Source organism: Asterias rubens, chromosome 4 (genome assembly GCF_902459465.1).
Source record: "Asterias rubens chromosome 4, eAstRub1.3, whole genome shotgun sequence".
NCBI classification, from domain to species: Eukaryota; Metazoa; Echinodermata; class Asteroidea; order Forcipulatida; family Asteriidae; genus Asterias; species Asterias rubens.
Genome location: NC_047065.1, coordinates 8,222,465 through 8,466,257, shown reverse-complemented (window position 1 = coordinate 8,466,257; position 243,793 = coordinate 8,222,465). Strand labels below are relative to the sequence as shown.

General features: G+C 38.3%; 8 protein-coding genes across 9 annotated transcripts; 3 read left to right on the top strand and 5 right to left on the bottom strand.

The window, feature by feature from the left end:
- Positions 1 to 229: 229 nt before the first annotated feature.
- LOC117289717 (multiple epidermal growth factor-like domains protein 6) lies at positions 230 to 22,640 on the bottom strand. Its single transcript, XM_033770974.1, has 14 exons — positions 22,078 to 22,640; positions 13,373 to 13,528; positions 11,741 to 11,980; positions 9,048 to 9,172; positions 5,106 to 5,197; positions 4,035 to 4,064; positions 3,486 to 3,578; positions 3,240 to 3,356; positions 2,927 to 3,022; positions 2,442 to 2,531; positions 2,148 to 2,261; positions 984 to 1,013; positions 793 to 885; positions 230 to 640 (listed from the first exon to the last, which is right to left on the bottom strand). Exons 1-14 carry the CDS (start codon positions 22,456 to 22,458, stop codon positions 495 to 497), a joined length of 1,803 nt encoding a protein of 600 aa, XP_033626865.1. The 5' UTR covers positions 22,459 to 22,640; the 3' UTR covers positions 230 to 494.
- A 7,972-nt stretch (positions 22,641 to 30,612) lies between these two features.
- Positions 30,613 to 45,933, bottom strand: LOC117289407 (dynein regulatory complex subunit 4-like). Its single transcript, XM_033770522.1, has 11 exons — positions 45,807 to 45,933; positions 43,391 to 43,498; positions 41,781 to 41,978; positions 40,727 to 40,933; positions 39,872 to 39,926; positions 39,197 to 39,402; positions 37,525 to 37,692; positions 36,603 to 36,689; positions 35,311 to 35,520; positions 33,848 to 33,913; positions 30,613 to 33,170 (listed from the first exon to the last, which is right to left on the bottom strand). The coding sequence occupies exons 1-11, from the start codon at positions 45,807 to 45,809 to the stop codon at positions 33,021 to 33,023; spliced, it is 1,458 nt and encodes a 485-aa protein (XP_033626413.1). The 5' UTR covers positions 45,810 to 45,933; the 3' UTR covers positions 30,613 to 33,020.
- A 2,791-nt stretch (positions 45,934 to 48,724) lies between these two features.
- LOC117288779 (fatty acid 2-hydroxylase-like) lies at positions 48,725 to 58,360 on the top strand. The gene is made up of 6 exons (XM_033769616.1): positions 48,725 to 49,179; positions 50,261 to 50,362; positions 51,691 to 51,940; positions 52,923 to 53,095; positions 55,637 to 55,889; positions 57,977 to 58,360. The coding sequence occupies exons 1-6, from the start codon at positions 48,940 to 48,942 to the stop codon at positions 58,045 to 58,047; spliced, it is 1,089 nt and encodes a 362-aa protein (XP_033625507.1). The 5' UTR covers positions 48,725 to 48,939; the 3' UTR covers positions 58,048 to 58,360.
- A 7,905-nt stretch (positions 58,361 to 66,265) lies between these two features.
- LOC117288892 lies at positions 66,266 to 68,777 on the bottom strand. Its single transcript, XM_033769760.1, has 8 exons — positions 68,561 to 68,777; positions 68,223 to 68,468; positions 68,035 to 68,111; positions 67,698 to 67,903; positions 67,267 to 67,584; positions 67,033 to 67,179; positions 66,682 to 66,892; positions 66,266 to 66,552 (listed from the first exon to the last, which is right to left on the bottom strand). Exons 1-8 carry the CDS (start codon positions 68,767 to 68,769, stop codon positions 66,266 to 66,268), a joined length of 1,701 nt encoding a protein of 566 aa, XP_033625651.1. The 5' UTR covers positions 68,770 to 68,777.
- A 2,807-nt stretch (positions 68,778 to 71,584) lies between these two features.
- Positions 71,585 to 92,713, top strand: LOC117289441 (mucin-1-like). The gene is made up of 10 exons (XM_033770571.1): positions 71,585 to 71,728; positions 75,727 to 75,812; positions 76,234 to 76,396; positions 77,256 to 77,484; positions 80,249 to 80,391; positions 80,989 to 81,559; positions 84,631 to 84,999; positions 85,829 to 85,962; positions 90,900 to 91,044; positions 92,462 to 92,713. Exons 3-9 carry the CDS (start codon positions 76,253 to 76,255, stop codon positions 91,026 to 91,028), a joined length of 1,719 nt encoding a protein of 572 aa, XP_033626462.1. The 5' UTR covers positions 71,585 to 71,728; positions 75,727 to 75,812; positions 76,234 to 76,252; the 3' UTR covers positions 91,029 to 91,044; positions 92,462 to 92,713.
- Positions 92,714 to 97,360: 4,647 nt separating this feature from the next.
- LOC117289657 (lon protease homolog 2, peroxisomal-like) lies at positions 97,361 to 122,599 on the bottom strand. Its single transcript, XM_033770877.1, has 18 exons — positions 122,488 to 122,599; positions 118,983 to 119,070; positions 117,125 to 117,332; positions 116,259 to 116,359; positions 114,263 to 114,346; positions 112,399 to 112,631; positions 111,707 to 111,880; positions 111,237 to 111,422; positions 110,142 to 110,289; positions 109,281 to 109,360; positions 107,941 to 108,173; positions 106,010 to 106,308; positions 104,144 to 104,201; positions 103,296 to 103,450; positions 101,437 to 101,573; positions 100,562 to 100,628; positions 98,498 to 98,608; positions 97,361 to 97,600 (listed from the first exon to the last, which is right to left on the bottom strand). The coding sequence occupies exons 1-18, from the start codon at positions 122,592 to 122,594 to the stop codon at positions 97,481 to 97,483; spliced, it is 2,589 nt and encodes an 862-aa protein (XP_033626768.1). The 5' UTR covers positions 122,595 to 122,599; the 3' UTR covers positions 97,361 to 97,480.
- A 12,189-nt stretch (positions 122,600 to 134,788) lies between these two features.
- LOC117289622 lies at positions 134,789 to 143,497 on the bottom strand. Its single transcript, XM_033770825.1, has 6 exons — positions 143,216 to 143,497; positions 141,736 to 141,860; positions 139,358 to 139,575; positions 137,726 to 137,829; positions 136,910 to 137,159; positions 134,789 to 136,486 (listed from the first exon to the last, which is right to left on the bottom strand). Exons 2-6 carry the CDS (start codon positions 141,849 to 141,851, stop codon positions 136,230 to 136,232), a joined length of 945 nt encoding a protein of 314 aa, XP_033626716.1. The 5' UTR covers positions 141,852 to 141,860; positions 143,216 to 143,497; the 3' UTR covers positions 134,789 to 136,229.
- Positions 143,498 to 180,320: 36,823 nt separating this feature from the next.
- Positions 180,321 to 230,528, top strand: LOC117289410 (probable phospholipid-transporting ATPase IIB). 2 transcript variants are annotated; one of them, XM_033770524.1, is made up of 23 exons: positions 180,321 to 180,409; positions 181,911 to 182,066; positions 184,019 to 184,169; positions 191,408 to 191,521; positions 195,210 to 195,377; positions 197,989 to 198,040; positions 200,636 to 200,730; positions 204,296 to 204,455; positions 205,249 to 205,415; positions 211,168 to 211,238; positions 212,172 to 212,337; positions 212,921 to 213,217; positions 214,867 to 215,028; positions 216,753 to 216,845; positions 218,741 to 218,824; positions 220,245 to 220,415; positions 221,284 to 221,472; positions 223,027 to 223,171; positions 224,510 to 224,574; positions 225,374 to 225,594; positions 227,059 to 227,167; positions 228,219 to 228,480; positions 230,149 to 230,528. In XM_033770524.1, the coding sequence occupies exons 1-23, from the start codon at positions 180,327 to 180,329 to the stop codon at positions 230,283 to 230,285; spliced, it is 3,318 nt and encodes a 1,105-aa protein (XP_033626415.1). In that variant the 5' UTR covers positions 180,321 to 180,326; the 3' UTR covers positions 230,286 to 230,528. The 2 variants fall into 2 exon arrangements, with proteins under 2 accessions (XP_033626415.1, XP_033626416.1); XM_033770525.1 differs by lacking the exons at positions 180,321 to 180,409; positions 181,911 to 182,066; positions 184,019 to 184,169 and adding an exon at positions 190,034 to 190,041.
- Positions 230,529 to 243,793: the final 13,265 nt, after the last annotated feature.

Here is a 243,793-nt window from a genome sequence, read left to right as displayed (position 1 = left end):
TTTTGACTTAAAATTCAATAGGTATTTTGATGGGGGTCGAGAAAGTTACAAGCTTTCATTTAAGCCATTGCTCGAAAAAGTCCGCCAATTAATAGTAGCAGCGAAATAAAGTGCTCAAAATTTACGTGTTCACGTGACCAATTCTTATGTGTTTTATAAGAAACGTTTTAAGTTTTTGTTGTGGTTCCTGACCATTTAAAGTAAAAGTTAAACTATTTTTCGTTAGAGCGGGTGATACTCTTTGAAATACCATTCACTCAACAATTTTTTGGTTTAATGTTTGGGGCCAAAAATCTGACATAGCACCTTTAACTTCTATTTTGCGGTTCCTGTCATAAACTTGGGCTCTCAAACCTTCCATCCATTGCTACAAAAACGTGTTAGGAATAATGTCTGAGTTTGCTGGCACCACTGTCAGTGTTGTTATTGTAAAGACCTTCGACTTACAAATGTAACGCCCACGATTGTCGCCGGAGAAAATCAAAACGTGTTTTTTAGACGAGGCGTGACGAACCGCCGAGTAAATTGGGGTTGCACTTGCCACAGGATACCGGGCAGAAGTTTAGAGCGAAGTCTTCATTGTTCTCACACATGATAGCATCTGACCACTCGCAGTATTGGAACTGATCTTCACATTGCACTGTAATACGGGAAAATAACACTGGTTTAAAATCAAGTGTTTTATTTATAAAAATGCTCAAAAATTTTGTGAAACAAGATTATTCATATTTGATAACACGTTACATTGGCAGGATAGTGGTGGGTGGATGCGTGATATTCATTGTGTCTCACCTGTACAGTCTTCCCCATGCCATCCGTCCAAACACTCGCACTGACAAGTCTGCTGATTGACCACGCCATTATTGTAACACGTCACATCACAATCTACAAAAAAAAACAACATTAAAAACAAATTGAAATTCATGGCCTCATAACACATTATGATACAGTCTGGATAATGAGTGTAATCGGTAATTACGTACCCCCAGTTGGTTCTGCTGCCATAACAGGATCTGTGATGGGAAAACAACGAGACGTAAATTACATTTTGGTATAAAAAGATTCCCAGAAGCACAGTGTGGAAACAGAAGTGAACACAATACGTTACAAGTGTTGCTTCGATTTGCTGATTTCTACAGACCAATGTTATAGAACCAGATTTGTGGATACGCTGCTTTCTGGTAATTGGTAAATGGTGCAAAAATGATGAATTAATGCATTTCCTGAATATCAACTCATTTAAATAGCGTAATGTTATTGTTTATACATTTATCTAACACGAGATACACATGTTTTTCATACACGTCACACGCAGCCATCGTCGCCTAAAATCCAGAATAACACACATGGATAATCACTCCCAAAATGGCGCAGGTAAATTGGGCCTATAAAAAGGATGACTGAGATTCGAATATGTCACATCATGTCATGGCTTGTGGAAAACTACATCAACATTTCTTATCAGAACAATAGCACAAGGGGCGTTACTGTGGGCACAATATATGTAAGGCACATTGTATGTCGACCCTTCCTATTACTCATCTAACCCCAGCCATGGACCCCAGCCGAGACCCCAGCAGAGATCCCAGCCGAGACCACAGCCCAAAGAAACACGTGGGTGGAGTTGAACATTTCTATACTTCATTCTTTCTGCACATACATGTACTTCAATCGCGGACGGATGCACGTTTCGACTGTGGGATATGGGGGGACCTACCCCTGGATCAACATCCATGTCCAGGGTACATAGAAGATCATTATAAGGTAAAACATGAGACATACTATCTGTATTTCATTTTCACCTCACTATTTTACATAATATTGTAAACTAAGCTAAGCAAAGGAAGGGTGAAATTAGGTATGAACCCTTGTAGCTATGACCTGGATCAGAGTATAGCGATAATTTAGTAGCAATCACATAGGTTCTTACTGGCTGCTTTTTTGTGTGGTGACTTTAAAGATGATAGGCGGTTGTCTTTGAGATTGGAGTCATTTTTATAAAACTGTAAACAAAAATTACATTCGTCGTACTACTTTGAAAGGGGTTACCCTGTTCAGCCCTAGGAGTATAACAAAAATTTAAAAGAAAAAAAGAAAAAAAAATACTGATATTGATAGCGTGTGTTTGGCCCTAGGACAATACTTACTACATACGCCACACATAGCCTGGCAGTATTTGAGTACGTATGGATGTTCAGCATCACACCAATTTGGATACCAACCCCGATGGCATAACACTTTGTTGGTATTCTCACAGCGCTCTGAAAAAAATAATAAGACCAATCTAAAAACAATGACAAATTTAAGGGTTTACAAAGAAAAGACAAAGGTTTGAACTAAGTTTCAACAGAACTTCTTTATGGATTACTCCATTGACGGCATGTTACAATTTCGTCACTGATTTTAAAATCGTATTGATGCAACTTTCTATATTGACATACCTGCACAGGATTCGCCCATCCAACCGTCATTACACGTACATTGACAGTTTGCGTGATCCATTGTACCATGTATGCACTGGATATTACACTCTGTAATGAATCACGAGAAAACAAAGTGTTAAACCATGATGGTGGCTTTCATTGGCTGAAAAGCTGATAATACAAATTAACATATTTAACAAATTAACATATAGGAATTAGTAAGAGAAAACCACCAAAATGGCTTTAATTACAATCACATGGCGATGATTGGCCGTAAATCAAATAGAATATAATCTTAACCCGACCCAGGGCCAAGATGGATCGTAACTTAAATATCCCTGAATATTGGCATGCCCCACCCAAGCCATCAAGGAAAGCAAGGTAATGTCTGACTCATTGGTCTAACACATCAATCAGTTACCAATAATGGTTAGCCTAATCACAAAGGTAAAACCATTTGATACCTACACGCGGCTTTAAAACTTCTTGACAAAGGCACTTACCTGAGCAAGATGCACCAGTCCATGGTTTGGGACAGTCACACATACACGAGTCTGGATTCTTGACTCCACCGTTCACACAGTCGGGACCACCACACTCTGGAATTCACAATCAAGATGAAGTTAAAAAAAAAAAGCATGGCAACAAATCAGAAACGATTCAGGGTGTGATGAAAAGGCGGCGAAATGCTTTGCTCTCTAATACTGCAATACAAAAAGAACATTACTCAAAATCTGATCGTTTTAGCTCGTTAATTAATTGGCTTTAGGCCTAGTTCCATTTATTGTTTGTGTTTGTAGAAGTAACATTTCTTACCACATACGCCACAAAGTGCTGGACATAGCTGTTCCACTGGGTTAGCGTCGTTCTCCAGGAAGCACCATTGCTTGGGCCATCCGTCTCCGCACCATGGATGGGTATTATTACATACATCTATAGGATTAACAAAAATGTACACCAAAATCACAAACCGTTCATTGATAAACCATGTAAAATAAATCTCCTTTAAACGTTACCTAATAGGAATTTATATGAGTATTTGAATCCAATTATGAGTCTTACTTTGGCAGAGTGTTCCGGTCCATCCTGCAGGGCAGTCACACTTACACGCATCGGGGTTTATACTGCCACCATTCTGACAATCAAGGCGACATTCTGTTACAAAGAAAGGATGACCAATAAATACAGGTATGGTCACATAATAACAATCAGACTGAAAAACCGAGACCCCCAAGTGGAAGCTGGAGGTCACTGAATGTGAAGCTTCGATGAGGCAACTTTGAAATTAAAATATCTAGATTATAATTCTGACCAGTTTGACTCCAGCTATGGGGTCTCGGTGGGGAACTAACCGTCAGATAATTTGAAATACTCTTTTCACATTCGAACTACGTGTAGTGTAATATAATGTTTAAGTCCGTGTATTTCAAGTTACAAAAACCCTCAACAAGACTTAAACTTATCTAGTCAAAATGAGCAAAATGAAAACCACACACTGAGAATCCAGGCCCCTATAGACGAGTCAGGTCAAATATACGGGGAAGATCGCAAAGGTTTTATTCTCAGAACTCCTCTACAGATCTAATTCGTGAAAAGTTACTAAAAACTTACCACATCCTTGGTCAAGCAAGGAACATCCACCTGAAACACAACAAATAAAACTGTATTTAATACTATAGATTATTACGAGCCATTAAACAAGGCCCCCTTACCATCAACACATAAAGGTTTCGCTGCCATTGTAGTGGCCTAAACGTACTTACAAATCCAATGCCCTCCCAATGCGAGAACTCTTTTCACATTCGAACAATTACTGATATCAAACTTGTCAAATTTTGAGTTAAATGATGAGTCCCGCTTAAGTTAGCCTCACCCCAACCCTAGTTATACTTAAAGGCAGTGGACACTATTGGTAATTGTCAAAGACTAGCCTTTACAGTCGGTGTATCTCAACATATGCATAAAACAACAAACTTGTGAAAATTTGAGCTCAATCGGTCATCGAACTTGCGAGATAATAATGAAAGAAATAACACCCTTGTCACACGAAGCTGTTTGCGTTTAGATGGTTGATTTCGAGACCTCAAGTTCTAAATCTGAGGTCTCGAAATCAAAATTCGTGGAAAATTACTTCTTTCTCGAAAACTATGGCACTAGAGAGGGAGCCGTTTCTCACAATGTTTTATACTATCAACCTGTCCCCATTACTCGTCACCAAGAAAGGTTTTATGCTAATAATTATTTCGAGTAATTACCAATAGTGTCCACTGCCTTTAAGGGGGTGTCTTGTTGGTTTATGCCTTGGAGCCGGCCGGAACTGCAGTAGCATGTTAATGGATGTGTATGTAATTGCATCTCCGGCTCCAATAGGCCTACCTCACCATAGAGGATAGCACCTCTTGGGGTCACAGTGACTGACCCGAAACCTTTGCCAGCTTGACCCGGAAATGGGTCTCTGATCCCTATCAACCCTGAGCGCCCGGTTACATTTGGCTGATATTATGGGTGCGTTCGTTTAGCTTCCCTGGGTCGACCCCGGTGTGTGACGGGTTTTTTTTCCAGGACGAACGTGTGTAGATAATTACCCATGTTCGTCCTGCAAAAAAAAAACCGCCACACACCGGGGTCGACCCAGGGAAGCTAAACGAACGCACCCTATGGGATAATAAGAATGTAACCTACTGCAAAGTCCGTTTTTACAGTTCCCCAATCCTGAAGCACACAGACTGCATTGTTGTCCGATCTGATAAGGTGCATGGCCATTCACGTTCCCTCTAGAAAGAGAAATAAAACCAAAATCTAATTCATTCTGGGGGATTTGTATTTCTCACGTTTTGTTTCGCAGTGGTTTAATGAAATAAAATAATCGTCTTCTTTATATATGACAAAAACAAACTTATCGGCAACGAATTTATTAAGGGCCTATAATGATTTTTCCTCAAAATTTCCATCCTGGAAAAAAACACGAACAGTCTTTAAAGACAGTGGACACGATTGGTAATTGTCAAAGACTAGTCTTCACCGTTGGTGTACCTCAACATATGCATAAAATAACAAACCTGTAAAAATTTGAGCTCAATCGGTCGTCGAAGTTGCGAGATAATAATGAAAAAAAAAGAACACCCTTGTCACAAGAAGTTGTGTGCTTTCAGATGTTTGATTTCGAGACCTCAAATTTCAAATCTGAGGTCTCGAAATCAAATTCGTGGAAAATTACTCTTCTATCTCGAATACTACATTACTTTAGAGGGAGCCGTTTCTCCACTCTTTTATACTATCAACCCCTCCCCATTACTCGTTGCCAAATAAGGTTTTATGATAGTAAATATTTTGAGTAATTACCAATAGTCTCCACTGCCTTTAATAGATGTTAATTTTGCATCGGGGATAAATAAAGGATCATGTTTGCATATCTTTTTGTACGAAGCACCACCAAGCACGCTCAGTACTTTCCAGAGTTCTGTGACAAACTATTCTCACTATTTTGGGAGATTGTCGTATACCCCACTTTAGTTTGACACATATCGGCCAACTAATCGTCACAACTGCGCGTTAATATAATCAGCGTAGTGCAAACATTGCAACATAGAATGTCTTTAAGGTTTATTAAATAATAATTGGCAGGGGAAGTTCAGACAGAAGATATTCAAGGTAAAACCACAACACTAGAAAACATCCATGCAATGCGACCCGGTGTGGCGGTTTCAACTTTCCGCCGTGTTCAGTTTTCCGAATGACCAAATACGGTAACATTACGTCATGCGATGCTTGCGCACAGCAAGCGAAAGTAGTCCATTTTTAGTGCCGTATTGAGTCATCCGTGTTACTCTCCGGTAGCTGTCATGGCGGCGTCCACGAGTACAACGAGCGGCGAACGCATGGATCGTATGAGAGAATTTGGTGTGAAGACCAAGCAAATTATCCTGTATTTATACCGAACGAGCGTCAGAGAATCAGAAGAATTTTTTATTATTCTGGTTTAGTTTATTAAATTTATTTATTACCGTTTTTTATTTTATTGTATTTGTTTAGTTATTTGTTTTATTTCACTGAACTACAGTACTTGCCAGGGTACTCGTGGCGGTATTTTTGTCTGGCTACGTCACCCGGAAAACTGAATACGCCGGAAAGCTAAAACCGTTCGAACAACGTGTTGAAATGTCCGGCTACGTCACCCGGAAAACTGAACACGGCGGAAGACTGAAACCGCCACACCGGTCAACATATGGACGTGCAGTGCACTGACACGCACCTATATAATGTGTCCATACTTTGGGAGTCAAAATGATAGACTCATCATAGACGCACAGAAAGGTGGGAATGGTACAGAGGTGCGTTCTGCGTCTTCGTCTTCAAGGGGTAAATATTCGAATAATTTCAAACCGCAGTGAGATATAACGTCTTCGTTTGTGTCCCTTACAAATTAATATATTTACTAGGATATAACGCTATTTTATTTTAAACCCACATGGGGAAGTATACTGCAATACCAGCCAACATCACACCATAAATACATTGCATGCAATGACAAGTTAGTGTTGCCTTGAGATACTTATAACAGCAAGTGACTCTGCCAGCAGAAATTTACATAAAAGACGAACGTTTTAGCTTTTAAAGATGCTTTGTCAGATTGTTGGCCGATTTGACTCCCAAATTTGTATTTAAAGTTCAATAGGTATTTTGATGGGGGTCGAGAAAGTTACAAGCTTTCATTTGAGCCATTGCTCGAAAAGGTCCCCCAATTATTAGTAGCAGTGAAATAAAGTGCTCAAAATTTGTTTTTGTTGGGATCCCGACAATATATCACGTGACCAATTCTTATGTGTTTTATAAGAAACGTTTTAAATTTTTGTCATGGTTCCTGACCATTAAAAGTAAAAGTTAACACAAAAATCGTTAGAGCGGGTGATACTCTTTGAAATACCATTCACTCAAAAAATCTTTTTTTTAATGTATGGGCAAAAAAAATGACACAGCATATTTAATATGGGACAATTTGGCCATATATAAACTTGAATCCAACTCTTATCTTGCCTTGGACGGCAAAACACACTCGTACTAGTCCTGAAATCACTTAAATCTGTATGGACCATCAAGAAACTCAAAATGTCTTGGGCTCCGAAACTTTTCGTGATTACATATCTCTCTTTTACCACACCGTAATTTATTACGTCTGCCCTAAATTAAACATTTCCCGCGTTACGCAGGGTGCACAGGCAAATGGTTTCTGTTTCCGTAACATGAATGCACAGTATAACACACGGAGGCAAGAAGGATTAGGCTGACACATGAAGAATGTAAAAAGGGCCTTTAAAGCGTTGATGTAAGTAAAGCCAGGTCTATGTTGGAACTTTGAAAATCGCACGTAGACCAACATTTCTTTGAAAAATTGAAGATTTACAAGCAAGAGTTATGCATACAGAGGGGGCAATGACAGCAAATTGGACACTGGTTTTGAAAACAAATTCCATTCTTTCCCGGGTGTATCGTCTCCTCACTGAGAGTCAGCGTCATTCCTTTGCAATAACTTTATTATAACCATTAGACCCGCCAAAAAAGGTTTGGTAAATTACCTCATCAGTAGAATGCTGAAAGTTGTATAACGGTTAAGAATATGGAACCACTTGATTGGTCAAACTTAACGTGGTTCGATAGAATTTGTGTTGAGAAGGTACAGGTGGAAAATGTGCAACTTTTGCGTTAGGCAAACCCTTTACAGGCAACGCTAAAGGTTGTTTAGACCTGTGTTTTGCAAGTAGGGAAGACCTACCGTCATTGATAACAATTAGGCAGATGACAATAGTTGTAGTCTGGCCTATGCTGCCTCTCTTTACATACCCAATTAATTTGATGACATTTTGTCATTGACTTTCGTAGTGTTACTAGGAAGTGAACTTTCACAGGCTTGTTATGTGAGAGAAACACGTTGCCTTGGATCGGTCGAGTTGGTCCTTGAAAAGCGTTTGTAACCGTCTGTTATAAAATGCATATTAGTAGAAAGATGATGTTAAAGTAGAATACAATGATCCACACAAACATGCCTCGAAATTGCACGGTTTACCTTTTACCTCGTCGACTAACACGGTCGGCCATTTATGGGAGTAAAATTTTCCATAAATGGCCGACCGTGTTAGTTCGCACAGTAAAAGGAAAACCATGCAATTTCGAGGCACATTTGTGCGGATCATTGTATTCTACTTTTAAAACATCTTTCCAACCATATGCATTTTATAAAAAAACGGTTACAAACGCTTTTTCATAGACCAGTTCGTCCGATCCAAGGCAACGTGTTCCTTGAAGTACAAAATGACCCCTCTTAAAAATACAAAAAATAAACCACAAAACACAGAAACAACGCCAACATAGAGCAAATCTTTCAGCATTACCGAGACGTGGTATTAAAAACAAAAGTCTGAAGCTACGTCACTGTTTATCGGAACTGGTGGCTCGTCGAACCCGATGGGTCATTACTTACTTATAAGTTAGCACATTTATTATTTGCAAGGAATAGACCAATTGAAACCATTTCAACACTATACAAAACATCATATTAAAAGCTTCATATGTTCCTGTGCACTGTCAGAACAAGAGTGATATGACCATGCTAAGCAGATAAATACCTACCCAGGTCCATAGTTGCAGACAAGCAACTGGGCATTCTTGAAGCTGGCTCCTTCTATCAGAGGATCACGTAGGACTGGACATAAGTGCATTGCACAGCCCATTTTCTTGGTATGAGCCCAAACAATCTGCCAGAAACAATCCATACAAAGACATATTCATCAGTTTAAAAACTATATGTATATGTAACATATTCATAACTAAAACAAATTCATAAGTTTATAATTATATTGAGACAATTGAATTAGTTGTTGCAAACAACTTACCAAACAAATGAACCGATGGTTTAAATGCAAAACAAAAGATAGTTAATGGCCTGACGTTTGTTTTCTTTTAGCATTTTCTCGCAACTTCGATGACCGATTGAGCCCAATCGGTTGACCGATTGAGCCCAAATTTTCACAGGCTTGTTATTTTAATGCTTATGATGGGATACACCAAGTGAGAAGACTGGTCTTTGACAGTTATCAAACATGTACCTTCCCTTTAAACAGATGATAATAATATAATTAAAGGGAAGGTGTACGTTTGTATAATCAATCTTAAAATTAACTGCAACAAAACATTTGGTTGGTATAAAGCAATTTGAGAAATGCTTATTTTTGAATTAATGTGGTTTATGTAAAATGATGTCAGTTATTTGAATCGTAGAGGCATTGCCGCGGTAACATTTCTTAGATGCTGTGTTCTTATCGAAAATTATTATTCCTCCGTGAAAAAAAAAAACGCTCTGGAATTTCTGCGATATCTCAAAACGCGACTTTTAAATGGAATGTTTACATGTTCTAGTTTCATTATATACACCTACATTTATTAAAGGCCTAGAATTAAAACAGTCGAACTGTTAAAAATACCAAAGGTATACTTCGCCTTTATATACCATGAAGTCATCGACAAAATATACTTGAACACTGAGCGAAAGTCACGAGGAGATGCCCAATGGACAGAATTAAAACAAGAGATAAACTAAACTTACAAACAATGGAGAGCATAATACAATTTGGGGAAAACCCAATTGAAATACAAACCGTGTCTGCAGTGGGAGATAAGAGCTTTTTTTACGCACGTTTGAATCGGACCGTGACATTTTTGCAAGACATTTGTCAATAAGAAGCAATATACATTAACAAAATCCTTTAAAGGAACACGTTGCCTTGGATCGGAAGAGTTGCAGTATATTTCTTTCCTTTATACTCAGCGAAACGAACTTATTTTATTATTTCCAAGCATGCCAACATTTATTTTGCATCGGATAGAGATGGACGAGACTGCGAACCGCTTCAAATACTATATGACCCCAGTGTAAATTTAATCAAGTTGTAAACAAGACGGTATATCAAGATGGCAGTTTGAACTTTCTTGTCTTTTCATTATTTGTGCACAAACCCCTAACAGCATGGATTACCGCCCACATGTGGAGTAAATGCTGTGGCATGCATACAAAACCTATGTAGGATGTCAAGAAGTTCAGAACGCCATTAAAACATAACCGTATTCTTGTCGACCTCCGAAGTTTAAATTGAACAGTCATATGAACTTTATTTTCTTTGAATCCAATATATATGGAGAGGATATGCCGGTATTCATTACCTCATTCTCAAAGGGAACAGGGTAAACCAACAAGCGCGGGAAACAAACAAATACAAAACTTGGAGGGATTTATGTTCAACTACTTCAGTGCAAGTTGCGTTTCTGTAAACATTGCATGCTTGTTTCAATATCGTGGTTAACCGGTATTAAAACAGAGTTTTCAAATATTGTCGATTTTGCTTGTCAGACGGTCATTTAGGTCGATTGGTGTCTGTTTTAAGGTTTTACATCAGTTGGATTTCTGATTCATAGTCGTTACTGCTTGACCCTACATTATAAAACAACGCACGTTTATACAATTGGTGACAAATAAATCCAAGTTAATTCACTGTGTAAACTGTAAGGCTTCCTCCTGAATTCAGCAAAAAACAACACAGTTTGTTATTGTTATAATATGATAACGACAATTGGCCTTGTAGAATGGATATTATTATTGAATGCTGACACTGGACCGAGGTTTCTCATGTTGGCTCTTCCTATGGTTCTTCAAAGCTAAGCTTTATCACCTGATATTTTGATGAGTTGTGCTCGGTAAACTACAGTAGAACGGAAATGAAGAGCATATGCCGAACTCTGATTCTTAGTTACCATTGCAAGTGATGAGTCTGACGGTAACAATTTGTCTCAATCACGGCTTATATTACATTCTGGATTGTTTTTAATCACAAAGTATAGGCCCATGGCTTGATTCCAGAAAAAGGCTCAATGATTAAAAAACAAATACCTCATCGGAGAGTTGACTTTGATCAGTTTTAGGGTCGACGTCTTCCTTAAGGTCAATTACATTTTTAAAGGAATAACCTACAGTCTAAAGCAAACTTGACTGTTGAGGCACCAGTTTTTAGCACCAGCAGAATATTAACTTGTTGGAAATGTTGTTTAATGTTAGAATGGAACGATTACCACGCACTGTTCCTTTCCGGAACTTATAATAGGCCAACTATATAGCTAGGAACCCGGCTCCGTTTCCATCTTAAATCCTCTGCCAAATTATGAAGGCTTCCTTTTGTTTACAAAGTCGAAGTTAATAATACTGGGAGTAGCGATATTATGGTTGGGCTTCGCCATGTAATGAATGTTGGGTAAAGGCATTGTTGTGTTCGTACCTGAGTGTAGTGTCCACATACAGTTCCCGGTACGCACGAGTCCGTATTGATATCATAGTTCTCCTTCTCATTGAACCAATGTGAGATGAGATACATTGGAGAGGCTGGAGCACCACCCCTGCTATACGCTAAGTTCTGCCCTACGTGTTGGTATGGAGTAATGTTGTCAGGGTTGCCATGACCCCATATGCATTCCTTCGCGTAATCCGCAGCCATAGATTCAAGATCATCGTCCCATGTCTGAAAGGAATGAAGAAAACACATTCATATCAAAGGAAAGTTATATTAAAAACCTACAACTAAAGTGCCAATAACTTTCTCAGTTTACTGCAACTTTCCCATGTCTTGAGAGAGCGGCCTTGCGTCATAGCAAGCTCACGTCAGAATCATCAGAATGTGGGTTCGAATCCCGGTCAAGGCAAGCGGTGTCCTTTAACAAGAAACTTCACAATAATTACCCACACATTTGTACCAGCAAGATTGACGACCTAGAATTATTTCATCGCGAATGTAGTTCATTACCATGTGACGCCACACACACATGGCAAAGTGAGGCAAACTGTCAGTCCCTATACTTCGGCCTTACTGTTCATTGTCTAACTATACAGTTCATTTGACTAAGCAAACATCCAGAACTTGTCGCAATGTTTCAATGTCCTGCAATCTTGCATGAATTTTCAAATGGGGTTTTATATAAAAGTGAAGCCATGAAGACTCTTTATTTTCAGGTTTTTAAAGAAGAAAACAGGAACTGCATGGAGCAAACTATAACCCCTGACACCCCCATGTGGTTAAGGGTGACCCCCTTGCTGAGCAGGACGTGGTTTTCCTGGCACTCTCAAAGCTAAATCAATGACTTATTCTGTGCAGTGTCACTCAGAGTCAGAGTGCACTTAAAGCTTCTCGTCAACATGGTTTCCTATAGCTTCAAAGGACCCACAGTCATTCCTTTCAGCTCAGTCGTTCATATTGGATTCCTAAAAAGCTGTTATACATGGAAAGTTAATTGTTTTCATTTATTCAGTTTAATACGTCATCAACGCGTTGCGGTTGTGAATTAGGCGGGAAAGATCTTTACAGACACTGGACACTATTGGTTATTGCCAAAGACCAGTCTTCTCACTTGGTGTATCTAAACATATGCACAAATAACAAACTTGTGAAAATTTGAGCTGAATCGGTCCTCGAGGTTGCGAGATAATAGTGAAAGAAAAAAATCGCCCTTGTCACACGAAGTTGTGTGCTTTCATATGCTTGATTTCGAGACCTCAAAATCTAATTCTGAGGTTTCGAAATCAATTTCGTGGAAAATTACTTCTTTCTCGAAAAACTACGTTACTTCAGAGGGAGCCGTTTCTCACAATGTTTTATACTATCAACAGCTCTCCATTGCTCGTTACCAAGTAATGCTTTATGCTAATAATTATTTTGAGTAATTACCAATAGTGTCCACTGCCTTTAAAAACTAAAGTCTGGAGCTACGTCAGACCCAATGGGTCATTACGTCTTACTTACAAATTAACACATTTCTTATTTGTAAGGAATAGACCAATGGACCACTGCCTGAAATAGACAACTTGAGAATAAATCACATTGTCTCTTAACATTGATTACGAACTCCAAAATGCTTACCATTTCCTCCATATTTGCTGCGGGTCCAGGTACATTTCTCCTGTAATTATTATGCATAGCTACAAGCATTCTTGCCATGCGGGGAGTAATGCCAACTTGGACGGGGGCTTTGGGTCGTTGCTTTGCTGCTACTGGTTGAACGATAGTCTTCACCCTCTGAAGCAAAAACAAACACACAATTCAATCATATCAAATAATAAACCACAAGGGAATCAAGAACAAATATCAATGATTAAAAGTCTCATATTTCAAAATAATGCAAAGGTTTAACACGTTGCATGCGGTATCGAACACCTGTGAATTTAAGAGAGATACGTGGTTTTTGTCCCTTTTTTATTCCTTTTTTTTCTTCTTGTAGTTTTGTCGTGTTATTTTAATTCACTTATATATTGAATGATTGATTGATTGATTGATTGATTGATTGATTGATTGATTGATTGATTGATTGATTGAATGATTGATTGATTGATTGATTGATTGATTGATTGATTGATTGATTGATTGATTGATTGATTGATTGATTGATTGATTGACTTATTGATTGATTGATTGATTGATTGATTGATTGATTGATTGATTGATTGATTGATTGATTGATTGATTGATTGGTTCATTGATTACTATGTAGACCTACTTTTAATTACAAATTTCAAAGTATCTTGGTCCAATATGAAACATTTCCGAATTTGCGGAACATTGAAATGTTTTATAATAAGGGTGCAGGTTTTTGCTGGAAGTTTTTATTTAGCCAAATAATGATTATTTTGATCATCACCGTGAGGCCGCTCCCTTGATTGGAATTAACGGAAATAAAACGTGACTTTCAATTCAACGTTTGCAAAAGGCACAACACCGCATGGTCATCCTGTCATTAATTAAATTGGTGCTTAATGGAGGTTGCATAAAATGCTCATTTCCGATTGAAAAGCAATTCAAACAAAATATACACGGTGTTATCTTGATTTCAACTCATTTTTCATAGCTTTCACTGGCAAAACTAATTAACTCTTCCCCGATGAGGGGGCACGGAAAACATTCTGACAATGTGATCAGAGTGGAGGCAGGGTGAAAGTGCTTACTTTAAGCGGCAGCTGTTCAATCATTGTAAGAGAGTTGTAATGAGAGGACATGATAACGCAGACAGCAGTATTGAAGGCTATACGGGAAGTATGGTGACTTTAAAGAGACATAGATCACTTTTGGCAGTGTTGTTATGGCAGTTTTCAAGACTTACACTAAGTCTCGGGTATTGGGTTTAGTCTAGCGACAATGGCTCAATTCACAACAATTATATCAAATCTGAGGCTGTTAAACTGGAACAAAATAATAAAATTTGATTTTATAATTGACGACCACAGCTGTGCACAGTCGTTGATAATAAAAATACGATTTATGTCCCCCCCCCTTTGTGTTTACATGGTAGACTTTTCAATTTGTTTAGTTAATTAAAAGACCAAATCGGGCCCCCTAATGGCCAAACATAATAATATGAACTGAAGTACTCGAGTATCTTTGCAATTTGCAAGACATGTCTTCCTCGTAAATATAAATTTATTCGAGGTGTTTCAAAACCATATAGCGTAACATTGGTTCATACATACGTAAACATTTTCTTCGAAATGTTTTGCAGAATGATGGAATTATTGGCTCGACAGGTATGTTAGTGCAGTCAAGTGGGACGAACCAACGACTTATGTTATCATTACTGACTTGCAACGAGTCTATACTCGTTCAATCATCATTTATTATTTAGGCCTACTACTCACAAACCCCCAAACTAAACTAAAATGACAGCAACATTATTGTTTGAGTTATTGTAATGTTTTGAACTGTAAATGTCCCGGATACATTCATGAATGACGCAAAAAAGTCAATTAACCAGTTATTTAAATACTCACTGATGTTAATAAACCTAAGTTTACTTCTAGAGTGATTGAGGATCCGATATAGGGGACGGTTGTATGGACAAGGGGGCTTATAAGCAAGTATCCTTAGCGTTATAGAGAGCTAGTATATACCACCAACTGACAGAAAAGATGAAAACGAAATATTTCAATCACACACAATTAGCAGATTGACACTATTGGTAATTGTCAAAGACAAGTCTTCTCACTTGGTGTATCTCAACATATGCATATAATAACAAACCTGTGAAAATTTGAGATCAATTGGTCGTCGAAGTTGCGAGATAACAATGAAAGAAAAATAACTCTGGTTACACGAAGTTGTGTGCTTTCAGATGCTTGATTTTGAGACCTCAAATTCTAAACTTGAGGTCTCGAAATCAAATTCGTCGAAAATTTCTTCTTTCTCAAAAACTATGGCACTTCAGAGGGAGCCGTTTCTCACAATGTTTTATAACATCAACCTCTCCCCATTACTCGTCACCAAGAAAGGTTTTATGATAACAATTATTTTAAGCAATTACCAATAGTGTCCACTGCATTTAATTCTCATCGTTACAAATAAAGTAGGCCCAACGCCGAAATAGTTGATACTGAGTTTTCATCTCATTTATTAGAGTTCTATTTCTTTCATTTTAATTATTTGTATTTAATTCAGTTGTTTTGCTGTCTTCTTTGCTATTCGTATACTCTGTCATACCCCGACAATTTTAATGTTAGTTATTACCATGGATTTCTAATTTTATTTTATAAATAAAACTACTCTTTCGTTCGCCATTTAAAAAAAAAAAACCCAAAAAACGAATTAATGATATCAAAAAAGTGGATGACAATTACATTTTTTTGCTTGAGTTAGCTTGATAAATAAACATAACATCATAAGTAAAAACAGACTTTTCTTCTGACAGCTCAACGTTCGTTGATTGTGATATTTAATAACAGCTGTTACAAATCACAGTACTTTTAGTCACTGTCTGACCGAGAGGTCTACATGTGCGTGCTGAATACAGCAACCTTGATCTAAAGTTTCCATTTGGTGAGTGATTCAAACTTATAAAACAGTTCCCATTAGCAACAAATCAAGTCTAATCCCAAAATGGCTGGTGTCAATACATAAATCAAAAGTTCATAAAAATAATATAACATGATTAATTTTGCATGCAATGTATTGCTTATATATATAGTCGGTCCATTATGAAGGAGAGTCTTTAAACAACTCAATAGGATCCAAAGCCCATAACAGAAAATCCGGCTACTTACCCGTTCACTATGGATTATTTGGAACTCTAAATTTCAATTTTTAAACAATATCCAAACATGTGGTCTGTTCCGCATAACACTCGCTACTGAGGCGTATGACTGGCACACCTGTGTCAAATCTATCAACTTTTACACAAACTATAAAAGTGATCAATACTTTAGCAACGTTGGTAACTGAGATGAGTCCAAACAACAGCAATTAGCATAAATACTCAACATACACCATGAAGCGACGAAAAGTAAAACCTTCCGTACCCGATACTGTTGGATAAAATTTGATGTTTTGGTTTTTTTAAGAACTGAAAGACAGTGTTTTTGTTTAACTTGTTTTCTATGATTGAATTTATGTCATTGAAAATGCTGATGTCATATCCTTGGTCGCCAAGACCGTCTCCGCCAAGTTTCGATTCCCACTTCCTAGATGTGTTGATATTACTTTCCTCCAGCATTGTTAGAATATGAATAGGGGATCTTCGTCTGCAATCTACGTCACCAAGGAGTGTTGAATCTTACCAGCTGTAAGCCAGATCGTCTTTTCAAATCCAAATGTAATTCCGCCGCATTCAATCATCTGGATCAACAAAATTTCTCAGAATTGGTCCAAGTCGCTGTCGAAGGTTGTCGTAGATTTCATTGTTAAAAGACGTTCCAAGTGGGTCACTATAGCATTGACCTTTGCAATGTAATTTATTCAGGGAGGTATTCCGGTACTTTAAAGAGGGCCTACATCCCATAATGCTTGCAAGAAGCGTCTTTCCAGACATAGAAAGGACTCCAGTGGGTCCAGAGGATGGCACACCCACTGACACAAATAAAGAACCCAACAAGCTTGACAAGATGCGGTCAGCTACACGAACGCTCGCAGAACAAAGCAATTCATTTCTCGAAGTTGAATGTTTCATTTGTATATCACAACGTATTATTTTCGTTTGATTTAACCGCACAAATTGAATCAATTCTACCCGTATGGGCCTGCTGTTCAATATCAATGCGAACTTGAGTCCCTCCTAATGACCCTAACCCCAAAGTAAAGATGTCGTTGGCTTTATAATATGCGTGTGTCGTTGACATGTTCATCGTAACGTGTTCATCAAGTCGTGTTTGTTGTTCCTTGTTAGACCTCCAGTAAAAACAGCCAGGATTTTGTTGCGTCACTAGTTTGTTGTGATAACTCATTGCTGTAATACTCGAGTAACTACGAAATGAGATATATAAAAACAGTTTTTGGTTTTGTTATACTCATTTCTCGGTGACAATGTGTGCTTGATATATGAAATATCTTCTAAACGCGAACAAATCGGCAGACAACTTCAATTTCATGTTTTCCAGAGCTTTGTTCCCTGTATTCATTGCACGACAGGAAAGCGGAAAGGAAAGTTGTTGAAACTGGTGCCGTTTCTGTTGGTCTTTTTTTAGCAAACGCGGTATATGTGAAGCAAAATGGCGCTTAGGGTCCAGGCCCGCTTAAAGGACCGGAAGTGCTTAATGTTCTGTCCATGCAATCAGAGCCAATATTTGACACGAAAGAGTGGGTTCATAAAAAGAGAGACACTTTAATAGTGGGCATCACGCAACCGCGGCTTCTGTGATTACATGGACGTTGAGTACATATACGGGAGCTCATGATCATCCGTTCTTTAAAAACGGATTTCCGAGGGAGCCGTTTTCTCAGAATGTTTTATACTATCAACCTCTCCCCATTACTCATTACCAAGTAAGGTTTTATGCTAATAATTATTTGCGTGGCTACCAACAGTGTCCACTGCCTTTAAAGGAGCCAACATCTGGGAGCCAGTTCAATCCTGCATGCATAGTCTTACGGAGAATACGTACACAAGGCCGACCAAGCCCACCAGGAATCGATTTCGTCAAACTCTTCCTAACTTAAAGGCACTGGACACCTTTGGTAATTGTAAAAGACCAGTCTTCTCACTTGGTGTATCTCAACATATGCACAAAATAATGAACCTGTGAAAATTTGAACTCAATTGGTCTTGCGAGAGAATAGGTTTCGTGTATTTAAGTGAAACGTTTCTTCTTTCTAAAAAAAAAATACGTTACTTCGAAGCCGTTTCTCAATATTATCAGATCTCCGTTGCGCGTTACAAAGTATATATCTTGTTTTCGCCAACAATTCGTTTGAGTAATAACCAATTTTGCCAATAGTGTCCAATGCCTTAAAGATTATTATTGGGACTTAGGACGAGTTAGGTTCTGTATCCAAAGACCTAAGACGCATTGAACCCGTCCTAAGTTAGGATGGGTTACTCGTCCCAACACGAGATAGGATTAAATCGGCTGTTGACCGCATTGGTTTTCTGCACTGCGACATTGCCAATGTCGTAGTGATATCAATGGAGAAGTTTTGTTTTCTCAATCGATTAAACAAAAAGGAATCCTGAAACAAAAATTATAAAGTGCGGGGGAAAAATGTCGACCCAGCCCATGTGAACAAAAAAACGGGTGTATGGAAGTGTATAATGCTGGCCAACAAGGCACAGCTTGGTGCCGAATTATGAGCACAGACAAGCTGGATGGGCAAAATGCTTACAGAGTTGTTTAAATATAATATGCCACACTTTATGACCTTTTCCAATTTGTCCGTTCATGCGAGGGTGAATTTATAAAATGTAGGTCCGTAAAAGTAGTGGTGCTAATTATTCCAGCACCTGATCCAAATGGCTGGGGTGGTACTAGCCCTATTTAGGACTATTCCTCTGCACACTGTAGTACATCACGAGAGTGTAAGGCCGCCAGGGCTAGGGTGGTACATTTACACGAGTAGCATTCTAACAGTGTACACACTGATCGCCGAGTACCAGTACAACGACACTGGATCCGTTCTGGGTAGCTGTCAAAACGACACGCATGGGCCAACAGGAAGAGGGGTTACATGTTATCGGTACACGGATTTGTTTTTATTCCCGTGCGTAGACAAGTTTGTCTATAAATAGGTGGATTTCGGTCCAAGGTGTCACAAAATGTTCATTGGGGTCAACATGAAAACCTTGTTCGTGTATATTTAGTGAGGCAACGTAAACCAGACGTTGAACACTTAGCCTATAACGTAAACTATCGATTGAACTATCCTTATATAGGGCCAGGTTGAACTAATGTACCTTTTGGCCCCTACCGTTACCATAGTCACACTGTGATTCAGTGCCAAAAAACACAACTTAATTGACCAATATTCAGTCTCTCTCTAGCTCACTGGTGTGTGTTCCGCTTAGATTGCCATATTATATGAATTAATTTATCGAGTAAAGCTGTGCGTGCTATGGAGTGGAAGGGTCTTAAAGTAAAATAGTTCAATATTGTCCACCGGATTTTCCGTCTCAAACTAGCCTGCCACCATCCTCAACATACCCTTACAACAACAATCTTTTCCGCTATACGTATAGTGTTTTTCAAGACAATAAACAAATCGTATTAAAGATCAGTGTGATCTCTTTGCAATGAAAGCGCACGTGTTCCCAATATGACAAGATGTTGGCCTTTTGTTAGAAATGTTTTTATGTCCACTGGCTCGTCACGTATCCCTGTCATGGTCACACAGCAAGTGCACCGCAATCGACCATTCGAACAATTTTTTTTTAGCATTGGGTTACCATGGATTACGAGGGAACAACCATGGCCTAGGTCTATTCACATTGTACATCTTGGTTACAATACTGAGCCAATAATGGTTACTAGCTGTTGCTAAACTTATAGCTCTGGGTTACAATACTGAGCCAATAATGGTTACTAGCTGTTGCTAAACTTATAGCTCTGGGTTACAATACTGAGCCAATAATGGTTACTAGCTGTTGCTAAACTTATAGCTCTGGGTTACAATACTGAGCCAATAATGGTTACTAGCTGTTGCTAAACTTATAGCTCTGGGTTACAATACTGAGCCAATAATGGTTACTGGCTGTTGCTAAACTTATAGCTCTGGGTTACAATACTGAGCCAATAATGGTTACTGGCTGTTGCTAAACTTATAGCTCTGGGTTACAATACTGAGCCAATAATGGTTACTAGCTGTTGCTAAACTTATAGCTCTGGGTTACAATACTGAGCCAATAATGGTTACTAGCTGTTGCTAAACTTATAGCTCTGGTTTACAATACTGAGCCAATAATGGTTACTAGCTGTTGCTAAACTTATAGCTCTGGGTTACAATACTGAGCCAATAATGGTTACTAGCTGTTGCTAAACTTATAGCTCTGGGTTACAATACTGAGCCAATAATGGTTACTAGCTGTTGCTAAACTTATAGCTCTGGGTTACAATACTGCGCCAATAATGGTTACTAGCTGTTGCTAAACTTATAGCTCTGGGTTACAATACTGCGCCAATAATGGTTACTAGCTGTTGCTAAACTTATAGCTCTGGGTTACAATACTGAGCCAATAATGGTTACTAGCTGTTGCTAAACTTATAGCTCTGGGTTACAATACTGAGCCAATAATGGTTAGTAGCTGTTACTAAACTTATAGCTCTGGGTTACAATACTGCGCCAATAATGGTTACTGGCTGTTGCTAAACTTATAGCTCTGGGTTACAATACTGAGCCAATAATGGTTACTAGCTGTTGCTAAACTTATAGCTCTGGGTTACAATACTGAGCCAATAATGGTTATAACAAATAGTTGTTACTAAGCTTATCAAATAGCTAGCTCTGGGTTACAATACTGAGTCAATAATGGTTATATATCGCTACCTGTTACCAAACTAATGAGCTACAATACTGAGTCAATAATGGTTACTAGCTGTTACTAAACTTATAGCTCTGGGTTACAATACTGAGCCAATAATGGTTATATATTATTAGCTGTTACTAAACTTATAGCTAGCTCTGGGTTACAATATTGAGTCAATAATGGTTATATATTACTAGCTGTAAACGTATAGCTCTGTGTTCAGTACAGAGTCAATAATGGTTATATATATTACTAGCTGTTACTAAACTTATAGCTAGCTCTGGGTTACAATATTGAGTCAATAATGGTTATATATTACTAGCTGTAAACGTATAGCTCTGTGTTCAGTACAGAGTCAATAATGGTTATATATATTACTAGCTGTTACTAAACTTATAGCTAGCTCTGGGTTACAATATTGAGTCAATAATGGTTATATATTACTAGCTGTAAACGTATAGCTCTGTGTTCAATACAGAGTCAATAATGGTTATATATATTACTAGCTGTTACTAAACTTATAGCTAGCTCTGGGTTACAAATTGAGTCAATAATGGTTATAATATATTACTAGCTTTAAACGTATAGCTCTGTGTTCAATAAAGAGTCAATATGGTTATATATTACTAGCCGTAAACGTATAGCTCTGACCGGCTCTGTGTTCAATACAGAGTCAATAATGGTTATATATTACTAGCTGTTACTAAACTTATAGCTAGCTCTGGGTTACAAATTGAGTCAATAATGGTTATAATATATTACTAGCTGTAAACGTATAGCTCTGGGTTACAATACTGAGTAAATAATGGTTATAATATATATTACTAGCTGTTGCTAAACTGTCTTTGCTGCTTACCTGGTTATAACCACGACTCCTTGATCTGGAGCGATCTCGATTGCCTTCCAGTGTGTGCCCCAATCCAAAATCCTTTCTCTTATCTTCTGTCATGTCAGCATCGGGCTCTTTAGCAGTAGCTTTCTTGTCATCCTCCATTGTGTATTGGTCTGGCTGCTCCAGCTCTTTCGCCACATCTTGCCCAATTCCTGCATCATCTTTCAGCACTTCTTCCTTGATTTCAGTACCGGGATCTATTCTGGTGAATTTGGTCTCGTCGTCACAAAGTATCGGCAAAAGAAAACTGCTCATAATAACTCCCAGGCACAAAAAGAGTTGATAGGATGCCATGTTGATCTTGAGAGAAATTATCTCGAGTTGAAAGGTCTGGACTGCATGCATACACTATAACAATTAGATTGCTATAGATGAGTTAAGACCAGCGGGTGTCAAACTGTTTTGGACCGGCAGCGTGCTATGCTGAGGCCAAAGAACTGCAAGTTACTCAAGTTAGTTAGGACTGGTTGCACCGTCGTCTAGTTTGGTTTCTCTTGCTCTGAACGTGCTCTGACGGCTGAACATCTTGACGTTTCCCTTAATATAGCCAGATTGGATGGATTGTGGAGTAGTCCATTTTCTCACAGGGAGTATAGTTTGTAACGAAGAACCAAGATTTATTACGGTGAATGACATGACTGGTAGCCTTGTCTCGTGTGTTTCGCGGCAATAGCGCATATCGTATTCCTAAATGCTTCGGTGCTACTTCCTGAACAAGACGCATCTGCTATATAAACGTGGCCGGATTTGAATGTTTTTCCGAAGGGATAGCAATATGTGAAGTCGAAAACATCCACGAAGGAACTTCATAGCTGAATCGGGAAAGCTCACAACACTTTGTTAGGTCAGTCGCCAGGGAGGGGGAGGGGGGGGGGGGGTATCATGATAACAAATCGTTTTCTGAAGAATTACAAAGTTTCGTTCGTTTCAAGAAGAGTGGCGTGATAAGTCATTGCGTTGCGTGAGATGGCGTTTGTTCTCTTTTTCATTGGTTTGAAGAAGAAGAAAAAACAGTCCAATATACAAGTAACCAGAAAAAGAAATATAGGCCCTAAAATACATGTTTTGCCGGTTCTATGTAAAATACGACAAGCATATCTCAGTTTCGCAAGTGACAACATGTTAGAGTATGCATTGATCTATTCTCTTATTATCGATCGCCACATTTTGATTTGACAAAAGTTGCAGGGATGCGAGAATCAAGATATGTTTTACGATTTCTGTAGAGCTTTTCTAAGTTTTTCTTGAATATGAACCTTTAACTTATGACGTTGTAGGCGCCTACGTATTGGAAACAACAAATTATTTGTTGTCGTTGTAGTTGCTCAATCCCTTGAGGCTTATATTGAGTGTTTTAATATGTTTCAATGCGATAAACGTCATACGCCAACCGATGCATTCCGAGCCACCTATAGTACAAGTGTCCCTCCAAGTACAATCAGGCCTAATGTGGCCTAACGTTAGTTTGTCCACAATTTAATTCAAAGCTTTGTCAGTCAATTACGGTTAAACTTAATGCTTCATATTTTGTGTTCCCTTTTTCAGAGTAAAACAGTACACTACAAAGAATTATCTTCGCCTATCACTAAATTGCGTGAGACTAACAAGGCTTACCATTACGAAAAACGTCCATTCTGACAAATGTTTGATGTTCACGTAATTATGTTACATGAAGATAGATTGCATTACATCACATTTCTAAACCAAGATCTGACATCTGGTTAGTTGATTTACAAAAATAAATGTGCGCAATGGATCGTGTTTCCCATGTTGGCCCAAATCTACAATTTTGAAAGTACTTTCCAGACAAAAGTCTTTTTTATTATTTCACAGTCAAGCATAAATAACGCAACAATGGTAATGCGCAACAAAAAGGGTGATATGAAAGTATTACACTCTTTTAAAGAAAAAGAGGGAAATAATCCCAAACGCAAAGACCCCCCCCCCATTATTACGAAGCGCCTGTAGGTAGGTTTTACCTACATGGCAGCCATTATGAATATCTATGGCATAAAACACTACTCACTGTATTAAGTACATCAGAATGCGGTGCGGGTTTTTGAATGTTTTCTGCTGTAGATAAGCACCAACAATTTGCTTACCGGTAAACAGCTTTAGGAACTTGGACCCAGGCTGGTTATAGCAAGTGCGCTATCTGTGCTTATTTGATTTAGTTTAAAATATGGTATCTGCACTCACAAGTTCTAAATTACCATTATTTGATTTACGCTAAGCTAAGAAAAACATAGATAAACAAAATATGTATATCTAGGCCTATCATTTCTTGAAGTAGTCATATAGAGATTGATTTCATGACGCTGAAGGGTCCAGAATGTGTATTAAATTTGCATCTAATTCTCATTGACCAGTGAGAGAGATTGTTCTTTGCTGTAACTTTTTAATGGTTTTTTTAAGTTATTTGCTGTAACCTTTTAATAGATTGCTGTAACTTTTTATGGATTTTTGATGTAATTACGCTTTTGATTGTTTTCCCTGGGATTAATTAATTTTTCAGAATTGGTATTATTATTACTGGAATTGTGTTAAATTGTTATGCGCTCTCGAACAGGCTGGTCCCGGAGAGAGTGCAATAATAAGTTCAATAAATTATTATTAATATTATAGAGAGGGACAGAGGAGGGGCGTAGATTTCAGTGAGTAATAAATAGGGTGTCCACTCGTGAAGACAAACAAATTAAGAAGAGAAACAAAAGGGGGAAACGAGGGGATAACGAAGCAAAATCGAAAGCTTCAAAATGAACTTGCAACAAACGGATACTGGAAATAATATGGGCTATAGGTTCGTTATCCAACACAAGTACAAAAACCCCCGTACATTTATTATGCCTATTTATCGAGTAACCAAGCAGTATGGCTGATCAATATTAGAGTCATCCTAAAAGAACGCAGAAAATAACTTTAGGTAGGCCCAAAATACAAGTTGTACCCGTGACGAAACCAGCCCCTTGGGCCACGCAGGATGGACACTATAGTCCTAAATGTTGTGACATTTCTCCAGGGTGTTGTCCCTGACACACAGGAACTGCTTAATATTAATCACATCCAAGTATTATTAACAAAGATATTCTTAAAATACCGACGCAAGTTTCCTGTAAAAAATGTTAAATCATTCATTGACCCGTATGTAACCAAAATGGTTTTTCATTTGCATAAAACCAATCACGCGGATAAAAATAAACTGTTATTAACAAACAGAGCATAGTAGGCAATGCACGTCATTGTGTTATTGGGAAAAGTTTAGTCTGATGTGTGCTTACTTTAATGCAGTTGTGCGTTCCAGAGAGAAGGAAGGTGAAGTAGTTACCATAAATTAGTTGATTAATTTTGATAATAATAACTTCCATTGATGTATCTTTCCCTTTAACGCAGGAAAGCCAGTGTCTGAGATAGCTGTCTTTCATTGCAGTCACTATGAGTCACTAGCGTCATGAGCTACTGTACGTATTTCCCATGGAGAAGGTCTATCCTAACCCAATTTTACCAAACTATTTGTGCTTCCATTGATCTTTTGATCCTAAAGTTCAACTGTTGCCATGTGTGGAGTGAACATGCATGACCGACATTGTGTCTTCGTTGTAACCAGAGCATCGCTCCACCGGAAGTTAGATGAAACATGCCGGAAGGGTTGACAACATAACAAATAAATAACAATTTCAGCAAAGGGAACATTTTAGAAATTTTATATATGATCGGGGAAATTGGTTTCAAATCGACTGTTAAGCTAGTCGTAGCCAGGTTAAAGGCCCGATCCCACTGCAGCGATAACGAAAACGATAACGATAATGACACAAAGAGAACGCATTCTATTGGTTGAATTGCTCCACGCAGAATACGCCCACGCCCATTCAACCAATCGAGGGCGTGCATTTTTATAGTTTTCGTTTTCGTTCTCGTTATCGGGGCCTGTGTGACCGGGCCTGTGTGACCGGGCCTTAACCCGGTCATTTGCGAGTAATCCGGACTCATTTAACATACGCTCTAAAATCGTCCGGTTCAGACCCGTTCGGATCCAAGGGGGTAAGAATTGCAGTTTCGAGTCAGTTTGACACAGTTTCGAGTCATTTTGAAACAGTTTCGAGTCAGTTTAACACTTTGGTCATTTTGACACACTTTTTGTGTCACTTAGACACTGTTCCCGTTCGTGTACTAACCCATAATTTGCCTACTGGAACCCTAACCGGTCTATAGTCAATGTGGCCTCGGGTTAACGGCAACTTCCTAATCTAGTTATATACATAAAGACAAGTAACTAAAATGTAATCGAAAATCAAGGTCACTAATGTTTACTTTTTTTCTCAAAGTTCGACGATTCTAACAATTTTAGCTTAAATTACTTACAAGTATAAAGCTTTGGGGAAATAATGTGAAGTGAACTGTAGCAATTGGACATGATTGATAGGATGCGGCCCAGAGATTGAAACAAAAGACGTGTGGTTGTAATTAAGACAAACACAAAGTGCCTCAATTCCCATGAAAACCACACGGACATTAGTCATAATATCAAGCAATTGTTCTTTGAAGGGCACTATAAACTAATCATATGTCTGATGGTTGTTTGGATTATAGGCATTTGTGTTTATGTGTTGGGAATATGAACTTGTTCACAATGCATTTGTTTACATCAGTAATTAACAGTCTGTGTTCGTTGTTATAGGTTGACTTCCCGCATGTGCTCGTTAAATTGACTTTCGTGCTTTTACTTTGCCCTACTTCATCGTCATGTATAACCTTGTGTTCGGTGTTTATTCATAGAGCCATGCCTCTCTTAAAAGGGTGCAAAGGCTACAACATCTTGTTTTCCCCGATGTTGCACTCTGACAAAAATTGCCAATTCCTGGTGCCATCAAAATGTAATTGATCAATGTCTTGTAGAAGCAGCTGAGTTCCGTTTGATATTCCTAGTTTAGTTTGAGCATACAGTGGCAGTCCTTGCTATAGCCTGGGTCTGAAAGTGGGTTATAGCAATGATCGTAATCAGTGTGTCACACTAAGAATTATACGACCAATCGCCGGTTGAAGTACATGAAGGATGGCTCTTTGTATATATTCTTAATATTGATGTGAATTAATTGACTGAAAGTTTCATGGTCCGATTTTTGCCGACTTAATTTGTGAAAGAATCCTTTCTCTTAAAGGCAGTGGACACTATTGGCAATATTACTCAAAATAATTATTAGCATAAAACCTTACTTGGTAACGAGTAATGGAGAGCTGTTGATAATATAAAGCATTGTGAGAAGCGGCTCCCTCTGATGTAACGTAGTTTTTTCGAGAAAGAAGTAATTTCCACGAATTTGATTTCGAGACCTCAGATTTAGAATTTGAGGTCTTGAAATCAAGCATCTGAAAGCACACAACTTCGTGTGACAAGGGTGTTTTTTCTTTCATTATTATCTCGCAACTTCGACGACCAATTGAGCTCAAATTTTCACAGGTTTGTTATTTTATGCATATGTTGAAATACACCAAGTGAGAAGACTGGTCTTTGACAATTACCAATAGTGTCCACTGTCTTTAACGAATTTTTGACAGATAATGCAAAACGAAAAATATCTTTCGCATACACTCAATACAATGTATATAGTTACTCCTAACTACATACACTGATTGTGAGATAGCTTCGGGACACCAAGACAGTTCATCCTAGTACGGAAGCGGGTAGTGCTATCGCTTTCATGAACAGTTACTTTTACTCACCAAGCAGGGGATTTGTGGGTTTGGTAGATCACGGTTACTTTGTGCATTTTCTTTTGTTAAATTCTTGTCAGTGTCGTATTTCACAACTCCAGATTGGGAGTGAGGTTATGTGTGTAGGATCACCCAAATTGTGTTGTTATTATTAGTCCGTTCTGTTTCTTGTTAGGCGTATACTAATTCGTTGGTCCTGGGTTTGAATTCCATTCGATTTGATACCGGGTGAGATTCGAACCCACTGATTCCCATCCCTCGCAGGAGGAGTCGATAAATCACAAGTCGGTTTTGCATCCCCCATGACTACCTATGATTTGTAGGTCCAATCTAAGCCTACTCCAACTCCACACTATACGGGTTGGGATTAAGGATGTCTTGTAACAATGCCTTATAACCCGGGGATGGGCAGAGGGACGTACAGTCCGTGGTGGGTGCGCATCAATCTGGCCGCCTTATGTCATTGCTAACCCGTGAAATGCGCTTACGGGTGCTGAAAGGTAAGGTATGGTGGTACTCACTCGGTGCATCACAACATAAGCAGAAAACAACAAACTTGGTGTGAAATTTTGCTAAATTAGTAATCAAAGTTGCAACAAAATGATGAAAGGAAAAAATCCACCAGTTTTACGTGTAACTATACCGGTCTTACATTGTACTCGGTGTGACTGATGGTCTTTTTTTCACAGGACTCGGGGAAAGTACTGAGTATACAGTGCTACACACATCGGTGTATATGGGTAAAACCCCCCCCCCCCCAAAAAAAATAATATTCTTTATCCCGATGCAAATTTAACATATATTATATACCGGTCTTACTGGACCTATACCGGTCATGTGCTATACTGGGCCCACCAGTCAATCTGCGCCTGCCATTGTGTTAATGTGCCTACCACTACCAGTCTTCCTGGGTCTACCAGTCTTGATGCGCTTTATAGATACCTGTCTTTCTACCTCCATGCTTAGAGCCAACACCAATTTTTATAATATGCCTACACATGTTTTGTACGTCATGCCTACCAATGCAGGTAGTGATAGCACTTAAAGACTAACTTGAGTTATATTATACAAAAATGCAACTCCGTTGCCTGTCTCACATAGGCCTTCAGTCGCACTGTGCCTACCACTTGAATACCATCAGTCACACCGAGTACAATGTGGAAACAACTCTTACAAATTCATCAAAACTTGAAGAATCGACTCTTTGCTCTCAGTGTTTGTCATAGTGAGAATAGACGACTGCATGCACAGTGTTGGGCAAACCTTTACGGTTTGTAGAAATGTGTGTGTGTTCAACTGACCTGAAATGACGTCATAGGTTGCTTAGATTCTACTATATCAATGACCTCAATATGAAACTGATCTGTCACGTGACAGACAATTATCTGTCCTGGTTGATTAGCAATGTCGCCATGATTTATCGATGTCTTAAGATCTTCGCTTCGAGTTAAAGGAAGAGACGTGTCAAGAAAAATATATTTTAATATATTTTTAACCTTTATATAAAATGTGAAAATTTAGCATCAAAACACTTCTTGAAATAGTGAGCTATGTCTTTGAGATGCTACAGTAGGCCTGCCTGATTGTTTTGGATTTAGCAGTTTTTGGCTCATGGTTTATGGTGGTTTTTTTTACGGATCTGTATCAGTTTGATTACGCAGACAGACCACTTCACCAAATAATAGGTGCATTACATGTACCGGTACAGTACTTTTAATTGCGTAGAGCCTACAAGTAGCATGGATGAACGTATTTCAGGTAACGAATTTGAAATCGTGTTTAGTCCCTTTAAGACTCCGGTGTGAGTGTCATTTGAATTAAAGTGGTTGCATTTGAATAGGAAAGTATTGGTTCGACTGATTAGTGAGATGCGATCGTGGTTTCACATATCCGGTCTCTATCTAACATGGTGATGAAGGGTATAGTTGCAGGGCAAATAGACGCCTCGTGGTTCCACATCGGCAGCGACGATTCAGTATTTCTCTCCCTAACTGGAAACCCTGATTACAACAACATCAACAAACGATAAAACAATGGTGAACAATAGTTAAAGCACCTGCTTAGTTGTTTGTGTTTGAAGTCACATCAAAGTGAGCAAAGCATATTACAGTGCAATTTTACAGAGTCATTATCTAATTACTCTTTATCTTCCCTGCGGCAAACTGTAATAATCTCTTCATTCAAGTTTTGAATCAGACAGTTACTGGTCTTTCAAGAAACAAAGATCCACTTAAAGGGAAGGTACACGTTTGGTAATTACTCAAAACAGATATTAACTTAAAAACTGACTTGGTAACAAGCATTGGAGAGCTGTTGATAGTATAAAACATTGTGGGAAACGACTCCCTCTGAAGTAACGTAGTTTTTGAGAAAGAGGTAATTTCTCGGTAAAAATAATAAAAGACTTCTAGCTAGAAGTCTTTTATTCTTATCTGAAAGCACACAATTTCGTCCAACAAGGGTGTTTTTTTCTTTCATCATTTTCTTGCAACTTAGATGACCAATTGAGCCCAAATTTTCACAGGCTTGTTATTTGATGGTTATGATGGGATACACCAAGAGAGACGACTGGTCTTCGATAATTACCAAACGTGTACCCTCCCTTTAAACTAGCAACCATTCAGCTTTAGAAGGCACTGGAAACCTTATGGTAATTGTCAAACCAGTCTTCTTACTTTGGTGTATCTCAACATTATGCATAAACTAACAAACATGTGAAAATTTGAACTCAATTGGTCGTCGAAGTTGCGAGAGAATAATGGAAAAAAAAACACCGTGTTGCATAAGTTGTGTGCTTTTAGATGCTTGAATTCGAGACCTCAGCTGAGGTATCGAATTCAATTCAATTATTTGAGTTTGAAATTACTCTTTTCTAATTAGAAAACCTGTTACTTCAGAGGGAGCCGTTTCTTACGATGTTTATTACAACCAACAACTCCCAATTGCTCGTTGCAATTGTATGCAAACAATTGTTTTTAGTGATTACCAATAGTGTCCAGTGCCTTTACATGTTCCTTCTTGTCATTAGTCTGTCGTTTACACCTTGCATAATACGATGAAATGACATCAAAGAGCCAGATACATGTATAAGTTCACGTTGTAGACAGAATTTATACATGAGTAGGCTAGAATCTCACTCTATTTGTTTGAATAGAAGGCCCATACAGATTGTTCCAATGCCTCCATGTTGCAATAAATTCAAACTCTACTCAACTGATAAACTTCTCCCAATTCTCCAGAAGTATATTCTGATATATTTTATTCAAAAATCATTTTGCTCAGTAAGATAAAAACCCTTTTATTCACAAAAAACGAAGGTAAGTGTAAAGAATAACTGGACGGCACATAATATTTAACTTATTTAATTTACAACAGTATGTTGAGCAAAGATAACACTATGTACATCATGGCGTTAAGGTCAGACAAGACTTCTTTTTCAGTGACTTCGCTAAATTCACTAAAATTAATTGTTATTTATATCCAACGATGGTGAACCTAACCCCAATCATGCAATAAACGACTCTGAATGTCACACTAGTTGAACATATACCTGTATACATACACAAAACAATGGCTAGTTCTGATTTCACGTTCATCACCAAGGCATGCAGTACTCTTAAATAAAGAATTTCTTAGTAAATGCCTCAATCTTACCATTATATTAATTGCCAAAGTTAGTGATAGCATCAACCAACAACTGAAGAATTGTTGACGTTGAAGCCTGCATCACATCACTTGTGGAATAATATTAATTGCAGGCAGTTTCCAAATGAAAGACGCCAGCTTCATATAATAAGAAACACAATTATTTAACTGATCAGCGACAAAAATAATGTTAAATTTACACTTTGCCCCACATTCATGTGGCACAAAAACTACAACAATGAGCTTACATTCACTGAAATATTGTATCACAGGTTGTTTTCTTAATAAGCATTATCTACATGTATATTTTATCCTCACTCATTTGTACGTTTGGTACAATTTCAGATGTTGAAATCATTAAACGCACTGGCGCCAACAATATATCTCTTGAAGAATTATGACCATTTGATATCTGACATCAAACACCTAATTAGGAAGCAGTCTACATCCACTTTCTCATATGGAGATAGACGACAACATGCTGCCAATACTAAATGACAGCTTTATGCGAAACATAATACATGCAATAGATATGTACTGGACACACAACCAATTAGAGTGAATATAAATGAAAAAAACAGTCAAAATCTATAAACAAAATATCATTGTCTTGGCTTGCAGGAGTAAAATAAAAGGTCACTATTATCTGGAACATAGTTTCAGCTATGCGGAAGTTGACAGCGTGGCTAAAAAAGGGATAGCTTTACACTTTATAGATTTAAACACAAAAGCTAACCAAACTGCTTTGGGAGGAGATCAATTCAATGATGACAACAGGGGAAAAACAAATTAGCGAAATAATTCAGCTCTTCTTCTATAAAATCTGTCACCTCTTTTGTTAAAAACGGTCTCTGTTTACCCATGATTAGAGCCTTAAACACACAACTCATGCAAGTCACATTTCGGCTGGTTTTGTTAGTTTATTTGTTTTGGGTGTATTTGCAAGTTTCCTTCTTTTGACATAATAATAAAATTAAACTTTACAAAATGTTTTCTTGACTTGACATTAAACATTTTCCTAATTCCATTACCAGGCAGGCGCAATGAGATTCCACTAGAATTGATCTTAAACAGGTGAGAAATGTCTCATAGCTTGCATGATCAAACTCCAGTTTAGTCCAGTTCATGCCAGATTGCAAGAAGATTCTACATAACAATTGCCAGAGTGTGTTGCGATTCCAGTTTCAACCAGATCCAACTAGAACCAACCAGATCCAACTAGAACCAACCAGTGTGATTAAGTTTACTTTATGTGTGTCCACACTGGAAATGATCTACCTCTCCATACATTAGGTCCAGACAAAAAGATTGTTTTTTATTGCCAAGTGAGTCAATAATATACATGTAAATGATCTAACTTTCCAGTTCATTCTAGTTCCAGCCAGATTCAACAAGATAAAACCAGAATGATAAAGAGAAGGTGGTTATATTGCTGAGTGCTATTGTAGTGTATGCACATAATCTGACTGCCATATCTATTCCACTCGAGTCAGATCTGATATGATCCAACCCGAGTCTGTGTGATTTAGTGTATGGATGTACAATGTATACATCTATGTAGGTGCAGCTACTAATCCAGCAGCCCCTTGACCAAGCTGTTGTCCTCCAACTGTACTCTCCAGAGGTTTAAAACCAAGCTCTTCAGTAGGTACACCAAACGTTGTCAACTTAGCCTCATATGTTCGAAGCAGATCATTATGGGCCTGAAAATAAAACAAATACACTTTTTATAATTTGTTCCCCTTCCCGACAAGTAGATGTAATTGTTTCATCATACCGTACACAATTGTTGCACGTTGTGACGCAATCCGAGGGAGTACAAAACCCAGTGACCCTGTCACAGCATGCAACAATTGTTTTGTTATAACATGGAACGAATTCATCATCTAAGAAGGCATTCTGTTGTCGTCGTCTGAAGTAGGCATATAGTTTAAGTTGATCAAACAAAAAAACATTATTCACTGTTCCCTCGAACCCGGGGCCATTTCTTATTGTACAAAGGGCTGGCAATCGACCAATAGTTGGGACAATCAAGGTAATGTATACCGGTTAACAAAAATCATGTAACCCTCTGCGCTGTGCGAGTGCACATCCTTAACCATGTTATGTGTGTCTTTGTATCAAATTACGAGTTCGGTTCTCAACCAATAAAACTTCACAATTTGTTACTCTGGTAAAAATGTTTGTATGATACAAAAAATACCCCCAAAATGTAATGTTTGAGGCGTGTTTTTCTTTATTTCTAGAGGAGAAGCGTTGCTTGACATCTTCAGATAAATGGACAGTTTGATTTTATGAAACTATGATCTTATGTATGTATGAACTAAACTATTAGTTTTATTACATTAAGATAAACAAAAAACCAAATGAGGTAACTGACCTTGCAGACACGAGCCAGCTCATATTGAAGATCTTTAATAGCACTGTTCTTAGAATCCAATACATCCTGCAAACAAACCACCCAAACAGTTAGTATACTTGATGGAATTGATGAGAACACTGCAAATACTGTGGCAAGACCTGATTGTCGCAATTCGGTGTAATATCACATCAAAGTTTTTTTTTATTCTTTACACTTAACAAAAGAAGAGACTTAGGATACAGAAAACTAGAGAACCTTCCAGTGGGCTATTATTAACATTGATAATGTGATATCATGAGACACACCAATAAGTTTAGACTATTTTATTAAGTTCCCCGTGTATAATCATACAGACATTTAACACCCGTTTCAGACAGGCCCTCCAGAGTCACCCTAAACCAAATTCTAAATTAACTTCATGAAAGTTTGACATCTCAAACCGTTAGGAGCGACTAGACGCGCGACAAGTGGAAAGATCGACTGTTGCGATTGTTCAAAATTTCTTTGGTGCGCCTTCATTTCAGACGTCGATCTTGTCGTAAGCCAAGCCAATGTAAATGATAAGTAAACTTCGCCTGTCTTAAACCAAAATTGATTTGGGTGGACCTAGAGTCACTCCCTAATCTATTTGGTTTGGTGCGACTCTGGCGCGACTAAATGTTCTCATGTGGAAACTGCAGTAAAGGTAATGTACCTTGAGTTAAATGAACTTATTTGAGTTTTACAACGTCATTGGTTTGCTAAACAGATAAACATTGTAGACTAGAACGTTTCTCTGCCTATCTTCAAGTACGCTTATCCTCCAATCAGATTGGCAGAATGGAGTGGTGATAAAAACCTATATTGCATGCACGGCTAATATCACTACCATACGTATTATGTGTTCTATGACACGCGCCAAGTTTGCTTGAAGATAAACACGTTATCACACGCGCGCTCGTGGAAATACACAAAATATAGCACGTCTGCGTCCCTTCGGCCTCGTTGGATATACACGCCGAAGCGCTATATTTTTCCGTATTCCACTCGCGCTTGTGTGATAACTTATAATATCAATCAGAATGCATACTTCAAATTTGTTATTTAAATCAGTTTACTTGGCAAAGCATTTTGTCTTATGCCTGGTAGAAGAGCAAAGAAGGGCATAACTAATACAAGTGTGCACAGCAAAGGTCAGATGAATTTACAATGTATGTGCAAGATAATTTTTTTAAGAAAACCGAGTGTGAAAGTTAAAGTATTTCCCAGCCATTCCATAGTCATTGTAGCATTATTAACTTCTGAATTGAAATGGATAATTGTGTCTCCAGAAACCTTTGAGAAATCATTATGTACATGTTCCGGTTAAACACCAGTTTTTTAAAGTAGCCATTTTACTGCAGAGATATTGTACTCAGAAGATCGAAGAGCCTTCCGCCCTTGTGCCAAGCGTATGACAAATTGTGCAACCTATCAATATACATTGAGTGACAATAACTCACCTCCAACTTCCTTGTAACTACTGTTAGCGCTGTTGGGTCTAAGTTAGATGCCGATAGTACTTCATTTAATTGAGCTTCTTTCTTCTCTAGAGTATCTGTCAATGCTGTCAGCTTCTTCTCTAGAAGAAGGTTCTTAAAGTTACTCTTCTGTTGGACTTCATGGATGGCCTTCACAAACTTACGATATAGATCGTCTCGCTCTGTTTGCATCTAAAGAAGGAAACAGGAATAGGAGAGAGTGCATAAGAAACTGGTCTAAATATAATAAGGTTTCAAGTCCATAACTAACATTGACTATTAAAGGGAATCAATGTGTGGTGAAGAGGTTTTTAACTAGTGGTTTAAACCTGCGCCGAGGCCTGGACTTGATAATTCACTGAGACGAAGTCAAGGTAAATTATCAAGAACTAGGTCTCGGCGGGTTTAAACCACTAGTTGAAAACCAATTCAACACACTTGGATTCCCATTCATAAATACCTTTTCGGTCAAAAAACATCAACACTTTTTGGTCAAAAGGTAAAATAAATGCAAAAATTATACCTGTTCAATGATTTCTTTCAACACAGTTACACCCCTCCAGCTATGAAATGGTTAGGCCCTCGGGTAAGCAACTCCTTATATGGAGATGCTGTGCGCGTCACGCGTATCGCGTGATGTTGCACAACTGCTCTCGACCAATAGGAATGAAGAAACTGTCTTATACATACAGGTGCAAGCGTGCGTGTCACACCCATGTTACAACACTTTTTACTGGTGTTATATCATCCGTTCAAACAACACCTCGTGATGCCCTCTCGACCAATCAGAATGGATAAACTCTTAGGTATTTATGAATAACACATATTTTCAGACACCATGAACAGAAAGGTTCTGTTCAGTCCACTTTGAAAACAATAACACACGGCTCTTATCTCCATAGGTAGGCGAGACATGATTAAAAATGGGTTTTTGACAAGATAATGCAGTCATTTACAAGGTATTGAAGCGGCGATCGACTGATAGGGGGCGCCAACACAGATCCCTGGAGCACTGCTGGCGGCCCCTGCAGGCGATCGGGAAACCCACTCGCAAGAGAAGGCGTCCTATGGCTTAGGTATTTTCGATGATGTAATTTCTCAGTACTTGTTGAGTGTAAATAAAGCTCTGGAACGAGAGACAAAAAAGCCACATATTTGTTTTTTCTTATGTCATTGAAGCTGTGTACATCACAACCCCCGGTCAACGCTACAGTATGTATAAAGGAGTCTTGTATAAAGGAGTCTTGTATAAAGGAGTCTTGTAAATTTCTCACCTTTTCAAATCTTTGCTCTAATACCTCATGCTCCCATTCCAAGTCCTTGAAGTCTTGGGTCATGACTTTCAGTCTTGCCTTAGCACTCTGTGCAAGAAAAGATTAACACAATTTTAATACAGTTGTTAATGCAGCAATTTTGTTACATCATGCAATAAATCAGCACAAAGAGCATGGATTCAGTTTTGAAAAACAAAACCAAATAAACAAACACTTCCCCCTTAGCAATTCTAATAAAATCCACCCCCCCCCCCAAACGAGATAAATATATAATGAAATATTTGAAGTGAAGCCCGGTTCATACTTTCTGCGAATGCGAATGTGAAGCGAATGTTGACGAAACAAAAATCGCAACGAATATTCGCAGCAGTTCAGCTCCGTTCAATAGGATAGTTGTGATGTCAAATTCACGTCAAATTCGCTTCGCATTCGCAGGAAGTATGAACCAGGCTTCAGGCTTGAAACACTTCAGGACACTTGCAAGCCTGTACATCCTGTGTTCAGCATGTCTACAAAAAGGCAAAGCACATGAGACTAACCACTGAAACTTAACCAGTTGATGTAAAAAATAGTTGTGATAAGAGTTGCACTAGCTTACGAAATGCGCAAAACTCTTTAAGACTTCCTAGCTATAAAGGCAGTGTACACTATTGGTAATTACTCAAAATAATTATTAGCATAGAACTTTACTCGAAATCAAGCATCTGAAAGCATACAACTTCATGTGACAAGGGTGTTTTTTCTTCTTCATTATCTCGCAACTTCAACGACCAATTGAGCTCAAATTTTTGCAGTTTTTTTAATTTTATGCATATGTTGAGATACACCAAGTGAGAAGACTGGTCTTTGAAAATTACCAATAGTGTCAAGAGTCTTTAAGACAAAAGTGTATAGATTGTAAATACTAAAGTCCTATACTTACTGCTAATGATGCTTTATCCTTCTCATAGTTTGCAAGTTGTCTGGTAAGCTCAGCAACCTCATCTTTAGCTTTCTCAAGAGGTTCTTTCAGACGTTTGTTCTCTAACTGAATCTCATTCATCTGTTTCTCCATTCTCTCTTCTTTCTTCTTCATCTCCTCAACTTGTTCCTGAGAATAGAATAAAAAACAAACCAGTTGGCTATAATCCTAAAAGTACTATATAAACAAAGTTTCAATGAAATATTTTGTTCAAGCAGCATTTGGCCTGTTATTTTGAAATATCCAATGGAACAGGCATTTTTGTGGGAAATAAAAAGCAAATTTAGATATGCTAGAGTTATTTTATTAATTGCCCAGCCAGGGCTCAATTTCATAGAGCTGCTAAGCACATAGATTTGCTTAGCATGAAATTTCTTCCTTGATAAAAACAGGGTTACCAACCAAATTTCCATTTGTTGCATGTCTGAAAATCACGTGGAAATTTGGTTGGTAATCCTGTTTTTATCAATGAAGAAATTTCATGCATAGCAAATTTTTGTGCTTAGCAGCTCTATGAAATTGGGCCCAGGACAGATCCCCTAAACCATAAGTACTTTCGCTAAGTTTAGACACAATAAGCTTTCAAGCATGTTTGATGTTAAAAACCATTTTTAAGACAGTTGAAAGAAAAATTGTCATCTGTGTATTATTTAAACAAAGATGTCATGCAACCAGCAAGAATCTGAAATGATACGAGTGGACTTTCCCAAAAAGGTGGTGAGTCATGGCTGAGCAGTCTACTACATAGGGTTCAAGATCTGTTGGTTTGAGTCAATGGAGTGTGGGCTCGAATCCTGCCATTAAATTGTATCCTGGTGCAAGGCACTTAGCCATAATTGCTTCCCTTAACCCAGGTGTGTAAATGGGAACCAGAGAGGCCTGAGAGAGTATTGTGTCGGATTTACCCCTTTACACCAAATTGAACCAGCTTGGGGTTTTGTGCTCCCCAGGAAGTTAAGAAAGTTTGAGGAATGGTCTAAAAGAATGCTTGATGAACAGGGATAATAATAATGTAACGTAAGAATCAATTATTATTTGTATGAAAAAGCTTCACCTAACTTGCAGATTATCATAGTTACAAACACACATTTGACATTTTATCTGTTATCAGCAGAAAATTAGATATAGAACCTTTCCAATTGAAACAGTAAATTATGCACAAACCAAGCGAATTTACTTTTGCTATTTTGCACAAAGAAACAAGCTAAAATTTGTTAAGGTTTCGTTCTTATTGGCCAAAACACTAACGTCCTAAGGAATTTGTGATAGTTGTTTAATGCCATGTTTTACAGTGCAGTACGTATGCGTAAAGCGCTCGTTTCTCACCAAGGTGACCACGGTTCGATTCCCGGTCGGGGCCATAATGTGAGTTGAGTTGTGCTTTGGTTCTCTGCTGTGCCACGAGGGTTTTCCAGAACATCCGGTTTTCCTCCCTCGGGAAAAATCAAACACTTTCGATCATGGCTGTGCTCTGTGGTCATAATGGGTTGATGTGGCTGGCAGCCAAAGGCGCCCCTTGCATGCCTGCTTCTCGAACACGTTGTAGCCGGGTCCTTCGCAATTCAGCTCTTAGCTGCGAGTAAGGATGATCAGCCCCCCAAATTATTTAAATTATTAGTATGAGACCACGTACCTTCAGTGAGTTAATAAGTGCCAGGTTGTTGAGTGTGATATCATTGTAGTAGTTCTTAATATCACTGAACGCTCTCTCATGATTACGCATCAGTGTGTTGATCTGGCTATTCTTACGCTCCTCAATCTCATGGATTTCAGTTTTTCTTCTCAGCTCCAGTTCCTCTCTCAGTTGACGCATTTTCTGTTCATACTTATTTTCAATTTCTTTAGAAAAAGAAAAAGAAAAAAAAAAATCATAAAGGTTATCAGCAAAAGCTAAGAAGCTATTCTCTAACCACAGGAAAAACATATACAGGAAACCCTTGTGGCATTTGGTTTAATTAAGTCCATAGTTTTTTATTGCACGGATATAAAGGTTATAATGAATGCAATATGAAAATGCTGAACAAGTTATATATAATTCACAAGGGAAACTGACTGGGTGATTATAAAACAATTTGGGTTGAACAAAGAAAAAAGAAAAATGTAAAAAAAAAACAGGATTTGAACCTGTGTCATACCCGTTTCTGTACTGGTGCTCTACCAACTGATCTATTAATAACCCTATTAAAACCTTTTTTTGTAAATGCAAGTCCGCCCCAGTCAATGTTTTCTTTGTTCACCCAAAAATCGAAGAGGAATAAAGTCACACCTTGAAGTGTTCTTCAACAAAATAAAGTTTGGTCATTCTTACCTCTGGCTTCCCTTTCAAACTCTGCCCTCAAGTTAGTAACTTTCTCATCACTTTTCTAAAGAGGAATAAACAGCAACAAGCAACAAGAGGAGAAGTTAAGATAAGCAAGCAGATGGTTGAAAGTTGGGACAGGTAAAATATTGTTATTTCCCCCCCCCCTCAATTATCAATCCAACACAGCAAAATAACTATTTTGCATTGTTCATTTGTCAGACGTTTGGAAGAAGTTGTTTATTATTACGTCAGGCCCCAACCTCAAGGCCCAAACCTCAAGGTTTCGAAAAACTAAAAACACTTCTGCAGTTCACGGCTTGCGTCAAAATGACTATGCTTTGATGTCATGCTTGGGAGTTTGCTTTGTTATACCCCTGTGCTACAACAAAGCAGCTATACAAATCCCAGCTCCAAACTATGACATAAAAACATGAGTGATGACATAACAGAGCTTTTTGCGAATCTTTCAGAATTTTCTTTTTTTACACAATTTAAATCTATTTATAGTCATATGACTCAAATTCTTCATTGATTGAAAACATTTCAAATGAAAGAACACATCTTGCGTTTTTGCTCAAGTGCTTGTTTAACAGCTTACATAACTGAGCAGCCAATAACATCAGAGGTAATTATGGCTCACATAAACCTTTAGAGTTACATAGAAGTAAAGCCATGCAGCAGATTTCACAAAACGCTAGGATTAATCCTAACTCGAGTAAGAACGAGCAACCCGTCCTAACTTAGGATGGGTTCAATGCGTCCTACACCTTTGGATACTGAACTGAACCCGTCCTAAGTCCTAAGATTTATCCTAAGTTAGGAAGAGTTTGGTGAAATCGACGGCAGGGGAGATAAACTTACCATCTTGAGATTCTTAATGATGTCTTCATGAGACAGTTCCTGCTCCTTGAGAGTAACCTTCAAACCACGCTTGTCTTTCCTCAAGTCAGTCTCATGACTTCGATGTTCATCTTGATTCAATTTAAGGGCTACAGCACTCTCTGCTTTCAGCTCAGATATGTTGTTTTGATGCTCATACAGCAAATGCTTGACTTTCTGCTTGTATACCTAAAAATAAAAATACAACCAAGCATTTAACATTATGCATCACTTCAAATTTGTACTGCAATGTTTTGGGGTTTGTTCTAGACCAAGAACGATACGTTTGTTATAGTGCAAGGCATCTTGAGGTTTGATCAGTGTGAGACATGAATAACTATTATTTCAAACGAGACTGCCTTCTCCTGCCCTTTGACCCTTTAATCTTCCGGTGCTTACAGCACGAAAATAAATGACGTCACAATGCAAATCCACGGTAAACACACAATATGGCTGCCCAATTTTGCATGTAGTTATTTAAATAGTGTCAACTGCCTTTAAAGGCAGTGGACACTATTGGTAATTACTCAAAATATTTGTTGGCATAAAACCTTACTTGGTAATGAGTAATGGGGAGAGGTTGATAGTATAAAACAGTGTGAGAAACGGCTCCCTCTGAAGTAAAGTAGTTTTCGAGAAAGAAGTAATTTTCCACGAATTTGATTTTGAGACCTCAGATTTAGAATTTGAGGTCTCGAAATCATGCATCTGAAAGCACACAACATCGTGTGACAAGGGTGTTTTTTCTTTCATTATTATCTCGCAACTTCGATGACCAATTGAGCTTAAATTTCCATAGGTTTGTTATTTTATGCATACATGTTGAGATACACCAAGCGAGAAAACTGGTCTTTGACAATTACCAATAGTGTACAGTTTCTTCAAATATCCAATGATTGGTTTATGTGCGAGTGTCATAAAGGGAAAGTACATCACGTACATGTAGTAGAGGTGTAACCTTTTAGTGCAGACACTGAAATCATGACTTTATTCCTACTTATAATCTACATTGATTCAATACACGATTCTGAAGTACCTTAATTTCCACTTGATGTCTTTCTTCAGAGTCTTCCATTTCTCTGTCTTTATTACGAAGCTCTGCTCGGGATTCCTCTAGTTGTCTTTTAGTAATCTCCCAGAAGGTGTTGACTTTATCTCTTTCCAGCTGGAAGTAATTTCTTTCCTCTCTCTCTCTGTCCAATTCTTCCCTCAGTCTACCGATGTGTTCCTCCAGCTGTTAACATAATAATAATAATATTGAATGTATATTTGGTTTGCGGTAACACCATGTGTGTATCTACTTGACAGGTAAAGTTGTTCTTAGGGAACTGTCTTGCTTTATTCTACTGCCGCGGAGTAGATAAACGGAGCTTTGGGAGACTTCTCAGTTCTGAAAAGAACTGTCCTGCTTTTTAACTATTACCAGGGCGGATGGTATAGAAATTAGACTGGACTACTACTTAGCTTATAGGATCGTAATTAACTGTACTGCCGCGGAGTCAGTTCTGAATTGGTCTCAACGTTTCGACTAGCTTGCTCTAGTCATCATCAGGATAATATTGAAGTCTTACATAGCGCACGTATCTAGAAAACAAGGTACTCCAGGCGCCGAGTATATTATACATACTTTCAGAAAGATATGTTATTGCAGAGATGGATTCTAAGACCCAATTATTTAGCACCTTATAAGGGTTTACAAGGTGCTACGACGCATACAGCAGCCACAGCCAGGAACACCGGGGCCAACCCCTTCTCTTTTCAACAAGTGCACATGTCATCAAATAAGGTCATTAACACTTTGGACACATTACTTTACAAAGTTACAGTTTCCTTGAGGTCAAGTTTAACATCAAATTCATCATTTTTGTGCACCAACATGATGAGTGTGTGAAAGAACTTAAATTTATTAAGCACCTCATTTACGACCAGGGGGCATGGAGGCAGTCACCTCAATGGCCTCCATGAAGTATCATGCCTCCTAAACTTTTGGCGTTTATTTGAATGAAAAAGAATTTGTACACGATTTGATTATTCAAGTCGTAATACAAATTCTTCTTCATTTAAAGAAAATGCAAAAGTTCAGCGGGCATAATACTTAATGGAGGCCACAGAGGCAATTGTCGCCATGCCCCCTGGGCCCAATTTCATAGTGCTGCTTAGCGGCCGATTTTGTGCTTACTGTGCAATTTCCATTTCATAGCGCTGCAAACCGTAAGCACACAAAAAGGCATGCTAACCTTCCGGTGCTTACCGTGTATAAATAAATGACATCACAATGCAAATCCACGGTAAACATGCAATATGGCCGCCCAATTTTTCTGCTAACCTGTGAAATACGCTAAGGCTTAAGCAAATTTTTCTGCTACAGTAAGCACGCAAACTTGCTTACCGTTAAGCAGCGCTATGAAATTGGGCCCAGGTCATTGTGTCTGTGCCCTTTAAATGCTACGGTAGAAATTAACAATTTTCTCGATTTCTCCTTGGTGCCCTTCCCCTTTCAACGAAGTTATATACAAGCCCGAAAATTAGGCCTCCAGGCGTGAAGTACATGTATACAGGCCTGAGATCAGTGTTTTGTTGTTTGATTGTTAGGCTTGTTAAATGCAAACTTGTGTAGGACCATTGCTTTATCTTATGAAGGATTACCTGTTCCTTGGACATTTCTTCTGTAGAGATGCCATCAATGACGGTCGGAGTCTTTGCCTTTGCTGACTTCTTCTTCTTTCCCTTCTTACCGCTCTTCTTTTTAGGAGGCTATTTTAAATTAAACATTTAAAACAAATTAAGTAAAAAACAGCAAAGAAGTTTTTACACACTTATAAGTAGTAACCAACCTTGCACTAGTGTTGAACCAATGTATCATTAATGAGTATGTGTAGAAGAGAGAAAATTACAATACTTGACTTTGTTTTGTCAATTTCGTTTCCGCTTTGCACAAATTTCTTTCGAATTTTCCCTTCCTATTCTTGGTTTTTCTTAATTGTTCAAGCGAGTATCCCAACAGTTATGTCTTAATTAAGTTTGATTCATTGTTTTTCTGTACCCTTTTTCCGGGTCACATATGCGCAGAGAGAAAATGAGCCAAAGGATTGTATTATTATTGCGCTTTAAGTTTTTAAAACCGACTTATAAAAGTGGACAGACAATTTGAAGCTGAAAAGAGTTAGTAAACGCTACAGTCACAGCTTGCAATGCCAGCCATCTTGACTGACACATGTCATTCATGTTCTCAAAGTTGTTCATCTTCTTTTCAGTATTCCTTGCAACTCTCCTCCATCAAATAACTTTCAACTGAAGTTCAATTTAATCTTAAAACTCTACAGACACTTGAACCTCAATGCACTTGAAACAAGACCGAGTTGGACTAAACCTTTCTGTAGAAGGGGTGTTACGCAAGACGGGCGCGCTGTCCGCTTACGATGCCCGCCGTTCACACATAGCGCACACGCTCGGAAGTTCGGCGAGTAGGCTGGTGTACAGTGCTTTGTGACCAAGTGACCAAAACTTAAAGCGTTGAGCACATTGAAAAGTCAAAAAACGTGCGATGCGGCAGAAAAACAACAGTGAGTACCAAGCAGAAAATGTCATTTTTTGAAGATGTTTTTTAATTTAACTCATCAAAAAGGCCATACAAGCATCATTAATGTATATTGAGTGTGTTGTGAAAGTTTCTGGTGTGTACAAAGGAAATTTTAGTTATTGACGGCGAACGGTCGTAAATCTTTCACCTATCAACGCCTATTTTAAAAACGTGTAGCGTTTTGAGGAGGTCCACAATAATTAGGGTACCGGTCACTTTGGCACCTTGCAAACTCGGCACCTACAACCTCTGCACCTTGCAAACTCGGCACCCACAAACTCGGCACATGTACAAATACAAACTCGGCAACCAGTTGAAAAAGTTTGATTTTGTGACACTGCGTGGTACGGTAGGCCTAATTTTTATTTAAAAGTTCAGTCCCACCATAGTCCCATAAAAAGCTTGATCCTGTTATAAAGTTAGAAGTAATAACATTACAAATATTATTGGAATATAATTATCGTAACGTACCTGAAATAAAAGGCGACGTTACATAGCACGGGACTGAAAAAATAACACTGAAGGGAGTGTGCACCATATGCACACCATCATGAGCTATCACGCACAGAACTGTCGCGGAACCGTCGGGAAATTAGTCCCCCGATCACGGCCGGCCGGCGCCTTTCGGCAAATCATGCAAAAAATCAATCGAAACTATTAACCAAACTAAACAAACCCTTATTCAACTTATACAAAGCCCAAAACATAAAAATGACGCCGCACTTTCACCAACAGGGACGCAATTTCAGCCTAAAAACAACATTCATTTTAAAAACTTGTTGACTGAACACGGTGCGGGCGCCACGGTCAATTTCTTGATGGGGGCCCAAATTTTCTCGAGAGTCCGGGAATTCTTATCAACTCCCATATAACTAGTGATTTTGCCATTAACAGCGTTAAGTAAAGCTACTAACTATCAAACCATTTTTTATTGTGAAAGTACCACACGTACGTTACTTTATTTTTTAAACACTTCACTCTTCGAGGTAATATTTTTTGGGGCTTGGTGCCGAGTTTGTTAGTCAATAAAACGCCGGTGCCGAGTTTGTATGGTGCCAACATTCTTGGTGCCGAGTTTGCAAGGTGCTGAGTTTGCAAGGTGCCGAGTTTGTGAGGTGCCGAAGTGTCCGGTATTCCAATAATTAGACCCCTTTTAATAAAAAAGGCTCACGGGGGGGGGGGGGGAGCCTTATAGTTATAGTTTCTAGAAGTACCAAGTGACTTGGTTGGGTGACTACGAATTGACTGACATTCCCTACTCGTCCCGGTGGAGTTGTATCATTGCATGGAGGTTGTATGCAATGGGAGGAGACAAATATTTTAAAACACAACAGCGTGGTTCACGTTGTGTTGTTGTGTTGTGTCAAATTATTAATTAAATAAAATAATGTCAAAATAACACAACTCTTGACTTTTCGCAGTCAATCTTGTCCTAAGGTTCCTAAGGTTTCTAATCCCTGAATATAAATACGATATTCTTACCATTTTGATTGTTCAAGCTTTTCGATATTATCTGATGCTGCGAACTTTATTTCACCAAACTTTACCAGTCTTCTTTCGGCAGTGTACCGAGATGTGTTTGTTGATCATGGAAACGAAAACACCCGGATGTGATGTCATAGCGCCCTCTTTTACGGCGATATCCCATGCATATGACGTCACGCTTCGAGGACTCAAGATAAGTATTGAACGCCAAAGAGGTTTTCACTCAGTCACGACATCGCAGTCGAACAGTGTTCCGTATTGGTCAATCCATTAATTTATCGATCGATAGGTCTCTTGCGTTATTTTACCTCTACCCATCGGGATCTAAGATTTTCCAAATGGGGGTGTAATTTTTTTGAGAATGAAAGAAGGTGCAGGGCCAAATTTCATGGCGCTTCCGGAAGCAGTGTGATTTCCGCGCTTACGGCAATACGGAATACTCGAACAGTACAGCACCAAATCTTCAAAAACTTTTCCAGAAATCTTTGGATGATGGAACACTCCTTACCGACTGGAGAGGATCAAGGGGCCCAATTTCATAGCGCTGCTTAACGGTAAGCAAATTTGTGTGTCAACTGTAGCAGAAAAATTTGCTTAGAAGCCTTAGCGTATTTGACAGGTTAGCAGAAAAGTTGGGCGGCCTATAACGTGTTTGCCGTGGATTTTCATTGTGACGTCATTTATTTTCGTGTGGTAAGCACCGGAAGGTTAGTATGCCTTTTCATGTGCTTACGGTTAACAGTGCTATGAAATAGAAATTACTAAGTAAGCACATCGGCCGCTACAGCGCTATATGAAATTTGGCCATGTATGGACGAAACTATATGCATAGGATGGGTTTGCCAGACATGATCTGGGGGTAATTACATGTATAAACGTACCCAAACCCTGTTAAATTAAAAATTTAGTACCCAGAGTTCGAAAGCTGCAATTGAATTACTAAACAGCGGCAGTTGCACCGACTAATGTTCAGTTTTGTATTTGAATTGATGAGTTCAGTGATGGATGGTTAGTGGTGGTCCGGACTTTTGTTCCTGAAATAGCCTTTGCTTATTACCGTTATAGCCTGGTTTCTAAGTCCTAACGGTGCCTTTACAAGCAACTTTGACCATTGTAAATCAACCCTTCATTCCGACTGCCAACGGGCAGGTTGATGCGTAAATGAAGTCTTGCATTATCACAGCTAGCTAAATTTACCAAACATTATTTTCTAATTGGGAGAGAGGACGTGCACTGACACTGATTTGACTCCCCCAAAAGTCGTTCTTGAGCTGATGAGGCGATGCGATGTGGCACACTCGATCATTGTCAGAACTACCTGGATGGAAGATTGACGAGAGTGTTAGTGGTGGTCGATAATGTGTTTTTTCTTCTTCAAAATGGCTACCAGTCACCTCTGGTGTCACTCATCACGGTTAAATCCTAGGACCACTGCTCTTTTTAAGTTTGTAAATAGACATGCTATAGTAGTATTTGCATCTCCCATGCCCACTAATTGCACTCTGCTGATGATGCAAAAAGTTATCGTACAATATCTACAAAATGATGATCGATTGGCTAGTTGCATGATCTTGGTGCCCTTTTTGATATTGGAGTTAAAAGAACACGTTGCCTTGGATCGGACGAGTTGGTCTATAAAAAGCATTTGTAAACGTTTTTAAATAAAATGCACATAGTTGGAAAGATATTTTAAAAGTAGAATACAATAATCCACACAAATTTGGCTCGAAATTGCGTGGTTTTCCTTTTACTGTGCTTACTATAAGACGGTCGGCTATTTATGGGGAGTCAAACATTTGACTCCCATAAATGGCTGACCGTGTTAGTCGACGAGGTAAAAGGAATACCATGCAATTTCGAGTGATACTTGTGTGGGTCATAATTCTACTTTTTAAATATCTTTCTAACCATATGCATTTTATATCAAACGGTTACAAACGCTTTTCAAAGACCAACTCGACCGACCCAAGGTTCCTTTAAATTTGGGATAATAATTACACCAACGTACTGTTCTATCTGTACGGGTCACTTCGGCACTCGGCACCAGCAAATTCTGTACCTCGCAAACTCGGCAACCATTTGGCTGGGTGCCGAGTTTGTACTTGTGCATGTGCCGAGTTTGTGGGTGCCGAGTTTACGACTGTGACGAGTTTGTTCATGGTTTGCTGGTGCCGAGTTTGCAAGGTGCCGAAGTGTCCGGTATTCATATCTGTCGAAACAACAAATCAGGTTGCCCCTCTTGATTCAACAACATACGTAGTCTGCTAGCTAGGCGCATTGTAGGTGGCAGGAGATCACCCCCCCCCCCCCCCCCCCCACACCGGAGATTCTGCACCCCACCCACAATACGTGGAACTGTGTAGAAACTTCTTCGGATAGCGCCCTCCTTTGAAATATCCTTCTTTAACATGTTGATCTCCCAATCGGAGGAAAATCTCCGGCGGACAGATTTCCCGACTGGGAAACCTTTTTCGAGGAGCGTTTGGAAGGACTAGACCTCCTATAGCACAGGCGGAAGGTTGGAACTATGCATTTACTTCAATATTTTGTTTACTTACAGCTAGTTTTGCATCTTTGCATTTTGTTGTTGTATTTATTTGTATTATGCTAATGAGTAATCAAGGGTCCCCATTTAGTGGGCGCCATGGCATCATGTTGTATTTTGATGTTTGTGTAATAAAGGTTATGAACTGGTATAAGACACCTTCTTGATTTCTTTTACCACACAATTCTCCTCGACTGTCATCTAAGAATTGCTCCAACACAAACCTTCCCACACGCCCGATCATAGTCTTGGTCAACAATAATAAGTACCTCTTTGGCGTTCCATATGAGATTCAAACAACGACTTGCACCAAGACTACGCACCCTACTATACAACAACGGAACAACAATCGTAGGGAGGTTAAGTCGCCATTTCTCAATCCATTTACATTGGCATCGATCCACCAACGGTGGCATGTGTGTACGTGCTGTTGATGGAATGTCGTGGTGGTAGTTTAGTTGTTACATCAGTGACATAGGTTGAAACTCTGGGCGTGGTTGGTTGTGTCGTTACATAAAATACAGAATCAGCTCACTACCAAGTAAAGTATAAACAAGTCATCTTTTTGGATGAAGTGGTGAGAACATGGGCCGTATAAGTAAAAAAGAGCTTGATACATGGAAAGCTGCAGGGCGTCTGTGCTTTGTGAGAGAAAACAGAGTGTACGATGTCAGTGAATTTGCAAGTCGACATCCTGGTGGCGAGAAACCATTGAAGAACAATGCAGGTCGTGATGTAACCACCCTGATGGACAGAGAAAATCCACATAAACACAGCAGTAATGCCTACAAACTCATGGAACAGTATTACATTGGAGAGTTCGAGGTAATCCAAAGGCAAATGTTTAAACGTAGGCTGTTTCAGTCACTGTCAGTGTCACTGTGTGTATGTGACTGCATGTCTCATGTCGTCAGTGACTGTGCAGTTGTGGATAAATTTATTCATAATTAATATTTTTACTATATTAAAAAAAACTAAAACATTTTGGCTTTTTGAGTAATTAATATTAATAATAATAATATCATAAAAAAAGTATAAAAAGTAGACCCACTCTGGCTCTGGGACTGGGGCGCTGTATGGTATCCGCTGTACTCCCTTTTTCAAAATTTGTATCAAGATCATGGACAAAACATATCAGAAACTGCGGTTCTAGAACTTAGTCTGATAAAATAGAACAATAGCACCATGAACAATGTCCTAAAAATGTAACTTTTCCATGACCATACATCCATACCCATTCTTGGAGTCTTCTCCCCATCCTAGTTGGTAGAACTACAAGGTTTCATTGCTATGCTATGGTCTCTAGGTAGGCGATAACGGAGCGAACCTTATATCCGAACACCGACGGACATACAATGTACGTGGTGAATGATGGGTAAAGCTCATCAGCAAATCATTCGGCCTATATACTTGAATGTTTCCAATTTATCAACGCAATCAAATATTGGACAAGGCTGTGGTTTTTGAAATGTTATTGACAAGTTTATTAAAAGGGACAGTGCATGGCGCTTGGAAGTTCCGCAGTAAAAGAATAGTGTACACCTAAATAATGAGAACAAGAATGGCAGGTGCAGTAATTTAGCAGAGTCAGTGATACATATTGTAGTGGACAGAGATATTGCTAATTGCAGAGTCTGATCATGTGCCAACAAGTACAAAAATATTGTAACTTACAAAATGAAATCCAATATATGCCAGTCAGTTTCAGTCAACATGTAAACAAGTTAAAGTCTGATGCTTAGTTTTCTAAAATTGTTGGAATGACAATGTTTTCCTACAAATTCTTCAATTTCCATTGTTAGTATTGATTTAATGTACATGTATGTTTAGATCAAATTAGCATCTTTTGAATCTAAAGTAAAACACGTTCTTTACAACAAATTGGGTAAATTGTTTTTTCTTTCAGAGTGAAACCGAATCCAATGGGAAGCATCATGTCAATGGCCAAAATGGTCATTTAAATGGAGGAACGACACACAAGACCAATGGTGTAGGAAAGTCAGTCGAGGTAACCGCCAATCCCAAATTACTTCTTAATATCATGAAGATTGCTTGCAAGTACACAGCTGAATAATTTGCATAATTGAATAGTTGATGAGATGTTCACCTTATTAAAAACAATTCCCTAAATACAGTGTGATTTTTTGTGTCCCGATAAACCTAAATTGTTTGTTTATTGCATGTTTATTAAAGTAATTTTTATGTAAAATGTCTAAACGAACGCAGAGTGATAATTGAGATTTACGTATAGCAAAGCTGGTTGTTTTTTCTTTCATTATTATCTCGCAAACTCGACGACCGATTGAGCTCAAATTTTCACAGGTTTGTTATTTTATGCATACATGTATGTTGAGATACAAGTGAGAAGACTGGTCTTTGACAATTACCAATAGTGTCCACTGTCTCTAAGATTTCTAAGCAAGGTAAAATATCTCTTATAAGGTCAACTACCACACTAAAAAAGCTAACAGAGTATAAAAACACAATTAACTTCATTTTGTCCACATATCTCCTACATAGGTATTGAGTTGTGAATTGTACGTAGTAAAACTGAACCTTTGAAAAGACTTGCTATTTTTTATTATCATAACAAGTACAGCGTGCAAAAACATTCCATATTGATTGATTGATTTTATTCAGATGTACATATCAAAAATCGGACCCAACAACAGTAGAAACAATGAATTAAAAACCAAAACAGAACACAAAAGTTAGCTTTGAGATAGTATGGTGTGACAATAAAATAATCTATTGATGACATTATCTAGTGAGTCACCTGACAATATTGAAGGTCGTGTAATGAACAGCATCCATAATAACAGTGCATTGTATACACTTACCGACCTAGTATTTAACATAATACCATTCATCAATTTTGTGGTACTGTGGCACTTTGCTTTTCTTGGAATTACATGCAGCAAATAACCATGTTGTTTTTTAAATATCATAAAGATTAGAGGAATTTTATTGTTGAAAAACACTTCAGGAAATTAAGTTCCTGCTTCCAGCTTCAGTCATTTTGTATTGATTGGAAGGTGTCCAATGTCAATCGCCATTGAACACTTCCCGTACGTGCGTGTACAGTAACAAGCTAGAAGCAGGAAACTTCTATCCTGAAGTGTTTTTCAATACAAACCTTGGCATGATGTCATGAACTATATGAAGTTAGAAAATGACAATTTTCCCCCAGAAGCTGAAACTAATTTCTAAATAAAATGGGAAGAGTTATCTTGAACTACGGGAGTAAAATCTGACTTGACTGGTCGTACACAGTTATGGTCTTTCCATAAAACTCAAGTAATTTAATAATTTTAAATTCGATTTTATCTTCTACAGGACATGGTAGATTATGACAAGCCAGTTTTATGGCAAGTAATAAACCTTGGAGAGAAGTATTATGAGTGGACCCACATACCCGTAAGCCGTGACACCATGCGTCTTTTTCGTTATGACTTCATTGAGTACTTTTCAACATCAAACTGGTACGCAGTGCCACTCACGTGGATCCCGTTCATTATGATGATATGCTGGCTGGCAATTCAACAATGGCAGGATGTCTGGATGTTTGATAGTGTCTTTGGTGGAGGTAAATGATTGAGTCTTTAAAGGAACACGTTGCCTTGGATCGGTCGTGTTGGTCTTTGAAAATCGTTCTGTAACCGTTTGTTGTAAAATGTATATGGTTAGAAAGATATTGTAAAAGTAGAATACAATGGTCTACACAAATATGCCCCGAAATTGCGTGGTTTTCTTTTTACCCTGTCGTCTAACACGGTCGGCCATTTATGGGAGTCAAAATTTTGACTCCCATCAATGGCCGACCGTGATAGTTCGCGACGTAAAAGAAAACCGTGCAATTTTGAGTGATACTTGTGTGGATCATTATATTCTACTTTTAAAACATCTTTCTAACCATGTGCATTTCATAATAAACAGTTCCAAACACTTTTTATAGACTCGTCCGATCCAAGCAACGTGTTCCTTTAAAATACATGTCTTTGCATGAGATTTCCAAGGCTTACAAGTAGTTATGTTTTAGCGTTATTAAGGCAATCCATCATCTGTTCCTTATGTTTTGGTCAACAGAACTTAGCATTTTTGCTTTGATTATAGTTCAGACATTGGCTAATGTAACCGAGTGTTTGCAATTCTTTCTGTGAAGTCTTCTGAATTATGCGCAAACATTTTAATACAAAATTATTTAAAAAAAGTAAAGAAAAGTGTGTCCACTTTTCTGTGTAATTTTAGTCCCCATTAATATTGTTATAACTAAGCTTTATATCGCAGATCATCAATTAAAATGTGTCTGTAATGCTACCAAATATATCTTTTTCCGTCAAAAGTCAAGAAGCTTTTATAGTGAAAGGTTTCACAAATGTTTACATCCTAGTGTTTTAAGTTTTTGTAAGTTTTAGCTACACTGTAACCAATAGTTCTCCTGTGGTCATAATATTGCATCCATTTCCATTGACATACATTTGCACATTTTAATCTTGGTAAATCTTTTCCCTCAATGTGTGGTACTACTGTTATTTTTGGACACCATTTTCTTCCCACCTGGATTGTAGCCCTGAAGATTTCGGTCTCTTATGAGGCATTCCCTCTGGTGTTCTTAGCTGGTATCCTGCTTTGGACATTTCTGGAGTACACCCTACATCGTTTCCTGTTCCACATGGAACCACCTAAAGATTCCAAGATCCTCATTGGTCTTCATTTTGTCCTTCATGGGCAACATCACAAGGTATTGCATAACTTCAATATTACCTGTTGTATTATTGGGTGCGTTTGTTTAGCTTGCCTGGGTCGACTCAGGTCTGCCCCCGGTGCGTTAAAATAGCTTTGACGTCATTCCAGGGGCTCACCCAGGTCAGCCCCCAGTGCCCTGCTTGTGGAGTGGCTCACTTGGAGGCTGGCCCAAGGTGCATGATGTCAATACGAGAGCGGTGAGTGTAAGCTTGGGCGATATTAATTTATTTTATTCATGATATATCGCCGACAATATATCGCGGTATTTGATATAATCACGATTAGTTAAATTTGACATCATCAGTCTTCAAACTTCAAGTGAAAGTTGTAGAAGAGACAGTCATAGCATAAGAGAGGTGTTCTAATGACCTATTCTTCTGGTTTTACTCCAAACCTATGGGGTGCAAGATGTCTCAGCTAGGAAATACATCGTGATATTGCGATATTTAATCGATATCGCGATATATCGCGATATATCAATATTTCGATTAAAACCAAATCGATCCGATATCGAAATCGTTTCCAAATTAATATCGCGATATTCGATAATATCGTGATATCGCCCAAGCTTAGGTGAGTGATCAATCATGTAGCTCTTGTCAGGGGCTCACCCGAGTGAGCACCGCATGGTAAACCCAGGGAAGCTAATCAAATGCACCCATTATCAGTGTCCATCGTCCAGTGTCCTTTAAACCTTTAGTCCCTGCACCGCCCGAGTTTGCTGAAAACCAATTTCTCAAGATTCTTGCAGTAAATTACTGAATCGTAGTTCGCATTTTAAAAGATAGCCATGGCTTAATATGTATGTATAATTTTTTACCCTTTCGGTAATATTTGTATAAAAGTACAAGTTCCCATGGGAACAATAAATGCCTCTCGTTAAACAGCTACGGTAATTTTTATGGCGAATATTTTTTGTGCACGGATGAAATGGACACAATAGCTTTTCAAGGCTTTTGCCTGGCTCAATGCTCATACTGATTGAATGCGAAGGTGTCAATTTTCGACAATATCATCATAAATGATGAACAATTTCCTGTTTACTAATGAGCGTTTTTTTTTTTCGTAAGAGCTAAATTATTTCATCATCATTAGCTTCGACAAGTCAACTGTGAAGGGAGAATTAATAACGATTTATAACAACTAAATATATTAACAAATGCGTAGACCTACTAATGACTATCGAGTTTCTTTTGATGTTCCTTTTTTTCTACAAACACAAGCTAGCGAGGTTTCCTCGTACCGCATAGAGGCGGCTGGGCGGTACAGTGGCTAAATGGTTAACTCTGAACCTGTAGGTAGCATCAACATTAACCCGTTGAGCCCCTGATGTTATGCGCTGGCATGTCGGTTTCATTCAGTGTCCAATTTAAGTTTTAGTTGTAGGGTGTCGTGGCCAAACTCAAGCTCTGGTGCTTCTGTTCAACAGAGACTTATCCATAACTGCTTATCTATAATTGCTAGTTAGAGGGGACAAAATTTCTTACAATCAATGTGTGTAATGCTTTATAGCTACCACACATTCTGTTTTTTTCTTTTTCTTGTGAGTAGTCAAGTATTTAATATAATTGTGCTGGTATATCCTTCATACCAAGCTTTGATTAGATACATGTAATCTCATTTAAACAGCTGAGATGTGTGTAGGTTAATATATACTAATTTTATTTTTTACCCATTTACATCGATGTGTGTTAGCACACTGTAAACTCAGTACACACCAGAGTTTTGTGGAAAAAAAATCACAGGCATATTACTCGGGTGGCTTCAAACCCACGACCTTTGCAATAGACCCTTCCCATTGGCAAAATGAGCGAACATCGCGCTGTTTTGTACACGGCTAATGGGTGCGTGACGCAGACGTGATTGCACGTCTGCTTAGTGCACAACTCTATGTTGTTTGCCAACCAACAGGGTCTGTACGCATGCGTGAATGTAATTAGCATATTTCATGGTCCATTCAAGAGCAGTGTCCAGTGGCTAGAGGCAGTTAGGTTAATATATGTACATGCCCTTGCATAGAAATAGTCTTTTCCACATTATAAAACAAGTAAAGTTTTATGAAGTACTTTGGCTTCTTTTAGGGGTAACTTTTTTTTCAAGGTAAATTGGATTGATAAGTTGAATAATGATACAAATTTCCATTTTTTTCTAATGATGACAGCAACATTGAAAATTGTAGTGCAACATTAACTATTAAACGTATTGTTTATATTGAACTGAGACCTTCTGCACATGTTTTGAAACCACAATATTGAATTTGCAATCATTCAAGTTTGGATCTGTTTGGATAATTGATTTTGATATTTGAACATCTATGTTTCAATGTTGATCTTCTTTTCTTTTTTTCTCCAGCTGTGTGCATACATGATTTATACATTAAATGTGGATTTCCAAGCCCACAATCAAAATGTCTGTACCATTACAGCCAGTTCATTTTTTTATGTTTCATGGACAAATCTGCAGGATGTTTTCCATGATGCTGGTATAATTTACAGGTGTTGGCTCATTTACTAACAATACATTTCCATTTTGACAGGTGCCTTTTGATCCAGGTCGTCTTGTATTTCCTCCAATAGCATCAGCAGTCTTTGTGATCATGTACTACTTTGTCCTGACTGCTATCTTACCTGTACCCGTGGCATACACCCTTATGGGCGGTACGCTCCTTGGTTATATATGCTATGATCTGACACATTACTACCTTCACCATGGCAGTCCAGGACCAGGTACCTACTTTCAAGAACTGAAAACATACCACGTCAGACATCACTATGAGATCCAAGACAAAGGTGGGTATTAAGTAGCGTCAAGGTTTTTAGGACTTAAAGGCAGTGGACACTATTGGTAATTACTCAAAATATTTTTTAGCATAAAACCTTTCTTGGTGACGAGTAATGGGGAGAGGTTGATGGTAAAAAACATTGTGAGAAACGGCTCCCTCTGAAGTGCCATAGTTTTTGAGAAAGAAGTAATTTTCTGTGAATATGATTTTGAGACCTCAGATTGAGAACTTGATGTCTCGAAATCAACCATCTAAACGCACACAACTTCGTGTGACATGGGTGTTTTTTTCTTGCATTATTATCTCGCAAGTTCGATGACTGATTGAGCTCAAATTTTCACAGGTTTGTTATTGTTATGCATATGTTGAGATACACCAACTGTGGAGCTAGTCTTTGACAATTACCAATAGTGTCTACTAAGCTTGGGCGGTTCCTTCGGTTACCCGGTTCTACCCGGTTCCAAATTGAAAACCGGACCCACGGTTCCACTCCTCTGTGGAACCGGGTACCCGCTTTTTGTACCCGCTTTTACAGACGTACTGCACTACGGACGTACGCCAAATCAAAGACTTGTTTAAATGCAGGGAGAATAGGTGCTCGGTTACGGAGCTCCAGGAGTGCCATCCGACATATCGAGTTACCGACATACGTTATCTCATCAAGACGACTTTATTCGTGGAATCAGTTACTTACCGACTTATTATTTTGCTAAGACGACTTATTCAAAACAATCAGTTGACTTAACAACATAATTTATCTCACCAAGTCGACTTAGATAAAATGGTCTCGTCTTGATGAGATAAATGATGTCGGTAACTCGATATGTGGGATGGCACTCCTGGAGCTCCGTACTCAGTGGCACGATGTCTGATTGACTTGGTGGGTATTCTGGTATTTTCGTTAAAAATAGATCGGCTCAAATTGTGTGTGTGTGAGCTCGGGACCGATGTCTGATTAACTTGGTTATTTTCAGTTAAAATAGATCGGCTCAATTGTGTGTGTGTGAGCTCGGGACGGGCGGCTTATGTTTTATAAAGAGTGGAACCGGGTATGACTCAGAACTGAGCTTTTTTTTGGAACCGGAACCGCGCCCCAAATTTCTGGAACCGCCCAAGCTTAGTGTCCACTGCCTTTAAGTACTGGTTAATACTTGTTGCCCAAACTGTTGACTCTCACTGCGTGGTCTGCGCTTCAACTGGGGTACATGTAGTTACTAATGATTATTATTAAACTCATTATTATGATAAATTCGGTCAAGTTTTTAACCTTTAATAATATAGCTCTATACATGTACTTCATGTATGACTATAGCATTGTTGATACAAGGAAAAAGATTTAAAGAAAAGAAACCAAAATCCAAACATGTCTTCCCATAAAGTTCAACAAACGCCTCATTTTGTAATTATTATAAGTTTTGTTACCATTTTATGATTGTCTCAACTAAGATAACAAAAATGAATCATATCTGTATTGTAATAATATTGGCTTCCTGTAATAGCAAGCATATTCGTCACTAAGTGACACTCAATGCACTTTTAACATAGTATTATGCATCACTGCTGAGTCCCTATGCTCTTACAGTAGTAATAATAATAATAATAACAAAGTATTATATAGTGCACGTATCTATCACACAAGGTACTCAAGGCGCTGAGTATATACAAACTTTCAGAAAGATGGGTTATTTCAGTGATGAATTTTTAGACCCAGTTAGTTAGCACCTTATAATGGTTTACAAGGTGCTACGGCGCATACAGCAGCCACAGCCAGGAACACCGGGGCGAACCCCTTCTCTTTTGTGCATTGGGTTCTTTTACATGCGTTACACAACACATGGGACCAACGGCTTTACGTCCCATCCGAAGGACGAAGCAATGGTTAAGTGTCTTGCTTAAGGACACAAGTCTCACGGCTTGGGATTCGAACCCACACTCTGCTGATCAGAAACACCAGAGTTTGAATTCGGTGATCTTAACCGATCGGCCACGACACTTCCAGAGAAAACAAGTTTCAAAACAGCATATTATGTGTACCAACAGAAGAACAATTTAACTGATAACCGGTTTTATTTATTATAATTTTTTCACTTTCAGGATTTGGGATTTCCAGCAAGCTTTGGGACATCGCGTTTGGTACCTTAATACCCAGCATCAAGACAAACTGATGACCTGATCTGACCTGTAATCAATGTCAACTGACCTTCTCACCATTTTACAATGATTTCATGAGTACATTTTGCACACATTATTTGTTTCTTCTTTCAAGTTTGTGTGAAGAAGGAAGTTTCTCAAACAATCTGTTTGTGCAATTCGGGATAAGTGAGAACGGACATGAAGTCATGAAAGGTAAAACAAAACTTACTCGAGATTGAAGTTATAGTTCTAATCGTATCCACAAAGTTCTTTTGTTTAAAGGCAGTGGACACTATTGGTAATTACTCTAAATAATTATTATCATAAAACCTCACTTGGTACCGAGTAATTGGGAGAGGTTGATAGTATAAAACATTGTGAGAAACGGCTCCCTCTAAAGTGACATAGTTTTTGAGAAAGAAGTAATTTTTCATGAATTTGATTTTGAGACCTCAGATTTAGAACTTGAGGTCTCGAAATCAACCATCTAATCGCACACAACTTCGTGTGACAAGGGTGTTTTTTTCTTTCATTGTTTTCTCGCAACTTCGATGACCGATTGAGCTCAAATTTTCACATGTTTGTTATTTTATGCATATGTTGAGATACACCAAGTGAGAAGACTGGTCTTTTACAATTACCGATAGTGTCCAGTGTCTTTAAGGGTAAAACTACCTACATGTACGTGCATGTATGTAGATGTCTATGTCTGTGGTGAGTAAGTCAGTGTTAAGATAATGAAACAATTGGGTTTCAAACACTATTGCAATGTAAACCACTGTTCTGATATAATCATTTTGTACTAAGTTTTCATTTTTCTCTCATTATTCACACGTAAGAATACAACGATTTTTTTAAAAAAATGTTTCATGCTGGTTAGGGTTTGCTAATATATGTATTTCATTGTGTAGCCTTTCTAATAGTATGTGTTATTTTGTAAGTTTGTTATTAGTGTATTCTTTGTAGCAATTATGTTTAACTTTGGTTATAATTCAAAATGTGTTTTAGCATTAAAATGACCTTGTAACGAGCAATGGAGAGCTGTTGATAGTACAAACATTGTGAGAAACTGCCTCTGAAAGAGGTCATTTCTCACTGAAATATTTGAATCTGAGAAAGACTTCAGGCCTGAAGCCTTTTTCAGGAATCTAAAAGCACACAAATTTAAGCACACAAATGCGTTTTTTTCTTTCATTTCTTTGATGACCAATTGAGCCCAAATTTTCACAATTGTTTTTGTATGCTTAGGTTGGAATACACTAAGTGAGAATACTGGTCTTTGTCAATTAATCAATTGTGTCCAAATGAGATTTGGAATGCGTGTAGTCAAAGTAACAATAAAATAGCTACAATAGATATTTCTTTTGCAAAGTCACAGCCAGGAGTTTTTACCACAAAACTATGCACACAAATACATCAATTTATAAATTAGATATAATTTTGTTACCAAATTACCCATGTCACTGTTAAATCAGTTGTGCAGGATAGAATGAAGAGTAAACATTATTCTTCATAAAAAAATATATATATAATGTTCTTAAAGGATTTGGGTACTTTTTCAAAATGTCCATAGATTTACATTAAACTTACAGGGTTTGAAGATAATGATAGTGGAAAGCTTCCCTTCAAATATGAATTACTGAGGTGCTGTAGTTTTTGAGAAATGAGTGAAACAATGTCATGAAAATACATTTGTAAATGCTTTTAATTTTCGTCTCATGAGAGGAAAATTATTTTCATTACATTGTTTTATTCATTTCCCCAAAACTACAGCACCTCGCCACGTAATATTTTCAGGGAAGCTTTCTACTACCGTTATCTTCAAACTGTGTAAGTTTAGTGTAAATCTGTGGACATTGTGTTTTTTTGTCCTACAAAAAGTACATACACCCTTTAAGAGGAGATCTGTCCTGTCCATTTACATACATTTATGATCTTAGGCATTGCATGGTGAGGTAACAGTTTATATTATTTGATTTGTGGTAACACCATGTGTATCTACTTGCCAGGTAGAGTTTATTACATTACAACACCAGATGATTTGTTGGATATGCCTGAGTGATGAAAACCTTGATTTAATGACTGTCTGTTCCTTTGACTGTCTGTTCCCAGCAGTGGATGGATGTGCCATGTACACATGTGCTCTTAGGAACACATTGTTAAAGGCAGTGGACACTATTGGTAATTACTCAAAATAATTATCGGCATAAAACCTTACTTGGTAACGAGTAATGGGGAGAGGTTGATAGTATAAAACATTGTGAGAAACGGCTCCCTCTGAAGTGACGTAGTTTTCCGAAAAAGAAGTTATTTTCCACGAATTTGATTTCGAGACCTCAAGTTTAGAATTTGAGGTCTCGAAGTCGAGCATCTGAAAAAGCACACAACTTCGTGTGACAAGGGTGTTTTTTCTTTCATAGTTATCTCGCAACTGCGGTGACCAATCAAGCTCAAATTTTCACAGGTTTGTTATTTAATGCATATGTTGAGATACACCAAGTGAGGAGACTGGATTTTGACAATTACCAATAGTGTCCACTGTCTTTAAAGAAAAAGTAAAGTGAATTTAGTGTTTTTTGAGCACAATTTGTATCTAAGGGATCTGCCGTACTCTTTGGAGAATGTGCCAGATACTTTGATTTAGATTATAAATTCACTCTAAAGTGGTATAGATATTGTTGGCACTGTGTCGAATGGTAACACTAAAACACAACAAGAATTCCATTTGTGACTAAGTTTACGTCAAGATTTGATAGGCTGTACCATACATAGTTTTAAAGTTAGTTTTTATTGTTTAATTTATAGCACCATTGGTGAGGCACTTAGTGAACATTAACTTCTGTGACTGTATAAACATTTCCCCCTCCTCTGTAAATATAAATAATTGTATAGAAAATTAAATGTTTAAGAGCAAATTTTCAATATTTTTTGTTAATTTACCTGTCATACATATCAACTTTAAAACTTGGCAGAGTCGGCAGTTATGACTCCTTAATTCTAACTCTTATAACTGTAGTATGCCGGTAATATATTGGGTTGCAAGGTGTATTACTTGATTTTTTAAACATTCTAAACTGTACATGAGGGAAGAAATATTCTGTACGTAATGTATGAGTTATCATTAGTAGAGATTGATGTGCAGGTTAAGCTATTGCAGACCTGTATGTATGATATCTTTGTTTATGTAGCTATTGTAATGCCTTAAGAGTGTTTTTGATTTAACAATCAGATCAGAGAGTACATGTACAAATATAAGAATGTGCGGTACCAATGATGGCCTGGTTAATGAAACAAGAATATTAAAAAGCATAGGAATAATATTTGGAAGAATTTTTGCTGATCACATTGATGTGTATAACATGTAGTGAGGTACATGGCTTTATGGAGTAAAACATGTAAAGAAAAAGGAATTACCTGATTCAAGATGTTGGGTTAAGATGTCCACCAAACTGCATATCTTTCATCCCTAAGTATGAATTAAGGCATGTGTAATATTATACAAATATTGACTGCTTCGAGTGCTATGGTTAAAACTATGACTCCCGAGGTGATCCCCGGAGCGTTCTATTTTCCCTCGGCGGAGCGTTCTATTTTCCCGAGGCGAAGCTGAGGGAAAATAGAACGCTCCGTGGATCACCGAGGGAGTCATTGTTTAAACCATTGCACGAGTAAAAGCAGCCAATATTTGTTTTATAACACCCCAAACATTTCTAAATAATGTACAGACTTTACAGACCTGAATGCTACAATCCACGGACGACGCGAATACAGATTGCGAAAACTTTTACTGTGCTCTGCATGTAATCCGAAATGGTTACAAACTCGTACACGCAACGGACGTCTGGGTACTGCACGCCGTGTGCTAGTCTTTCGGACTAGCGCACGGCAAACCGATGCACTATCACACGGCCGTCGTCTAGCAAAACTAAGACATGGTCAGGTGACGCGTTCTAAACCAATGAAAAGGCAGAATATTGGTAAGGGGTGTTATAAGAGTTAATATTAACCTATACAGGGATCTGGGCTATCAACTAACAAAACAAACATACATTTAAATCTTCATACTTGTAATACAGATCAAGTTTAAAATAGAAAACTAAAAAGCGGCCTAAATGTTTGAGTTAAAAACATGTCCCTTAAACTCTTACATTGTCCCACAGGGTGTACTTCACATCCTGAAGTATTTCCTGCTGCAGGTTCAATGGTCTTGTTTCAGGACTTCATTGTGCTATTTAAACATGAGTATTAAGGCATTTGATAATAACCTACATTATAACATCCCTTAAAAAATATTCTGCCTTTTTATTGGTAAAGAGCGCGTCACATGATATGTCTTGGTTTTACTAGACGGCGGACGTGTGAAAGTGCATCGTTTGCATATCACATGGCGTGCATGCAGTACCCAGACTTCTTTTTACCAACCTCGAACCCAATCAGTTGTGCATCTGTGTATTTGAAACCCGCGTACGAACGTTTCGTTTACGTAGATAAATAGTATGTTGGGGGTGTTATAAAACAAATATTGACTGCTTTAACTCATGCTATGGTTAAAACTCGGACTCCCTCGGTGATCCCTGGACCGTTATCCAGGGCCCTCGGTGATTCCTGGACCGTTATCCAGGGCCCTCGGTGATTCCTGGACCGTTATTCAGGGATCATCTTGGGAGTCATAGTTTTAACCATAGCACTCGAAGCAGTCAATATTTTATATTATTGTTTGTTTATGAAACCTATCTGCACAAGGTCTGGATTTTGTATTGGAAATGATGCGTTTTGTTTTGTAACAGATTGTTGTTTTGCTTTAAAATACCATTCTACATTTCAAGACACAGATTCTCTTTGGTTAATATCCATTATGGATTACTTCATTATTTGCCCTATAATATACTGCATGATCAATGTTTTTATAGGATGGCGGTTTGTCTTATAATGAATTTGCTGAACTAGTTCTGTATACATTAATGTAAAACATACAGTTCAGCAATATGATTTTATGGTCATTGCAAAGTGCTTCCATTATTCTCATTTACATTTAAGGATTTGATAAGATTTTATGTTTTTCACTGATTTGGGTTTTCTTGTATGGTTTGATATTATGTAGGTATTAAAGGGAAATGCTTGAAGTAGTACAACCATTATGCAGCCTTTTCATTTATGATAGTATTATGAGTGACAATAGTGTAGCCATTGTTGTATTATCCTGTATCTTCAACCAAAAAGTTCATGAATTTAAAATAACTGTTGAAAAGTTAAGTCTGTTCATGTATAGGCAATTCTGATAAGTACAATAGATAAACTTTGAACATTAAAACACAGGCAACTTTATCTAAATAACAGCAGTGAAAGAAAGGATATTCTTTGCCCAAAACCACTCATGTTTTAATAACTCGTTGAGTGTCTGACAGATTTACATCAGGTGAATAGAACACATTGCCTGAAATGGTATAAAGGAGTTTTCCCATGCATAATTTTGTTTCATTTATGGTGGTGTAACATGAATAAAAGTAATACATTTGGTAATCTTTAGGTTTGCAAGCAATTATTGATGATTCTGACTCTTCCATAGTGGAAAATACTGTTTTTAACCTTCATATAATATCCATAGCTATATTATTGTATTCCTAATAAAGTAATCCAGCGCTACTGTTCATCAAACACAAAATACTGTGCCAAGTATTGTTTTCTATCAGATTAATGAGAGTAACAGAATTGGGGGGGGGGGGGGGTGGGGGTTTGACGCAAGATCTTGAAAATTATTGTTTTCTTAATATCTAAATGAAAATAATTCGATCCTGCTAAAATATTTTCTCAAAAACTTGATGGATGTATTTGTTCTTAAATTTTGTCGAGTGCCTTTTTATGAAGGATATTAAAATCTCCTGAAGTGGCAACCCTCTTGCAGTTATGCAGGTTTTTTTAAGTGACTTTAAACTACATGTGAACATCAAAGCGTGGCAGCTTCTGATGCATTTTTAACTACGTAGAAGACAGCTAGACGGACGGGTTTGATTTGCAATGCCATCAGACCCGATTTCAGCCAAATCATGCGTAAGTATGGCAATGTTTTATGTGCTAAACCATCATATTACAAAAAATGGGTTCCTCATTTATATTCCATGCAGATATGGAATGCACACACATTTTTAAATTGTTTTAAAATGTGAAGGAACCAAAGTCAATGAATTTATGAAGTGGCGCTGTGTATATCCAGTCAATTTCTGTAGATTGTTGTCTTTCCAGATACAGTTTGCCATTCACAATGCATGGTCAATATACTGCATGGCGAAAGCATTCCAGTCATGTCCTATCAGCGAGTTATCATCACATTAGCAACAATTTAAATCTCCTTTTTCTGCTCCAAAAACATAAAAATCATCAAACTGTTAATAGTGCAAAGCGTCAATCAGGGGGGGGGGGGGACAGGGGGACATGTCCCCCCCACCTTTGGGAGGGTGGGGGACACAATATCAAATGTCCCCCCCCCCACCTTTATCATGAAGCCCAAGTTTTGCACTGTGTAAGACGAAACCCTGTGTCCCTATGTGGGCATTAATCCTGTGGGCAAAGGATGACACAATATCCCCCCTCAAATTGGCCCTAGATTGCATCACAGGGCATCTAAAATGCAAAATTTTCCCGGGCCCTTAATCGGGCCCGCACCCCGAGCAGTAAAGGCTTCTCACACGCATGCTCCATCGTTGACAGATTTGCACCTCCCCCTTGAAAGAGTGGAAGGGACGTGTACCCCAACCCCCCCCCCCACCCCATTTTCGAAGGTTCCCCGTGTTGTTTGACCACCTTTATCATGAAAATCGTGTTTTGCACTGTGGAACTGTGGAGCACTGGAACACAATATTCACACAGCTCATTGTTCTGTTTCGTTTGACATTTGGCCGCTAAATGGTCTAAAGATTGCACCACAGAGCATCTAGAATGCAAAATTTTCCCGGGCCCTTGAGCGGGCCCGGACCCATGCCGTAAAGGTTTCGCATTCGTGAGCTCACTCTTCGACAGATTTTCCCCCTAAAACTTGGTTCATGATGATCCGCACTTGAAGATGCTGCACGGCTGTTTCACGTCTAAAAAAGTACGCCCTCTGTTGGTCAGATTGGGCCAACGCCTAAAACCCTATTCGTGACGTCATGATGGCTTTGCGGCTATTCATGAATGAGCGTTTGACCCCTTTTTGTTTGTGGGTTTTTGATTGGACAGTTAATAAAATTTGCATAATTTCTGAGGACAATTTAATGAATATTCAATTATAAACATGAATAAACAGTTTTTAAAGACGGTGACCTTTGTTTACTTATAGAACTGGGTGGGCATTTAGGTACATGTGACCGCGTTGTACGTAAAAGCCGGAACCCGCAATTTCCCGCTAATATAATGCCGTTTTTCAACATTGTTCGACAATTCTACGAAAAAAATATGTCTACATATGGTTGGATAACGTTTTCAAGAGTCATTTTATCCCAAAGGTAAGAAAGGGCCAACATAAATACCGATGATTACGGATGATTGAAAATGGTCATATTTTTAGTTTCGTGAATCACATAATAACAACACGTACAAAACGCACGTTTTGTGTGTGTACACAGTGATGCGGTACACGCTGTACGTAGCTTTTCGTGTATGTACATGTGCAATGTACGTGTAGTTAATACATGGGGTGGGTTTTTAATGCATGGGTTTATGCATGCTTCATGAGCCCAGACAGTCACAATACGGGCATGTTTATATTTTCAGAGTCTTTGTCCCTCTCTGCTCTGATCTTTCTTATGATCTTGCCCACATTATATTGATATTCACCTTCATTCAACCAACATCGATTTAAATACAGTTTGGATTTATTTTAAAATTATGAATTGCATAGGCCTACTGTACTATTTTATAATTATTATAAAGTTTTCTGAATTTAAATAATGTTATGAAATAATAAAGTAGGGTAGGGAGAGTAGGGGCCTAGAAATTGCAATTGATAAGAGGTAATAAAGAAAAGGACACATTGCATTGGTGAAGGCGGTCAAATTTTATTTTAATTAAGAAAAAAGGGCCTCCGAAAAAAAACATGAATAATTTTTTAGATCATTTAAAAACAACGCTGGTATTTATTTATATATATGTACAAACAATTATCTTATGTTTTCATTTTTATGCGAAGGGGCATATAGTGTTTGCCTTGTTAGTGTTATTTATGGCACATTCAATTTCAATTCATCATTTGCTTCGAGCATACTACTTTATATATTTCTATTTCTTCATTTCTGCATGCACTTCTGGAAAGGTGGTCGTCAGATGTCGTCGCATGATACTCATTAGCTTCTGGAGCTCATCCTTCATGCCGTGCACTGCTCGTCCAGCTCTGTTGAACTCGGTGTGCAAAAGCTCACCGCCTTGCTCATTCAGTAGCCCCAGACCAACCTTGAATCGCCGCAGCTGCTCCATGGTATGCTCCTCTAGCATATGCAGCTTAGGTGTAATGCTGGCATCAGGGAAGCATCGACGATACACACGTAAGAAGTGTTTAATGCACACGTCTAATAAAAAAGATGAAAATTGTGTGCATTTGTAAAATAATGCTAAGTGATCTTTTTATTTAGGTGTTTTTTTGTTTTATTTTTAATTATTGAAGTGCTATTGAAATTTATAAGCCTGTTGATTCTTACCTGTTCGCTCCATGTCTGATTGCGTGATAGGGTTGCAGTGGTTTATGGCTTTGTGCACATCTGCGAAACAAGAAAACGCTTCATGGAATTTAACACCAATTTCTGCCGAATTCCTTCTTATTGTGGCAGATGCTTCAAGAGTCAATTCATCGAGTGGGAGTTGGTCGGTCATCAGTCGAGGTTGAGACGTGAGGGCATCTATAACGGGTATCTGTGAAGGACATGATAGCAGTACATAAGGTTGAAGCTAAAAGGTACCAAGTTCATTAAAATTGCTTAAAAACGGAAGTTTAATCAAATTTGATTAAAATGATTTTTGCAATTATTTCACTGAGAGGGTTATGGTAATACCTGACAACACTTGTTAACGTGGTTTCCCACGAAAGACTTCCCATGGTAAGCCTGTCTGTTCACTTTATGTTTTTTCAGCACACCGTCCAAACTACTGGCAATTGGCCCTGTACCAAACTCCAGTTCAGTCGTCCCCTGGTTGTTTTCCTAAAAAAATAAAAATAATAATAATTATTATTTATTCATTGGCTCACAAGTTAAATCACAATGACAGAGAAATATAGATTTACAAACCATTTCAGCAATGTCTGCCCTCAATACGTTGACTCCATGATGGTTGTCTAGAAGGGGAAGGGGAATGTCCTCTTCGAGGTCTTCAAGTTGATCTCGCTTTTCTTGAAGATCTCTTTTGATTGTCCTCTTCCTGCACAGCTCGTTCTCAACTTTCTTGTCAAAGTCGGTCGTTGAATCGTCCTCAAAGTCGTCATCAATATCTCTGGCAATGGCTCTCTCTTTCAGGATGGCTACATCTAGCTCATGGCACGCTTGCTCGAAGAGGTCATACAACCTTTTAAACACTCCAAGGGATATGTGGAGTGTAGGGACGATCACCTATATCAATTTTGGGAAAAAGGGTAAGTGTTTTTTGCAAGTAATTAAACAAAAAAATTCTTAAGCACATTTTGTAAATTGATTTTACATTGAAACTACAAGTATAAACTTACATAATCAAGCTCAACAGGGAGCATAGGAGAGCTCACTATGCTAAATGACACATCCTTGGCCCTGCTTCTCTTCTGCCCATCTTCAACAAAGAGCTGATGCTGCTCCTTGATCGACTGCAGTGACCTTCTAAATGACGCTTGTCGCTCGCATAGTGGTCGCTGCATATTACTCTTGCTTATTCTGCAGTAAATGCAGCAATATCGGGCTGAAGAGAAAAATATAATAAAAAGAAAAGAATGGAATGAATGGATGAATGGAATTGTATGACATTCTGCATGTTTGAAAATTAAATCTTTGTGCTATAGCGTTTACATGTCATGGGCACAGTATACATACCATTAGAGCTGCATACTCCATACAGCTTTGTGAGGAACGCATAATCGCCAAAGCTAAAAAGACGAAATTTATGCCCTCTGGAAATAGATAAATCAAACAAAGTTTTGTTAAAAATACTAATTATAAAGGTCACTCTGGTTGAATGAATCCTGTTTTTATAATTATTAGTATCAAATAATTATAACTACCTCCATTCCAGATTGGCAAGATCACTGATTTGGTCGATTACACGAGGAAGAGTTTTCATCAGGTTGTAGTAGCTGTCATCTCCACAAAAGCATGCACAAGTGACTGTGTTCTTTAAGCTGTTGGGATGAACTACATTGATGATTTGGAAGGCCATTTTGAACGATGATCCACCCTTGTCCCCGCCGAACTTCACCCATATTTCATTATCCGGGATTACGCCGTTATGCCACGTGAGTGAGTTTGTCCTGTTTAAATTGAAGAAAAAGTCAGTAATTATAGACAATACTAACAGCATCTTATTAATAATGATGTTTTTATTTATTTAAATAATACTTACAGATCCAGTCGGTCAAGGTAGTCGAAGATCATGGTGCAAACATCATTTATTCTCACAAAGGGTGCATCTTGAAGAATATAACCAGCAATTGCATCTGCTTTGGAGCTCGAAAATTGCAGAGCAACCATTTCACCCTCAACATAATTCTTCAGAAGTTCTTTCTGGCTACGTCGCATGGCTCTTTCGGAAGAAATTGTTGGAGTCGGCATGTAGCTGAAAAAAGGGTAATATAACATATGGCATGATGAAATACATGTACTGAACAACTTTTTATGATATATTAAATATTGCCATTTGTTTTCAAAGTTAATTCTGATATGTACATACCGTCGTATTTTCCGCACTTGGTCCCATGCCAAATGAGCATCTCGCATCATAGCTAGGGCCTTGTTGGGTGGCATTGGGGAAGTTTCCTTTTCACATGAACTTTGCGTTTCATCTTGTTTCGTGCTAGAAACCTGGCGTATTTGAGCAGGCTGTGTAAAAAGGAATAAATATTAGTTTTCATTATCTATCGTAGCATTGTTTCATTGACATTAAAACAATTCCTTGACAGTGACACCAATTTATAAAACGCTGAGGATTTGTTAATGTAAATACTTACCCTGCCTCCTGTTTCTAACGTGGCAACCTTTCCTCTCTGGTTCAACTTGATCCAGGTCCAGCGATCAGCTGCCTTCTCAACTGCCAGGGGAATTGGCTGCCCAGGGGGATGCGACAGGGCACTCTTGCGGAGGATAGCAGCAGCTTCAGCGAGACTATCCTCGGGACTAGTTGGGGCGACACTCTCTACGACAGTGCATCGTCGGTGTTTACTTTGTGGGTCGTTCAACTTCGGTGATGCATGACACGAATGGGCTGCTAGGCTTTGCAGTCGACCAATGACCCCACAGAGACCACAAGCTACATCCAAGTTTTGAAGCTGTACGTTCAAAATTCGTGGACTTTCTCGAATATCAGTGAACTGAATTTGTGACATGCAAGATGGACATTTGAGTAGAGTTGATCGATTAAATTTGAAATATGAGGACAAACAAACTGCACAAAAATAATGCTCACAGGGTGTTTGCACTGAGGGTTTTGAAATAATACACTGACAAATTGAGCAAATAAAGACAGAATGTTCATCAGCTTTCCTTCCAAATACTTCTAAATTTGGAGAACTTTCGAGCAGAACGTCTTGGGTTGTCTGGGATAGGTGCTCAAATATGTTGCTCGAAGAGATGTTAAAAGGAAGTTCTACCACGGCAGATATCGGCTTGGTAGCAGCCCTACTTTTAGGTTGCGGTCCAGTTTTAGAATTAGTGTGGTACAAATCGCAGATTTTACACCGTTTATTTCTTGTATGTTTTGTCCAGTCAACTGCTGGTGTATCTGGAGTTTTGTAGTCCCTAGTCCCTGCCTGTAAATGTCTTACTTTTCTCGAACAGTTTAAACAAATATACCTTGGGTGCGTATCACTACTGTCCTCCCAAGTGTTTACTCCAAAAATCAGAGAAATTTCTTTTCTACAGCTTGAAGCCTCTACTAGTTTCCTAGTATCCTGGGCTTTGTGTGTTAGCCTTTTTCCACAACAACGGCACAATTTACGAAGAATATTTAAATGGAAATCATAGCTGCTCATTATTCAACGTGTATAAAACATGCATAGATGGCTGCTGTGAAGCACCTCAAATAATGCCTATTCGTTTGTACACGGAAAACTTTTTTTTCATTTCCGCGGGCTTTCTGTGACGTCACTCGTATTGATTAACACACAACGTTCACACAGCCCGTACGTTCATTTCAGAAGCCGGCGTACAAAGTTCCCCAAAACAAATGCCTATAAGTCTCTAAAACTTTCTGGCCCAGATTTGTAACCTAAATTTTAATAAAGATATGATTGTAAATATTTGTAATCACGTTTGTGTATATCTGTATAATTGGAGAGGAATTTGTTTTCGACGTTTTTCTGAAGTGTTTATGTAATGAGAGAATACAATAAAATAACACAAAAAGTTACACAAAAGACGTAAGATTTTCCGTTTATTTTATTTAAAACATTTTAATCATCAGAAACTTATCAAATATAATATAACTAAGAAAAAACATTATATTCCTGGTGATGAAAGTTACACAGTATTTGAAAAAAAATGGTGAAAAACGATCGTCCGATCGTGTAATTTTTCACGTTTATGGGGGCCGCCATCTTGGTTTTGGTTCGTGCGTTACTGGAGTAAACAAACACCACCGTGCGTTTGTTAATACTTTTTTACGCACGGTCTATGGGAGCGGAACATAAAGAATGTGAGCAGCAGTATCGAACCATTGCGGTTGACAGATTACAGATGTTCTGTTCCATTCTGACAGATTTGCCCAATAAAACTTGTGTCTTAGGATAGGTCTGGTGATGGTAGGGATGAAACGCCGTGTGAGCATTAGAATGCAGAAACAATATGGATATAATGAAGCTATAATTGAGTTGCTTTTTAGGTACAATAACCATGATAGCAAGAATAGGTGCATCATAACTTGAAATAGGCATTAAATTCCAACATCTGTGAGGGGGGAACATCACCCCTCAGATTCACTAGATTGCACCAGAGAGCATCTACGGGCTAAACAAAATCCCGGGCCCTAAAGCGGGCCCCGGGCCCCACGCCGTAAATGTTATTTCCCCCCCCCCGCCACCTTTCAAGACGGATTGACGCCCCTGGCAAATTTGCACACCGAATAAACTATTAATTTTGTTGATTTGGGTGTGCGTCGTATACGCGTCACGCGTCGGTCGACGGCGATGGTTGGTTTGCGGATCAAACTTTAATATGAATTATACATCTCATGAATATGCAAACTGTATGTGATTGGCTGACTAGCTAGCGCGTCTAGTCTGTCAGAAATAGAGTAACGTTGGTTGGTGGTCGAGTCACCGCCCCGTGCCGGGCCCCGCCTCTACTTTTATATACACATGTACATGTACAGTACATTGGCCCTCTCTGCTGTGTGTGCACTGAGTGTGTGCAACAACCATGTGCGCACGTGCAAGTACAGTACAAAAAAGTATGGCCAGCCTTGCTGACCACCTCACCTCGCTCGGTCAATCATCATCTCCAGATGCAACGTTGTTGTTTTAGCCATCTTCTTACAAAAAACACACGTGAAAACGATTGCTGTATAAAGTCTAGTGAGGTAAGTAAAACTTTCTGGATTGCTTACTCTATTATTCTATCCATAGAACACGTTTATATCTCATTTCAAATCAAACACCACTGACATACTTTCCCACATTTCATGGAACTCGTGACGAGGGAAGCATTAATTTAGCCGAAAATAGCAGAGTCAAAAAACTGTAAGTGTGGAGTAGGTAGAAGCTAGACTAGTGTTCCTGTCATCATGGAGGCCACGGTACGTTAGTGCTAGTGTAATGTGGTGACCTAGCCCCACAAGCGCAGTCAATAACGAAGGCATGGAGCAATATTTAGTCCAGGCATGGAGGTACTAGAAATAGATGGTCCAGCAGGAGGCATGGAGGAAAAGGAGACAGAGATTCAGAGGTGTAGCATTGGCACATAAAGAACAAAGTTTTGGTATTTTGGCATTGATAAATCATAAATAATAATTGTAAAATAAATAATGATAAATTATAGAATCCCAGGATTAATTAAGGATGTATACAGGAAAATTTGTGTAAACATGACAGTAACGGAGGTCGGCCGCTCAACCGTCAACTTGTCTTGGCCATCCCTCGAGTTGTCTCAACCGTCGAGTTGTCTCAACCGTCGAGTTGTCTCAACCGTCGAGTTGTTCAAAGGGTCGGTTGTCTGACGGACGAGTTGTCTGACATTCAACTACGTGTGCTAACTAGTATAAAACTTTGTGTATGACACTACGTGTGCTGTAGTATGACACTTTGTGTATGACCCTATTTATATAGCCAGCAAGTGTTCGATTAAATTTTTTCGGTGGGAATTTTTTTTGTACATGGCCCAAACATTATATGACATGTTTTTGTACTTTGTAGAAATGCCTAAAATACCAAAACTTTTTTGCATTACAATTGCAACTAACCAGTGGAGCCTTACGTGTTTCTAAGTTTTGGTCAAGGGAGACAAGACTCTTTGCTTGACAAATCAAATGACAAAAAAATTGTATCTAGGGACTGTTTACATCGCGCGTAGAGAGGTAAATGATTTGCCACGATTTTAGGATCACCTTGAAAACAGGACGTCCCACGATATATTCATGTCCAAAACTAGAACGACACTTTATTTAAGCATGATTTAAGCAACTCAAGATATAATGAACAAACAATTATTTCAAATTTATTTACTGCTTTATTAAGTTAGTCATGTAAGTCAGTCCATGTAAAGTTATTTGATGGAGGAGACCTAAGTGGTCCATCATTCTCTAAGTGTTGGCCACCATTTCAACCTCCATGGCCACATACACAGGAGGTGGGGTTACTTTACTCCAGATGAGTAAACCTTTCTTATTCAATGTCCGCTGCACTCCTAATATCATGGTACCAGAAAATTCATTTTTTATTACTGGTGAATGGATAGCAAAGAATCCCTTGACCGGTTTGGAAGATGAAAACAAAATCTGAAATGTTGAGGAATTTTCTGTCATAATTTTATTAGTTAAAGGTCCCTGAAAAACACCTTTTCACACTGCCAAACACACAATTTGTTCTCGTGTGAAAGGGGCTTTATAGTTTGAAAAGCCCCTTTCACACGATAGCAATTTAGCAAGGGTCCCTTGCTAAATTGTAGCATGGTTGTAAGATTTTACAAAATGCACCTCGTGTGAAAGGACAATCATTTTTGGAGTGTCCAGGGTCCCTTGTCAAATCTTGTCCAACATTGCTACATTTTGTCAGAGGTCCTGACCTACGACAAAATCTTACACTAGCGGAAGTGTTGACCGATGTGGGCTTCATCATCGTGTGAAAGGAACCCTTGTTTATTGAACGACGTCCTAGGTGAAAAAGCCAATGGGCGAAAGCTATTGTCCAACTAAGGTGATCAGGATTACCAATTCGTCATATCACTCTCATGTCTCACAAGGGTTGTTAGTTTTTTAACTTTGCAGCGTGAAAGCTCACAAAATCAGTCACGCAAGGTCATAATAAATAAACAATCCAAGCCCGTAAATTTTGTAGCAAGGGACCCTGGCTACATTTTGGCCGTTGTTTCATTTTGTTTGGCAGGGAGAGATTGTGTCGTTTATGTGCAGAATTTAATATTATTTAATGGCAATCATTGTGAGCAGGTTGTCTTTACTGTCGCTGCAGAGTAGATTTACAATGGGCAGTCGTCAAAACCTAGTCATTACCAGGCATTGTATCTTACATTGTATTGTAGACCTGCTGCTCCTCACACTGTTTGCCTAACTGAGGATTGCTTTTAAAACAAGAACAATTTAGGCAGGGATATAGCCAGTTATCCAGAATAAGGTTTTTTTTAAAGGCAGTGGACACTATTGGTAATTACTCAAAATAATTATTAGCATAAAACCTTACTTGGTAACGAGTAATAGGGAGAGGTTGGTAGTATAAAACATTGTGAGAAACGGCTTCCTCTGAAGTGGAGTAGTTTTCGAGAAAGAAGTAATTTTCCACGAATTTGATTTTGAGACCTCGAGTTTAGAATTTGAGGTATCGAAATCAAGCATATGAAAGCACACAACTTCGTGTGACAAGGGTGTTTTTTTACTTTCATAGTTATCTTGCAACTCCGACGACCAATCAAGCTCAAATTTTCACAGGTTTGTTATTTTATGCATACGTTGAGATACAGCAAGTGAGAAGACTGGTCTTTGACAATACCAATAGTGTCCACTGGCTTTATGTACGGTACCTGGTATACGTTTTGTAGGACAAAAAACACAATGTCCACAAATTTACACTAAACTTACACAGTTTGAAGATAATGATAGTAGAAAGCTTCCCTGAAAATATTACGTGCTGAGGTGCTGTTGTTGTGGGGAAATGAGTAAAACAATGTCATGATAATTTTTGTCTCATGAGACGAAAGTTATTTTAAGTTATTGCTCCATGTTTTAAGCATTTACAAACTTATTTTCATGACATTGTTTTTACTCATTTCTCAAAAACTACAGCACCTCAGTAAGTAATATTTGAAGGGAAGCTTTCCACTATCATTATCTGCAAACCCTGTAAGTTTAATGTAAATCTATGGATATTTTGAAAAAGTACCCAAATCCTTTAAAAAACTGTAAATTGTGTGGCAGAACTTGCATTTAAAAAAAATTGCAGGCATAGAATAGTGAAGTCATGGCTTCTACTATTGCCTTTGGTATTGGACTAAGTGCCCTTTATAAATAAATTCACACAGCCCTTCGCAAAGTGAAAATGGCATTGCCCTATAGTATGGGAGGTAGAGTCTATTTCTACATGCCAGTAGCATGGAGCAATACACTAGAGCAAGTGGTTTTCTCTTTAGTGGGTTGTTTATTGTTAATCAAGCATGCCTTCATTTATTTTGGGGAGATTAGTAGGTGATAATCCGGCATTCCAGTAACACTGGCTAATCAGTAGTTTCCTTCCTCAGTGGTAGGAGGAATATTGTGCACATTCCGCCATGACAGTTGTTTGGCTTCTGTGCTTGAATACTACACTCTACCATAGAGTAAGGACACTCTACTAGTTTCAAGCACTTTTCAGCAGAGGCAATTGCTGGGGAAATAAACTCCCTGGGAAATCCTGATCGTAATTATCCCCACCGCCACACCAGCAATCGTTCTCACTATCCCAATTTTGTAATTCCCTGGAGTACTTTTTTTCCCCAGGAATATGCAAGTTCAGTTAACTCGTGGGAACTTTTGGTTGTGTCATTTTGCTAGACAAGTCTCCAGTAAGTCTCTAGCGCATTTTAGGCAATGCCGGGTTTACCAGAATGTTTATGTGCAGTTTGACTCACTCATAGGTACTCAAAAAGAAAGAAAAGAAAAAAGCCTGTGAATGTTTGTAGGTTTAATGTTGAGAAAGTATTTTATTTCATACAGCACAAGAATGACAACTTTTGCCCTTTTCTCATTTTTTTCTTGTTATGTCAGGGGCCATTCAGTGTAATGGAAAACTGCAAAGTTGCATGCTGTCTCAGAAGCAGGAAATTGTTGCTTGATTTGTTTAAATGTTTAATTTTTTATTATTTTTGTGTGTGAAGAAAAACTGAGGAGTGCAAAAGTGTTGACAACGTCTGCAAAGATATTCTATCCATTACAGTACGTGGGTGATAACCTATTGCGACAGGTACGTTATCTTGCTTCAAGGTCTGGAGTTTTTTTGTAATTTTTTGGGGAAGGCCACTTTGGCCTTCGACAGCTGCAAATTTTGAAGGGCACCAAGGCCAAAGGAAAGGGCACCAAGGCCAAACAGAATTTTTTTCAAGGGCACGGAGCGATATTTACAAACATGAAAATGGAAGCAAAGCACAAGCATATAGGCTCTTATGTGTCCGGGTGTCAAAACCAATCCTCAACTATGAAATACAATTTGAAAAAAGCTTGCAAAATTGCACCAAATATTTATACACGATCAGCATATTGTGCACACCATTCCTGCACTATCGGCAAATTGTTCTGTTTGTATTATTCATCACTTGAATGTGAGACATTAATATAGTGCTGTTCAGGTCCTAATAGGAACCATGTCTTGTCTGTTTTGTCATCAGGTAGGACCGTTTACCAGACATGGCAGGTTATGACACATCACCTGTTTGCAATAATGGATTCTCAGCTCGTTTAATGACAGGCAAAGGACCCAACATCATCCCAGGGTCTCTAGGTCCTAAAAGCCCAAGGCAGCTACATGGCATTGGTAAATCTCTAGAACAGGTAGGTTTACTGTACAGGAACATCTAGGATTGACAGACATCTTGGCTGGCCTTGGTGCCCTTCAATAGTTGTCCATAGACTTTGTCAATGAAAGTGCGCTTTGCAAAATGTAAATGGACCTTTCAACGTGTTCAAAGATGAAATTCCAGGCTGACAAGAATGTCACATTTACTTACTTTAATGCATGTCAAATACATGCCACCAAATCGTTTCAGCGAAGCATTCTACACTATAGGAATAATGTACCTTTGATAAAATTGCATCAGGGGTTCTTAAACTTCAACATTTTTATTTTGTTATATATATATTTTTTGACTGTAGTAAACAACTGCATTTGATGGTGCAAGAAAATAATAAAAAAGCCATGCTACAAGTGATTGAACTTCTTTGGCATCTTGATTATACATCCTTAAAGATCACATGAAGTTGCCATTCTGTAAATAGAGCTTAACAATATGAACAATATATTGTATTAAAGGCATTTGATATTGGTAATCACTAGAGGTTGATAGTATTTAACAATGTGAGAAACAGTCTCCCTCTGAAGTGACACAGTTTTTGAGAAAGAAGTAATTTTCCACGAATTTGATTTTGAGACCTCAGACTTAGAATTTGAGGTCTCGAAATCAAGCATCTGAAAGCACTCAACCGTCTTCGTCTGACAAGGGTGTTATTTCTTTTGTTATTATCTCGCAACTTTGACGACCAATTGAGCCAAATTTTCACAGGTTTGTTATTTTATGCATATGTTGAGATACACCAAGTTAAAATACTGGTCTTTGACAATTACCAGTAGTGTCCAGTGTCTTTAAAGAGTTTTGTCCATGAAAACGTTTTTCTTGTTGTTTTTCTTCTGAAGCACATGGAGGAGGAAGAGACGATGATTGCCAACCCTAAGCAATCCAAGCCAACCACTTCACCACCTTCTAAGACATTTCATTGTAAAGATACAGGTAGCTTGTGGAAGTCTGTACAAGACTGCCATGCATCATTAAATGTTGCTAATCCTCGACATTTTGAGTTTGCTGTGGCCAACCTATGCTTTCTTCTCAAGGCTTCTGGCAAAGAACTGGACAAACATGTCAAAAGTAAGTATAGACCTTTTTTATCATGGTGCAGCCATCTCAAATTTCTCCCATTGATATCAATGTTACCAAACCGAGGCTGGGAAAACAAAATAGCAGACCTTCCAACCTGTACGCATTTTGCATACCATGCACGCATTTTCACCCCTGAGTACGGTGGTACGAGATATGCTGCAGAACGTACGCAAAAAGCTAAATCTATATCGCGGTGTTTTAAAACTGCAGCACGAACGGACAATTTTGTTCTCAATTTAATCAACTGTTATTCGTTCAACCCCAAGTGCAAAAACAACAGATCAAAAACTCCCCACATCTGAGTGATCATTATGCGCTTCGATAAAAAAGAGGTTGTGCTTAGAATTATTTTTTAAATTCTTACTCCCGCTAGAAAACTAATAAACCAATGCGTAACAGAGGGGGTGGGAATGGCGCATACCAGTTCGGTCAACCTGGTATAGTACATGTACAGCCTTATGCATGGATGTACATGTACATGTACGTGCACACAACGCACGTGTTCGGCTCGATTTCGTTCGGCGTCGCCGTGTGTTTATACTATGCAACATGTACGCCGATCGAAGGCGAAGTGTCAGTGATGGGGGAAAAAGTACTCCTCCACCCGGAAAAAAGAGAATGCACGCATGCAGTCGGCAGTCCACACACTTCATTTGATTTAGACATCTCACTCAAAGAGCGGCAGCAGTTTAGGTCAGGAGGTAGTCATGTTATTATTTACGTCACGATTTTTCCCAACTCCCGAGAATTTGGGGAGAATATTGGGAATTTAATGGCCTGTAATCTTTGTATAAGCCTGATAAGGGAAACAAATGATGAATTGAAGCATGCCTGAATTGAAGTGGAACTGGAAAACTCTACGGTGGGCTTTCGTTTGTCCGTTTACTGGGCAACCAAAACTGGATACCAAGTTATAATATTTGCATGCCGAGTTTAAGTTACTAAAAATTGTTTGTGATATTAAAAAAAAAAAAAAAAAAAAATTGCCCCTTCAGTTTTAAATCCTTGATCTAGGCATTTGGAACATAGTTTCAGCAGTCAACTGGTTATTTCTTTTTCATTTTTTTCCCAGACTGTTAAGGTCACGAGCACAAAAAGTCAGAAAAGGCCACACAAACCACCCCTAAGATAAACACTGATATCATGATACACCTTTTTTTTATTTTATGAAGTAGCCTGTATTTTGTGTGAATATGATATATAATTACATTAAATGAATGGTTCATCTAAATGAAGTGGTCCATGGTTTTTGCTGACTGACCGTAAGCATTGTGCCATATGCCGACGTGCACTGGGCGATCTAGTTTATGCCGCTGCGATAATGTGGTACTCAATTTTTTTTTACAAGGTTGGCAGGTCTGAAATAGTCTAGTTCCTATTCGCAAAATTGTTATTAAGTAGGATTTGAAACTTTGCATGGTGGTTCTGAAAAGAACCGTTGGTTTCATCTCGACGTTTCGAACAGTATGCTCTGATCGTCTTCTGGAGAAAGTGGTTATTAGGCCGTGTCCGAAACGACGACTTCGGCTACAGCTACGTCTAGATCAGCGCGTCTACCAGTGTTGACCAGTCAAGCTGTGTAATTAGACAACTAGTAGTAATTGTTGATTCTCATTTACCTTGACCAATCCAAACTCCTAATCATTCAATTTCAATAACTTATATTTAACTATGCTTGCCACCATCATATGGTGATTAAAATAACAGTGTGAAGTGTTAACCAATATTGATACACTGATCAGTGTAATTCAAACAATTTTGTGTTCATTATTGACTCGCAATCTTGTCCTAAATGTGAATGTCTTAAATATTGAGCAGCACAGGCTGTATACTCCCCAGGGAGTTGAGATGGTTTAAGGAATGATTTTATTATTATTATTATTTTTTATTATTATTATTATGGTTTATTAAAAAACTGCTCATGGCAGGCTACTGGCTGAATTACAAAACAGTGTATATTAAAATTAAAAGGAATACAACAGGTATATTTAAAGTAAACTGTATTAAAATAAAAACAGAGAGGCCCAGTGACCAGGGTAATAATGTTGAAACGGCATGAAAACACTGCGTGACGGACCTGAGCGCTATGTAAGAAGTCACTACTACTATTATCATTATTATTAAATGCACACACTTAAAAGACAGTGGACACTATTGGTCAAATTGTCAAAGACCAGTCTTCTCACTTGGTGTACAGTATCTAAATAATATGCATAAAATAACAAACCTGTCAAAAATTTGAGCTCAATGGGAGACTTTCTGGGACGATAGAGGGCAGCAGACTTACCGGGTAAATCCATTGTTCTCAGAATTATGCGCATGTTCAGAACTACGTAAACAATGGGAATTTACCCGGTATGTCTGCTGCCGCCTAGCGTTGGAAAGTCTCCTATTGGTCGTCGAAGTTGCGAGATATGAATGAAATAAAAAACACCCTTGTCACATGGAGTTGTGTGCTTTCAGATGCTTGATTTCGAGACCTCAAATTCTAAACTTGAGGTCTCGAAATCAAATTTGTGGAAAATTACTTCTTTCTCGAAAACTATGTCACTTCAGAGGGAGCCGTTTCTCACAATGTTTTATACTATCAACATCTCCCCATGACTTGTTACCAAGTGAGGTTTTATGCTGATTATTATTTTTAGTAATTACCAGTAGTGTCCACTGGCTTTAATCCTTACTTTTTACCATTGCTAATACATACCTTTTTTTTATTGATAATATTTATATGCTTATATGCATTTTATTACAGCTGAAATAGACAGAATCTTCCAGACCATTCGAATTCTAGCCTTAGACCCAAAGAAGCGCCCCACAACCAGGATGCAACTATTGAAAGTTATTGAGTTAAGAGCAAGACATTGGGATGTACAACAAAGATCTGATAAACAAAAGGTCAGTATTTTATGAGCACAAAATGGGCTTTGACTGAGGTATATTTACATTGAGCCTCATTAAAATGCACGAGCACAATGGAAAATCCCATCAAAAGCCATCACTGCCAGAATTTTCCTTTGAACTGTTGAATGTTGATGAACCTGTATCTAGACAACTCAATCCAAACCACAATGAACAGATAGATTTGACAAGTGCAACAGTCGGGAGAGTAAAAGTATTGGCTTTGATGCAATGAAACCATTTAAAAGCATCACCTTTGAGTAAAGTTTTTTTTTTTTTCTTACTTGGTTATGGCATTGACCTTGGCCTCGGACACTGTGGCCTCCACCTTTGCATCAAATGATTGGGCTGCACCCGCGGAGACCCAGAACTGGGGCTCTACCTTGGCCCTGAAGGTTTGGACTTGAATACATGTACAACATTGCCCTCTATAAGCTAAAGTTATAAGAAACATGATGGTGACTTTATTGTCTGACATCTAATCATATTCTATGAGGATTGGAACTTTTTCAAAGTGGGAAAATGTCATAGAAACTAAAATTTGTGGTAACATTGATATTTCACTTGGAGCATAAAACCTTTCTTTTCATTTAGACGGCATCTATCCATACATCGGATACTGGAACCTCTAAGACAGTAGTCAGCTCTACAGAGATAAAAGCAACTGTGGAAAAGAGCCATACAGAGTGTGCACAAAGCAAGTTAGCTTGTAATGTGGACATCAGAACTGAACTTCATTCCACAGATAGAAAGACAGATACTAAACCACTGCTTCAACCTGTTGCTAAGACACAAAGTCAGCCAATGCTCCAACCTGATGCAAAACCACTGCATCATCTTGGTGCTAAGCCACACAGTCGGCCAATGCTCCAACCTGATGTTAAGCCACTGCATCATCTTGGTGCTAAGCCACAAAGTCAGCCACCGCTTCAACCTGTTGCTAAGCCACAAAGTCAGCCAATGCTCCAACCTGATGCTAAGCCACTGCATCATCTTGGTGCTAAGCCGCGAAGTCAGCCAATGCTCCAACCTGATGCTAAGCCACTGCATCATCTTGGTGCTAAGCCGCGAAGTCAGCCAATGCTTGAACCTGATGCTAAGCCAATGCTCCAACCTGATGCTAAGCCACTGCATCATCTTGGTGCTAAGCCACAAAGTCAGCCAGGTAGGCCATTTCAAAGATAACACATAATGAAAGTAATTTTTGAGAAAATTTTATTTAAAAATGGGTAAGTAAATATATACTTTGTTATGAAAGGTGTAGACCCAGAGTGTTAAGTTTGTTTTGGTATGAAGTGTCATGACCGAGTGGTCTAGTGCACCAGACTGAAGTGTCATGACCGAGTGGTCTAGTGCACCAGACTGAAGTGTCATGACCGAGTGGTCTAGTGCACCAGACTGAAGTGTCATGACCGAGTGGTCTAGTGCACCAGACTGAAGCAGAGATACCAACATACACGATTTGGGCGTAGCAAATACGATTTCGAGCCGTGACTACGATGCTACGATAATACTCAATAAAACACGCTAAACAAGCCGCCCAATATAATTTTATTAAATCGTACAATACATGCAAACAACTAATGAACTATTAAGTGGAAATAAAAATTAAGAAAAATATCAAAACAATTGTAACAGAAAAAAAAAAAAACACTTTTAATTTTAGAACGCAGTGTTGAATAATAGCGGCGAATTCACTCGAACAATGTACGTGTCTCGGCGTAATGATTGTTGCGTGCCCTCCCCCGCTGGCTGGCCGGCTGAGTGTGCATTTTTTACGCTAGTGCATTTCTGCAAGATCGTACCCATTGATCTCTATTACACGATGGGGGAATAGTGCACACGTGCGTGGGGAATGAGGTTGTGTGTGAGCTAACGTGTCACAGTAACCTCATTCCTCATGTATCCACTATTATTGTGCCCACGCTGGCTGTACATGTACTTCATCGAAGCTTGGCAAAAAAAGTACGAAATAATGGCGACAAAAAAAGGAGACCTTCTGAACAAAAATACCTTCAACTGAGTGGCCTGTGAGGTCTAAGCTAGACAGTTTCCATGTTTTCCTACCAGTAATTGTAGCGCTGATGTCCAGACAATGCCCAAAATACGGACACGTATTTTTTGCCCAAAATCCGGACACGTTTTTTTTTTTTTTTTTTTTTTTCCTTTCTCTCCCAATAGCTTGTTGTTGCGTTTCTGATCATTAAAACAAAAACATTTAAAGGAAAACGTTGCCTTGGATCGGTCGAGTTGGTCTTTGAAAAGCGTTCTGTAGCGTTTTTTATAAAATCGGTATGGTTAGAAAGATGATGTAAAAGTGGAATACAATGATCTACACAAACATGCCTCAAAATTGTGTGGTTTTCGTTTTGCCTCGTCGAAAAACACGGTCGGCCATTTATGGGAGTCAAAAATTTGACTCCCATAAATGGCCGACCGTTTTAGTTCGCAATGTAAAATGAAACCGTGCATTTTTGCGTGATACAATGTGTGGATCATTATATTCCACTTCTAACACATCTTTCTAACCATATGCATTTCATAACAAACGGTTTCAAACGCTTTTTATAGACCAACTCGTCCAATCCAAGGCAACGTGTTCCTTTAAGTAAGGCCACCCTTTTTTATGTTACATTTAAGTAAGGCCACCCTTTTTGTTATGTTACATTTATTTTTGAAACATAGTCAGAAGATGAGGGAAATCAGGGTTTTTCAAGTTTTTTTTCACTGGCCATTATAAACATTTGTAGCTGTTCTGTTGATGCATACAGGTAATTGTTATTTCACAACAATGCCTGAAAATGAGCTAATTAGCATTGTAGAGAGTAATAGAAAGATCGGTTTAGGGAGCCCAAGCTGCGCTCGCCCTTAACATTTGGGAGATGCTACTCTTTTTTACAATTCAATGTTGGCATCTCTGCTGAAGTGTCATGACCGAGTGGTCTAGTGCACCAGACTGAAGTGTCATGACCGAGTGGTCTAGTGCACCAGACTGAAGATCTGGTGTAGTCAGTGTAAACCTTACAAGACAAATACTGTAGCGCTTAGTGGCTTACTATTGAAGGGAAAGTAGGCCTTTGGTTTTTGGAACCGTTTGATTTTTTGTAATCCTATATAAATGTATACAACTTAAAGCCATTGGACACTTTCGGTAAACAGTAATGTCCAAGATCCACACTTCGTGTATTACAACTTCTTTAAAAAATAACAAACCTGTGAAAATTTAGGCTCAATCGGTCATCGGAGAAAATATCGGGAAAACCCACCCTTGTTTCCGCACGTTTTGCCGTGTCATGACATGTGTTTAAAATAAATCCATAGTTCTCGATATCGAGAATTGATATTGTTTTAATGTTTTTTTTTCAAAAAGTAAAGCATTTCATAGAAGAATAATTCAAGAAAAGTCTTTCACCATTACCTTCTGTGAACCCTGTAAGTTATTTGTAAATCTGTGAACTTGTTTTTTTTTCTCTACCAAAAGTGTCCATTGGCTTTAACTAACCTTTGAAAATTGATCACATTTTTGTGATACTGCTGAAAAATCAGGAGGGACTATGTCCAAGCATGAAGAATAATCTGGATTGGAAGAAAACAAATCTGTGTTACTGTCAGTAACACTTCTCAGATTCAATTTTTTGGGAAAAACAACTGATGTATTTTCCATAACCAAATTACTTTAAAAAGAAATGATTCTCAAAGTGCTTTATACTATCGAAGAGTGATTACCTTCCATTCATAAATACCTCAGACAGTTTCGCTATTTCTATTGGTGGAGAGCGCGTCACGTGGGCGTTACACGCAACCTTGCACCTGTTCTTATAAGACAGTTTCTTCATTCCTATTGGTCGAGAGCCATTTCATAGCTGGAGGGGTTTTGTGTTGAAAGAAATTATTTAACAATTATAATTTTTGCATTTATTTACTTTTTGACCAAAAAGTGATGATGTTTTTGACCGAAAAGATATTTATGAATGGGAATCAAAGTGTGTTGAATCGGTTTTCAACTAGTGGTTTAAACCCGCCGAGGCCTGGTTCTTTATAATTTACCTCGACTTCGACTCAGTAAAATTATCAAAAACCAGGCCTCGTTGGGATTAAACCACTAGTGGAAAACCTATTCACCACACATTGATTCCCTTATTTCAAGGCTATACATAAGTATTATTATTTAACTCGAGTAAGAGAAGAGAAATGAATTGACCTGACCTACATGTACATGTATACTGCTTTTAACAGCTCCAAGTCATAAGACAACTCAAAGTCCACCCAAGACATGTGATGGCTTCAAACTAGACAGTCCAAGCTCCACTGGTTTCTGGGATGCTGTTACGAGACCACTCCCTGTCATCCATGAAGAGTCTCCTGATACAACCTCCCATTGCAGAGTCGAAGCTGGAGGTGATTGTACTTATCTTACTCTGTCTCCAACTGAGAGGGAGAAACAAGACTGCCTAGCATTGCCTTCTGGTGATGAAGATGGCAATCAATTTGAAGATGCTTCATCATCTCCTGTTAAAGCCAGTATCAAGAGTACCCTATTCAGAACCATCAGCCCAGTGAATACAGTCTCTGCGCGAACTCGTCATCTATCAGGTGGATCTTCAAGTAAGATCATCAATCAAATCCTTTCAAATCAAATTTAGTGTGACTATGGGAATAGTGCCTCGTCCTATACGCCCATTTAAAACTAACTAGGGTTGTGGCTGTGTGATAAGGATCAGGACGAGGTCCTTCGTCGTTCGGCCACGCCCCTGCACGGTTATAAACAACTGTTGAAGACCGAGTCACTACGCTTTTGTTCCAATTCATAAAGGACTCTTCTGGTTAAAAACATCTCTACAACTTTTCTGTTTTGTTAATTTTATACATGGCTTTGTGCTCTCCTTTTTGACCGATAAGAATGGATAAACTTTGGTATTTATGATTGTTGGTTTTTATACAGTGTTTTCAAGTTTTCCCCGTAAACAGTCTGAATATCAATTATTGCACTGATCAGGTAATAATTAAAGATGCTTTGTCAGATTTTTGGCCCCAAACATTAAAAAATAATTTTATTTGAGTGAATGGTATTTCAAAGAGTATCACCCCCTCTAACCAAAAAAAATTAAACTTTTACTTTTAATGGTCAGAAACCATGACAAAAATTTCAAACGTTTCTTATAAAACACATCAAAATTGATCCCGACAAAAACTAATTTTGAGCACTTTATAGTACTGCTACTAATAATTGGCGAACTTTTTCGAGCAATGGTTCAAATGAAAGCTTGTAATTTTCTCGACCCCCATCAAAATACCTATTGAATTTTAAATCAGAATTTTGGGGTCAAAACGGCCAAAAATCTGACAATAGCATGTTTAAACAAACCGAGCAAACTGCCATGGCTATGATGTCTTTATATTGACTGCTGCTACTTTTAATGATATTTGTTTGCAGGTAGCAGAAGTCCAGTTGTCCATCAGTACACTCGTGACTTTCTTCTCAAGTGTTGGAGCTCACCACTGTGTAGAGTAATGCCAGCTGCTTTACAGCATACCATTCCACATAGTGATATCCACTACATTGTCAGAGTAAGTGTCATAATATCTTAAAGACAGTGGACACTATTGGTAATTGTCAAAGACTTGTCTTCACAGTTGGTGTATATCTCAACATATGCATAAAATAACAAACCTGTGAAAATTTGAGCTCAATTGGTCGTCGGAGTTGCGAGATACTAATGAAAGGAAAAAACACCCTTAATGCACCATGGTCACATGAAGTTGTGTGCTTATCAGATGGTTGATTTCGAGACCTTAAATTCTAATTCTGAGGTCTTTCTCTAAAACTACAGCACTTCAGAGGGAGCTGTTTCTCTCAATGTTTTATACCATCAACCACTCCCCATTACTCCTAATCAAGAAAGGTTTTATGATATTGGGTAATTACCAATAGTGTCCACTGACTTTAATTCATCATTGTAGCATACATACTTAAGACTTGGACTGTAGGTGCATTCGAATTTCTGATATGTGTATGGCACATTCGTGTGCAGGATGAAATCTTACGTGCACTGGACAACCATAAGGAAGCAATCCTCGTGCTGTTGGATTTTTCAGCTGCATTTGACACTATCAACCATGAGCATCACATCCAACGTTTATCTTCACGCTACGGAATTACTGGAACTGCCCTTAACTTGTTCTCTTCATATCTGAACAACAGAACCCAGCATGTTCTCATCAACAATGTTAAATCAGATCGCCATTATCTCTGGTGTGGTGTTCCACAAGGTTCTGTAGCTGGGCCACTTGAATTTTTATTGTTCAGTGCACCCTTGCAAGACCTCATTGCTGCCCATGGTATTTCTAGTGTTGCTTACACTGACGACACCCAGCTTTACATTACATTTGATCCAGCTGATCGCGCTTCTGCCATTGCAAAAGTTGAAGTGTGCATTCAAGATGTCAAATCTTGGGCGTTGTCAAATAAACTTGCTTTGAATGACTCAAAAACTGAGATTTTATTTTTGAGATCTCGTTTCGCAAAAAAGATTTCTCCGCCAACAGTACAAATTGCCCAGTCTGTCATTGAACCATCTGAATTTGCCCGTAACCTTGGTGTTATTATGGATTCGTCATTGTGCATGAGTAGACATGTTGAAAATGTTTGCAAAGGAGCTCTCATGGCTATTAGGAAAGTATCACAAATTCGCCGCTACCTGGATGAAGCAACTACTCTTCATCTTGTTCACGCCTTCGTCACTACTAGACTTGATTCCTGCAATTCACTTCTGTATGGACTCCCTGATAAAGATCTTCAGGGCTCGAATTTGGGGGAAAAATCCACAAGACCGCAGGGCTTGTTGCTCAGAATTTTTACTGGACCGGAAGATTTTTTACAAGACCAAAATTTTATTAGGAAAAAAAAAAGTTAACACGATAGAACAGCAGGCCTTTTTCATCCCTTAGGAGGCTTTTTTTTTTGCTGTGAAACCCAATCAATAAATTCCATATACCTACTTCACGTCATTCTCGCCGGCTCAAAAAAAAAATTCCGATTTGACAGGCAAATCACCAACAAAACACTGCAACGTACAGCATTCATAAAAAGATCGTCATAAAAAGATTGACAACAAATTTGACAGCAGTAGTCAGAAGCTCATCACTGTTGGTAGCCATATACTTAGCAAGACGTTTGGCAACAATACCTTACTTTTAATCCATGCAACACAGGGATGTGTGGTATTGCAACCAGACCTTCTTAATGCAAATTCAACACTCCTTTGTAAGGTATCAGACTTTACACATGGTCAGTGGTAAACAAACATCGCTGTACTAAGGTGTGCCGCCGCGCCGGGTACCAACACATCACTCCCTCGTCCCCGCTCGCTCACTCCCCGGGTGCATATACATAAATGATTTGAGACTAGATGTACAAGGTGTGGGCATGAGTAAACTGAATGGAAAACTTGTATGCAGCCTGATGCACCACGTGAAAAAAGGACGGATTGACGTTCCGCAAGCGTGCTCAGAACACTGATTTGACGACAAGTCAAACAAAAACTTTTATTTTAAATGAGATTGAAATACATTTTTTAATGAAAGATAATAATATATTTCATATAATTATTAGTAACTATATTAGTATGCATAAAAAACAAAACACAAGACCGCCGGACTTGTTCGGCAGAAAGTTTACTGCACCGAAGCTAAAATCACTGGCCTCAGGCCTGCGGTCCAGCGTGAAATTCGAGCCCTGAATCTTGCTAAAATTCAACGTGTACAGAACACTGCTGCTCGCCTCGTTTCTTGCCTGCCTCGTTCTCACCATATTACACCTGTACTAATGCAATTGCACTGGCTCCCAGTTAAGATTTGAACAGTTTACAAAATTCTTCTGTTAACTTTCAAGGCTCAAACATGTCAATCACCTGCTTATTTATCTGAACTTGTTCATCATTATTCCCCTACTCGGACTTTATGATCATCTCAACAGTCATTGCTTTCTGCTACTAGAGCTTCTTCCATTTTTTATGGCCACAGATCTTTTTCTTATGCCGCACCGTTTCTTTGGAATTAGTCTTCCTGTGCATATTCGCCAAGCTAATACTTTACAATGTTTTAAAGTCCCTGTTTTTTAAACTCATTTGTTTAAAGCTTCTTTTTTGTAATTTGCCAATTTATATCTTGTACCTTTCTCTAATTGTTTATTTTATTGTTTTTTTGTTATGCGCTTAGAGGCTTTTGCATTAGGCGCTTTACAAATGTCTTATTATTATTATTATTATTATAAAGACAACCAACTTGCTAAGAGATGAGATTAACCAACTTGCTAAGAGTAAAGCTTAACCATACTAATGGCAACGGTACTCCTGGTTTATGAGGAGCAGTTTATACCAATAACCAACCAAAGAAACAAGTTTGATGACCAGCTAGGCTTCAGCGAAATTAAAAAGCGGAAAATAATTTTCCTATTGATCGCATGTACTGAAGCTAGCCGCGTATTGGGCCCCTTGTCGTCTGGTTCCCCCGGCATCCACTTATACCAAGCAAGAAATCAAAACACTACGAGCCCAACTGTGCAAAAAATAGAGTAGAAGGTATGCTGCTATACAAGGAAAACTTGTGTCCCTGTGATCATTCTTGGCGGCAGATTTCTGACCATGAAATTTCTGACCATGAAACGCTAAATGGATGACTGCACATGAGGCTTATTGTCATTTCAATATTGCCATGTGATTAAAACACCAAACCTGGCCAAGCTTTTATTTATTGACTAAAATTAATAATTTACAAGCTGTTAAAGGAACATTACAGAATTGGTTTTGCTAGCAAAAAGGTTGCTGGTAGTGTAAGCACTTTATGTAATCCAACATACATAAACTGACAAACCTATTAGTTTGAGATTGATCGGCCATCTTGGTCATGAGAGAATAGTTAAAAAAAACGATTACAAAGGGTGCGTTTGTTTAGCTTCCCTGGGTCGACCCTGGTGTGTGGCGTTTTTTTTCTTCCAGGACGAACGTGGGTAATTCTGCACATGCTCGTCCTGGAAAACAAACACGCCACACACCGGGGTCAACTAGGGGAATCGAACGCACCCACTTTTTGCATTCCATCGATGCCAAAACAAAAATAAATAAAACACTCACTGAGCAATAAACTCCAAACGTGAAATTCGATTATTTATTTTTCATCAAATGTGAAATTTCAGACAGAAATAATCAAAAAGCGGTTTTCTACTACCATCATCATCATTAGACTGTGTAAGTTTGATGTAAATCTTATTTTCATGATTTTTGCTTCTTACCAATTATGTAATGTTCCTATAACAGAATTTTGAAGTTTGTCTGATTGTAAAAGAATTGATCATATTTTTCGGGACAAAAATTACTCTTGGCTTGTCTTGACTTAAGAAAAAAATTACTTGGTTACAACACAGACCTTAAAGCCATTGGACACTTTCGGTATACATGATTGTCCAAAGGCCCACACTTCGTGTACCACAACTTATATATAAAATAACAAACCTGTGAACATTTAGGCTCAATTGGTCATCGGAGTCGGGAGAAAATAACCCATCATTGTTTCCGCACATTTCGCCGTGTGTTTAAAATAAATCCGTAATTCTCTATATCGAGAATTCATAATTGTTTTAATGTTTTCTCAAAAAGTAAAACATTTCATGGAACAATATTTCAAGAGAACCCTTTCACCATTACCTTCTGTAAACCCTCTAAGTTATATGTAAATCTGTGATTTTTTTTTTTTTTTTCTGTTCCGAAAGTGTCCAATGGCTTTAAAGGCACTTGACATTATTGGTAATTGCTCCAAATAATTTTTAGCATAAACCCTACTTGGTTAACAAGCAATGGAGAACTGTTGATAGTATAAAACATTGTGAGAAACGGCTCCCTCTGAAGTAACGTAGGTTTCGAGAAAGAAGTAATTTTTCACTGAAATGTTTGAATTTGATTTCGGGACCTCAGAGTTAGATTTTGAGGTCTCGAAATCAAGCATCTGGTTTTTAATGTTCTATGTCCTCGTTACAATTACTATTCTCTCGTGACCAAGATGGTCGATCGATCCCAAACTTATACATGTAGGTTTGATAGTTTATGTTTGGTGGATTACACAAAGTGCTTACACATACCAGCAACTATCTTGCAACTTTGATGACTAATTGAGTTCAAATTTTCAGAGGTTTGTTTATTTGTGCATAATGTTGAGATACACCAAGCAAGAAGACTGGTTTGACAATAACAAAAAATGTCCAGTGTCTCTAAGCATGTCAAGTATATATTTATAAAGTTGATTTATAAAGTTGATTGTAATGAGGACATAGTACAGCGCGGTGGTGGAAAATTTAAAGAGTGTTCTGTAATGTTTTTGTTCATCCGAATCACAAATCAACCACCTTTTTAAAATTGAGTTGTGAGCAATTAATGGTATTAATAAGTCAATCACTGTTATTATTGTTGTGAAGTTGTTATGATTTGATCAAGTCTGTGTTTTGTTGATTGTAGATACCAACCTTTGAAGATCCAACATTCCTTCTAATGGATAATACACCTCCGCCTAATCTCAAATCAGCCAGCATTACCTCCTACTTTAATAGAAGACGTCATCCTACATGGCCCAGTAACACCAACTAACCCACCAACATATCAGGTTAGTGATAAGAGAAATGATTGGCACAAATATCATAGAAAGAAATAATGAATTTTAATTCATATGTCACTAGTCTGAACACTCGTAGCCTAATTGATATCTTGTGTTGTTGCAGCCACTGCAATGTATACCTGTATACCTTGTATAAAATGTAATGGCATTGACTTGTTTCCTTGATAACAACAATCTCCTCTTAATCCTTAATTCCCAAAGATTTTAAATTCTTCTCAAACAGTGTGCAAAAACTTATCAACTGTTACTATTGCAGCTAAAAAAAGAGAAGAGATATCTCTGTAATTCAAGAACACTCACAGTTGCAAGATTTGACACAGATAAATAGATGGAAATTTGCATCGGGATAGAGAATATTACTTTGTTTTTTAATAATAATATTATTGAAGTTTTATATAATAATAATAACAAATTCTTATATAGCGCATTTCACAATAAACCGTATCAATGCGCTTTACATTAGTGCCCTGGTCATTGGGCCAATAAACATCCCTTTAATCTTTCTCAGCTCCCATTAGGGAGTATACAGCCCCGAGCTGCCGTGGCGCTCCGAAAGCTTGTCATTCACAATATCAACCTCTACCCTCGCAGGTACCCATTTATACCCCTGGGTGAAGAGAAGCAATTATAGTAAAGTATCTTGCTCAAGGACACAAGTGTCACGACCGGGATTTGAACCCACATATAGTGCACGTACATGTACATGTATCTACCAAACAAGGTACTCAAGGCGCTGAGTATAATATACAAACTTTCAGAAAGATAGGTTATTGCAGTGATGAATTCCGAGACCCAATTATTTAGCACCTTATATTTTTACCCATACACCGATGTGTGTAAGCACCTTGTATGTTTACCCTTACACTGGTGTGTGTAAGCACTGTATACTCGGTACTTTTCCGAGTCTTTTGAACAAATATCACAGGCATATTACACAGGTGGGATTCGAACCCATGACATTTGCAATTCTATAGAGCAGTGTCTTATCATTTTGACCACCGAGATTGTCCAAGAGCTAGAGTCGGTTTGAATCCTATATTTTAGCAGCGGGTACCGCAACAACTTAATGTACGAAACATTGCATTGAGGATGAAGAATAATACATTTGTTTTCCTTTTTCTTACACCCACGTGTGTTAGCACTGTGTAGTCAGTACTTTCTGGAGCTCTGTGAAAACAAATCATTGGCATATCAAACCCACAACCTACATGTACAGCAATTGCAACTCTACCTTTGTAATTCTATGCCTGAGTATGCCTGTATTTTTGCACGTGACCATTTTAAAACTGTTTCCCTCTTTTTATAGCAAGGCTAGAATGAGAATTAGCTGAAACTCCATTGCTTTGATTTCATCAAGTATCATTATGTATAATAAGTAATTCCATGTATCTTGTGTTTCTTACAGGACCTCCATACCAGTATTCATCAGGTATTCATCAGCAGCTGACAATCAAGTCTCTGTCTGTCTGTCTGTCTGTCTGTCTGTCTGTCTGTCTGTCTCATACGTGTACATGTAGGCAGCTTAAGAAAAAAAGAAGTTTTTGAAGCCATCATTTTGCCTTATCCCTTTAGTCCCTTACCTCCCGAGTTTGCTGAAATCCAATTTCTCAAGATTCTTGCAGTAAATTACTGGAATCGTAGTTCAAATTTTAAAAGATAGTCATGGCTTAATGTGTATGCACAATTTTTTACCCTTTCGGTAATATTTGTATTAAAGTACAAGTTCTCATGGGAACAATAAATGCCTCTCGTTAAATGGCTAGGGTAATTTTTATGGAGAATATTTGTGTGCACGGATAAAATGGACACAATGGCTTTTCAAGGCTTTTGTCTGGCTCAATGCTCATACTGATTAAGTGCGAAGGCGTTAATTTCCGACAATATCATCATAAATGATGAACAGTTTCCTGTTTACTAATGAGCGTTTTATTTTTCGTAAGAGCTAAATTATTTCATCATCATTAGCTTCGACAAGTCAACTGTGAAGGGAGAATTAATAACGATCTATAACAACTAGATATATTAACAAATGCGTAGACCTATTAATGACTATCGAGTTTTCTTTTGATGTTCCTTTTTTTCTACAAAAACAAGCTAGCGAGGTTTCCTCGTACCGCATACAGTGTATCGCTATATGCTGCTGGGCAGTACAGTATATTGATGTATGACTCTATGTACGTTTACTGATTGTATTTATAGTTGAGCATATATACCAAATAAAACTCTTCCTATCTAACTATCTAAAGCAAAGCACTAGATATGCCCCAAAAAGGTGTTTGTTTTTGAGTTAACTTTCACATTGTATATTTTAAAGATTGTTTCATGTTTTATATTCTATACTTTATACTGTTCTTAAATATTAAATCTTAAATACTTTATATTTTTTGATACTAACTTTTATACTTGAAACAGTTGTAGAACCTTACTAAAGTGCTACTTAAATGGGTCTCATAATTCAAAAAGCCGTCTTGGAAATTATTAAGCACTTTGAGACGCCCTTTGACAAAGCGTTAAAACAAATAGTTTGATCTACTCAATAGTACCAGTACATAACAACACATTCTACTAACGGTGCAGGATAGGGTCTCGCTCATGTATGTCCAAATATCACACACCTTGGGTTCATTATGATTGTTACAATGTTTTAGATTAGAGACTAGAGAGTTAGTAGTTATTTTCCATAGTTGTTTTATATGTTTCTGTGATCAGTAACAAATTTGAAGAAGGTACGTGCATGTAGACAAATTATGATAATTTGTGTACATGCATGTACCTTCTTTAGAGGGAGCCGTTTCTCACAATGTTTTATACTATCAATCTCTCCCCATTACTCGTCACCAAGAAAGGTTTGATGCTAATAATTATTTGGAGTCATTACCAAAAGTGTCCACTGCCTTTAAATGAAGGAGAATCTGTAAATTGTTTGTTTTGTAAATGTTCCTGTTAGGACTGGCCAAACTGTCTGGGGGTGTTAATGAGTGATATCTTATTGACCAGGCATGTGAACCTTCCTCTGTTAAGCTGAATTCCTCTATTGGGGTTTAGATTTTCCTCCTTTTTTTTCTCACTTTCTATGTGTATAAAAGTATAGTTTTTTTTTTCTTTCTTTCTTTTTCTTGCCCGGTTTTCTCTTCTCCTCTTTTTTCATGGATAGTCACTCACATGCCTGATTGACACATTCTTGAATCATTTATTGTTACATGTAAAAAAGAGGAAGTAATGTTTGTTATTATTTTATTTTTGTACACTAAGTCAATAAAATTATGCACAAAAGTGAAACACAGAAGAGTAAGTAGATATCATAAAGACGATGTGACCTCTGACGTCACTCAAAAACCATAACATGATTCGCGTGCATACCGCTGGGCAAAACCTTTGTGTTTTGGCAGCCAGCTAGAAAGTGTATGGAATCTTACCGTGACTACGCGTCTTTTTGCCCGGCGAAACATGAGGTATACAGTGTTTTGTCAACAGAGGGCGGTTTGAATGTAAACATAGGTCACATCGTCTATAGAGGAGGCTCTAATGAGGAGGAAAATGAAAACGATTCTAAATGATATGAAGAAGAAAACATCTTTAGGGTCATACACAAGTTCAAATAAGGTTCTTTTTTTATTATTTGTGGGTTTAGTGTTCAGTGTTGTACCAAACTCCGGATTTAGGAAACTGTAGACATTTGTGTTCTATTAATAAGATTTGTTAAGATAAAATTGGCACCAAATATCTTTTCAAGGGTGCTGCTACACTATGCTTTATTTTGCTGTGCCAGGTAGTCAGTTTAGTTATTTAGTGAGTTTAGTTATGTGGTTATGTGTAACAGTGGGTGCGTCCGATTAGCTTCCCTGGGTCGACATTTACAGCATCCCGTAAAGAGTGCGAAAGTAAGCCATTTTGAGATGGTGGTGACACTATTAGTAGGTTTGGGTAAATCTGTCTGTATACACCCATTTAACAAACAGTGCACTCCTATAGAATAGATAATAACAGTACACCACATCCCAGATAGGCTAATCAGAAACAGAGCCATAATATCAGGCACTGCTGCCGATGAAGTAGGTAGAAACAGACCAAAGTTAGTTAAAAACAAAGGTTTACTTTCCTTATTAATGTCTTTCATTACTATTAAGCAATATCTGAACATTTTATAGTAAAACTTTGGTTCACATACCTTCATCCAGGCTAAGTATCTGCCATGAAAAAATGTGTAATTAAATTATCATTGTTCCCCAATGACTTTCACTTTTGCCTTAACTTTGACACTTGAGTCTATTAAATGGTCATTGAAGTACTCAATCCTAGTTTGTGGCAATAATGTAATGGCCAGTGGTTGTAGCTATTAGCCTCTCTTAATATTTATGCATGAGGTACGTCACAATGCGAACTCAAAACGAGGCGATGGGCGCAGCCACTGCAAGTGATGGGGAACCTGCGCCCATAGCCTCATTTTGGGTACGAGTTATGACGTCATACATAAATATTAAGAGAGGCGTATAGACAAACTCGGTGATAACTTCATGATAATGCTATAGGTAAGCTGGGTGATAACTTCAATATCAAAGGAAGAAAAAACCTTACAGAAAGCCAATAACTACAGTATTTGAGACAATTGACAGCTTCGTCAGCAGATTCTCAAATAGCTTAAATCTCCCTACAGTGGTATAAAGCTCTATCATTGGTTATTTGGATGTGTGCTGTGCTTGTTCAATAACACTCTACACAATAGAATAGAAGCTCAGTTCCTGAATCTCAGTCAACATTATAAGATTGATCAATAGTTTTCATGCTACACCCATCACTATTCAACTAACCCAAATAATTGTTTTGTTTGTTCATTAAGTATAAAATAAACAGGCAAGTTGGCCACTTTTGATTGTTGCGTCATCTGATTTATTGTTATTTAATTCAAGCTTTGACCTAGAATTAAATGCACATTTTTGTTAACAATGACCATGTTATATGGTACTTCTCACTCTTAACAAATTCTACGGGATTCTATGCCAAATTAAAAATGGGGGTCAAGAAAGTTACAAGCTTTCATTTGAGCCATTGCTCGAAAAGTCCGCCAATTATTAGTAGTAGTGAAACAAAGTGCTCAAAATTAGTTTTTGTCGGGTGACCAAATCTTATGTGTTTTACAAGAAACGTTTTAAATTTTTGTCATGGTTCCTGACCATTAAAAGTAAAAAAGTTAAACTTTTTATTCGTTAGAGCGAGTGATACTCTTTGAAATACCATTCACTAAAAAAAAATCTATTTTTTAATGTTTGGGTTCAAAAATCTGACATTGCATCTTTAATACAGTAAATACAATATAACATTTGTAACCAGTATACACGTACACATGATCTGAAAATTAACCCTTATCAAAACGATCGATTGATTCCTTCTATAAACAAAAACAAACACAGTTTTTTTTTAAAACTGAAAACACCAGTGCATTTAACAATTGCAATACATGTGTATGTGTGCATCAACCTTATCTTAATATCTGACATAACGGCAAATCTGTTAAGTCCTACTGTTTTAGCAGAATTTAATACTGAAGTCAATCATATAAACTGCTTTAATTACAACACAAAAGCCTCATAAGTTCCTCATGAAGAAAAGACAAAAGAACAAAAAAAAAGGATTTTGGTTGTGGCTTGAAAATATGTTTTTGTTCATCATAAAACCAGTTACTATTTTTCTGTATTTTTATACTGGACAAAAACTTTATAGATAAATTCAGAGCTTCCTCATCAATACAGAATATTAGGAGTAGTGATCATTTTTGAATCCAAAAGGTGGCACATCTATTGCTTTAAGTTACAGATTTACGAATTGAGTTTGAATTACTGATTGAATTTCTGAAATGCATACCACAACTTTTTTTTTTTTTTTTAACTAGTGTGAAGACTGAATTCCCTTGTATGGACTCTGTCAGTCTATTTTGTTTAAAAATAAATGACATCAAAGCAAAGTATGTTGAAACCCAAGAATCCTTCAAGGTTTAAAGACAATTGACACGATTGGTAATTGTCAAAGACCAGTCTTCTAACTTGCTGTATCTCAACATACACATAAAATAACAAACCTGTGAAAATTTGAGCTCAATCGGTCGTCGAAGTTGCGAGATAATAATGAAAGAAAAAACACCCTTGTCACACGAAGTTGTGTGCTTTCATAAGCTTGATTTCGAGACCTTTAAATTCTAACTTGAGGACTCAAAATCAAGTTCGTGGAAAATTACTTCTTTCTCGAAAACTACGTCACTTCAGAGGGAGCCGTTTCTCACTAGGTTTTGTACCATCAACCTCTCCCCATTACTCGATACCAAGTGAGGTTTTATGCTAATAATTGTTTTGAGTAATTACCAATAGTGTCCACTGCCTTTAAATATGCGCAATACATACAAGGATACAGCCATATTGATTCTAACTGCATGTTATAATTTACTGGGTACAATGGATGAGTCAGTTTGTGGTAGATTGGAGGGGAATCCATCATCAAATGCAGCATCAAGAACTTCCTCTAGTCGCCTCACTGGAATAAACTTCAGCTCATTCTAAAAAAAGCAAAATGAAAGAGAGGAAAAAACCAATGACCAAACGGTAATAGTCACATAAGCTTATGTTGGACATGTTCTTATACAATACAAAAACACACCGGGAAGGCGAGTGGAGTGAAAGTTATTCTTCACGAAATTGGATGACTGAAACTTCCTAAAAACTTGCTTGTAGGTGTGGGTTTCTTGACCCGGAATCTCCAAGATGTTGTAGGTGTGGGTTTCTTGACCCGGAATCTCCAAGATGTTGTAGGTGTGGGTTTCTTGACCCGGAATCTCCAAGATGTTGTAGGTGTGGGTTTCTTGACCCGGAATCTCCAAGATGTTACAATTCAGGAGGTTTACAAACTGTACATGACCACAAATGTCAAAACTCAGGCCATGTTGAAACACTCCTCACTGTGTTTATATCACAAGTTTAAACATAGTGATCCTCTCAACCAAGCATAATGAAAGGACTGTCTCAGGTATTCATGAATAGTGTATAATGTACATATTGCAGAATAATTTGAAACTTGGATAGAATAATAATAAATGCAAACCAACTCCAACTATGGGTGCGTTCGTTTATCTTCCCTGGGTCGACCCCGGTCTGCCCCAGTACGTTCGAATAGCTTGACGGGGCTCACCCAGGTCAGCCCCCAGTGCCCTGCTTGTGGAGTGGGTCACATGGGGGTGACCTGTGGTGCATGCCGTCACCACGAGAGGGCGAGTGTGATCGTTCGATTAGCCCTTGTCAGGGGCTCACCCAAGTGAGCACTGCGGGGTCGACCCAGGGAAGCTTATTGAACACACCCTATAAGATCGATCCACATCTCAATAGGAGACTTTTGGGGACAAACCCATGATGTCCATCTAGTCTTCACATTGATCCATTATTATGTGTGGGTGTTTTACCTTGATGTTCTTTGGTATCTCTTCTAAGTCTTTCTCATTGCGTTTAGGAAGAATGATTCGTTTGATTCCAGCTCGATGCGCTGCTAAGACTTTCTCTTTGATTCCACCAACCTGAATAAGTAAATATCACGCATGTCAAGTCAATTCAGCATCTCAATAAACAACCTGAATAAGTAAATATCACGCATGTCAAGTCAATTCAGCATCTCAATAAACAACCTGAATAAGTAAATATCACGCATGTCAAGTCAATTCAGCATCTCACTAAACAACCTGAATAAAAAAATATCACGCATGTCAAGTCAATTTAGCATCTCACTAAACATCCGTTACTTATACACACAAAACAGTTCACCATCAATTCGGACTTTGCTTGGTAAAAAAGCCAATCAATCAACCAATTAAAATATGTGTAAGCATACATATTTTAAGTTATCACACAAACGCGAGTGGAATACGCAAAAATATAGTGCTTCTGCGTCCCATGATGGGACGCAGATGTGGGACGCAGAACTGCTATATCTTTCCGTATTCCACGAGCGCATGTGTGACAACGAATTTATCTTCCAGCTTCAATAAAGAAACAAAGATACAAATAAACTTGAACAGCATGCACATGCAAAGTTTAGAATGTAACTTTTGCACTGACTGTATCCAGAGCGTGACGCATTGACACTCACAATACGCAGAGTGCAATATAAAAACTGGGAATAAGTTATGGCTTATTATCACACTCCAGTTCGAGCATCTGATTGGAGGAATAGAGCGTACTGAAAGATAAAATGTCTTGTAGTAAGACCCTACCCTCCAAGGCATGAGTGTAGATAGTGACTATTGGTGTAACTGACTCAATATGTTAGACTGAACAATTCAGCTCATTTAACATTAAATTCAGCTCATCTCAAGGTCTTGATGAAACTACAAGGGGGAAGTTCGATTGTGCACAATGGTTAACTAAAGGTTGACCATTCTGACTCGAACCCAGGCTGGTCGACCATTGGTTGACTACTGTGGTCGACCATTTGGAACCAGCCTTGAGCAAATGGTTTCTTCACTGGTGCCAACAGCATGTTCCAGTCTAACATGTGTTAAGCACAGAGGGGAACCAGTGACACTTTAGCGAAAAGGTGGAAGGCTGACTAGACTACCAAACAAGTCGTTCGGGTGAGTACGTCACTGCGCATGTGCGTTGCTTGTCTGTGGTCAACCACTGGTGGACTAAATGTGCGCACTTGAACTTGCTCAAGGTAAGCCATGGCTTGAAAGCTGTTACTATTTTTTAGCTGTTACACATACAATACCCCAATGAAGTGTCGTGGCCGAGCGGTTAAGAGCACCGAACTCAAACTCTGGTGTTTCTGATCAGCGGAGTGTGGTTCAAATCCCCAGCCGTGACACTTGTGTCCTTAAGCAAACTTCAACACTGCAATTACCTATCTTTCTGAAAGTTTGTTCATACTCGGCGCCTTGAGTACCTTGTTTGGTAGACACATGTACGTGCGCTATATAAGATTTCAATATAATTATTTTTATTATCCCATGGCTCATGTACATGAGAATATTGGAGATTATAACACCCCTCACCAATATTCTGCCTTTTCATTGGTTTAGAGCGCGTCACATGGTATGTCTTAGTTTTACTAGACGACGGTCGTGTGATAGTAGTGCATCGGTTTGCCGTGCGCTAGTCCAAAGACTATCACACTGCGTGCAGTACCCAGACGTCCGTTGCGTGTACGAGGACGATACATTAATAGTCTGTAACCATTTCGGATTACATGACACTACATGCAGCACTGTAACAGTTTTTGCAATCTGTATTCGCGTCGTCCATGGATTGTAGCATTCAGGTCTGTAACTTAATAGTACAGTATTTAGAAATGTTTGGGGTGTTATAAAACAAATATTGACTGCTTTTACTCGAGCCATGGTTAAAACTATGACTCCCTCGGTGATCCCCGGAGCGTTCAATGAAAATAGAACGCTCCGGGGATCACCTCGCCAGTCATAGTTTTAACCATAGCACTCGAAGCAGTCAATATTATTTGTGTAGTATTAACTTACCGGTAGCACCAATCCCCTCAATGTTATCTCACCAGTCATTGCAGTATCAGGACTCACACACCTCTCACTAAATACCAACCACAAAACCAGCAAGAAAATAACTGTATCTATCTGTACTTCATATCAAATATAAATAGCATCAGTGAAAACATATCATGGAAAACAAACCAACGACTGCATTCATTGTGGAAAAATCTCCAAACTACATTGTACACTCCTTTCTGCAAGAAAAACTTGAAAACATACCTTTTCCCATATTGATTGTTTGCTGTTTGTGTATATTTTCACATTGATTTGTAATGCTCTTGCTCCAGACTTATTATATCATCACAAACCGCTATGATCTCCATGGAATGGTGGTATATACAATTATATTGTATTGTATGTATTTAAGTTAAAGCCATTGGACACTTTCGGTACAGAAAAATATAAAAAAAGAAGACAGATTTACAAATAACTTACAGGGTTTACAGATGGTAATCATATTTCTCTTGAAATATTATTCCATGAAATGCTTTACTTTTTGAGAAAACATTAAAACAATATCAATTCTCGATACGAGAATTACAGATTTATTTTAAACACATGTCATGACACGGCGTGGGTTTTCCCGCTATTTTCTCCCGATGACCAATAGAGCCTTAATTTTCACAGGTTTGTTATTTTATATATGTGATACACGAATTGTGGGCATTGGACAATACTGTTTACCAAAAGTGTCCAATGGCTTTAACAATTCCCAAATGTACTCATTCTTGTATGTACATGTACAAATATTAAATACAGCTTTTTTGCATTGATCTAATGATACAACACAACACACAAGTTAAAAAGGTTTGACCTAAAAGCTATAATTCACTACAAGTTGTACTTACCTGAAGAGTGACATGATAACAGTGACTATAGTAATGCCAGCTGATGGTCCATCTTTACCTACAGCGCCAGCAGGGAAATGAATATGTAGATCGGTATTTTCCATCACGTCTACATCAGACTTGCCTGCAATCCCATACTGTCAGATTACAATTATATAGAATAGAGTGAAATCAGGACGCAATTAGTATCAATGGAAATGTCACCTAACAAAATGATTAATTTTAAAATAAAACAATAATAGTGGCAATTTATAATGCGCCATGTCTGTCTAAAAGACACTCCTGGCGCGGGAGAGATGCCAAAGCCAGATTGCAAAGAGTTTAGTTAAGCACAACAATAAGTTTTCAAATGGGTTTTGAAACTCGAATAGGTAGTGATTTGTCGGAGTTTAGGGGGGAGTTCGTTACATAGTGATGGGCCAGAGTGTGAAAAGGAGCGGGCTCCCCATGAATGGCGTGTGCATGGAATGTGAAGAAGTTTGGTGTCAAATGATCTCAGCCTAACCCTAACCCCAACCCCAACCCCAACCCCAACCCCAACCCCAACCCTAACCCTAACCCTAACCCTAACCCTAACCCCAACCCCAACCCCAACCCCAACCCCAACCCTAACCCTAACCCCAACCCTAACCCTAATGAAATGCCATGAAGATTTTGAAGATCTTTCCACATGGTGGATAATGCATCATTGGTTATTGGAGGAGTGCACACATTTGATAGTTATCAAAGAAACTTAAAATAAAACTTAAAATAAATCAATGAAAACATGTTTAAAAATAACTGTACAAGTTTAGTTTTGCGATGTTTTTATTACCAAGGTTGTTTTGGCCATGGTGCAAGCTAGAATCATGTCTTAAACATAACTCCCATTTTCAATGTTTAGGTCAAACCCACAGCTTCACAGAGCTGACACAGTTGGAAGTATAATTGGAATTATATATATCATAAATATACAGAAATTTAGTTTCTATTGGCACATATAATAAAAATGAAAGAGCTATTAGGTAATTAAAAGGTCAAAAATGTTCACACTCGAAATAAATAAAACATCCACCTAATAAATACAAGCAAATTTACAAAATATTTCAGTGAATGAGAAAACTGGCTGTGAATAAACCTGCACGTAAGTAAGTATCCCTATTTACGTACACCTGCCGTCGATTTCACAAAACTCTTCCTAACTTAAGACGAATCTTATGACTTAGGACGAGTCACAACCCTGCACTGTAGCATGCAGACCTTAAGATTAATCCTAAGTTAAGACGAGTTACTCGTCATAACTCGAGATAAGACGAGTCCTAACTCTTTGTGAAATCGACCCCTGATGTGTTAAATAACTGAATGGAGTTGGGGACAAAGGATTGCCTGTATCGAGCAAGGTTTGTAAGAGGAACACAAAGTCTAACCAGTAGCCATAGCTAGATCCATAGCAATGGCATATAACCAAGGTTTACTACCAGTGCCTTTAATGGCATTTAAAGACCCTGGACACTATTGGTAATTGTCAAAGACTAGTCTTCATACTTGGTGTATCTCAACAAATGCATAAAATAACAAACCTGTGAACATTTGAGCTCAATCAGTCGTCAAAGTTGCGAGGAATGAAAGAAAAAACACCCTTGTCACACAAAGTTGTGTGCGTTTAGATGGTTGATTTTGATACCTCAAATTCTAAATCCGAGGTCTAGAAATCAAATTCGTGGAAAATTACTTCTTTCTCTAAAACTACGTCACTTCAGAGGGAGCTGTTTCTCACACTGTTTTATACCATCAACCTCTCCCCATTACTCGTCACTAAGTAAGGTTTTATGCTAATAATTATTTTGAGTAATTACCACTCCACTGCCTTTAATATTTACCTTCTTTGCATGAGTCCTGATCCAGTTGAGAGCTAATGTAGCAGATTCCTTCATAACATCACCTAATTGCCCAGTCAATGTTAACGTACCATCTCCATCCATCTTAGTAGCTTCTACATACATGATCTCCCCACCAAGGGATGTCCACGCTAATCCTGATTTATACAAAGATCAAATATCAAATAATCTCACAGTCAAATATCAGCTACTTCACAAAATATACATCAAACTGATATGTATTAAAGCTTGCATATAAATTCCTTGTCAATGAGGTGATGTACATGTAGAAACAGCATTGAATAGAAAGAATCAAACACACCACGCACTGATATATGCCATCACCTCTTGTTTCCATCAAGTCAATCTTGTATTTACACCTTGGACTTGTACTAATGTAAAAAGAACCCAGTGCACTTATCGACAAGAGAAGGGGTTTTACCCAATTTTTTCCTGGTTTGATTGGCAGCATATTGCGCCACAGCACCTTGTAAACCCATTACACAGTGCTGAGTAAAAGGAGTAGGTCTCATAGTTCAAACGTAGTCCCACATACCTTGCAGGAAACACTGTATTATACAGCGCCTTGAGTGTCACTGAGTGACGGATTTATGTGCTTTTTAAGAAGCCACCATTATTATTACCTTTAAATGGACATTCTTATTCTTTCTTTAAGTTTTACTCATAGAGTCTTTATAAAATTTAAAAGATTGGCTGATTTCATCAAGCGGTGAGAGAAGTTATCAAAACTTCTTCAGTGCAGGGTTCATCACAGGTCTCCTTAATACTAGCTTACTTGGAATGAATTATAATACTTGACCAGTGTGAATATGATATGCCAATAGCCTTACCTACAGCTACGCCAGGTTGCTCCAATCTTTCCGATATCTCACTCTCATACGTAGCAATCTGTTCACAAGTGGTATACAACATTTCAGTTATGTATTATTACATGTAGTGGAGCAGACGGCTAGATCTTAAAGAAACACGTTGCCTTGGATCGAACGAGTTGGTCTATAAAAAGCGTTTGAAAACATTTGTTATGAAATGCATATGGTTAGAAAGATGTTTTAAAAGTAGAATATAATGATCCACACAAGTATCACTCAAAATTGCACGGTTTTCTTTTACGTCGCGAACCAACATGGTCGGCCATTCATGGGAGTCAAAACTTTTACTCCCATAAATGGTCGTCCGTGTTAGTCGACGAGGTAAAAAGAAACCCGCGCAATTTCGAGGCATATTTGTGTAGATCATTGTATTCTACTTTTACAACATCTCTCTACCCATATGCATTTTATAACAAACGGTTACAGCGCGCTTTTCAAAGACCAACTCGACCGATCCAAGGCAACGTGTTCCTTTATGTCTACCTATTGATGCCTACAGTCCAACATTCAAGCAGTGTGTGTAGGGTTATTATATCAAACCTATTTCATCTTTGAGAGGGTAAGGCCATTTGCTTTTTGCAGAGGGCACTTCCATTGGACAATCTTAAAGTCAATGGGGAATTTTGAAGGGGCACCAAGGCCAAGACCAGGGGGCAATGGAAGAGATGGTCTCCATAGCCTGCGTGTAATTGCAGGCCTGTTACACAGTCCAATATTCAGTCAGTTTGAGGGGGTATATATATGTACATTGTACTTGATAGGGAATATTTTGTCATGAGAGATTCTTAATGATTTTTGGGGTTGAATAAAGAATTGACTAGAGTAAGATTCGAACCAACGACCTCCGGATTAACGTGCCGGCGCTCTACCAACTGAGCTATCTAGCCCTATATTGGCGGTGTCCCTATTTTGTCAATATCTTTGTTCGGGGGTGCCAGTCAGAAGCCATACAACCGTTAACTGCCGTGTAGCCAGGGATCACACCCAAATTACGATACAACCTGGGAAGCGGCAGCCAGGGGATTGCCTTAAGGGGATGCGACCTTTTTGTTTCAGATATCGAAATATACATGTACCATGAGGGAAACTGAATGGGTCAATTTTTTAATGATTTTTGGGGTTGAACAAAGAAGTGGGATTCGAACCAATGATCTCCAAAATAACAGGCCAGCACTCTACCAACTGAGCTATCTAGCCCTATATCATGTATATTGGCGGTCTCCCTAGTAGAAATTGTTTATAATAGATGTTAATTTACATAGGTGATAAAGAATATTATCTGGTAGCAAGGGAAATTGTTTAAAAACCACCACATAGCAATACTAAGATTGTGTCTGTAAGAGTGTCGCCAATGGTTCTTATAAACACAAGTCACTCAGAAAGTAAAGTTATTACATAAGATATTGAGATGTTAAAAAGAATATAAATTTTAGTTTTTACCCATACACCGATGTGTGTTAGCACTGTTCACTCAGTACTTTCCCGAGTCCTGTGAAAAAATATCACAGGCATGTTACTCGGGTGGGATTCGAACCCACGACCCTTGCAATTCTTTATCCCCGATGCAAATTTAACATCTCTTATATCGTTGCGGTACCCCCTGCCAAAACATATGATTTGAATTGCCTCTAGCTACCGGGCAACCTCGGTAGACTAGTTGGTAAGACACTGCTCTAGAATTGCAAGGGTCGTGGGTTCGAATCCACACGAGTAACATGCCTGTGATATTTTTTTTCACAGGACTTGGGGGAAAGAATTAAGTATACAGTGCTAACACACATTGGTGTATGGGTAAAAACCAAAATTAATATAAGATATTGAGTTTACCCCAAGGATGTCCTTGACAGCATGTGGATCAATAACAATAGGCATCTCAGGTGGTTGTGTAATAGCAGCCTCTGATGTAGCTACTAATGATGCTTTATCTACAAGCTCAGTACCATGATGTATAGTCATATCACCATCCTCTTCATCGTCATCAATCATCTTAGTAGAATCATTCATTCCTTCTGCTGTAGATTTAGCTTTAGATTGTGTCTCTGCTACACGTACAGCCACAGCTCTACAGATAGCTCCTATCTTACGCTCCAAAGTACGCACTCCAGCTTCTCGGCTGTATTTGGCAACTATAATAATAATAATAATAATAATAATAATAATAATAATAATAATAATAATAATAATAATAATAATAATAATAATAATAATAATAATAATAATAATAATATTGAAGTCTTATATAGCACACGTATCTACCAAACAAGGTACTCAAGGCGCTGAGTGTTATACAAACTTTCAGAAAGATAGGTTATTGCAGTGATGAATTCTTAGACCCAATTATGTAGCACTTATAAGGGTTTACAAGGTGCTACGGCGCATTAAGCAACCACAACCAGGAACACCGGGGCGAACCCCTTCTCTTTTCGATAAGTGCACTGGGTTCTTTTACATGCGTTACACAACACATGGGACCAACGGCTTTACGTCCCATCCGAAGGACGAAGCAATGGTAAAGTGTCTTGCTTAAGGACACAACTACCATGCATACAATGAGAAAATGGAAGTAGTAAACAGTAACGTTAAAGATGAATCAACGTAGAGAACAGTAAAACTTAGAAATCAGTTTTTACCCTAACAACAGCGTTAATGTTCTTGATAAATCTCAATTTCACCATTCTCAAGAGTTCTTTTCGGAGAGTTCTATTCTCAGCTACAATAACAAACCCCTCAGACCTTTTCGCAAATACAATCGCGCAAGTGCAAACTGTTGAATGAGGTGCATTGTTGGATAGCTATAGATCAAATTTGATCACCAGCTAGACCACAACACACCTAGTTCCAAGATTTACGCGTGCGCCCGAGTATTTGCAAAAAGGTCTATTCATGAAGTCACAAGTTCAAACAGCACCCTCAATGAGGTCAAGTGGAGTTCTCTTTTTGACCGATAGTTGTTTCATGGTGTGTAAATATCTATTTCCAGAGTTTGACCTCAGACCTGGGCCCAATTTCATAGAGCTGGTAAGCACAAAAGTTTGCTTAGCATGAAATTTCTTCCTTGAGAAAACCAGGATTACCAACAAAATTTCCATTTGTTGCATATTGCTTGTTACTGGTATTCAGCTGATGTTTGCTCATCCTGAAAATCATATGGAAATTTTGTTGGTAATCCTGTTTTTATCGAGGCAGAAATTTCATGCTAAGCAAATTTTTGTGCTTAGCAGCTCTATGAAATTGGGCCCTGGTGGCATATATGAGGGGTCATTCCAATTACAAAACCCAGAAACAAAAAATGCCCAAAACGAAAACAAACTAAAGTGTATAGCTCCTCAGACAAATATTTGTTTCACTGCCATTTTGTACTTAAACACTTGTCAATGGGGATCAGATTGTACTTGTTTTGATCGATAAAGGAACAGTGTGAATTATCTTTTTTATCAAGTCATTTCAACAAAAATATCCCCACTGTATACTAAGAGTTCTGTGAAAAAAAATCACAGGCAAATTAATCGGGTGGGATTCAAACCCACGACCTTTGCAACTAGGATTCGAACTGCCTCTAGCTACCGGGCAATCTCAATTTCCTAACTTATGGCATGACACTGCTCTAGAATTGCAAAGGTCATGGGTTTTAATCTAACCCGAGTAATATGCCTGTGATTTTTTTTACAGAACTTGGGTAAGTACCGCGTATACAGTGCTAACACACATCGGTGTACATGGGTAAGAACAAAACCAAAAAATGAATATGAATAACTTACTTATCAGTTTAATAGATTCTTCAGGAAACTGAATCTGTTCAGCAGATAGTCCATGTTCTTTGAGTTGTTTAGGGATAAGATGGCGAGTAGCAATATGAAGCTTTTCTTCCTGTGTGTAACCTGGAACATGGATCAACTCCATACGATCCCTCAATGCTGCAGGTATGGTACCTATATTGTTAGCAGTAGCAATAAAGAGTACTTGAGAAAGGTCAAAGGGCACATTTAGGTAGCTGGAATCCTAGTTAAGGAAACATAATAATATAAAAAATATAAAAAAAAGGTTTTTATAATGAGCTTTTCCCAAACTTGATCAAAGCGCTTAACAAAGAAAAGTATAAACTAGGCCTACAACTTTCAAGAAACAAATCATTATCTACTATTTAGGAAAGAGATAAGTTTTAAGTTTTGTCCTTAAAGTAACAACACAAGAAGATTTACTGACATTAATTGGGACAGTGTTCCAAAGTTCAGCAGCAGAGTGTGAGAAGGTGTGCTTTCCATAAGTTAATCTAGATTCAAATATAAGCTGAGTTTTATCGGAAGAAGAATGGAGTCCTGGACGGTGAGTTTGGCGCAGAAGAAACATAATAATTAGACAAATAAGGTAGAGCAATGCCATTTAAACATTTACACAACAAATAGAAGAGCTTTGAATTGAAGTGAGATATATCACAAGATGAACACATAATGGTTTACAAACTGCGACAATTTTGTCTTACTTATTTGGTTTTTATTCACCAATGAGTAATGAAATATATTTTTGCAGAGCTTTTGAGGAGTTGTTTCCTGTCAGAAAGCTTTACATCACAACTGAAGTATGCAACTATTGTTATTTAAATTCTCATAAACAAAGCTATCTGTCAATTGATTTGAGTTTTCCTTGTTGTCTCGCATTGGTTTGGTTATGTTGATTTTTGTTTATTTCTTTATCAGTTTTGGTCAAAAAGTAAAATAAATGCAAACATTTTAATTGTTAAATGATTTCTTTTAACACAAAACCCCTCCAGCTATGAAATGGTAAAGCCCTCTGATGCCCTCGTGTAAACAACTCCTTATAAGGGAATGATGTGCGCGTTGCGCTTATCGTGTGATGTGGCACAACTGTTTCAGCCGTTGCTCTCGATCAATAGGAATGAAGAAACTGTCTTATATGTAAGAACAGGTGCAAGGTCACGTGTCACGCCCATGAATTAATACTTTTTACTGGTCATAAACAAAGGTTTATACACACCCACGTGATGCGCTCTCCACCAATAGGATTAGCGAAACTGTCTGAGGTATTTATGAATTATAATTAATGCCTTAGAGTGTTTGAAGCCATTATTTGGAAAGGATACTGATCAGTAAAGGCATGATTCTGTTCAGGATCAAGTACTTCTAGCAATGCTGCTGCTGGATCTCCTTGCATGCTTCGACCCTTCAATAAAAAACACACACAATGTTAGTATCCGCAAATCTAAGCAATTACCAAGTAGATACTTTTTTATACAATCTTTGAGCAATGATAATAATTTGGGGGGCTAATCGTCCTTACTCGCAGCTAGAGCTGAATTGCGAAGGACGCGGCTACAACTTGTTCGAGAAGCAGGCATGCAAGGGCACTTTCAGCTGCCAGCCACATCAACCCATTATGACCACGGAGCACAGCCAAGATCGAAAGTGTTTGATTTTTTCCTGAGGGAGGACAACCGGATAGTCTGGAAAACCCTCGTGGCACAGCAGAGAACCAACGCACAACTCAACTCACATCTGGCCCCGACCGGGAGTTGAACCGGGGTCACCTTGTTGAGAGGCGTGTGCTTTACACACAAGCCAACTGTGCCATCAATGATGTTGATGTAATACATGTAACATGAAGCACCAACATGATGTAAGACAAAGCCTATGCCTTATGCATACACGAGTGCAGTTACATTCCAGTAATGGAAAACACTGGTGCAGGTTACATGAAAATTATCTTGAATATATTCGTCTACAACTTGTCACTGTCTTAGATACAATTACATGATGTGAATGATCAAGTCGGTGATGTAAGACAGTTCTTGGCCAAGTTAAAGTTAAGCCACAATGTGTAAAACGAACAGTGGGATTTCAACAAGTAAGTTTCAGAAATGGAAGTGCTGTTCAAAATATGAATGCTGCACCATCAGTACAAATGTAAATGTAATAATAAACAGACTGTATCTTCATATAGTTACCAGTTTATCAATTTCATCCAGTAGGAAGACTGGATTATTACTACCAGCAAGCTTCAATCCATTAATAATACGACCTGGCATTGAACCAATGTAGGTACGACGATGACCTCTGATATCTGACTGATCACAGCAACCACCCAGAGATATCCTGCAACACACAACAAAATCTCATTGTGGTTATTGACATACAGTATCAGTCTTGCCACTAAGCCTGAGCGACTAGCAAAACTTATTACTCGACTATAGTCGCAACTAAAATTCCCAAGACGCATTGTGGTTTATTGTTTGCCGCAGGTACAATATTGACCCATTTCACCTGATGTCATCATCAGAAAAATATTGAATGCGCCATACTGGTGGGCAATTTCACTGTGCGTTTTTATATATTACTCTATGCTGCGCGTTATGCAGTAAAGCGTGCATTTTAGGAGTCGCAGTGTTAATACAAGTAAACCCAACTGCCCACTAAGATGGTGAGCGTGGCATTGGTCGCCGCATGTGATGCGCGTGCAAGGGGTCAATAGTAAAATTTGTGCAGAAAGGGTTGAAGGATTCAAGGACTAATTAAATGTCCGATAAATAAATTATGTTGCCTTGAAAAGGTGTAAGCAAACAAATTTGGTTCACCCAGCAGAAAGTTGCGACTATTTTTGTAGAAGTCGTTGCGCATGATTCACCAAGTAGTTGAATAGCGGTAGTTGCGATTCGACCAAGCAATCAATAGATGCAACTTCCACATTAGTCGCCCAAGCTTACTTACCACACTGAAGTCTTTCAGCCACTATTTTCCAAATTTCAAGCACATGCAACAACCTTGACAGAGGCTGGAACAACAGTCTGGGGGCAGGGCCATATTTTTTCCTTTTTAGGGCACTAAGTTTCTGGATTTGTTCATGGGGCTGGCACCTGGGGTGCTGGATAGTTGTGGAGGGCGTGTGCCCAAAACCCCCACTGCACGGTGAGAACATGCGTAACAGTAATAATCATGTGTTTTGTTGCGGTAATTGATAACTATTAGCCTTTTGAATGATCTTTTGAATAATTGTCACAAACCTGACAATACAAATTTGAAAATACTTAAACTACAACACTAACCTGTGAAAGGCTCTCCCCAAGGTATGAGCAATGGAACGTCCAACGCTGGTTTTGCCTACGCCTGGGGGCCCAACAAAGCACAATATTGGTCCCTTAAGACTGTTCTTGAGTTGTCTTACAGCAAGGTATTCCACAACTCGTTTCTTCAATTTGTCCAAAGCAAAATGATCAACATCCAAGTCATGCCTTCAAAAAGATCAAATTTGTTCCTCATTAATAAACTCTTAAGAAAGCATTTGCATAAAGCTATGTTCATACTTCCTGCGAATGCAAATGTGATCGAACTTTGACGTCACAAATTCACAATGACAATTCGCAACAGCTGAACTGTGTTCAACTCCTGCGAAACATTTGCTGCAAAAACCGCCATGTGACAACAAAATTCGCATCGCGATTGCAGGAAGTATGAACCGGGCTGAAGTCATTACAGTATTATTACAACAATTTGTAGACATATTAATAGTTCTGACCTTGCCTGTCTGATATCCAATGTATCTGAAGTCTGCTTGGACCAGGGTAGTTCTACCATCAGCTCCAGATAGTTACGAATTAGTCCATACTCTGGCATGGCAGAGGGAGTCTTCTTTAAGCGTTTCAGTTCCTTGTGACATGCCTTATGAGCATGCTGTGGCATATTGGCTTTTCTGTAAGACAAGATACAGAGTCTATTACCTAGACACTAAGAATATCAGTAAGAAGTTTGCATCTGCAATCCTCCGACTCAGAATTAGTACATGTATGTAAAAACGCATTAACCAGTTATGCTATGATTATGGTATAATATCATAACTGACAATTGGATTTTACATGCTAAAATAATTTTTGTCTTACTGAGACGAAAATTATTTTATGACTTGTTTTACTCATTTCTCAAAAAAAGTAATATTTGAAGGGAAGCTTTCCACTATCATTACCTTCAAACCCTGTAAGTTTAATGGAAATTTTGAAAAATTACCCAAATCCTTAAGTGTTAAACCACAGTACCAACTGGTCCCAAAACTGTTGAATATGCTAGAGACGTGCATGGTCTATTCTCATGACATTTGAGTACACACACGACCCAGCAATCATGTAGGTGTTGTTTGATGTAAATGGCTTCAAATACTGTGTAAAACAACGATGATATACAACATCTTGATGATCTTCTAATGTTTAAACTGACTTGATTTTCTTATCTAGATCGGCTATCTCATCCAGCTCATTGTCCTCTTCTACGTCCCCAATGTTGACTTTCTTCAAGGCTGTTTTCAGAGCTAGATTTTTATGTCTATCTCTTAATGCTGAAGGTCCGTTGTTAGCTCGAGTCTGCTGCAGAAGCTTCAGTCCTTCTATCTGCCTGGCCAGGAGAGGGAGAGTCTTCTGAATACGCTGCGCAAGATCAACTGCATCCAACACCTTCAAGACGCAACAAAATGACTTTAATTCTTCACATCCTCAACAACTCTTATACAAATATTGAGTGGCTCAGATTGGAATGGGAGGAATATTATCGCAAGGTAAAATTTGGACTGTTCGCCGGGTGAAATGGAACAGTCCAAATTTTACCGAGCGATAGTATTCCTTCCATTCCACGAATTAAAGCCACTCAATATTTGTTTTAATAGATCCTTGTCATTTGATGTATTTTAAAAGTATAACATTACAACCAAAAATCATATAGCCCCACGTAGCGGCAACAATGCTCAATTTAATAGCAAGCGGATCACAACCTTTTGCACAGGTGCTCCTTTGTTTTAGCAGCAGCGCTGTACTGCTTAAAAACATTGGGAACAAGGATGATCCTAACTGTTGAATGGGAAATGCTATTCCCTATGGGCGAATAGGTCTTTTTGATCGCCGGTGCCAATGGGAGTAACAGTGAATGTCACGTGATGTAAGTTCCACCAATCAAATGATAAGGATATGTATGTCAGTTATATAAATCTGAATATCATTTGAATGTCAGATGCTTTTAAGCCAAAAAACAAAGTTTATACTGGTTTATATAATCTGGGAAATGTCTACGGTAAATCCAAAAGCTTGCAAACTGGTTTGACACATTCAACTGGACTATTTTACGAAGGAGTACAAATAAATGCTTGTGAACTTCTATGAAAACTATTTGGCTGAAATTTTATCCGGAAGCTTACCAGGATGAATGTGGAGGAACATATTAAACTCATGAATCTTAAAAGGCAGTGGACACTATTGGTAATTGTCAAAGACAAGCCTTCTCACTTGGTGTATCTCAACATACATGTATATGCATAAAATAACAAACCTGTCAAAATCTCAGCTCGATTGGTCGTTCAAGTTGTGAGATAACTATGAAAGAAAAAACACCATTGTCACACATAGTTGTGTGCTTTCAGATGCTTGATTTCGAGACCTCAAATTCTAAATGTGAGGTCTCAAAATCAAAATCGTGGAAAATTACTTCTTTCTCGAAAACTATTTTACTTCAGAGGGAACCGTTTCTCACAATGTTTTATATTATCAACCTCTCCCCATTACTCATTACGAAGATAGGTTTTAGGCTGATAATTAATTTTGAGTAATTTCCAATAATAGTGTCCACTGCCTTGGACGCACCACAAAAAGTCACAAGATTATATACTGTAACTAGAAACAATTGAAAAGTTTGTGCAGAGGATGAAATAACATCTGTCAGCTTATTGTGGTAGCAAGCACAGTCACAATTACTAATGCATTGAACAATGTAAAGTTATGACCTGTGCATACACAGGACAATTTCTCATTGTGCCACACATAGGATTGAGTGCGTTGGTGATAGCACTTTTGATCTTCGAACCTCTGCAGGCGGACAATGTCATTTTTTCTTATGGGGGCCATGTGCTACATTGAGATCATGTTAATCTTGAGATCGCTATACAAACTTTTAATTGCATTAATAAAAATTCAAAATACAAATTTGTCAAACTTTGAGTGTGGTTGCAGGTGGTGCGAGGAGTAACAGGGTGGGTTATACGACTCAGATATAATAGGAATTTTGTTCGCAGCAACAATGCAAGAATTCTGATTCTTACTTGCAGTTTTTCATTGTAAGATGCTTTAACAATGGAAGCAAATATATCCAGAAGTCTTGATGTAGGAAGACTCTTCAGCAGTCTCTGTCAAATAAACAGGAAGTAACTAATGATTAACTGCACTTTAATTGTGTACATTGAAACATTCAGGAATATATGACATGTGCAATTCAGTTTTTTAGCTGCGAGTCATGTTTTAATAAACCATTTTTGAATTGAATGAATTGAATTGAATTGATATGGTACTACAATAGACCAATCCATTAGGCTCCGCCCACGACGCACGTGTGAGCAAGAACACGTGAGCCTCTTCAATGCCTTTCTGCACAACTCTGTCGCTCGCGCCAAGCATACGCCCACAGATCATATTTGTTTGACCTTTGTTGCGTTGTGATTGGTCAATACGCAATGGGGCAGAGCTTAATGGATTGGTCTATATGTTCAGGCCTGATACCTCACAAAGGCCAATAAAGACAATTGCCTCCATGCCCCCCTGGTCATTGCATTGGTGCCCTTTAAATGCTCCAGTAGAAATTTACAATTTACTCATAGGATGCCCTTTACCAAGACAAAATGGTGCTCGCTCATTTTAAGAACAAAGCACACAGGACTGTATCTTAACATATTACTGGGATATTATTTATTTATATTTTTCAATCTTTAGACATCGCAATGATTACTAGTTGGACAGGGGCTGTCAATGTTATACAATAATATAAAAACTGTCATCTAACGATACGTAAAACCAGACCCCTGCCAACGATAAAATATAATTATTTAATATAAAAAGGAGATTGCACTCAAAAGCTTTTAAAATCACACATTCAAAAAAGCAAATCCAGATTATTGCAAAAACAGCACCCACAAAACACCATAACAACAGGATGAAGGGACAACAATTTAAAAACCTCATAGCCAATCACAAATGGATATAAAACAAGATGAAACTGGTACCAAGAACACCTTTTAGTAAATGACAGCATTCATAGGAGATGTAGAGGCAAAAGCTTATGGCATGACACTAAAGCCATTTTGCAAAGAGCGATTAACAGCAACTTCGCACTCATGTCACATTTACTCAAAATATCTGGCAGTCATATAGCCCCATAAATCGGTCAAATCCACTCCGTATCCTTGGCCCCAGCGCGTCTGATATCAAAGTCTTTCGCTTTCTTGAAAAACCATCTGCAACGATCTGCATTATGAAACTCACCGATCTAATGCTTCAGAAGTTGCAGATAGCCCTACACATGAAATTGTTCAAATATGTATCACAGGTTTTGAGTAAAAATCAAATGAATTTTGAGTGTGAATTTTCTCAACTACCACTCTTTTACCGCTACACTATAATGCCGATTGTCCCCGACCGTGCGCGTATTATTTTTTCCAGAACAAACGTGGAGAATTATCTGCACACGTTCGTCCTGGAAAGAAAAAGTACCCGATCCGTGCTTTGTGTGAAAACATATGGACACACGTCCGGGAACTATTCTCCCAGACGCGTGTCCATATGTTTGTACATTGGTAAGTTTCATCAATCATATGCAGATCGTTGCAGATGGTTTTTTCGAGAAAGCGAAAGATTTTGGTATAAGAAGTGCTGGGATACGGAGTTGATTGGACCGATTCATGGGGCTAGCAGTCAACAACAGTCCACCAACAGTCACACAGTCGACGCATCAGCATGCTAGACTGCAGCAAGTACTGTAAAACATGCAACTTGCAAAACATAAATCTTGAACATGTATTCACATGTACGCTAGTGTAGTGTTGCCAGCCTGCTGTCTTAGATCTGGGTAACTGTCATATCTTTACGGAATCAAAGTCGGATCAAAATAGTCACCTCTGGTTGCATGCAGAAAGCAAAGATTAATTACAATAACTTTACAGGAAAAATAACAACGATGATGATGGGGAAAGTTGCAAAGCAACAGCGATCACTTCAACAACACCAACAATAACAATACGTGTACTTCTGAATGTGTAGCCTACTAACCTTAAGTTTAGCAACGACTGGTACTGCAACATCCAGAAGATCAACCAGACTACTAGCTTGTTCTCGGAAACTTAGTAATACTGGATGGTCACTATCATCATCTATAAGACATAATATCATTTAAGCGTTGAAATAGATATATATGCTGACGTAAAATATTACTGAGTGTGACAAGGTAGAATATAAAAGCAGCCCCAACTGTTGTAGTCAAGCAGTATCAAGCTTCATCAAGACATAATCTTCACTAAGGTAAAAAGTTATAGGGGGGTATCCCATATCACAAGAATCACTTGATGAATTGAGCATACCCAGCTGCAAGCCATATGAAATACATGTAACCTAATCAATTGCCCTGGGGTGGATTTCAAAAAGAGTGAGGACTAGTCCTAGGAGATATCAAAAACGTATAGCTAGTCCTAAGTTAGGAAGAGTAACTTGTCCTAACTCAAGATAAGTCTAGTCTTTACTCTTTGTGAAATCCACCCCACGTGTCCTGTGCTTTTGATGGTGTGTGCTTTGCAAAGTTCAAACACAAATTGAAATTTTCTTCATACATGTCGTAGAACAGCTCCTTCAACAACAAAATTTGACGGCTGCAACTGTTATGCACATCGACAGCGTGGGTATAATATTAGAGATCAGCTTTTGTTGATGCCAGTTGCCCACCTAAATGCTACCTCAATCTTACAAACCTTCAATCCACTATTTATTACTTGGTTTTCATTCCTACAGGTCCCAAATGCGTTGAGACAGTATTCATCTGAAAAAGTGTTTTATAAATTAATTTAAATCAAGTGTCTCGAGAAATGAGACATATGACTTGTCCCAATTGACTTGGGACTGATTATGCAAAGTGTTTGACTCACCTGCTCTTTGTCCAGGTAGTTTATCTAACTGCACCACTTGAGCAACAGGGAACGGTGTCTCTTGTAAAAGCTTTTCTAGTTTAAACCGGCACAAACCAGTTACAAGCAGTGTATACGCTGGTTGAGGCCAGTTGGTACCAGTGACCTGTACTACAACAGCTGCAGTACCAATTGGGTGGATGTCATTGTACTCTTCACTTTGAACAGTCTGAAAACAAATCAAAAATCAAAAACATTTAAATGAGACAATTGATACATCAAGCGAGTAACCATGGAAATCTCTATAGAAACGAGGACAGTATCATAATATAAGGTTATGTATTAAAGGGCAACACATTTAAGCATATTGCTGGGATTGGATGGAGAATTTGAAACTCTATTTTCATTTAAGTGTTCCACTCCACAGTACGGCGTCTTCATCAAACCCAACTGCTTAGTTTTTTGTACACTAGTACTACAGTCACCTATAGACTTACGCCCCAACTTGCCATAATTTATTTCTTCAGTGAGGTCTTAATTTGAAAAGAAGAAAAAAACTCTTTATTTAAAGACACTTGACTCTATTGGTAATTGTGAAAGACCAGTCTTCTCACTTGGTGTAACTCAACATTAATGCATAAAATAACAACCCCCCTGTGAACATTTGAGCTCAATTAGTCGTTACGAGATAATAATAAAAGAAAAAACACCATTGTCACACAAAGTTGTGTGTTATCTATGCTTGGTTTCGAGAACTGAAAATCTAATTCTGAGGTCTCAAAATCAAAATCGTAGAAAATTACTTCTTTCTTGAAAACTACATTACTTCAGAGTGAGCTATTTTCTCACTATCAACAGCTCCCCATTACTCAGTACCAAGTAAGGTTTTATGCTAATAATTATATTGAGTAATTACCAATAGTGTCCACTGCCTTTAAGACTTAATATTTCCTCCTCTCGGCCTGATCTACGTATTTTCACAGTACATACTATGCTCAGCCGTCGATGCAACTCTTCCTAACTTAGGATCAACCTTTGGACTTAGAACGAGTTAAGTTCCGTATCCAAAGGTGTAGGATGCATTGAACCCACTCTTGTCCTAACTCGAGATAGGATTCGTTTTGTGAAATCGGCTGCTGGTCTCTTACTCCTTCTGTATGCTCCTTCCATAAACCTCTCACCCCTTCACTCTATCTGTTTCAAGATATTCTGCTAGCTTTTTCTCTCATACTGATGCACTCTGGAACTCCCTTTACTACCTTATTTCTCATTATCTAGTGCCACAGTTGGAAAAGAAATATCAACACATATCTTCTTCTCTCCTCTTTCTCTTCTCTCCTCTTTCTCTTCTCTCATTTTCAGGCCTTGTGTCAACTGATTTTCAGAACAAAATTAAACTTAAAAACAAAATTAAAAGAAAAACCACAGGTCTTCAAAGGTAGAACGAATATGATGTCTATGTGGATGGTATAGTATACAACTGATGCTGTGGAATTGACTCGAGAAAAAAAAATCTCATCAGCCTGAAGTATAGACGATGTGACCTCTGACGTCACACGAAAATCATAACATGATTCGCGCGCATACCGCCGGGCAAAACCTTTGTGTTTTGGCAGCCAGCTAGAAAGTGTATGTAATCTTACCATGACTACGTGTCTTTTTGCCCAGCGAAACATGAGGTATACAGTGTTTTTTCAACAGAGGGCGGTTTGAATGTACATGTAAACATGGGTCACATCGTCTATACACTCAGCTTAAAAAGGTAGTGTCTAATACCAACAAGCAAAGGATATTACATGTACATGTATTACTCAAATATTTGATCCTATCTTTAACATTTTCAACTATCCAGTATAATAAGAATGGAAATGATACAAACCTTTTGTCCGGGTTCTCTAGGCACAACACCAATGACAGTACTGCTCAATGTGTTATGCCTCAGAATACGACTCTTCACCATGTTCATGCTGAGAGAAAGAAAACAAAAACAATATGGATCATAGATTTATATTGCCATCCATTTGTGCCCAGAAAGGAGCAGTGTGTTGTATTAAATACTTCACTACAGCCATTAATAAACACAAACAGCCATAATCATTTGTAAGCTTCATTTTGGTGCGTAATTCTTTGAATTTGAATTTTTTTCACAAGTAAAAAAAAATCCACAATATCTACATATGTTGTTTTCTATCGCTGTATTTTATTGTCTGGCAGTTTGTTTTACTTTGGTCTAGTAAAGTAATGACAGTTTAAAGATGCTATGTCAGATTTTTGGCTGATTTGATCCAAAAATGTTGATTTAAAATTCAATAGGTATTTTGATGGGGGTCGAGAAAGTTACAAGCTTTCATTTGAGCCGTTGCTCGAAAAAGTCCGCCAATTATTAGTAGCAGTGAAATTAAGTGCCCCAAATTAGTTTTTGTCGGGATCCCGACAATATATCACGTGACCAAATCTTATATGTTTTATAAGAAATATTTTAAATTTTTGTCATGGTTCCTGACCTTTAAAAGTAAAAGTTAAACCTTTTTTTCATTAGAGCGGGTGATACTCTTTGAAATACCATTCACTCAAACAAAATCTATTTTTAAATGTTTGGGGCCAAAAATCTGACATAGCATCTTTAAAGCCATTATACACTTTCGGTTAACAGTATTGTCCAAGTCCCACACTTCGTGTATCACAACTTATATATTAAATAACAATCCTGTGGAAATTTAGGCTCAATCGGACATCGGAGTCGGGACAAAATAACGGGAAAACCCACTCCTGTTTTCGCGCGTTTCGCCGTGTCATGACATGTGTTTATAACAAATCCGTAATTCTCGCTATCGAGAATTTATATTGTTTTACCGTTTTCCCAAAAAGTAAAGCATTTCATGGACTAATATTTCAAGAGAAGTCTTTCACCATTACCTTCTGTAAACTCTGTAAATTATTTGTAAATCTGTGATTTTTTTTTTTTTATCTGTACCGAAAGGGTCCAATGGCTTTAAACACTGTAAATATCTGAAGAATGAACTTGGAATTTCACTTACTAGACTGTGACTTGGTTTTATACATTTTTAATGTTGTATTGACTATAATGAGTAACAAGAGTGTATTCAGTGTAGAAGTGAGAGAAATTTCCATATAAAAATCCTTTCAAAATGGAAATTCAAATAATATGAAGGAAAAAAAATGGGGAAAAAAAATTAAAAGTTTTCATAACTTAAAAAAATCCAACCCCAAATTGACATATTGTACACAATGTTCTTCATAAATGAAAAATTTGTATAAGTTTATCATAGCCTTCAATGTCTGGAGTAGAAAAGTAAATGACAGTACATATGAACACTGGATGACTTTTGGACCAGTCCCTCAAACACGAACAATGTACAATCTATATTGACATACGAGTTACATAATCATAATCGATTAACTGAACTTTGACAAGATCATGTTATGAAACCAGGGTTACTTTTTTTTAAATGCTTCCATGATGCAAATTCCATACAATAAAGAGGTTTGAGAGCTACTGTTACAAAACAGCGTACTTTTTTATTCTTTTTTAGGGCACAAAACAAATATCCAAAACAAGGAAAACTACTTTTATTCACCAACACTGTTATACATGTAGATCGTATTGAATATGACGTCACACGGCTCAAATATCTGAACTACCAGATGGCGTGTGCGTGTGTGTGCGTGTGTGCATGTGCCGTAGAAATGTTGGGAATGTTGCGTGCTGCGTGCTTCGTTGATGTGCGCATTTGTACGGTTTGCCCTCCAAGATGGCGACTTTTTATACCAAAAAGTGGTTATTCAATACCAGCTCGGAAAACGAAAAACACACTACTTCTTGAGTCACAGCACAAATTGGTCACCAAAAGTATTTCATTTTACAATACCATCAGCTCTGTTCATTATTATCTGTGATGTTTATTTTTGATGCAAAATTTGTCCACTAGCCCGCCGGGCTATCAAACTGAATAAATGAGTAGCCCGGCTGTAAATCTGGTAGTTCCGGGCTAGCAGGCTAGTGGCAATTTCGACACCTGAATACAGTCTATTTCACTTTGTTGGGCTGTTGAATATTGCTCTCTTTTAACAATTGTTCTTAGCATTTATGAAAATACTGATGTTAATTTATAGATTCAGGAATCAATATTGCTATAGGCCCTACCAACATTAAAGGAACACGTTGCCTTGGATCGGACGAGTTGGTCTTTGAAAATAAGTATTTGAAACCGTTTGTTATGAAATGCATATGATTAGAAAGATAATTTAAAAGTAGAATAAAATAAAGATCCACACAAATATCACTCGAAATTGCTTTTGACTCCCATAAATGGCCGACCGTGTTAGTTCTTAAAGTAAAAGGAAAACCACGCAATTTCTAGGCAAGTTTGTGTGGATCATTGTATTCTACTTTTAAAACATCTTTCTAACCATATGCATTTTATAACAAACGGTTTTGAACGCTTTTTAAAGACCAACTCCACCGATCCAAGGCAACGTGTTCCTTTAAGGATACAGGAATATTGTGTTGTTTACATTTTTGTCTGAGAGCTAAGTTTAAATGACCTTTAAGTTCATCCATTCTAAATATAAGAACCATTTTGTCTGCGAAAATTTCCCATTGGAATGGTGTTAGTGATATAATACTCCAGACACTTGCATAATATGTAAACCTAAAACAAAAAAACCAAAAAAAACTTGCAAGAGCTCATTTCGGTCACTATTATTTTCAGTTGTTACAACCACAATAATTAGGGACTTTCTGTATTGTAGTATTGTTCTTGTCTGCCTGCTCATGGGAGTCCATGGAGCTATAATTTATAAAGCTCTATCCATGGTCATGGTAACTCCAAGAACTATAAGTCTATATGACTTATGAGGTTCCTTCCGCTTACGTCTCGACTCGTGGAGACGATAGTGGAACCAACCTCGAGTTATAGTACACTACTAAGTAGGTAGGACACAGTTAGTAACTGAGTTACAGTCATTACAGTGTACTGTAGGTTATGATGGTCTGCTGAATATTTTTTTGTTAATGGGTTTTCCCTTTTTTTTTTTTACAAAAGTAAAAATGCCTACGACTACGACTACGAATACAACTATATTGACATTGTGTCAGCTCTACCAATCCTGTTTAACGTTTACCATCATAAACACTAAACGTTAAAAAAACAGTGCACCACCACAAATCATCATGCTAATGTCACAAATCTAAACACAGAGCACTCACCCGCGACTTACGTAACTTGCATGAGTATGACCATGAATGATGACGAACACGACTAACGCCAAAACGACTCTCACTCAGCAGACTCTGTATTTCAACTACAATTTTGTACAAAACGTAACAAATAAATGTGTCCAAAATGAAATGAAATACTTACTTTCTTGGTGAGTTGACGGGAATTCTCATGGATGAGCCTGGAAGCAATATCCCATCTGCGACTAGCAGAAGTGGGAGACGACGGGGAATGGAAATAGTTGACGCCATGTTTACAAAATGAAAACCTATCGAGGCCAAAGGTCACGTCATCACATGTTGCCGGCCGTATGGCTACAGCTATGGCCGGCTACGGATGTGTTAACTTAGTATTTACTTTTATCGCACTATCTAGCCGTAGCCACTAGCTGCCTCAGATTCTTGTTGATCAAGTTGAGTATGGAACGCCTCTCCTCCAAAAAAGCAACATCGAAAAGTCACGAGAGCAGCGTGATCTAGGAGGGGCCTACCACGGTCAAACGTAGCCCCATAAATCAGACTACGGAGTTAATAGTGGATTGGACCGATTTATGGGGCTAGGTCAAACGCATTCCTAGGGATTTTTGTTCGTGGTTTTAAAGCATTTTCCTCATCGTATTGTAGTTTGTTATCTGCACATACAGCATGTGTATTACTTTTCTAAAGGGAAGAGAGATACGGGGTTACCAAATATGCGGGACATTTTGTTTTTAATCATAATACAAACAATAAAAACATAAATAAATATGAAATTACATTTGTAAAAAAGAATGCATGTAAACATAATGCAATCACGAGAACATAGTCAGCAGATTATAAAATAAAACTCGAATGTATTTTCATAAAAGTCTCACGACACCAATACACAAATCGAACACTAGTATTGACCCATTGACACAGCTCTAATACTGTTACCAAAAAACCTTCCGGTTACAAGTTTTGAGAGAGACTAAATCAAAGGGCCGGGCCGCATGAGTTTGCCCAACACAACAATTTACCGGGCCTGAATTCCTTGTCATTTTTTGCCAGTAAAAAAAATGGGGTAGCACAATATTATAACATCTATGGGATCAACACTAATATTAACTCCTTAGCAACAACGCTTATTGCAACGCTAAAATATTTCAAAACTTCCAACCAATACTATTTAAAACCGTTTACCCAAACTACATAATTATTTAGTATCATACTTTTTTTTTTATGTTTGGCCGATTAGGGGGCCTAGCCGTTTTTGGACTGTTTGAGCTTTAAAGACAGTAGATACTATTATAAAACATATTGACTGGCAATGATGTAACTAGTATACGTCTATTCCCCGAGGGACTTTGAGTGACCAGAAGAGGGACCTATTTAGGAAATAGGCTCCTCTTCTGGGCCCAATTTCATGGCTCTGCTTAGCGTAAGCACAGAATCGGCGCTTACGGAAGCAGGGAATTCTCAGTGCTTTCACGGCAAGCGTATTTCACGGGTTAGCGGCGAATTTGGGCTTCTGCGCGTGCGTGCTTCACGTTACTAGACATTCTACGCTCACAAGGCTAGCGCAGAAATTCGGCGCTTGCACGTAAGCGGGGAATCGCGATCGTAAGCGCAGAATTCGGCGGTAGCAGAGCCATGAAATTGGGCTCTGGTCACTCACAGGCCCGAGGGGGGATAGACGTACACTAGTTGCCGAATTATGCCAGTCAATATGTGTTTTATAACACAGCTCGGTTTTAAATGTGAAATAAAAACAGACACCCTGAAAAGAAAGGACATTTTGTAGTTGCTGTTCACGGTTCAAGTCAAGAGAGGGCGCTGTGCCGGGCACTATTTTCAAAGACTAGTGCCCGCTCGGGAACTAGTACCCGCAAACACTAGACTATGTTAGTTCATCCCACGTGACCGTGTTTAAAGCCCTTTCCACACGGACAAAATGTAGCCAGGGTCCCTTGCTACAAAATTTACGAGCGTGGATTGTTTATTTGTTATCACCATGTGTGACTGATTTTGTGAGCTTTCACACTGCAAAGTTATAAAACTAACAACCCTTGTGCGCCAAGAGAGTGATATGAGAGTGATAACCCTAACCCTAACCCTGATCACCTTTGTTGGACAAGATAGCACCACAATAGGATGCGCTGTATGGGCATTTTCACCTAGGACGTCGTTCAATAAACAAGGGTTCCTTTCACACGATGTGTAGCCCACATCCTTGGTCAAAACTTCCGCTAGTGTAAGATTTTGTCGTAGGTCCGGACCTCCGACAAATTGTAGCAATGTTGGACAAGATTTGACAAGGGACCCTGGACACTCCAAAAATTATTGTCCTTTCACACGAGGTGCATTATGTAAAATCTTACAACCATGCTACAATTAGCAAGGGAACCTTTTCATAATTGCTCTCGTGTGAAAGGGGCTTTAGCCAACCAGAATGCAGAACAAGCAAGAGGTGTGTTATGATGGTAAATATCAAAGACTAGTCTTCACAGCATTGGTGTATCTCAACATGTGCATAAAATTAATTCATGTGCATAAAATTAATTCAATTCAATTAATAACAAACCTGTGAAATTTTTTGCTCAATCGGTCATTGGAGTTGCGAGATAATAATGAAAGAAAAAACACCCTTGTCTCACGAAGTTGTGTGCTTTCTGATGCTTGATTTCGAGACCTCAAATTCTAAACTTGAGGTCTCGAAATCAAATTCGATGAAAATTACTTCTTTCTCAAAAACTACGTACTCACTTCAGAGGGAGCTGTTTCTTACATTGTTTTATACTATCAACCTCTCCCCATTACTCGTAATCAAGAAAGGTTTTGACGATTATAATTATTTTGAGTAATACCCAATAGCCTTAAAATGTCTTCCTCATAAAAAAAACCAAAACCGATTTGCTTCCACTTTACTTATCCACTTTCCAAGCCGAATAGGGTAACTTAAAGCCCCAAAATCATCCAGTCTCCTCATTAAAAGTCGAACAGCACAGAACCCCTGGTTCGAAAAGATTGTTATGTCCATGTAACATTAGTAATGTTTTTAATTACTATTTTGTAAACTGCACATTTCGGCTTTAATGCTGTATTACAGTGTTTTCATAAATAAACCATGAATATATTGCTTGACTCCAAACGGGCACCTTCTGGAGTGAAAATGGCGAGTCGTGATCTTTGCTGAATTTCATTAGAAATGTTTTCAATCAATAAGGAATCGAGTCATATGACTGTAAATAGATTTTATTTGTGTAAACAAAAACCAATAATTTCGAATACCCCTATCCAGCGCTTTTCTGAGTGATTCGCGAAAAGCTCCGTTACGTCATCACCCATGTTACGTAGTTGGCTCCAATTTGCACAGCCGCTTTGTTGCAGCGTGAGCAAATACCAAGCATGTCGTCAAAGCACAGTCATTTGCCGCACGCCGTCAACGGCAGTAGTGATTTTACTTTTTCAATCTTCTTGAGGCTGGGGCCTGATTTTTCAGTCGATAATTAAGAAGAATTCAGAATTGTAAAATTAACATAAACATTACATTTAAATGGTTAACAAACACACCGTACAAACATGATTAAATAGCATTCTCATCAAAAACAAATCCGCTCAAGTACCCGTGTATAAAGAAAACGAGTTTGAGGGCCTACCAAAAAAATGATAGTTTGGCACACAGATAGTGAATCAACGGCTTAGTGTTTTCTTCATATCGCCCTCTTCAGCCCGCCATTTGTTGGTTCAATAATTTATAGCTGCACCATTAGACGTGTTTAACCCGCAAGGATACAGGTATACAGAACCAGTGATTTCATTGGATACACTTGATGAATTAACGCGCAGTGACGCAAGCTTTCCGTATCTGTGTTTTGATTGGTCCGAGGGGATCCTTTGGCCCCACAATGTCGGATCCGCAATCATGGAAAGCATACTTTCGGTCGCCGTCTGCAGCTATAACACTAGGCCTACTGAAGAAGGATTCGATTCGTTTAGGCAAGGTAAAATAAATAACATTGCTCGTCCGGACTTTTTGAAAAAGTTGGTGAGGGAGGTCCTTGTTACTTGTTATTTTCTTGTGTTTTTTTTCCAAGATGGCCACCGTGTCTAAGATGGCCGCCATATCATATTTGAAGATGGTTTTATAGTTTTATGAGTATGTTCTGTATGTCCTGAAATTCTGTGTGTGTTTATGTGTCTATGCTGATACATTGTTATTCTTTCCAAAGAGTTACTCTTGCTTATTAATTATGTGTAATTATGTGTGTGGCATCACGCCCTGGTGCATAGAACTGTGGCATTCAAACGTGAAGAGCAAAAAATACAAAGTTTCTCATTGCGTTTTGGTAGATTTTTTTTTTTAAATAACAAATAACAAACAAAAAATTGGTGCGGCCGCCAAATCGAGGCGGGCGGGGACAAGCAACGTGTTATTTATTTTACTTGACCAAGTGATTATGGACGGGAATTGACAGTAAAATAGGTTCGAGACAAATCTGTGGCGTAATTTTCCCTGTTGACTACGTTAATTTATATTATCTTCGAATTCTATACATTGCGTCCGTCCTTCATATATTCATCGATATTTGTTTTCTAGTGTATGCTTAAATTGTTATTGTCGACATGAAAAATAAATGTTCATTCATTGATTGATTGAAAAGCCTCGAAGTGTGACGTCAGATTTCAGGCTACTATTGCAGTGACAACTCCGGATCCTCGAACCTCCTCTATAGGCCTTTTCACACTATCGACCTTCTCTCCGTGTCGAACCTTATCCGGATAGGGTCCGTGTTGGTTCGGTAAAATTTCAACACGGCTACAAAGAGCTTCGCTTTCACACTAGCTCTGCAGGAAATCAGCTTTTTGGTTACACGTGTAACTTTTAATCCAGATATTATACGCCTCTCTTAATATTTATGCATGAGGTACGTCACAATGCCAACTCAAAACGAGGCGATGGGCGCAAACAGGGGATGGGGGAAGTGCGCCCATAGCCTCACTTTGGGTAAGAATTATGACGTCATGCATAAGTATTAAGAGAGGCCTATGGGACCGTTTCACCGTCCTGCAAAATCTTACACGGATCGAAGCAGGACGCGGCTACTTTTTATGTACGCAGCGCCTTTTGTATACGCGCTGGACAAGTGTGCAGTAGTGTACCTGAGGACCCATTTATGGGGCTACCTTTAACCATGGAGGAAGAAAATAGACCTCCATGCTCTAACGGAGCTATAACCATAACGTAGTCTGCACGCATTTTTTTTTTGGTCTCAACGAAATTGCCACTGTCGTAGTGCTTTTCAATGAAAATGTTGTCTTTCCAAATCGATTCAGAAAAGGGAACCCTTTAAATAAAAATCAGGAAAATATTTGCGGATGGAAATTCAAAATGTGCAGAAAAAACATCTGACGTCACACTTCGAGGCTCAAACGCCACTCTCCATCGAAGGTACACTATTGGTAATTGTCTAAGACCAGTCTTCTCACTTGGTGTATCCCAACATAAGCGTAAAATAACGAGCCTGTGAAAATTTGAGCTAAATTGGTCATCGAAATTGCGAGAAAATGGTAAGAGAAAAAACACCCTTGTTGGACGAATTTGTGTGTTTTCTGATAGGAATAAAAGACTTCTGGCCCGAAGTCTTTTTTTTATTTTAGTGAGAAATCACTTATTTCTCAAAAGCTTTGCTACTTCAGAGGGAGCCGTTTCTCACAAGGTTTCAGACTAGCAACAGCTCTCCAATGCTCGTTACCAGGTCAGTTTTAAGTTAATATTATTTGTTTCGGGTAATTACCAAACGTGTACCTTCCCTTTAAAAATATTTGGGGCCAAAACTTTTAAACAAAACTCTACTATTTTTCTCAATGTCGGGCCAGGAATCGAATCGTTCACAAATGTCATAGTAGCCTAAATATAAACGGGTAAGCCCACTAGGCCAAAGAGGCGAAACAAAACAAAACAAAACAAAATAAGGGTGTCACGTCCAGCATGCATTTTCATTTAACTTTTTTGTTTTTACACGGGCTCATTGTTGGCGTAACATTGTAAAGAATGATAGGGGGGGGGGGTTATAAGCCATATTAAATCAGTTTTAGCGTGGAGGTAGAAATAGTGTTTTTTAGCTCGCCCGTTAAAAAAACACATTCGGGTCCTATAAACAAAATGAGGACAAAAACACGGAGGCAAGTCACCTGGGCCCAACTTCGTAAAGCCTGTTATATAAAGCACACAAACTTTCTATTACTAAGCAAAAAATGATCTCAGTGATGAACAAATTAATGTTCGTTTAGCTTCCCCGGATCGACCCCGGTTTGCGGCGTTTTTTTTATTACCCACGTTTGTCCTGGGAAAACAACCCGTCAACCCTGGGTCGACCCAGGGAAGCTAAACGAACGCACCTCGTTAGCATGAGCACCATCCACACGTCACACTGCGAAGCTCGCGAATCACGAAGTGCGCACCAGTCTATATTCCTCTCACCACATGAAAAGTGTGTTCTACTTTTTCTAGGTGCGCTGGGCTGGTTTACAAAAGACCGTTTATAGACTCTTTTTCTATGACTGAACAAAGAGAATTTTTTTGCAGTCGCCATCTTGTAAGCTGGTAAGGGACATGGAACCTATGACGCAGTTCTAAATGACCAAGAACAGGTAAATCTTTGTTTTTTAAAAACTTCTTCTGTCGAAATTCGCGTCCGTAAATTCACTGGTACTTCCTTGAAGTTGAACGGTATATCGTGGTTCGTCATGTAACGTAGGATATGTCACCAAGGTGTCAAATCATGAAGAAAGAACGAGACAAATTTTGTAGTGTTTTATACTCTGCCATGTCTGCGCGCGATGTAAACATGGCCCTAGAATAGATACATTTTGTGTGGTTTGACTTGCCAAGCAAAGAATCTACTTGAAGGGTGGGTCCTCTACTTGTAACCCTCCCTAAACAGAGAAACACGTCGTAAGTAGCGAGTCTGTCAGAACGGCAGTTTTGTAAAACGTATCTGTTCGTGTGTGAAAAGTAGCTGTGAATAACTTACTTCTAGAAACTATAAGGCTCCCCTGTGTCTAGAAGTATGAATAACTCACCAATTGATAACGTTAACCTTGTCCAAATCAAACAAGGATGTTTTCCAAAAGAATAAAGATTAATAAATCTATAGAAAACAAAATATCTTGGAACAAGCTGCAGTAAAATTGTGAAAAATTAAAGTCACCTGGAAGTGGTATTTTTTCAAAATAAAGCTTTTGTTACTAATATATGTGTTTTGATGAGTGGAATGTGAATAAACAGTTAACTAAGGTTGCCTCTGAAGTTGTGATCAGTGATGCAGGATTGGATAAATTTGCTAGAACCAAATGATGAGTAGAAAATTAAAAGTGAATAGATGAATCAATTAATTATGGTGTGTGAAATTAGTATCTGCAGTGTTATTATTGCCAACTTTATTTTAGTCTTCTATTGGGTGAAGAATTGCCAAGCATCTGGTCTGATGTTGGGGGTGAGTTTGGATGTGCCCAATTTGTACCATGTGTAATGCTATGAGGGCCATCTTGAACAAAAGTTGTGTTAAAGCCCTTTATACACTTTCGGTACATAAACAAAAAAAAGTTCACAGATTTACAAATAATTTACAGGGTTTACAGAGGTAATGGTGAAAGACTTCTCCTGAAATATTAGTCCATGAAATGTTTTACTTTTTGAGAAAACATTGTGGGAATACCAGTCATCTCGCCCCCCAGCAAAGTCGCCCACAACAAAGTCGCCCCCAGCAAAGTCGCCCACTACAAAGTCGCCCCCCAGCAAAGTCGCTCACAACAAAGTCCCCATTATTATTTTTTCCTTTCTTCATCTTTCCTTCCCTCTTTCTCCCCCGTTTTTCTTTTGTTCTTTTGGGGGGACCCTTATGGGGGGGGGGGGGGGCTCAAGCCCCCCGTTTCTTCAAGGGGGTGTGGGTGTTCTGTCATGCCTTGTGATATCTACGGTGTTGTGTTGATATCATTGAACCATCATATTTTTTACATTTATTTTACTTTTTGAACTAAAAGTGTTGAGGTTTTCTGTCATTATTATCTCGCAACTTCAAATTTTCACAGGTGTGTTATTTTATGCATATGTTGATATACACACAGTGTGAAGACTAGTCTTTGACAATTACCAATAGTGTCTAGTGTCTTTAACATCATTGATGTGGTACCGAGTCAAATGCTTGGCGGAAATCTGGGTAAGCTACATCGACTGCTGCACTGTTGCTAATTAATTGACCAATATAGTGTTCTTTATTTGATGTACCTGCGTGATACGAATCAGTTTTCAAAACCTTGTAGAATTCAAAACCAATGTGTATCTACCTTAGTCTGGTTCCCAGACCCAAAAATCTCCGACTAGGCTCTGTCGAATTTAGGGTCCGGTGTGGCGGTCTCGGAGCTCCGGCGGTCTCAGAGCTCCAGATTACCAAATACGGTAGTATTACGTCACACCAGGTGAAAGTAGTCGATTTAAGCGCCGTGCGGAGTACACTCTCGTGGTAGACTTAGGGACAAGTCGTTTATTGTCCCACGCGGTGAGATAGTCGAGTTGCAGCGGTGCTATCCGCGCGCGAACTGCTGGTTGGGCAACTACTGCGCTGCCCGACTCCAGACAGCTCGTAGTAGTCGCGCAACTAGCAGTTCGCTGCAACTCGACTATCTCACCGCGTGGGACCATAAACGACTTGTCCACACGTCTACTCTCGTAGCTGTCATGGCGGCGCCCATATCGTGTGGTGAACGAGTGGAGCGTATGCGACAGTATTGTGAAAAAAATCACGTTTAAATAAGTATTTGAGGAGTGGGAATTACAAAGAAGTTTTTTTCTGAAAGTCAGACAAGGGTTTTGGGTTGCCCCTCGAAAAAGCACTCGTACGATAACAAAACAGGTCTCGAAGATTTATTCGTGGCGGTAAGGGGGGGGACGGGGACTCACACCCGCAACGACAGCATGCTACGTCATCCCGGAGAGCTTGGCACGCCAGAGATCTGAGACCGTGATTACTGCGTGCCGAAATCTCCGGTGACGTCGCCTGGAGCTCTGAGACCGCCGGAGCGCTGAGGCCTCCACACCGGTATCACCCAAAATCACGTGACCAAAACAAGGAGGAATTCCTCCTTTTTCGAAGTTATCCGAAATGCTCCGTGCGTGTTGTCGTCAACATTCGGACAGTATCGTTGATGTTCGGTATGGAATCATAATGTCAGTCCTGTCGGCCGTAGATCCAGGAGTTTTTATGCCAGCTATTGTTATTTAAAGCAAATGCAGGCGGTGTGCCTAAAAAGGTGTTTGCATAGCGATGCGACAAGTTCAAAATATATAAACCTGTGAAATCGCTCCGGGATCTGGTAAGTTTTTGTCCTTTTTCATCAAAAATATTTTTTCAAAGGTGTTTTGACTTGAGTGTTCATTAGACATCGATTGAGGATCAAGTTTCATGATTTTTGAAAGTGCTAAAAATGGGGCCAATCTGGTGACTAGCTGTCGAAATTTATACGCGTTGATTGAACCAGATTGTCATTAATTGCCGATCAAAATAATTTCGTAACCTTCCAGCCTGGCGGCCGTCGGGAGGAGGGTTACGTTATCGCAACTAGTGCAGACATGGTTTCCCTGGAGATGACCCCCGACCCTGACAAGTTGCGTCATGCTTTATTTTTAACCGTGGGTGATACCTGACCTAAGAATTTTAACAAGAGACGTCAAGGAATCTTTGGTCAGGGGACTAAACTATATCTACCTGTGTGTGTCCTCATGTCATCAGTCTCCAACAGAGGGCGCTAATGATCTTCTTGTCTCCGCTGTGCCTTTTTCAAAACATCTACTCCAAAGTTCTGCTTCATAGGCCGTGTGTCCGAAACGACGACTTCGGCTACAGCTACGTCTAGATCAGCGCGTCTACCAGTGTTGAAGAATAGCAGACGCGCGCGATCTAGCCGTAGCTGTAGCCGAAGTCGCCGTTATTAGTGGTAAGCAAAAGCAAAACAGCGCCCTCATGCGATGGTATGGATTGGTTGCATGCTGGCTTGGCTGTAACAAAACAAAAACTTATTTTATAACCAACACAAATTTAATCAATGTTTAGGATATACAATGTTTGACGTTATGCGCCCATTTATTTCTTGAAGGCGTGTGTGTGCCTGCTGGTATAATCAATGTGACTATGTAGTAGGTAAGCCCAATCCAGCCTGCTTACGTAGGATTCTGTTACTTGTTCAATTATGTCCACAGACTTACTTTAAAGGGAGGGTACACGTTTGGTATTTGTCAAAGACCTGTCTGCTCACTTGGTGTATCCCATCACAACAATAAAATAACAACCCTGTGAAAATTTGGGCTCAATTGGTCATCGAAGAAAAAACACCCTTGTTGGGCGAATTTGTGTGCTTTCAGATAAAGAATAAAAGACTTCTAGCAAGTCTTGTATTATTATTTTAGTGATAAATTACCTCTTTCTCAAAAACTGTGTTACTTCAGAGGGAGTCGTTTCCCACAATGTTTTATATTATGAGCAGCTGTCCAATGTTCGTTACCAAGTCAGTTTTTAAGTTAATATTTGTTTTGAGTAATTACCAAACGTGTACCTTCCCTTTAAATCATCTTACACGGTTTGACAATATTGATAATAGAAAGTTTCCCTTCAAACTACTAACTGAGGTGCTGCAGTTTTTCAGAAATGAGTAAAAAACAAGTCACAAAATATTATTCGTCTGAACTGAGACGAAAATTATTTTAGCGTATTCACCAGTATTATGATATTATAACTTAACATACCATAACTGTTTAATACGTTTTTACCAATATATATAGCTCTATGGTTTTTACAAGCTTAAACTGAGACGAAACTTATTTTTGTGACATTGTTTTACTCATTTTCTCAAAACCTACTGCACCTCAGTAAGTAACATTTAAGGGAATCTTTCATCTTCAAACTGCAAATCTGTGGACATTGTGTTTTGTGTTAGCAAAAAAGTATCGCCTATAGACACCTAATATAGTTCTTGGAATTACGGCCAAGCCGGACTGAAAGATTTCAGATTTGTCGAAGTACAATTATTTTGCTTGGTGAAATTAATGGACGAGAAAGTGTAGATTTGTGGAAAGAATGTACCAGCCGAAGGTTATCATAAACCTACACTCTAAAGTAACCCCCCACCCCCACCCCATCCCCACCCCACCCCAATAGCATATTATTCTATAGTGCTTGCAACATTATCTAGTAAAAAATTTCATTGAAATTATGTTACTTACTAAATTATTTTGTTTAACTGGAAAATGTTTTTGGACATTGAAACATGTTTCCAGCTGAGTTTTTTTCACAGCGTGTCACTTCTGGAAAGACAGTCATTTTGTTGAACTATCACTTTTGTTTGAACACTCGACTGTAGATTTGTATCGACAATAAAGTTAAGAGTAGATTCGCATCGAATTATATACAGTTAAGTGTAGATTCGGTACATAATCTATACCTTCACCACTAGAGTAACGTCACACAACTAGTTTAGTAGGTTTTAAAGCAAACGTTTTATATCGATGGCACTTTATTTGATCCATTATATTTGGTGACCGACTCTCTAAATACATTTTTCAATTCAAAGTGATATTTTGGGCAAAAAAACTAAAACAATTGTGACGGGAGCATGCTGGACCTGCGTTTACAGGTTGTAGCCTACGTTTATATAAATGATGTGCCATATAAATGATGTGCCATTTGACTTTATCGTTCTGAAGAGTGACACTAAGTAGATCTTTTTATTGTGAACTGCTCAAGTTCCCCACCACCCCACCAACCACACCCGCTGTAAAATAGTCATCTAAACGTAGAGGAGATGCGGTGGTGGGACAATTTACTTGACTGAGAGGAGCCTTGGAAAATCATCTATCATAATAGATTGTAAAATCATACACTGGAACATTATTCAAACAAAAACGTCAAACGAAAAACTACGAAAAGAGAAAATAAAGTTAAGTATATTTTAAAATTTATTTTCCATGTATTAATACTTTGAACAATGTATTATATAACTTAAACATAGTTGACGGAAATCGTGTACGATTATTATTGTCAATAACATAATATTTGTAATGCGACTCAGTCAATCAATCTTGGGCGACGCAGACATCAAATTTAGGTTCTTGAACATTTTGAATATAAAAATACACTGAATTTACTGGTGATAAGTTAGCCCACGAAGCAATCACTGACAGACACCCTGGGAGCCTTGAATACAACATGCTTATTATAAACAAACTTTAAAACATAGACTTCTTATTGAACATGGCAGTGTAAAACTTGTTAAAAGGTGTGCGTCCTACGCAAACATAATAAAACATTAAACAGCAAAAATGTACCAGATAAAGGTCAATGCACAAGTATTTTTTTTCTCAAAAAAATCAGGAATTTTTGTCATCTAATTATATACCCCAATCGATGTTAACACTTTAAGGCATTCAAAATTACTTTTTTTTTTTTTTTTACATTATTAATCAGACTGCAATAGCCAAAGTTTGTTATAATTTTATACGCACACTGGTTAAAAAAGAGTATTTTCTGATCAGACGCTATGCCAAAAAAGAAGAAAAAGTTCACAAACGAATGTTTTAAATCGCAACGGAAATTATCGTTGGTTCAGTTGCTCAACACGACATGTATTGTGAGTAAAAGAAATGGTGACTATTGTGAACTAAATCAAATCATTTTATTTATTTTGTCTTAAGTGTATTAGTGTAATATACAGAGTATTGCTTTTAATTAGTCGGAGACTAACTTTAAAGGTTTTCGTATTTACAAAACTGAGGTAGTTGTTTTGCCAAAGTTGTTTGTTTCTTGTTGCGAGGTTTCTCAGCGAGTGGTTAAGCACTACAAATTGTAACGATATGGGTATGTTTGGTAGAATTAGCCATCTAGCATAGAGAATATTGCAACAGTTCGACTAAAGATATCCAAATGGATTTGCGATTCTTATTTTTGACTTGACAGGGAAAATGTTCGTGTACTTAAAATTACCCAATTATCTTTTTCATACATAAAACAAATTAACGCAATGCCTTTTGGGCAAGTCATGGTTTAGTAAGTTAAATATATTTGAAATAAAGATTAAATTTATCATATCTATGTTCATAAATATTAATTCAGTCTGCTTTTTACAAAAGAAATGTTGGGAATAGTTTGATCAGACGAACCAAGGCTGAAATTATCACTAATTCAGACACTCTTGGGAGAACGGAAAATTTGATTGCTAGCTTTCATGTGTTGATGTGTCTAGTCTGTTTGTTTGTTTGTTTGTCTGTCTGTCTGTTTGTTTATTTGTTTGTTTGTTGTTATCTTCCACTGACTTCCCAGTTATAAATTTATATTATACATCATTTATACACTGTACATAAGCATAATCTGCCGATATTTGACAAAAGTATAAAGACACTATGTACCATAACACCAGCTTTCAAGTTTTTACATACATTATTATGTACATCATACTATGGGGAAATCACTCTTAAAACAATATTATGACCTTGTCAGTATAAAAACATATTTGTACATTAATATAAAAGTAAAAAGGGGTCTCTAAATTTAAAAAATGCTGTACATAATACATTGGTTCTTTAAAACCATTTTCTATTCTTTTCCCCTTTTTCCCGAACACTGGCACTTAGGGGTTGATACTTTGGAATCATGATTTTAAAAACGACAGAACATTCGTTTGATCTTTTTAGAAATATTTTAATAAATAACATACCAGAAATAGTGCCATTTATTGTTTCCAATCGATCACACTCAGTCTGCTTTATTTACACACTGTCTCGCAAGACACCGCAAATTCACACAGTATATAAAAAAAATAGCGCCCTCTGTCACACAATCTTAAAGTTCGTGTTGCCACACACACTGTGTAGAGCGCCCTCTACTTATCCAGCTTGGAACAAATCTTGACTCGTCTGTGTTCCTTAGTGAGGAACTTAATTGCCCTTTGGATGACGTGTATGTTGGGATCACTGCATCGACGTGTACTCTTATGAACACACTGTCGGTATTTAATAAGACTGTGGCATGGATCTTCATCTTCTCCTTGTAAGGCAGAAACAAACTGGTTGTTACAAGGCCTCATGGTCGACACAATGCAACTCTGTCTTCTTAACCGACTTCTGTAGCGCTTTGACTCTGTGGGTCACAAAGAACAGTGGTGCAAAATTAGTATTCAATTTCCATCATTTTGATTCATGCATTACTTTAATGAGGTTGGTCTCACATAATTCATGGAGGAAGAATAAGAAATTCAATATTGCCCTCTATGCCTTAAGCAGTGACACATTGATTATGACATTGTCATGAACAAAGAGTTAGAAGATAATGTAGAACTTGTTGGTCAACGGTTGTTTACCAATTAAACTTTAAGCAGGCTTGTTTACAACTGTTTATAGCTTCAAGCCAGTGGATGCAACGTTCTTCTTTTAGCAAATTTAATAATAAATTAACCACCGGAAAAACTGCCTGCTTATTCATACAAAATGGTTTTTCAATGAAAATACTAAGAATGCATGAAGAGTAACTTTTGATCCCAAATTAATTTGTTCATCAACTCACGTCTTCTTCCTGATCTGACTTGTCTAATGCCAGCTTGAACTGCGTCTGATACTGCTGATGTTGGCATGATATTTGTGCTGACTGCTGATGTTGATGGTCGGACTTTAGGAAAATGGGTATCTTGACAAAGTGACTTTCTAAATCGCGTTATAAGAGAATTCACTTCATCATCAAAGGAACTTTGCGATTGGCCACCCTCGGACTCCGTACTACATGTCGTTCTTTCACGCTGAATACAGTTTTTGTAAACCTGTGAACGATACAAAGTTTCCAATAATGAGCTTAAAAAATCACCAGACTTTGAAATAAACAATGTGTTATAAAGATAACAGAAGTGCCAGCAGTGGAGTGTTTTCTTTTCCAGGTTTGCAATGTATTTGTTATGAATAAAATACCATGTTCCCTGAAAAATCAATGGTGTTGGTATATACTCTAGCTATACGACTATGATTAACTTTGACTTGCAATGTTGTTTGTCCATTGGAGGTCGACTCCATATATTTCGATTATTCTGTGAATTTAGACTGGCTGTTAAATAATGGATGAATACACAACTGAACAGGTCATTCAGAGGACAGGAGCAGCAATTATTCTTCATGTAAATTGGATATGGGTTGCGTGTTAGTGATACCGCAATGTTATGAATACGGTGAACAAGTAAAGGCCAATTTATGTCTGCTAATGTGAATTTTGTCACACAGTACAAATTGATTTTTAGATTACATTGAAATAAACTTTAACAAAACTATGGGTAACTGGTAACAACAATTTTGCACATGGAATCTATGTTGAGGTTTTGAGACTGCATGAACTTACTGGCAAGCTGTGGCACATAGCGTCACCTTGTTTGGATCCCCACTTCTTCACTGCGTTTATGAACTCCGTGCTGCAAGTTTTCATCAATGTTGTAAAACAGTCCTCTAGAATATACACAGGAACAAGAAACACAATATTAAAGCCTGATAAAGGTTGAATCAAATGAACATGGAAAACTGCAAATATTTGATTTCGTAAATAGTCTATAAGGCAATCTGCTATTGGCCGAATACTATGTTGAGTACACATGTATATGTAACCCGCAGCTTGAACTTAATCCAAAAAGAATTGGGTCATCGAAATGTCAGGTTAATTCATGCATGCAATTTGCCTCGAAAATCCAGGAAGAGCTTTCCACAAACAACATTTTAAATTTTTCCCTTTGCTTAATACTAGTGAAGATTCAGTGTATGGGTATACTGGGTTTGTTGTTTTGGCCAATAAACCAACCCACGCACTTCAAGAAAATTGTCCATCCATGATACAACCTCTTTCATATTTTCATCTGCACTGATCTAACAATGTACAAAAAAAATGACAAGAATAGGATGGGGAGAGGGTGGAGGAAGGGGAGGTTTGTGGCGGTCGGCACAGTACTCTATGTAGACCGCAGCGAAGGATTGACGAGAACGAACACACATGTGACAAGCAACCAATCAATGGGCCTTGACCGCATCGGAAATCGTCAATCCAACCGGCCGAGCAAGAACAATCCGATGGAGTTGCCTGGCTGCTTTACCAGAAGGACGTGAAGTTGTGAACAATTGATTGAATGCATAGCAATCGCAATGCGTGCAAGAGCAATAGTTGGAAATTTGTGGGAGCATACCGTCGCAGTGGCGCAACGGGTTGGATATCAAGTCGGCACTTCCTGTAAGTGTCGATCTTGTATTGGGCTCCAGGTTTAACTTTTTCCTTGCTTTGATTTTACCTAACGATTTCTCTTTATCAAATGCAATTTAAGGTGATTAAATGATAGACATCGTTCGTTAAAGAACATGCAATAAACATTACCCAACTTATTTGTAAGATGCCAAACCCGCCCAGAGTCCGGATTTGTGTGCCTTGTCCGGACTTTGATACGGAACCACCTACAGCGCATGTTGAGGGTATCAATGACAATATTGTCAAAGGGAGATAGAAAAGGTGTTTGATGAGGTATGTGAATGGGCTGGTGGCCAGCTAATTGAATGGCTCAACGGACGACCTCACATGTAGTCTTCCCCACCTCTTATTGTTACGAAAGACCAACTACTGACAAAACATCTGTGAGGCTTCTTCATCGAGCAGGTTATTTAGGCGCCTCATTAGGACATCTCGTGGGCGTTTCTGCTCGGAATTCCAGCCATAGTGTGGACAACACCTTATGTCTGCATAAATGCACTCATTACCTGACAGGTAAAGGACACTTCTATAAAAGCAGGCGCCTGTTGTTGTTCTGAATAAACCAGATTTACAGAAAATAATACACATTTTACATCGTTCACTTTCAATGACAGACTATGAGCTTGCGGTTTTTATATCGGGCAAAAGTTTGTTCATGCTTTTAGTTTTAAGAGTTTTTGATTAAGAGTCAGTTGTTTTTTGGAAAATACTTTGCTTTCGTTTCAAATTTGCAATGTGGAATCTTACCTTCTGGTTTCGGTGTGTTGTGCTGGACCTGAGACTTGAACTCCGTTCGAGATATTCTGCCATCCTTGTCTTGATCGAAGTTTGAGAAAATTGTTTTGGAGTCCATTTCAGGCATGTTAGGGTTGGATTTTCGGTACTCGTTGTGTGTTATAAACCCATCTCCATTTTGATCATTTAAAGTGAACGCTTCCATTGGGAGAAGAAGAATGTCCTGGTAGCTAAAGGTAACAAAAAGGGTAAACAGTTAATGGAACAATCCCGAATGAGTTTTATTAAAGAAAATCAAATCGAGATTGGTATTTAGAGAAAACGAAATCGCTGTGAATGTCTGACGTCGGTACGTATAAAGCATGAACCGATGACACTGTGATATCATTTTCACAGTCATTTTAAAGATGCTATGTCAGACTTTTGGCCGATTTGATCCCAAAATTTTGATTTAAAATTCAATTCAGGTATTTTGATGGGGGTCGAGAAAGTTACAAGCTTTCATTTGAGCCATTGCTCGAAAAAGTCGGTCAAATATTAGTAGCAGTGAAATAAAGTGCTCACAATTAGTTTTTGTCGGAATCCCGACAATATATCACGTGACCAATTCTTATGTGTTTTAAAAGAAACGTTTTAAATTTGTGTCATGGTTCCTGACCATTAAAAGTAACAGTTAAACCTTTTTTTCGTTAGAGCAGGTGATACTCTTTTAAATACCAATCACTCAAAAAAATCCATTTTTTAATGTTTGGGGCCAACTATCTGACATAGCATCTTTAAGTTGCTGGCAAATCCCGTTCCTGAACATGATTATTTCCTCATAGCCAAGGCAATGTGTTCACCATAAGCACAGCTACAATCACCTTACAATATAATATTGGTGTCCCTGAACAGATCAATGGATTGACAACCACCAAGGCAACCGTTTCTGTATTCGCTTAAAGACACTGGACCATTGGTAATTGTCAAAGACGAGTCTTCTCACTTGGCGTATTTCAACATATACATAAAATAACAAGCCTGTGAAAATTTGAGCTCAAGTGGTCGTCGGAGTTTGCGAGATAATAATGAAAGAAAAAACCCTTGTCACACGAAGTTGTGTGCTTTCTGATGCTTGATTTCGAGACCTCAAATTCTAAACTTGAGGTCTCGAAATCAAATTCGTGGAAAATAACATGTTTCCCGAAAACTACGTTACTTCAGAGGGAGCCGTTTCTCACCATGTTTTTACTATCAACCTCCCCCCATTACTCGTTACCAAGTAAGGTTTTATGCTAATAATTATTTTAAGCAATTACCAATAGTATCCACTGCCTTTAAAACAATATACATAGCACTTTGTCAATAAAGAAAAATGCGATCTTCAGTTTGTGAAATACCAAATCTGCAAAGACTTACTCTTTGATACGGCTTTGTTGTTAAGAATACCCATAATTGGGGTGCGAATTTATAAAAACAAATGTAGCCTTGCCTTCTCAGTTAAATCTATTGCAACAAGTTTGGTAAATATTATTTGGTAGTGAATATGTATCTGGAAAACATTTTGTTTGGAACCCAGAAGACAGTGATGAGACCAGTCAAAAAAGCATTTCCGGTGCAATCCTTTCTTCCATTTGTTAACACTGACAGTCTATTGAACAATGAGCTGTCAATCACCGTCTCTATTGTTAATAAGTTTAAACCAACCCGCGGGACACCTCTTTATGTACGCACTCAATTCGATCAAAAAATCGTATGACTCTTACGAAGATTACATGGGTAGGCATATAATTGGGTTACATTCACAAGCAAGATTTTCTTAATCTTCAATAACAAAATCAAGCGCAAAAATGGAAAGACTTTTAAAATAAAGTATCACGGCAATTTTTGTGTGAACGAATTAATCACGTATAAATAAATCATTAATTACTTTATGGAAATAGTTCAGATCTCCAATCTGATTGATCAGGCGTAATCAAAGTGGAGGGGCGATTCATAGTGATTTCGTCCGTATATTTTTTTGTTGGGGTCGTGAAGTGTGTTTTTATGGGTTCTTGTCATCATATGATTTCCATTGTTAACGACTATCTCCAGTAAATGGACACGGATCGTTTGAGTTTATGAATAAGTACATCACAAAAATTGTATGGATTGGGCCAAGCACCATTATAATTATAATCGTTTGACCACAATCCCTATTGCATGTATCCTGTCTGCTTTACTGCTGTGAATAACTCAAGCATCGTGCATTCAGGATTAAATATGCTGACTTTTATGGAGGTCTCTCTACTTTTATGAATGGTCGTTAGGGTCGATGCACTGTGCTTTCCGGAAATACTTATTCTAAAGCTCTAAATTGAGAACTTATTGACTACAATAGCTTGATCTGAATTGATATGTTTTGAACTCACTCTGCACTGCTTTGGTAATCAGATGAACTAGCTGAGTATTCTTCATCGACCGGGAGCGACCTCACCAAGATGGGTACGAGGCAAACAAGACACGTGATCACACTGACATACATCATGAGAAAGATCTAAAACACAATCAAATCGATACAAATTAATTAACTGATGAACGACAAATCTTCACAAAGTTAATCTGTTACCAGATTTGTAGCAATTTTAGTGTTCATCGTTTCAGTTTGTACCAACCTACGCATGAAACTTTTGTTGAGTTCTGTTTTTTTTTCATTTTGATTGTGTAGGCCTAGATCGGAGAAAACTTGGCAAATTATGAAGTTGTTACGAGTTTTTTTGGAATTCACAATACCTTGAAAAGCGTTACTAACTGAGCTCAAAAATTAATACGGCATAACAATAAAACAAATACCGATAGACTGTTATGTACTACAGGTACATCACGTCAATTGCATATTTTAAATTGTAAGTGAACTGCAGCTTATTGGCACGGGTTGACTGGGACGTCCCCACCGCACCTCTTGCCTGTCGAGAACAATCGCAAGCCAAAACCGACAACACGAAGCATATCTCGACGATTCGCGGGCCCTCAGTCCCAAGTGTTTCGCCGGTTTCTCTTCATATTCAAAGTTTAGATTTGCCTCACACTGTCTTCATTTTTAACATAAAATCAAGGATTTTGTGATGGGGTAAAAAGCTTCTAGACTGATGACTGTTTAAATTTAATCAGTATAATTAACCAATAAATTGACAACAAAAACACAAATCATTCTGAAAAAAAAAGATTGGTTGCGAACTAAGGTTGGCTCGCCTGAGCCGTTGTAGCCAAAACACATCATGGTGTTTCTACTAACCGTGAAATTACTTGACTTTACGTGACACGGGGTGGTTAATCTGGGCCGTATTATGACCCGGTGCTAGTAAGAATATAGAATCATCAAGAATGATGAAATAAAGTTAAGGGAACAGAACAAACATTCACAATGAAACAATTCAATAAGTTATTTAGCCAAAGGGCATTTTGACTGCCTTAATGACATAAAGTAGAGGGAAAAGGGTACACTAATTGCCGGAAATATGACATTATTATGCGCATGAACATACTCTTTCAATCTAATGTCATAAACATTGTTGACAAAGACAATAAACACTGCGTAATAAATCAGCAAACTTAGAAGTTCTACATCAATTAAGTCCAAGTTGTGTGAAATTTGAAAGTCAAACGCTTTTTTTTGTTGCTAAAAGGCTGTATTTATTTTGGTTGAACATCATCTGAGAAGCATGTGTTCCTGCGTTTGACGTGCAGCTACACAAATCAGTGTGAATTCAAAAGCACTATACACGTCAAAAGTGTTCTTACAATACTGCGTTGCTCAATCGAATAGTATGAAGGTTACCATGCTGTTTCCAAACATTAGGGCATGTGCGATGACAAGATAAACAAGATGACAGCTAGATGTGTTTTACTTACATAAACGTGGTGATTTACAATCCCTGATAACGAAATCGACCTTGGGTTTAATGTAGAAACTACAATCCAATACACGTCGTTCAAAGATGTACAACGTGAAGTTGTATACTATTGGTAATCGGCTAGCATCCGGTTCGTGTCCAGGTTTCCGTGATATTGTTGTAGTATAGCTTGTCCGTCCCAGTCAATCCTTACAAGTCCGTGTTTTTCCTTCAATGTACTATTTTTCAACGCGGGAAATGACGAGTTTATATATAGTTCCCGGCAGCCGCCGACCGCTATTCACCGTGCTAGGTAGTAAAGATTGTGTGTATGTGCCTTACACGAAGAGTTTGACGTGAAGTAAATAGCGGGTCACCGCTGCCCCGCCCATTCATAGGACATGGGATGAATGGTATAAAAAATGACAACACATAAATCGGCTAATAGAGATCTTTCGGCTCTGGTGATTGATTGACAATGCTGGAGTACGCGCATGCGCTGTTTATCCTCATGAGAGAAGCAATACTCACTAGCCAAAACTACAGCACGTGTGTCACAATCCAATGCTCTCCAATTAGCAAACCCCAAACGTGTAGCGATCTCTTACAATCCTTGATTGAACCTGTCAAGCGAAACGGAACCACTCGCCTTCAATTTTCTCACTGAATCCAGAATTTTGTAGAACCGAGAAAAACAACATGACAATGAAATTGTTGGATACGATTACTATGGATACATGTCAACAATAATTGTCAATGGGATTGGACTTGCTAAAAACAAAATGGTTTTCGTAGTTTGCGCGTGGTTTTAGTGTTTCTTTGTTAATTATTTGATGAAACAATGTCCGAGCTGTCCTGAGCTTGCTGGAGCGATGACAAAATCTCCCCTGCTGTGAATTTAACTTCAAATTTTTGACTTACTTCTCAATGCAAACACACGTGGCAGAGAGAAAACGCAACATTAACTGAACAGAAAACCAAATCTATGTTTCAGCTTTAAAAAGTAATTGAAATAAAGTGCAATGTCAACAATTATTTTGTGTAAATGGCATTTTGCCAAGTTCTGTTCGGCTTGGTTGGAGGAGCGAATCCTACGTCAATATATGACAATAGCTGCTGCTGGTTTACATCATTGTCAATACTAGTCTCTTGGGCTAAACGGGAGTTCAAGCCTGTACTGAAAAGAGCCAATTTCCACGCGTAATCGCCATACGGTGTTTTCGGATCTGACAAGCACACAACATGTTTATGCAAAATAACAAACTTCTGGTGCAATATATCATGGAGGTATAAATGACTAGCGTGTGTTCGAGCACGTGATTGGACGCTTAATGTCTCCCAAAGCACATGGCGTGGAACGGAACACTTTGTCAACACTTGAAAACTCTCCGTGTCAAATACAATAATAGTAAAATAATAATAATAGAAAAATAACAAGGGAACACAATGCCAATAACAGTCGGTTGTCAACAAGTCAACAAACTGTGGCACAATAACAGATCAAAGTTTGGTCAGCACACCTGCTCTTTACGGTTCGACTATAAACGCAATGGTTCTCTCATAGCTGTAAATCGTGTACACAATTCGGATAAACAAAAAGGTATAAAAGTGACCATTAAATTCCAATCCTTAAAAATGCTAAGTTAACCTGAGCGTGAGCAGCATGATGGAGCAACAAGGCATGCGTCAATCTTTGAACAACAAATTTAAACACAGGCCTAGTGAACGAGTCGATGATTGCATTGTAAATGGACGGCTTAGGTGTGCTCTAGACTATAGTACATTATGAGTAACTTCTTTCTTTCACAGAAACCAGATTTACAGTACAACGAACTCCGCTTGCATCATTATCACAGTATGCCGAACTGTTTATACAAGTTAAATGACAAAAAAAAGGTGGAAAGCGACTCACTTTAGAGGAATCCTTGTCTTATAATCAACACAACTTGTCTTTTCATGTCCTTCTACATTATTAATATTTGGTTCGGACTTTAGTTTGTTTGACGCGAGCGAGTGATGAGTTTAATGCGATTTGATCATCCTTGGTACTATTTGCACACCTGGGCTACTCGAAATAGACGGGCATTCCACCTGAATCATTGATAACAAAATCTCCCGCCCTTTTTACCGGTAAGTTGGACGATAGTCACATTTACTTGCCAGACACATGTAGTGAGTGCAGTTAGGAATCGCATGGCTCGATCATCAGTCAATTTGAGCAAACACTTTATAGGGTGCAAAAGGCCGTCCCATACACCTGCCACTAGTCTATCGTTGAATTCATCTGCGATTTGGGGATAATTTATTTAAACTTTTTAAGACCGTAAGTAAAACATCAATTATTGGAACCTGTTGGGTAAGAAACATCAATTCTTGCTTCTGCCACTCTATCACTATTTACAGGGGTGGACGGAACGTAACACTCTGCCCTTGATCATGTTTTATTAGGAATTTCTATTTTTGTCTTCATCGATGACAATTCGTTGTAATTAACTCCGTAGGTAAAACTATTTATAAAGTACAGTAGAAAACTGAAACTTACAATTTGCATGGAATATCTCGGGTAAACCTTTGACATAAAAACTTGTTTTGAACGAAATTGTAGGCTACACGCTTTTGGCCCCGTGCCAATTATCAATTAGGCTAGCCTGTACATGGTCCATTATTGCATGGGTAACTCTGGCTAGGACTTCGAGCCGTAAGCCAAAACAGTCTTTACCCTCAATATTATGAAATTCGATATGGAGTGAAATCACGTTTTTTTTACTGGTGGAACTCAAACATCCTCTTTGATTGAAAGACTCGATAATTTCCTGTGCACTGGGCGTACCAAACGGAACAATAGCGTTTGTCCCTGTAGTCCATTACTTCCGATGTATGTCCCGGTAGAGCTGTTTGCTATTTGGGTGGCTTTTAGCCACGGTGGTTTGACCGTCTCCAAGGAGTCAGACCAGTCCAATCATCTAGTTTGACGGGAAGATGTCCGGACAAAGACAAATTAACTGGTTTGTCTCGAAGGAACACGTCCGCTTGGGTTAAACAACTTTGGAAAAGAACAATACTGGATACCGGGTAAAGCCCAAGTAGTGTTTAATGAGATCTCTCGTGTAGCAGAAGAAGGCATATCCCAACCAGTCACTGACATCTGACATCAATCCAGAATCGAACGTCAAACTCTGGTCCAAACTAACAGTTTTCGTCGCCTTAAAGACAGTGGACACTATTGGTAATTGTCAAAGACCAGTCTTCTCACTTGATGTTTCTCAACATATACATAAAATAACAAACCTGTGAACATTTGAACTCAATCGGTCGTCGAAGTTACGAGATATTAATGAAAGAAAAAAAACCTTGTCGCACGAAGTTGTGTGCTTTCATGACCTTGTGCTTGATAGGAGACCTCAAATTCTAAATCTGAGGTCTCGCAATCAAATTCGTGGAAAAAAATATTGTATACTATCAACCTCTCCCAATTACTCGTAATCAAGAAAAGTTTTAAGTGTTAAGTTTTTTTGAGTAATTATCAATAGTGTCCACTGCCTTTAACTACCAATGAGCTTATGGGCTATATCACCAGCTTGTATAAATAACTGAAACAACAATTCTAACTCATTAATGATTTGGGGCAATTATAAAATGAGATGTGTGTGTTGTGGGGGGGGGGGGGGGGGTTAGGCAGTATAAAATTTATATTATTATCAGCTACGTAGAAAGTATGTACAATGCACAAGATTCTGATTTCACTGACGATAACTGACCGTTTATCCATAACTTACGCAAAAGCATAGATAAAGGTAAAGAAGGTTTTATAAAAGCAAATAATTATAATCAGTGGTGACTAGACTTTTTTGGAGGTCGCGGGCTGGCAGGGAGTAGATGCTCTATACTCCGGTGAAATCCTCTGTACTCCGGTGAAATAACTTGCAATAACGTGTAGATATCATGATGACATAAATTAGATTAGTTTGAACAGCACCTGATGTGAATGTCACAATCTTGTACAAAATGTTTCAACGGAGAAACCAAGAAAATGCAACAAAGTAAGTTTTTCTTCGATCTCCTTTTCTTTTTTTTGGGGGGGGGGCTTGTTCCCAAATCCGAATGAAAAGGGCATCTGCCAGCTATTCTTTCACTCGTGACAATGATTTAAATGTAATATTTATTATACGTTTCTTGAAATAGCATAATACTAAAGTTGGTCCTACTATAAAACTTGACGAAAAATAACCCATGGCCCAGCTGCTCTGTATCGGTCAGGGGTTCATAATGACATGGCGTGGTCCACAAGTTAGCTTTACAGAGCCCTGTTATTTATGTATTTTTGGATCTGTCAGTATGTTGACTAAAAGATCAGAGTACAACCAATATCACTTTGTATAAGAAAAACAATTATTTTCCAGAAGTGGACCGTTGTATGAGTGCCACGTGTGTGGCGTGTGGTGCAAATCAGATAAGGTAGTACCAGTGCTTCTGTACTATTTTCAGCGATGATACTGAACACATAGGCGCCTACACTCTGGGCAGCGTGCCATATCGAACTTCAGTAATAGATGCTTACAATCTCTCTGGTCTTAGATTTAACAGAAACATCACCCAGCTGAACTAGTTGGGTTAAGAATTGATATAAACAATAATGAAGTAAGATTAATGACTAGTTGGTTTTAGAAAAATGACTGTATAAATTTCTCAAGTTGTGACAGCATCAGGAGCTACGAACATTTTATAAAATCCCAATACCGAAACAGGTGTTTTTGCTTAAACATAAATACACACAATAGTTATAAAGAAAATCGTGTTGTCTGCTGAACTAGCTACAGAGAAATTTCAGCTGCCGCATAATGTTGCAAAAAAAGCAATGGTGCACCGGCAAAATATTGTACATTTTATTTTAAAGGCAGTGGACACTATTGGTAATTACTCAAAATAATTATCATCATCAAACCTTTCTTGGTGACGAGTAATGGGGAGAGGTTGATAGTATAAAACACTGTGAGAAACAGCTCCCTCTGAAGCGCTATAGTTTTCGAGAAAGAAGTAATTTTCCACGAATTTGATTTCGAGACCTCAGATTTAGAACTTGAGGTCTCGAAATCAACCATCTAAACACACACATTCTGAAACAACTACACTGGCTCCCTATCTCTCAACGAATCATCTTCAAGCTGATGCTCATTGTCCACAAAGCTCTTAATGGCAAGGCTCCCCACTATATTTCTGAACTGCTTCAAGTTTACACTCCATCAAGGAATCTTCGATTAAGTTCCGTGCTTCTCCTCATTGAACCCAAGTCTCGACACTCATGGGGTGACAGGTCTTTTTCTTCAGCCGCGTCACGCATCTGGAACTCTCTTCCACTTAATCTTCGATCTTGTGTTTGTACCGCAAAATTCAAGTCTCTTCTCAAAACTTATCTTATGTCACAGGTTTTCAATGAATAATTTTGTTGTTGCTGTTTTTCTTTGTGTTGTGTTTTGTTTTTTGTTTTGTTTTTGGTTTTACTGCGCCTTGAACACCCAGCAGGGTGGATATGTGCGCATTACAAGTCTTATTATTATTATTATTATTATTATTATTATTATTATTATTATTATTATTATTATTATTATTATTACACAACTTCGTGTGACAAGAGCGTTTTTTTCTTTCCATTATTATCTCGTAAGTTCGATGACTGATTGAGCTCAAATTTTCACAGGTTCGTTATTTCATGCATATGTTGAGATACAGCAACTGTGAAGGCTAGTCTTTGACAATTACCAATAGTGTCCACTGCCTTTAATGACAGGCTGGAGCGGCCAAGACATCATTCAGTGGCCCTTTTGAGGGATGGAATAATTCATTATTGTGCGATCTCACAACAGGAGGAGGGGGTTAAGAGTGGGGCAATGTTTCAGTGGTTCTGAGCCCCATACCCCCTGCTTGTTACGCCACTGAGTTTGGGACTATTTTTTGACAGGTACACAGGAAAATGAAACTGTGTTTTTATGTATTCTATGTCATTGACCCATAAAGCTTGACCAGGTTTGTGTCCTTGTCTATCCAATACCTGACGTACCATTTACGTTGGAAAGGGTTGGCTTACCACAAGCAGCAATTACTTAAAACTCCAGTAAGTTACATAAATAGCTTACTTAATGAAAAAGAGATCCCTTTGTGGAGGTTTACCGCCAGAAACAACATCGTGAGGTAAACAAACACCTCCAATAGTGATAGAAGAGTCAATTACATCACGTTTTCTTCCAACATTTACCGCATGCCTTTACACATTGTGCTCTTGTTTTTAACATCTTTGTTGTTTACAAAAACTCTTCTGTTGCCCATATTCAACTTTAAAGTTCCAATCAACCAACAATATTTGTACGCCATTATCCTTCTGTCTGCCGAAAAATAGCAAACAATTGTGAGCTTAATTAACGGGGGAGACAATTTAACGCATGCCTTCGTTTCATCCTGTTTGTAAAGTGTTGTTTTGCCGAACCTATTGCTGACATGTTAACTGTTAAAAATAATCAGTTGGTGTTATGAAGCGTACTTTGTTTTCAACTCCACGGCTTGTCAGTTTTAGTGTCAGTTAAAAACTAAACTTACAGGTGAAACTGCTGTTGGTGTTTTTGATGAAACGACGTGTGTTTTTAAAGTTTTGTGTTCATGTTTCAATCGTGGATGGTTGTCCATGTTGTTGTATCTGCGTAGAAATGTCTGTACTTTCTTCATAAGAACACTTTTTGTTTACTGTACGTGAGAATAAATCACCAATGAGAGCTGTCAAAATTTCCTTCGCATTATTACCCAGACTGTTTGGGTGTGAACAAACTTCAAGGTCTCGGCCTTCGGGACACAGGTGGCTTATAGTCTAAATAATCTTACATTTATATCATTTGTTTTTTTAACATAATCATATCCAATATGGTCCTTCAAGTGATAACTGTTCAAGTCAGTTGAAAACTGGGCCCAATTTGAGCTGCTAAGCACACAAATTTGCTAAGCAGGAAATTTCTTCCCCGCTAAAAACCGGATTACCAGCCAAGTTTCCATTTGTTGCATAGTGCTTGTTACTGGTGTTCAGCTTTTGTTTGCTTATCCTGAAAAACACATGGAAATTTGGTTGATAATAATAATAATGAGAAGAAGAAGAAGACTTGTAATGCGCACGTATCCACCCTGCTGGGTGTTCAAAAAACCTGTTTTTATCAAGGAAGACATTTTATGCAAAGCAAATTTTTTTGCTTAGCAGCTATATGAAATTGGGCCCCTGTTCTAGTCGGTTAAAATCAGTTCGATTCACTTTCGAGCCTTTTCATCATTAGCCCATACCTCTCATATAGCAGCTTGTTGTGGGTGCACCCAAGGTTCTATACCAAAACGACAGTGACACCTACCCGATTTTTGTTTAAAGAAATCACAACAAGTTGCTCTACCGTATGGTTAAAGGAATCCAGTTCCTTGATGCATTTTTCGAATAGGTCGAAACCCTATAAAAGTTGGAGATGCATTTGTGACGTAATTGAGCCACGGGCATATGCCTAGGTAGGGTGACTTTGTGTTAGGAACCGTGCGGACACCGACCTTGTTTAGCCCTCCCCTGCGTGACTCTCGCATTCAAACACTGATTCTCTTGGGGCAAAGACTTATCAAACAATTCAAGTAAGACAATGCAACATAACGTCGTGAATGCTCACTGAATCTAAGTGCTAATGAGATCATGCAATCGGCAATCGTGTTTACGGCGTGGTCGCATTCGAATACATGCGATTATCGGACATTATAGGAAGGAAAGATCACTCCGGATGTTACCTTTATCTTCCCGTATAGTGTCCACACCGTGGACTTCGTAAACGCACTCTGCCACTCTACACGCCCAAATAGGCTTATGCATGGTTCATCACACGGTTACAAAACAGGCAAAAGTTGCAATTACGCTTTAGGTAACACACTGCAATGGAATCGCTTTTCCGAAAATAAAATTTGAAAGGTGTTTGCGAACCTATTCTCTGTAAGTATACAGACACTACAATAGACTGATAACGAAGGAGTGCAATCACATTTTATGACTCGGCAATGTCTTGGCTTACTCAAAGAGAAAGGTTTACTTAAGAAAAAGGAGCTGGGCAAAGTTGTACCGAGATATGCTGAATATTAATCGCTATGTATGTTTAAGACTAACATTTAAATCAATGTGTTTTCGAAGCTCAACTCAAGGACATTACACATAATGCATGCATGAAGCTATCAAATGGGGATCCGATGCTTAAAACTTTATGATAAAAGACACATTCAGGTTAATCTGATCAAACATTTACCGTTAACAGGAATATAGTACATGTACATTCTAAAAACTAAACAGTTGAATCCAACACTTGGAATAGCTCGGTAAATCTAACATTTAAATGTTTTGATCCAATGCAGAAAGGGTTAAACAATTTACGTGTTAATTCAACGTTTCTCAAAAAAATCTCTGGAATTTTTTATTATTGTTGGATCAGCTTAAACGTTAAACCGGCACTTAAATTATTGTCTAAATACTTTAAAATGCTATCAAAGTGTTGTCACTCACCGAACTGCTGCAAGTGTTGGAATCAACTCTTTAGTTTTTAGAGTGTATTAACTTTATAGAGAGATGCATAAATATCTTGAATTAACACCATTTCCAGCGCTTGTGGTATAAACTTGTCGCTCAGATGGTTGACGTGAAGAAGATCTAAATCACAAAACATGAACAACAAAACAGATTATGGTTAACAAAGAAATGTTCTGAGCTCCGTCTCTCTAATGTTTTCTTAAAATATGACACAGGCCTAGGCTAGGCCTTTTGCCTTTGAAATACATGATTGCTTTGGGAAGTCGTAAGATTAGAACTTATCTCATAGGACAGAGTGGAATACCTGAAAGACGATCAAGGTATACTTTGAACGTAAAAGCGTTTATTCTCGTGAACTGATTTTTACCGAAGCCACAGTAATTTGTTTTCAAGGGAGCCTGTTCTTTGCTTGCTTGAAACCTTCCCACCTTATTTTGCCAATGGAAGCCTTCGGCCAGCTTGAGTTTACCAACTTCATGGTAACCATAACCAGAAGCTGAAACTTCTTTCTTCCGCTGAAAATGTTAAGACAGAAAAAAAAAATCAGAATGCATCAGAGACCATCATTGACAATTCCAATAGTACAACAAAATAAGGGGCCGTTAAAGCGGACCCTGTGGACTCCGGACCCCAATTCGTGGCAGGCTTTGCGATACTCATACTTGCCCTTTGTTTTGAATTACTTTTCAAGTAAAAGAGACAAAGGGAGAAAGACACAAACCCTCTGGACTACAATTTAACTGACAAGATAACATCGAGGTTGTGAATACACAGGTGTGGCTGTTTCAACTTTCCGCCGTGTTCATCTTTCCGAATGACCAAATACGTGCCGTTTTACTGAGCCCCGGAAAACTGACCACGGCGGAAGACTGAAACCGCCACACCGGGAGAGAGAGCGTAGTCTTTCCTCCTGCACAATGAGGGACCCGGTCATCGTGGTCATGCTTGGTGCTGCTCGCTGGCATTCTAATAAAGTATCTACCCCAAACAAATCATGGAACTACCCATGACAATAAGGAGGTGGCACGGAATACTTGATTTCAAACAACTTCCCCTCACATTGGTAACGGAAGCAAATTCAAAATCATTTTCCCAAGTTCATCACGAGACAATACGCCGATGGACTGTTCCGCCATGAATGATATAACATGGTCATTTAGTGCTCACCAAACGAATTCTGTTCAATCAAGATATTTGAAGCCTCTTTACACACATATATTGGAGAAATTACTTTTCCCTCTAGACCTTATTTCAACTTTACGTCTGTGTTAGCCAGTGCCTGCTCAAAGAATAATGCAACAGTTAGATCAGCACGGGCCATTCAATGTAGAACACGTTGCGGTTATTATTGGGGAACCACTACGGATGTGAACAAAATTCATCAAATCAAAACATAAGTGTTCACCTTTTACATGCAATATAAACAAATGTAACTCTATGATGATTATGAAAGGATGCATTTGTTAGTTTTTATTATCCAGTCACAATGAAATAGTAATTGAGTGCCGTTCATGACCTACAGTTGATGCCCTTCCCAAGGCCAACTCTCCTTGACGGTGAAGGCATAAAATAACAGAAACATAGGCAATGAATGAGTAAAGCAAATCAATGTTACTTTGTTGGATAATACTACAGGATGTGTGTAATTGTGAACTGCATGGTTGACAAGGAGATAGTTCTTATAATATTATTAAGTTACTGTATGCACACTACGTACCTTTATAACGCGGTATCTTGGGTTTTGTTGGTTGGGGAGTGGAGCAAAGAATGCAATGCTTATAGTCTCTGTGCCAATCCGTCATTGACTTTTCACTCATTCAATACAACGTTGAGGCGACTCATTTAGTTTTATGCGAACACGACAGTAATTTAACATTGGCTTTGTTTCAACATTTAAGGAGTCGATTGTTTGAACTGTAGTCAGTTGTCTACGGACGACAAAGCCAACATTTTCACATCGTTAAACTTTTTACTCTGTATAGTAATTTAACTGCGTGCATCGCATCGACCTAGGTTTCTAGTGCATTATATTGTTGTTTGTTGAGCCTGGAAAAGGAGGGTTCGTGCTATGGTTGACTCCATGGGTTGATCAATCCGAGTGCGATGGGAAAGAATACCGATAGTCAAAGATGTACCATCGCTTTGACTCCAATGAATGAACTCAAGAAACTTCACGTCTTACCTTCATCGATTAAAGAAAGTACTGCCACCTTCAGGGCGCGGCGTGACGAACTTCAGAGGAAGGTGTTTCTTATAATAAATATACCGGTAATAGCTGGGAAGTTCTTTAATTCATAATTTCACTCGAAATCAATACAAACCTTAGGCCAACTCTATGTAAAGTAAACACGACTAAACTGCCATGATCATGTTTAAGACTGATGTGGAAGACGGTGATGACATTGTTTCACATTTGCCCACGCCCGCAGTCTCCCAGAAAGATCAAAACGTTGTTTAACTCTGGGTGCGTTCGTTTAGCTTCCCTGGGTCGACCCCGGTGTGTGGCGTTTTCTTTTTCCAGGACAAACGTGTGTATATAATTACCCACGTTCGTCCCAGAAAAAAAAATGCCACACACCGGGGTCGACCTAGGGAAGCTAAACGAACGCACCCTGAAAACTACTTATGAAGATCTTTTAGACTCCTTTACAGATGGTATGTGGCAACGGGTATCAACAAAATGCTTTTGGTAGCCATTTGTCAAAAAATCATGTAGAAGAAACTACGTCATTGTAAAAAATGCAAATGTTAATGCCAACCTGATTCGACCAGCTAGCACACATTACGCACAAACAGGCCGCCAGTTATTTTTTTCCATCAACGCACTGAAATTGTGTCAAAGTTCAACAATAAAGACCAAAGTTGAAGCTTCTATATAACCACATGGGTAAAATAAAACTATCCTGCAGTATTTGCGCTGTACATAACGAGTCCCTATGGACTGATATACCTAATAGATGAGTGGCTGTACTTGGGCTTTAGTTCAATGTGGAATTGTAGTGATTGATGGATATATAATAATGCAATAGAGTGCGGTGGGGATACCAGGCCTAAACCACAACATATGAGTTAGATTGAAATAGGGGGAGGAAGTTATTGTGGATGTGGTAATGGATACTTCGACAGTTTGATGTCAGATGGAAACTCAATGAGTAAAGTCAAACTAAATCCTAATATATTGAGGTTTCAGGTGATTTCAAGCCGATGACAACAACAGCGTAACCCGAATACTGCTGCTATACCCACACATACTTTGCACTAATTGTTTAAATCCTACGCATTCACAGGCTAAAACAACCTCGGCATTAACTGCCCTTAAAGACAGTTGATACTATTGGTAACTGTCAAAGACCAGTATTCTCACAACAGATGCATAAAATAACAAACCCGTGAACATTTTTGTCATCGAGGTTGCAAGATAATAATGACATAAAAAAACACCCCTGTCACACGAAGTTGTGTGCTTTCTGATGCTTGATTTCGAGACCTCAAGTTCAAAAATCTGAGGTCTCGAAATCAAATTCGTGGAAAAATATTTTGAGTATATACCAATTGTGTCCACTGCCTTTAAACAGCAATGTGTCAACTGTGCAGCTCAATAAATGTTGAGCCAAGTCTTGTCCCTCTTGCTAATATTGAAGTGCCTTATGATGTAGTGGCGAGAAACACGGAAACATACAAAACAAACAAATAAACAAATTAATTTAAAGACACTGGCTTCTTTGGTAATTGTCAAAGACCAGTCTTCTCACTTGGTGTATCTCAACATGTGCGTAAAATACAAAACCTGTGAAAATTTGAACTCAATTGGTCGTCGGAAGTGGCGAGAGAATAGTGGAAGGAATTAAAAAACACCCTTGTCGCACAAGTCGTTTGCTTTTATATGCCTGAATTCACAACCTTAGCTGAGGTCTCGAAAACATTCAAATATTTTAGTGCGAATCTAAGTAGGATTTGAAACTTTGCATGGTGGAAATACGATATAGAAAGGTTTGCAGTAACAACATGTAATGACTTTCTCCAGAAGACGATCAGAGCATACTGATCGAAACGTCGAGTTGAAACCAACGGTTCTTTTCAGAACCACCCCAACTCATTAGAGAGAGTTGAAACCAACGGTTCTTTTCAATGAGAATCTACTTCTTTCTCGAAAACTACGTAACTTCAGAGGGAGCCGTTTCTCACAATGTTTTATACTATCAACAGCTTTCCTGCGCTCGTTACCAAGTTTTTATGCTAACAATTATTTGTGTAATAATCGATCCTAGTCTAGTGCCTTTAACTTAATTTCCAACAATTCAGTTGTGTATGTCTTCCATGATTAGAACTATAGGGTATATGGGTAAAAACCAAAAATAAAATAAAAAATTAATAGAACTATAGTATTATGAGGATCACGGGGTTAAAACCTGGTACCTGTCCCATGTCAACCCAATGGAGCTATCCTCCATGGTCGACCTGGTTAATCAATGCATTTATAATCCCGATGTAAATCCAGTCCACGTGTGTGGTGTGGTTGCCGGTTTAATTGATCTTTACAATCCGGAAACAATAGGTTAGCATTACACTATTCAAACCCCTCTTAATCTGACATTTAATTAAAGTGTTTGTATATGGCGGGGTATAATTGCCCCCTGCAAAGACAAACATGATCTGTTGGACTGATTAATAATGAAAGAAAGTCAATAATCATATTTCAAAACTAAATAAATCAAAACAACAATGAGAAAAGAATGTATACCATTTTGCTCATTTTTTCTTATAGAGTTATTTTGTTAATAGTGACGCAGTGTCTGCTGTGTACACACACCATGCGTAGGTGATAAGCAATATCAATGAATTAGAGCATACCCAGTCTAGTAATATTTGGCTGTTTCTTATCAATGCATCTTTATCTTAAATATACATAGATTTCCTTGATTAGATTTCCCCGAGGTTAATGATGTCATTGTACCCTGTAATCATACACCAGGGCGCTTTAAATAGTATGTATTTCTAAAAAAGCTCTGAATATATATATTTATTTTTTAAAGCTTGGCTTTCTTTTTAATGGCAGTGGACACTGTTGGTAATTGTCAAAGACTAGCCTTCACAGTTGGTGTATCTCAACATATGCATAAAATAACAAACCTGTGAAAATTTTTGCTCAATCGGTCATCTAAGTTGCGAGATATTAATTAAAGAAAAAAAACACCCTTGTCACACGAAGTTGCGTGCGTTTAGATGGTTGATATAGAGACCTCAAATTCTAAATCTGAGGTCTGGAAATCAAGTTCGTGGAAAAATACTTCTATCTCAAAAACTATGGCACTTCAGGGGAAGCCGTTTCTCACAATGTTTTATACCATCAACCTCTCCTCATTACTCATCACCAAGAAAGGTTTTATGCTTATAATTATTTTGAGTAATTACCAATCATGTCCACTGCCTTTAATGGTTGTTGTAGAACAGAATACTTAACAGATTGTCTGTAAATTTCACAATTTTTTAAAGAGTTTTATCAATAAACTTGTATTTAACTGCCTTATTTGCGGGTGTATTCTGCTAGTGGCCATACATTTGCATTGCTTTCTTGACGAGATATTGATAAACCGTCTCTAAGAGGTAGCGTTTGTTCATAATCAACATTTCTCCGTCCACATTAAAAAACTATTTGCCAAACGTCTGCGTCTGAGACCAAGCCGTCAGGTCTCAAAGCTGCTTCAGTCAACCGTGGTTAAGGACGGAAAGTGTAAACTGATTCTGTCGACTTTTTCAGATAGCTATGGTCTAAACAAGTTTATGAAAGCTTTCGTCAACACTTTTCTCTAACCAATTTTGTAAAATATGTGAGCATGCCCTCTAAACGCAAAATGCGTTGTGAGAAACGGCTCCCTCTGAAGTGACATAGTTTTCGAGAAAGAAGTATTTTTTCCACGAATTTGATTCCGAGACCACAAGTTTAGAATTTGAGGTCTCGAAATCAAGCATCAGAAATCGCACAACTTCGTGTAACAATAGTGTTTTTTTTTTCATTATTATCTCGTAAATTCGACGACCAAATGAGCTCAAATTTTCACAGGTTTGTTATTTTATGCATATGTTGAGATACACCAACTGTGAAGACTAGTGTTTGACAATTACCAATAGTGTCCACTGTCTTTAACACAATTGAATGGTTTCAAAAACCAAAGCCTATACTTTGAATGTATTGCAGAATTAGAGTCATTATTTAAAACGATGGCAGCGTTTATAGTGTCGTCATTAGGTCTGCGTTTACGACGAAGTCGTGAATCAAGACGTAAGTGAGCTATAAATTCCAGCTCGTTACCAGTACTGCTCGTTACATTACCAAGTCACTCTTCCTGCGGATGTTTTAATTCAATAACAAAACTATAAATTCATAACTTTTATGCAGTTTCCCTCTCTACTTCTCCCCACCATTTCCTTAGACTCATTATTATTTTTGATGGAGACAACATTGTGATTAGACCCTTTTCCCATGAGCCAGTAGGGCCTGGTTCCGGACCGGATAAACCGCAAATGTTGGATCTACAGGTCTGCTTGCACGGTCATGGGAACATATAGAGAAGGACAAAAGGGGGCTTGGACCATTTTTATACAGGTTTGTTGTCCAGACAGTCCCATTCAAGGACGACCAAAAAAGGTACCCCATCTATGTTAATTACTATAATAGGCTATATCATAATAAGACTAAAATCCTTGTTCCGCGACGGTAACGCTTATAACGGGAGAACTTAACACGGTGAGTGTGTTAGACCTATGGATACATTTTTTTTACATCTTCTTTATTCCCAAATTAGTGTTCAAATTTTGGCAACAAAAAAACTACTGCAGAGCTTATTTTATTTATTTATTTATTTCTTGTTTATCCTGGGAAATCCATTCAGTAAGAAAAACTCACTGATCTCCCATGGATCCCAGCTAATAACAATCTACAGAAGTGAACTTAAGATAAAATATTAAAAATGTACACAGAAAAACATTGCACACGTTTCAAAATATTTTTTGATGTCCGTTTGAAAATGTAAGATTTTGTTTGTTTGTTTGGTTAGTAGAGACAATGAAAAGTATATAAAGTATAGGGCCTATATATTTGAATGTATTAGAAGTTCACAACCCACTCTATCAACTACACTGAATCAGCATTTTCATAATTGATAGCAGTGTTTCGTGTTATAGTGCTTGCCTTAAAGTGGCTTCAATCTAATAACATTTCGGTCATTTAGGACGTAGTTTGTTAAGCAAACATTTAAATGAGCGCTTGTTTTGAAGAAACCTTGTTGTCAAACTAATAACACCATCCGGGAAATTAACGCAATATTTGAACCCTGATCGTAAAACAGGTCCCTTTCAGGTTCATGCAATAAAGATGTCAGAATCTTTATTTGGGGGGATTTTTGGGTTGGGTCTAGTTAGAAATGGCTTTCTAAGAAGTGAGGTATTTAATGACAATTGAGGATTTAAGTTTAAGTTGAGGATAAATGAAATGATCCCGATAAGAATGGAATCTGAGATTGAGGGTTCTCTTGAGAATGTAGCTGATGCATCAGTGTCTTGGATTCGCGTAAGCACTATATCCAAGCTCATGACCTTCAGGCTATGAGAAATCATTAAATTCCCTTCCTTTTGGAATGTTTCCTGGGGCCACTCTCTGCTTGTCAGCTCAGACACCCCCCCCCCCGCTCATTTCGCTAAAGATTACCTGGTGTATGACAGTTCTATGCAGAGACACCAACCTGAGCTTTCAGAAGGTAAGAGGGTGGGGTTGATGGGGAAAACGGGACTACATAGTCTCGGAAATGGTCATCGTATACTTGCAATTCGGGAAGTTTTTTATTCAAGCGCTCTGCTTGCCTCAAAAATGTCAACATCGAATTTTTAGAAAGGGGACAAAACGAAATTATAGATTGAAGTATCTCTTAATAATTGGACAATATCCGAAATTTTGTGACCCCACCTATGCATAAAAAGGACAGGCTTTATTTCAAAGGGTTGGTTTACAAAAGAGTTGGCCCCTACCCACGCGTGCCCTTCCCACACCATAACCCATAAGGACCCCGCCCCAGACACCTCACTTCCAGTTAAACCCACCAACAATGCCCACGTAAGGGGATTTCGCTTATTTTATACGGCGTATGGGTTAACAAAAATATGTTTTTCTTCCCTATGCGCTTAACGCCGCTCTTTTGCCGTGTCGAACACAAATGACATTTGCGCGACAAAAGTGCGGCATTACAACGAATCGGTGACAAACGTCGAATTTATTGAATTACTTTGCCGCACATAAATTAATTCAAAATGGCGACGCGGTTAAAACCGTTGCTTAAGAGTCATGTGACATGATGACAATTTGAGCTGTGACACTAAAAACTTGATAATGGAAACATTCATAATGATAATTTCCCTTCTTACGTTTTGGCTTTTTTTATTACCATCGTTGGTAAGTGGTGTTCAGCGTGAATTCTGAAGTCTTTACAATAATATGTATGCTCCAGTCAGAATGTGTTTCCCATCCCATCCAGGAATAGCCCTACTCCAAGCTACGGTGAACCTTCACATGGTTAGATAATAACATAACACTTTTTTTGTAAACTTTGCGAATGCGTATTCTCAAAGAGCGTTGCACACCTGATAAATTTGATTCGACACGGCAAAAGCGCGACGTTAGTCACCACGTCGTGCAACGTCCGTGTAGCATGACATGGCTTGGCGTGCTACACGGCAGTGTCGAACTCAATTAAAACGTTTGCGCTAAACATCGCTCTTGTGTTCACCCTTTTCCAATTATTTGAGTTCGACACGACCAAAGTGCGTTGTTTAGCGCAGGGCAAAGCCACTGAAACTTATAACTTATTAATCACAGACTGAGTGATATGTTGGATGCTGTTTGTCAATTCTGCGTTTGGCAATATCTTCCTTGCATTGATTTAAAAAAAAATCCTGAGAATAAGTGCGAGCAACTTGTATCTTAAAATGTATGACATGGAATAAGCTTTATTTCATGAGAAGTTGTGGTTATGCTATACAGCCCTGGGGGTAGGGTGAGCGGCCGAGCGTATAGCAACGGGTACAAAGTATAGCCTTCACCAAGCCGCAACTTGGACTGAGTTTATAGCTCTCGTCGTCTCGCTTCAGTAACAGTCACTTGTTATGATTTCATTTTCTGTGATGGGTGAAAGCGGGAACTGAAGTCTCGCCAACTCAGCTGCCAAAGACAAAGGCTTGTTTAAAACTTTGTGTGTTCCAACCGGAAAGCGGACTTGCTTAACGTTACCAAACTGCTACAGGTGCTCATTATACGATATGCCAGGATGAGCCTTGCATTGTATCAGAACAAAGCATGCAGCTACACGAACTATTCACTTTACCTACTTGTACAACAAAACTAAAATTAACAGTGCATCATACAACAAAACCATTTAGATTTTTCTCTCTCTCTCTTTTGTCTCTTGAGTAGTTTTCTTCTTTTATGAGTGGATGGCTCAACAAAAACTTCATAGATGTGCCGCCGCAAATCAAGCATCTTGACTAAGATTTGATCACGTGATGTGAGGGAACCACTTGATCAGTTTACAATGAATAGGTACCGGAACTTACCACCATGGATCTCATGATAAGTACTTGCAGGTGGCACCGTATACTTTAGACTATTTTATATCAAAGAAAATACAGCAACAACAGCAAGAACGTCCAACACGCCACCAAGTTGGGAAATCATCCAAAACATTGCTTCTATAGAAACAATCGGTAATAACGTTTTTAACTGTTGTCGGATTTTACCTTGAAATTGTATTACACAACCAAATGTATGCTTGCTTGCGACGAATAACAACTTTTTGTTCATTATGTTGTGCTAAAATAACTTCAAGAAGTCATCACAATGTCAAAGCAAATTGTTGACGTTTAACGATGGAACATTATTTGCAATGATATCTGTGATGTCATTAAACCGTTTTGGGAGTTGGGATCCAGGCTATTTTTATTATAGCCATTTGAAGAAAAACATACATAAGCCAAGTTCAACATGAGCTGAGAAGTTAATGTATTTTGACTTTTGCCACAATGCTACCTTGTTAGTGGTTAACCGCATGTTATTGAGTATGACTATGATGTAAGTATACTTAACATGGATAACGTGGTAGAATCATAATTATTGAACTCTTGGATTACCCAGATGTAGGCAACAGGCCACGCTTTGGTGATTACTTTAACGGTTTATTGATGTAACTATAACACAAGATTGACAGCACTCACGCATGGGTTTTGTTGCTTTACAAATTGGCCTGGATTTTGGAAAAGATCATTGCACTTTTTTCCATGGTGAAAAACACACTAAACAGTACACACACAAACACACCAACAGCCCATAGGCCTGGACCCTATACAATTCATAGCGCTGGTTCAGTCGTCGTATGCATTCATCCAAATGGAACCATGTTGTGCAAAGTTCAAAACACATTTTTTAAAGGGTCCAAGGATGACGTTGGCTTTTTTCGTATCCCTTGCAGGAAAACATTCTGAACACTTTGAGACGCTCATCGGGTGTGATAAAGCGGTTACAACTCAATATTATTATTCAAACGTATTGACTAGCTATAACATAACAATGTTTTAAAAAAAATGTTTGCAATCTTTTGCGGAAATAATCCCGTTATAGTGTGGTTTTGAAATAATTCAAACGCTGATCATCGGAATTAACATTGGGTGTCTAGCCCGGCATATAGGCAAAACCGAACTTTGCAACAGACGTTTCTAATCTTCGGTTCCCTCATGGTTAACCCATTTACACACTAGCTTATTCCTGGTGCACCATGAAGGATTCCAACAAAGTACATGTACACCCCCATCCTTCTTATTCGTCCTCAGAATATATCCGCCCTCCTCGGCCACCTGGGATTTCACTGAACTTTCCTTTGGTAATAAACCAACCACATCCCCCAAGCAATAACTTACTGTTTCCTAAAAACCTGTATCAATTTCTGAAATCAGTGAGTGACTGAAGTGGATGTACTTTGTGTAGAGTAATGCCAGACTTGCACTCCTTCCGTGACTGTACTGCCCTTCCACGATATGTTTGGGGCGTTAGGGATAACTTCATGTCATTTACCTGTTCAGTGCACTTTTAATATAAGGAAGAATAAACGTCTTGGGTTAGCGGTCATTTTGTAAGATTACTTATAAGATGACCTATGGTTGGCCCTAAGCTTCTTGTCTGGGTTTGTGGGCAAGTTCATGATACCAACTAGACACAGAGCATTAATATATGGATGCGGAAGGCAGCTAGCCCACGAAACCGAGAAAAATATGAACAAAGACAAAATAAAACGCTCACTGCGGGCTGTACAGAAATTGTGCTCAAGAAATACCGTTTGAATTCAATTTGTGCACTGTGGGCACGAGCAAGGACAAACTTTCTGATACCTCTCATGTATGGCATTTTAATACTCAACTGCATGCACAGAATGGTATAACGGACACAAACAGCTCATCCTGAATAGTCAATATCTTTTCGAAAAGACAATAGATCGGGGCCCAATTTCATGGCTCTGCTTACCGTAAGCACAGAATCGGCGCTTACGGAAGCAGGGAATTCTGTGCTTCAGCTAGCGTATTTCACGGGTTAGCAGCGAATTTGGGCGTCTGCGCGTGCGTACTTCACGTTACTAGGCATTCTACGCTTACAAGGCTAGCGCAGAAATTCGGCGCTTGCACGTAAGCGGGGAACCGCGATCGTAAGCGCAGAATCCGGCGGTAAGCAGAGCCATTAAATTGGGCCCAGTTTCAAATGATTCGTCGATACATTGAGGGGCTCACTAAAATGCACCTCGAACTTGAACGAGTCGTTGGTGATAAAAAGAAACGTTGCAACAACATGTATCAAACAACAACCAATGGCACCGTTGTACAGTGGTTAGACTGTAGGAAGATTTGCAATCTCAAATTGTGGGTTCGAATCCTAATCAAGCTGATTTCACAGTGACAAGAATTAGTACTGTCGTCTAGCAACTGAATCACAATTTCTCGATTTATGCCATTCATAACTCATAATCATAGACGTTAAAGGCAGTGGACTGTATTGGTAATTACACAAAATAATTATAATTGGCCTTTGCCAGCTTGTGGGGTTTGCCGAGTCCCCTTGACGGGAAGATCATCAAATAAACAAAATGAGCTCATGAATATATAGTTTCGAATATATAGTTTCAACAGAAACATAGGGTATGTGGGGGGAAGTAAGATAAATCAGCTGCAGGACTTCATGATCTCAAGCTTGTGGGTTCGAATCATACCAAGATATCCGCTGATTGCACAATGACAAGAATACGTATTTTCGTCTATAGTTACTAAATCACAATCTCTTGATTTATGCAATTCATAATTCATATTCATAGACGTTAAACTAATGCTCGTATGGCCTTTGCCAGTATGGTGTATGGGGGATTGTCGAGTCCCCTTGATGGGAAGATCATTTAAACAAACAAAATGAGCAGATGAGTATAGATAGTTTCAACAGAAACTATATGGGTATGTGGGTGGAAATAATATGATGAAGCGAAGCACTTAGAGCCATTGGACACTTTCGGTAAACAGTGTTGTCAAAAGACCCACACTTCGTGTATCACAACTAATATATGAAATAACAAACCTGTCAAAATTTAAGCTCAATCGGTCATCTGAGTCGGGAGAAAATAACGGGAAAACCCACCCTTGTTTCCGCGCGTTTCGCCGTGTCATGACATGTGTCTAAAATAAATCCGCAATTCTCGATGTCGAGAATTGATAGTTGTTTTAATGTTCTCAAAAAGTAAAGCGTTTCATGGAATAATATTTCAAGAGAAGTCTTTCACCATTACCTTCTGTAAACCCTGTAAGTAATTTGTAAATCTGTGAACTTTTTTTTTCTGTTTCGAAAATGATAATGGCTTGAACAGATCCTTCTTCAAATTTAGTCCAGGGTTGAATATTGCGTGTGTCTCCACTTGCATGCGTTGTGAAACGGTGTGTGATAATAACCAAAGCATTTCGCCTCATTGTTTTCAACAAAAGAAACGCAAATATACTCATGGATGACCATGAATTGACGTTTCTGATTGAGTAACTCAATTAAACACCCATTTATGATCTGAACAAGTATTTAAAACTAATGGTTAATTCCATAATGAAATGCGTAGTTTAAAGTATACAATACAAGCAATTCCAAAACTTCGATAGAAAAGATTATCATAAATATTACATGTATTCACAAACTCGTTTATTTTATATTCACCGCAACCTGACTGTTTCCTCTCTTACTTTGATGAAATATGCTTTTATTTTAGGTTGCAAATTTTTTAGAATATGAAATGACTGATTTTCACGTTTTGAATTCTATACCTGGTGGGCGGTGAGCATCTGCAATGTTGACAAGCATTGTAATTGTGAATAATTCTCCCAACTCGCCCCGCGTGACTGAGCGTAAAATTAAGAGTCTTTTGTTCGGATGCTTGGTTGATTATTATGGATGGTTTGTGATCAATGAACAATCAGTTCAAACAAACTATGGGAATCCTTCCCATAAAATTATTCCTTCACATCAGGAAGTTACAATGGTCGCATCAATGATTTTTATTTCTTAGAAATAATGATTAAGCGATACAGCCTTGGTACACGTAGTGACCCTCGATGACAAAAGCATTACCATGATCACCTCGCATGTTCTTCAAACCAAATTACATCATATTATCAGACTATATAAAGGTTGCATAATAGTTTTTATTCAATGCGAGCTTTAAAGGCAGCAGACACTATTGGTAATAACTCAAAATAATTATTAGCATAAAACCTTACGTGCTAACAAGTGATGGGGAGAGGTTGATAGTATAAAACGTTGTGAGAAACGGCTCCCTCCGCAGTGACCGATTGAGCTACAATTTTCACAGTTTTATTCTATTTTATGCATAAACATGTTGAGATACACCAAGTGAGAAGAAGTCTTTGACAATAACCAGTAGTGTCCAGTGTCTTTAAGTCTTAAAAAATAGGGCCTGTATTTATGTTTAATGATAATTGGCTGTATAAGAGGGTGAGTCTTTAAGTTATGTCCTTAAAGAAGACATTTGTGTGTTTTGATGAACCTGATCTGAGTAACCATTTCCACAGAAGTGTGCCCCAAACGCCCCTACATTTCCTTTACACTTGAGTCGTCTGGACTTATTTGCCGGGTGAAGAGTTAATTGTAGAGGTGAGTTGATCCGAAAAGTCACTATGGACTACCATTATATATTGAACCCAACCCCTACTCATGTATCATCTACCAAGCACACACCTTGGTTATCCCTATCCCTTGTCCAATCTATTCCGCTATATCATATCCCTACAGTCCGATGACTCAAAATTACTAAGAAGAATTATTTCGTCAACAAGAACAAATATTTGCAAAGTCAGGCTTGTGGATTAAAGGCAGTGGACAACATCGGTGATTACTCAAACTAATTGTTAGCATAAAAACTGACTTGGTAACAAGCAATGGAGAACTGTTGATACATCATTGTGAGAAACGGCTCCCTCTGGAGTAACGTAGTTTTCGAGAAAGGAGTAATTTTTCCACTAAAATATTTGAATTTGATTTCGAGACCTCAGAATTAGATTTTGAGGCCCGAAATCAAGATCTGAAAGCACACAACTTCGTGGACAAGGGTGTTTTTTTTCTTCCCTTATTATCTCGCAACTTCGACAACCAATTGAGTTCAAATTTTCACATGTTTGTTATTTTGTGCATATGTTAAGATACACCAAGAGAGAAGACTGGTCTTTGACAATTACCAATTGGATGGATTTGTATCAGCGGGCAAAGTTTCGGAGGTAATTAATTATTTGTTTATATCTGATTCCATTGTTGATTTCCGTTTAAATGGCATCTCGTGTTTTTGTTTTGTGTGTTTTTTCGTTTTTTTTTTTTTTCTTATGTGTTTTTGTGTTTTTGTGTCTGCATCGTCCTCCTCCCTTTTTGTCTTCGAGATGTATGCATTTTGCCCACCTAAAAGGATCAATGTCTTGCATAAGCACTAGAAATATAGGTACAAGCACAAAAACATCCTTTCTTGAAAGTGTTTACGCCATTATAGGGTGTCGTGGCGGAGCAGATGAGAACACCGGAACTCAAGCTCTTTGCTTCTGTTCATTAGAGTGTGTGGTCGAATCCCGGTCATGACACTTGTGTCCTTGAGCTAGACACTTGCTATCAATTTGCTTCTCTCCACCCAGGGGTAAATGGGTACCTGTGAGGGCAGATGGCTCTTGTGATTTATTTAGCCAGGTAATGCATATTAATGTTGCACATGTTGCATACTCCCCACTAGGGAGCTGGGATGGTTTAAAGGCAGTGGACACTATTGGTAATTACTCAAAATAATTATTAGCATAAAACCTTTCTTGGTGACAAGTAATGGGGAGAGGTTGGTGGTATAAAACATTGTGAGAAACAGCTCCCTCTGAAGTGCCATGGTTTGGGAGAAAGAAGTAATTTTCCCCGAATTTGATTTCGAGACCTCAGATTTAGAATTTGAGGTCTCGAAATCAACCATCTAAACGCACACAGCTTCGTCGACAGGGGTGTTTTTTCTTTCATTATTTTCTCGCAACTTCGACGACCAAATGAGCTGAAATTTTCACAGGTTTGTTATTTTATGTGTATGTTGAGATACACCAACTGTGAAGGCTAGTATTTGACAATTACCAATAGTGTCCACTGCCTTTAAGAAGAGAAACGTATACCTTATCTTTAATCATTAAGGTGCAGTTTCATCAAACTGTGTAATAATTTCAAGTTCTACGACATATTTTAGATGAATTCACCTGGATGCCAAGGTTTAAAACGTACTGGTATGAAATGGATACATAAAAAGCAGCTGTTACATCTTATTAAACCGCAGACCCCTAATATGAAGCCTAAAAGAAAAGTACACTAATGAATAAATAGATAGTTCTATTGCGATATAATAGTGTCTTTTTCCTTTGTCATGAAAGGACAAAACTCTTTATGGATCTTGGCATAGGTTGACTACAGATTGAGCGCTGATTTCCTTGTAACATACAGGAAGTTTTTGACGCTATTTTCTTGCCAATCAGTTAGATGCTTTTGTTGGAGGAAAGATTAGTCAATCCCAGAGACATACCTAGACAGGATGCTGTCTACATCCCACAGAGCATAAGAATGCACTAGCCACAAACACACCCGCCCAAATCTCTTCATTTTATTAACTGTTTTCACAGTACATTCTGTCCGATTCAACTGACCTGCTCTGCTTGCCCCCACGTCGAGTCAGCACTGATGATGATTGACAGTCCTCATGCTTTGTTCTCATTACAGTATTGTGTCTTGAAACTTCAGTAACTGCGGGGGACATTCCCAGGTTCTATTCTCGTTTTTATGTTAGCCACGGAACTCAAGCCAAAACAGCGCCTAGGATATTCCCGTAGCAAAAGCACCATTCCCGCTGAAATTCCATACACCGTGTGCGACAACTTCACCTCCGTTTTAAACCCACAGATGCACACCTTACGCATTCTTGGTGTTCAGAAAAGGAAGTGGACACCAAGTATATTTTTTGTGGGTGGTGAAAGTGATTCTGTATTGGATTGTTGTTATTTTCAGTTATCAATTTTGGAACCAAATGGTAGTCTTGTCTAGATATCTATAAAGGGGGAAAGGGTACGCCGTGAATGACCAATCGGTCAATGACCTTTTGATTTCCCGCGCTTTCCTAATGAGTTAGCCGATTGGGTCTAACGAGGTGTCATTGAAGATAAATCAGCATCTTCAAAACTCAATTTCTCACATCCATTAACAAAATATTCTTCCCAAAATTTTACTTATGTGTAATTGCCAGAAATACTTACATTATTTGTTCATTTGATACCGGTAATTATTGAAGCGGGTTATTTAAGATTTCTAAAAAGTAAATACCAAAGAGGCACAGACCAATGCAGAATTTAACCCCAGTCTCTATACCGCCAGTGTGCAACACTCCAGCCGTTCCATTACTCATGTATGTAATGTTAATGTTAAATGCACCTCAAATTACCGGTAACAAGAAGTCGCACAATCCATAATTAAAATCTACACTTCTTTGCATAACAGGACACTTCGTGGAAACTTCGGTTAACGTGTTAATGTTTCATTTTTAATTGAAGGTAATGTCTGGAAGAATTGATGCTTCAACGTGGCAATACAGTTTCACCGTGTTGTGTTTTATATTATCGTAAATGTTTAGACTGTCTCACTGAACCCTCGGAGAAAATTCTTAACAGTTTCCGTGTTGTTTCAAACAATCATGTAGGCTAAATGAACGGCCTTCGAAACCAAAATCAAGATCATCACACTGTGTGGCTACAATTTGAGAAAACACCGTAAAACAATGAGACGTTGTGGAAGTAGTCAACCCCATAAACAGAACCATCCAGTTAATTCTGTCAACCATTACTTAACCAAGTCAAATGCAGCGCAACTGAAGTTTAACCAAAACAGAGGATAGCATCTGTTTCAGGAAGTATAAATGCATGTTGCGTATACACGCCTTTGAATTTGTGGAACCAGTTCAGTAAATATGCCTAAAATACCATGACTGCAAAGGGATTCAATGGAAACTCAAGGTAATGAAATAGTACCAATGACTGTTTGTATGCGGAAATAGAATGTTTAGACAGTGATGACGAATTTCGTTGAAAAGAAAACAAGTTTTGTTAAACTTTCTTCTTTGAACTAGATTCAAAGCAGTCTGTTGATAAAGCCACCGTGGACAAGTTCCATCAAATGACTGTCAAACTCAATCTGTATGTTACACGTTCAATTCATTTGGGGGAAAAATGTAAACTTTGAACAAGTCAAGTTTCCAAGTATTGTACTTTGATGACATTAACAACAATTAAGACAATGTTTTAGGAGGTATCTGTAATTCAGCGTGGGTCTGATTCATATTTTCTTCATTTCGAAACACAACACATTAAAAGTTGACATCAGAGCTAGCTTCACGTGCAATCACACACCAGGGAGCCATCCTACACGCACGACCATCACTCAAAGTTCAGCTATTTTGGTAAGGGACAAAAGCAAACCTGTTGTTTATTTTCCTTGCCAATCCAACTGCACTGCTAAAGATTTCGCTTTGTTTTCCTCCTTTGTTTTCTTGACTGTCAATCAAAGGAGTACGGGTTAGGGGAGGCGGGCAACCTCGCACCTTGGCGGCAGCCCCTGCATAGAGCTTCGTTTGTGGAGCCCTGTCCACAAGCAAAGCCGAAGGCCGGCCAGCCGGGTCTGTATCCTCTGCGCATATATGGCCCATGTAGCAATATGGATAGATAGTTCTGCTTAAAACTGAAATAGGGGAAACGTTTAAATAAACAACCCTTAGAAAAGCCTGACAATAAAACTATGTTTTATTGGCTGAATTTAGAACCATAGATCATGGGGTTAAAAGTTCAACAAACTCGGAATGAAATAACGCGGGAAAAAAATTCACAAAGTGAACGGGCCGCTATTTTTAACCACATTCTCAGTGCCAATTTTTCATTGAAGTAATTAATCGTTTTCTCGTTAATCTGCACTATAAACCAAAAGTGCGAGCTTCTCATAAAATGAGGATTGGTTATATTTACGGGTCCATCATTAAAGGACGTCTCTGTCTCTCTCTCTCACTTGTCGTAAACTTTATCAACAATAGGCCTCCATGAAAATAACAGAGGGGCCTAACAGACAATGCCATGCCATAGTAGCCTTTGAAAACTGTTTTTTTTCTACTGGCAGAGAATTGAAACATTTGCAGATTTTATTTAAAATATTTGAACTTGATTTTTAGACCTCAGAATTAGGTTTTGCGGTCTCGAAATCAAGCATCTGAAAGCACACAACTTCGTGTGACAGGAGTGTTTTTTCTTTCGTTATTATCTCGCAACTTCGACTATGCCTACATTGAGCTCAAATTTTCACAGGTTTGATACACCAAGTGAAAAGACTGGTCTTTGACAATTACCAAAAGTGTCCAGTGTCTTTAAGGGAAATCGTTTTTTTTTCCCAGTACTGTAAAACACTGTGTGGAAGAGTGGAAGTCTACATAGTGTTTATAATCCCTCATTATGCAAACTTCTTTGTTGCCATGTCCACATTTCGTATAGTGTTTAAAGACACTGGACATTATTGGTAATTGTCAAAGACTAGTCTTCACAGTTGGTGTATCTCAAACTATGCATAAAATAACAAACCTGTGAAAATTTTAGCTAAAAAATCGGTTGTTTAAGTTGCGAGATAATAATGAAAGAAAAACACCCTTTCAGATGCTTGATTTCGAGATCTCAAATTCTAAATCTGAGGTCTCGAAATCAAACTCGTTGAAAATTACTTATTTCTAGAAAAACTATGTCACTTCAGAGGGAGCCGTTTCTCACAATGTTTTATACCATCAACCTCTCCCCATTACTCGTCACCAAGAAAGGTTTTATGCCAATAATTGTTTTGAGTAATATTACCAATAGTGTCCATGCACTGCCTTTAAAGCAGTCACTCTATATGGACATTACTTTGTTCTGAAAGGAAAATCCTATCCTCCAATGGCACTTTAAAGCAACACTGTGTGGACATTTTTAAGGCTTTACGTCTCATCCGAAGGACGAAGCACTGGTTGAGTATAGTGCTTAAGGACACGACTAGGGCTCGAACCCACCCAATGCTATATGCATCAAGGTCCATTTCCCCGCAGTAGTTACTTACACTCGGTGTTGGAAAAAACAAATGTTTTTTTTATTACACAACAACTTCAATACCTTATTTTATTTACTTAATTATTTTGTAGTGATTCAGATGATTAAATTCTTCCAAATTGTGATGTCACGAGGCCTAGCAGGGACTGGAACCCAACGATTTTTGTTTTAATTAAACACACAACATGGAACCCATTTTAATCGTGCAGTCACTGACATACGAAACTGTCACTCCGTAACTTGAAGTAGGCCTACCCCACACCATGCCTTATCTTACAGTCCCACAACCACTATTGCATACGAAAACAAGTTGAGTATGTTTTGTTTTTGTTTTCAATAGGGGAACCGAGTTTACGGGTGGCCTGTCAAACCCTTCCCTTTCACTGTTCCAACTTCCAACCAATACATTACCTGACAGAAAGTTGACTCTTATTGTATACTTTCGGTAGCCTTCACATCGTCTTCGTCTTGTGTCTCCAACTCTTATTTTGCCCAAGCATTCACCCAAATTAATTAAATGTCTCATTGTTAGATGAGTAACAAACAAGCCACCAGAAAGGTAAGTGACCGGTTGGTCGTCAGTTGGCGATTATTGTGTCCACCCCAACGAGTCCAAAGAATCTACCGTACCGCCCATCAACAGATAAACAATCTTGTTTATTTGGACCTTGTTTATCCATTTCCCAGTTTTCATCACACTACATTGGTGTTACCCAAAAGGCCAAAACTTACTTCCACTTTCTTGTCTTCAATACTACTTTTAAAAGGAGTTGCTTTTCTGATATAAATTACTTAATCACCCGTAGGCACCTCCCTTAATTAAAGTTGCTGCTTTTCTTATAGTGCACTTTATAAACCTACCGCTCAGGTTTGACTCGGAAACGGGTCATACGGAGACTATAACCCATCTGCGGCAAAATGATCCAGAAATGCGTAAAACTTACGCAAAATCCGAGTTACTACACAGTCCAGTTCGTAACCACCTTCCGACCCTGAAATTGGCCAGGCCCGCTGGAACCTGGTATTCTGATCCGGGAGTTTAAGAGCAAATTGTTAATTATTTGTTTCACATTCTAACTTGATTTATCTTCCCTGAGCAGCATGACAATTTTGAATAAAGAGCCATCAGAATGGCGCTTTATTAGACAATTTGTTTTTATTCATATGTTTTCAGTACAGTGGTATGCCTTACATGTTCTTTATCAAATGAATTCCGAAAGTACAATTCCCTGTATAGGCCTATCTAACTTTATAGGTCCTGTGGGATGACCCTTGTTTGTGACATTTTTCGTACTTTCCGATCTATTATCGGCAGGCATAATAGTAAGTTTGAGCCATATTTGGTATTTTTGACACTAAGTATAAACCTACTGGTCATACTGACCCAGAATGGGTCAGTGGTTTAACCCGGGTCCTTATGTGGGTCAATCATGGGCTCTTTCTAAGTGTAAACGGAAATAATCATTATATGACGCCGGACGGTACATGAACATTGATTTTCTGTGAGTAATTCTCAGTCATTCACACTCGTGTGGTCGTGTTATATTATTATGAAGTCGTCTATACGTTATTCAGCAGGTGATAGTTTTTCAAATACTTCAGAGTGTGGGGTGGACCCTCTGTATCTATTTTCTGTTTGTGTTTTTTTTTTTTGATACAATAAATGCGTGAGTTTTATAAAGACAGATATTAATGGATTTCGCTCAAGCATTGTCGCAGAAGGCAATATTCATTCAGTGAAATTATGTTCTTTTTCACGAGACGAAGCCGAGAGAGAAATGGAAAAGTGAGTATTTTGCGACAATTTGCGCATAATAAGCATTCACTATTTGTATATAATAGCAGCCCGGCATATGAGGCGTGTAAATCAGGATTTCTCAATGTGTGTGATGACTGAAAAACATGGCAACGAATCATTACATTAAACAAAACTTTCCCCTCTGTCATTCAAATAAAATAAAAAGATATAGTGATCTTGTTTAAATACATTGACTTAATATACTTAAAAAATAATGAGGGCGCTGTTTCGAAAGCCATCACCATTATTGTGAACAAGTTAAAAAAAAACTCATCCAATCCGCAATCCTCGAATAACATTGTTTTACGTTTCTGGTTTTAACATCGCATTTGCGTATAAAATACATACAAGTACACGGTTGTCGCGTTACTTTCTGCATTGATTTTCTTTCAACAGGGAAAAAGAGAAGTTGAATGTTTTTGTGTCAATTGGTTTTATCAGTATATTACTGACCACACGTTGCCTAAGGATGTTCACAATGGATACGATCAGTACATTTCGTCCGTCGCAACGGAGGCACGAACTGGCCTTGAGACACCAAAAGCGGCAAAGTGTCTGCCGTTTTATATTTTTAAGTAATTAGACAAGAGGATGTAGTATTACCCAAAACACTACACAGAGATCGCGATGCTCTCCTACTACCATCGTTTGATACCTTAACAGTATCGAGTCGATATGACTGGCGTCCCTTGCCGAGGAAAATGACAAATCTTTGTCTGGTGGAGCGCTGAGTTACCAGGAGTGCAATAAGAGGAAACGGCCGTCCCCTAGTGCATGTTTCAATTAACTCGATTTTCATGAATCATTAGTTTTTATCTCTTCCTGTCGGATGTGAATAGCTATCAGACTATTTTGAAAGGATAGCCGCAATAACACGCCTCAACTTACGGTGAACCTGTAAAAAGGTTTCATTCTATTTTAATGTAATCGCAAAGGTGTATTACCGGTATATCAAACTTTGTTTTCAATCTCCAATCCAATAACCTGTGAAAATGTCATGAATTAATTACTGTAGGTCCTGTTTCAGTTAAAGCCATTAAACACTTTCGGTACAGAAAAAAAAAGTTCACAGATTTACAAATAATTTACTGGGTATACAGAAGGTAATGGTAGAAGACTTCTCTTGAAATATTGGGGCATGAAATTCATTAGTTTGTGAGAAAACATCAAAACAATATCAATTCTCGATAGCGAGAAATACAAATTTGTTTTAAACACATGTCCTGACACGGCGAAATGACACGGCGAAACGCGCGGAAACAAGAGTGGGTTTTCCCGTTATTTTCTCCCGACTCCGATGACCGATTGAACCTAAATTTGCACAGGTTTGTTATTTTATATATAAGTCGTGATAACTGAAGTGTGAAACTTGGACAATACTGTTTACCGAAAGTGTATAAAGCTTTAAACATGTTTTGCCTTGCTGTGGCGGTTGACTGTTCACATGATGATTTTTTGTAAGCTGATGGTTCTGGGGCTCTTATCACTGACTTTACTGTTTCTTGAATTTGTGACAGATATGACGTATTGAAGACAGCAAGTCGTCTCTGGTAAAAGATGCACCCGGGCTTCTAAAAACTAGATCGAAAGCGTCAATATATAATTATCAATCATGTAAACGTTGTATGTAGGCCCATTACAGCACTTGGGATGTTTGCACACTATACAACGCTACCGACGCAATTTGAATTTAAATTGAACTCTTGTTTTTCTTTATTAATATCATGATTTTTCAATCTCATTGCTAACTATTGTGACGGATGAGCTTAAATCTCACAACACTCTAACCAAGCAGCAAGAGTTTTAGTTCCATTCATGGCAGGCAGTCATTGATTACACTATCAATGTTATGTTATTCACCACATAGTAGGATGAGACTATAGTTGTTTCAGCGAACTGTGTGTTATCTTTAGTATTTACCGACATGAATGGGGGAGGATACACCTTGGAGCCCGATAACAACGAGGTATCCTCGCATAATGTAGGGGTTGTTTATCATAATCAATGATAATCAATGATAAGAATATTGCCCCCTGTACCGTTATGATTATTGATGTATCAGGATTGACATTCTTGGTCTGTATCTGACTGGCGCCCGTATGATACCAATGTATCCACGTGGTAGATTTGAATCACTCAGATCCTGCATGACTGTGATTCACGTGTGGTGTATGTATAAAGACCATAATAGGGAGTTGAATTTACGGGGCAATGTGGGCGGGTGGGGGAACAAAACCCCACGCAAATACTGCAGCCATGTTTTTTGTAAAACGTGACTGATAAAGGGTCGAAGAAAGCCAGTGATGAAAAAAAAGTTTGTGGAAGTTTTGCAGAGAGAAATCATGTGGGTGGAATGGGTTGACTTTTCCAAGTTGCAGCTGAACTATTGGATTAGATTTTCGTTTTCTCGAACAACACTATCTAAAGGTAAACAAACAAACACAACATGCACTAATTAAGCCTATGAATTGACATTTAAATAATAAAATATAAAGAAATTATAAAGTTACAGAACTTCAAAACAACGCTCCTATAGTTTGTTACCATGATGCGAGAAAAAAAAAAGCAGCGAGATTCAAATTAATTTGCAGAATGGTTACTAATTATTTGTTACTGAACTGCATTGAGTTCCTGTTAAATTGGGCTTTATTCATGTATAAAACACCTCCCCAAACACCTTTGAAACTTCCCTTTAACATTTATTTAACCTCAATTCATTCAAAAGCCCTGCAGTGTGTTTGCAGATTTAGAAACAATAATAATTTACAACAAACGAGTGAAAACGCAGCAACAAAACCCAAATTTGTACCTTATTTGACTGGTTGCCCTGCCCCAGCAGGCTGCTGATGGTGAAAGCACGTGCTCCATCAATACTTACATTATTCACAATTGCTTCAGGTGCAAGCCATTTTTATAAGAGTTGTACCTTGGCCCGTAAGTACTTCCTCAACCATGGTCAAAGTACTTTGTTATTTTTAACCACAATCGGAAACGAAACATGATATTGGGGCACCAGAGTGAACCCCTTAAAGCAAGTTTTGGAGCATAGGAAACTGCAATAACCCTAAGGGGGGACCTGTGGTAAGCTTTCAGACGAACAATCCTTCCAAACTAGTAATGAAAACAATGACACGCCCTCGTGCAAGATGTGACGTGGAACATGACTTGAGGTGTCTGCGTGTTTGAACATTGCAACAATACTGCATTCATACAGCTTGTGTATCTAACTTGAAGCTGTCTCATTTACATGCAGTTTTGAAGTAACCACATCATGGGCTGATCATATTTCTCTTAATCTGTGTTGTGGTTGTGTTAATAATTGGCCAGAAGTTTCAAGCAATTTTTGAAAAGTGCTCGTATTACAAAAACACGATGCTGCATCTGCCTTTAATTTGACGAGGTTCGGTGTTTTGATTGTTACCTCTAAAGGTCAATCAAGGAAGGCTTCAAGATTTATCAAACATAACTTTGTTTGGAAACAATTGGGGATTATTATGCACTCGCGCCTTATATACCTACGATCTTTCGTGGTGACATGACCAACAAGTATCCACTTCTTTAATGCTGACATAGAAGTCCTGACAACACTACACAAGTTGCACTTTAAGCAGAACTAGGCTGGCTTCAGGAACGCTCTCTCAAAATAACGAAAATGTCAAAAGTATTGATTTAAGTTTATGGTGATCAATGTAACTAAAGTTTCAACAAGAGGCGAAACAAAGCGCAAGGCACACAAAAAACATAAATAAATATACATAATTTTGCTCCCATTTGAAACCATGAAAAATTACAGAATAATTGCTTCATTCCATCTAATTCAATAACTTAAAACTATTGTCTATTTACAAGCAGACAATGTAACATTCGTACGTTCGCGTCCGGTTAATAGGGAGTAGCTGCACGTTTACGTGAGCAAAAACGTAAACGTAAACGTTAACAAATATTGTGCCATTTCTAGGTGTCGTCACCACTTTGGGCTTATTTCATGCTCACGTATGACGTCTGCACGTAACGTAGCTGACGTGAGAAATAATTGTAATTTCACGTATGCTTGAAACGTGAGATTTACGTATTTATGTAACGTGCGTCTAACCTCCCAATTATGGTGTAAAAAAGCCCGCCGAAAAGTGGCCTGGAAACAGAAACCACAGTTAATTGGCCGAATTGCCCTCCCTAAAAGAAAATAGTACGCGCTGAATTAAAAAAAAAAAATGAAATGTTTGATCTTGAAGAAACATACTACTTGTACTTTTTGCGTCTTGTTTGAAAGATAATGTAATGGTCTTCAATAAGTTGCCCAGTTGCAGTTACTAACCTATAAGCACAAGACACGCTTACAGTTCAACGTGATTTCTCGAGCGGAATTACACGACAGAAAAAAAATAATCACAAAAATGTTGACGCTCACAGTCCTTCATTTAAAAAAAAAAAAAGATTTTCAATTTTAGCGTTTTCTGAAATGAAAAGGCGGAGGAGTCCACCCCCCCCCCCTCCGCAACAAACCCCCTCAAATGAAATATCAACGGCATGTCACCTTCATTTAGGATCCATGCAATAGGTCTTATTAGATGGGCTTTTCTAGGTAGGCCTATTTGTGACTCAAAATTACTTTTGTCAGAATAGTGTCGTAAACAATGTCATTTTTATTCTTTTTAAAGGTAAGTGTCATACTTTAGCAAATGACTCCAAAAGGGGTGAAATTTCTATCCAAAATCCTCCTTGTTTAAGGAAGATGTTTTATTTTCTTGCGACATTCGTTCGTCTGAAATTCCTTCATTTGTGTAGAAATCAAAGAAATTGTATCGGGACAAACTTGAGTCTCCAAAAAGCTCACCTTAAGACAAGTTAAGGAGATTCAACTTTCCGTGTGGTGTCCATTGTGTGAATGCTGCGGCAGGAGGTGCCTATAATTATGTTACCCACGTCACCTCGCTAAACATGGATGGATTTGAAATTATTAATAATGTATAACGTTTTTTGCTGTTTTCTCAAAAAGCCTAGCTATGCACTGCAATCAACTGTAACTTTCACAGGTGCCATTTTGTTATCTTTCTTGACCATTTGGCCTATTATCAGCAACGCGTTGACAAAAACCAAACAACGGCCCTACCCTTAAATCGCAGTCCATCACAGTCCCCATAAGCAGCGTATGTTTGGCTATTACTAAAAATAATTGTTAGCATAAAAACTTACTTGGTAACGAGCAATAGAGAGCTGTTGCTAATATAATACATTGTGAAAAACGGCGCCCTCTGAAGTAACATAGTTTTTGAGAAAGGAGTAATTTCTCACTAAATTTGACTTTAATTCAAAACCTCCTCGGCTGAGGTCTCGAGTTCAAGGCACTGAAAGCACACAACTTGTCCGACAAGTCAGCACTTTCACAAGTTTGTTGTTTACTTCCTGCATATGTTGAGATACACCAAGTGAGAAGACTGGTCTCTGACAATAATATTGTAGTATTATTACCAAAAGTGTTTAGTGTCTTTAAATCTATCAATTATATATATATTGTTATTGGGGGAGGTGGGGGAGTCGGTGTTAAATAATTTGGGCAGCTTTACAATGAATTACCGAGCTGGTGGTCTGGGAACGAGCCAACCGCAGCACTGCAGACAGGAAATGCACTCCTTCATTATGATTGGGTTACAGACTAAAAGCATTGTCTTATATAGTACAAAGGTGTCTCTTTTTCATAGTTTACTTTTCTTCGCTATGTGGGGTGTATCGTAAGAAAGGGAACCCCCTAATCTTGAATATCGTACCCACTCCTATTTTGGAAGGGCCATTCTCAGCAGGAAACCACAGTGACGTTCACTGGGACTTGCTCGGTGTGTGAGCAGAACACATTCGGACCAACTTGGACTATTAATTATGCTAATATCAACCACTCATAATTTCAGGGTACTTTTTTCACGTGACGATGGTCGTTCGTTATCAGCAATAATTGTTTTATGATCGTATCTGTTTGATCAGTGTGTCTCGTGGATGGGTGAATCACAGTCTGTGCCTAGTGTCGGGGGATCGGAGGCATTTACATCGGTGGCAGAGTTGACTTGTGGCCGGTTACGAGGCCAATATTAGTGAAGTTTTTGGAGCAAGGCCTATGGATTCCTCGTTAATGAGGAGAATTTGTTTATGAAATATAATTAATATAATTATTTTGGTTCACAAACCTTTTAAGAGCGAAGTGTGCCCTTTCTGACAATGATCACGCTATCGTTTACAGACTCAGTCACAAAAACAATGCAAACTTCTCGTGCACACTAATCAACATCCAGCCTATATCACGCCTACTCTCTGCTGAGAATAATTACACCGATTTTCCCCCGATTTTTCCCCTTTTTTTTCTTAGATACTTCCTTGTCTCATTAATCACTGATCATAACAGACAACATCTGAAGAAGTGTTGGTGATTGCAAAACAACAAATAGAAAAAGCTTATTTCCATTGTGGTCCTCTATAAAAAAATAGCGGTTTACCGCGTATTATTATTTCATCAATTTCTACACTAGATGCGGCATACTAAGGTAAAACCTCGGTTTTTATTATTTTGAAATCAACATAGCGTATATATAATCATGTTAGTGTTTCCGTCCGAAGCCTCTTTTGCCAAACTACATGACTCTAAAAACTAAAGAGTTGAATCCAACACTTGCATGAGTTCGGTGAGTGACTACACTCTGAAAGTGTTGGATCCAGCGTTTTGTTTGTTAAATCTAACATTTTAAATTTTTTATTCAACGCACAAAAGGTTAAAAATATTCCTGTGAATTGTTGGATCAGCTTTTTAAACGTTAAACACTTAAATTGTTGACTGAGTATTTTAAAATATGAAATGCTGGATTCAACACTTTCAATCACTCACCGTGCTCTTTAGTTTGTAGGGCATGGCACAAAGGTATCAAGAGAGGGCGACACGTCAATGTCGCGTGATGATGATTTATTCCAAGTGTGTCAGAGTTGAATGATATAGTGAGTCCCACAATTCCACGTTTAACCGGAAGTTAACAATGTACTATGGAGGATAATTACTCCCTGAGAATTGTAACAAATACTGCACTTTCTCGAAGAACTAACACACGATATACGGAATTAAACAGGTAGGATTTCTCTCAAACGCTTCATGATCTTTAGGAGAAGAATACTTGACAATTTTTACTTTGTAATTGTTGACTGGATCATTATTTGAATACAATTTTTAAATGTGAACGATAACCACTCCTGACAAAATCAGTGTTGTTATTGTATAATTATTGTGAAATGATGTGTACGGATACGGACGGGTGTGTAGACAGTGTAGGGGCCTAGTGTTTGTTTTATTTTTCAGACTCTGTTATGTACTGATACACTGTTGCTTGTAAATCAGGCTTCAATTGGAAAACGTGTTCCATATCTTGCCTGCGGACACTTTTTTACTCATTTTTTAAAAAGGAATAATTCAATCATATGTTGAGTATAAATAATATAAATCAGGGAATCAATGTGTGGTGAAGAGGTTTTCAACTAGGTGTCGTGGTTTAAAATAACCCCAACGAGGCCTGGTTCTTACCGAGACAAAGTCAAGGTAAATTATCAAGAACCAGGCCTCGGCGGGTTTAAACCACTAGTTGAAAACGATTCAACACACTTTGATTCCCATTCATAAATATCTTTTTGGTTAAAAGGCGTAATAAAGTAAGAAACTCTGTAAGTGTAAAACTTATCCGTTTCCAAGTGCTTGAGCTCTGTATGTTTCCACCTCCATGGTATGTTTAGTTAGTTGCGATAACGTAACCGACGGCGGCGGAGCCGGAGGGTTACGAGTCATACGCAATCTGTGTAGGGTGAAATGGTCAAACACGTACAATTTCGACAGCTAGTCAACAGATTTGCTCAATTTTTACCCCTTTTGAAAATCATGACACAAATTCTATGAACACGACCTTAAATCCTCAATATCTAATGATATGTGGTCCAATGTGTGGCTAAGGATAAAACTGTATTACATACACATTCATCGCAGCTTAACAACATTAAGAGAATGGGGGGGGATCTGATGCGGGCAGGATAGTCCAGCTAAAACATGTGTCCGCATACCTCTTTATGCTCTTACATGTAGCTACCCTTAAAGGTATGCAATTAAAGGAACATTACAGAATTGGTTTTTGCTAACAAAACAGTTGTTGGCAGTGTAAGCACTTTATGTAATCCACTATATACATAAACTGACAAACCTGTAGAAGTTTGAGATCGGTCAGCCATCTGGGTCACAAGAGAATAGTGAAAAACCGATTACAAATTTTGCATTGCATCAATGAATAAAACGCTAAGTGAGCGATAAACTCCAAACGCAAAGTTAGATTATTTATTTCTGATCAAATATGATATTTCAAGGGATGTTTTCTACTATCATCATCCTCGTTAGATTGTGTAAGTTTTATGTAAATCTGTGATCTTCACGATTTTTGTTTCTTACCAGTTCTGTACTGTTGTTCCTTTAAAATACCGGTTTTTAACCAGGTTTTGGAAGGAAGGCAGATTGAAAACCACTGGGTAGGCCTACTCATCATTTCGGAGTTTGTAACATTTCAAATTAATTGCTTTTTTTCTCATTGTTTATAGCCAAGATCCGGAGGAGGATTGCCCATTAGACGACGTGCCACTAATCATGTCAGAGGACGGCATGGATAGTGAAAACGAGAGCCTCACTAAGAAAGGAAAGCAGAAGCGTGGACCCTTATGTGGACTATGCTGTAGCATATACGACTCGTGTACAAAGTAAGTTCAGATATATTTTCTTTGGACACTATTGGTAACTACTCAAAATAATGATTAGCATAAAACCTTACTCGGTATAACGAGTGATGGGGAGAGGTTCGTAGTATAAAACATTGTGAGAAACGGCTCCCTCTGAAGTGGAGTAGTTATTGAGAAAGAAGTAATTTTCCACGAATTTGCTTTTGAGCCCTCAAGTTTAGAATTTGAGGTCCCGAAAGCAAGTGAGGAGACTGGTCTTTGACAATTGCCAATAGTGTCCACTGGCTTTAACTGTGTGTGTACATTTTATTCAGTATTTAACTTGATCATTGGTTTTGATTCCTAAAAACATAAACAATTATTTAGTTTGCAAATTGTTTTGGCATGGCTGGTTTAAAGTCTTTCTGCTAATGAAGCTAACTGTACCAGTGACATTAAAGGCAGTGGACACTATTGGTAAATGTCACAGACCAGTCTTCTCACTTGATGTACCTCAACATATGCATAAAATAACAAACCTGTGAAAATTTGAGCTTGATTGGTCATCGGAGTTGCGAGATAAATATGAAAGAAAAAAACACCCTTGTCACACGAAGTTGTGTGCGTTTAGATGGTTGATTTCGAGACCTCAAATTCTTAACTTGAGGTCTCGAAATCAAATTCGTGGAAAAAAAACTTCTTTCTCGAAAGCTACTCCCCTTCAGAGGGAGCAGTTTCTCACAATGTTTTACACTATCAACCTCTCCCCATTACTCGCTACCAAGTAAGGTTTTATGCTAATAATTATTTTGAGTAATTACCAATAGTGTCCACTCCCTTTAACATGTTAGTAGTGTGAACAAGAAGAAGGTTGGTTGAAAGAGACTTGATTGAAAAAGTCTTGTAGACAAGTGAAAACTATTGCAGAGTACATTGGGTTCACTAGTCATGCAAGGAACTGTAAAGCAAAACCCATTGGTTAGTATTTTGTGTAACAACTCCTTACTTTGTAAGGGGGTGTTCACCACAAAGATTTTTGCACTATGCACTGGTACTAATTGTCGTCAGGCACACCTAATGGTGTAGCCTTGGTGTGCGATGCTGGGCGGGCCTGCCCAGAACTAACAAATCCCACCCAGCACTCTGGGCAAAATGCACAGAGTCCCCCATATTGCACTTCAGTAATGATAGCTCCATATAAAAACAATCTTTGTTAAACCGCTCGCCTTTGGCAGACTAAAATGGATTTTAGAGCCCACTACTAAAATTGATCTGTTGGTATAATTATGGTACTATGTACTGTGTAGCTCGGGCAATTAATTTGCTCTTGGTTCTGGGGTTGCTACTGGATTCAAATTTATTAGCCCCCTACATTTACTCACATCATTGATTATAAGGAACTGTTTTTCAAACATGTCCCATGATGTCCGTGAATGAGAGTGCAAACAAAAGTGAGAGTAATGTTTCCAAAAGTTGGTTCAGAATATTTTGCATTTTGCCCCGAGTGCTGGGCGTAAGTTTGTTAGTTCTGGGCAGCCCTGCCCAGCATTGCACACTGTGGCTACACCATTGGGTGAGCCTAAAAATCAAACACTTTCGATCTTGGCTGTGCTCCGTGATCATAATGGGTTGATGTGGCTGGCAGCTGAATGCGCCCTTGCATGCCTGCTTCTCGAACACGTTGTAGCAGCGTCCTTCGCAATTCAGCTCTTAGCTGCGAGTAAGGATGATTAGCCCCCCAAATAATTATAATACAGGAAAAACATTGATTGCATACAAGATCATGTACAATGTGGTGTAGTATGTAGACATTACACAGTGCATTGAATAGGATGATTTCACTGTCAGTAGTGCAGAATTATCACAGACTTTTTAGACCAAATACACAGTTTTGAAAAACCTTCAAGTTTTTAAGCCGAACAAAGATCCTTCATTTGCCTCAATTACCATTGTTTTGTTGTTATTCAGCACTGTATCTTTGTATTTCTTTCCAGTTGTTGTCAGTCGTGTAAAGGACGTATCTTCAAGGAGAAGGAGTTAAAACCACGCAATGTTTGGCTCGGGCGTCATGGGCCAGAAGAAGAACACTATCCAGCCAACAAAATCCGCAACCAGAAATACAACATCATTACATTTCTACCTCTTGTAAGTTTTTATTTATATCTAATATTTGAATGACGGACTAAATTTTTGCGTTTACGTAATTTACTTGAATATTTCAACCGAGTTGACCAACAACTAGGATGTTTTTTGGCACAACTGCAACAGTGTTACAAGCATTCACCACATTATATCATTTCCTGACTGGTCGAAGACTGGTCAGGGGGAGGGGTATCGTCAAGTGATTAAGACTGGCTCTGTGAACTTTATACAATCACATTGTTTTGTAAATTTTGTATGCTTTGTGCTTGTTTGTGAGAACTGGCCTAAATGTTTCCATGTGCGTTTTGGTACACAAAGTGTGTACTTTGGTACACAAACTGTGTAAAGATGGGTCATGTGTGGTTCATGCCCTATTGCTTCAGACAGCATGGTTCAGCGCCACACAGTGCCTCAGAAACTTTAGCTTTTTTGGCTAAAAACTAATTACATAATTACACAGTACATGCAGGATACACTGGACGATGGAAAGGAAAATACATTATGTATTTTCTGCTGACTTTTGTTTTTTTTTCCAATCTCATCCCTGGAGAATTGTTGCCCGTTTACGTGTAACTGCACACATTCAATCTGGGTTGAATGATTTTTCCTTATGGAAAATGGAATATGTTGCTGGGCAAGTATCATGTTTTCTTGAAGTCACTTTTTATTGTACAGTTTTGTTTGTTATTAAACTTTATTATGGCTTGAGAACATAATCCACAGAGTTAACAATGGAACAGCCCCTAGTGATGTTAACATTGCTCCTTTGGGCGTGTTTATTGTATGCCTTGTTGTCGTTTGTTTTCCTGTGGGGGTTAATTTTGAAGTTCCAAGGTTATCCCAATTCAAACCTTCATGAAATTTTATGTCAAGGTCACAAATATCGGAATCTCAATTTGGTGGTCTATTCAAGGTACATGTACCTTTGTTCTAAATAATGTGTTCTCTCAAATGCAAGTTTTGCACCTGTATTCCTGAGCCCCCCTGTTGAAGTTCTGAGCACCCTTTGAATCACGAAGCAGTGTTAACATGGTATACATGTACATAAAATGGCTTCCTGATTTGTTGTGCTCGCCAATTGTTACATATTTATTAAGCTTGGGCGATATCACGATATTATCAAATATCGTGATATTTTAATTTGGAAAGGATTTCGATATCGGTTCGATTTGGTTTTAATCGAAATATCGCGATATATCGCGATATATCGCGATATCGTTTTAGTATCGCAATATCGCGATGTATTTCCTAGCTGAGACATCTTGCACCCCATAGGTTTGGAGTAAAACCAGAAGAATAGGTCATTGGAACACCTCTCTTATGGTATGATTGTCTCTCTACAACTTTCACTGGGAGTTTGAAGACTGATGATGTCAAATTTCATTAATCGCGATTATATCTAATATCGCGATATATTATCGGCGATATATCGTTAATAAATAATTTGATATCGCCCAAGCTTAATATTTATCCATGCATCTAATATGTAGATACTTGGCAATGCCCACCAAATGCGGATGACTCAATAAGCTAACAACCAATCATATTTTATGCTAGTTGTTAAAACTAAAATGCCATGTACGGTGTAAGTCGCTGTGCCTAAAAAAATATCTTTAAAATCTTCAGACATTGATGTAAGACCATATAAAAATGAAATACCAGTTGATCGTCCGCATTTTTCAAAAAAAGAGGAGGATGAGGGCCTTATGGCCGCTTAGTATTTCAAATCAAACAGGCACCAATTCTTCAGTTTGAATCAACCGCAAACTTATTTTATACCTATAACATGAGGACCTGTGTTAACACTAACACTAAAGGTCGGATAACACTAAAACAGTTTTGCTGGTAGGCATACACTAATATTGTATTATGAAACATAATTTTTTAATCTCACGCTATCGCTTTGTTCCGAAACGCCCTCTAGCGTTCGATGTTTCAAGTATTTTTTTGTCGCACGCAAAGAACAACGACTAACGGGCCTGAAATCTGCTGTTGTGCCTTACATGCGTGAAATTGGGGTCTATTTCTTTGCGTAAAAATTTACACAGACAGCGGGACTTTTTGGCTTATTTTCGAACTTGGGTAACGTTGAATATAATTTTTTTTCGGGAGGAAGGGCACGGCGGCAATGATGAAAAAAGGGCACGGCAATCATTGCCGTGAAAAATTGTTTTTTTGAAGGGCATTGCGGCAATCAGTAGGGGCAACGACGGCAATTGCCGTCGTTGCCGTCGTGAAGTATCAGGGCTGAATATGGTAAAAAAAACATGCGGCCCCAAAAAAGGATGCGGGTGGGGACGATCAACTGGTATCTTTTTTTACTTGGCCTAAGCCCTACCAGCAATAAAAAACCTAAAGAAGCCCACTAAAAAACAAAACAAAACTTTTTTGCTTTTTTCCTCAAAGCAGATGCAAGCGCAGTGATGTTAAATTTATCATTAAACCATCGCAGAACCATCCATCTCTGTAGTTTTTTTTTTACAACTACATGTACACATGTACAACCATGGAGAATTTGTTCCTCCATGGTACTACCAACCAACGAAATTGAAGCTACTTCTGATGTGGACATACTTGGTGTTTTGTTTGATCACCTGTTGATTGATAACTACAATAATGCACTAAATGTGTAGTGTGTGGACCTTGCATACAGGTGTGTAGTTATTGATTACATGTTTATGCATGGATCATCACCTCAGATGCTCCATGGTGGCTATGCATTCATTCATATGCATTCATAGGCAAAGTATGGTTTTTGGTGCCGTTCAATTTGTTAAATCCTGTACAAACCTACCATAATAAAATAAATATTTATCACGTTTTTTTTGAAATATCTCTGAAAATCCGTAGTGAGCTGATTGTGTCCACGCGGGACATTAAATAGGAACAAACAATCTCAGATTCAAATGTTTGGGCATTAAACCGATCACACATACAACGGACCGCATTACATGAACGTCATAATGAAATGTTTCTCAATGCTTATCGGAAGCTGCTGCTAGCTTTAACCAACAGTTGTCATTGCCATTAATTTGAAGAGTGATTACCAAAAAGTATTCATTCCCTTTAATTGGATAATGCTTCTTTAAAATATTACGTTTGTGTTGTTTTTCCTATTGATGTAAATTTGGAAACCATGCGTGCCAGTATAAGTTTCCAATCATGTGTTTTTGTATTTTTATTGTTTGTATTTTTTTATAAATAAATAAATGAACAATGATAAGTATCATGATCTAAGTGAAGATTGCAGTATTATTTTGTGCAATGGTGGATTCTAAAACTCAATATATCTACATTCACATACATTCACATTGTCACTAAGCTTGGGCGATACCACAATATTATCGAATATCGCGATACTAATTTGGAAACGATTTCGATATCGGATCGATTTGGTTTTATATCGCGATTTACCGCGATATATCGCAATATCAATTAAGTATCGCAATATTGCGATGTATTTCCTAGCTGAGACATCTTGTACCCCATAGGTTTGGAGTTAGGTCATTAGAACACCTCTCTTGTGCTACATGTATGACTGTCTCTTCTACAACTTTCACTGGGAATTTGAAGACTGATGATGTCAAATTTACTTAATCGCGATTATATCGAATATCGCGATATATTGTCGACGATATATCGTGAATAAAATAAATCGATATCGCCCAAGCTTAATTGTCACAATATTATTCAATGTACAACCCCAACAGAACACAACCTGTATATTGTACATGACATGAAGCCTTGGTATGCATCAATGGTTCCACACAGCAGGCAATCTCATTTTGCTCATCTCATTTTCATAATACCAGGCTGGTACCTTAAAACAAAATTAATTGCATGCACTAGATATGGATGGATGGATGGATGATCTACATAGTGACTTTTTATGGTCAATGAAAAAAACAACAGATTGTATAACGTTGTCTTCTCGTATTGCATGAAATGAGCACTAAATTGTCATGGTTTTTTGAAGTGTGATGAAGTTCCACTATAAGCCACACCACTTCATGCAAACTAGCCCTCTATACCATAGGCACATAATCTTGAGTTAGTAAAGAAACCAAGTGAATTAAAGGCAGTGGACACTATTGGTAATTACTATAAATAATGACTAGCACAAAACCTTACTTGGTAACGAGAAATTGGGAGAGGTTGGTAGTATTCAACATTGTGAGAAACGGCTCCCTCTGAAGTAAAGTAGTTTTCGAGAAAGAAGTAATTTTCCACAAACTTGATTTCGAGACCTCAAGTTTAGAATTTGAGGTCTCGAAATCAAGCATCTGAAAGCACAGTCTACAACTTCGTGTGACGAGGGTGTTTTGATACAGCAAGTGAGATACAGCAAGTGAGAAGCTTGGTCTTTGACAATTACCAATAGTGTCCACTGGCGTTTAAAATTGAAGCCTGAATGTTGAGTGTTTGGCTGCATGGATGCTGAGATCTTTACACTATCTCTACCAGGCACACTTGAGACAAGGTGTTTTGCAGCAGTTATCAATCTGTTTCTGCAAGGCTTTTTGAATGCATCTTCTTCCTTTCTGGTTTGAAGAATCTTCAAAGACACTGGACACTATTGGTAATTGTCAAAAGATCATTCTTCTCACTTGGTGTATCTCAACATATATGCATAAAATAACAAACCTGTGCAAATTTGAGCTCAATTGGCTGCCAGATAACTATGAAAAAAACAAAACATCATTGTCACACGAAGGTGTGCTTTCAGGTGCTTGATTTCGAGACCTCAAATTCTGGAAAATTACTTCTTTCTCGAAAACTACGCTACTTCAGAGGGAGCCGTTTCTCACAATGTTTTATGCGATCAACAGCTACCCATTACTCGTAACCAAGTATGGTTTTTATGCTAATAACTATTTTGAGTAATTACCAATAGTGTCCAGTGCCTTTACAAGTGTATTAAATAAGATTTCCATTTGCTTCAATTAAAATATTATCTAGATATTTGAGACTTGAGATACTTCTCAAAATTACTGAGTGTCGGTTCCTACATGTTGCAATATTGAGCAGCATGGTAGTTGATGAGTTTTGTTGACATCTTTATACCACTACTCCCCGCCATGTTCACACACACACACACTGACAGCCCCAATAACCACAACATGCTTCACAGCACTGCTCTTAATGGGATTATTTGATCAAGGCATTAGAACCTCCCAAATCCCATCAGAATTACAATAGCACTTGTTCCTAATCCAGCAATAGCTTCCTGTTTGCCCAAAGATGGCCCTCTTTGGCCCATAGCATGGCCACCATTTTATACCAACTGTGTGTACTGTTCACAAGGTGTCTTGTGTTGAACAGACTTAGGTCATGGGCGGCTTGATTGTAACAATACTCCTGTCAAGTCAAACAATGCCAGCCCACCTGTCAGAGAACAACAGGTACAGCTTCCCCTGTGGCTAAAGGTGACATTGATTGGCATAGTATCAAACCATGCTTACAGTATTACTTAGCACTTAATGCCATATGTCATAACATCACTTTGACATAACCTAAGTAATACTTGCAAGAAAGAAGTACAGTGACCTTTTACACCAATCCAGCCTCAGTGATCTGAGTAGTGTAGTAGCAGTCATGGCTTTCTAAATAGGACATGGACAAATACTGTACATCGCTTGCCCAGTTTCACCAAGGAGCTAGTATTTAGACCATATCCTTTGCTCTCTATGGTTAGACACCAACATCCAGATGACCAGCTGAATGTCAGATGGTGGTGTGCTAAAAATACCCTTTGCTTCCTGCCAGATTATTTACATTTCTCCAGCAAGCCTATTACGACAACCCTCAGTAATGATTGGTCAGCATTATCTGCCACAAATGCGCTTATTGCAACCTGTCCACCATGATTTACCTGGTTGGTTGTTAAATCAGAACCTAACTGTAGATGTTTATCAGCACAGCAGTGCTCAAAACAATCTTTAAGTTTCGTAAAAAGGGGTAACTTTGGAACCTTGGGTAACTTTGGCACCCTTGGTAATTTTATAACACCGGGTAACTACATGTATGGCACCCTGGGTAACTTTGCCACCCTGTGTAAACTTGAGCATGCTGGGTAACTTTGCCACCCTGGGTAACTTTGACACCATCGGTAGCTTTGGAACCCTTTTGTAACTTTGGCACTTGAGGGCAATTTACCCTTTTTAAATTTGCCAGATTGGGTAACTTTGGCAGGGTTTCATTATTTGAGAGAAGAAATACACTTTGAGAAGTTTAAAACACTCGGCAGAAAAGCAAAACAGTTTTTTTTCCCCTTTTTTTGTGGAGTTGTTTCTGAAGGGTTCATTTTAGTGCAACTTTCAAAATGACTCAAACAGCTTGAATTTCAGAATACTACATTGTTAAATGAAGTGGAACTTCAGTTAGTTTTTATGACTACTGTGCTGATTGGGCCTATGCAATGCATTCATTATGCAGGATGCTACTGGTTTATTGATAGTGGTTTTAAGAGTAAACCCCACTGCTTAGCTGTCGACCAATTTAAAACTTGATGTTTCTAGCTTGGTTAAATGTTGTGAATCAAATTCCCTACTCTACACGAAACCAATAGCTGTGCTAAAAACACAGTAGTCAGCTTTTTCTTACATTCCCAGTAGGATTTTGGCTCTGAGCTGATGGTACATTCTGCGTACCCGGTATGTGTTGCAGAAGGTTGCACCATAGAGCAAGAAGAGATCCTTGAGTGTGTATAGTTGGATTGGTTATGTGGGGATGCATGGGGCGTGTAATTAGCCTCTAGATATTACCACAGTTTCTAAGCAGACCACCCATCTTAATGCAATCATTTCAACATTTTAAACAATGCTCGGTATATCCCTGGTCTTTCAACACCTTCAAACAATCTGGAGAAATTAGTAGCGATGACAAACAACTTTGAGAAGTCAAACTCCCACGTTGATCAAACCACTACTCCACATGCTTGGGACTCATTATAGCTCCTTTGAGATTTCAAACATATTCTAGGAATGGGTGACTCACTTTAAAGTTTGAATGAAGAATGTCAAATCCGCCAGGTGTTTTGAAGTATTTTCATTTGGTTTTGTGTTTGCAGCGAGACTTTTGTTAGTTGCAGGTTAATTAACACTCTTATCATGCAGGATTAGCTTACTTTAAAAATGTGTTTGCTTCTTCGAAGACAGAAGGCACATGTGTTTTCAATTATTCAGAATATAAATGAAATAAAGAAGAAATAAAATATTGATATTTGTCTTACATTTGTTTAGGTGTTGTACTACCAGTTCCGGCTTTTCCTCAATCTGTACTTTCTTGTGATGGCTATATCACAGTTCATTCCTTCATTGCGTATTGGCTACCTGTATACATACTGGGCTCCTCTGGTAAGTTAGAAACAGATAAACAGTTATTGTTAGGGAATGATCGGTCTACAACAAATAAACAAATAAATGAAATCAACAATTTTTAACTTTGTTATTTACCCAATCATTTTCCAAGAGCATAATCTTTGCATGCATTTCAACGTTATGTCCACCAATGTTAAACAGCCAATAAAGGATGATCTCAATATTTCAACTGTTACCTTTTTTTGGCCAAATAGACATCATAGAAACTGGTTAATAACCATTTTACTCTCAAAATTTGCATTTAGTAATAAATAACTTGAGTAAAAAATGCACCGGGCCGCGCGGCTTTTTCAGCCGAGAGTCAAAAACGGCTTATCTATTAATGACCCCTTGACGCCAGTGACGATTTGCCCGTAATTGAGTTTGAACACAGTTCTCCAGCTTTGGCAAACTGAGGGCGCTATTTTCCACATCAAATAGCCGCCACTGACGTCACGATTCCTTTGTCGCGTGGGTTTTTCAGAAATTTGGCTTGGAGCGTTCTGGAGAAAAACCCAAAACTGTAATATCTATATATTTGAAGTCATCCTTTATTGGCTGTTTAAGATAGTTCCTATTAAAATAATGTCTTGAGCCCTGTTCGCATTGGACTTCATTTTAGGTAAACTAACCGAACAAATGGGTAACTTACCCATTTTAAGTCCAATGCGAACAGCCTAGGAAGTTTTCCTCCCAGGTAACTTACCCGACCCAAATGGGTAGTTTAACTGACCCACGAGTGCCCGAGCGGAAAAGTCCAATGCAAACGCGATCAGGGTAAAAGCCGTCCTGGTAAAAAGCCACATCCGGTCCCCCGATCTACCCGCTGCGCCATGAGTACGATGTATCATCAACCGGGTGGAAGCTCAGTTGCACTCATTGCACTCTTGCCTTTATGCACCCCGGTCAAAGGTCACTGCGATAACGCCCTCTTTTGTTTGTCTTAAGTTAGTCCGTACGTGTTTTACCGATCGTGTTGGTTAGTTTACCCACGTCATTAATCCAAGTACGAACGCTGGTAAGTTTCCCTTTTTGGAATGTTAACCACTGTCTCGGTAAAACGTTAGCCCAATGCGAACACGTTTTTTTACCCATTATAAGTCCAATGCGAACAGCCCAGGAAGTTTCCCTCCCAGGTAACTTATCTGACCTATGAGTGCCGGGTTAAATTGACCAGCTTAGTTTGACCGAGCCGAAAAGTCCAATGCGAACGCAATCAGGGTAGAAGCCGTCCCGGTAAAAAGCAACATCCAGTCCCCCAATCTAGTGCTGGGCCACTGTATGATCGTGTGATGGCACGTCGTACGTATGCATTGTTTACACGAATTGAAGCTCAGTTGCACTTATTACATTCTCCCTGTCATGAACCCGGTCGAAGGTTGCTGCGATACTGCCTCTTTTGTTTGTCTTAAGTTAGTCAGTACATGTTTTACTGATCGTGTTAGTTTACCCATGTCATTGTTTCAAGTGCGAACACTGGTAGTTCCCCTTATGGAATGTTAACCAATGTCTCTGTTAAACTAGTCCAATGCGAACACGGCTGTAAATTAAAGATTATCAAAACATGATGGATTTATACTTTTGTATATGGCTACGCGTTATGCCATTGATGGTGTACATGTACACTTCTCTTCAAATTTGAGGAACTCAAAGAAAATCAGATACTCATTCCAGATGTCTTTATATTCTTAAATGTTAAACTAGATAGACAGTTCCTACATGTAGTAAGTACATGTCAGTAAACGCTAGATACATAGCAGTCAATCTAGAGAAAGACGTAGCAAAGCGTAGTGCTTAGACACCGGAAGGGGCGAGCAGAGAGAAGTATTTGTTGTATGTACATGTACCTTAACAAGTCAATAAAGACTTCATGTTCACATTAACAGGTGTATGATGTGTTTTAGCATATGATTAATGTATCTGAAGTACAATAAATCAAGTGAGGTATCTAGAGTAGATTGCTCTCTGCTTTGTTTCCATCTAGTCACCTTGGCAATGTATCATTCTGTATTAAAGAATACCGATCCATTGTCAGCTACCAACAGCTGTGACTTTTGCCCCCATCAGCACCCGAAAAAAACCCAAGCAAGTCTCAACAACTGTGCAATAATTTATAGTTTCATACATTCTTGACATTCCTCTCAATGGGTTCCTTTGTCTTGTTTTGCTTTAATACAATAGTATTTCATTATTGCTGTGGGTGTATTGTTTGTAGTGCTTCGTTTTGTAGATGTATTTATGTGTACTGTTAATGACAGATATACAAGTCCCTATTATTGTAAGATACAACAAAACCATGAAAACTGGTAATGCACACCTAGCGAGTTATGTTTTTATTTAGCCTTTTGTGTATTTGTTCTGGATTCTTGTCAAGAATGCTTGAGAGGCATTGCTCTTAATATTTGTTGACCAGAGATCGGCACAAACTAAACAGATTCTTTAACTGAATCTTTGATTTGTTGGATGATAAACAGAGATAAAGTAAACCCTTTTCTGTGCCAGTGTTTTGCCAGCACTTTATATTAGTTCAATGTTTAAAGGAACGTTACAGAATTGGTAAGAAACAAAAATCGTGAAGATCGCAGATTAACATAAAACTTACACGGTCTAATGATGATGATAGTTAAAAATATCCCTTGAAATATTTCTGTCTGAAATGTCATATTTGATGAGAAATAAATAATCTAACTTCGCGTTTGCAGTTTATCGCTCAGCGAGCGTTTTATTCATTTTTATTTTGGCATCGATGCAATGCAAAATTTGTAATCGTTTTTTCACTATTCCTCGTGACCCAGATGGCCGATCTATTTCAAACTTCTACAGGTTTGTCAGTTTATGTATATGGTGGATTACATAAAGTGCTTACACTGCCATCAACTGTTTTGTTAGCAAAAACCAATTCTGTAATGTTCCTTTAAGTTGAACCCTTTTTACTATAACATCGTTGATTTAGAATCCGTTTTAAAAATCAATGAAGATTGTAATGAGGTAGGTGGTTTCTGGTCAAGTAAAACTCTCCCCCATGCTAGGAGTTTAGAGGGGTTAATCTTTTAATCCCTGAAGTACATCCCTGCCAAATCCCCAGATAATCTGTTGCACGCACTAAAAAGAAAACCACAAAACTGAAAAGGGAGAGATTTTTATATCTTCTTTTCTTTTTTTAAGGATCTGAACAGAGGTTTTGGTAGAAATGTGGTTAAGGTCAATGAATAGAACGACAACAAAATTTTGATGAGAAAAGCTGTCAAATCTTTGCTGTGCCTCAATTCCTTACACACCTGTCACTTCAATGTTAGTGTAGTTTCTCGGGAGAATTCAAAAAGGAAACCTCAGTCCCTTTTGTTTGTTTTGCTCGAACTTGGCATGGTCAAGTTCAAGGGTAAAGGAAAAACAAATTCCACGCATATTTACATGCTTCACATTTCCTGTTATGGGGCTCCTGGAACTTTGGTTTGATGTTACAATCACTGAACTATGGCGTCTGAGCAGGCCCTCTATAGGCAGAAGAAGGCAAGGGTTGTACTCAAAACAGGGAGTGTCAACTTCAGTTGACAAATGGTAACCTTTTCTTCTGTTAAAAATCTAAAAGTCATTGCTGATCAACCCAACATATTTAGAACAATATATTCTCAAAAATAATAATGATTTTTCTAATGCCATTCCCTTGATGTATATTTCTTTGCAGGGTTTTGTTATTTTTGTGACCATGTGTAGAGAAGCCCTTGATGACTTGAGACGTTTCCGTAGAGATTATGAGGTCAATGGCCAGCAGTTCTTAAAACTAACAAGGGCCGGGCTTGTCAAAGTACCCAGTTCGGACATTCAGGTATCCGACCTGATTGTTGTTGAAAAGGTAGGTTTTGTCTCATATAGGAGAGAGATTTCTGCTTGTCTTTTCATGTTGTTGTTTGATTTTGTTTTAAATGGAATGGAAATGTTGCGGTCTTCTAGTAGGCCTTAACTTTTTACAGGGTTTGGACATCATTTGTTAGAACTCGGTTTGTAAAAGTTAAAGCCTCTGTAAACTTTTAGAGTTGAATTTGCTGAGGGTAACTGGTTAGTACAGTTTCCTGCAGTGTAATCATATAGTTATCGTAGGTTGAGAACTCTATGAAAAGTTAGATGTTTGCTGATCAGAAGTAAAACAACATCAACAAACTAATTCAACCAGGTCAAATTAAAACACACACACACACTAAAGAATTTTAGTTTGGGGTCCAGCTTGAGTACAACCATTACTTTCCAAAAAACTTGGATGCAAGCTGTAAATGTTACCAATGTTACAATACTTATTTGAAACTGAATATTATAGATTTACTTCACCATAGTTTATTTAGGAGTTTAGTTATTAAAGTTATCATTTGAAGTGATGGATGTTGAGCCTCTGTGCATAGCAGTAGGTGGTTGACCGTATGGTCAATGAACTATGATTGCGTCAGTGTGGAAGCTGTTGACCAATCAAGGGGATTTAGTGGGCATTTCTCCCACACACTGCTAGTTATGTTAAGCTTATTGTCAACTGGACATTTTCAAAGGGAGCATAACACAGGCAAAGAAGCAATTTCACAAATCAGTGCTCACCACAACAACTAAAGAATGTCAATGATAATGGATGGGCTAACTGGGGTCCAGACTCTGCTAGAAATCAATGCGGTTTTATTAGGTCTGTCTTAAAGTAGATAAATCCACACAAGTTTTCTGTGAATTGGACATTGATAGATGAAATTCTATCATTACATTAGTACAATACAAACTAGAGGAAGTAGATTCATTATACAAATAAATAATCATTCACTCTCGGCTAAGTCCCAACAGAACAGGTGATTAGTTTGTTTGTTATACATTGATTGCTTCAGACACCTTCAAAATAGTTTCAATTATTTCATTGATGAAGTTGATTAAGTTTGTAGTCAAAAAACATTTGGATTTTTAAACAATCAAGTGTTTTTCTATTTCTCATTTGTATTGCAATCAGCTTGATTGTTTGTGTTTGGACTTGTATTGTATTGATATTTAAACACTTACCACTTTGCTGCCCTGACTTTGTCTTGGTGAGATAAAACAAGCTTGAAGTGAAATGTGTCCGGTTATGTAAACTATCTCAGGGTTTCCCTGTAGTCCAATTAGTACTGCTGGAATATGCATCATGGATGCTAATGGATCTACAACAATAGATCAACTATTTCTTTGCCCTTCTAATAATTGACTTTTGTGAAAATCAAACACCCAAGGCTCTTCCTTGAATATCAAAAGTTTAAACACAGGTGTAGATGTCTTGCTTAAACTTTGAAGGGGCTTTATCCTAGCATTGGACGGGGACATTCCATTCTTTTACCAGATGTTGACCAATCAAATAAGAGCTATTCTTCACCTGTCACATTCTTGGCATAATCTTCTATTCTTCTGTACATTTGGCCCCACACAAAGACGAGTGTTTGTTGTTTAGTTTGGAGGATAATGTTTACCACCTGCAAACAACAGGTTTCCCTACTGGTGGCAGAGCTAAGGTCATTGGCTGTCTTCTTCTTCAGTGAAGGTGTTTTAATGGTCCAGAGCAACTTATTATAGCCCACCCACAACATATAAATCGAACCGGATGTGGCCAGACAATATTGAGATTTTCAATCATTGGAATTTTCACACTTTGTTTTATTGATGATTTAAATTAAATGAAAGTTGATCAAAAAATGAGCTGTTGCAAACTGCTTATGAAAGTTGTTAAAATTAATTACTTGAGGGTACTAAAGAAGTATAAAATATAAAGAACCTGCTGAACCTGGTGTATAGAGACAGCAAGTGACTAAACAAACTAGTGTACAAAAATGACTATAGCGGCCACAAGATTTAAACTACTGCCACTCAGCCACAAGGTCATTATAAATCATTGCATGCCCTGAATTGACATTTATCAGTGCTTCCCATATTCCTAAAGCAAACCAAAATTCATATTTTGCATTTTCTTCTAGAACATTTTTCTTTTGAATTGTTGTTATTTCTCAATATAGAATTATAGGAATATTAACAATTTGCACCCAAAACAAATGAGCATTGTCTCAGTTGCTTTGAATCATTTAGGAAGGAGGACACTAAATTCAGGTTTAAACAAGTACATTAATTAAACCAGTCAGTGAGTCAGTGAGTCAGGAAACAAGAAACACACAAAACGAAAACTTAAAAAGTTTCAATGAAAAGGTATTTGTACATAAACTGTAACAATGGTTATGAGATCAGATTGATATATAGTTCCCATATTTCATGCTACTCAGGTCTACTTTACCTTACTTTTGGCCTCAGTTCCCAAAAAGAGTTTCCAACACACGGTAGTCTTTCTCACATTCAAAAATGAAGATATTCTTTCTTCAAGGAAAGGGCTCTTGCCTTTTAAAAGTTATTTTACATAGTTATAAGAATGTGTATTTCCTACTTGTTTTTATCTTGTATTTGTATTCTGTTCTTAAATATAGGACCAACGTGTACCAGCAGACATGGTGTTCTTGAGAACTACGGAGAAGAATGGTAACTCACTCTAGATTATTCATTACCTTCACACGTTAAGACGCATACACATCGGAAGGTCTTTCAGGAGAGCCTTCCACAAGTTGATTCTATGTAAATTGTAAAAGAGTTCCTTACTCAAAGTAAACTGAATACGTTATAAAGGCTCGTAACAGGTTGTATCATGACATAATCCGACCCTGTAACACGGGTCCTCATGCAACAAATAGATATAAAAAAATAAGTTTGTGGTGTTTCAAAACTGAAGAATGTGTGGCCTGTTTGATTTGAAATACTAAGCGGCCATCTTGGATTTTTTTTTTTTTTTTTTATAAATAAAAAGGCCCTCATCCTCATCTGTTTTTGTAAAATCCAGACGATCAACTGGTATTTTTATTTTATTTGGCTTAACATTGGTTGAGCTCGCTGGCCATGGGACAGTTACAGGTTGAATGGTTTGTGATTGACACCCCCGAACAATATTGACAAAATAGGAAGACCAACATTAGGGCTAGATAGCTCAGTTGGTAGTGTGCATTAATCTGGACGTCGTTGGTTCAAGTCCCACTCTTGTTCTTTGTTCAGTTACATGTATCTACATTTAAACCAGTTAGGTCCAATTGGTGCTTTATTACATTACATTACAAAGGACCCCATAATAACATGTGGGCGGTGGTGGGGGAAAAAAAATGGATGTATGTTTTGACAGAGCAAGGACGTCGTGGGTCTGTCCATTTGGAGTGAGTTCTTTTTATAAGTGGGTGAAAAAAAAAAAAAAAAAAAAAAAAAAAAAAAAACTATCGAGAATTATCTTGAAGATATTAGGTTGGTAACATGGAAAGATATTTGTCACAATATGTCTGTCCATGTTAAAATGGGTCTAAGTTAATTAACTTTTGAGTAAAATATCTAATCATTAATTATTTGTGTCATCAATTTCTAGTCAATTCGAATACAAAATGTCTGTCCTCGTTATACACAATATGTCTTTAAGAAAACAGCGTAACTTCTTAAATAACAAGACATGTGTTATATACTCATATTATCAGCTGAGAATTGTATAAGGAAACAAAATACAAGGGAAAATGTTGTATTTCTTTACCCTTCCAGTCACAGTCCAAAAAGTTAATTTTTGGAACCAAAAGGACCCATTAGTGTGGACAGACCACTCGCTTTACTTTGGTGTTCAAACCATTGGGGACGTCGCTCAATAAGTGACGGCCACTCAATGGAAAACAAAGTGAAGTCCTTGATTTACAGCCTGAATAAATATATGGCCTACCCTCGGAGAAAATTTTTACAATAGGGACAATAAGTCCTCACTAGTCTTTGTTTTCATGGGCCCTCACTAGTCATTCGTGTACAAAACCAAGCGGGATTGCTTCAATGACAATGGTCAAACTCAACTGTGTGTGTGGGTCAAAGTATTTTTGTCCAGTTTTTCTTTCAGATTCCGTATAGTAGTCTGAACTGTCTTAAAAGAGAGATGTTTCCCTTTGGTGTACAAACTTGTTTTTTATTTGTTGAAATGTTAGAGGATGATGAACTACACACATGTACATGTACCCCTCCCTGCTTGACATTCTGAATCTTCCATACTTACCTCCCCCCCCCCCCCCACCCCCCACTAGAGCGTAACAGTAACAAGCTTCATTGAACTCTGGATGTTAACACCACTGAAGGCTAGAGTTCGAAATACCTAGAAAATGAAATCAGAGGAATGTAAATCCAGGATTATAGTAAGATGTGGAGTGATTACAATGACTGCTAGTGTGGCAATAATGAATTTAGGATTAGTACATTGGAGGAGGGTGGGTAAGGGTGTAGGGTAGTGCATCATACAACATATGTATTCACCATTTCATCAACTTTAAATGGTCACATTGCCTTCTAATCTGTAAAAGTTTGCAGTTTGGGATTGCTCCTTTTCCCTTTTAAAGACAGTGGACACTATTGGTAATTGTCAAAGACCAGTCTTCTCACTTGGTGTATCTCAACATACACATAAAATAACAAACCTGTGAAAATTTTAGCACCATTGGTCGGCAAGATAATAATGAAAGAAAAAACACCCTTGTCACACGAAGTTGTGTGCTTTCAGATGCTTGATTTTGAGACCTCAAATTCTAAACTTGAGGTCTCGAAATCAAATTCGTGGAAAAATACTTCTTTCTCGAAAACTACTCCACTTCAGAAGGAGCCGTTTCTCACAATGTTTTATACTACCAACCTCTCCCCATTACTCACTACCAAGTAAGGTTTAATACTAATAATTATTTTGAGTAATTATCAATAGTGTCCACTGCCTTTAAGACCTTTCCGTACACTAAACACCCAAATGTGTTTGTAATTAGTGAGTAGTGAACAAACCATAACTTCAGTCATTGACATACCTTCGGCCAAACATGTCAACCCAATTTTTTTCCTACAAACTGGCAGTCTGTTTTCTGTGATAAAAAGCCACACAATTTCAAGGAATATTTTATCATTTCTAACACAGATGTGTATTTAGCACTGGAAATTCTATTTTTGCCAATTTGTTATCAAATGCTGAGGTATTATGTACATGTGATTCCTATAATGTGATTGTTTTGTGATTGTTTTGTGTCTTGCCAGGTTCTTGCTTTATCAGAACAGACCAGTTAGACGGAGAGACAGACTGGAAACTAAGACTAGCTGTGAGTAGCTGCCAAAGACTAGGCAGAGAAGAGGTAAATACAAACTAGGCTCAAGTTACTATGAACATTTAATACCTTAGAGACCAGTTAGATGGAGAGACAGACTGGAAACTAAGACTAGCTGTGAGTAGCTGCCAAAGACTAGGCAGAGAAGAGGTAAATACAAACTAGGCTCAAGTTACTAGGAACATTTAATACCTTAGAGACCAGTTAGATGGAGAGACAGACTGGAAACTAAGACTATAGCTGTGAGGAGTTGCCAAAGACTGGGCAGAGAAGAGGTAAATACAAACTAGGCTCAAGTTACTAGGAACATTTAATACCTTAGAGACCAGTTAGATGGAGAGACAGACTGGAAACCAAGACTAGCTGTGACTAGATGCCAAAGACTGGGCAGAGAAGAGGTAAATACAAACTACGCTCAAGTTACTAGGAACATTTAATACCTTAGAGACCAGTTAGATGGAGAGACAGACTGGAAACCAAGACTAGCTGTGAGTAGCTGCCAAAGACTGGGCAGAGAAGAGGTAAATACAAACTAGGCTCAAGTTACTAGGAACATTTAATACCTTAGAGACCAGTTAGATGGAGAGACAGACTGGAAACCAAGACTAGCTGTGACTAGATGCCAAAGACTGGGCAGAGAAGAGGTAAATACAAACTACGCTCAAGTTACTAGGAACATTTAATACCTTAGAGACCAGTTAGATGAAGAGACAGACTGGAAACTAAGACTAGCTGTGAGTAGCTGCCAGGGCTGGGCAGAGAAGAGGTAAATACAAACTACGCTCAAGTTACTAGGAACATTTAATACCTTAGAGACCAGTTAGATGAAGAGACAGACTGGAAACTAAGACTAGCTGTGAGTAGCTGCCAGGGCTGGGCAGAGAAGAGGTAAATACAAACTAGGCTCAAGTTTACTATGAACATTTAATACCTTAGAGACCAGTTAGATGAAGAGACAGACTGGAAACTAAGACTAGCTGTGAGTAGCTGCCAGGGCTGGGCAGAGAAGAGGTAAATACAAACTAGGCTCAAGTTACTAGCAACATTTAATACCTTAGAGACCAGTTAGATGAAGAGACAGACTGGAAACTAAGACTAGTTGTGAGTAGCTGCCAGGGCTGGGCAGAGAAGAGGTAAATACAAACTAGGCTCAAGTTACTAGCAACATTTAATACCTTAGAGACCAGTTAGATGGAGAGACAGACTGGAAACTAAGACTAGCTGTGAGTAGCTGCCAAAGACTGGGCAGAGAAGAGGTAAATACAAACTAGGCTCAAATTACTAGAAACATTTAAAGGAACACGATTTCTTGGATTGGTCGAGTTGGTCTTTGAAAATCGTTTGTAACCGATTGTTATAAAATGCATATGGTTAGAAAGATGTTGTAAAAGTAGAAACAATGATTCACACAAACATGCCTCAAAATTGTAAGGTTTTCCTTTTACCTCGTCGAATAAACACGGTCGGCCATTTATGGGAGTCAAACTTTTGACTCCCATAAATGGCCGACCATGTTAGTTCGCGACGTAAGTGGAAAACCGTACAATTTCGAGTGATACTTGTGTGGATCATTTATTCTACTTTTGAAATATCATTCTAGCCATATGCATGTTATAGCAAGCTGTTACAAACGCTTTTTATAGACCAACTCGTCCGATCCAAGGCAAAGTGTTCCTTTTAAGATGCTATGTCAGATTTTTAAAATTTAAAATTCAATAGGTATTTTGATTGGGGTCGAGAAAGTTACAAGCTTTCATTTGATCCATTGCTCGAAAAAGTCCGCCAATTATATCACGTGACCAATTCTTATGTGTTTTATAAGAAACGTTTTAAATATTTGTCATGGTTCCTGACCATGAAAAGTAAAAGTTAAACTTGTTTTCGTTAGAGCGGGTAATACTCTTTGAAATACCATTCAGTCAAAAAATCTATTTATTAATTTATTATTAATGTTTGGGGTCAAAAATCTAATCTGACATAGCATCTTTAATACCTCCAACAACAAAACTGGATTTAGGGATTAAAGTTGTCTTCCCCACCCATGATTGAATCTCCCATTAACAATGTGTACAACATTATACTGTGACAAGTATAAGTTAAACCATAGAGCAAGGAAAATGTGTTTTAATACTGATGTGTTTTAACAAGCACTATATACTCAGTACTTCCCTGAGTTCTGTAGGGAAAAAAACACAGAGAAATCACTCAGGTTGGATTCTAACTTTTATTTTGTTTAAAAAAAGTACTCACTAGTTCTTCAGGGCCAGGCAATCTCCAAGAAGAAAACGCATACACATTGAATGTGTTCACATGCATGACATTGTTGTTACTGTGCTACCAAGGAGGTCATGTAGTTTAGTTGGTTGCATCCAAGTTGATTGGTGTGACAAGTACCTGATAAAAAAAAATTGCTCATTGATCTACTTCTTAAAGGCAGTGGACACTATTGGTAATTACTCAAAATAATTATCATCATAAAACCTTTCTTGGTTCCGAAAAATGGGGAGAGGTTGATGGTATAAAACATTGTAAGAAACAGCTCCCTCTGAAGTGACGCAGTTTTCAAGAAAGAAGTAATTTTCCACGAATTTGATTTCGAGACCTCAAGTTAAGAATTTGATGTCTCGAAATTAAGCATAAAAAAGCACACAACTTCGTGTGACAGGGGTGTTTTTTCTTTCTTTATTATCTCGCAAAATCGACGACCGATTGAGCTCAAATTTTCACAGGTTTGTTATTTTATGCATATGTTGAGATACACCAACTGTGAAGACTAGTCTGTGACAATTACCAATAGTGTCCACTGGCTTTAAGTGCTGAAGATTCTGTTCTCAAAAAGTTCATTGAGATCTAGAACTCCAGGGGTCGATTTCACAAAGAGTTAGGACTAGTCCCAACTTAGGACTAGGACTAGGAGATATTAAAAACTGAAAAGTCAGGACGAGTAACTTGTCTGAACTCAAGATAAGACTAGTCTTAACTCTTTGTGAAAGCCACCCCAGAGGTTTTACCAAAAGGTGGAGAGACAGCCATGCTTTTACTATATTTTGTTACCCAATTGTTTTAAATAGGTTATTAGTTGTTTAACCTTTTTATGCAGGATCAGTATTGGTGAACTGACCAAGACCTAGTTTTGTATTGTGTTTGAATGGTGGGATGTTTTTTTTTTACTGTTTTCCTTTTAATTTCATTTGTTGTTGTTTGTGAGGTTTCTCCCTCAGACTTTAAACCAAAATTTTGCTTTGCACAAATTCCAGAAATGACCGCCCAAAAATGAATTTGAATGACTAAACACATGCTTAAAGTAGCTCCTGCGAATTTGAATGCTGCTTTGATGAATTTTTAAATTGAATGATTATTGTGTTAAATCAAATGCTGCAACATTACATTTAGCTTTTAATACCATAAAGCGAAATTGAATGACCCTTTGTAGTAGCTTTCGATTTCGCGCGAAGTAGAATAGCTCGGTGGTTAAACTGGCTGCTCATTTGTCAAAATTGACCGAGAACACTTAAACTGTGTTTCACTTGGATATGAGAATTGGAATACTTTGTTTGTTGTCATTCATGTTTTTTGTTATTATTTTTGGCAGGATCTACTTGATCTGAATGCATATGTGTATGCAGAGAAACCTCAGAAAGATATCCACAGTTTCATTGGAACCATCAATGTACCATCACCGGAAGGCTCTATGACCCAGGATACACTGAGCATTGAGAACACCATCTGGGCTAATACAGTGGTTGCATCAGGTGGGTTATCATGGCTTCTTCATGAAATTTGTGTAATACAAAACTAGTTGCACAATGAGTTAATAAGGGAATCAATGTGTGGTAAAGAGGTTTTCAACTAGTGGTTTCAACCCAACAAGGCCTGGTTCTTGATAATTGAACCAGGCCTCGGCGGGTTTAAACCACTAGTTTAAAACTGATTCAACACACTTTGATTCCCATTCATAATTACCTTTTTGGTAAAAAAAAAAAGAAAAAAGGGCAAACAAAAATATTGTTCAATGATTTCTTTCAACACATCACCCCTCCAGCTATTAAATGTTAAGGTCCTCCGCCGCCCTCGGGTAAACAACTCCTTATAAGGGAATGGTGCGCGCGTTGTGAGTATCACGTGATGTGTCACAACTCTCCGGGCCGTTGCTCTCGACCAATAGGAATGAGGAAACTGATTTCTTTCAACACATCACCCCTCCAGCTATTAAATGGTAAGGCCCTCCGCCGCCCTCGGGTAAACAGCTCCTTATAAGGGAATGGTGCGCGTGTCGTGAGTATCGCGTGATGTGGCACAACTGTCCGGGCCATTGCTCTCGACCAATAGGAATGAGGAAACTGTCTTATAAACATGTCACGCCCATGTTAATACTTTTTACTGGTTTATAAACAAAGGTTTATACACACTCACGTGACGCGCTCTCCACCAATAGGAATAACGAAACTGTCTGAGGTATTTATGAATTAGAAATAATTGATTCAGTTTCTTCGTTGTCCATAGTTATTGATGTAGTTGATTGAATATTGTCTAATGTCTTTACAGGACGTGCTCTTGGTGTAGTGATTTACACAGGCCGTGAGACTAGAGCAGTAATGAATACATCTTATCCACACTCTAAGATTGGATTACTAGATCTGGAGATCAATTCCCAAACCAAGGTCCTGTTTGTAGGAACTATCATCCTGGGTATCCTCATGATCAGCTTAAAGGTATAGTACCTGTCCTCTAAACAGTCGCGTATTAAGTAGTGGTTCAAAACAGCATAAGTGTATCCCTGAACTATCATCCTGGGTATCCTCATGATCAGCTTAAAGGTATAGTACCTGTCCTCTAAACAGTCGCGTATTAAGTAGGGGTTCAAAACAGCATAAGTGTATCCCTGAACTATCATCCTGGGTATCCTCATGATCAGCTTAAAGGTATAGTACCTGTCCTCTAAACAGTCGCGTATTAAGTAGGGGTTCAAAACAGCATAAGTGTATCCCTGAACTATCATCCTGGGTATCCTCATGATCAGCTTAAAGGTATAGTACCTGTCCTCTAAACAGTCGCGTATTAAGTAGGGGTTCAAAACAGCATAAGTGTATCCCTGAACTATCATCCTGGGTATCCTCATGATCAGCTTAAAGGTATAGTACCTGTCCTCTAAACAGTCGCGTATTAAGTAGGGGTTCAAAACAGCATAAGTGTATCCCTGAACTATCATCCTGGGTATCCTCATGATCAGCTTAAAGGTATAGTACCTGTCCTCTAAACAGTCGCGTATTAAGTAGGGGTTCAAAACAGCATAAGTGTATCCCTGAACTATCATCCTGGGTATCCTCATGATCAGCTTAAAGGTATAGTACCTGTCCTCTAAACAGTCGCGTATTAAGTAGTGGTTCAAAACAGCATAAGTGTATCCCTGAACTATCATCCTGGGTATCCTCATGATCAGCTTAAAGGTATAGTACCTGTCCTCTAAACAGTCGCGTATTAAGTAGTGGTTCAAAACAGCATAAGTGTATCCCTGAACTATCATCCTGGGTATCCTCATGATCAGCTTAAAGGTATAGTACCTGTCCTCTAAACAGTCGCGTATTAAGTAGTGGTTCAAAACAGCATAAGTGTATCCCTGAACTATCATCCTGGGTATCCTCATGATCAGCTTAAAGGTATAGTACCTGTCCTCTAAACAGTCGCGTATTAAGTAGGGGTTCAAAACAGCATAAGTGTATCCCTGAACTATCATCCTGGGTATCCTCATGATCAGCTTAAAGGTATAGTACCTGTCCTCTAAACAGTCGCGTATTAAGTAGGGGTTCAAAACAGCATAAGTGTATCCCTGAACTATCATCCTGGGTATCCTCATGATCAGCTTAAAGGTATAGTACCTGTCCTCTAAACAGTCGCGTATTAAGTAGGGGTTCAAAACAGCATAAGTGTATCCCTGAACTATCATCCTGGGTATCCTCATGATCAGCTTAAAGGTATAGTACCTGTCCTCTAAACAGTCGCGTATTAAGTAGGGGTTCAAAACAGCATAAGTGTATCCCTGAACTATCATCCTGGGTATCCTCATGATCAGCTTAAAGGTATAGTACCTGTCCTCTAAACAGTCGCGTATTAAGTAGGGGTTCAAAACAGCATAAGTGTATCCCTGAACTATCATCCTGGGTATCCTCATGATCAGCTTAAAGGTATAGTACCTGTCCTCTAAACAGTCGCGTATTAAGTAGGGGTTCAAAACAGCATAAGTGTATCCCTGAACTATCATCCTGGGTATCCTCATGATCAGCTTAAAGGTATAGTACCTGTCCTCTAAACAGTCGCGTATTAAGTAGGGGTTCAAAACAGCATAAGTGTATCCCTGAACTATCATCCTGGGTATCCTCATGATCAGCTTAAAGGTATAGTACCTGTCCTCTAAACAGTCGCGTATTAAGTAGGGGTTCAAAACAGCATAAGTGTATCCCTGAACTATCATCCTGGGTATCCTCATGATCAGCTTAAAGGTATAGTACCTGTCCTCTAAACAGTCGCGTATTAAGTAGGGGTTCAAAACAGCATAAGTGTATCCCTGAACTATCATCCTGGGTATCCTCATGATCAGCTTAAAGGTATAGTACCTGTCCTCTAAACAGTCGCGTATTAAGTAGGGGTTCAAAACAGCATAAGTGTATCCCTGAACTATCATCCTGGGTATCCTCATGATCAGCTTAAAGGTATAGTACCTGTCCTCTAAACAGTCGCGTATTAAGTAGGGGTTCAAAACAGCATAAGTGTATCCCTGAACTATCATCCTGGGTATCCTCATGATCAGCTTAAAGGTATAGTACCTGTCCTCTAAACAGTCGCGTATTAAGTAGGGGTTCAAAACAGCATAAGTGTATCCCTGAACTATCATCCTGGGTATCCTCATGATCAGCTTAAAGGTATAGTACCTGTCCTCTAAACAGTCGCGTATTAAGTAGGGGTTCAAAACAGCATAAGTGTATCCCTGAACTATCATCCTGGGTATCCTCATGATCAGCTTAAAGGTATAGTACCTGTCCTCTAAACAGTCGCGTATTAAGTAGGGGTTCAAAACAGCATAAGTGTATCCCTGAACTATCATCCTGGGTATCCTCATGATCAGCTTAAAGGTATAGTACCTGTCCTCTAAACAGTCGCGTATTAAGTAGGGGTTCAAAACAGCATAAGTGTATCCCTGAACTATCATCCTGGGTATCCTCATGATCAGCTTAAAGGTATAGTACCTGTCCTCTAAACAGTCGCGTATTAAGTAGGGGTTCAAAACAGCATAAGTGTATCCCTGAACTATCATCCTGGGTATCCTCATGATCAGCTTAAAGGTATAGTACCTGTCCTCTAAACAGTCGCGTATTAAGTAGGGGTTCAAAACAGCATAAGTGTATCCCTGAACTATCATCCTGGGTATCCTCATGATCAGCTTAAAGGTATAGTACCTGTCCTCTAAACAGTCGCGTATTAAGTAGGGGTTCAAAACAGCATAAGTGTATCCCTGAACTATCATCCTGGGTATCCTCATGATCAGCTTAAAGGTATAGTACCTGTCCTCTAAACAGTCGCGTATTAAGTAGGGGTTCAAAACAGCATAAGTGTATCCCTGAACTATCATCCTGGGTATCCTCATGATCAGCTTAAAGGTATAGTACCTGTCCTCTAAACAGTCGCGTATTAAGTAGGGGTTCAAAACAGCATAAGTGTATCCCTGAACTATCATCCTGGGTATCCTCATGATCAGCTTAAAGGTATAGTACCTGTCCTCTAAACAGTCGCGTATTAAGTAGGGGTTCAAAACAGCATAAGTGTATCCCTGAACTATCATCCTGGGTATCCTCATGATCAGCTTAAAGGTATAGTACCTGTCCTCTAAACAGTCGCGTATTAAGTAGTGGTTCAAAACAGCATAAGTGTATCCCTGAACTATCATCCTGGGTATCCTCATGATCAGCTTAAAGGTATAGTACCTGTCCTCTAAACAGTCGCGTATTAAGTAGGGGTTCAAAACAGCATAAGTGTATCCCTGAACTATCATCCTGGGTATCCTCATGATCAGCTTAAAGGTATAGTACCTGTCCTCTAAACAGTCGCGTATTAAGTAGGGGTTCAAAACAGCATAAGTGTATCCCTGAACTATCATCCTGGGTATCCTCATGATCAGCTTAAAGGTATAGTACCTGTCCTCTAAACAGTCGCGTATTAAGTAGGGGTTCAAAACAGCATAAGTGTATCCCTGAACTATCATCCTGGGTATCCTCATGATCAGCTTAAAGGTATAGTACCTGTCCTCTAAACAGTCGCGTATTAAGTAGGGGTTCAAAACAGCATAAGTGTATCCCTGAACTATCATCCTGGGTATCCTCATGATCAGCTTAAAGGTATAGTACCTGTCCTCTAAACAGTCGCGTATTAAGTAGGGGTTCAAAACAGCATAAGTGTATCCCTGAACTATCATCCTGGGTATCCTCATGATCAGCTTAAAGGTATAGTACCTGTCCTCTAAACAGTCGCGTATTAAGTAGGGGTTCAAAACAGCATAAGTGTATCCCTGAACTATCATCCTGGGTATCCTCATGATCAGCTTAAAGGTATAGTACCTGTCCTCTAAACAGTCGCGTATTAAGTAGGGGTTCAAAACAGCATAAGTGTATCCCTGAACTATCATCCTGGGTATCCTCATGATCAGCTTAAAGGTATAGTACCTGTCCTCTAAACAGTCGCGTATTAAGTAGTGGTTCAAAACAGCATAAGTGTATCCCTGAACTATCATCCTGGGTATCCTCATGATCAGCTTAAAGGTATAGTACCTGTCCTCTAAACAGTCGCGTATTAAGTAGGGGTTCAAAACAGCATAAGTGTATCCCTGAACTATCATCCTGGGTATCCTCATGATCAGCTTAAAGGTATAGTACCTGTCCTCTAAACAGTCGCGTATTAAGTAGGGGTTCAAAACAGCATAAGTGTATCCCTGATGCAAACAAAAATAACGTCTATTAAAATCAATGCAGTAGACACTGCTAAGGTTTCAAAACTGCCTCCAGCCATTGGGCTAGCATGGTGTAGTTCATATGAGACATCAGCTTAAGCAATGCAAAGGTTGTGGGTTTTAAATTCCACACGGGTGGTTTGCCTGGGGATTAGATCACTGAACTAGGGAATTTACTTGCTATACAGTGCTTTCACACATGGGTGTAAAAAGGGTAAACCAAGTTAAATTCTTTATTCCCCATGCAAAGATTTACGTCTATGAGGAGTGGTCCTTTAATTTTAAGTTTTTTACTGGATTGTTCAATTTTAGTCTGAATTTTTTTTTCTTTCTAATTATGAATAAAAATTATAATAATATCACGTTTTTACAAAGCGCTTTTCACACCCGAAGGGCGTCCCAAAGCGTTTCACATTATTACCTACTAGACCGACCTACTAAGTTCCTACTAGACTATTTTTGCTATTTTCTCCTGACTCAAACAACAAATTTAACCCAAATTTGCACAAGTTTGTTACTTCATGTATATTGTTGATCACTGAAAGCATGAACACTGTCTGACTTGTACCCATTCACAGCTTGATGCAAGTCATGATAGTGTGAACGCAGTTAAAGCAAAGAGTATTCATTTAAACATCAAGTATATATACATGCCCCAAGAATAACATTCATCTGTGATCATTACACAGACTTTGAGTTTTCCGTAAGTGCGGATGATTTTGCCGTGCCATTGTATATCTACTGGTGTCTGTTCAGACTCCATTCAAATCACCTCGGTTCAGTTTCATTACTCTTCTTACCGCTAAACTCTGTGCATATAGTGCCTGTTATACACGCAATAAGATAATGTACCTAACTGTTGGACATCGTTTAAATGGTTTTCCAAAAAGAATTGAAACAATTTGTGATTATGAATAAGGAAATAAAAGGGTAGCGACAAGTTCTTTAGCAGCCGTTTAAATCAGGCAGGGTCGTTGCTATGTGATTAATCGCACGGCAACGACTCTGCAAGGTTTTAAACGGCTGTTTAAGAATGAGTCACTACTCATTCATAAATGCCTTTTTGGTTAAAAGGCGTGATAAAGTAAGAAACTTTGTAAAACTTATCCGTTTCTGACGTGCTTGAGCTCCGTGTGTTGCACTATTATGACTGAGACGCCTATTTCTGACAGTTTCCAGATTCGTTCGTGCACATAATATAGTCTTGGTGCAAGACGTTCTCGTTTTCCTTTCCACACAGCGCGACCAACTCACCGACAGCAGCTGCGTCGCCCGTAACAAGAAACGTCTTGCACTAAGACTAACCGGTTATATGACCAACTAACAGAGTCCAGCTGGTCATTATCAACCGTTTAAACACCCCCACATGACGCACTCTCCACCAATAGGAATAGCGAAACTGTCTGAGGTATTTATGAATGTGTTGATATGTTGATGTATTAATGCTGAACGGTATTATTTATCCTCAGGGATTTGATGGACCATGGTACATCTACTTCTTCAGATATGTGTTGCTGTTCTCCTCTATCATCCCTCTCAGGTATGTCAATTCTACATCTTTGAAGAACTTCTTCTTAATAATTATGTCATCAGGGCTTCAATGTAGTGTCACAAGACCGCAGGGCTTTCTAGCTCAAAATATATACGCACCAGAATAAATTATATAAGACTGAAATTGTAACGAGAAATAACTTAACCACAATGGCCTGACTTTTTGACCCTAGCAGAGTCTTTCTTACAACAAACATGAACAGTTAGCTAAGTGTACCATAAGCAGTGAAGTGGAACTACCGGGTGGCGCCAGGTGTTCTTTTGTGTGCGGTTAAACGTGCGCCTCAGACTCAACTTAATTTATTGTTTTATCATCATTTTTTTTTTTTTTTTTTATATTTAGAAAAACACAAGACTTGTTTAGTAGTGAGTTTACTAGCCCACAGCTAAAATCCCTTGCCTCGACCCAGCGACCCATTTTTAAAATCGAGCCCTGTGCCAAATTTCATAAAGCCGTTAAGCATAAAAGCTTGCTTTGAATAGAAAAATCTTGCATATTTATTTATGAAAAAACATAATTAGCTGTTGCAAACCGTTTTCAACCAAAATGACTGATTGTATGAATGATTGTATGAACAGCTTTAATGGCCTGTCGTGTCTACCCTAACAGAGACTTTCTCAACGGCTAAAGGCTTTTTTGAGAAAGACACGCTTGGGTCGAATTGTCATTTAGCCTTCGAGAAAGACTTTGCTAAGGTCAAAACGTTAGGTCGTTCACTAATTTTTGCATTCATTTTGTAGAGGCATACGCATGAATCAGCAAGTCGTTTTAACAACCAATTTCCCAATGTTTCAATTGAATAGCAGGGTGATGGATGCCTGATGTAGTTGACCCATGAACAAGACTTCACCATTATGAATTACCTTTTTTGTGTTAACTTACTGGCATATCCTTGACTTCATCTGTGTTTCCTCTCTGTAGTTTACGAGTCAACCTTGACATGGGTAAAATTGTGTATTCCTTCTTGATTCAACGTGACAAGGAGATTCCCAATACAGTTGTACGTACCACAACCATACCAGAAGAACTGGGTCGTATATCCTACTTACTGACGGATAAAACTGGCACACTCACTCAGAATGAAATGGTAAGAATCTCTTTTCTAGCTTGACTCTTGCATTGGATGGAACAGGTTGGAATTTGATTCAACTTGAATGTAATAATAATAATATAATAATAGTGGCTTCTGAAATATAATAGTGGCTTCTATGTAAGTGCATATCCATTAATCAGTGACGCTCAAGGCGCTTTAACATTCAGTATTTTCCTGCAAGGTATGTGGGACTACGTTTGAATTATGAGACCTACTCCTTTTACATAGCACCATGTAATGGTTTGAAAGGTGCTGTGGCGCAATATGCTACCAGTCAAACCAGGAACACCGGGGCGAACCCTTCTCTTTTCAATAAGTGCACTGGGTTCTTTTAGGTGCATAACTCAACACACAGGACCAGCAGCTTGAGGTCCCATCTAAAGGATGAAGCAACGATTAAGTGTCGTGCTTTAGGACGCAAGTGTCGCAACTGGGACTCAAACCCACACTCTGCTAATCAGAAACACCAGAGTTTTAAGCTGATGCTCTTAACCGCTAGGCCATGTCGCGCTTATAATAAACAAAGAGAGAATATGAGGTTGATAAGACGATTAATCGTTGAGTCTGATCTGCACAGGTATTCAAGAAGCTTCATCTTGGTACGGTCTCCCTCGGCCAAGATTCTACAGATGAACTAAAAGCACACCTGTTGACAGCTTACTCGCAACCAACCATACCTCCTACTACTACCCCATCACGTAAGCCAGCCGTTAGACGAACAGTGGTCACTAAGGTGTTTGAGTCGGTGCGTGCTATAGCTCTATGTCACAACGTTACACCTACATATGAAGAGGGAGAGGTGGATGCAGATGAGACTGAGGTAGATCAAGATCAGGAAGCTAAAGTGGTCTATCAAGCCTCTAGTCCTGATGAGGTAAGTAGACAAACAAAACCAATCCTTACTCGTCATCTTAAACCAAATAAATTATGGTATCTAAATTACATAAAAGAATGGGCAATATTGAACAATGCTATAGCTCATGATCGAAAGCCGAGTTTTTACTGGTCCATTCATCATCACAAGCCAGGTGCATTTTTTGCTAATTAGCGCACGCGAGTAATCACACACATGGTTTATGTGCATGACAATTAGAATAGTGCCGGGGCATGTAATGCGCATTTACCATTGTGCGACCGGTCAGCCCGTTGACTATTTTACTTGTCATGCGTTTTACGATCAGGGTACTGTTTTGTACACGCGCACGAACATCGCTGTAGCGACATCCGACACAGGAACAAACTTATAATGGTGCGTTTTAAATCACAGTTTTCGTTTTCCCTTGCTCCAAACAACTGAATTATGTATGAAGTATAGTAAAACAAATACAACATGGTTTATTTCGGGTGACTTGTCGATAGGAGCTCCCCTAGGTATTTGAAGTTAACAAACTAGTTCACTCGGCTTCGCCTCAGGAACTAGTTTGTCAACTTCCAATACCTCGGAGCTAATACCAATTATAATACATCTCTTGCTTTTTCTGTATTCTGGTTGGCTGAAATACGGTCACATGGGATGAACTAAAATAGTATAGTGATTGCGCACGCGTGTTTTGCGAGAACTAGTTCCCAAGCGGGCACTAGTCCTTGAAAATAGTGCCCGGTTACAGCGCCCTCCCTTGACTTGAACCATGAACAGCAACTACAAAACTTCCTTTCTTTTCCAGATTTCTGTTCTTATTTCACATTTACGACCGACTATGTTATAAAACACTTATTGACTGGCATTAGTTGGTAATTAGTTTACGTCTATTCCCCCTCGGGCCTGTGAGTGACCAGAAGAGGGGCCTATTTCCCTCGGCCTTCGACCGGAAATAGGCCCCTCTTCTGGTCTGGTCACTCAAAGTCCCTCGGGGTAATAGACATACACTACTTACCTCATTGCCAGTCAATATGTTCATACTAGTCACCCTCAAAGCATGTTATATTTGTATATTATATTGCAAATATTGGAACCTTTGTATGAGTGGTTATGTTGTACAATTATCAACGGATAGCATACATTTATAGGTGCTACATGTATATGCATATCTACATGAACTTGTTTACTTGCATAAAGAATAAAACCTGAGTGCGTTTTTTAGGGAATGTATTCATTTGGCAATTACTCTTAAAATTAATGTGGTTGTGTAAAAAGATATAATTTTGATGTCCCACAATTTGAACCTGAGAAAACTCTACTGTCAGTTATGTTATTGTAGGCATTCCTGTTTTGGAATATTCTCCCAGCTCGGACATATTCACTCCAGATTTGTTGACGATATATCAAAAATGCGATCACCGTTTGAAATGAAATTTTCACATTGTATATATATAAATATCTACATATGATTGGCTGTTATTTTCCCGCTTCTTTCTGGATCCTTCCCTTAATCCCTTTCCCCTCTCTTTTTCTATTAATGGATATGTATTTGTTTGTACTTGTTTTATGCCTCTGAAGAAGGTCTGGTTTGGATTGAAAGCTAAGGCCATCTACCCTATTTATTATATAATATCTACATTTATATGTGCTTGTCATATTTGTAGGTTGCTCTAGTGTCTTGGACTGAAGACATGGGTCTTGCGTTAGTGAAACGAGATTTGAACTCCATGTCTCTACGCACTCCAACAGGAGATATCCATAACTACACCATCCTTCAGATATTCCCCTTCACCTCTGAGACTAAACGGATGGGCATCATTTTAAGGGTAAGTAAACATTGTCATAGCCTGGTGAAACAAACCTGGGTTCTTATTATGACAGTGGTTAGTATGTTGATTTCAATTAAAAACAAGTCTTTATGGTTGTTAGTCTACTCTTCACTCTGATGTCGATAAAGCTCATATCAGGGTGTGTACTGAACAGCTACGTGTATTGAGCGAGATAAGTGCTTGACGAAATGTTCCAAGTGTAATGAGTTTTCCTGTGAGAGGTATGTGAGACACAGGCGCTATAAGTTATCACACAAGCGCATGTGGAATACGGAAAAAAGTAGCGCTTCTGCGTCCCATATCCAACGAGTCGGCCTCGGACACAGACGCGCTATATTTTCTGTATTTCCACGAGCGCGTGTGTGATATCGTATTTATCTTCAAGCAAACTTGGCGCGTGACATAGAACACACAAGACGCAGGTAGTGATATAAGCCGTGCAATATAGGTTTTTATCACCACTCCATTCTGCCAATCTGATAGGAGGATTAGCGCGTACTTGAAGATAAAATTCATTATTCTGTGTAATTGTATTTGTATAATAATCAAGTGAGGTTTGTGGAGAACACCATGTACATAGTCTACTCTTTATGAGTTGTCATACATGTACACTGTACATGTACAATGTAGTTCTGAGAGTTTGACAGTTCTGAGTTAAGGTAGTTCTGAGTGTTTGACAACTGTACGTTTGGATCATTATACATAATATACTCTGATCGTCTCCAGGCTGCATTCTCCTGAAGACGGTCGGAGGATACTGTCCAAACGTTAAATTGCCAAGCCACTGGTTCTTCTCAGAGCCACCACAACTCATAAAGAGAGATTATGCTGTTCTCCCCAAACCTCGCGTCATGGTATTCCCATCTTGCAAAAGTTTTAGATCCTTCGTATTCATTCACTTGTTTATATTGCTAAAAATTACACAGTGTGCAAGTAGGTTTTGTGAATTTATCTTCAAGCAACCTTGATGCGCAGTATAGATACCTGTGACCTGTGACATCACATGTTTACAAAAGAGCCACCAAGCCTGGATGTCCCGCAGGCAGGGTTTGCACACAGAACAAAGGAAGAAATCATTATAGCTTATATATTTTACAGAGATTTCAATGTCTAATTTGTATCAACTTTGAATATGATGACAGGGGGCACATCTTTAAAACGTGTTCCGCTGATTTTTAAAAAAATTTTATAACACTGGATTTACGTGGAAATTATGACACAAAATGTAAACTTTCCCATAATGCCTGGTGGAAAAACCCAAGCTCTTGTGAAAGGTCACATTTATTGTAAACAAAGGTCACATGATCCATAGTGAAAAACTTGAAATATATGATCTATTGACCCCTTGCACGCGCGTCACACGCAGCAACTGATGCCACGCTCACCATGTTGGTGGGCACTTAGGTTTACGTGTATTAACATCACGTCGCCTAAAATGCGCACTTCACTGCATAACGCACAGCTTAGAGTTGTATATAAAAATGCATAGCAAAAATGCCCATGAGTATTGCGTATTCAAGATTTTTCTGATGATGACGTCAGGTGAATTGGGTCAACAGTGAAAATTAGAACAGTGCAATGCCTGGGAAGTGATGTGAAGACCAGTCAGAATTGAGATTTCAAGTTTGCTTGATGATAATAGCTACATGTGCACTGTACATTATTTTGCTATTGACATGTATGGGCTGTTGACTAATCTGAATCATGTTCTTTGTTTACAGGAAGATAAATCTGGACAGATCTACTTCTTTATGAAAGGTGCTGATTCCGTCATGAATTCAATTGTACAATACAATGACTGGCTGGATGAAGAGGTATTCTATTGATTTACAAGACTGCTCAAATCATATCAGAAATAAACATCCCTTTTAATAAGCAAGAAAAACAAGAATTAGTCCATTCTCAAATAAAGTTTGTGATATACTGTTAGCATAGAAACTGACTTGGTAACAAGCAATGGAGAGCTGTGTGAGAAACGGCTCCCTCTGAAGTAAACGTAGTTTATGAGAAAGATGTATTTTCTCTCACTCCAATAATAGAAGCCTTGAGGCCTGAAGCCTTTTATTAGGCATCTGAAAGCACAGCAACTTATGCAACAATGGTGTTTTTTCTTTTATTATTCTCCTGCAATTGCAATGACCAATTGAGTCAAAACTTTCACAGATTTGTTATTTTATGCACTTGTTGGGATACACCAAGTGAGAATACTGGTCTTTGACAATTACCAAAGGTGTCCAGTGCCTTATAGAAGAACTTAAATTTTGGGGGTTTACGATGTCATTCACTTTAACCCCTTACCGTTATACAATGATCTGTATGCTAACTTTATTCATTCCATAGGCTGAAAATTGTGTTTTAGATGACTTCAGTTATTGTTTTCACCACTTGAAAGTACACATTGTGTAGACCTAAGGTGCTTACTACATACTGATAGACCTTTAAGTACACATTGTGTAGACCTAAGGTGCTTACTGCATACTGATAGACCTTTAAGTACACATTGTGTAGACCTAAGGTGCTTACTACATACTGATAGACCTTTAAGTACACATTGTGTAGACCTAAGGTGCTTACTACATACTGATAGACCTTTAAGTACACATTGTGTAGACCTAAGGTGCTTACTACATACTGATAGACCTTTAAGTACACATTGTGTAGACCTACATGTAAGGTGCTTACTACATACTGATAGACCTTTAAGTACACATTGTCTAGACCTACGGTGCTTACTACATACTGATAGACCTTTAAGTACACATTGTGTAGACCTAAGGTGCTTACTACATACTGATAGACCTTTAAGTACACATTGTGTAGACCCAAGGTGCTTACTACATACTGATAGACCTTTAAGTACACATTGTGTAGACCTACGGTGCTTACTACATACTGATAGACCTTTATCATGGTGCCTCCATCTTTGTTATGTTCCTCATATCCCAAACAATAATCAATATTATATAACACCCAAGCAGATCCTTGCCTTTTGATTGGAGGATTGTCCGTCACATGATAGCAAATAAAAGTACCATTGCACGCTGAGTCACTCACCGTGCTTTTTCGTTCCATCCGAAAAGTACCATTGCACGCTGGCACGCTGCCAGCGTGCAATGGTACTTTTCGGATGGAACGAAAAAGCTGAGTAAAAACATCACTGCGTGCGCATGTCTTTGGTAACGCAGCAGGTGTTACTGCAAGAAGGCATAGTAAAATTACTAGCATTCGGCTTGTACAGTTGAAATTGTTTGTTTTGAAAGTTGTATCTTTCAATCAAAATGACAAAGTTCTACTTGGATGTTATATAAAACAAATAATGAATGTTTTTCATTCGTGCAATGGTGCGAATATGTTCATTCGTTGAAAGCTGGAATGTTCCATTCAACTCGGCTCCGCCTCGTTGAATAGAACATTCCATCTTTCAACTCATGAACATATTCGCACCATTGCACTCATAAACATTCATTATGTGTATACTAATGATCATTTTGAAATTAGGAATTAGACTATTTTGTTCTTCCGGCGTCGATTTGGTAACATTGATATCAATTGGAGAAATTCAAGATGGCTGCACCGTGATAAAGGTCTATTTATGTGAGGCAATAGGGGAAAACAAAGATTTCAGTGTTACTGACCAAACAGTGTGTTGAAGTATTTTGTCGTCAGTGATTAGATGATGTTATTAATTAGTCATGCTTGTTTATTCCAGTGTGGTAACATGGCAAGGGAAGGATTACGTACCTTGGTTGTTGGCAAGAAAGCACTCACTGAGGATCAATATGCAGACTTTGAGGTGAGTTAGAAACAACATTCAGTCCAGCTTTTCCAAACCCGTTTAAAGGAACACGTTGCCTTGGATCGGTCGAGTTGGTTTTTGAAAAGCATTTGTTACCGTTTGTTATAAAATGCATATGATTAGAAAGATATTTTAAAAGTAGAATATAATGACCCACACAAGTATCACTCGAAATTGCGTGGTTTTCCTTTTACCTTGTCGACAAACACGGTCGGCCATTTAAAATAACCAAACAATTTCGAGGCAAATGTGTGTGGATCATTGCATTCTACTTTTAAAACATCTTTCTAACCTTATGCATTTTATAACAAACGGTTACAAACGCTTTTCAAAGACCAACTCAACCGATTCAAGGCAACGTGTTCCTTTAAGACTCGCTGGGTAGCTTTTGAGAAACCTCGTTTGACTATTGATATTATTAAATCAACATAGTTCAGATTAGATTGTCAAAATGGAGTAAAGACCTGAATTTTTGTTTGCCACTTTCGTAATCAAGAGTAATAAGTGTTTGGAGTAGGTGAGACCTCAAGACACAGAATAATCCATACTTCAAATGACACCTCAAGACTCAAGGCATTTTGAATCATGGACTTCCTTGTGCATTGACCATGCATTGGATTTCCATTTTATTGATATATTTATTCACACATCCAACACAAAGGGCCAATAACAGGATGAATAGGAAACATAGAGCTATATATTGTGACTAGAGCGCTAACACCCCGTTATACACGCACTAATGTTTTGAAGCCGTGTGGGCGCATCCATGTTTATGTACAAACCAATACAAAAGCTTAAAACTTTGTACGACAATTATACGGCTATTTGCTTGATAGTGCGTTTGTTCTTTTCTATGTGTCACCGAACCCAAAAAATGCGTCATGTTTAAAAGGCGCGTAGACTTTTTTTAGTACGTCAAGTCTTACAGTTTCGTAGCACGGACGTACGCGAATGGGCAGTCGCGTACGAAAGCGCACATGCCGAATTAAACAAAAAATGTGCAATGTGTGTTCTCTTAAAATTAAAATCGTTCCGTATTCAGGCAACACATCAAACATGTCTGCGCCCAGGGTGGCTTCAAAACACACAGCAAATTAGCGCTCTAGTCAATATATAGCTCTATGATAGGAAATGAGAGTTCATTTTTAGGGGAAAAACCATTAGGTAGGGACTGAAAACCCATTCCACATGCAAGACTCCAGATCTTGGACTGACTTCCAGATCTAGGGCGGAACTCCAACCGGTGTCCACAGAGGCAAAAGGAAGAAAATAAACCACATACATGTAGCCTGTTTTTTAAATTTATTTATATTAATATAATATTCCTGTACTGATGATTTTTTTTGCAAAAAGAGGGCATCAATTTTTCTAATCATTATTAAATTAAAAAATCATTTGTCGTTAACTTTTGAAACAGCATCGGTATCAACAAGCCAAACTGACTATCGTCGACAGAGCAGCAAAGGTAGCTGCTGTTGTAGAGAGTTTAGAGAGAGACTTGGAGCTGCTGTGTCTGACTGGTGTAGAAGATAAACTACAACAAGATGTTAGACCTACTCTGGAACTCCTTAAGAATGCCGGTATTAAGGTAAGACATTCTACTGTTTAACCTCCATTTCAATCTACAGTATTCCATTGCTATTGTTATTTATCTGACTGGACTTGGATAGGGTATGTCATTTTGTGTTTTGGGTTACTCTGGCGATTTCTACATTCTATATTACTCTAATGGTTTAAGATGAATAGGGTGTCATGGCCGAGCTGTTAGGAGCATCGCAATCTGGTGGTTAAGTCATTAGAGTGTGGTTTTGGATCCAAATCATGACACTTGTGTCCTTGAGCAGGATGCTTTACTATAATTGCTTCTCTTCACCCAGGAGTATAAATGGGTACCTGTGAGGGTAGAGGTAGATATTGTGTTTGATAAAGCCTTCTGAGCGCACGGTAGCTCAGGCTGTATACATGTACTCCCCAGGGGAGCTGATAAAAATTTAAAAGAGTGTTATTGTCCCAATGACCAGGGCCCAAATTCATAGAGCTGCTAAGCACAAAAATTTGCTGAGCATGAAATTTCTTCCTTGATAAAAACAGGATTTCCAACAAAATTTCCTCATGATTTTCAGGATAAGTAAACAACAGCTGAATACCAGTAACAAGAAATAATGCAACAAATTGAAATTTTGTTGGTAATCCTGTTTTTATCACAGAAGATACTTCATGCTAAGAAAATTTTTGTGCTTAGCAGCTCTTTGAAACTGGGCCCAGGGCACCAATGTAAAGCGCATTGATACGGTTACTGTAAAATGCGCCATGTAAGAACTAGCTATTGTTATTCAAGTTATGATTAAGATGATGGCATATCACTTTACTGAAAGCACCCAACCTTAGAGTGAGACGAATATTTTGATTTTAAGAATGCTTGTAATATTTTAATAATATGAACTTCATGATGACAGATCTGGATGTTAACCGGTGACAAGTTGGAAACAGCAACATGTATAGCAAAGAGTGCCAAGCTGGTAGCCCGTACCCAAGGTATCCACATCTTCAAGAAGGTGTGCAATCGTTCTGAGGCTCATCTTGAACTGAATTCTTTCAGAAGGAAGTCTGATTGTGCATTGATCATTACAGGAGAGTCTCTAGATGTAAGTAACTCACAAACAGACTGCCGTCGATTTCACAAAACTCTTCCTAACTTAAGACTAATCTTAGGACTTAGAACGAGTCCCAACCCTGCACTGTAGCATGTAGACCTTAAAGACAGTGGACACTATTGGTAATTGTCAAAGACCAGTTTTCTCACTTGGTGTATCTCAACATACATGTATACATAAAATAACAAAGCTGTGAAAATTTGAGCTCAATTGGTCGTCGAAGTTGCGAGATAATAAAGAAAGAAAAGACAACCTTGTCGCACGAAGTTGTGTGCTTTCAGATGAAAGTTGATTTCGAGACCCCATCTAAGTTTGAGGTCTCGAAATCAAATTCGTGGAAAATTCCTTCTTTCTTGAAAACTACGTTACTTCAGAGAGAGCCGTTTCTCACAGTGTTTTACACTACCAACCTCTCCCCATTACTCGTTATCAAGAAAGGTTTGATAATAATAATTACGTATTTTTTTTGAGTAATTACCAATAGTGTCCACTGCCTTTAAGATTAATCCTAAGTTAGGAAGAGTTGCTCGAGATAAGACGAGTCCTAACTCTTTGTGAAATCGACAGCTGGTTCTTCACACCATCCAGATTGGATTAATCTTACATGTATAATGTGATATCTGGAATGTTCTATTTCACAATGTGAGTATGATGATATGTTTCAAATAACACACGTAGACCACTTGTCATATCATTAAAGGCACTGGACACCTTTGGTAGTTACTCAAAATATACATTAGCCTAAAATTGAACATGGTAATGAGCAACCGAGAGCTGTTGATAGTATAAAACATTGTGAGAAACGATTTCCTCTGAAGTAAAATATTTTTTTAGAAAGAGGTCACGTGTCACTGAATTATTTGAAGCCTTTCTCAGGCGTCTGAAAGCACACAAATTTTATGCAATTGGTTTTTTTTTCTTTCATTAGTTTCTTAAAATTGATGACCAATTGAGTCCAAATTTGCACAGGCTTGGTATTTTAGGCATATGTTAGGATACTCTACGTAGGCCTATCTCATGATAAGTACATGTATACTTCCATACTCACAAACAGAATTTAAAGATATTTTTTACATTTACGGTAAACTATGTTTTGGTTTCAATTGAAGATAATACACACTCAGGTCCTTTTGTTCAGTATTAATTTCAAGCCATGTAGTATCTTAGAACTGTTTTATTGGGGTTTTATTGTTCTGTTTTGTATGTTTGGGGTTATAATCACCTCTATTTTCAACTGCTTTGCTGATAAATTAAATATTGCAATCGGTTCCGTAATTCCCTTTTAGTACTCATAAAAATGCATTTTAGATGTTAGTTTTTGCTGTGAGTTGTACCTTACACATGTACATTGTACCTTACACATGTACCATTTGAAAGTTTTTGCCCGTAAAGATTTGTATTATTATTTTTTTTTTTTGCATTTATTTTGCTTTTACTAATGTTGCAGCTTTATGTACACAGGGCCTTTGAGCAATTTATTGGATATATGGCGCTTTAAAAACGCTGTTATTATTATCATAATGTTTATTATTATTTATTGCCAAGGTGTGCTTGAAGTTTTATGAGCATGAGTTTATTGAGTTAGCTTGTCAGTGCCCAGCAGTAGTTGTTTGTCGATGCTCACCAACGCAGAAAGCTGAGATTGTGGAGTTGTTGAAGACACATACTGGCAAGAGAACATGTGCAATAGGTCAGTAAGATCATTTCAACTTGTGAATTATTATACAAATATAACATGGTTTGAGGGTGACTAGTCGATATTATATAACACCCAAGCAGATCCTTGCCATTTGATTGGAGGATTGTCCGTCGCGTGATTGCAAATAAAAGTACCATTGCACGCTGAGTCACTCATCGTGCTTTTTCGTTCCATCCGAAAAGTACCATTGCACGCTGGCAGCGTGCAATGGTACTTTTCGGATGGAACGAAAAAGCTGAGTAAAAACATCACTACGTGCGCGTGTCTTTGGTAACGCAGCAGTGTTACGGCAAGGCATGTTAGTAAAATTACTAGCATTCGGCTTCTACAATTAAAAATTGCAGGCCTACGCTTTGTTTGTTTTGAAAGTTGTATCTTTCAATCAAAATGACAAAGATCTACTTGGATGTTATATAAAACAAATAATGAATGTTTTTCATTCGTGCAATGGTGCGAATATGTTCATTCGTTGAAAGCTGGAATGTTCCATTCAACTCGGCTCCGCCTCGTTGAATAGAACATTCCATCTTTCAACTCTTGAACATATTCGCACCATTGCACTCAAAAACATTCATTATGTGTATATTAGCTCCCCGAGGTATTGGAAGTTGACAAACTAGTTCCCGAGGCGAAGCTGAGGGAACTAGTTTGTCAACTTCCAATACCGAGGGGAGCTCATCGACTAGTCACCCGAAATAAACCATGTTATATTTGTTTCAGTATACTTCATACATATTCAATTACCGAAACATGAGTTTTGAGCAAGAGAAAATGATTACTGTGAAACAAAATGCACGTGATAAGTTTGTTCATGTGTTGGATGTGGCTTAGAGAGTGCTGTTCGTGCGTGTATACAAAACGGTGCCACGATCAATAGCGCCCGGGGATGACGTCGCGCAATGGTAGTGCGCATGACAAGTAGAATAGCTTCCGGGGAACTATTACTTGTCATGCGCATTTACCACTTGCGTGAATACTTACTTGCGCGCTTGGTAGTTGGCAAAATTAACACCTGGCACACGATGATGAATGGAACAATGAGAAGTCCACTCTCTGTCATGAATATGTATGAGGTGTAGTAATAGTATTTAATGTCACTGGATCGATCAAATACCCTGCCACAGAGAGCATGAGCACACATGTCAAAAAACAGTGGATTTATCCAGTTGAAACACCTTGGTAGAACCACTCCCAAATAGCGCCCCCAAAGATCTCCAAAGTTTCTACAGTTCAAGATTTCAAATCATATTTAATAAGTACATGATGAGTGAAATGATTTGACAGAGTATTTTGTAATGTACATGTGATGATGTTTTTCTTGACTATCAGGTGATGGTGGCAATGATGTGAGTATGATACAAACTGCTAATGCTGGAGTGGGTCTTGAAGGAAAGGTAATATAATCACATCTTAAAACATATCTATTTCGGACACCATAGCCTTCAAACTTTGATTGTCTTTGTGTGTAGCAGAGTTCATTTTTTTGGGCCATCATCATTGACAGACAATGCACACTAGAAATGTTCAACACTATTATTATCTCACTGCTTTCACTGACTAATTGAATACATCCAAATCATACATTGGGCCTCTTGTGGCTCAAAATAAATAAGTCTAAGTTGATAAAAGGCACATACAATGTAAGATACCTATAGGGTATGTATGTAAGTCTACTGACGATGTCTGGAGCAAGCTAGTCGAAACGTTGAGACCAATTAAGAGCTTACTCCGCGGCAGACAAGTGAAGTTTATAGCGAGAATATCCTTGATTCACTAAGCGAAAGTAGTAGTCCCAGCTGTTTTCCTACCTTCCGCCCAGGTAGTAGTTAAAAAGCAAGACTCTTCTTATCTGACCTACAGTAGGTACAGAATTCCGAAATCTACTCAACATCAGTCGAATAAATAGCAAGACAGTTCTCAAAGAACAAAAATCTACACAGCAAAGTATACACATGGTGTTTAACCGCAATCCAAATATACAATTGATACGTCACCATGCAATGCCCCAAAACCTTTGATGTGTAATTGTTATCATGGGCGGAACTAGGTTATGCAGTGCTTATTATTTACATGCAGCTAGTGGCAACATTTTTCCTTGCACTGTATGTAGATTTTGGAGCAAACAGCTTTTTGAAATTTGATTGTCACAACATTTGATTACTCACTTTTGATGTAACGATTATTTTCTGTTAGGAGGGACGTCAAGCTTCACTAGCAGCAGACTTCTCCTTGACCCAGTTTCGTCATGTTGGACGTCTGCTACTAGTCCATGGCAGGAATAGCTATAAACGCTCTGGTGCCCTTAGTCACTTTGTCATGCATCGTGGTCTCATCATATCGGTCATGCAAGCCATATTCTCTTCTATTTTCTACTTTTCATCTGTTGCTCTTTATCAGGGAGTGTTAACTGTTGGGTAAGTCTGCCTGTACACTCTAGATGCTCAGAATGTTGAACCAGGGGTCATGTTCACAAAGAGCTGAGATGGATCTTTTAAAAACAGCCAATAAAGGATGATTTCAAATATATATATGTTACAGTTTTCCAACAGCTGCAGTCCATCCAGGAAACATAAAAAAATATAACGAGTCTCTTACCTCACCTTAAAACATGGTAAAAATGGGTTTTCTCCAGAACGCTCCAAGCCAAATTTCTGAAGAACAGGGGGTCTAACAAACCCGAGCGACAAAGGAATCGTGACGTCAGTGGCGGCTATTTGGTGTGGAAATGCTAAAGCTGGAGAACTGTGTTCAAAACCAATAGGGGAAATTCTTCACTGGCGTCCAGGGTCATTATAATAGATAAGCTGTTTTTGACTCTCGGCTGAAAAAGCCGAGCGGCCGGGTGCATTTTTGACTCAAGATATTTATTACTAAATGCAAATTTTGAGAGTAAAATGGTTATTAACCGGTATCTGCGATGTCTATTTGGCCATAAAAAGGTAATAGTTGACATATTGAGATCATCCTTTATTGGCTCTTTAATTGCAAATCAATCGTAGTTGCCAAGTTAAAGGCACTTGACACTATTGGTAGTTGTTTAAGACCAGTGCTCTCACTTGGTGTATCTTAACATGCATAAAATAACAAACCTACATTTGGACTCAACTGGTTGTCGAAGTTGAAAGAGAATAATGTTACTTTTAATTATTAAGAGTAATTACCGATGGTTTCAAGTGCCTTTAAACCAATGTTTGTATGAGAGAGATTGGCTATTGACAGCTTGGTGTTTTCCCTTGTGGGAGTTTGCTGAGTTCCCTTGGTGGGGAGATCATTCAAACATCAAGGAAGTTATGTAGGTCTGCTACATGTACTACCTGGCTTTCCCAAAGTCTTTCATTAATATTGGCATACAAAATGATTTGCCATTATTCCTTAAAGGCAGTGGACACTATTGGTAATTACTCAAAATAATTATTACCATTAAACCTTTCTTGGTGACGAGTAATGATGAGAGGTTGGTAGTATAAAACATTGTGAGAAACAGCTCCCTCTGAAGTGCTATACATGTAGTTTTTGAGAAAGAAGTAATTTTCCACGAATTTGATTTCGAGACCTCGGATTTAGAACTTGAGGTCTCGAAATCAACCGTCTAAACGCACACAACTTCTTGTGACAAGGGTGGTTTTTTTCTTTCATTATTATCTTGCGAGTTCGATGACCGATTGAGCTCAAATTTTCACAGGTTTTGTTATTTTATGCATATGTTGACACACCAACTGTGAAGGCTAGTCTTTGACAATTACCAATAGTGTCCACTGCCTTTAACCAAACAAATACCATGTATCACAACTTTGCAGAAGAAGTATGAACTAAACCATTGACTTTCCTGAATGTGAGGATTGTTTAATAATAATGTGATTTGATATGTACTTCCCCAGCTATGTTACAGCATACACAATGTTCCCGGTATTCCTATTGGTTATTGATCAAGATGTGACTGCAGAAACAGCTATGAGATACCCAGAGCTCTATAAAGATCTTATCAAGGTAGGATGTCATGTTAGCAGAAAACTTGGGCCCAATTTCACAAAGCGTGTAAGCACATATCATGTGAAGCACAGAAAAGTATGGCTTAACAAAAACAGATTACCAGCTAAACTAACATACAGTTTACGATTATTAAAGAGCACCGAATTCAGACTCTGGTGTTTCTGATCAGCAGAGTGTGGGTTCGAATCCCCAGTCATGACACTTGTGTCCTTAAGCAAGACACTTAACCATTGCTTTGCCCTTCGGATGGGGCGTAAAGCCGTTGGTCCCATGTGTTGTGTAACGCCTGTAAAAGAACCCAGTGCACTTATCAAAAACAGAAGGGGTTCGCCCTGGTGTTCCTGGCTGTGGCTGCTGTACATGTATGCGCCGTAGCACCTTGTAAACCATTATAAGTTGCTCAATAATTGGGTCTCAGAATCCAGCTCTGCAATAACCTTTCTAAAAGTTTGTACACTGTACATACTCAGCGCCTTGACTACCTTGTTTGGTAGACACGTGCGCTATATAAGACTTCAATATTATTATTATATTAATATTACTGTTGTGACTGGTGCCCCATTAAATTCACCAAGCGGTATTTTCTGCTCCAACAGCTTAAAGAAATAGGGCCTAGGTTGTGGTGGACACCCTGCCTTAAGGGCAATAATCCAGCAATGGAATTATACACTGAAATGATACATACATGTATCTCTTTCTAGCTATACATGTATTAATGCCATTCAACTCCTGTGTGGATATTGCAGTACAGTTTGGGGTAAACAATGAAAAATAGACTAGAACAGGATTTGAGCATGCGACCCCCTGATGATGAGCATGCTGCTGTTCACCAACTAAACATCTCTGATGTGATGTGAACCAGTACAAAAGTAAGATGGTTTTTGGGCATGTCTAGACCACTTCCTCTAAAAGACAAAATAATAATGTGGACAGAACACACCAATTCAAAAATGCAGACAGTTTTATTCTAAACATTGTCACAATTAAAGGGATTAATCCTGGAGATGAGATAAACTGAGTCCTACTTTCTTTCTTCAATCCTTTTTAGGGTCGAGAGCTTTCCTACAAGATGTTCTACCTCTGGGTTCTCATCAGTATCTTCCAAGGTGGTATCATCATGTATGGCGCCCTCTATCTCTTTGAAGGAGACTTCATTCATATTGTAGCCATCTCCTTTACATCGTTGGTTATTACAGAGCTTCTGATGGTAGCTTTGACAATACGTACCTGGCATTGGCTCATGCTAGTAGCGGAGGTTCTGAGTATGGCTGCTTACATCATCTCATTGTTCGTCTTTGATAGTTACTTTGGTAAGGTTCATAACGAGGGAAACTATATGCGAGACTGTGCACTATTATACACATATTGACTGGCAACGAGGTAACTAGTATATGTCTATTCCTACAAGGGACTTTGAGTGACCAGAAGAGCAACCATAGGCCCCTCTTCTGGTCACTCACAGGCCCGAGGGGGAATAGACGTACACTAGTTACCGAATTATGCCAGTCAATATGTGTTTTATAACTCAACTCGATCTTAAATGTCAAATAAGAACAAAAAAAGGAGTTTTGTAGTTGTTGTTTACAGTTCAAGTCAAGAGAGGGCTCTGTTACCGCGGGCACTATTTTCAAAGACTAGTGCCCGCTCTGGTACTATTCCCGCAAAAACACGCGCGCGCAATCACTAGCCTATATTAGTTCATCGTGACCGTGTTTCAGCCAACCAGAATACAGAACAAGCAAGAGGTGTGTTATAAAAAGCAAAAGAACATCACTTGTACTATCACTTGTACCCTATACAGGGAGACAAATTACATGATATGTTTGGTATGTGCATAGTATACAATGTACATGCTTAACATGAAACTTGATAACATTGAAAATTGTGTAGAAAGATGCATCCGTCAAGAGTGTCATTGAGGTCCATCATAATATGTCTTAAAAGATTTGGGTACTTATGTAACACAAAACACAATGTCCACAGATTAACATTTAAACTTACACTGTTTGAAAATAATGATAGTAAGGGGTCCCTTAAAATATTACTTACTAAGGTGCTGTAGTTTTTGAGAACTGAGTAAAGCAATGTCATGAAAATACGTTTTTACATGCTAAAATAATTTGTGTCTCAAGACCACGGAAATTTTTTTTTTTTCATGACATTGTTTTACTCATTCCTCAAAAACTACAGCGCCTAAGTAAGTAACATATTAAGGTAAGCTTTCTACTATCATTATCTTCAAACTGTTTGTAAGTTTAGTGTAAATCTGTGGACATTGTGTTTTTGTCCTACAAAAAGTACATAGACCCTTTAAACTCCCACTGCTTGAGTCCTGCAATACATAATACCATGGAACACAAATGCAATTCTGTATTTCAAGAAATCTGAGAAAAGTGGGTTGGTCCTAATTTTCCGGAATCCTTTAGGTATGAATGCACATTTTAGAGAAAGTACATGAGTTTGTTTCCTTCCTAACCCTTCAATCAGTAAACATTCATATTGTGCAACTGTTGTTTCTTAGTTATTAAAGGCAGTGGACACTATTGGTAATTACTCAAACTAATTATTGTCATAAAATCTTCCTTGATTACGAGTAATGGGGAGAGGTTGATGGTATGAAACATTGTGACAAACGGCTCCCTCTGAAGTGGAGTAGTTTTTGAGAAAGAAGTAATTTCCACGAATTTGATTTCGAGACCTCAGATTTAGAACTTGAGGTCATGAAATCAACCATCTAAACGCACACAAATTAGTGTGACAAGGGTGTTTTTTCTTTCATTATTATCTCTCAACTTCGATGACCGATTGGGCGCAACTTTTTACAGGTTTGTTATTTTATGCATATGTTGAGATACACCAACTGTGAAGGCTAGTCTTTGACAATTACCAGTAGTGTCCACTGCCTTTAAGTCCCTTTTGGATTTCTTTGTTGTCTCAAAGTTGATTCTCATGTTATTGTTTATCTATCTTGTTTACAGATCGAAACTTCATCAAAACCTGGCCTTTCTGGTGGAAGGTAGTGATCATCACGCTCATTAGTTGTGTACCTCTCTATATCTTGAAATATCTACGCAAGAAATTCAGTCCATCAACCTACTCTAAGCTGATAGAATGATGTGTTGACAGTCATGTTGCAGACAAACCTCATTCAGTGGTCAGGGTACCTTAGGGTTGGTCAGGGTACCTTAGGGTTGGTCAGGGTACCTTAGGTGGTCAGGGTGTGGGCACAGTTTATATATGAGCAAGTTACCACCTTGATATGGACTATAGTTAGTGTTTATGTATTATGATTATCAGGTATTGACCCCTTGCACGTGTGTCACACGCGGTGACCGATGCCAGGCTCACCATGTTGGTGGGCAGTTAGGTTTACGTGTATTAACACAGCGTCGCCTAAAATGCACACCTCACTGCATAACGCACAGCATAGAGTTATATATAAAAACGCACAGTGAAATTGCCCACCAGTATGGCGCATTTTAAGATTTTTCTGATGATGACGTCAGGTGAAATGGGTCAATATATTTGTGTATGGATGGATTGCAATAGGCATCATCGTGAATTGTGCACGCGTGAAGAGCTACCATTGGCTGAGATTCACGTGCAGCACGTACACGCGTGCACTTTTCCCTTATTAATACATCAAAGATGGCGGTTGATGACGCATAGTGCAATCCATCTCATATAGCTAGAAGTTGGTTGTATCAGGATACAGTATCCCACAACACGGATGTATGATATATCTTGATAAGGGGGGAAGCCATGTAGTTTTGTTGTATATTATGTCTGACTATTTACTATTTAACAAGTTTATGGAATGCAATAACAATATACATGTACATGTAGTGAGAAAATGAAGTTTGGTTCAAACATATCAACTTTTAGTCTAAGCTATAACTGTTGTTTATTTGAGTCAGGCTATTGATGTGAAGATGCTTTCTATTAAAATGCCTTCTTGTGTCATATTCTACACACTAAAATCAATCAATTTATTAACAATACCATGAAAGTATATAAACCATGACATAAAATGTCAAAGGGTTTATTTAATTATTTCAATGCTGGTGACTGTATAGCATAGTATATAAACCACTCTATCCATATTGTATGTAGCTTTTCAATGTGATTACATGCATTTATTATTTTACATTATAGAAGCAGATTCAGGCTCTCTATGCGCAATTAAGGGATCACGTTGCCTTGGATCGGTCAAGTTGGTCTTTAAAAAGCGTTTGTAACCGTTTGTTTTAGAATGACTATAGTTAGAAAGATGTCAAAATTTGTCTCCCATAAACGGCCGACCGTGTTAGTTCGCGACATAAAAGGAAAACGGTGCAATTTTGAGTGATACATGTACAAGTGTGGATCATTATATCAAATCAAATCAATCAACATTTATTTCCATACAAACACAAGCAATAGGATTTAACAAGACTGAAAACTGTATGGAGGCATGGCCCATTAAAGCAAAGCTTGTAAGCTGGGATGCCTTTATAAAACAAAGGGAGGTAATAAGATCATTTAAATTCTACTTTTAAATCATCTTTCTAACCATATGCATTCGATAACAAACGATTACAAATGCTTTGTATAGACCAACTCGTCCGATCCAAGGCAACGTGTTCCTTTAACATTAGAATAATGCATACATCTATAAGAAACTCTCTCTAGAGGGAGTGAGTCACTGAGGGGCTCATGTAAATAGCAAATGAAACATCAACACTTAACAGCATGCTTAAGGGTGTGTGGCCCATCCCTTTGCAACACTACACAATGTAAACAATTTTCCTTCCCTTGGTATTAATGGAAAATAAAATAAAAGAAAATGTTGGCTTGAGCCCCCCCCCCCCCCCCCCCCCCCCCTGGGTTCGGCACTGGTCATGATAATTTGGTTGGTGTATAGTGGCATCTTGCCTCGCCTCCCACCTCTTTGTGGATTAGGTTTTCAGTCCACACCTGACTGCCTGGGTTTTCCTCCCACATCTAAAACTTAAAGGGAAGGTACACGTTTGGTAATTACTCAGAAGAAATATTAACTTACAAACTTACTTGGTAACAAGCATTGCAGAGCTGTTGATGGGAAACGACTCCCTCTTAAGTAGCATAGTTTTTGAGAAAGAGGTAATTTCTCACTAAAATATTTAAAGACTTCTAGCTAGAAGGGTGTTTTTTCTTTCATCATTTTCTCGCAACTTCAATGACTAATTGAGCCCAAATTTTCACAGGTTTGATATTTTATAGTTTTGATGGGATACACCAAGTTAGAACCCTGGTCTTTGACAATAAAAATTAGCAAACGTGTACAGTGCCTTTAAGCTGCGGCCTTTATTGTCCGTGGCTTCACAACCAGAATTCATAACAGAATAAATAACTGGGCTGACATGTATTATTATATTCCAGTGGACAGTTTGGTTTCCTTTGCCTGTTGAAGGAATGTACATTGGAACCCAGTGTTCACAAGACTTGTACTGTCAATTGTGTGAACTAAATATAATGAAAATATGGAACAATCAAATGTGTGGCAGAAACAAACAGTAGCAAAAATACATGTTCATGTATGCTTAAATTGCACTTCCAGGAAGATGAACAAGTTATTAACTAATTAAATGTGTTTGTCATTCTCAGTCCTGATAATATTCAACTCTTCAATATCTAGCTATTTAAGACATAATTACTTCAATATCTCTACAGTTTAACCTTACTGTCGTAAACATTTATTAATAATAAATATTTGTTATTTAAAATAAATATATGCTTGATTAGGAAGGTAGAAATGTATATAGGTATATAATACTACAAAAAAAAGAAAAACCAAATGGTGCACATAAATTGTATTCGGAAGCTCTCAGCATAGCCATGGTTAGTACATAACCACTCACCATATGGTTAGTGCCTCAAATGGTGCCCTAGTAAAGAGGGGCTCCAAGCCAAGGTCAAGTTCAGTTTCATGGTGAACTCATTTTCCCATAAATTAAGTCCTCATGCTGGTGGGGAAAATTTACAAGTCTCTAACCTTAACGGGAAGGTACACATTTGGTAATTACTCAAAACAAATATTAACTTAAAAACAGACTTGGTAACGAGCTTTGGAGAGCTCTTAAGAGTATAACACATTGTGGGAAACGACTCCCTCTGAAGTAACGTAGTTTTTGAGAAAGTCTTTTATTCCTATCTGAAAGCACACAAATTCGTCCAACAAGGGTGTTTTTTTTCAGTCATCATTTTCTCGCAACTTCGTTGACCAATTGAGCCAAATTTTCACAGGCTTGTTATTTTATGCTTTTGATGGGATGCACCAAGTGATGATGGGAAGACTGGTCTTTAACAGTTGCCAAACGTGTACCTTTCCTTTAAGTTAAATCATTGTTAGATGTCATGATGTTTATTCTCAAATATAAACTACAAGTGAAACTGACTAACAATCTAGTCCTATGTTGGGGGTCTCCCTATTTTGACAATATCTTTGTTCCGGGGTGCATACAAAACAAATGGGTCTGTATTTTTCCGTAACAGATGGTTATGCCAGTCAAATTCAATGCCTTGGTTGTTTTTACAGACCATAGGCCTATACATGTACGTTGAAGTCTGACATCAACGTTTTGTATGTTGACAAAAATTGCACTGGAAGGGTTTTAAACACAGGCATTTTACACCATGTTAATATACTGACCGCCCGATAGTCCGAAGGTCCGTTTGCCCGAAAGGTTCAATAGTCCGAAGGTTCGATAGTCCGAACGCACAAATTTCACATAACAGGGGGTTCATTAGTCCGAAAATTAAATAGGGTTCGTTAATCCGAACAATTGATGCGATAGTCCGAAGGTTTATTAGTCCAAAGGTTTCTTGATCCGAAGGTTCACTGGTCCGAAGGTTCGGTGGTCCGAAGGTTGGGTAGTCCGAATCGGCAATAAGGTCTGATAGTCCAAATCGATGATCGAACCTTATTGTCAATTAGGACTAGCGGACCTTTGGACTATTGAACCTTTGGACTAAGAACCTTCAGACAAACGAACCTTCGGACTAACGTACCTTACTTCGGACTTTCGAGCTGTAACTATTAATATGAGGTTAGAGACTTTTCCCTCGTTTTCATGAAGACTTTGTCCATTGGAATAAAGTGAATATGTGGGGTTTGGAGCCCCTCTTTAGAGATAGTGGAATGTAAATGATTAGACTTGAGCAAGGTGTTTCTGGTTTTTTATATGTACATTGTAGACTAAATGCTCATTATGTAGTAATCTTATTACATAAGCCATGAAGGTAATTCTACCTCCATGCATAAACCCTACACACTGAATACTAATAGTTCAATGTTTCAATAGACCCCTTGCTCCCTCACTGGGGTCAAAAAGCGCCCTCACTGGGGTCAAAAAGCGCCCTCACTGGGGTCAGAAAGCACCCTCACTGGGGTCAAAAAGTGCCCTCACTTGGGTCAAAAAGCGCCCTCACTGGGGTCAAAAAGCGCCCCCACTGGGGTCAAAAAGCGCCCTCACTGGGGTCAAAAAGCGCCCTCACTGGGGTCAAAAAGCACCCTCACTAGGGTCAAAAAGCGCCCTCACTGGAGTCAAAAAGCGCCCTCACTGGGGTCAAAAAGCGCCCTCACTGGGGTCAAAAAGCGCCCTCACTGGGGTCAAAAAGCGCCCTCACTGGGGTCAAAAAGCGCCCTCACTGGGGTCAAAAAGCGCCCTTACTGAGGTCAAAAAGCACCCTCACTGGGGTCAAAAAGCGAACCAAATGATTGGACGATAGCTATTCTTTGTGCGTGAAAACATGCGCGTCATTGTATCGTTTCGCGTTGCAAGGGTCTATTGAAAATACAGCAAACATTTTCAGTTGACAACAAAAAGCGCCCTCACTGGGGTCAAAAAGCGCCCTCACTGGGGTCAGAAAGCACCCTCACTGGGGTCAGAAAGCACCCTCACTGGGGTCAGAAAGCACCCTCACTGGGGTCAAAAAGTGCCCTCACTGGGGTCAGAAAGCACCCTCACTGGGTCAAAAAGTGCCCTCACTTGGGTCAAAAAGCGCCCTCACTGGGGTCAAAAAGCGCCCCCACTGGGGTCAAAAAGCGCCCTCACTGGGGTCAAAAAGCGCCCTCACTGGGGTCAAAAAGCACCCTCACTAGGGTCAAAAAGCGCCCTCACTGGAGTCAAAAAGCGCCCTCACTGGGGTCAAAAAGCGCCCTCACTGGGGTCAAAAAGCGCCCTTACTGAGGTCAAAAAGCACCCTCACTGGGGTCAAAAAGCGAACCAAATGATTGGACGATAGCTATTCTTTGTGCGTGAAAACATGCGCGTCATTGTATCGTTTCGCGTTGCAAGGGTCTATTGAAAATACAGCAAACATTTTCAGTTGACAACAAAAATAGTTACATATCTTCTTTTTGTGCCTCATTTTGACTTGTTCAATGTAAATATGAAGTATGTATGACAAGTTTATTTATTTAAAATAGCGTTCTTGATAGATACGACCTGCATAAGTAATTTATGAAAAGTTCGTTCATGAATTCATGAATGAAGTTGAAAGATAAGTGTGAGCATTCAGTTGACAAAAGGTGTTTTTGTGAGGTCAGGTTATTGGCTGGCATTGTGAAGGGGATAAAACAAATGAAAAACCACATAATGGTCTGGGCAGTGAATCACAGTAAAGTGGCTCAAGGAAGCTCATTACAACAAAGTGTTTCAATCAGATACACTCTAACTTATAGTGGGTTCATGATTTATTAACAAATTTATTGAAACTATTACTAGTCTCTATATATGTATTTTCTTACGCAGAACATCTGTTTTCACTTTAAACCTAACAACTGACTTGTGGTTTATGTGGATTACGTGGTTTACTGGTTCATGTAGGGTGTATAGCATTAATTTACCAAACTACAGACGGCATGAGTGGAATGGGACCTTTTGTTCTCTTTTTCCTATACTGTTATAATAACTCTGCAACATACGATTAGTCATTTTCCTTAGTAGCTTATTACCTGATTATATTATTTATTTATTTTTTACATACTAACTGTAAAGAAATTCAAAAACTGCATAGGTGTTTGTAACATTCTTTAATTTTTTAATTCCCAGTTCTGATAAAAACTGAATGTTCAGTTTTCTGACTGAAAACAAAACCTTCAAATTTAGTGAAAAATGGGACCGATGGATTTTATTTAGATAAAAGAGTAGTGAGAACAAAGTGCATACATGTACCATCATTTTTGTGTGTTTTAACAAATTAGTTAACAAGACAAGACGGTTCTTTTTTTTTTCTTTCAACTCATTAAGAGATAGTCATTACATTGTGTTACCGCCAACCTTTCCATATCGTATTTCCACCATGCAAAGTTTCAAATCCTACTTATGTAAGACAACTATTATGGCACACTATCTATTCTACATGTATATACTGTACATGTATATTGCATACATTCTTCCTTAAAGGCAGTGGACACTTGGTAATTACCCAAAATAATTATTAGCATAAAACTTTACTTGTTAACGAGTAATGGGGAGAGGTTGATGGTATAAATCATTGTGAGAAACGGCTCCCTCTGAAGTGCCATAGTTTTCAAGAAAGAAGTAATTTTCCATTTTCCGAGACCTTGGATTTAGAACTTGAGGTCTCGAAATCAAGCATCTGAACGCACTCAACTTTGTGTGACAAGGGTGTTTTTTTTTTTTTTTTCATTATTATCACGCAACTTCGACAACCGATTGAGCTCAAATTTTCACAGATTTGTTATTTTATGCATAATGTTGAGATACACCAAGTGAGAAGACTGGTTTGACAATTACCAATAGTGTCCACTGTCTTTAACGGTGGGTTCGCTGGCCAAATGTCAGCAAAAACACCTCAGTATACTAAGTTACAATTCTCTGCAAGTGGTCCTGCTGGCTAGTTCAGTGTACAAAGCTAACTGGTCCTTATGTCCAGTCCTGTAAAAGGTTAAGGGCGAACCCTGTCCAAGGAAGATTGTTTTGGATACCAACTGAACCATAATTCTTTATAACAAGAAGTACATGTGTATGCTAACACTTCACAAATGGTTGCAATGTCATGGAGGTTATTCTAATACTACTGACATTAAAGAGCTCTTGCCCTTTATTCAACTAATTTATTCAAATGTAATTATATTTATGAATTGAATGTCTGTCATCTAATTTTGTTGTATTCCCGATAAGTAAACACAACTAAAGAACAAGCACTTATTCCAGAATCTTAGTTGTACCAAATAACTATAATTAGTAAAGTTTTGTTGTGTTTTAGGTTTAGTTCAATGGAGATGTATTGTACAGGTTACGGCTTATTATTAATGTTCAAGATAGTTTCTTGTGATTGCACTGTGTGGTGTGCAACTACCAGCATATCAATAAAATAAAGCTTGTGTTTAATTCAGTTCATAAGCCTCAATCGTTGGTGGCTGATTTGCAGAAGTAATGTCTAGGGAAATTTAACGTACAAAAGTCATTTCAGATCAAATGTCTGAATACACACAAAGTGGGTAACTCCCTCAGCCACTGGAAATTGGAAAGAATTCTCATACTTAATTCCTTATTTCAACCAGGTAAACTAAACAAATCTTTATTTCTTCATAGTTCAGTGAAAGTGCAGGGAGGTTGATACTTGTCGATAAAAATCATGAGTGAATTTAAAACAGCAACTAGTTTGATTAGAATATAGAAACAATGAACTGGTGAAAAGGGAAGGACTCACACTCAAAATCACACTCAGTTTGACTCAAGATTATTATCAGCACAATTTTATAATCAGCACAATAACTGGTGCCAGTTCGATATTTGTTTATCTTGTTGAGTAAGAATTTCCAAATACATGCATTTCCAAATACAAATAACAACTGAATCACAGTCAATCTAAGACAATGTTTCACAACTTCTGGGCAATGTTTGTGAATCCATTCCCGCATGAGTTGAACACCATAGCTGTAAATATTACAGTATTCTGTACTCAGTGGTTCATGGGAACGGTTTAGGATATAAGAATTGACAAATTGATAATGAATAGGATGTAGCTATCAATAAACCAAAACTTAATTAAGTTATTTACTAGAAGTCTCCACACGTGTCATGTATGCTACCTTATCTTGTAACTTGGGTATGTGCTCTATTATTAATATTATACTGCTTGACAACATTTTAAGAATTGAAAAATGCTTCTAAAAAGAATGATTGATTGGCAATTAATATCATCTTAGCAGATGATGTGAAATTATATTCAGTAATCACTTGTTTCCTTGTATTTTAGTCAGACCCTTAACCAAGAATCCCAAAGCATCAAGTATAGACCATGTAACCTTTTTAGACTGAAGAAAATGACTTTGTCTCTTCCTTGCTCTATGGTACATCCAGGGCCTTTGTGTCCAGCAAGATACTATAATGGTAATATGGGAAATTTTACAATTTTGTGTCATAAGTCCCTAAAGATTTGCCCCCTTTCTTCAAATCAAAAGTTGATCAAAATCAGACAATGCAATCTCTGTAAAATATAAAAATAATAGTGTCTGCCATTGGATGGGCAAGGCACAAATTATGGCTCGCCGGAAGTAAATGCTCTGTGATGTTACGGTTACATGGTCTAGACTACTAGGGCCTCCAATAGACCTTTCCTTTGTTGATAAACAAACCCCAACCCCCTGGTGGTATGGATTGCCCAATGTCAGCCAAACTTCCAATTGAGTTGACAGATGTTCTGACTATAAGTTCAACATTTTCTGCAACCTTTCAACTAAATAATAATCTCCCATAGTAATGTTTTCAACATGTTCAGCACTATGATTTCAAACTTTGCATGGTGGAAATACAATATAGAAAGATTTGCAGTAACACCATGCAATGATAATCTCTAAATGAGTCGGGGTGGTTCCGAAAAGAACCATTGGTTTCAACTCAACGTTTCAATCAGTATCCTCTGATCGTCTTCTGGAGAAAGTAGAAGTGGATCCACTACTATTTTTGAATAGTTTGTGTGACATTTCTACAAACTGTGGCCATCTGTTTTTTGTTTTGCTTTTATGGCTTCCAGTTTTCTACCAGTTGGCAAAAATGTTGGCTGTGACATTGCAAAAGTATACACATAATGAATGTTTATGAGTGCAATGGTGCGAATATGTTCATGAGTTGAAAGATGGAATGTTCTGTTCAACGAGGCGGAGCCGAGTTGAATGGAACATTCCAGCTTTCAACGAATGAACATATTCGCACCATTGCACGAATGAAAAACATTCATTATTTGTTTTATATAACATCCAAGTAGAACTTTGTAATTTTGATTGAAAGATACAACTTTCAAAACAAACAATTTCAACTGTAGAAGCCGAATGCTAGTGATTTTACTATGCCTTCTTGCAGAACACCTGCTGCGTTACCAAAGACACGCGCACGCAGTGATGTTTTTACTCAGCTTTTTCGTTCCATCCGAAAAGTACCATTGCACGCTGGCAGCGTGCCAGCGTGCAATGGTACTTTTCGGATGGAACGAAAAAGCACGGTGAGTGACTCAGCGTGCAATGGTACTTTTATTTGCTATCATGTGACGGACAATCCTCCAATCAAATGGCAAGGATCTGCTTGGGTGTTATATAAAAAGGGCTATACTGCAACATTGCCATGGATGTCAAGGGTCAAACCCAAATTAACATTGTTTGTTATCCCAGATGCTATGTAACACCTGCTTTAAGTTGCATGCATAGTTTATTTTCCCAACTTGCTGAGTTAACCATTTTAAGATATGGTGGTTAAGTTTGTATGTATACAACCAGACCAAAACTGCACTCTTATAGTGTCCATCATATCTTACAAAATGCTAATTATTGCTTTCAAAACATGTTTATGGTTCATTAAATGTACATTTACTGGCAGTAGGACTGAAAGAAATTACTATATTCTTTTGAGTGCTGGAGTAAGTGTTATGGTGATATATAAACGGAATGCTAAAACATTCAACTATTCCATTTAACTGCTGTTTTTGTGTGTGTTTTATGGTCATTTTTAAGGAATTTGCCAAATAAGAGGAAGAATTTTCTACAATTATTTGAAATGTATAATATTTCATACACCCAAGTTTTAAAAAGGAGGCAACCACAATATGTTGAACATTAGAAATGAGTACATACCCATTTCTAATGTTCAAGCCATATAGCTTCCTTACTCCATGTAATGTGACTATCTTGAATATCTTGATTAATGGGACTAGAACTTGGTCATACCACAGTTCAGAGATGATCATCACACATACTACTAGGTCAATGAACCAACGTCTAGCCATGGGCAGGAAATTCCTTGTTGATATGACCACAGAGCTCATTGACCATGGAGGTAGAAATAGATTGACCAGGTCATTGAAGCGCGGTGAAAACTATCGTTCAATTACATCACATAGGAATTACTACTTTCTACCTCCAAAAACAGGTCTCTGAACTACATCAGCGATTAATTAGTAAAGATTGCGAACATTTTAATGAGGAAAGGTTGACTGGGAGTGGCAAATTGGACCCAAGAAAACAAAAGTACATTGTTACCATCCAGTCGAATTTAATGATATTTGTTAGCAGCAGTAGAAATTAACTGGTGAAATATGTCCCCAATATGGCTCAGCATGGGCTCGCAGCAGGGTACCTTACCACACCATCTCAAGTTATACAAGCAGGATTAGAAAAAGGTCAAGCCACAATCATGTAAGGCTATTTCTAACCTTTCTAATCCAGTCGCTGCTTTTTGCACATTATTTTTCTCTGACTGAATTTTGACAGCTGTCTGATGCTGTTTCCAGATACATTTAATATTCAAATTGTTTGTACACTACTGGTACCAATAGACGTGCATTAATGGCAGGATCCAGGCAGAAATTTGTTTTTGTTTTTTGGTTTAAATAAACTATCACTAACTACTTGTGATATTTTTTTTGCAATACCTTAAAGAAAGTATGTAACTTTCTATAAAAATAGTTATTTAAAATGATTATAAGTTTTCATCTTAATGAAGGAGCTATGCTTATGTTTGAGTGCACAAAAAAATCAGCTTTTTCTTTTTTATTTAATCATTTATGAAAACTTCTTTATATCTAGCCATTTTTGTTCAACGAAGGAAATTACCGGTACTTCAGATGAAAATATTTCTCAGGGTTACCGGTCTTTGAATCCACTCAAGTTTGAATCAATTTACAATTTCAAGCCATACTCGTTTTGGTCATTTATAAGTTTATAAAGGATTGAAAAATACAAGCTACTGTGTGGTTTCTACCAAACAAAGCTACAATGTGCAACATGTACACATACATAAGTATTCAAACGGTGAATGCTTTATATTCCGACAACCCCGAACAAGGTGCCCATACAGTAAACTTGCGGGTACAACCATGTGTAAATCTTTTTGGAAAAGAGCCAGTGTGGTCTTGAGTTTCAAACAGTATAAGCCTTTTACTCTGCTCGTCTCAGAAACTATAAGATAATTTGTTGGTAACTTCCTACATAACAGTAACAGTACCCTAGGGAGCAACACATTGTTATGTTAAATTGGCACCCAACAAACTATAACTGTACTTGCACAAAGCTTGACATTGATTATTTATTATAAGAAATTGACATACTGTTTAGATTCCCTTTAATAAGCTGGGTCAAATTTAAAAGCAGAAAATGTTGCTTCACACAATATGCTTAGCAGAATTGAGCAGGATGGTAAGCATAATTTTGTTATGCTTCTCTGAAGTTTGGCCCAGGTCTACGATCCAACTCATGGCTGAGTGAATACAACTTGAAGACAGTTGAGACAATGTATTGCTCGCAATACTGTTTCCTTCCTGTGTGTTATTATGGTGTAACTGCGGAAGATATAGCTCCAGTTTAAGTCAACTCCTGCATCTTATCTCTTACATCGATCTATCCGGTCTGGAATGGTTTTGCAACCATCGACCCACCAGACCAAAATTAATGCAACAACGGCAGGTAGGTACCGTATACAGTCAATGTGAATTTTTTCCACATAAATGGTTATATTTGTCCGGACACTATGTCATTGTTTAGATACAGTTCATGTGTCATATCATGTGTGTTTTTGATTGGCAAAAGTGAATGAATATCAATCTGAAACACTACACAAATTTAAACTACTTTTCTACAAAACCTATCCCTAATGTTTTCTATGGCTGCCAACTGTCAGGCTAAAAAAACGAACAGGACATTTTGGAGGTTTGCACTCACAAATTGTCATCTGGAGTACATTGTGGGTCACAATATCTTTGAAAGTTATGCGTCCTTATATTGAGATGTCACTTCTGATCCATGATTACAAAACAAAGATGCTGTTCAAAAAAAGCTTGAATGTACCAGCAGCCGGTTTCATTAAAGACCTGCTTGAACGAAAATGTCAAGTCGTGAACTTTGCTGAATTCCACTTAAAATGTTTTCGATGAATAAGGAAATCGAGTCATATGATTATAAATAGGTTTCAATTGTGTAAAAAAACAATCATTTTGTATGCCCTTGTCCAGAGCTTTTCTGCGAGATTTGCAAAAAGCCCTGTTACGTAATCACTCTCAAAACGTCATAAGTAGATAAAGCCGCTTTGTTGCAGCGTGGATGTATAACAAAGCAAACTCCCACAAATGACGTCAGCGGCATTGTCCTTTGACGCCCGCTCTCAACGGCAGAAGTGTTTTTAGTTTTTCAAAAAACCTTTAGGTAGGGGCCTGTTTTTTTACTTGATAATTACGAAAAGTTCAGAAGTGTACACATATCAAAATTACGTTAAAATGGTGAACAAGTGCAATATAAACAAGTAAAAATACCATTTCTGTTGAAAACATTCCGCTCAGGTAGCTGTTTAAAGGCTAGGATTACTCCTATCTCGAGCTAGGACGAGTAACTCGTCCTAACTCTGGATGGGTTCAATGCATCCTAACGTCTTTGGATATGGAACTGAACTTGTCCAAAACCTAAGATTAATTCTAAGTTAGGAAGAGTTGAGGGAAATTGACGGCTGGTACCACAAATCAATTGAGTAAACTGAAGTAACATGTGATTGAAAGTACATGTAACATGTATTTGCAGGGGTGTGTCATTTATACCAGACTGGTCAGTACACTTTCAAGGATACTGTGAACCCTAATGCACTCTGGATGCAAATTTTGTGATAGCACACTTCCCAAAATAATGTCCCATTCAGTTTTCAGTCTGAAATCATTGTCATTTGACAACTTGAGGTTTTTATCAATTTTAAAGGAATGGTAGCCACTGATTACATTAAAGGGAGAGGACACTATTGGTAATTGTCAAAGACTAGCCTTCACAGTTGGTGTATCTCAACATATGCATAAAATAACCAACCTGTGAAAATTTGAGCTCAATCGGTCATCAAAGTTGCGAGATAATAATGAAAGAAAAATAACATTTGTCACACAAAGTTTTGTGCGTTTAGATGGTTGATTTCGAGACCTCAAGTTCTAAATTTGAGGTCTCGAAATCAAATTTGTGGAATATTACTTCTTTCTCGAAAACTATGGCACTTCAGAGGGAGCCGTTTCTCACAATGTTTATACTGTCAACCTCTCCCCATTACGCGTTACCAAGTAAGGTTTTATGCTGATAAGAAAAGCAAAGGAAACAATGACGTAACCTGTGCTTGG

What these genes read in the sequence shown, in the direction of transcription:
- LOC117289441 (XM_033770571.1), top strand. Translation starts at nt 76,253, where the DNA reads ATGGCAGGTTATGACACATCACCTGTTTGCAATAATGGATTCTCAGCT. An exon ending in TCTATCAGGTGGATCTTCAA is followed by an intron (nt 85,000 to 85,828) that starts GTAAGATCATCA and finishes ATTTGTTTGCAG; the next exon opens with GTAGCAGAAGTCCAGTTGTC. An exon ending in ATATCCACTACATTGTCAGA is followed by an intron (nt 85,963 to 90,899) that starts GTAAGTGTCATA and finishes TGTTGATTGTAG; the next exon opens with ATACCAACCTTTGAAGATCC.
- LOC117289410 (XM_033770524.1), top strand. Translation starts at nt 180,327, where the DNA reads ATGGAGGATAATTACTCCCTGAGAATTGTAACAAATACTGCACTTTCT. An exon ending in AAGCCTCTAGTCCTGATGAG is followed by an intron (nt 213,218 to 214,866) that starts GTAAGTAGACAA and finishes TCATATTTGTAG; the next exon opens with GTTGCTCTAGTGTCTTGGAC. An exon ending in TCTATAAAGATCTTATCAAG is followed by an intron (nt 227,168 to 228,218) that starts GTAGGATGTCAT and finishes AATCCTTTTTAG; the next exon opens with GGTCGAGAGCTTTCCTACAA.
- LOC117289407 (XM_033770522.1), bottom strand. An exon ending in GACATCAAGTGGAAATTAAG is followed by an intron (nt 40,934 to 41,780) that starts GTACTTCAGAAT and finishes TTTTATTTTTAG; the next exon opens with GTATACAAGCAGAAAGTCAA. An exon ending in CACTTATTAACTCACTGAAG is followed by an intron (nt 37,693 to 39,196) that starts GTACGTGGTCTC and finishes TTCTATTCTCAG; the next exon opens with GAACAAGTTGAGGAGATGAA.
- LOC117289717 (XM_033770974.1), bottom strand. Translation starts at nt 22,458, where the DNA reads ATGCATGCAGTCCAGACCTTTCAACTCGAGATAATTTCTCTCAAGATC. An exon ending in AGCACTTTGTGGCGTATGTG is followed by an intron (nt 3,023 to 3,239) that starts GTAAGAAATGTT and finishes TGTGAATTCCAG; the next exon opens with AGTGTGGTGGTCCCGACTGT. An exon ending in GACTGGTGCATCTTGCTCAG is followed by an intron (nt 2,532 to 2,926) that starts GTAAGTGCCTTT and finishes GATTCATTACAG; the next exon opens with AGTGTAATATCCAGTGCATA.
- LOC117289622 (XM_033770825.1), bottom strand. Translation starts at nt 141,851, where the DNA reads ATGATGTATGTCAGTGTGATCACGTGTCTTGTTTGCCTCGTACCCATC. An exon ending in GATTACCAAAGCAGTGCAGA is followed by an intron (nt 139,576 to 141,735) that starts GTGAGTTCAAAA and finishes TGTTACCTTTAG; the next exon opens with CTACCAGGACATTCTTCTTC. An exon ending in CAACACACCGAAACCAGAAG is followed by an intron (nt 137,830 to 139,357) that starts GTAAGATTCCAC and finishes TGTATATTCTAG; the next exon opens with AGGACTGTTTTACAACATTG.
- LOC117288779 (XM_033769616.1), top strand. Translation starts at nt 48,940, where the DNA reads ATGGGCCGTATAAGTAAAAAAGAGCTTGATACATGGAAAGCTGCAGGG. An exon ending in ATTACATTGGAGAGTTCGAG is followed by an intron (nt 49,180 to 50,260) that starts GTAATCCAAAGG and finishes TTTTTCTTTCAG; the next exon opens with AGTGAAACCGAATCCAATGG. An exon ending in TGATAGTGTCTTTGGTGGAG is followed by an intron (nt 51,941 to 52,922) that starts GTAAATGATTGA and finishes CCTGGATTGTAG; the next exon opens with CCCTGAAGATTTCGGTCTCT.
- LOC117289657 (XM_033770877.1), bottom strand. Translation starts at nt 122,594, where the DNA reads ATGGCGTCAACTATTTCCATTCCCCGTCGTCTCCCACTTCTGCTAGTC. An exon ending in CTGTCAAGGACATCCTTGGG is followed by an intron (nt 104,202 to 106,009) that starts GTAAACTCAATA and finishes ACTTGTGAACAG; the next exon opens with ATTGCTACGTATGAGAGTGA. An exon ending in TCAGGACTCATGCAAAGAAG is followed by an intron (nt 101,574 to 103,295) that starts GTAAATATTAAA and finishes GTAATCTGACAG; the next exon opens with TATGGGATTGCAGGCAAGTC.
- LOC117288892 (XM_033769760.1), bottom strand. Translation starts at nt 68,769, where the DNA reads ATGCCGACTCCAACAATTTCTTCCGAAAGAGCCATGCGACGTAGCCAG. An exon ending in GGGCAGACATTGCTGAAATG is followed by an intron (nt 67,180 to 67,266) that starts GTTTGTAAATCT and finishes TTATTTTTTTAG; the next exon opens with GAAAACAACCAGGGGACGAC. An exon ending in ACGTTAACAAGTGTTGTCAG is followed by an intron (nt 66,893 to 67,032) that starts GTATTACCATAA and finishes TGTCCTTCACAG; the next exon opens with ATACCCGTTATAGATGCCCT.